The following is a 288,358-nucleotide window of genomic DNA, read 5'->3' as shown; positions in this document are numbered from 1 at the left end:
AACAAACCGCTTTTTGGCAGAACCTACTTACGGTTTGTGAAAAAGCACAACGCCGTTATGTCTTATTTTTAAAATAATTAAACCTCTTTCGTAAGAAACACCTCGTGTAGGATTAGTCAGTACTAAATGAGTCGTATGACTTATATAACATTTCTTTTCCTTTTTAGGTCAATGCTTTTCTGCTTTTTGGAACTCAGGATCTATATAAAACTAAAATGGAGACATTTACATATTCTGTGACTTATTTAATCTGAAACCAGGCTCGTGCTGTAGCTTTAAATGTGTTCTGCAGGCTGGCGGTTTAGTCATACTTCTTATCTGTTTTGTAAAGAAATCTAAGAGGTTTAGAAATGCACAGCGGCGCACAGTGCGTATATTTCTGTGCTCGGTCACTGTCCTGCCGGGAAAAAAAAATAAATGTTTAGGTGTGTTTGCTCAAAGTGCCAACGTGATTAATGCTGTTGTGGACCAAGTTCTACGTGAAATGTATAGCTAAAATGATTACTTTAAAAAACAGTGTATGAAGGTCTCACTGATGTCCAGCTGGTGGATTGCGAGAACTATGAACAAACTGGTGCAAAATTTAGGGTTAGCAAATTTCGCCTTGCCTCTTTTTCCGAGAAGTATTCAGTTCAAATCATCTACTGCGATGCTGAAATCAACTTAAGTACAGAGTTAAGCGATCATTTAACGATGTACACACAGATTTATCTACAATATAGCCTGCGTTAGTTAGTTCAACTAATTTTAATTGAAAGAATTTTTACAACTATTTTTTTTGAGCTTACAACACCTTTAATATGCCAGCCACAGTAACGGTATTGTACTCCAGCTGTACAGACAGCTGGCCATTACAGAAATGTTACATTTGCAGTGCTTTGTTTCAGAGCTGTAACAGTTTAACAAAAATAAATACCATATCAAATAAAGAAGCAGAACTGTTGATGTTTTCATCAACTTTACCAATCCTCTTTCATGCGTCAAGCAGATTCAATTTTACAAAAATAACAACAATAATAATAATAATAATAATAATATTGCTTTCACAACACCCACTTCACTTACATTCCTTAACACATCTTCTATTCAATTATCAGTAACCACTTTACCCCATATTTATAAATATTGATCATGTACGAATCAAAATCAATACGACGGAAAATAAATCAATATCCTACGTAACATTTTTATTCTTTTCCTTTTTCTAACTGTACTGTACACATAAATTCTGGTTTATGTAAATCATATTTTATGTCGGGAACAGTCAAAGGATACTCAAGGATACATACTCGTACTGAGTATGGTCGTGCGTGAGAAAAAAAAAGTGAATTTGTGAAAATGTAATAATAATAATAATAATAATAATAATAATAATAATAATAATAATGATGCAATGGTTTTCTTCTCACAGATAAGTATTGTTTGAACTAAATTATACGATGTTATCAGGTCATGAGATTTTATTTTGTGTGGTGTTTAAAATAAGAACTTTATTTGTTCCCCCATTTTTAATGTTAAAAAAGAAAAAGAAAAAAAAAGAAAGAAAGCCATACCAGTTTAGCCTGAGCTTCAGCGATCTTTTTGTTGTTCTCTTCCAAAATTTTTTCCAGTTCCTCCCGTTTGGATTTTTCTTCCTCCTACAGGGGTGACACGGTGACACGTTAGGCCGAGCAAAACAATTCCCTGAAAGCAACCTCCATCCATCCAGTCTCACGTGCAAACACTCCTACACACGCTCCACTCGATCCATACACAGTACCAGCCAGATACGCTCACAGCACAGCACAAAAGCTCTTTCATCCTCTCTCTCTCTCTCTCACACATTCATCATCATCATTTGCAAACGGTAAGGAAAAATTGCATAGAATTAACCCCCCACGTATCTCTCCCTTTGCGCCATAGATTTAAAAAAAAAAAAAAAAAAAAAAAGCCCTCCCGTGACTGACTTCAATCACACGTTTAAGATCCCACAATGTCTTACCCAAACATTCACGAACATACATACAGAACAAACATCGACTAATGAAGAGTCTTGTTCGAAGATGAGAAAAATCAAATCTGGACTGTTTTTTTTTTCTTTTATTTTTTTTTCCTCTAAACTATCAGCATCCATAAGCAAGACACATTTTGAATGAAAACAAAAAAAAGACTGAGTAATTAAGACAAAGGAGAGATTGAATAGTAGTAGCTCACCAATGCTTGTATACCTACGCTTTTTTCCTTTGACTGTGCACTGTACCTACACAACTGCTGATTAAAGGGGGGGTGAGTATTTACTGCCTGGTCCCGCGTGTGTCCCGTCCTGGACAGCGCTGCGCTTCCCCTTTAAAATCTCTGTTCTGAGCCGCTAGCACGAGCTAGTGCTCTTACACAGCAACACCACATGCAGTATATCACATTGCAGTAGAGTCAAAGTGATGGCGTGTTGGACAGGAGAGTGAAGAATGTAAGTAAAACACTTTACCATGTGTGGACATGAACAATCGCGGGACGTCAGGCTTTTACTGTTAAAAGGGTGTTAACAACTGCAGGAACACAAAAATGGGATCATTCGTTACATGAAATATCTGTGTGGAAGTGTATAAACTAAGTGGTGCTTCAGTGAACAGGCTATATAATGAGTGAGTGTACTACTACATGACTTGTAGGTATACGTGGTTGTTCGTGTGTGTGTGTGTGTGTGTGTGTACACGAAAACCAGCGTTCCTGAGGAAAAGCAAGTCGTGAGGACACAGAAGTACATTTACAATACTGCACTTATAACAATGAAGAAAGTAAGTGATAAAGAATAAATGCGGTTAGAAGACAGTAAAATATTAAATAAATGTAAAATAAAATAAATAGAATATATAAAGAAAGACAGGAAAACATGAGAACGTATACACTCTCCGATGGTGCAAAGTTGAAAGCTAAGAACAAATCGGATTTGCTGCTGGATTTACTCTTACGCTGAAAAAAAAAAAAAATTGCAATGCTTTCAACAAAAAAAATCAAGATCATGTGGTAAGTAGAGCATGTTGGTGTGTACGAGACCTGTGTCTAACTGGTTTAAATGGGACTGGGCAGCTGAAGGGCGCGTATCTAACCCCGTTAGTGCTGACCCACGGGACCTCGAGGTGTTTCAGTAGCTTGTCGAAAAAATCCTCTTTTGTTATGTAGGTCTAGACGCCAAAATGCATTAATTCACTGAAATCTATAGTTATACGAGTTATGAATTTAATTTTAATAATAATAATAATAATAATAATAATAATAATAATAATAATAATAATGTGTCAGCAAAAAATACGAAAGCATATTCAAGAACAAAGACAAAGCCTAACCAATATAATCAGTGTTCTATTTTTGTTTTTTTCTTTTATTGAAGACAAAGAGTAGTACATTGACAAAAGAAAGAGAGCTAAGTCATCGAGAGAAGAGGCTAGGAAGGTGGGAAAGAGGGACAAAGAAAAAGAAATGATTAATATCTCGCAGCCGTGACACAACCTTTGCATCGCACATCCTCAAGCACACCCAGGATGACCTACCGCAGTAATTCTACAGCCATTTGTCTCATTACATTCAACCGACCGTCTAAAGACACGAAACTAGGCACCCTAAACGTCCACAAGTTACTGATGATAATCAGGCAACAGCATGTACGCCCAACTGTTTTACACGCGTGCAAATTCCGTACCCCTTGCTGTACAGCTTATCGAGTGCGAAATTCGAGTCCTATTAATCTACACGTACGAATCTATTCTCATGTTCTCCCTTTGCCCTCTCTTGAGTTGGTGCATGCCGGGTTGTGCCACGGCGGCGGGTGACATGGCCGTTCCAAACGACCGAGCGTTACCTCGCGGGCTTTCTGCGCGCTCAACTCGGCCTGCCTCTGTCTCTCGAGCTCCTGAAGAAGCTGTGCCTCCATGATGCGTTTGGCCTCCTCTACACGCCGCAGCACCTCGCGCTCAATCTCGTCGCGCCGCTTCTCCAGTTCCTCTTCCACGCGCCGCGCCACCAGCTCCTCGACTCTCCGCGCCGTTTCCTCCTCAATCAGACGCTCCTCAATCTCCTGCTGTCGGCTGGAAGAAAGACAGAGACGCAGAGCGTCAATAAAAGTTTTTATTTATTTATTTTTTTAAAGACGCTTAAATACATATTCTTCTGAATAAATTCAATTCAGTTCCAGTTACATTTTCCTTGTATAGCACGTTTAACAATGGACATTGTCACAAAACAGCTTTACAGAAATATATAAAATTCATGATATGCATTTTAAATGGATAAAAATTTATCCATAAAGAGCAAACCATAGGCAACAGTTCCAATGAAAACCTCCCTGAGACAATATGAGGAAGAAACCCTGCGAGGAACCAGACTCATAAGGGAACCCACAGACAGCCGAGTGACAAATAAATCTTATATCCGTTTCTCAAAATTGTTAAAAACGGAATATAACAAACCAACACATTAGACTGCATTACACTAGGGTGTGGTTTTATTTTATTATTTATTTATATATTTAACCAGCAGCTATGCAATCCTAAGGGAAGTGACCAAGTGCTGCTGCCAGCTGTCTTATGCTCATAAAATTTCCTACAGCATAAGAAGTGCCTTGACACATGCAAAGATTAAAAAAAAAAAATAATAAATAAAAAAAAAAAAGGCCAAAATTCAATTTCTGAACATGACCCTGGGGAAAACACGACTGCAGACCGTTCTCCAGTGTCCCTTTTCGTAGTTTTATTGACACGTACTGAACACAGGTCACTCGAGCCATGCCCCAGGGTCAGTGTCACTCCAGACCAAAAAAACGGACAGAGTGCTTTTAAGGTTCAGATGATCCAGCCTGAGGCCGATCCTAGAGCCTTAATGCGCCAGGCATTACACTTTAACTCCATCTCTCACATCCTGTGCTTTATTGGATTCTCCATCTTTGTTTCTTGGCCGCCGGCATCAACGGCCCTCTTCAGGACACGCTAGCTGTGCTCAAACACAAAGAAGGGACCTAAACGTATTCAGATAAGGGTTCAAAATGGATGTTAACCAGGAGCTAATTAGACGTTTATACTGATTGCCTTCTCTTGTATTATATTACGAAGTTACATTTTTAAGGGGAAACAAGACTTAGCTTTTCTGTTATGTTTGAGATAACTCAATTTTCAAAACATTACTTTCCATTAAGCTTTATAGTTGTTAATAGTAGCCACGGTGGTTCTCAAAGAAGTGGCGTCCTGACCGGTGAAACGTAACCAGGGGGTCTGTGACTTTCTTTTGTTACAGTGATAGAAATCATAACCCATATTTATCAAAGTTATTAGAATTATTACCGACTTCCTAATAGTTATTCTAATTTTTGAACTTACAGCATTTTAAAAGATGCGCTTATCCAGAGAGATTTACAGAAGTGCTCTGGAGTTATTGGATGTCAGCCAAACCACAAATAAGCATTTTGGTGGAAGGTTCAAGAATAATAATAATAAAAACACCCACTGCTCTAATGAATAGCCAAACTAGTTGGATTCTGTACATAAATGCATGTTAAGAGGTTGTGTGGAATTTATTTTAGAGTTAAAAAGGTCCATGGTTGCAGAAACCCAGCACTAAAGAAATGGCACGATAAAACCCGTCCCCTGTATTAGTGACACATCTCCGGTCCAATCAGCGGGCTGCTTCTTAGTACAATCAGCCCAATCACACGGGAAGAGGAAGATGTACCTAATACGGGTGGGGAAATGGAAATAACGCAGCCTTATATCACAGTTAGCATTAGCATGTCAGTATGCTACAAAAGCACTACTATTGTTGTCCAGGCGACTGAAATAATATAAGCTAACACTCATGCTAACAACACGTCTCTCTTTCTCACAGTGACTTACATCTTCCTCTGTCTCTCCATCTCAGCTTTCTTTTCCTCCTCCTCCTTCCTCTGCTTCTCCTCGGCAGCGGTGCGTTTGCTCAGCGTGCGGCCGAACATATCCACTCTATCCACCGGCGACGTTGGCCTGGCCCGCTCCCTGTTCGACCGGGACCTAGAGCGCGACTCTCGCCGTCGGTTCCGCTTGGCCTCCCGGGACCGGGAGCGTTTCTTGCTCCTTTCGCGGTCTCTAGAACGGGACTTGGAGCGGCTACCGCGCTTTTTGCTATGCTTACTGCCGCTTTTCGTGTGCTTTGGCCGGGACGAGCTACGGCTCCTCGAGCGCCCCATTTCTGCGTTTGGCTGAACTAACGCTGCCAACTAAACCGCCGATAAACTGCAGATGCAAAGCAAAAAAAAAAAAGCTACAACCACTCCTTTCCGCAACGGTTATTTTTCACAAACAGCGCAAAAACAAGCGGGATATTCACTAATAAAACAGCGCAATAGTTGTTATTTTTCCTCCAGTGGAAGTTGGAAAATTCAAGCAAATATGGCGACCGTGCGATGTATGCTAGTTTCCCAGAACACCTTGCGGTTCGGGTTCTGTCGACTGTTTTCGTATTGCTATGGCGACAGGGAGTGATTTAAGGCGGTATTGAGCATTTGCACTCTTTAGCCAGCTAGCTAATTGCAAATTTAGCCAAATTTATTTCGGTAAATGAATGCACAAAGACTATACAGAGATACAGAAAGCCCGATTTTATAATCTACATGAATGGATAATTAAATGCGAAACAATAAAATAAATAAATAAAATAGCATGATATTGTAGACCTGCAATTTGTGACTTCCCGTTAGCCTGTTAGAGGTGTTTTTTGTTGTTGTTGTTGTTGTTGTTTTTTAATACATTGGTTAATCCCTAAATTATTGCAAATAATTAAATTATTAACTTATTGCAATTGGGAATATCAACTAATTCACAAGTTCTACTCCTCTAAATAAAATCAAGATTAAAGTCTTAATCAGTGTTGATATCCCATATACTACAGTGCTGTTGAGAACAGTTTTCCGTACACATTTTCCTCCTTTAATAGATTTTATGGAAATACCCGATTTCATACAAACTGTAAAGATTGTTTAGGCTATGTAAAACAAAATGTTTTAATCAGTAGAATTTGGACCAGCAGGGCATCTCTTTGTGCAACTGGTACAGCGTTACATGAAAAATTGGATTATATTATTTCCTTGATATCTAATATAATATAATCTAAAACACTTCAGGATATACTTTTATAGGATAATATTCAAGTTCGTGGTGGAAATGGTATCACACCACCCTGTCACTGATTATTTTTTTTCCATAATTCTTGTGTTTTATTTCTTATAGGGGCTGTGTGACTATTGTAGTCAACTAGTCATTTTTTCCATGGCTAAAGCAAATCCTGATGCAGGATGTTCTTTAGGCTAATTTATTCGTGCAGTTAAATGCTGATGAACAGCAAAGAATGCATCAATCTGCACTTCAATTAACAGTGCTAAACATTTCCAGTTTGGGTGCTTTTATTTTAGATAATAAAGCTGTGTGTCATATTACACCAATGTTATTACAAGTGTGCATCCGGATTGGGATTTCATGGGATACAGCAAAAATGACGGCAGGTATTTACTCCTATGACATGTGGGCAAGACTCTGCAGTCAGATATGAAGCTTCTGAAACAAAGAGGCATATTTATCAACATGGAGCATACTGGATGCATACTTATGCATTTACCACATAAATTATGCTGGATGATATTCAATGGTGGTGGGATTGGTAAGAATTCCTTCAGGAGCAGGTGGGATTGGTAATTCTTTAAGAAGCAGGTGGGATTGGTAATTCCTTGAGGAGCAGGTGGGATTGGTCAGAATTCCTTCAGGAGCAGGTAGGATTGGTAAGAATTCCTTCGGGAGAGGTTGGGATTGGTAAGAATTCCTTCAGGAGAGGTTGGGATTGGTAAGAATTCCTTCAGGAGCAGGTAGGATTGGTAAGCATTCCTTCTGGAGAGGTTGGGATTGGTCAGAATTCCTTCTGGAGAGGGTGGGATTGGTCAGAATTCCTTCAGGAGAAGGTGCGATTCAAGGGTGTATCCATCAATTAGTTTATTTAGTCAAGTTAGGAATTTAGAGTGGGAGTTTATGTGGTTAACATGAAGTGTGGTTAGGCCTATTCAACCTCTGTGGAAACAAAAGGAATATTAAAACAATAGTTTAAGAGATTTTACCTTAGCAGAGTCCTCTTACCTTTATGGTCCTCCACTTGTACCATCACAAATCATATAAGAAAAGTGAAAAAATGTACATTATTAGCTGATGTAAGTGTTTCTATCACTATGCAAGCCTATCATCAATATCAGTTAAGATGCTAGATCTGTTAGAAAAATATTAGCATTTCCATAATACAATGAATTAAGTAAGTATAATCAAAATTGGCTCAATACTTGTTTAGGGAAACATTTCTATCAGATATGTACACAGTGTCAGACAAAAATAGCCAAAAAAAGAAAGATCTGGTGCACCACCCTGTACCATTTTGAACACATAAATGGCATTCTTAAAGCTGAATTGCTTTTGGTTGTGGTTCAAAAATAGTTTTTTTTTTGTTTTTTTTTTGCATATTCAGTCAGCACAGCAACTCAAAAAAGCCTGCTTTCAATGCTTTGAACGTTGTGTAAGACAGTAATCGCTACATTAAAGTCATTGTGTCATTCCAGAGTCATTTTCCCCACCGCCTAGCCTCTAAATGGCCTGGTCAAAAATAAACAGAGATATGCAATATTTCAGAAATAGAAATGTGATAAGCTTATCTTTCAGGGAAGCAATTCTTTCGAAACGCAGGAAAACCAAATGTTCGCATTTCACTATGAATCCTATGGTGTCGTAACTTCTGAACGCCTACCCAAAGTTTTCTCTCATAAAGATCCACTTGTTTCCCCAGTGAGCGTAAACACAACTTTTCAGTAAATATAAGTAAAAAAAACATTCTGTTTATTCATATCTCAGACACTTTTACAGTAAGTAAGAATGCAATCCAAGCACAGAGCTCAACACTTTGAGCTGAGCATCTAAATATATTTATGAAACCTGTCTGAGGGAATAATGATTTAAACATTCTGTGCAACTCGGTGTGGGACTTGTTCAAATGCACTGAAGTGATTACTGCTCAGATTACTGCTTTCTACCTGACATTTTTAATTAATCTGACTGAATAGATGTTTATTTTTGAAGCTTTCTTCAGACTGCAAAACATTTTCACACATCTACAGATGTAGATCCAGTGAATTTCCACGGGAAAAAAATAACAGGATCTTGAGAAGCGGTCCCTCGGATATAATTCCAACCTGCAAAAGACATCTATAGAATCAGTCCATACACTACAGCTATGGTTAGCCTAAACATTGTGCTAGCAAGTCTGAGTGCATTTGCAGGTACAGCATACTCTAGCAGTCTGATCAGTGTGTTTACATGCACTTAAATAATCTAAGCCAAAAAATTGTAATTTACATCTATCTGTCAAAAAACTGCATATATTTAAATGTGCTGCAACAAGTAGTGAAGAAAACTAAACGTTTCAATTGTAAGGTAGTGACACCATGTATTATGTATTCATTTATTTATTTGTTCGAAGCACTCGAAGTATACTATTGAGGCCACTCTCGAGTCGCTTTACTGGAAGTTATTTCTGCATAGAATCTGATAACAAATTTAATCCCACAATCCGAACTAATTATGTTAGATAAGGACTGTATTATTACTAGGCATGAAAACACACTCTGTGAAACCAACCATTGCTAGCTAATAGCTAGCTAATGTGAGCAGCATCATGTTTGTGGTTTGCAAGTTAATACACTCTAGCCTGTACCTTATCCTAATGCGTAAAGCCTCCAAAAATTTTAATGGAAGATTAAAAAAAAAACAATATTGTTGTATTTATAAGTTATCACTTAAGGTTACATTTTAAGTGTAAACAATCGCAGTCCCTTTAACTCTATCTAATGTTTAAGAGCAAAAATTTCACCTACTTAAACATTTATCATGTAAACAAAAGCAATTAGGATGTACACGTCCCTCTCCCAGCTGTAGGCAGTTGTCTATGCAGTCTAACAGTGTGCACTATTGTATTAATGCAGTCTAAATCTAACTCCCATGTAGAGAAAACTTTCCCCAGCCTCTGTTTTGACATCTTAATTATTCATGAGGTTTGCACCTAGAAAGAGAGATGTCTTGTTTTTCTTTGTTATCGTGTGACAGCGCAGGAGAAGCCCGTTGTGAAACGTCTATGATAAATAATGCAAAACCCTCACAGACACTTGCAGAGCATCGACAGATCCTGGTGAATTTTTTTTTAATCACTCAAGCAAAAAAGCTTCAATATATAACACCTAAGGCAGTATGTTTCTGGTTTTTTTTTTATTATTATTATTATTATTATTATTATTTAATTTGAGACCATTAGCTGTTTATTAGTGTTCTGGCCAATCCAGAATTCCATTTTAGGGATTAATAGAGTACTCTGTTTCTATTTAAGACTTTTCTCAGGACATTTTATATGACCAATCTAGATGCAGTATCATCTGAGAGTGAGTCAGAAGTCAAGAAAACAAAGCCTTGCCAGCCAAATGTCCCCATAAAATCAAAGATTAATTATGATATATATATATATATATATATATATATATATATATATATATATATATATATATATATATATATATATATATATATATATATATATATATAATTTTCTTAATAACAATGTTCTTTACAAAAAACAAACAACAACCAAAAAACACCACATAACCATGTAAAATATGACAAAAGTTCAGATTTCAAGGATTGTGTAAAACAATATAAAAATACATATAAAATAAATCCTAAATCTGACCAAAATTTCAGCTACAGTAGCCTCTTTGCAAAAGAGATTGTGTTAAATACAGTTGTGGGTGAACACCCACCCAAGTACACAGGACGACATAGAACACATTTGTTATATGTCACATCAACCAGATAGTTATTTCTATTTTACAAGTGAATTTATAAATGAATTGTAATTGTACACCATATCATTAAAAAATGTCACTGCACTGATCTGCCTGGTCCAGGTTTTATGGGACGCATGCGACCCTGAGTATTACATATGCCTGTCACGCTGGCAGAAAGTATATATTGATACAAATACCATGCTCATTTACTCATACACAGAAAAAAGCCCCGAAACCGACATCCAACACAACACAAAATGACAGTAATATGGATGTATATCATGGTTATTGATCAAATCAAAGCAGACTGCAAACTGTGCTCTGTGAAAATAGCAAGAGGAGGTACTAAAGCATCTTCCTACAGTACAAATCCCCCGGAAAAAAAACAAAAAAACACCATATGGTGTTTTAACAGTATGTTTAATTACTTTAATTAATTCCGTGAGACCTAAGCAGGCATTCAGTTCGGAGACCTAAGCAGGCACTTCAGTTCTGCGAGCATTGAGCACTTGAGTTTTGGGTGTACACATTATGCTTATGAGTCAAGGTGCAATTCACGGCACCTTGCGTTCATTATAATGACCACACATAGAGATTATTGCTAACAGCAAACAGAAATAAAATTAAAAAACACAATTGATAACATAATACTAATTAGATTACTCATTTTGATATTTTGATTGGGGGTGGGCAATGGTGGCTTAGTGGTTAGCACATTTGCCCTGCGCCTCCAGGGTTAGGTGCTCAAATCCTGCCCCTGCTCTTTGTGCGTGGCGCCTGCATGCTCTCCCCATGCCTTGGGGGCCTCCCCCGGTCACCCTGGTGTCCTCCCCCAGGCTCCCTTGGATATGCCTCGAGCTCCCCATGACCCCATGTAGGATGGATGGATTTTAATATCAGAATGAGTATTGACTGGTATAAAAAAAAACAAAAACAAAAAAAAAACAGTCTTATTCATACTTGACGCATCCCTAGTTGGCTGTCAAGTGCTTTACTCACTGGCCCACCAGGGGTGCCAGTATAACCCTTGTCCCCCCTCCCATAGGTAGTTTGAAGGTTGTATCATATATCTGTATACTCTAAGCACTACTCATCTTTACAGCGCCACTGCTTTCTGGCTATTAGCAAAGAAAATGAAAAATAATTTAAAAAAAAAAAACAGAACCAATGCACTACCAATACTAACTACTTTATGATCACCATAGCTTGTGACAAAGTAAAGCCTGCAACACCATTTATGTCCGCCCATGCACTGTCCTGGGGTATCATCTGAGGTATCACGTCTCTGTGGTACATCAATAACCCTAGACAAGTCGCCCCAGGACCCGTGTGCACACACAATCATAATAAGAACCTGTTGGGTTCACTCCAATCTTTCACACTTGTCCATACATGCACAACCACAATTGGTCTGATCTCTATTGTTAGACCAGCAAAAGCCCACACAGCACAATTGTGTGTGTTTGACAGCAATGCGATTTATATGAGTTCAAACGAACGATCTCGAGACACCAGTGTTTCCTCAGCAGAGAGACCGCTGTCGAAACGAGTCAGCCTCACAGTGAGTCAGCTGCACAAAAAGGCCCTGTTTCCTGCCACAATACACCTGAGTGAGTGAGTGTGTTTCCCTCCTCTGCAGAACACAAAAGGCTCACATTCCCTTCAGTGATATTCATATTTACTTATTAACCTCCGCTTCTAAATGATTACTTGGCCACGTTTTCCGAAGATGAATGCTGCCCATGCTTGTTGAGTTAATGAAAAGTCGGCCGTCTTTTGCTCGTTTGATCAAAGGGGGCTTCTCTTTTCTCCCTCTTCACCTCCCCTGTCTGGGTGCCTTGGCCCTGGTTTTCAGATAGTAAAGGCTACTTAACACACACACACACACTTACACACACAGGACCCTTTGGCCCGCTGGTATTGTTATGCTGATGGCCCAGAGGCTCCAACACAAAGAGCCATTGAGGAGAGGAAGAGAGAGAAAGAGAACAGGGGCTCTTGAGAGAAGTTTCTTTAACCCCCTCAGGCAGGGTGTGTGTGTGTATGTGTGTGTGTTGAGAGGAGGAGGAGGGTCAGAGGACTGGTCCTGCATCTCCTCAGGTTGGAGGTTGAAGGGGTTTTGTCGTGTGAGTGTAGAAATAAGACACACTGCAATGCTTATTTATAATATGCCATATAGTATAATATTTCAATAAGTTCTTCTTCTTGTGTAGCTCACTCTTTAAGTGTGTTGAGGGAAGGAGAATCAGATAACTGTGTAGTGTTACAGAGCTGTCTACTGGCCTGGCTTGATCACTGAGCTTGCTGTTTGTGTTTCTGAGTGTATATGTGTTTGTGAATATAGAAACACGACTACACCCAGATATTCTTAATAAAACCAAATGGAAATTTGTTAATCGGATCGCTACTCTAATTTGTGTGTGTGTGTGTGTGTGTGTTTGTGTGTGTGTGTGTGTGTGTGTGTGTGTGTGTGCGTGCATGTGTTTGATGAGTGATCAGGCTCACCTTTCATCGCTTAGCGACTGTAGGGATGACTGACCAAGACAGGCAGAAGGTCAAAGGTCATTTTTGAAGCATTGAATTTATCAGAAAGGTGATCCAGCACTGCTTAGGCTTTCAGGAGCAGTTGAGACTCTCTCTCTCTCTCTCTCTCTCTCCCTCTCTCTCTCTCACAGTGTCTATCTGCGTATCCATCTCTCCTTTTCTCTGGTTTCTTTCTTTTCTTTCAGCAGTGCGAGAAGCTCTCCTAGTGAGACCATACACACACACACACACCAAGGCACAGAGAGTCCACGTAGGCAACTTGAGGACAACAGTGGCTTCTACATATGTATCAGCAACCACACACACACACACACACACACACATACACACGCGTAATTCTATATTTCTATCACTGACCACTGACTAGTATAGTAGCCAAATAATCTAACTTGAAACTCAGTAAGCAAATGATATTGCAGTCTCTATATATAAACACACACACACACACACACGAAAGCTTGAGAGTCACTTTGAATATTCTAGCTGGTTTGTTCTGTCACCACACAGACTTTTTTTGTGATACAGAGAGCTGGGCATTTTTTAAACTTATTCCCATGTGCCAGTACAGTCAGTTGGCTGGAGACAAAAAGATGTACTCCCTCCATTCTTTCATCTCCCCCTCGTTTCATCTTTCTGTGGCGTTCCTAGACAAAGACAGGAGAGGGCTTTTACTGTCATTTTAAAACAGCATGCTGTGTATGTGAGAGATTTCGTGCCCAGGAAAAGCAACCCTGAGAAACTGGCTGCAGGAAAAGGGACACATCTATCACGCCTCCATACCTCTTCTCCTTCTCTCTTTCTCTCTCGCTCTCTCTCACTACGCCACAGCTTAACAATGGCTGTTTCCTGACGTGGAGTCTTGCGACATGCAGGCGCTCTCAGTATGTGTGTGTGTGTGTGTGAGAAAGTGTGAGAGAGCACTTTCAGAGCCAGGGAATTTTTGAACATAGACTTAAAAGCCTACATCACCTGTATATATGCGTATGCATGTCCTGCATGTATGTGTGTGTGTGTGTGTGTGTGTGTGTGTGTGTGTGTGTGTCTTTGTGCGAGATGCAAAGGACACTCGGGACACAATGGTGTAGAATAATGCTCTCCCAAATAGTGAAGTGGTGTGGCTGATGAGAAGGAAGGGACAAGTGAAATCTCGCTTTGATAAAATAAGCCTGAACATGTTCGTTTTAAACCATTACAATTACACCAAGGGGAAATATGCATTTGGACTTTGTTGTTTTTTATTGAATATATATCCAGTGCATATATCCACTTCAAATCCACACACATAATGTCCTTTGTACTTATAAATATGAACAAAATAACATGTATGTTTAAAAACCTACAATGGTGGGCAAAAAAGTATTTGAACACCACAATTTACCAACATTAATACTTTGTTACCAAGATATTGCTTGCAATTACGGCTTTCAGATGTCTATTGTAATAAATAGTATGCTTTTTTTCAGCACTAAGGTTCAATTTTGGCCCATTAGCAAATCTTCTTCAAGTTACAAGGGTCCCTCGGACTCTGGACTCTCAAGAGTTAATATGGCTGTACGTTTGGGGATGTTGTCTTTGTCGAAAAAGATCCATCTTCTTCTGGGATTCAGTTTCTTGTCCTCTAATATATTCTGGTACGTCGCTCCAGATCGTGATGCTATCATACTTATTTCCCCTCACTGTAATTATTTGGAATAATATATATATATATATATATATATATATATATATATATATATATATATATATATATATATATATACGCTTAATTTGTATTTACATATTCTTATCCATCTGCATATTATTTAAGGTCTTTCTTTGTAGAATTTTTCATTCACGCATTGTTTAACAGTGTTGTCCTTGAGAATCTTCCCAGCCAATGGAAACGTCTTTTATAATGACAGCAGGTGCAATTTTCAGGAGAACATATGCATATGTGTGTGTGTGTGTGTGTGTGTGTGTGTGTGTGTGTGTGTGTGTATATATATATATATATATATAACATTTTCCAAATTTTTTTTTCCAAGATTTTAACCATATCTTTATTTATGCTTACGAACACCCACACTTTTCTTTATATTTATAAGTACAAAGTCATTACAAGGACATTACGCATGTAAACTTGATATATCTGCTCTGGAAGTATATTAAATAACAAAAAACAAGTGTCTGTATACTTATTTCCCCTTGCTGTAATTATTGGGAATATTATGTAGGATAATTCATTGATGAAATATTAATGCTTGTGATATATTATAATACTTTATCACACGTTACCTTAACTCTTGATTTGTACTTACATATTTTGATCCAAATCTATCAAAATACACCCTAACAATCAGAACTATTTTTATTCATTACTACCATTAGCCGGTAGATGTAGCTTCGGGGGTCAAAATCTTCCTTATGCAATGTACTTCTCTAAAAACTGGAAATGATACATAAGACGTGAAAAGCCCAAACCGGCATAGCCTACGTATTACGTAACCCAGCCCAAATCAGATTTGTATGCTGAGAAAGTTACTGAGAATTTATAAATTCAGCCCAAACACCATTTCAAATAATGTTTTTGAGTTCAGAGACACTTTAAGGATCTTTCACATTCCTCTCCAACTTTTATGAAAGAGCCCTGAGGCCTCCTTTATACACACACACACACACACACACACACACACACACACACACACACACACACACACACATACACACACTCCCGCTCATACAGATGTCTTTAAAATCCCTGAGTGATGCCCTGACACACTGTAAGGTGTGATTGATAAGTTATATCCATCACCCAATCTGTCTGCTGCACAGTGTGAGACTAAACTCTCAGTGTCCACTCTCCTTTTCAGATGCCAGTGTCATTAAAATAGCCTTTTGTTTCTCTCCTCGTCCATCTAAGCCACACTCATACTAAGGCCTAAAATGGTTCAATCTGTTCGTGTGTGTGTGTGTGCACATCACACATAATCACCCTATCCATGCGTGCTTCCCTCAAACATATCACACATAAATGATGGCTGCTGTGCCGGCAGGATGTGTTTTGTGCTCCTGGAATGCATATTTATTTGCCGTGAGTGTGTGTGTGTGTATGTGTGGGTGTGTGTGAATGTGAATGTGTATGTGTGGGAGTGAGTGTGTGTAGGGGTGGGTGGGGGGGTGTATATTTGTTTGTCTTGTACTGATAGAGGACTGATAGTCTGGAGGTTAGAAGAGGCACCGCGCGACGGTGCCTGATATCATCCTTGATTAAGCGATATCCTCCGTGGGCTTTGAGCTGGAGGTGAAAAAGGACGGAGAAATCTTCCTTTATGTTTAAAGCAACAGGCCACCATGAAACACTAAGAGTGCTAATGATGACTGGAGACATAAAAGCACATGGTGTTAAGGAAAATGTATTTTGACAGACACTGGTGCATCTGAATAAATCATAAATTTACAGAAGTCTTTAGGTCGATGCCTGCTTGTTAATAGGGAAATTATTTGTTGGATGAATTAACACTGTAGATACAGTATCCCGTACTCCCGACCCCCCACGCCCCGCAATTTAGTCTTGACCAATCCAGGAGGAACATGTATCTTTTCTGCTCATGCTGCTTCACAGGGTGGCATAACACACTTGGAGGTAAGATTTATCCACCCCCTTCTGCATGCAGGACCTCACAAATACCAGTGATTGGCTATTGTCCCTGTGATTGATAGGGGAGAGAGAGTATGTCACGCCTCCCACACTGAGGACACAGCCAATTTTGCTCTCTCGGACTCCCGGCGTCGGATGCCTGTGGATCATCATCGTGAATCGAACTCGTGATTTCTGGCCAATAGAGCGAACGATTTGCTGTTGCACCGCATAAATTTGAACTCAGCTACAGTTGCAATCAAAGTTTATTCAACCCCCATTGCAAATCAGGTTTATTGTCAAAATGTACAGACTTTCAGCTGTTTGCCATGAACAAATCAAACAAAAGCAATGGAAATAGTACAACACAACGAATACTTCAAGTGGTTTCTCCAAATTCAACTGAAAATGCAACTTAATGATTTCTCCAGTTTCAAAATGATTCAACCCCTGAATAGAATCCCTCACAACAGCACAAATATACAAAACCGATGCTGTCTCAAGCACACCTGATGCTAAACTAATCAAGGGATTCATTAGTTGCACCAGGTGTGCTTGATCTGGAACACATGAAACACATGAAATACCTGAACTGGCCAGGTGCAGAAAATTCATGAAATACCTGAACTGGCTAGGGGTAGAAAATGAATGAAATACCTGGACGGGGCAGAAAAAGGAAGCTCTCAATGGCTGCAGCCAGATTTCTGAGAAGGCAGGTTTTGGAAAACTCTCGATTGACTGCAAAAGACTTGCAGCAAGACTTGATGGCAACAGGCACTGAGGTTTCAGTGAGCACAGTAAGGCGTGTACTAAATGCAGAAGGTTTTCATGCCAGAACTCCCAAGACATACACCATTACTGACCCAAAATCACAAGAACAGTCTGCGCAAAATCTTACAAAGAAGCCACAGAAGTTTTGGGATCCTATTCTGTGGTGCGATGAATCAAAAGTGGAACTTTTCCAGCGGTATGTCTGGAGGAAGAAGAATGAAGAAAGAACACTCTGTCCACAGGCAAGCATGGTGGTGGCTCGGTGATGCTCCGGGGCTGCTTTGCATCCTCTGGCACTGGAAACCTGCAGCGTGTGGAAGGCAAGATGGCTATCAGGAAATCCTAGGAGAAAACTTCAGGCCGTCTGTGAGGAAGCTGAAGCATGGGTGTCGTTGGACCTGTTGGAAGCACAGTGATCCCAATCATACCTCAAATTCCACCAAGGCTTGATTGCAGAAGTCGTCCTGGAAGATTCTACAGGGCCATCACAGTCACCTGACTTGAATCCCATAGAAAATCTCTGGTGGAATTTGAAGAAGGCGGTTGCAGCACGCAAACCCAAGAATATTACTGAACCGGAGGCCATCGTTCTTGAGGAATGGGCTAAGATTCCTCAGGAACGCCTCCAGAAGCTATGCATCTCGTTTGCAGCAGGTCATAACAGCAAAAGGGTGCTCCACTAAGTACTAAAGATGCTTGCCATGATGTACATTTTAGTTACTATAATATGCTATACTTACTATAAAGCAAAATAAATGTTAGCTTAACATTAACATTAGCATTTAAATGTTTACTGGGGTTACTAGTGAACTGGAAGACAGTAATGTACAGACCCACAATATTGACAACAAACAGACAATAAATGAATCAGTGAAAAATTTTCGCACTTCATACACAATGGATAGTTCAGCATCTCATTAACAAGGCATTGTTGAATTTTCGAACTCTGAATCATTACAAGGTGTTGATTAATTGACAATACTTCTGGCTTCAACACGAATAATAGAATTAGCATTTTGATATAAACCTAATGCTTTATTTGTTTTTCTATAGTAACAACTTAAAAGTTTTCGGACTTTTCAATTACTCACTAACACGTCAAGCTACATTTCTGTTTTAGTAACTTCTAGAGAGAGAAATAAATAGAGAAGCTGGTGAGGGAACAACTTTTTGTAGCTTCTATAACATATTTTATAAAAGGAACTAACTTATTTTGACTTACCCACAACATTAAACTTAACAATACATGGATAAAGTGAAGGAGATCCATCCATCCATCCATTTTCTATACCGCTTATCCCACTGGGTCACGGGGAACCTGGAGCGTATCCCAGGGAGCATTGGGCACAAGGCAGGGTACACCCTGGACAGGGTGCCAATCCATTGCAGGGCACAATCACATTCACACACCCATTCATATACTATAGACACTTTGGACATGCATGCCTTTGGACTGGGGGAGGAAACCCCTGCAGCACAAGAAGATCATGCAACCCACAACCCTGGAGGTGTGAGACGAATGTGTTAACCACTACGCCACGGTGCACCCTGTTTAACTGTAGATTCGGTTAAATGTAAATAAAACCTTAAAAAAAAATACTAGTCTGATACAGGAGATTCGTTGTCTAGAAATAGGCTTAATGGTCTCTTATATTTGCTATATACTACCTGTTACTCAAAGTGTCTTCACTCACTAAGATTGACTGATGTTAGTGCATCATTAAATGTAAGAGCTTATCACGCTCCAGTATGTAAATATGGTCAGTGTATCAGAGCTGACATTTCATAGGAAGGAGGTGGAGAGATGTTTATGGTTGGTCGGTGTGTCTAATTTGAATATTCATAGTATTGCGACTGGGATGGCAGTAAAAGTGTAGTGCCTTTTTGCTAATGTCTATTGAATTTTTATGCGCAGCTGCCAAGTCAAGCAATTTATTATTCAAAAAGTTTTTTTTTTTTTTTCATAATTAGAAGAATTCACAAAGATTCGAACCACCAAAACCAGCAAAATGATCACGTGGCCGCGTCGCTTTCGAGGTTACTAATGAGCCGTGGCCTTGTTAGTGAATGATGGTGTCATATTTGAGTGACGGCTCCATAAAAGTGAATAGCGCGTGTGACACTGGCATTGTAAATGGAGTACTGAGAGGGTGTCACTTTTTGACACTCTATACTGACACTGAGCTGCTTAGCACTCACACAAACTGTCGCCCTCTAACCCCTCGTCTATACACTCTATTTAAATGCATACACACACGTTAGTCCACTAATAAAGAGATGGACTTGAGTGTTTGCACGTGTGTATGTATGTGTGTGTATACATGCCAAAAGCCATGGTGATCATTACTACGGCAGCAGATCCGTGTCCGAGTGAGCCTACGTCATTAATCTTCATTCACCTTGAAGTGCAGCCAGACAACACGGGCATTGCTCCAGACCTGTTTATAGATCAGACGGAAGACGTAATACAGACAGAGAAACAAACACAGCACACTCTAGTAGTGTAATAGTGATACATGACTTTTCACAGGACAAGGACAGCACCATTCAGGCCGTTTCTCTGACAGCAAACACCTTTTGCTCTGTCTGACCTTAAGAACTCCTGGTGAGGAGGTGCTAAATTGGAGGAGTGACAACAGCTGGTGTGTGTATGTCTTCTAATCCTGATCCAAGCTCGACCCTAGTTTGACCCTCTCTCACTCTCGCTTCCCTTCTCCGCTGTGATTCTTGGGGAATTTTCACACCCTGGGATTCCCACAACCTCACCAAGATAATACTCCTACAGTATCTCCACACACACACATACGAACACTCACTCAACCTGACGGCATTTACTAAATTGAGAGACGATCCTCCCTCACACGGCACAATCCAGCCAATTAGAAAGAAACAGGCACTTAGGCTTGCAAAGCGCAAAGCGCGAGCAAGAGAGAGATGATTATGTAAACATATGATGGCTGTAAAAAGGCGCTCAAGTGTTGACTCTGTCGCACTTCAGCGAAGAGTCATTAGCATACGCTGCATATGCAAACATTTTCACAATGATTATCATTAATGGATGATACACCGGTGCTCAGTAGGTTCCTCACAAAGCCCATCTGGCCAACACCCACATCTCCCACACACACACACACACACTGCATAAGTGATCGCAGGTGAGAGCTTCCATCTGCTCCTGTCAATCAAGGTGGATAAGATAAGCAAAGAAGTGAGATGACTACACACACCACACACACACTCTGATAATGTGCTTTATTCTGGTAGCTAAAGATAATACAGGAGTGTAAACGTTCACGAGAAACATTTATTAGAGAAGAGGCAAAGAATCGAAATGAATCAATCTGAATGAATTCATTCGCTTGTGGATTTGAATCGAAGCATTCATCATAAACTCAGTTCACGTGCATTTTACATATAATCCGAACCATACTGCTGCTCGTATTAGGAGCGCCATTTTGTGTCGTTATCATAAAAAACGACGACAGCGCGAGTGTTGCTAATTTCACATCAGCATTTAGTTGAGTTTTCAATCGCATCACTTTAATAAGGTAATAATGCTGCCCATGCCAGCAAAATAGACATAACTGATTTAAAAAAATGTATAATAATAACAAAAAGACACTTTTGGGGTTGAGATGCAAGCAAAAGAGAAATGTATTTCAGTTCAGGAAAAACTAAACCAAGTAGTAAAGGTCAAAGTATGACCATGGGAAAGGTTTCCTAGCCTGCCACACATACAGTCATGCAAAAAGTTTGCATACCCCTTGTAGAATCTTCTAAATCTAATACTGTTAACAAAATAAAAGGGATCATAAAATTCCCATGTTTTTTTTATTTTTATTTAATACTGTCCTGAATAAGCTATTTCACATATCAAGACAAGATAATAGCTGAACTTATAAAAATAACCCCATTCAAAAGTTTACATACACTTGATTCTTAATACTGCGTGTCATTACCTGGCTGATCAACGACTGTTTTTTTGTGTTGTGATAGTTGTTCATGAGTCCCTTGTTTGTCCTGAGCAGTTAAACTGCCCACTGTTCTTCAGAAAAATCCTCCAGGTCCTCCACATTCTTTGCTTTTCCAGCATATTCTGCATATTTGAGCCCTTTCCAACAGCGACTGTATGATGTTGAGATCCATCTTTTCACACTGAGGATGACTGAGGGAATCGTACAAGACTATTACATAAGGTGCAAACATTCACTGATGCTCAAGAAGGCAACACGATACGTTAAGAGCCAGGGGGTTGTAACGTTTTGAACAGGATGATCGGTGTTAATTCTTATTATTTTGTCTTCTGGAAGACATGTAACTATCTTATTTAGCATCTGAAGGGCAGAAACAAATGGGGGGGGGGGGGGGGGGGGGTATTTAAACAAAATACTAAACAAAAAAACATTTCGTTAACAGTATTTAGATTTAGCAGATTATTCAAGGGGTATACAAACTTTTGGGCACAACTGTATATACAGTGCTGTGTAAAAGTCTTATATACTTTATAGAATATATAAAAAGACATGCTGTATAGTAAGCATGTGTTCAAAAATAACAGAATGAAGTGTTTTTACATAAAAAATATGAATGTTATAAAGAGAGTAAACAAAACCCTTTGCTTTTTTAAAAAAAATGCATGAAGTAATCTCAGGCACAATTGTACACTGTAAAAAAAAGTCACGTTAGCAAGTGAAAATATCTTGAATACAGTCAAACGTATCTAGTATTTTTTATGTTAAGATTACAGTAAACCAAATATAAGATCATTAAACCTCTTTGTAGACATTATTACTCATTTAAAAGCAAATTGGTAGTATTTCAAACAGCATGGAAGGAGAGCCTCCTGAACTATAGAAAATCTGTTAGTGATGCTACAAAAGTCTATCTCTCCACCTTAATAGAAGAAAACAAAAACAATTATAGATTTCTATTGAACACGGTAGCAGAATTAACTAGGAATAAAACCATCACAGAAACAGACACACAATCACAATTATTATATAGCAGCGAAGATTTCATAAATTTTTTCATTGGTAAAGTTGAAAATATTAGATGTGAAATTCAGGATATTAAATTAAAACCAGACAGTTTTATAACTAACTCTGTAGATGATAATATAGCAATATCAGATCAGGGTTTAGAGTGTTTTACTCCCCTTAGAGAGACCGAACTAGCTTCATTAATCTCTTCAGCGAAATCATCAACTTGCATACTAGATCCTGTACCTACATGTTTCTTTAAACAGATTTGTCCTGGAGTAATTGAACCGCTTTTAAATATAATCAATTCTTCCCTTAGCACTGGCTATGTACCTAAGTCACTTAAATCAAACCCCTGATTAAAAAACCTGACCTTGACCCCTCTCAACTGTCCAGCTATAGACCTATATCAAATCTCCCCTTCATCTCCAATATCTTAGAAAAGTTTGTAGCATAGCAGCTATGCTCGTACTTACATAGGAATGCATTTAGTCAGGGCTTAGACCTCATCATAGCACAGAGACAGTGCTAGTAAAAGTAGTAAACGACCTACTACTTGCCTCTGATCAGGTTTGTGTCTCCTTGCTTGTGTTACATGACCTTAGTGCAGCTTTTGATACTATAGATCATACTATTCTCCATGATAGACTAGAAAACGTTGTTGGCGTTAAGGGAATGTTCCTCTCCTGGCTCAGGTCTTATTTGTCCGATCGCTATCAGTGGGTAGATGTAAACGGTGACTTCTCCATGCATACCGAGGTTAAATTTAGTGTTCCACAAGATTCTGTTTTAGGCCCACTGCTTTTTACTTTGTATATATTACCTCTGGGTCAAATTATTCGTAAATGTGGTATTAGCTGCCACTGTTATGCTGATGATGCACAGTTGTATGTTTCAGCGAAGCCAGATGACAGACAGCAGCTTAATAAAGTTGAGGAATGTGTAAAGGACATTAGACATTGAAGTTTATTAACTTCCTCTTACTTAATTCTGATAAGACAGAAGTACTTGTACTATGACCACATGCAGCTAGATGTAAGCTTTCTGATTACACAGTAACTCTGGATGGACTTTCCATTTTGCCATGTGCAGCAGTAAAAGACATTGGTGCGATTATTGACCCCAGTCTTTCATTTGATACTCATGTAGATAATATTACTAGGATAGCCTTCTTTCATCTCATAAATATTGCTAAGATAAAAAATTTAATGTCACTACATGATGCAGAAATATTAGTTCATGCATTCATCACCTCTAGACTAGATTATTGTAATGCCTTACTGTCTGGATTTTCCAGTAGGCGCATAAACATGGTCCAGTTAGTCCAGAATGCAGCTGAAAGAGTTCTTACTAGAACCAGAAAGTATGACCACATCAACCCTATTTTATCCACACTGCACTGGCTTACAGGAAAATTTTGCATTGAATACAAAATACTACTATTGACCTACAAAGTACTAAACGGTCTCGCGCCACAGTACCTGAGGAAACTTTTGGTTTTCTATGATCTGCCATGCCTACCTAGATGAAAAGGTGCAGGCTATTTGTTGGTACCTGGAATAGTGAAGGCTACAGCAGGGGAAGAGCTTTCTCTTATAAAGCCCCACAGTTATGGAACAGTCTTCCAATTAGTGTTCGGGACTCAGACACAGTCTCAGTGTTTAAGTCTAGGGTGAAAACATATTTCTTTACTCAAGCTTACCATGAATAGACTTTCTTTTACACAAAATACACAGTCTTATCCATTACGGGATAGTAAGCATACTAATAATAATCCATAATAAAATTATTATTATTAATAATAATAATAATAATAATAATCTAAGCATATTAATACTAGTAATAATCTCTTCCTCTTTCCTTCTGTCGAGTCACACACGATTTTATGGAGATGCCAGTGATCCTGACCCTTTCTGCACTCCAGACATGCCTGATCCATCCTGATGCCCTCTTGATGGAGCTCTCACCAACTGGAGGCTACATCCTGGAGATTGCGTAGGATGGTACTGCTTGAAGTAATATGGAAATGGTTTTGGACCTCAATTCCACATGGACATTCTCGCTGTGGCTGCTGGGAATACGGTTGCTGCTATGGCCTTGAGACTGCAATTATCACATACAGTTTTGCACTCAGGTCTCCTTTAGTGAACAGTGGACTAGTTCAACAGACTTCATATAAAAACCATAATAAACTTTCCTTTACTTTCACACTATCCGTTGTTACCCAGATGAAGATGGGTTCCCTTCTGAGTCTGCTTCCTCTCAAGGTTTCTTTCTCATATCATCTTAGTGAGTTTTTCCTCGCCACCGTCGCCACCAGCTTGCTCAATAGGGATAAATTCACACACTTAAAATCTGTATCCTGTATTTATATGTTTCTGTAAAGCTGCTTTGAGACAATGTCCATTGTTAAAAGTGCTATACAAATTATATTGAATTGAATTGCATTTGAAGCTTGTAGCTTTCTTATTCTATTGGCAGATCATTTTGTCTCAAAATGCTTTGCCAATAGGACAACACTATTTCAAGCTTGAACTGAGTACAAATGGTCTAAAATAGGTTTAACAATCTTATATTTGGTTTATTGTGATATTATAATGAGAAATACTAGATAGATTTGACTGTATTCTAGGTATTTCCACTTGCTAACATATCATTGTTTCTGCAGTATAGGAATTTTGTGAGTAGGTATTTTTTTAAGCATGTCGGTTATAGATCCTCTGGAGATGTTGACGGTTATACTTGCTTCTGTTTTTGCACGTAAAACCTGACCTTCATTATGTTTTTTTTTTTTTGTGTGTGTGTCTGTAACATTACATTTTTAATTGGAAAAGTAATATGGGAAATCGTTTAAATAACTGAATAATGCACAAGACCAAACTGTATTAACAAAAAGTTAGGTTGCATAAGATTTTTTGCACAGTACTGGTAAATATAGGGGTATAGTAACAATACGTGTACCAGTAAATATAGCTACTGGTGCTTCATAAATTGTTATCTATGATAAAAGAGGAACCAAAATGTAGAAATTCAGAGCTGTTCAAGTAGTTTTAGTCCAAAGCCACTTCGGTTAGAAGGTCAGAGGTGTGTTTTGTTTTGGTTTGCGTATAATAATGCTGAACCAAGATGACAAAGATGAGTTGTGAGGTAGGGCTGCTTTTGCATGGTTCAGACTGCCTGTACACACACTCACACACACATGTTTTTTAATTCTACCACAGCTGATTTTTTTATTTAATTTTTTTTTTTGTAAGTTGTCCCAGTTTCCTTGTGGACACCAGGATAATGTCAACACAAGGTCAAAACTGTCACACGTTCCTATCATCATCATTCACCGTAAAGAGATAAAGAAAACACTGTGTGCACACACAAACACAAAGACACACACTATACAGTACGGTTGACGACATATCCGGCCTTTCTGCTCAGTGCGTGTCAATGATATTAATAGAGAAATAGGAGTGCTGTCATACATTCTCCCTGTCATTACCCCCCATCCCCCACCCCCGAAACACACACACAGATGTCCATACACACAGCCATTAAACAGTGAGTGTGTTAAACACATTAGGCTAAATATAGATAGGCAATTGTGTCAGACTTTACAGGATGATGTGATGGTGCTACTGAGTGCCCACTAACCAACATAATGAAATGGAAATGTAATGTACTGAAGGCTTTTTAATGCACTGGAATGCAACTGCATGCATTTTGTAATTAAAGACATAAGTGACATACACGGCTTCATAAGGACTCGTCTTCATCAAGCATGCATGAAGAGTCTTCTATCCCTACACGAGAAAAAGTACACACACACACACACACATATCGTTTCCCACGCCCTGGCATTGTTGGACGTGATGGTCTTTGTTTATGGCTGATTTGTGACCCTCAGTGGGAATCTCTCTGCAAACGCAAGGGGGGGTAAACGACAGGAAGTGAGAGAGCACCGTGTCATCTCGACTGAGCATCCTCAGGTCGACGTGCTATTTTCATTACTGGAAACAGGCCAGAGAGATAGAGACAGGGAGATAGATAGAGAGAGAGAGAGAGAGAGAGAGAGAGAGAGAGAGAGAGAGAGAGATAGCAGATGAAGATGATGATCTAGGATGACACTGATGATCCATGAAGTCTGTGAACATAAGACACAGCCAAAAACACGCAAACAAGAACCCAAACACATGCACATGCAACATGTGAGCTGTGGACAAGAGGGAAAGAGACAGTGACTGTGATAAACACACACACACACACACACACTCACACACTGAAAAGAACAATAGTGATGCATTTAGAAGGCTGTGGGAAAAAACATACAAACACACTGTTCATCCAGTATATCTCTCTGTCTCTCTCTCACACACACACACACAATGTGTTCACTTCCTCCCCACCCAGCTGACCCAACAGAGGCAATCTTCTCCTTTGTAGTGAAGGAGTTTTTTGTAGTGAAAAAAAAGGTCATGCAAATTACACTTAAGTCCATTTAAAAGAAGACAGCAAACATTCAACGATGTGGACGAATCTCTGATCTTCAAATGCACACGGCGGACATTTTGGTAGCTTGTGATGTCACGGTGAATTCGGAGCCTAACGTTGATTTTCTTTCAAAATAATCATGACTCGATCCTATCATTTGATTGGTACTCTAGTTCAGAACTAATAGCGGTCATTGAATTTAGTGCAACATTGTGTGAGTGTGTGTGTGTGTGTGTGTGTGTGTGTGTGTGTGTGTGTGTGTGTGTGTGTGTGTGTGTGTGTGTGCTTTAGCTGGCTTCTATACTCTCCTTTATTTCCTTTTGGTTTGATGAGTAGACCTCAATCTTTTATTTCTCGAGTGTGAGAACCAAGCATAGATCACTTTAATACTAACTGATGAAAAACATTCACGTCGCTGTTATTGGGAGTGTGTGTGTGTCTCTCAGGAAGGTCTTCGCGAGCTAAAATAGCTCAGCCTTTGTGTCTTGGAGGAAGTCGTACAAAAGGACAGTCCTGAGAACTCAGTACAGATTGAGTGCACACACACACACATATGAACACACTTGCACTAGACAGCACTACAGGACTTTTATGCAACCCAGATCTCTCTGTAACATACATGTTTAGAAAGTTTTGCAAGCCTAATATACTAATTTCTTTCTCTCTCGCCCACTATTTCTCTTCTCAAATTCTGTGAATTCACATCCATGCTGTGATGTCACCATCTGGAGCCCAGGACCTGTCTGCCACTGTGTGTGCGTGTGTGTGATTGTGTGTGTGTGTGTGTGTATGGGGGTGCCATCTGTCCTCTCAGTGGTGAGTCGCTTGATGCTGTTAGACGGACTCCCAGTGAGTCCATTTCACAACACTGCTGTACCACACACACACACACACACACACACACACACACACACAAACCATTATCTGTCCATTCATGTAGTCTGTCCACTACAGCCCTCTGGATAATATTACATTTCCCGTCTCAGTTGTCATGTACAAGAGCCATTAGCCCGATGGTCATGTTCCAATTGATTAGTCTGAACATATGCTTGCACCGCGTTCTCTCGTGGACATCGTGTGCCGCTGAGCATTTTCGTTCCTCCTCTTAAGACATGCTTGGTGTTGGTAGCACGCTGACGAAGGTCGAGGGTGTGAACTGCAATTCTCCGAGGATTTTCATACTCTCGAAAGTTTACACTTTGGTGCGAATAAAACAAACAAAAAAAAACATCCACCAAGTCCAACAAGGAAATGCCTTGTGTATATGAGAGAGGTCAGAAGAGAATTTCCAGACTGCTTCAATCTGAAAGGAAGGCTACGGTCTCGGTCTCAAATAACAACTTTTTACAACCGTGATGAGCAGAAAAGCATTTGAAACGCACAACACGCCAAACCTTAAGGTGGATGAGCTCCAACAACAGCAGAAGACCACATCAAGTTCAACTCCTATCAGCCAAGAACAAGAATCTGAGGCTACCATGGGGACAGAGTCACAGCTGAAGATTGGAAAAAGTTCAGACGAGGATTTACGTACAGCTGTCCGTTTTAGGTGAACCTGTGCCCCAGTGTAGCCTCCGAGCATCTGTATCATTTTAATCTTTAAAATAGTCACATGTTAATAACAACTAAGACAGGCTAAAAGAAACCTCCTTATTACGCACTGTTCGTGATGCATATCCTCGGCTGTACAATAACACACTCTCATGAAACCCTTTATTTAATGAGGTGATATGAGAGCTAGCGGTAAAGTCTATGACAAAATCCCTAGTGTTGAGTGACGTGACCCAATGGAGGCTTATCTTTCGACGGGTCGCTACCAACAAGCGGAACTTTAAAAGCCGAACGAAATGCGGCATGGGTGACCCTCGGTTCGCGGGAGTTAGCAGAAAACCCTTCGCTTTGATGTGACGAGACTTGCGACTGAGCCACAAAACCGCATTGACACAGCTGCCATTCCATTCAACTGCAGTCACACCGGGTCTGCTCAGGCTTCGGGGTGGGAACGTACTGTAGCTGCTTGATTACTCACAAAACAACTGAGTAATTAGCTGTTCTTGGAAGTTACTTATCAGTGTTTTCTCTTCGACTGAACTGAAGTAGTGCATTACAGTTAAATCTGTGATATCCCCTTCCTCTTCCAGAGACTTGATGACTAAATGCACTTTGGCCTTGTACCAGTTCCCACCCTTGCACTCTTGTTGCCTTAATGTGCACATTCTCACCAGCGAGAGTTATACGAGTGTTCTGTTTCGGTTCTTGTGTTACACAAGGGTGCTGTCGAGGACCCCCGATGAGCCCTTGATGTGCCCTTCTTGTCTAAATTAGACCACATTTGGCAAAGGGGAATTACCCAAAAGCCTCTGCAAAGGTTTCTAAGGAATGGCTGAGGACTGAAGTCATTGCCATAGTTTTGTAGAGACAGTATACTGTATTACACTTCAGAAATGACTCAATTAGAGTAATTTATTAACTAACAGTACAGAAACCTTGACTATATTTTGAAGGAGATGGTAGCTTTGGCTAGTGAAAAGGCATCTAGCAAACTTTTTCTATATAAACCAAAAACTGTACCAGATTGGTAGGCTAGATTTGCCCAACATTCAATGACACAAATTAGGATTATTGATTCTATAACCCCATTGTATCCAGCAATTATATCTTTACAGTCACATATATCAGGAAGACTCCTCCAGAGAAGAAGACAAGAGAAACTCATCCAGCCCTGTAGACATTAAAGTACACCTATTATGCTTTTTCAAATATTACCTTTCGTGTAGTGTGTTATAGAGCTATTTGTGAATGTAAAACCATCTGCAAAGTTTCAAAAATCAAAGCGCAGGACAAACTGAGTTATTGACTCCTGAAAGAAGGAAGCGATTCTGAACAGGTGAAACGAGTCGTTAATGATTCCAGACTTTACTTCCTGTACTAACCTACATAGGTTTGTAACAAAAAGCCCCGCCTCTGGTCTTCATCGGCTGCTCGCTGACAGATCACAACAGACTGGGACATCTTCCCAATCAGAGTATGCTCTCTGAAAGGAGGAGTTTAGAGCGAATCCTTTAGAACGGATCATTTAACGAGTCGTTTGTGACACTGGGAAAAAAAGTTTAAATTATGAGCACATTAAAGTGTTTTTGACCTTGGATGCATGTAAATCTATTGTAGGAGACCTTTAAAACCAAATCAGGCACGTTTCAAAACCATAATAGGTTCGCTTTAAGCATTCTAGCCATTTCTAGGTATGTTATTTTAGCAAAGCTTTATGGTTAATACATGCAGAAATGTACATCCAAACTAACCGTAGCTAACCGTAACAATACTGACAGAAAACGAGTTCCTGTGTCGGCCTTGTACCGATCCAGGGGTGGCTGCAGCCAGAACAGTAAAACACCTCGACGGATGTAACCGTACACATGAGTGATGTCATGGAGTGTGTCCCTGAATTGCCCTTAAAAACTTTCACCACAGTGCATTCTTGAAAATAAACCTTCAATGTGGAGCAAGGCCTCTAATCCTGCTACACTACGTGGCAACTATAGCCCATGGGAACAACTGAAATATGTATAGCGAGTGCGTGTCAGTAAATGGCATGAGTGCATTAAGCCCTCCGTTCTCGAGCAGTGTATGGGAAGCGAGCTGCAAGCTTTTCCACGCTGTTTTCTCAGCGCAAGTCATTACTACTGCGGAAATGCTAATGGCTGTTTGGATAAGGCACGGAACGAGGGGGCACCGGGGGCTCGGCGCTGTGTTTGACTTGCTGATCCCATCTGCCCAGCGGGTCCTGCGCACTGTTTTTTTAAATTATGTGGGGGTATTGGCTCTGAGGCTAAGGTACACAAATGGGAAGCCTATGCTTTTAAATGGAGAGACAGAAACGCTGAATGTTGCAAATTATCGCTCAGTGCTTTGTCCCTTGCGGCATATTGCAGTTCATGATACAACCTGCTTCACACTCACTTAGCTTAAAGCGAGATGAATATAGAGGTTGTGGTTAGCAAAACACAGCAAAATCCCCAGTGTTGAATTAACGCCTGCGGTGTTGAATTTTGCTGCGTATTAGTTAGATCAGGCAGGTTTGCTTTCTCATGGATTGTTATGACCCTGAACGTTAATACGTTTTGAAAGGGCACTTTTTCTTCCAGGCAGGGAGTTTAATTAGGGAGGAACCCCTCAGGCAGTCATTCAACTTAACCACCATGATGAAGAACTAGTCAGGGACAGACTGACATAACCAACCTTGACCACATACATCATTCATTCTTTTTTAACATGTATTTTAAACAACTGGCAGGAAAGACAGACGGGATATGAATAATAATAATAATAATAAAAAGATGCATTATGAATGCACAGACAAATTAAAATCATAGTTAAGACAAATCAATAAATAAACATTCCCAGGCATCATAAACTTAATGATTTATGAGTCATGGTCTTAACCCTCTACTGCACAAATTAGTCAATTTACATTTTTATGACTTGAATTAGCTCAAGTAATAAAAAATATTTTTAATAAAAAGGGGGGGGGGGGGGGGGGGGGTAGTTGGTAAATTGCCGCCATATGACAACAATGTGCAATGGTGGAAAGTATCATATAGTCAAAAATAATGCAAAATGAATGAGATTCCAATTCCAATTATTGCATTCCTGATTTATTTTATTTTATTTTTTGCCATCTAGTAAGCATGTCAAAAATATATCTTCTAGAAAGGAATTACAGTTGTAAAAAGTATGTGGATGGATGGTAAATTATTATTATTATTTTTATTATGTCAAAGTTAAAGCCCTTTTTTTCCATTTACATAGGCAAATAGTAGTTTTGTATTATTGCCTATGAAAAAATTGGAGTCAAATTAATTGTTGCCACATTGCAACAACATGCAGGATGAAGTATAGGATGAAGTATAATCAGTGGTGATATTGTTGAGATAAACATAAAAAATGGTAATATATATATATATATATATATATATATATATATATATATATATATATATATATATATATATATATATATATATATATATGTATATATTTATATGTATATATATATATATATATATATATATATATATATATATATATATATATATATATATATATATTGACATATTTACATTAAAACATGAGATTCCAATTAATATATTTGAATATTATATTTGTTTGGTTTATCTAATTTTTTTCATTTAGAAGAGGAAAAGACTCGATTAGTGTTATAAGAAGCAGGCTTATTGTATGTATAAATAGAATTAAAAGTATTTCAAACTATTTTGTTCATAAACTGGATAAATAATCATGGTACAATATTGCATCATCGCATGCTATAACAGATCGTCACCATACTCTAGGTTAGGTACAAATGTAAAGGTTGAGCCGAGAACGTTAAAGTTTAAAGTGACGTTTTTACATTTCTTCTCGTGACCTGCTTTCAAAAGGGTCTTAGAGTCATCAGAATCATAATAAAAGCAGGATTAAGCAGTTTGTGAGGACAGATGTGTTCTCGCTTGCACTTCAGACTTGAGCTCGAGTTGGCCCAGCGGTGGACTCGAACAGATGTTTGCACTTAAACGCCGAACATTGGGTTAGTAATGCTGCGGTAATGCGAAGAGAGGATCAAACGCTTCCTCGAGCAAATTAAAGCCTCCCACGTCACATTTCCTTACAGATAATGATAATTACTTAATAGAATTAGCAGATTTTCCACAGCATTATCTTGAGGATCCTGTTCAGTATGTGATAGTGTGGCTTTCTTCGCAACTGCCTTGAAGGATGACTTGGGTTTCACTATGGAACACAACAGAGTCGAGTTATGTAGTCTGCGGCGGAAAAATACGTCTCTGCTGTCGATTTTAGAATAAGACGTTTATACGGCAAGTATTATCATGGCATTATCTACGATGATTCCTTCTCACTCCTTGGCTCCTAGGCTATTTAGCATCTGTTTTGAATAGATAAGTGAAAAGAGAGCTATTTCTGTTAGGAAGCTAGAGAGTGTCCCTCTCACATACATGCTAATGCTTTAAAGTAAATTCTAGGTATTTATCTTTGTGTGTTTGTGTGTGTGTGTGTGTGTGTGTGTGAGGCTCCATAAACAGAGGCCCTGGTCGTGTTGCTATTCAGGTGCAAATGGACAATTTTACTGCACTCCTTTACAGACTCTCTCCCCCTCTCTCTGTCTCACTGGGTGGTTCAGGAAAACATCTGGAGGCTACAATGGCCTCAGTTGATGTCTTCTGTCCTTTTCATGGTGGACACATGCCACTGATCACCTTCCCCCGTCCACCACTCTCCCTGACATACACAGCCACAGATGCGCCCACACAAAACCTACAGTGAAGCATGGCCTCTCGAGGTGCTGCCGGTGATGACATCATCAGTCACTGTCAAAGGTGTCGCTGTTAACGCAGCAGTGCTTGCTGTCCGTCAACATGGGATGAGCATGACACCAGCAGATGCCCCACACAACAGGGATATGCCACTGCCGTGCCATTATCTGTGACTTACTCACACGCACATGTACACACATTCAGTTCAGAGAGGTTAATATGTCTAACAGGTTGTCATGAGTTGCCATGACAATTTACGTGTTGTAACAGTGTTATGTAAAATTTTTTTATAATATCCGACTGATTATGCCACTTTTTTACCACAGTTTTACGTTACTCAAACTAGCATATGCTTCCTGTCAGATCTTATACTTCATGAGATGTCATTACTCAGGTTATGAGAAATGTCAGGGCAATGCTGATCTCCTGGGATTTTCACACACAACGTCGTCTGAAATGGTGTGAGAAACGTACGAAACCAAAAACATTCAGTGAGCGTTAGGCCCTGTTTACACTAGTGCGTTTTCATTTTAAAACGCATCACTGTTGCTACGGTTACGCCTGGTGTCTACACTACTCTGCGTTTTCGACCCTCGAAAACGGAGACTTTTGGAAACGCTAAAGACCCCGTTTTAGTTTGAAAACTCTGGACTCGGGTTTCAGTGTAAACGGACCAAAATGAAGACTTTTTTAAAATGAAGGCATGGCTTCCCACATTCGCCCCCTGATTGGGTCTTCTGGATCATTGCATATCCTTCCCTGATTTGTCAAGCCCCTACCACATGACCATTACGCTACCTTGATCGTATACACAACAACACGGAGACTGAACCGCAAGCCCCACTTGCTTTGTCATTCTTAACAACCATTGTGCAGTTAAGTTCTGTATTTTATAAAACTGCAGCTGCCTACATGCGCAAGAGGCGAGCTCTGATTAGAGCAATCAGTAACAAATCTCATTTCAAGCGGCGTAAGCCTTACATGGAATGCCGGTTTAGACTAGCAACCAACTTTCTGTTTACACTTGTATGCGCATGCCCAGTGTGCATGAATGGTCATGTGACATACATTTTCAGTCGCGTAGTATGGACGTCGATGGTTTCTGAAACACGGCGGAAACGCCAGTGTGGACGAGGATCGTTTTCATTTTAAAACGCTGTTTTAAAACAAACACACACTATTGTAAACAGGGCCTGAGATCTGAGGGTAGAAACACGTTGTTGATGAGAGAGGTCAGATGTCAGAGGTCAGTAAAATGGTCAGACTGGTTCGAGCTGATATTAAAAAGCTATGGAAATTCAAATAACCACTCTTTACAGCCGTGGTGAGCAGAAAAACATCAACACATTGAACCTTGACGAGGACGGATGAGCTACAACAGCAGACGACCACATCGGGTTACGCTGTTTGCTTGATTTTGCACTAATTTACACGTTCGCAAAATCCTGAATGGACTGTTATATGTGTGTGCTTGTGTTATGTCTCAGCTCTGCTTTTAGGAGTTTTGAGAAGACTTGATATTGATTTATTTCTCCCTCTTTTTTTTTTAACATATAGTTAACTTCTTTACCAGCCTGGAAGTGAGACGGATGATTACGACCGCTCGGACAGGAAGAACCGGAGTCCTCTGTCGCTATGGCGACAGTCAGTGGTCTGAGGGTAACCATGGTATAGTTTTATGTTGGAATAGGGAACAGAGAGGGACAGAGAAATAAAGAAAGGGGGGGGAAAACTGGATTGATTTATTTAGTCACTGAGTGGTAACAGTCACATCCACAGGGGAAATTCTGAGGACAGACACATGTTGTATATATAAACACACACACACACACACACACACACACACACACACGCGTACACAGTGTTTCAGCATCTGCTTTGGAAAACATGACAGGGTTGTAGATAGTATCAGACTTCGGGGTGTGCAGAACAGAAGAGAGGCCCGATCCAGCCCTGAGTGTTTCCTACGTATTAAAGTCTGTGTCATTCGATTAGAGAGGAAGAGCTTTGTTGAAAGTCAGACTCTCAGCAGAAAATTCTATTTCGTGCTGGCGTGAAGCAGAGCTCTACTAAAGCTATCCCCGCTCTCATCTCTCCATCTCTTGTCTCTGTCTCACACACTCAATCTTCCTTCTCTTCTTTATCTCAGTTCAGTCCCGGAGCAAGTCTCTTCTATCCACTGTCCTGGCGGCCATATTGACTGTGACTCAGACGGTGGAATAGTCTGTCTTTGTCTTTCTCTCTCTCTCTCTTTCTTTCTGTTCTTCAATTCATTCGCCAACTTTAACTTCGCTCCTATATACTGTTCTGGCGCAGGAGATACCCATGCCGCAATGTCGGCATTTCCGTTTAAGGCGTTTCTGTTCTATAAAAATACAGGTTCTATTTTTATAATGCAAAAATATAGTGCATATAGAGTTTTAGAGCAGCCTTATTTGTATACACACGACTCCAAAACGCAAACACTACTGTCCGCTTGAGCGATTAAGCGACGTGTGTTAAATCTGGAGTTTAATATGAAATAATGAAAAAAAACTAGTCATGGAAGAATGCGAACGGGACGTTTGGGAAACAAAACAAAACCGTAATTCCAACTAAACTACAATATGCATCAAGCTTCCAAAACCGTCCATATTTTTGACCTGTAGCGTAAAGTTTATTCCTTTTGGCAGCAGATCAGTAACCTCAAATACACAACATGATGTTTTAATGGAAATGACCCTTAAGGGCTTCCATAGTTTGCACTGAATTTAGGTGAAACCATGTGAGTTTGTGACCAATATTCATGTGATATTAAAGACGTTTAGATACCCAAAGGCTCATAGAATTTTGCGAATACAATTTGTGCGGTATTGCACTCACAGACACACACACACACACACTCCTGCTTGTCTGAATCTAGATTTATTGTTTGGTCTACACACAGATGTTTATATGTTCTCTCTATCTCCCATTTAATCGAGTTTATATTCCCAGCATGAAATTAAAAGCACATCTGGATCCTTGCTTCTCCTCAAATCAGACCTTTTCAGTGTCAGTCTGGGAATAAACTATCATGCCCCTTTCATACTGGACATATACAGACTAACATAGCGCTAGAACAATCATTTCCTCTTTAAAACTGAGACTGTGAACTGCTTTCTGTCATGCAGGCTTACGACTGATAAACCCTGACCTGCTGACAGACAAAAAAATTAAAGCTGTCTTAAGCTGATTTAAGTTTAGAACATGTAAAGATTGTTAAAAAAAAAAAAAAAAACTGAAATAGAACATGGTTGGCAGTTTTTTCTCAATATAAGTGCCTTATTTAATGTACCAAATTGACCATGTTTCTTTATCTTTTTCTTCTCTCCTCAGTCTGATATTCCAATTGATTGTAAGTGTGCATGTGTATGAAAAGAGAGGAAAGAATTAAGCTGTTTACACTAGTGTGTGTTTGTTTTAAAACAGCGTTTTAAAATGAAAACGATCCTCGTCCACACTGGCACGTTTCCGCCGTGTTTCAGAAACCATCTCCGTCCACACGACACGACCGAAAACGCATGTCACATGACCATTCATGCACACTGGGCCTGCGCATACAAGTGTAAAGAGAAAGTTGGTTGCTAGTCCAAACTGGTGTTCCATGTAGGGCTTGCGCCGCTTGAAATGAGATTTGTTACTGATTTCTCTAATCATAGCTCACCTCTTGTGCATGTAGGCAGCTGCAGTTTTATAAAACACAGAATTTAACTGCACAATGGCTGCTAAGAATGACGACAAAGACAGCAAAGCTTGCGGTTCAGACTCCATGTTGTTGTGTATACGATCAAGGTAGCGTAATGGTCATGTGGTAGGGGCTTGACGAATCAGGGAAGGATACACAATAATCCAGAAGACCCAATAAGGGGGCGAATGTGAGCGAAGCCACGCCTTCGTTTTCAAAAGTCTTCGCTTTGGTCTGTTTACACTGAAACGCCAGCCCAGAGATTTCAAACTAAAATGTTTCCAAAATTCTCAGAGTAGTGTAGACGACAGTCGTAACCGTAGCAACAGTGATGCGTTTTAAAACGAAAACACACTAGTGTAAACAGGGCCTGAAAGAAGCCAACATTTAGCAGGTGACACCCTAATCGTAATTATGCGTAAGAGCACTAGATTAGAGATAGAGAGGGAAGGTAAACAGATCCCTCGTTGATTTATTGATTAGTATTAAGGAGACCTCTGAGGGTTTGATCATACACATCTTTACGAACCAATACCACTTCTCACTCAGTCTCTCTTTTTGGCCACTGAGAGAGTATGTATCACTTTATGCATCCTTGCATCTTTACCATAGTCCCAATACAAACTGTAACATCATAAGCATTATTGAACCCTGAGGCACTTGTTAAAACTCCAGCATCCTTTCATTTCTGCCAGCTCTTTTCTCCTTTCGTCACCCTCTCCTTTTCCATTCTTCCGTCCCCCTGACCCAGAGCGGAGCATACAGATTAAAAAGAGAGCGAAGAAAGAGAGCAATAAGGAGAAAGAAAAACACGGGCGGGCGTATCCCGTGCTCGGGGTCAATTAAATGTCCTTGTAGCGCAGGATGGGGGTGAAAGGAAGGGGGAAGGGGCGGATGACTTGATTGACAGCTCTGAGTTAATCCCCTATCAATGAGACCTGGAGAGGAGCGATCATTAGCCTGTTTTCACACGAGGGACAGCGAACGCCATTGTGTTAACGATCTGGAATCCTTAGTAGGTCCATTATGTGACATATTTCACATATCATTGTGCTTGGCTAGCAAAGAGGTCACGGTGTTTGGTAACACGCCGCATACGGATGCACCATTACTCCTGCTGAGCTGAGCATTATTCATGCACTTTTGAAAACAGTTTTGCGGTTAGCATTCATGTTAAGAATAATGTAATATAATCTAAATGCTTATTTGACTAGAAAACAAATACTGTTATGAAAAATTTATATTACAGTATTCTGGATGCTTGCCATAAAGGTTCACAGGGCATCTGGTTGAGATTACAACAAGGGACTAGAGACGCAACTACAAAGTCATCTGTCAGACATGAAGCTCCTGGCCATGAGCGACTGGGCTAGATATGAAACTTGCAGGAAAAAGAAAGACCACGATTAATGTTAACGCAAACGTGAATCGCTGTGCAAGGTTCCTTCATTCATCTTTAGCAATGTGGAGGAACCAAATAAATGACGTAGATATGATGTGGGAAAGTATGAACAAAAATAATAACTGTGGGATTTAAAAAAAAAAAAAAAAAACACAAACCAAACCAAAAAATATATATAAATAAATAAATAATAATAATGATAATAATAATAATACTAATAATACTAATAATAATACTACTACAACTACTACTACTTCTACTAATAATAATGGTTAGCACATTTGCCTCGCACCTTTGGGGTTGGGTGTTCGAATCTGTGTGTGGAGTTGCATATTCTCCCCGTGCTTCAGGAGTTTCCTCTGGGTACTCGGGTTTCTTCCCCCAGTCCAAAGACATGCGCTGTAGGCTGATTGACATTTCCAAATTGTCTGAAGTGTGTGAATGTGTGCGCGATTGTGCCCTGTGATGGATTGGCACCCCATCCAGGGTCACGGGGAGCCTGGAGCCTATCCCAGGGGACTCAGGGTACTCCCGTGGGATAGGCTCCAGGCTACCCGTGACCCTGTGCAGGATAAGCAGTAGAAAAATATGGATTGATGGATGGATGGATGAATGGATTGATGGATAATAATAATAACAATACTCTTTTGTTACATCCCTACACAGTATACAATGCATAACATGGTCAGGAAGTTCATATGTTCAGTGAGGATCATGTGAAATGACATAATTAACACCGGATCATCAGTGAGAGAATTAAACACAATTGGGAAACTCAAAATCATAAAACATTTTCCATCTTTAATGTGGAAATCAGGATGTTCTAATGTACGGACTTTGTTTTTATCCACTGAGATTCGACTGGATTGTGAAAATGGGAAAGCTCTGCGTTTTTGACTCAGCTCTGGATGTGACATGATGATACATTATTTGCACAATCTAAAAACTGTGCCCGACGTAATGAACACGTTAACACTTTTACCCTCTCTTATCCTCGGTTAGTTGCGACATTATACCAGATTTCCTTTTTACCATCATTCCACCTGCTGTTCTCACACTTCTCCCTATTGCTGCTGCCATTAACCCAGCGAACGAGCTCTGTACTAGAGCTTTATATTGCCCTCCCCTTGCTTTTAGCACACATCTCACACTCCCCCATCATACACTGTAGTTTAGACTGTCTTCTATATTACATTCTCTCTTAATGCTTCGACACGAGGTGAAGTGGAACTCACAACAGTACTCACAATTCATCCATGGATATGTCTTTATGCTTTTAAGAGTGGGGGGGGGGGGGGGGGTGTTAAAGGATGCTAAAGCCCAAAGTATACTTCCCTTTCTTTTATGCGTACGCTAGGAACAGTGTACAGTACACGTGATGCAAATTTCATCATCAGCAGAGTACGTGCACCGCCAGATTTTTATGTATGTGCATTTAATTCTTTTGCACTATTAAGCTAGTAAGAGTGACCAAGGGCTGTTGATTCTCAAGGTAGTCGAAGAAAAAAACGGAAGACACAGAAACGAGTGCAAACGAGTGTTAGATCAACAGTGGATGGCTACGTGGATGAGAGATCGTGCAAGGAGGTTAGAAAGCACCTGCATTTGTACAATTCTAGCCTTAAAGAGTATAAGGATTTGTTCTCTGTACTGACTCTTGTAGGCCAGGAAGAGTAGTGCAAGCTGTCGTAATGTGCACGCTGTGTACATGTACATGTCAAATGGAGTATACCTTGAACGGCTATTCGTACGACTGTGCTCACACGCTAGAGTGCGCGTAAAAAAGGAGAAGTATATTTTGGGCTTAAGGATGCTGGGTAAAGGATGCAGGAGCAGCAGGGGGATCACACATCTCATTGTCTCAGTAGTACTGTGGAGAGCAGAAGGGCCTTTATTGCTGCTACAGACGGCACTAAGAGCTAATGAGGCACCGCCAGTTAATATTTTAACACTCAGTGTTCCCCAGCGGACATATGGCAGCATGGGGCCCATAGAAAGAAAGAGGAAAAAAGATGGAGGAAAGAAGGCAGGGAAGAGAAGTGATGGAGAAAGGGAGGCAGGATGGATGAGGATGGCTGTCTAAAGGCTATGATTTGTGGTTTGTCTCTATTCCCTAAATCACTTTGAGAGGCTTGACAGGTTTAGCAAAGGATTATCGACCACACATGACATTTGGAAGAATTGGATTTTCGGTTCAAATCAGACCTCGACTTTTAGTTTTACTTCTCCAAATACGGGCAGGTCGAAATAAGGGGTAGAAGAATATTCAAGTTTCAAGTAGCAGCTACCATATATATATATATATATATATATATATATATATATATATATATATATATATATATATATATATATATATGAGAGAATAAAACAGTGAAGGGTTACATGATCTACTTTTACATTTATTGGACGAAATAGTGCAATGTTTATCACGTTTGATATGTTAATAGTATATTTGAATACTAGGAGAAATATAATCAGGATCTTCTGACTATCACGATAACACTTTTTTCAGATTTGTACATTTTACAGAAAAAGAAACAGGCAAAATCAATACAAATGTGTTACTCAAATGACATATGTAAAATGATTTAACAGTAATTAGACACAGCTTGAAGAACAGACTCCAGTCAAACATTACTGTTATTTTATTTTATTTTTTTAAAGAAAAGAAAAAAAAATCCTACTTCAACAACGAAAACCCTGTAATTTCCTGATTTTTAATTACTGAATCCCAAAGTACAGAGATACAGATACTCAGAGCTTAAAAAAAATACTGAAATGAGTAAAATGAAGGCACTTTAGGAATACAATAAGAGAAAAGCCAATGTAATGGCATTGTTACGCAGTTCTCTCGTGCTATTTTAGCCCAACCTTCCTTAAAAAAGGACAGAAAGCAGCCTTAAGAGAAACACAAAAGAATGAAAGACAGAATCTCTCGTTTCCATCTGGAGAGGGATTAGAGTGGGAACTGGCCTATCAGACGCAGAGCAGGCTCCGCTACCCATAAGGCCATGTGGCGAAGAATGGACGTCCGCTGGTGTGGAACGGCGCTCGTGACGACACAAACAGCAGAGGAAAGCGGAGCGGAGGACACCTGGGGCCGAAAAACACAAACCTATTCAGGTGCACTGACCTGCAGGAAGGAGGAACGAACGAAGAAATATAAAGCGACGTGTTTTCTTGAGTCACAAAACCACACAATCTGTATGAAACAGCTTATTTTTTTATGCACGCTTTAGGAGGTGAATTAACTGCATTGTTGGGTTTGAATGCAATTGAACTGTTTAGGAAAATTCAGTATATATTATATTTTCACCATTGTCGAGAGAGTTAATTTTATCGAATCGACATTTTCACACCGATTTGACGCAGTCTTTAGGCGACGTGTATCTGTGCCACAAACCCTTCTTCCCTGTCCAACTCATCCCCTCTATCCATTCATCATTCCGAACAGCCGTGTCCGTCTCGTTTATCTCAAGATTGATTCATTTACTACATCTTATCTTCTAGATTAGCCCGGTCCAGCCGGTGTAATTTCTTTCAACTGTTTGTGTTTAGATTAGGCGACGTGAAAATGCTTTCCACCTAGTTTAGCTAACGTTAAGTCTTTAGCAATCGATAACCTGGCTCGCTTACTTACCGAAGATTATTCAGCATCGGTACACACAAGATGCAGTTTCACTGCCAGAGACACGACGCAGCAACAAAGCAGCGAAAAGTCATTCCTTTTCAGAGAAAGATGCCAACAGCAACACGATGAACAATGGGAGAGGATGTGAGCAGATGTGGGAATGGCAATAGAAGTGAGCTTTTTACTGTGAAATATTATACTTTTAGATCTTTTTTCTGTCAACAGAAAACCTACAACAACAATAAGTATCCTGACAGCAAGTAAATAAAAGCCTGGATTGTGTGTGTGTGTGTGTGTGTGTGTCACATCCATCAAGTTGAACCCAAACAGCTAGTAAAGGAGGAGAACAGAGCAGGCTACTTGGATGAGTGGTTAACGTTACATGTTGCGCTGTAAGTGTAATGTTAGTGGTGTGTTTGTGTTCTGAAAGGTTTACAGGACATACGCTAATCATGTTGCTTTTTCTCTTGAATAATGGCTGTTCGCAAGGACCCAGTTCTCTTAAGCTACCAATAATGACATCAACAAACATCATCAGGTGTTTTAACGTGACATTACACCGGAGAACTGGTCGTATAGTGTGTTACCATTCAGCTAATAACCAAAGCAGTTGGTTTCTTCGTCGTGACAGTTTCTCCAATCGTACAAAATGCTGAACGTCCAGTTTCAGTACCAATTCCGGTTTAAATAAACCTTCACTTTAAAAAGGTATTTTAAAAGGTAATTCTATGTTATTTTCCGAGGAAAAGATTTTGTGCTGTTGACAGTCAATTTTGTTTGCTAATTTTTTAAAAAACTTTCCTCGCTTCTGCTGAGGATGGCCCAGCATGAATAGCCTAAAGATCACCATGAGATCACACACAGATACCCTAAAGATGGCTGTGGATGTTCTTTCTCAGGCCCTGTTTACACTAGTGCGTTTTAAAATGAAAACGATCCTCGTCCACACTGGCGTTTCCGCCGTGTTTCAGAAACGATCTCCGTCCACACCACACGACCGGAAACGCATGTCACATGACCATTCATGCACACTGGGCATGCGCCTACAAGTGTAAACAGGAAATTGGTTGCTAGTCCAAACCGACGTTCCATGTAGGGCTTACGGCTCTTGAAATGAGATTTGTTGCCAATCGCTCTAATCATGTAGGCAGCTGCAGTGTTATAAAATACAGAATTTAACTGCACAATGGCTGCTAAGAATGACGACAAAGACAGCAAAGCTTGCGGTTCAGTCTCTGTGTTGTGTATACGATCAAGGTAGCATAACGGTCATGTGGTAGGGGCTTGACGAATCAGGGAAGGAAACGCAATGATCCAGTGGTCTGTTTACACTAAAACACGAGCACAGAGTTTTCAAACTGAAACGGGGTCTTTTGGCATTTCCAAAAGTCTTGGAGTAGTGTAGCAACAGTTATGCATTTTAAAACGAAAACAAACTAGTGTAAAGCCAACAATTACTATGAAAAGTTTACACTCATATCAGCATCACTGAACAGCTAATAACTTCAGTTTGATACAAGAAACTTAACCTTAAAACTCTAATGATGCTCATACTCAAGTTCCTGTTAACACACTTTGCTTCAAGCTTGACTTGTTAATATATTATATAGTTATATATATAGTCGCCTTTGGTTTGCTCACTAGGGATAAATTTAAATGTAAATTTTATATCCGAATTTATGTAAAGCAGCTTTGTGACCATGTACATTGTTGAAAGTGCTATACAAGCACAACTTACAGAGGATGTAGAGTTTGAACCAGGTCTGTGCCATATTTACAGATATTTTAAATGTTTTTTAAAATATTTGTACCTCCACCACATCAGTGCTCAATGTAACGATACTCTTCATTAATAAGGTTTTAAATTAGATTTAGTGCAAAATCAGATCCGGATGAGTTCTGATTTTCTTTCTTTATTTTTTTTAGTTAAAAAAAAAACTGTGCTTGCAATTGTTTGATATCTATGAGAGCAGAGTATTTTTGCGAATTTTTTTGACCAAAAGATCAAAAGGTTAAACAAAAAAAAGTATTTTGCCCAACCGCCTTTGCACATATTTACCAAGGGTACCAATATTAGTGGAGCGTAAATGAGATAAAGCATGTAAAATAAATCATAGATTGTGCATTGAAGATAAAAATTCCTCTGTGCACTCGGCTTTTAGTGGGGGGAAAAAAAGAAAACAAAGTCTGTAGTCTATCGAGATACTTAGTGGACAGTACGGTCTCTTTAGTACAGAAATATTTCTCCCTCCTGTAATCCATCCCCCCGTTTGGCTTCGTCCTCCTGCTAGCTGAAGGAGAGATGGCTCTTTTGTCTGCTGCTGTCACAACACCGTTAACCAGCGGCTCGGAGCAGCGCGGCCCCACGGGAAGGCGGTCCTGTTACCTGCATTACGAGCTTTCCCCTTCAGGTGTGTGTGTGTGTGTGTGTGAGGGAGAGAGAGTATGTGCCTGTGGATGTGTGTGTTGACCTTTGACATCGACTGGGTTTAGACGCATTAACACTTGCCAGCTTACGGCGAGTGTTTGAAAACAGAGAGAAAGAAAGAAAGGGAAAAGGGAGAGAAAGAAGGGCCCTTGGGCAGAGTCTGTTTCTATTCCCCTTTGTGCACAGATTCACGAGTAGCAATCTGAAACCTGAGCGTGATTGTGGTTTATAGGTAGGACATGCATTACCTGTGTGTGTGTGTGTGTGTGTGTGTGTGTGTGTGTGTGTGTGTGTGTGTGTAGTTAGAAGGGAAAGTCAAGCTGGATTTTTTCCGTTCCCTTGGGAAAACAAAGCTCTTAAAGTGCTCGTATCATACTCAAGCCCTAATTCTCAATGTCCTGAACTCATAACATTCTCATTTACACTCGATCTCATTTTCGATATGACTAGAATCTGACCATACTTCCTCAAAGTAGCTGGAGCAATTCTCCGAACAAGACTTCCTCATATATTATTGTATCTCCATGGACCAAAGAACCATCTTAAGAATTGAAAGAAAGCTCTAATGAACATGGAGGGATCACAAGTCAAACATCTCTCTCTCTCTCTCTCTCTCTCTCTCTCTTTCTCCCACTCTCTCTCTCTAATGATCGTGTTTCTCAGCTCTGTCGGATTAGCGCGCGTGAGAGAGAGATAGAGAGAGAGAAAAAGCGAGAAAAGGTCCGATTGAGAGGCCCGAAGAAAATGAGAGCGTGACGGAGAGAGAGAATAGCACTAGCCGTAGGGGGGAGCCCCTCTCTTTGGTTCCTACACCGCGGGACTTTCCTCTCTTTCACTCCTCCCTTTCTGGTGAACAGGCTTTGGGATTCAAATGTGCTCATTAGTTTTTATCAGACTGAAACCTTTGCCAGGGGTTCGTGCCGAATCTGCCCCATGTTTTTTTTCTTCTTAACGCCCGGATCTGGGGGTCGTGCCGTACTAAAAAATAGAGAGCAAAACAACTTGTATCATTCTTTTTGGCTTTCTCAAACGTTCTTTCCCACACGGCCCTCTTTTAACCCTCAAATTGTTGTATTGATTTTGCACTTACAAAAGGGAACAGGTTTCCTCTCTCTCTCTCTCTCTCTCTCTCTCTCTCTCTCTCTCTCTCTCTCTCTCTCTCTCTCTCTCTCTCTCTCTCCCTGTCTCTCTGTTTTTCCTCACATAGTTGGAGATTTTGGCTTTGCTCCAGAGGATTTGAGCTGGAAAAGAAAGCAACAGTAATAACATGGCAGTGAGTTTGGATCAGCTGTACAAACCAGTAAGAAATGTACTTACACCCCTCCTCTGTCTGTCTGTCATTGTGCTGCTTCCTTCTCTGGCTCCTCTTATCAGTGAGGGATCGGTCTCTGTAACTCTCTACAGACGGACACAAAAGCATGCCAAATGCACACACACACACACAGGTTCCCAGGCCTCATGGATCCTTATGCACGTCAAACTTACCGTATAAAAAATTCTGTCTTCAGGCTTAAATGGAATTCTACACCATGAGACTTTTCTAATTTTAGAAGCACTCCTATGTGTGTGTGTGTGTTTTAATGATATATGGGACACGTCTAAATACAGATTGTGTCATTCTGAAGTGTCTCCAGTCGAAAAAAAGTGGGTATTTTTGTCTAAAGATAAACAATGTTCCTCCCCCCACACTCAAAGATAACACACCTCCTTCCCATGTTGCCCCCCCGACCTCGCTTCTAACCCCCAAATCTGCCCCATTGTGCCTAATTCCACCCGGTGATGCTATCTGGTTCTGTGTGTGTGTGTGTGTATTATCTGCTTTACTCGTTATCTTGGAATAGGTCAGAACCTCAGTGTTGCTACTGTCAGCTTTCACTTGGGCACACACATCACCTACTCAAACGCACACACACACACAAACACAGACCCGTCCGAGCGCACTGATGAGGATTACGTAATGCTGAGACCTTGTTTCTTTTACAACAAAAACTCCACAACATCCTAATAATCATCCTAATCCTCTGTGTCTCTCCATCTTGTTCCCTAACTCCTAGATTAACCCCTGAGTGCCTGGCCACTCTTTTCTTCTCTCCTCCACTTCTCGTTCTCTTCATGGCTTTCTCTTTCTAATGGGAACAACATGGCCTAATCTCAGATCAGCTCCCCCAATACGGTCTGCAGCTCCAACCTTCTTTTCTCCTCGAGCCTTCCTCTTTTCTCTCCCCACTTGTCACTCTCAGAGGTTTTCCACCATCCACTTCGCGTCTCACTCCCAGACCCTAAAACCCGACGATGAAAATGTTCTATTACTGTGGAATGCATGGTGTGGAGTGCGTCCACTCCCTCCCATCCTGTGCTCGTTCATCCTTTTATCATTCCTTTCTTTCTCTAGACCCTCCCCCTCATCTGCTCCTAATCCCACGCGGCCTGCAGGTGAACTAAAACAAGCAAAAGGAAATTGAAGAATAATAACAAAATTAATTAATAATGAAATTAATAATAAAAAAAAAAATGAAGAGCCAATACTTTCTTCTTTCCCTGTTCTGTTTCATGTTCTAAATTTTTGTAATATGGTGATCCCGAGAAAAAGGTACGCCATTAGGATCATAATTACACTCCCAGTGAAAAGCTTTAAAGACCCTCAGTCTGGTAGGTTTGATTAGAGTTCATACCACAGCGTGGTTGAATTCTTGAATCTGATTGGTCAGAAGGGGTGCATTCTTTCTGTATAACCACACGGCTATAACATAAACGACAAGATTAATGTTAATGCGCTCGTTCTAATATGTTATTACTTCTATAGTAACAGCTCAATCACAGGGACTTTTATGGTGGACGGCCTACATAATCTTAGAGTTATTTTATTTTAAATCTTGTTAAACAAAGAAAAATGTATCATCGTTGATGTGGTAAAGTTTTTTGTTAGGCAGAATTTATTTAATGTTTATGGAAAGAGTCTCTGTGCTTTGCAAAGTTCCCTAACACTAGAAAGTGTTTCGGACAAGCTTTGGCTTTTTTAAACAGGGCGAGAGGGAGAGAGAGAGAAAGATAAACCATTATATAATACACGACTTGTGCATTAATAAATTAAACATTGGAATTGTTGGCAAATCGCTGTGGTATAAGCGGTATAACACACTCCAAACCAGCTGTGGATTTTTTCCACCCATATCGTGTTATTCCTTACAAAATGACTATTACTGCCATGGACCAAATAAAATTATGCATAGATTAGCAATGAAATAAGGAAAGCTAATTCTTTGTGGAACTCTCACACTTTAACGGGACTCTAAAAGATCGTTTTATTAAAGGTAGGCACACGTGGATTGAATAATCCCATTACATCTGTAGAAAAAAGACTGAAAGTGTGCTAGTGCTAGAGTGAAAAAGTGGATGAATGGCCTGCTTAGATTAGATTTATATTTAATTTAATTAGATTGTTCCAATAAAATAAGCCATTTCCCAATTCAGTAAACATTTACTACTACATTTCTAACTAAATGTGTTCATGCCATATATATATATCATGGACACACACACATATATACATATACGCACACACACACACACACACACACACACACACACACACACACACACACACACATATATATATATATATATATATATATATATATATATATATATATATATATATATAGAGAGAGAGAGAGAGAGAGAGAGAGAGAGAGAGAGAGAGAGAGAGAGAGAGAAAGAGAGATGGCGTGCAGGGTATTTAGCTCATTAGCTCCATGTTTAGTTTGTCCCACATGATGAAGTGGGTTCGGTGGAAAAGGCCTCCTGCCTCCTGTTATTACACTCTTAGTCTGTTATTGTTCTCATGTTTAGAGTCTGAGAGAAAACATCACTCTCTCTTTTCCTCTTTCTCTCAGACAGGACCTGTATAAACCTCCCTCAGATAATAGAGAGAAAAACAACATCAGGCAAATCCAATCCTGAACAAATGTGAGGGGGGAAAACAGCCAAATGATTCTAACTGATCAATCAGAATGATCTGAATCACTCCTGATTCAAATGATCATCATGTACTGATTGATGAATCAGTAGTGAGTCACTGATTCAATGGAATCAATCAGTATAATATTGCATCATTTTTTTATTATTATTATTATTTGTTTGTTTTTTCCCAATTTGAATGAAATCCATCAAAATCAATCCTAACAAACACTATTCGTCTCAGTATATTATCCATACCTGATGAAATCAGGAGGAGTCATTTTGCGTATGTTTTAATTGAATGTTTTGAAAATGATCATCATGTACTGACTGGTGAATCAGTAGTGATTCACTGATTCAATGCAATCAATCAAAATGACTTGTCTAAAACTGTGTTATTTGGGGGGTTTTTTCCCCCCACAAATCAGTCCTACTGAGCAATATTCGTCTCAGTATATAATCCATACCTGATGAAATCCCTTTCTAAAGATTGGATTTGATCGAGGAGTCAGTTTGTGTTTGTTTTAACTGAAGGCTTTCAAGAGTCTGGTCTCAGTGCTGACAAAACGTTCCAGATTTATCTGAATTTTATTGTCAGAATCTGCTTCCAAAAACACCCCGTACTTATTAATCACCGACTTTGAGTAATCGGGTCTAAACTGAACCATAAAATTAAAATTTAAATAAAATAAATTGATGGAGCGCAAAATTGAAATGGTCTCTTTATCTACAGTTGGCATGTTTAGAGTGAAACAATATTGTTTAGTGCTGTCATCCAAACCGAAGGACAGATAAGCACTTATTTATTCATAGTGCCATTCTAAAGATTTAACGGCAGCACTGAATGCCCGATTTAATTAGAATCACTGCGCTCGAGTGTTTTGGATTTAGGAGATATGATGAAGGAGGTTCAGGTGCCTACTGTTTGTCTGGCTGCAGTACAGAGACGCTGAAATGTTCCTGTGTGTGAGCACATAGATAGTGTATTAATAATAGCATTTTAGGCACAATTCTTAGATTAATTATAAACAGCGTTATCATTTTTTTCCCCTCTGCTGCATTAAAATACAACCTCTCCTATTAAGCTTTTAACTGTTTAACAATATGAGAATACAGTATATAAGCAATAAAAGAATGACATTGTGCGCTGTTAAAGGAAAATAATTAATGCTGGGTGCTGTGATGTTTTATACTGTTTTATACTTTAGCAATAATCAACAACTTCTGACCAATCAGATTTGAGAACTCGGTTACACTGTGGTATAACAGATTGTATAAAGCAGGTTAGGTCTGGTCCACTAATCTGATCGGTCGAGCGGCATTCCAAGAGTGTTTCTATTTCCTATAAGCACACTGGGACATCTCTGGGTTTGTGTGCGTGTGTGTCACTCCGCTCGTCTGTGTAAAATCCCACTTCTTCGGGATCTATTTCCGCTAGCCAAGGAAAAACAAACAAAACATTCGGTCATATTGTGTCTGTAATGTCACTTACTCAGTAGTACTTTCTTGGTTATAGAGCTGTTGTATAAAAGCATTGTCACACTCGCAACAGTACAGTTATACTGATTCCCTACAGCCAATATCACAGCCGTGCCGATATTCAGTGTAACCGCACTCGTGCTCGCATGATATTGCGTTTATATTAAAAGAGACATCACAACATTTTAATATATTAAAATACGATATGTAACACAATATACTGTATAGATTTCAAAAGCTATATAAACAAAACAGCAATGTTACATTCAAAAATAAGCCTTGAGTTTAAAAACTTTGCTTGATCATACTTTTATTTCAATTTAAAAAATATCAAAAATCAAAAAAACCCAACCTCATCTCATGACACACACACAGAGATACATATACATATATATACACACATACGCAGCTATATATATTACACCTTATATAATATTGTTATATAGAGAGTATGCATTGATGTCACTTTCCCGCCGGAACACGCCCCCTCGGCCGGTCTGAGGGCAAAACATCCAGCAAAATGGTTGGTTTAAAATTGGGAATATCAGCTTAAATTAAAGGCAGTTGGACTCGACAGAGGCCCTTACAACTTGCCCAAGAACCTGTGGTCCATGTACATTGGCATGTGGCCAGGAATCGGTTTTCCTGACATTTATATGTACAGTATCTCACAAAAGTGAGTACACCCCTCACATTTTTGCAAATATTTGATTATATCTTTTCATGTGACAACACTGAAGAAATGACACTTTGCTGCAATGTAAAGTAGTGAGTGTACAGCTTGTGTAACAGTGTAAATTTGCAGTCCCCTCAAAATAACTCAACACACAGCCATTAATGTCTAAACCGCTGGCAACAAAAGTGAGTACACCCCTTTAAATTGGAAATGCTGGATAATTCTTAAGAAAGAATCCTGAAATTTCTGAATTCTAAGCAGCATCTGTTTTTTTTCCCTTCATATCATTAGTGTGTGAAAGCTTCCCATGATGATTCTTTGTTTTTTTAGAATGACGACTTTTAATCACAAGAGAGAAGCGAGAGTGTGTTTGTCAGCTGCTAACTGGAGACTCTGAGACGCTCCCCCATTGTTTAAATATCTGCTCAGTGTTGCGGTAAAGGTTGTGTTCTTTTTTCCTCTCCGAAGTCATTCCTCTCATTCCTGTGATTAGCGATGCTAGCCGGGGGCCGGTGCGTTTCTCACGCTGGGACAAGCTGCCCGTGGTGTCCTCTCTTTCTCCCTCGCTTGCTCTCACCTTCATTGAAGCGGTTGGTTGGTGGGAGGGAAAGAAAGGCAGAAAGACAGGAGTCCACACTTTCGGGGCTTCTTTTCTTTTCTTCCTCTCATTCCTCCTGCGCGCACACATTCCTGAACGCTCCTGCTGACGAGGTGGCATTCCAGCATTCTTTGATCGGGATGAGGCCCGTGTGAAAGAGGTGTAATGACGAAGGGGGACATGTCTGATGGCAACCGTTTCTTTTCTTTAGAATGAGAGAGGGAGGGGACGGTCTGATGAGGATGACAGGGTGTGATTATCACCAAAGGACACTGTGCTGGAAGGGATCGTGCACACACACACACACACACACACACACACACACACACACACACACACACACACACACTCACCTGATGGGATGACATTAGAGGGGATACTGTAGTCAGCAACACACTCACACACACTTGCCAGAGGGAGGCAGGTGTGAAAGCCAATACTGCTATTTGAGATAAGGAGCTCTAAAAGGGGGCACACACACACACACACACACACACACACACACACACACACACACACACACACACACACTTTTCTCACTGCCTGCTCTCCACCTAAATCACAATAAACAAGGACATTCTTTCACTCTCTCTCTCTCACACACACACACACACACACACACACACACACACACGGCTGTTCCTGTTACGTATTGGCGTCTTGAGTGTTTGTGATTAAGTCCTCAAGGCTGGTTCTCATGGCTGACCTTCATCTCGCTCGTTCACACTCTCACACACACTTTACTTCATCTGACCTTACCGCCAAGCAAAATTTCCTTTACGCTTTTCTCACAACACACACACACACACACACACACACACACACACACACACACACACACACACACACACACAAAATACAGATATAAACAATTATAGTATGCCAGTATGCCAGTCCCATTTTTTGTAGTACGCACATGCATTATCGTATATCACACATTTGTGTTTGGTGATAAGGGACTGGAATGTTGGGAACACAGGGTCTGTTGAGTGTGTGTTTCTGTGTGCACTGTAATTCACATACACACATCATTTTACATAGTATCCGGTTTCCTGGTGAGGGGCTCTTAGTTTCTGGGCACATCGAAGGAGACCACAATACCAATAGCTCTACAAAACACACAGTCGCACGCCATACGTGTGTGTCTTCCTGAATTAACCAGGTGTGATTCGTGTGACGAACATGACCTGACGTTAAAGCATTACATAAAGTACATGCGCTCACTGAACACTTTACTAATACTGGGTAGGGCCTCCCTTTGCTCCTCAATTCTTCATGGCATGGAATTCCACAAGATGTTGGAACCATTCCTTTGAGATTCTAGTTCATGTTGTCATGATGATATGCATCATGCAATTCCTGCAGATTTTTCAGGTGCACTTTCATGCTGTGAATCTCACGTTCTCCCACATCCCAAAGGTGTTATTGGATTCACATCCGGTGACTGGGAAGACCACTGAAGAACACTGAACTCATTGTCATGTTCATGAAACCAGTTTGAGATGACTTTTGCTTTGTGACATGGTGCGTTATCATGCTGGATGTAGACATTAGAAGATGTTAAATTGTGGTCATGAAGGGATGCGCATGATCAGCAATAATACTCAAATAGGCTGTGACGTTCAAGCGATGACTGATTATTAACAGTCCCAAAGTGTGGCAAGAAAATATTCCCCACACCATTACACCACCCACACCACCCTGGAGTGTTCACACAAGGCAGGGTTCATAGATTCATGCTGTTGGTGCCAAATTCTGACCCTACCATCTGTGTGCCTCAGCAGAAATTGAGCTTCATTAGACCAGTCTACGTTTTTCCGGTCAACTGTTCAGTTTTGGTGAACCAGTGCCCACTGCAGCTTCAGCTATAGACGTGGTCTTCTGCTGTCTCTCAAAAATCGGCCAAAAAATGACATTTGAGAAAAGTGACAATATGGCGGATTAGCCTACTAACAGGTGTTTAACAATACACTCCAGTCATGATTCCATGCGATTCAAATATTCCAGCTTTACAATTCAATTCGATTCTCAGAATATTTTAAACTAAACTGTAATGAAGAAACATGATGACCGAAAAGACTTAAATTGGCTAAAAAACAGAGGTTTAATATTACAAAACAAAAGGTATTAGAGGTTCACCTTATTTTAAAAATAAATAAATAAATGTATAAATTCTCCCCAAATTTTGGTTGAATAAACCAAGTGTCTGACCTGGGGAAAATTATAAATTGAAATTTAATGAGTTCTGTAGTAATGCCTGTTACATCATTTTAACCATAACTCGAGCTCCAAAGTGGACTAAAATGCCCGACTTCCGCCGCCTCTTTTCAGGGACTATAGTGTGGTTGGTGTTGTTTTAAAGCTACTGAAGAGCTCTTTTTTAACAGTTGGATTGGAAACTCTGGTGTTCAAACAGTGCAACTGCATTAGATGTATAATTATGTACATTTCCAAGATGCATATGGTCAAATTTTTGCTGCATGTATGCGTGATGCATCATTACACCCCTACCTAATGAAGATTCTCAAGTTGGTGGAGAAGCATTTTGAGCCAGAAACATTCATCAGGATGCAAACGCAACTGTGATCAATCGATGGACGGCACTATTTTAGCTCCGCCCTTATGTTCTACTTCAGCTCACGTGGTGCCTGGGTAAGAAGGGTAAATACAGGCATTACGGAGTCAAAATAGGAACAGCACATGTGCCATTATGAATAGAATTTCATAGTGTGAAGAGCATACTAAAAAGATAAGCATGGTGACGGTAGCATGATGGTGTGGAAGCATTTTGCTGTCTCAGGACCTGCGTATCTTCTAGAAAATTTGTACCGTTCGTGTCTGGTAATCTGTCTGTGAGCTGAAGCTGAAGCGCGTACACGGCGAGACAATGATTCAAAGTTCTGAATCCCGGAATGGAAACATTCCAAAATGGAAAAAGTTTTGAACTGTCTTAGTTAGATTCCTTGAATTGAACCAAATGGAGGTGTTATTTTCAGGCAGAACCGGAAAAGAAGGCAGAACCTGAATGAAAGCAATTCTGCGAGGAAAAGCATGCACAATAAATGTTCACACAGTGAAAAGTAATATACTGAGGTAATACCGATGTAACGACATCAGACTAATATACTGATATTATTAGTACCGAAGGTGGTGCAAGGGGCAGGTGTAGGAATTCTCACAAGTCATAATAGGGTTGTATTTCTTCAAATATATATGAGATAATACATTTAAAACTGTGTTGTGTGTGTAGTCTTTTTTAATATTAGAGAAAATCTACAGTTGTGATAAATGTGAAGGGGGGGGGGGGGGGTACTTTCTCACACCAATCTGTGGAAGCTTAAAACATAAAGGTTGGATGAAGTACTCAGAAGGTGAGTAGTGACAAAACAAATAACAGTGTGGGAAAAGCTTTATAGAAACATACACACAGATTTGTTATAGGCTACCTGCCTACAGAGATAATTACGCTCCAGCTGTGATGAATGTCTCACCTTCAGTGCAGCTTTTATGCACTCAATGCTCTTCATTACATCTTTATTTGCTCTGTTAACGCCACATTAACTGTCCATGTCATTGCTGCGTGATTCACACTACACACTTGGCTTCGGTTTTTAACTCAGCTTTTCGGCACACATTCCATCGTTATCTAGTCTGGTACTTTGATATTGTCTGCTGTGTGTGTGTGTGTGTGTGTGTGTGTGTGTGTGTGTGTGTGTGTGTGTGTGTGTGTGTGTGTAAGACTACAGGAGAATAGTACATTTCAAATCTGGAGGAAGAAGAACGATCAATAGGCAGTAAGTGGATGCTGCGGTTCAGTGGATAATATTTAACTTGAGCAGAATCAGTGATCGGGAAGACAATGTTATCTGTCTGTGTTTGTTAAAGAGCTGAGAAAGGCGTACAACACACACACACACACACACACACACACACACACACACACACACACACACACACACACACACACACACACACACACAGACAGCTTGCTTTGGCAGGTTTAATGAACTGATTTTGTTGACGTAACCCAGCCTTGTGTTATACATTTACCACATTATATATCTGATGTTAGAATATATAATGTACTACTCACCACACACACACACACACACACACACACACACACACACACACACTCAAAGAGACAGAGAGAGAGAGAGAGAGAGAGCATCCAGTGATGACTATCAAATCACGTTCATAAATCTAAGAGCTGTCATGTCTCTTATGCTGACAGTATGGTATTACTGAACTTACACATCTCTATCTCTCTCTCTCTCTCTCTCTCTCTCACACACACACACACACACACACACACACACACACACACACACACACACACACACAAACACCACCTAAAGGCATTTATACAAAAACAACCCCAATACAGCTCAGATTGAACCTCTCTCATCGGTTGCACCTAACAGAACAAAAGGAATCTTGGTTAAGTGACTGAACACATTATCAATAATTATGATAAACCTCGACCACATTTCATTCATTTCGTTCTACTGGTCTCTGAAAAACTTCATTGTGGAGCCGTAGTTTTTGTTTCATTCTGGTGCCTTGGATAGCACTATGATTGCAGCTCAGAAAGCAGCGCAGAAAAAAGTACAGCACTGTGCAAAAGTCTTAGGCACCCTAGTTGTTGATGTTTTGTTTTTTTGTTTTTTTAAGTACAAACTTTGTTATAAATTTTTATTTCATGATTTCTACGTTATCAACTCAGAACGAAACCATTTTAGATTTCCAAACATTAGTTTTCTAGCACAAAATGAAATGCTACAGAAAAATGTTTGTAAGTCAGAAAGAAAGCAGCATATTATGTAAGAGACTACTTTACACATTAAAAAATAAATAAATTAATTAAAAAAACCCACAATGAAGGCTGCAAAAGTCAAATAAGAATAACTGTGGCTGGTTCTGCACAATGCTCAATAAACCTTATCAGCTAATTTCCATATAAAACTGCACTAATTCTACCCGAGACTACTTTTTTGTTGTTGTTTTTTTTAAAGCAAAGGGCTTTCACACAATATATCGACTTTGTTTCATTTATTACTGTTTACTGCACTTTATAGTATTTTTTTGAGTGTAGAAACATTTAATTTCATTATATTTGAAGGCATCTTTGCTCTACAGCATTTCTTTGCATGTGCCTAAAGTACACTATGTTTTAGCATTTAAGCCATTTTGTAGTTGTGTAGAAATTAAAGGTAAATAAATATGCACATCTTGTAAACGAGTGATTACTCAATATGTAAAATGTACAGTTTGATGCATGCTTGAAATCATTTAGGCTTAGCTTGCAAATGTAAAAAAAAAAAAAAATTGTATAAATAAATAAATAAATAAATAATAAAACAATATTCTTTTAGAATATTATCCTTTTTAGAAAGTTTAGTAGTCGTCAGCTTTTTATGACTTTTTATTAGAATGCAAGTTCTCTTTCAACATGTATATCTAACCATCATTTATATCATTTGTTAAATTTCCTAGAAATTTAGTGTGACAAATGTAGTGGTTTGTAATATTTTTTCTTTGCGCTGTTAGTAAAAAGGTACGGCAGGTTGTCAGGGAATTTAGCTCTCGGGTACAGGTCGAGAATTGTGTAAGTGATACCACTGTTACTTCAGCCTGCATTTGAATTTGTTTGACCTGTTGAACATTAAAGGAAGAGGGACAACTGTCCACTGCCTCAGGTGGTCTAGAGGACACAGGTGGGGTTCGTAATGTTCTCCATCCCCCATGCACACAAAAAACACACCTGGTCAGACCAAAGCTCTATACTCTCTCTACCAAACCTCAATTTCAGTGTTGCGCGCACACACACACACACACACACACACACACACACACACACACACACACACACACACACACACACACACACCTGGCCTGTTTCTGTCTCTGAACCTGACAAAAATGTTGCCACGTCCATGAGGAATTCAGTCATTTATCATCTTAGACAGCTGAAACCATTTAGCTTTTAAACTTTGAGCTCGTAAAGCCATTCGAGCAAACCTTCCCTCACTGCACCATCATGAAAATACCATCAGGATCTCAAAATTCGTCCTTTTACAAAAACAGCCCATTAAGTCATTAGAAAAGTTGTGATTGCTGAGGCCCGCCCCTTAACTCCTTGTCCCTATTCTTAACCATTTTCATATAGATTCTCAAGTCTGTACTCATAAGACTGTGTATCAATGTCCAACTACAATCCCAACACTGATGAAATAATTATGTAACATAATAATATAAGATTAATCTTATCTATTACATCTTGAAATAATTGACAAGTGTAAGTTATTGTATGTCAATCATAAACATAAATACTATAAAATACTGTTCATTTTTGATTATTTGCTATGCTTATATTACATCTGTTCATTTCTCAAAACGCATGAATAAAGTAGGCTTTTCCCCAGATTTCTACTAGACCTAGCTCTGTAACCAGTGGGACCACAAACTGAAAATTTGTACAGCAGAATGTTACTAAAGAGGACTTATTTCTGTGCAAATTTCAGATTTGTATTTGGTCCCCCACCAGAGATATTCAACCCGAAATTGAGGGGAATTGCTCGCAAAAAGAGAATAATAAGAGAAGTCTCAAACCTCAAAAGTTCTGCATGCACTCTAGACTTCATAATATAATTGCTTCATGTTAATACTATGTGAATTGATCATGCTCACTTAATAGTAATACAGAATTCAACATAATCTAAATAATTAGAAAGTTGTTTAAATTAAGTTTAGCATAAGCAAAGAAATCACGTTTTGATATTTTTTTCTTAAATCTAACCGATCACACATTCCATTTTTTTAGTGTAATTAATGTAGGGTATTAGACAACAAGGCTTCCACTTTTAATGCTCCCCATGCAGAGGAATCCACCTTTTCCTATCGTTTTTATTTTATTGCAAGGACAAAATAATACAAGATACAATGATTATAAATAATAATGCACATATTTCTAAAATACGGGGTAGTAGTACTACATTATACAGTACATGTAAAAGTATGCACCGAACACATTTACTTGACATTTACTATTCGGCTTGAAGTCATTCTAAACAACAAATGCTTACATGGGCTTTTGAGCAGTAAATTTGGTTCTGTTCATTTGATTTATTTTTAACTTACAGATAGTGTTTTTCTTGTATTCTCCACTGACCGCAATTGTAAAATCTAGCACATTGGCAAGACGCGGTTGACTGCTACTTGTGAAAATGAGCTGTGACACGTCCGCCCCAAACAATCTGTGGTTATAGCGCCACTTAGCAGCAGAAAATGCATGTTTCTGACACAACTGTGGCGGTACCTGCGGGGGCAAACAACTTCTAAGTACCCCATAAAAATTAAAACAGAGACCTGAACCCTTTCCGTTATAAATTTAACCTAAAAGTGGAACTCTGAGCAATCTTGAGCATTACATTTGGACTTAAGTTCTAAGTCTTAGGAACAAGAATGTGCAAAAGGTTTATATATGTATATGTACCTTGTAATGTGCTGTAGAGATCAGTTTTTGTTCAAAGGAGCTATGACCATTCAGATGTATAACCAAACAGCTGTATAACCAAAATTCGTTGTGTGCCATGACACAAAGATGGTCGTCATATTGAAACCAAGTAAAAAAATGTTTGTAAAAAAAGGTGGCTTTGCAATGCCAATACATAGAGGTGATGACTCCAAAAAAAAAAAAAAAAAAAAAAAAAAAAAAAAAGGATAATTAAAAATGGTGAAGCACCTGCATTGGACCACTTGAGATGGAATAACCCCATATAAGACCCCATATAAGACTAAGCTATTATACACATGTATGTTGCTCTTGGAATCCAGTAAGGAAATTCAATAAGCAAAACATAACATCAGACTCCAATACACCACTGCCTAGCACTAGGAATGGACCATTCTTGATATACAGCATTATCTATAGTGCATACATAGCTCAGTTATTATTATTAATAATATCCTAAGTTTGTTGATGTATCATTAGCATAAAGAAAATAACGGCAAATAGATCATGCTCACAGCAACAATTATAACCGTGCTGCCAATTATAAAACTGAAAATTTGCAGTACATTTGCTATCATTTTCTTTCTGATAATCAGATGTATCTAAGATAGAATTTATGATCCAAAATAAAATAGTAACTTTGCATAAATGCAATAAACTTGTCAAGCTGCATCACAAGTGTTCATCTGTTAATTATGGTGATACATTTATCTATTTTTTGTACCGCTTATTGTACACAAAGTCACGAGGAGCCTGGAGCCTATCCTAGGGAACTTGGGGCACAAGATAGAGGACACCCTGGACCGGGGTGCCAAACCCTCGCAGGGCACAATCACACCGATTCACACACTTATCCTACAACTAATGTCTTTGGACTGGTGGAGGAAACCAAATTACGCAGAAGAAACCCTCGAAGCACGAGGTGAACATGCAAACTCCACACACATGGGGCACCATGGCCCTCAACTATGGCAATGATAAATGGAAACAAACTTGTGTAGAAATGACAGAAATGAACTGAACAAGCATGGAGAACACATATCAAGTGCTGAATAATAATAATCAGTATTTTGAGAACTGTATCAAGCTTTTCTCTTTTCCCCATTCATCAACCCAGTTATAAGGTATACACTCTACTTCTGCAGCACTTCAGCTTTGTCCCCTGGCACTCAGTGTATGCCAGTTTAACAGCTCGTGTTACATCCCAAAACATCCAGCAGGTCTGGTTAATTTGCCGCATTCTGCGATTGCGTGGTTTTGCGTGGACGTACAAAGTAGATCTCATCTCTAACATGCCAGTCATTGTGTTTATAACTTCCCAAACCAATCTTAAAGACCGTCTAAACACACTGGGGTTCGATTCTAGCAGCCGTTTACAGCATATACAGAGGCAATAACAACACGCGACACTGCAATATATGAAATATTAATACTTCTATTACAATATTAATATCACTACAGTAATAAAACACACCACTTTAAATAAACTGAATACAAAAGATCATACATTTGCTAATAAAGCCATTCTAAAATCATTATCTGCTATGAACGACCCCACCGAATAAATAAAGCCATTCCATTTTTCCCTCTCGGATCATGAGGATACGGCAGGCGTATAGTTCGCTCTGTTTGCTCGGTCTCTCAGCTAAAAGAAGAGAGAGTGAGAGTGTGTGGCTCTTCTAAAGTAGGGGTCAAAGGTGAAGCCCGAAGGGGGTGGAAGTAGGACGCTTGACCCGGCGACCCACAGACCCCCCCCAATCAACCCCGCCGTCACACTCCGTGTCTTATGGAGTTACTTTAATAGAGTTTCGAACAGCAAGAGAAAGCAAGAGGAACAGAGAAGGAGAGACAAAGAGATAAAGGTGTGAAACTTGAGCTGACAGAGCAGCAGGAAGGATATTAACACTACACTCACATCAATACACACCCAAATTAAAAAGGTTTCAGCCTTCTATTGTGACTTTTACGATCTTCATGGGGGCTGAATATTAGACTCTGAGACAGAAAGAGAGAGAGAGAGAGAGAGAGAGAGAGAGAGAGAGAGACAGAGAGTTATCAGGTTGTTCTGTCCTCTAGTGGAGAGATTTATACATTTCACATATTCACATATTCATAATTTTTACAGTCTTTGTCCGTAATATAGTGTATCACAATTAACACAAGCACTCCTTTAGTCACGCAATAACATATTAATATTTCACACTGACAGATAAATTAAGCTACAATAAACTCGAAGGTTTATTTATATTGACGTGACTCTATTTACACAGACCCTCGTCTCTGTCTGTAGTTTCTAACTTCACGTTCATCAGTAACACATCTATAACATACTGACAACATAACAACAACTGAGTGATGAGGGATCGGTGATTATAAAGCGACTCTGAACGCTCAGGAGCGACTATTTGATTTCGAAGTGTCAGACCATTAACTGCTGATTCACAACTGCTCCGTGCTCACAACGTAAGAACACGCAGCACTAGCACACATGTGGGCAAGGGTACAGCTTATAGTAGTGTGCTGTGTGGGAGGCTGTGTGTGTGTGTTGTATTGTGTTGCCTGTTTCTCACGCCACACTCCACGGCCATGTCTCTGTTCACCGTGAGCTCAGTTTCCTGCCATTGAAATAACAATCTCTGTCCCCCTCCCCATTACCTTATCTACCCATCTCACACTCACACACACACACACACACACACACACACACACACACACACACACACACACACAATCTGTTTTTCTATCCTTGTGAGGACCTTCCACTCACATCGTTATTAATGTAGATAATTACAGCTTTGCCTACAGTACCCCTAATTCTAACCTGAACCTTAACCTCAGAATCCTAAAGAAAACATTTTTACTATATTACCTGTTTTTTTCTTTCTTTGATATTTGAAATAAAAAGCTGTAGTTTTTCCTCATGAGGACCAACCAAATGTCTCCACAAGGTCAGAACTGTCAGATACTCCTAACTTTGGGGGGAAATTTTGTCTCCGCCAAGATATTAACACGAACAGACACATACATACACACTTGCCCATTCGTACTGTACGTACTAGACTATCATTTGTTTTTACCCAAAGCGACTTATAATAATGATTTTAATAATAATAATAATAATAAACAAAAAATAATAATTTGGTAAATAAATAACACTAACCGTTTCCACTTAGACATCATCCACCACATCTACCCAATAGAAGAAAAACAAATGTTTATATCACAATTATATATCACATCTTATAATAATGTAGAATCAAGTCTCAGGGCAGTTGAGGCAACAATAAACATTTCGGCTGGGGTCAAAAACTCTCAAGTTCTTTGGTACATTTATTGTAAATTAAGCATTAAATCTGTAGTTCGAGCTTTCACAGATGGCTCTACATTTTCAGAGGGAATTTATTTTATTTATGTATTTTTTTTTTTTTTGCTGTATGTTACAGATGTAAACATGGCTGTTAATACCACAAAACCCGAGTGCCTGTCTTTATTTATTTATTTATTTATTTATTTATTACTAAATTACTTCTAAGTTTCATAAGAAGAGTTCTGACTTAGACTTAAATGATATACCGTCATGTTTTTACAAACTTCTACTGACCCACGTCACTGCATACTTGTCAAGAACACAGCAGAGCTTAAGGTTATATTATAGTTGTTGGTGTTTTTTTGTTTGTTTGTTTTTTAATCTCTATAAATCATAGCACCAAAATATCTCCATCCTCCTTTCTGCTCATTCTCCATCTACAGCATTAAGATCTTTACACAAACTGGAATTAAGTTTAAGGATAATCAGCTGTTTTTTTTGTTTTGTTTTTTTTTCCTGTTGCAGCTCCGAGATCATGAAAAAGGCTTCTATTGTATATAAAGGCATCCAGCACAGGAGACATTTATAGTCCTATTTAAAAATCTATTTCTTCTCCGAGGTGCAAGCTCTGTCTGGTTTTGTTCCCTGTGAGTCTGTGGTCTGCCTTTTCATTTGTGGTTTTGTCTTTTAATGCTTTTTATTTATTTATTTATTTATTGTGTTAAGTCATTCTATTTGAATGCTTTTTTCCATTGCTCTTTAAAAAGTACAGCAGTTTATCGTACAGCACTTTGCCCAACACTTCAGTATATACGGAAAGTCTATGTAAATAAAGGTGACTTAAGTGAGTTTTGAGTAAAATGGATGAAATGTCTCAGGACAGGGACCTGTGTCGTAATAACTGTCTATGCAAATCACATGTTTAAAAATTTGTTTGAGAAATGCTTGAGTATTCCTTTAATAAGTGAAATATAAAAAATAAAAAAAAAAAAAAAACACAATACAAATACAGTACAAATTTGGTAAGACCATCATAGTTGAAAAGAAAAAAAAAACAACAACACACAAAACAAACAAATCCAAAACATTCACATTTTAATATATACATATACATGTATATATGGATGTGTGTATGGATGTGTGTATAGATGGATGGATGGCATTTTATTGATAGAGATGCTAATTGCAGCATTACAGTAATGGAAAACAAAACAAAGATTTACAGATAACATATCCATCCAGTTTCTGTACCATTTTCTGTCGCAGGGAGCCTGGAGCCTATCCCAGGGGACTCGGGACACAAGGCGGGGGACACCCTGGACGGGGTCAACCCATCGCAGGGCACAATCACACACTATAGACAATTTGGAAATGCCAGTCAGTCTACAACACATGTCTTTGGGCTGTGGGAGGAAACCGGAGTACCCAGAGGAAACCCCTGAAGCACAGGGAGAACATGCAAACTCCGCACACGCAGGGTGGAGGCGGGATTCGAACCCCGACCCTGGGGGTGTGAGACAAACGTAACACAGTGAAAGAAAGAAAAAAAAAAAAAAAAGCACAATAATATAGTCAATAGTCTAGTCAAATCTAGGCAGGGGAGAGTTTATCTCTGGAAAAAAAAAATATATATACATATATATATATATATATATATATATATATATATATATATATATATATATATATGTATATATATATATATATATATATATATATATATACATATATATATATATATATATATATATATATATATATATATATATATATATATATATATATATATATGAGATACACACCTTTACCACTTCTCTATAAACACACACTCACACACCAACCGTGCTCCAGTGTTTTTAACTGAAGGTGACAGGTTACCCTGAACTACGCTGACACTCTTTCTCTCTCTCTCTCTGTCTCTCTCTCTCTCTCTCTCATCAAAGAGAGTCTCTGGTCTGTTAACACAGAGGTGCCGTTTGAGATTAACACACCTAAGGTTCAGAGTTTAACCTCCTCTGAGACATGGGAACCAAGAGCGAAGGCCTGAGGACAAAAGTGAGTTGGACCTGCATAAAGGCTAAAGGCTAAAAGGTGTGTGTTTGTGTATGTGTGTGTACGCGCTTCTCTGTGTGTTTCTCCGGAAGCTCCTTCTCTCTCTGTTTGCCAAAGTCTTTCTCTCGGTAGTAGATTGTTTGTCTTGCGGCTCAGAGCCCCAGTTCACCTCTCTCCATCAGAGAGGATGAGAAATCCCCCCCCCCCACTTCACCCCCACAACTACACCTCCTCTCTCTCTCTCATCTTTTCCTGCCACTCGACCCCTCTAAGGCGGAGTGACAGGGCAAACATACATCACATTGCACGTAACGGCATTGGCAGGGCTAGCTATTCACAGTGTGTGTTTCATAAACAGAGGATTAACCACAGACACACACACACACACATACACACACACCACCCTGGGTGACACACTTCGAGGGTAATAGAAGCTGACACTGTTTGCAAAATGGTAGCATTCCTTTCTCTCTCTCTCTCTCTCTCTCTCTCTCACACACACACACACACACACACACACACACGGCATTGAGTTTAATTCCCTGTGGCCTGTTTTTGGGTAACATATTAACATGGCGCACTGCAATATGTCCTCGATATATTCCTAAATCCAACTATACCTGTCTTTTAATCTTTAGTTCATGGTTATCTTCTGAAACGATGACAGCATTTCTATGAGTATGCAGGAAAATCCTGTCACTGGATGACATTTATGTTGTACACTGCAGTACAGTGAGATTGAGACTCATTACACGGAGGTAGTCATCTTTATCTGTGAGAAACTTCGTCTATATAAAAGCTCTCGGCTACGACTGAATATCTTCAGTGAAATATCTGGGAATTACTCAAACTGTATTATGTTCTCTAATAGTCTTTTTTTTTCTGAAGAGTTAATGAATTAGGGGGTGCTTTGGGATTCAGGTGAAACAGATTTCAGTTTCACAAATAGCAAGAAAAATTCAATGCAATTCTTGCAAAGGGCACACAGTTTATAAATGTGAACGTCTGTGCCCATTTGAACAGTAACTAGAGCTGTAATAGCTTGAAATGGTAGAAAGAGATTGATATACAGGCTAATGACCACAACGCTTTCCCAGAAGTTCAGGATCCACTTTTAGCAGGCAGCAGGCATACAGATTATTGGATTTTCTATTTAACAAGCTCATTTTCTTTCATGACTCATCGATAACAGCAGCGGATATACAGTATTAACACTTCACCCTTGCTGGTTAATTCAGTCAAAGCAGATTTTTTTGCTTTTTATTTATTCACCATTACGCTAGGTCATACTGTATTAGTATTACGAGGCGTTTAAAGCCTGTATTAAAGTCCAACATTGTGACTACCAATTTACAAAATGTGTCATTTTTTTCCCCTAAGCATCAAGGCCCTAAATAATCTTGCATCTACATGCCACCTGTAGATTTATAAACTAAATTTGTAAATTATATTTGGCTTGCAACCTACAGTAGCCTCGTTTCCTAGAAACCTAGCAACACTGGTTGCTAGCGAACTGGTCATGAGATGCGACTTCCTCTGAATGATCCGATATATTATCCGGGACGTTGTGGGATTTATGGAGATGTTTGAAATCTATATACAATGTTATACAGCTCAACAAAATGTAGTGTGAAACACAGTGAAAGTGACTAACGTAAGCACACAGTCCAAATGTAAGCAGACCCTACACTGTGCTGTGATTTGAACAATGTGCAGCCTTCCAAACGCTTAACTGCTATTGAGCCCCAAGCTTGTTATAAATAACGTCCCAACCAGCCGCCCTAGTACTGTCCACTAGATTTTTTTTCTGTTGTTAATCCGTGCCTATGTCCCCTGCTTTATCCAGGTCTCTGTCTCCACCATGTGCATGTGTGTGGTACTGCATCTCACAACAAGGGCGCCAGAATGGATGCTTAGTCTTCATCTCCATCTGGTGGTCTGATCCTGCATTGCATATTGGGTACATTATGGAGGCGTTAGTACACACAAGTTCTGTGCAGCAGCTGTTAGAGCTCTCGCCTCATTAACAATCAATTAACAATACCAAGGATCATAAATTGCCTCTGCTGTAAAGTGGTAAACGGACAGATTCGGTTAAACGGCCATGCCATGTAGGCAACATGCACAAATTGCTCGCAGGAGGCTGAGCAGGAACACGACACACGCTTGCTATGCACTAAAGATCTCACTTTATTTTAGTTACTATGAACTCGCTGTCATTTACAGCAGTGCTCACATTTCTATCATCTTTTTTAAGCATTTCATTAGCAGCACACTGGGTCACATGATGATGTTAAATAAAGCAGAGAAGGAAACCCTGACCACAGTGCATTATCCTGCTGAAAGAGGCTGCTGCCATTAGGGAATACCGTTGCCATGAAGGGGTGTACTTGTTCTTCACGAATGTTTAGGTAGGTGGTACGTGCCAAACATCCACATGAATGCCAGAACATTACGCAGAGCATCACACTGCCTCCACCACCCTGCCTTCTTCCCATAGGGCACCTTGGTGCCATCTCCTCCCCAGATAAGTGATGCACACACACACACGGCCATCCAGGTAATGATGTAAAAGAAAAAGTGATTCATCAGACCAGGCCACCTTCTTCCATTACTCCACAGTCCAGCTCTGATCCTCACAAGCTCACTGTAGGTGCTTTCAGGCATGGACAAGGGTCAGCATGGGCACTCTGACCGGTCTGCAGCTACGCAGCCTCATACACAGCAAGCTGCAATGTTCTGATCCCTTTTCTATCATACACAGCATTAACTTTTTCAGCAATTTGTGCTATAGTAGCTCTTCTGGGAGATCGGAGCAGACAGGTTAGCCTTCGCTCCCCATGTGCATCAATAAGCCTTGGACACCCATGACTCTGTTGGCGGTTCACTGGTTGTCCTTCCTTGGACCACTTTTGGTAGGTACTAATCACTGCATACCGGGAACACCCCACGAGACCTGCCGTATTTAATATGCTCTAACCTAGTCGTCTAGGCATCATTACTTGACCCTTGTCAAAGTCGCTTAGGTCCTTACACTTGTAGCAAGATAATCAATGTTATTCACTGACAGGGTATTTGTGATGCTTTTAGTGATTCTAATGCGTATTGTTGGTTGATACTGTATTTTCAGTATTCTTGTAAGATGTGAGCGGCTCAGCAATCCCAAACATAAAGAATAAAAGTCAGCAAGAGCAACTTTTCTCACTCACCATCTTTCAGCCACAGTCAACGTCAATCCAGGGTAGACGTCATGGAGACAACCAACTCCAGACTCAAAGTTCCAAAATGTAATACAGCAACATGACACAGTTACAATGAGTTGCAGTAGAGACCAGCTAGATAGATAATAAATGGGATGGCAGTGACTGTGGTATTAGAGTGAAAGTTGAATCTGTTTGAGCAGTGTGTGTAGATGAGGGGGTGAGACAGCTGGACAGACTAAAAGACTAAAGCGCGGCTGCATCACTCCATCTGCCATTTATCCCAAATGTAATTGTGGGTAATTTAAGAATGTGATAACCGCAATGAAAATAGACCAACTTACAATAACCTGATTTCAAAAAAGTTACAATAACATGGTTGCATAAGTGTGCACACCCCTTAGCTAATACTTTGTGAAAGCACAGAGTCTACCAGTGTAGCACATCTTGATTTGGCCATTTTATTCCACTCTAGATCGATCAAATCGCGAGATCTTGTGCACAACCATCTTCAAGCCACTTCACAGTTTTTGGATAGGATTTAGACCTGGGCTCTGACTGGGCCAGTCTAAAATGTTGATCTTCTTCTTATGAAGCCGTTCCTTTGTTCCATTCCATTGTTGACTTGGATTTGTGCTTTGGGTCATTATTGTGTGGTAAGTTTTTCCTTCATCTTCAGCTGTCCAACAGCTGAAGATGAGCCCCAGTCCCAGCCGAAGAGAAGCAGCCTCATAACATGATGCAACCACAACCATGCTTCATTGTGGGTATGATATTCTTTGGGTGATGAGCTGTTTTGCTTTTGCACCAAATGTTTATGCAACGCTTATGCCCCAAAACTTCTACCTTGATCTCATCAGACCAGAACACATTTTGCCACATGGTTTGTGGTGATTTAGGTAGGCTTAGATTTTTATTTATTTTTCTGCAAGAAAGGGTTTGTTGTCACATGCAGGGAGTGACCAATACATGTGGCAGATATTAATGTCCTGTAATTTTGCTCTTGGCAGCCTCCCTGAAAATGTTCATCTTTCTTACATCTATTTTGGACGGACATCCTGTTTTTGGTAATGTTAGTGTGGTGCCCCATTTTCTCCACTTGTTGATGATGGCCTTCACGGTGTTCCGTGGTACATCTAATGTTTTAGAAATGTTTTTGTACTCCCTCTCCTAATCAGTACCTTTCAACAGTGAAATCCTTTATAAGGTCTTTGTGGACCATGGCTTCAGAAGATGCCAAGACAGGCCGACAGAAATAGCTGATCTATACTTGGAGTTAATCAGAATCACTTCATTGGTGACAGGTGTATGATAACTACTTTTGAACATGAGTTTGAATGTGATTGGTCAATTCTGAACACAGTCACCTGCCCCATTATTTGCTATATCAAATTAATGGTGGAAAAAGATCCAGCATATCTACATAAATAAAAATGGAGAGGTTGTTTAGGGGTAAATATTACAAAAAAAAGAGGATCCAAAAGCTTTTCAGAAGGAACATCTGTGAAATTTTCTATCTATTTTAAGCGAGGGTAAGCAAACAATAAATGCTGAATTTAACTTTATGCAAAACACTTCCACTAATCTTCAGCTAAGCTGATGAAAGTAAGATAACATGCTCTCCCCCCTGCAAAGTGGAAATGAAGTCATTTCTAATCATGGCAACTCCACCACTGTTTCCTGTATCGACCGAAGGTGAGACGGCGGAACACGCATGTTTCAAACACCACAACAGATGTCAATATATAACAATGAATACATGATTGATTGTCTTCACTTCCTATACAACACAAGATGGCGAGTTTGAAAAGTAAAATCGGGGTAATACATAGCTGTCCTTTGTGTTATGTTATCTTGATTTTTAATAACAATCCTCATTATTAATGTACATAAAATCTGAAGACTGCATGAAAATTAAGCATAACTCAGCAATGTTAATGACAATCAAACTTAATAAACAAATTACATTCAGTAGTGAGGAATATAGTTAGCCGCTCACATTGACACTGTAACAACCAGAATGAATATCAGTGGAACAGGGGAATAGTTAGCAAGACTTTACATGAACCTTGAATCATGTCATAAATGTGTCATTGAAGATGTCATATACAGTTGCGCCCAAAAGTTTGCATACCCCTTTGCAGAATCTGCTAAATCTTAATACTGTTAACTAAATAAGAGGGATTATAAAAATCCCATGTTCCTGTTTTTTTTATTTAGTCCTGTCCTGAATAAGCTATTCCACATAAAAGATGTTTACATATAGTCCAAAAGACAAGATAATAGCTGAATTTATAAAAATGACCGTCGGTCATTCGGTCAAAGCCCTCTTCGATTCACGTGCATTGAATATGAGTACCGCTAGAAGGTCTCATATACCAACAAACATCACTGTGAAAGACAAAACGATTTCGTGCCATTGCAATTTCTTTAATTCAAGTATTTTTCCAGAAAAAAATAAATAATAAAGCACAAAAAACCCCGCAAGTTGCATTGCAAATTTAAAAAAAAAAAAAAAACTGGCAGCAAAATCAAGCATTTTTGGCCGCAACAATAAAAAAAACTTCAGCGAACTCCTGTACAGGCTGTTTAACATCGTACCGTCCATGTACATCTCATGCCTTTTGTTATAATCAGAATACAATGGAAACGTGATACTCATGTCATGGCAGCTCATGGTTATGTTACTGTTATGATGCAGGGTTCAAGTGTTACTTATTTATATCCTGGTTTTTGCGGTATATACAGATTAAACAGGAAGTCCTTAGCATAGTGAAAGTGAAAAGATAAATGCACTATATTTAGTATAATATGCGTGTGTAGTGCTGTATTGTGGTAACAACAGTATAATTTTAGATGAATGTAGTCTAGAACTGACTCATAGCTAAATTAATACTCTTCTTTAAATACTTTACATTCATTAGCCGTTCATCCGTTGAAACAATGTCGCCAAAACAAGGCGTACACGTTAAAACAGGGTGTTGAATAATAAAGTGCAGCCATCTTGAGCGAAGCAAACGTTGGTGCAGGCCTCAGGAAGTGGTGAAGCATCATGTCAACGCTGAGACTTAACAAGCAATGAAAAGTCTGCATCTACCACGTGAGTCAATCGCACTTCCTCTAAATGATACTCACTCTCTCACACACGCATTCTTCTCTTTTACTGTCCCACCATCTCTGACCGTGGGATTATCTAAAGACAGCACCGCGGCCATATCATCAGATGAGCAGGTAAGGATGGATTTTATTTCGCCAGGCGTCATTGGAGTGACTTTATCAGCTGGACAATGGTGAAAATTGGAAGATGGGAAAATCTCATGAGATGTAGATGGTTAGATTTCAGATGAATTAGTTTTTTTTTTTTCCTGCAGGCCTTCCTGAGCGGTTAGGGCTGGTTAAGTGGCCAGAAAATATAGACCTAGACATATTATTTAGTTTTACATCATGATAGAGGTATTTCATCTTAAATATTACAATGGAGCAGTTGCAATAACAGAATTAATAAAAAAATAAAAACAAAATGATAAACCTGATAACATGTTGCTAGGGTTTGTTCTACATTTCACTGTATTGTGTTGTAATAATAAAAAGTGATGTAAACATATAAAAAGTGTTCAACAGTGGAAAAACACTGCAATAATTCATGTGCCATCTCACATCTTGAATTAAAATATAACAAGACTCTATGTTCGGCTGGCACTTGACTTCCGTTACCCCTTTTCTCAAGTGATTTATTTATTTCCTGTTGTTTCAAACTGTTACTATGCAGCGACAGGACAAGATTCTTGTGTGTGCTTTGTGGGTGTAAGAGTAAGGATTTCCTCACATTTTACACTGCAAACTTTCCATAACTGGAGTTGTAAACATCTCTTATGTTGCATTTAGACCGACACGACTGTCAGTTTTGGGCTATTCGTACGTTAGTGTTTCCATTTATTGACCAATTGCTCCTAACTAACCATTGTTAACTGGCCTCATGTTATTGGTGATTGGCTCTTACAAATAAACGATTACCGTCAGCATTAATACAGTCTGCAATAATAATAAATAATACTTTAACCCATTAAAGTCTTGACTTGATTTTCATCTCACACCATTTTAGTCATCAGCTAATATGAATTACTCAGTAACTACTGTAGATCTAACAGGAAAAGTCATATGCTCACTGGGTGTAAATGTTAGCAACTAATCATGGAGACTTATTTATGAAATCTGCAAATAACTACTAGGAACATGTTAAAGGATTAGTTCAGAACATATTAAATCATCTATTTAAGTAAACGTTAGTATATTGAATGTAGAACTAAAGCTAGACCTAATAGAAAGTAATCGTATATGCTGAATAACTGAATAATACCCCAGGAAATATGAGTTATAATAAAATTATAACTAACTGCATAGCCTAATGCACAAATAAGTTAAAGGTGAACTATTAATCTAAGCATATGTATTGCTTTGTGTTTCTGTAACTGTAACCAATCATTTATTTTTCAATTTTTGTTTAGGTAACGTTAAAAACATAAAAGCATAACCTACTTATTGCTGTGGGTTTTACTATAACCTATAAATTATAACCTTAAAGCTGCTTCATAAGTTTACATTCTAACATTAATGTTCCCTGCAAAAGTACTGCATTAGCTACGATTCGCAAACTATGAACTTCAGCTTTAATACACCAAAAGACATGTAACAGTAATGAACACTTTTATGAACTGATGTCTGTTAGGACAAATAGAGCAGCTGCATTAAACAATATATCATTTATCCATGACAAAGTATACAATGATCCTAACTAATGGCTTAACATGTTCTTGGTAGTGATTTGCAGAATTGGTAAGTGATTCTCAAGGTTCGCCAACATTTACACCCAGTGAACATATCATTCATGCAATTATCAACATTTAAAGAAGCATTAGGTAAGGTTTGTCAAAATTGGTCATGATTAAGCCTGTAACAGTAAAGTAGTTGTGTTCATGTATGGAACGGATATTCCATTTTTATACCTACTTGAATTTTAAGCAAGTTTCTAATTATCTGTTTCAATTATGTAGCACGAATGTCATCAGTTCACGTATTATTAACATGTAGGTTATGAAATCTTGCAAGGATGTTTAATAATATATATATATTATTATGGGGCAGTGGTGGCTCAGTGGTTAAAGGCTCTGGATTACTGATCAGAAGGTCAGGGCTTCAAGCCCCAGCACAGACAAGCTACCACTGTTGGGCCTTTGGGCAAGGCCCTTAAACCTCAATTGCTCAGTTGTATAAATGAGATAAATGTAAGTCGCTCTGGATAAGGACGTCTTCCAAAAGCCGTAAATGTAATATATATAATGAATTATATTTACCTGAAATGGGAAATGTTGCTGTCTCGCAACCCCGGCGACCCGGGTTTTATCCTCAGCTCGGGTGAAAGCGCAGTGTTTGATTTTATTCAGGGCTTTCAAAACAAAATCAAATCATGTTGAATGTACAAAAACAAATTAATGTAACTCAGTTAAATCACTTGGAACTGGTGTACGCATCGGAATTAAGCAAATTCAATGAGTTTTTTCTTTTTCAGTGTAGAGTTATCATGCTAACTAGAGAGAGTATCAGCAAGGGCGTCCTTGACATCACTTTCAAGCTGCTTGAAAGCCGAGTTATAATACCATAAACAGGCTAAATTTGGCTCATAGAGATTTATGGGCAGGGTTAAAAGTCCTTCAGTTTCATCCCCTTCACCAGTAATAAATCCATCCATCTTACAAAACCACTGCCAGCATTTATTCTGGGGGTTTTTCAAAGCAAAGAATAGATTTTTGGTCACAGGAAAATTACCTGGCTGTGCTGGGCACTTGCCGATTTTAGACATATTTATTTTTCTTTCTGAACAGATTGAGATGAAGGTGCAGTGAAAGGGTTTTGGGGATTTTCTATAGAAGGACTGACAAGAGGCCCATCCAATCACAAACAAGCACTCCAGACTGCAATGCAGTTTTCCGATTTTTTCCCCAATTTTCTCAGCCACGTAATACACTTATGCCAATTATTATTATTATTATTATTATTATTATTATTATTATTATTATTATTATTATTATTATTATTTTAAAATTGTGTTTATATTTTCTAGGTTATTTATAAAAGTAAGGAAAAAAATCGACTATTGCACCTTTAAAACATTCAAACAAACTCACAGGATGTGTATGAGTTCTACCATAGTTACTGAATAATTTGTAGTAGTTACCGAATATTAAAAATAAAACAAATTTATCAAACATGGTCAATGTTTATAAGCGCGAAAAAGACATGGCAACGGATACGTGTTTGTTTGCAACCTATTCAAAAACGGAAATGAAAAATCAGACGCCTAAATTTTAAGCACCAATTTAAAAACGCATATAGGTGGCAAGCTTGTAGTCTTTTTTCCCCATTGTTGTTGATTTCCTAGTGGGTTAAGTTATTATTCATTATTGCAGCAAAGTTATTTCTAGAGCTGAATGAAATAATCATAGAATAGTGTAGTGTGTCCTCACATTTTTTAAAATCCTTTCTGTTTTACAGTTACTTACGACTTAGGATGTAAAGTTATGTAATGCTAACTGTTTGTCAGTTGGTTTTCCATAGTTTGGCTCAGGAATTAGCATCACTGTAGTTAGCATACGTTTGCTTAGGAACTTGTATTGTAGCTAGCTACTTTATGAAAAGTTATGGCTCTAGCTTGGGTATATTTAAATCACAAGTATCTTGTAGCATGACATGTTACAACTACAAAGACGAACTATAAGCCAGGACTTCAATAGTTTAAAGTATTGACCACTTTGTCAGATTTTGTTTTATAATGTATTAATGCCAAAGTTCCTTATTTATTTGCATTAAGCAAACGCTTCCTTTAAATAACTTCCTGATGTTGCAATGATGCAAGCTGTCGTTTCCGGAAGCTGACTTGACATCGTAAACACATGACGCTGAGAAGTGAGTCAAGACCTACTAATCTACATTTTCCCCCTTGTCTAAAAAGTACACAAAGAAACCGTAGCACACTGCCGACACAACCTAAAACATTCTATTTCCCTGAACATGTACTATATATATATATATATATATATATATATATATATATATATATATATATATATATACACACACACACACACATATACAGTCAACTCCAGTATTACTGACCCCCTTTATGAAAATAAGCAGGAACCATAAAGAAGAACACTTTTAATGAGCGATCTTTTGAGCTTAAACATATGGGGATGCTGTATATTTATATTATCTGCGACTCCACAGTTCATATTGAGCCACTGAGCCACTTCCTGTAATGTCTATCAGGGTAGGAGTCACTTGTAAAGCAGCTTGGACGTTCCTCCATGTAGCACATTACAAGATGTCGGTATGTGTACGTCCTTCTTCAGTTAATTAGATTTCTAATTTAGGTTATGCTTGGAGTCGATTCGACCAGCCATTAGCAGACAGGTTTTTGGCTAAAAAACTCCAGTATATTACCCACTAAATCAACCAGTGTCGACGATCCATCTCCATATTTTACAGTGACTCTCAAGTGCTATTCTTTATATGCATCTTGATTTCTCACAAAAAAATGCTGTTCATTCGGGGGTAGGGGTCTAATAAGGCGAACGGCAAAAGGCTTTTCACCATGTGCCAGTTTCATTTACAGTACACACAAACATAGTGTCATAAATAGCACACACTTTCAGTAAAGGAAATGTACTCACAGCGAGAAACTAAGTGACACAGCAAGGACACAGATGACTGACTTGTTAGGAGCAATGTTATAGACTGTACTTTTAAGCAAAGCATTTGTTGGTGGACGGTGACTTAATGTACTGCGCTATAGTTTTACAATGATCTGAGATGATACTACCCTACTCAAATCCAGACACTGGCTTGACAGACCTGATTTTATACTAGCTATTGCTAAACTCATATTACATAAAGCTCATTCGTATGTCAAGCTCATATGACCAGATATTAACCTGATTATTTAGCTATTTCCAAGCTAACTACAGTGACTTTTTGTTCTTGTTGCAATGTTCAGTAGTATTTGCGTTTTACAGTCTAAGTCTTTTTAGGTTACACTCCAATAAAGGATTAAGAGTGTGTCCACACTTTGAGGCTTTAGAGTTGAGTTTAATATTGGAAGTGTGCATGGGAAAGGTTAAGGAGCACTTTTTGATGTATTTACTTTACCATACTTAGCCCCACCTAGCAGTGCATCTTACAAAAAAAAAAAAACAACAACATAAATGTCTGACCTTATTCATGCTTGTGCACTCTTCCAGCACTAGTGCCATGCAGAACTTGTCAAAGCCACCTCCTCATCTGGTGCTGCCTCAAGGAGCCGTAGCCATGAGGATCAAAAGCTCTGCAGGCAGCGGCGAGCGCCTGAGTCAAACCAAATCCATGGTTATACCGGATCACGACCCTGCACAGAAACCAGTGAGACATCCGTCGTTTTCTACACACACAAACACACAATACCACATCACATCATTATCCTGTCTCATTATCCCTTCCCTCTAACTGTAACTTCGCATAAACACTCACTATTTATGTTTACATTAATGTCTTTGTTTTTCATTCATTGGGACTTACATGGCAAGACACATCACATAAACAAATATTTTTTAAAAAATAATTGTATAATTGTTGATATTTCTGTAAAGGGACTTTTATTTATCATTTTTGGAAGGAGTCTCCAGTGTCAGCTCTTTGTGACTAAATTGTTCGACATGGGAAAGTCTTTTTAGTTTACAGCTGTTATAAGTTATAATGCAGAACTACTTTAATATAATTTTATTTAGCTTTAAAGAACAACAAAAATTGCTGCAGGAGGAATTATTTCAGATGCGGGGGGAAGTGGGATTTAAAAAAAAAAAAAAAAAACTCTACACTTTATACTGAGGAACTTAAAGCAAGACACTACAATTAGAAATGACAATTTCGGTCATGTCGGCTGTTTAAAAAAAAAATTGCATACATTTTATCCACACCATTTCTTCTCAAACTCTAGTGCTAAAATATTAACCATGAGCAGTAAAGCAGTAAAAAATCCTTTTATATCACATTATCTGAAAAATCGTACATTTCAAGACGACTAAAGCTCTGCCCAATTGGGCATGTCATATCATATCATATATCTCTGAAAAGCTTTACAGAGAAATAAATCTTTTAATTCTAAACCTCATGCAAATCGGTGCATACGTAATTACACAGAGAATCATTCGCATAAATAAATATACGTTTTTGTAAAATTACTTGTAGTTTTTGTCCCCCCACACTAATAGAGTACATTCAGCCTTATCTACTATTCTTTTCTCTTTTATTTCCTTTGAAAGCCCCAACATTTTAGTATAATGTTGTGCAAGATCCTTGTGTGGTAACTGTACACCAGCACACCTTAAGCTATCTCATGGTACCTGATTACTACACATTTTAAAACAGGAGGCTAAGTTGATAATCAACGCAACGGTAGCTGTGCACGTCTACTTTTCAAACAATCTTGGATAATAATAATGTTCTGTGCCAGCATATCAATTAGATAGTTCATGTTTCCCCGTCACTGTTCCACTTACAAAACTGCACTCGAAATTCAGGTATATGTGCTGGACTGATTAAACAAGACTTATCAATGCGATAAAGACACATGATAGAAGAGAATAGACAGTAGAGGGCAGACGAGCACTGTGTTCCAAAGCCTGTATCGTCTGATGCTTTCACAAGACGTTAATATCACTTACTGTCTCCAAAGTTACGGCTCTCCTAGTGTGAAAACATAAACCACGACACGCAACGATACAGACCTTAAAACATCATTCTTACAAATTACATTATCGGTATTATATTATATTAGACATTTTTGATTTGTAGGTTAAAACTATTTAATGAGCACTGGTGGAATTGGTTAGCTTTTGGGAACTGACAGTATGACAGTAATCGACGGCAAACCGTATTTCCCTTATTTTCAAACAAAGACTGTGTGTGATGGATCTCTTTGATTCGGTGGTGTCTTTATGGCGGTATAAAACCAGTATGTCATTGAAATTCTTTCATTTTTCCTGCAGCTTAACCGACATCGCAGGAATCAGTCCCAGCACAACACCAGTCAAGGCGCACAGCAGGTCTGTGTACTTATTTCATCACAAATACGAACCATTTGCACTGACTTTGCACATGAGCACTTTTATCTACAATGCTACTAGGCATCTGTTGCTAAGCACTGAACGCAACCGAACTACAGCAGCATCCAAAGAATTCAAAATTGTCATTTAAAAAAAAAAAAAAGTCAAATAATAACAGTGAACAGGTATTATTGTCATTTTTTTTTTTTTTTTGTGATATCTACTGACTTCTTGTTAACTGTATCACAGCTCCAGCCTGGTTTGCATGGGGTTTATCTGAATAAAACCAAGATTTCTGAAGGAGGAAAGAAACTCAAGTATGTAAACCGACCATTTTGTCCGTGAACATATTTCATATTTATGTTTATTCGCTTTGAGGTGATGTACAGGTTGTAATTATATACGCTCTTGGTGCCGACTTACTGCAAGTCAGTATTTACAAGGGGAAATTATTTTGAGCAGACCGTTCAGGTTATTAAAATGATCTGCATTTAGGTCACACTTCTGTGCTTGCTAGTTTGTTTGTTTTTTCTTGGAGTGGAAACATCCTTTAAAGAGACCTTTTAAACGCAAGAACTTACAGTACCCTTTAAGTCCAAACACAATCAGGGACAGAACATGCAGACTGAAGATAATATATAATAGAACATGATTGATACCAGAGCGCTGTGGAATTATCGATTCTGATTATTTCACAGTAAAGTAGTGCCAGTCAGTTCTTGACCGCATTACAGTTCCATATCACTGTGCCAGGTGAACTGAAATAATGGAAAAGTTAGCTTACTGTCTACGCATTTAACAACAAACGAAATGACAGAAAATTTCAATTTTCCAGAAATAAATCAGTAATAACCGATGACGGGCCGTTGAATTATTAGAAAAATTATGTGCATCTGCGGTGGTGATACAGCCACAAGGATGAAGCAGAGGCTTGAGCTATTGATATGCAATTATTGGAGAGAGAGAGAAAGAAAAAGAGAGAGAAAGAGAGAGAGAGAGAGAAAGAGAGCGAGAGATCAAGAAAAAAGAACAAATATCAATATTTATTTATGTATTCATTGTATTTTCTGAAATATTGAAAAACGAAAAACCGTGTGATCAATGTAGGCTTATCAATAGTTATTTATTTGTTCTGTTTTTATATTATTAGCATTAAACGAAAAAAAACAACAACCTGTAAACACACTCTCTCTCTCTCCAGTAACTCCATATCAATGGCTCAAGCCTCCGTTATTAGCTCTGAAATGATGTTTTGGAATTAGCAACAGAGGCCTGAGATGGGATGCGTAATAAATTTGTTCCACACACAAGTGTTTTAAGGAAAACAACATGACAAATGTCCTGAAATAAAACATCTGAAGAAGGTCTTGAGGTGTGGTAGCTCTGGTCTAAGTGGAATAATTGACTCTGGGTCCATTGAATTATTAGAAAATAATTCACACGCGAGGTGCAATGTAGCATTACCACCTCAGGGTGCGCATTATTTTCTAATAATTCAACAACCCGTCGCCAGTAATTCCTTACATAATACGAAGATGGCAAGAAGTGAAATAAACATATAATATAGTATAGCAATATTGCCAATATCATTCTGTATGAATAGTCCTAGTTGTAAATATCACTGCAAATTTGGTTTAACATTATAGCTTCCATTATTCTAAAGCTTATAAAATAGCACTTGATCCAGCAGATTCTATTCTTTTGCATTGTAGTTTTTAATACCTCAAGAGTCATATTTATGTATTTAAATTTACTATAGGTGTCGTATTTATGTGATTAAAGGGACAATACTATAAGCGTCGTACTTACGTAATTAAAGGGACAATACTATAAGCGTCGTATTTACGTAATTAAAGGGACGATACTATAAGCGTCGTATTTACGTAATTAAAGGGACAATACTATAAGCGTCGTATTTACGTAATTAAAGGGACGATACTATAAGCGTCGTATTTACGTAATTAAAGGGACAATACTATAAGCGTCGTGTTTACGTAATTAAAGGGACAATACTATAAGCGTCGTGTTTATGTAATTAAAGGGACAATACTATAAGCGTCGTATTTACGTAATTAAAGGGACAGTACTATAAGCGTCGTATTTACGTAATTAAAGGGACAGTACTATAAGCGTCGTGTTTATGTAATTAAAGGGACAATACTATAAGCGTCGTGTTTACGTAATTAAAGGGACAGTACTATAAGCGTCGTGTTTATGTAATTAAAGGGACAATACTATAAGCGTCGTATTTACGTAATTAAAGGGACGATACTATAAGCGTCGTATTTACGTAATTAAAGGGACAATACTATAAGCGTCGTGTTTACGTAATTAAAGGGACAATACTATAAGCGTCGTGTTTATGTAATTAAAGGGACAATACTATAAGCGTCGTATTTACGTAATTAAAGGGACAGTACTATAAGCGTCGTGTTTATGTAATTAAAGGGACAATACTATAAGCGTCGTGTTTATGTAATTAAAGGGACAATACTATAAGCGTCGTATTTATGTTATTAAAGGGACAATACTTTAAGCGTCGTATTTATTTATTAAATAGTGTCATTACATAGTTGTTTTGAGTGTATGTACAGGCAAAAAAACATACAGTACATTTCAACGTGTCATACTGTGACTAAATCAAACTGTTAGATAGTGGATTTAATACCACTCCTCACTTGATTCGATATCACGCATGAAAAATGCTCAAGTTCTGAAGCACATGTAACTAAGACATGCCTCATGTGTGCAATTTTATTAATAAATCCTAAATGCGTGCTAACTGCTAAGCAGAACGAATTATTCCTTTTATATATACTGTGTAGTACTTTCTTTTGTTTTATAGTGAGCACTGATTATAAATAAATTCTTCTGCAGGAAAAACTGGACATTAGCCTGGATTGTCCTTTCATCGAATGAGCTGCATTTTTACAAGGAGAGCAAGCAAGAAGCAATGGCCAGTTTGGTAAGGTATCCGCATCATGCATCATGACGTACGCACACATTTGATCGTCACATGTCTACACACCTACACATAAAGCACCATTGTTGCCCTCAGTAGATACAGTAGAAACTGAACTTTTAACAACCTTGATGAAGAAAAGCTGAATAATTTAGTTTTTATGCACAGTGTTGGCGTGTGTGTTTTGTGTTTCAGTCCTCAGACTGGAGCTGTAAGTGTTGCCAGAAAGCTTGTCTTTTCATATAGATCTAAACGTTGCAGTGGATGTTGGATAAAATGGGTGATTTAAAACAGAACCCACTCTGTTCACCCACATGGAATCTCTCACCCACACTCACTGTTCTGTTCATATTACCTTTCTGGCTCTGGTACTGATAAATTACGTCTTTTTACCTTATTCTCTGTGAGCTGTTGGGAAAAACTAGTCTAAAACTTCTTCATCGCCATGTTATACTTCCATGTACTGATGCTGTAGGGTTATAGAAATAGAAAAACAAAAACAAGAACAACAAAAAAGAGCAAGCACGTAAGTAAAGTTGTTAATAAAACCAAAAGGTTACAGGTGGTCAGTTACACATTCCTTAATTCCATCTCAACTTACACGATCACAGCACAAGCACCAGTTCAGTACCAGGATTTTTCTTCTTTTATCACTAGCCTCTATTTGAGATTTGATCTGATGTGGCCCAAAAGTCGATATGAAGCATTTATTATAAGCTGTTCAGGTATTTCACAATTGTGGACTCTGTTATCTACAGAAACCAGGAAATAAACCAGAAGGAATTGACCTCTGCGGCGCCGTCGTAGACTGGACAACAGAGAAGTCGAGTCGGAAGAACGTGCTTCAGGTTGGAAACTTTCTGCTTTAAAAACGACTTTAAAAAATAAAATAAAATAAGAAGTGCTACTTTTGAGGCCAATTACTACACATCACATCCACATCCTGGTCCAGCTACCTTTTACTTTTACCTTCCATACAGATTATGAAAAGACGGCGACTATAAATTGATGGCTGTGGAAAGTCTATAATAACGCAGTCATCTAACTATGCTGCGAAGACACGCACACCAAAAAGATATAGTATGAAAAATGTGAAAAAATGTGCCACTTCCTAGATTAAGTGTCACTGTAATATCTTTTCAACTCAACTCAAATAGGGCGTAGTATCAGCCAGGGGTGTAACGCAATGCCATTATCTTTATCTGTAATCGTTTTAGTGCTCAAAACCTTCATATCTGTTATTATATTGAGATTTAAACCCTTGAAAGTGTTTTTTTTTTTTTTGTTAACACTACCACTATATCCTGGACACATTGAAAAAAGACTTCAATAACAGGCCTGCTGAAGATAAAAATAAAAATAAAAATAAAAACATTTTACGGATTCATTTTTTATTCTTATATTATAACAACATATAGCAGTTTTACAGAACATCTCCTGAACCTTCTGGAAGCATTCTATCTAGGCTAACTATGTTTCAAAGCAACGACGTCCTTCCCGAATCAAAGAATCTGTTATTTAGGCTACAGCTGAAAACAGGAGCCATCTAATAATATTTAATTAGATTTAATTCAGTTTTGGGGATGGTTACATTCCAGAAAGATCAGAAAGTTTCACTGTACAAAGTACAAACCTTGCACTTGTTTCGTTTTGCAGGATCCCAGTCCCTGAAAAATGGTTAAAAAAAATAAATAAATAAAAAGGAACCAGAACACTTACAGCCTACCTTTCGTATATTCATAGTGTTTTAAGTTATTCCTATTACACCAACTGTCTGCAATTTGCTAACAATTGTTTACAATTGGCTTTGTTTATTGGCTTTGTTTATCAATCCGTCAATAAAATTGTAACGTTTTGGAAGTAGCTTAATGGTTAGCACGTTTGCCTCACAGCTCCAGGGTCGGGGGTTCGATTCCCACCGTGTGCGGAGTTTACATGTTCTCCCCGTGTTGCGGGGGGTTCCAGTTTCCAGGGTATTCTAGTTTCTTCCCCCAGTCCAAAGACATGCATGGTAGGCTGATTGGCATGTCCAAAGTGTCCGTAGTGTATGAATGGGTGTGTGAGTGTGTATGTGATTGTGCCCTGCGATGGACTGGCACCCTGTCCAGGGTGTACCCCGCCTTGTGCCTGATGCTCCCTGGGATAGGCTCCAGGTTCCCCGTGACCCGGAAGGATAAGCAGTATAGAAGATGGATGGATGGTTGATTGATTTTTGTATGTTGATGAGTGCCAATCACCTTTAAATAATGACAGTGAGTCTTTATTGGTCACATGTACATTACAGCACAGTGAAATTCTTTTTTCTTCACATATCCCAGCATGTTAGAAAGCACAGGGTCAGCCATAATACGGTACCCCTGGAGCAGAGAGGGTTAAGGGCCTTTCTCAAGGGCCCAACAGTGGCAGCTTGGAAGTGCAGGGGCTTGAACCCCTGACCTTCCGATCAGTAACCCAGAGCCTTAATCGTCAAGCCACCACTGCCCCAACAGTGGCAGCTTGGCAGTGCTGGGGCCTGAACCTTAACCGTCAAGCCAAATAACCAAAACGATCAATAAGGGCAAAGCCTAAAAAACAGAAATGGAAGTTATTTTGACTCACTACTATGCCAATAACAATATTTAATAATATATCATTTTAATAATATAACTGAGTGCTACATCTTACGTCAACTGAGCCATTTGTTTATAGCCTACAGCTATGCGCAGACAGACAGGGCCATTTCTTTTGTCTTCATTAAAAGATTCGTTTTATTTGTCTTAATTTAGGAGTTTGCGTTGGCTCACTTTCCTTCATTTTTATATTATTTAATTAATGGCAATCGTTTACACTGACTGGTTTTCATAAAATGTTCCTGACCTTAGTGAACTAGCATGACGATGTGTTTTTGATGGAGACTCCAAAGCTTTTCTATAAGTCGCTCTGGATAAGGGCATCGGCTAAATGCTGTAATCGTAATAAAAAATAGTCACTTTAAACCCGACAGTATAATCCATGTATAAAAGTGCCGTAATCCACGCAATTACACGATTTAAAGTCGATCAAGTCGATGTTTACATTAGTCAGTCTTCTTACATGTAAATTTACAAACTCAGGAGCACGAGTAAGATACGAACGTTCTTCTGAGTTGACAAGATTTTCATGAAGACCAAATTGCTTCTGTAAACGCACGTACTGTAACTATTCGAACGATTTACAAATAAACCCGTTTGGATCCAGCTTGATGAATAAGGCCGAATGTTTTTATTTATAAACCACACATCATGCTTTTTACATGTTTATCGCTACATTTACTGCTGCGTAATGTCCAGGAAGCAAGTTCATTCTTGTTCTCACAACAAACTACAATTAGTTTCCACACCAGCCTCTCTTTTTTTCTCTCTCAAAGTTAATAAATCAAGAAAAAGCACTGGCAGAAAACATCTCAGTTTTACCGCTGACTGTTACAAAGCACTGACACTGGAGACACTTTGTATTTACACAGGAAACTTACGCATAATTACACACTGTGCGATTCTCGTGGGTTGTGAGGAAAACGAGGAATCGACTTAAACAGCTCTTTATTTTCCATGCATTTGTCAGCACTTTCAAACTCTCGCTCTCACACAGAGCCACCACACACACGAACACTGACACGGTTCAGCTCAGCTTTCGCACACTGGCTTCCATGCCACTTCCTGCTTTTATCTACTCGACGCTGCTCACTGAAACACAGAACGCTTATCAGTAAACCAACCACAGGTGCATACTCTTCTGTACCACTCATTCAACAGACTCCGCCCTTTTCGCAGTTCGCAAACTGGCATTCGACCACGCCCCCACTGTCTCACACACACACACACACATATACATATATATACATATATATATATATATATATATATATATATATATATATATATATATATATATATATATATATATATATATATATATATAGAGAGAGAGAGAGAGAGAGAGAGAGAGAGAGAGAGAGAGAGAGAGAGAGAGAGAACACCTTCTGACCAATCAGGATCGAGAATTCAACCTGCTGTGGTATCATTTAAGATGAATAACAGGTGGTATTTTCCTAATTACACTTGGTGAACCACTTAATCAACGGGCAAACAGCTCTGAGCACAAACATTAGACTTCTGCGTACACGACGAGCCAACTTCATTATCTACTCTAAGCTTGCTCCCTAGATTATACCCAGGGTGTTAAGTGTGCACTGACACTGCTTTCACGCACCATTTAAAGAGAGCTAATCTTTGAACGTTTGCTTGAGAAAAAGTCGAATGTTTATCAATACATGGACAGATGCACTAGAGCACATGATGAAGCGAAAGGAAAACGAAACACGGATTCACGATCTCATCTCATCTTATCATAGCCAAGCGCTTCGCCACTGGCCAAAAATCCTTTTCTCCATGGGAGATTAAAAAGGCATTAAACTGTAAGCTTAAGTAATCCTAAACTTGATATATAGAAACAACCGCTTGTAACGATATTAGCAAGCCATTTTGTGGCCTGATAACGCCGTCGATCAACTTGTATGGATTAGAAAGGAGTGTGGAAACTTCTGCTCAGCTTAGAGGACAATTAAGATCCCTGCCAGATGAAATACAGTTCAGATTTAGGATAAATTCTTTTTTCACGATCACTTTTGAAGCATTCAGGGCTGAGTTTTAGTTCCTTTCACTGATTTAGATATTTTCGTTTCATGGGTTGGACTAAACATTTTCATTCCCCTACTTTTTCAGGGATTACGCTAATAGCATTCCTCGTTAAGCCTTAATATTAGGCTTGATGATTGTGTCACTTTGCGAATGGCACATCAAAAACACCCTGAAATTGGAACGTATCAGCGAACTTGCAATAAATTATACGTATGATATGAACCAGTCGAGATACTGAATCCGCACGGCATGCAAACCTACAACGTGCTCGAAACTGGGAAGTGAAATATGAACCCAAGTGTTAAAGTCAGCAGCCCCCTGTGTTCAGCTAGGAAGACTTTCACCACAATTGCTCTTAGCGATCCAACCCATACACACTTAATGGATAAATCCGAGTTCGTGGAGCAGGGAACCACATTCAGGTATCGCTTTCAAAGCCTTGTCAAAAACCAACCTGTTTTCCCACATGGACATCAGTAACACTAGAAGTTGAGGCAACAGCACACTTTTCCGACAGGAAGGCTTCTCCTACCACTGAAACAACAAGGCAGCTGGTATTAAGGTTAACGCCTGAATTTACACGGATCATTTGACTCATCACTTCAAAACACAACGTTCTATCTGGATGACAATGCTGAAAAATTCTTCAATCACACCATAAATCAGTAGGAAAGGGTGACTCATATACTCTAAACATGGAGTGACTCAAAGTTGTTAGATACAAAGTTTAACTCTTCAGCACTTGTTTGCATTCAAAAAATTTTTTTTTCATGAAATCCATCATAAAATCAACACCCACCTATCACTGAGAAATGTGCATCCTGAAAGCAAGATCAGTTCACATGGAAACAACACGGTTTAGAAATTCGAGCCCGATGGAATTCAGGAAGAAAGAGATTGTTGATGTTTTTGTCTCTCAGCATCAGATACTAACTCATCCTCTGTTTAAAAAAAAAAAAGAAAGAAAGAAAGAAAATACCATTTAAGATCCGATTACATATAGTAGAACACAACAGGTTCTCCTGAACTGCACATATACATACATACTATACAGATATACACTCATATTTTATATATATATATATATATATATATATATATATATATATATATATGGCCAAAATCTACCTCTATATTTATAACTTAATCTCCTTATAGAAACACATCATGCATGTGTTTCTATAACACATTTGAAAGAATTAAACAATGGGTAATGTCTTCTCACTATAATCTCACTATGATCATCATCCTCCTCATCCTCATCTGTCTCATCACCTGATATAAAAGCGATCATCAAAAATCATGCGTGTAAGCAAGCTTCTGTTTTTTGGTAATGTGAAGGCACAGGAGCATTATGGACAATTTAAGATTCAGAATCTACTTACACACTGAACTGATTAGACTTGTGTCTGTGTTGCTATGACAACAACTTGGTTGAAGCATTATCCTCCATTGCAGAAACATACTACAATGTTTTAGACATCTTCAGGTGAATTGATAGCATTTACTGCTGCATTTGTTAATCTGGGTCCTTACAGAACAACAAGAAAAGGTTAGAAAGTGTCCGAAATAAAAATATCTCCATGGGATTTGGTCAAAGATACTGATGTTGTCTTGATTACAGTTGTCAAATAAATTATTGGCTGAAAAACCTCGGTTTTCTATTTTGGTCAAAACCAATTTTCAGTCCATTTTGAGTGTCAAAACCGCCACACATGAAAATTCATTAACAATGGCCCTCATTTTTCAACCTTTTAGTAAAGTTGGATGTAAATGTTTGCAAAAGGTTGTAAACGTTGATAAATGGCAATCATTTGTAAATAACCCAGCATGTTCCTGACACAGCTCATCTGCATGTTTGTGAGCATGAAACGATCGATCAAGATAAAAACTGAAAAACATTTGAGGCATTTGTCTACGGTTTACAGCTACATGCAGACAGACTGGCCAGTCGTTCATTTAAACGGCACCACTTCTATTGTCATTTCTGAATTAGTTTTATTTATCCTAAAGTGCACCTATTATGGTCATTCAAATATTACCTTTCAAGTAGTGTGTTATGGAGATGTTTGTGAATGTAAAAAGTCTGCAAAGTTAAAAAAATCAAAGCGCACGACAAACTGAGTTATTGACTCCCAAAAGAAGGAACCGATTCTGAACAGCTGAAACGAGTCGTTAGTGATTCCAGACTTTACTTCCTGTACTAACCTACGTAGGTTTGTAACAAAAACCCCACCTCTGGTCTTCATCAGCTGCTCACGAACAGACGGAGCTGAAACTCGTTATGGTAGTGGGCGTTTCTTTTTCGACACGTGCTGACAGCGGTAGACCAATAACAACAGACCGGGACGTCTGACCAATCAGAGCAGAGTATGCTATCCGAATGGAGGAATTTAGAGTGAATCTTTTAGAACGGATCATTGAATGAGTCGTTTGTGACACAGAGGGAAGAAAAGTAATGCTGCAGTTTAAATTATGAGCATGTTTATGGAAGTATAATAGTGCCAATTGTCCTCAAGTAAAATGACATGTTGAATTATATAAATTGAATAAAAATATATCACAATGACAATTTTGTCAATGACAATGACAAACTTGAATTTGTCTGCCCAGCAATTTGACACAAACTGAAAAAAAAAGAACAAAACAGCAATATCAATGCTTGAATTAGTTTCCTCTGCAATTCATTGGGTTTGTATATTTTGATTGAAAACAAAATTCCAGCATTCAAAAATCAATGCACACATATTCACCTTCCTAAAATACGGTTCCAAAATATTCAGGTGTTAAAAATCAAGTCTTCACATCCGGGTCTCACAGGAAGAGCAATGGATTGCCAATGTTACTCTGGGTCGACCCCTAGTGGTGGGATTGTGCAAACAAGCAAACAAGAAGATGAACCTAGCGGACTGGCATAAAGTTAGCTTGACGTTGGATGTTCAGTATTCGCAGATATGTCCAAATTAAGGGACCGTCTCTAAAGATACATATTGGTATACATGTTTCTAACCTCAGTAGCATTTGAAGGGATTGACTTGGTCATCAAACCAACTGTAAAGTGTTCATCTAGGTGTCAGCAATCCATTGCTCTTCCTGTGAGACCCGGATGTGAAGACTTGCATTTTAAGACCCGAATTTTAAGACCTGAATTTTTGCAACCTGAATTTGTGAGGTTGAAAAATAATGTGTTGAAATACTACCTGATGAATAATGAAGATGGTATTTTAACACCTGAATATTTTGGAACCGTATTTTAGGAAGGTGAATATGTGTGCATTGAATTTTGAATGCTGGAATTTTGTTTTCAATCAAAATATACAAACCCAATGAATTGCTGAGGAAACTATTTCAAGCATTGATATTGCTGTTTTTTTTTTTTTTCTTTTTTCTTTCTTTTTTTTTTTTCTTTTCCATTTGTGTCAAATTGCTGGACAGAAAAAATAAAGTATTGTTATTGCAATATGTTTTTATTCAATTTATGTAATTCAACATGCCATTTTGTCTTGAGGACATTTGGCACTATTATACTTCCATACACATTAAAGTGTTTTTTATCTTGGATGCATGTAAATCTTTTGTATGTGACCTTTAAAACAAAATTAGGCACATTTCAAAACCATAATAGGTTCGCTTTAACTTATGGGTTTGTGTTGGCTCGCTTTCTTGTATCTTTTATATTCTTTAATTAATGCCAATAAAATAAAATGACTTGTTTTCTGGTATTCTCAATGGTATTCTTAATCCCTGACCTAGCATTCTCCTAGTGAACTAGCATGAGGATGTGTTTGAGATAGAGACTCCAAAGCTCTTCTATAAATCGCTCTGGATAAGGGCGTCTGCTAAATGCTGTAACTGTAATAAAAATAAAGCAATTTAACCTCTACAGTATATTCCATATATAAAAGTGCACAGTCATCCATGCTGATTATATGATTTCAATTCTATCAAGACGAGGATTAGATTAGTTAGTGTTCTTACATGTAAATGTACACACTCAGGAGCAGGTGTAGGACACGAATGTTTTTCCGAATTTACAGGATCTTCATGAACACCAAATTTCGTGTGTAAAATCTTGTACGCATAAATCGGTTAGTATCCAGCTTGAAAAAGGAGGCCCAATGTTTTCAACAAAGCGCGAGTGTTAGATTAGTTTTGAAAAGTCTCCTCGCTGATATGAAATGAATAAAAACACAAGCATCGTGTAAAACGTAAAGGACGCATTTCATGCAAGAGCTCGACACTGCAAGTAGAAAGCGTGCACTGTGAGAGTATAGGAGAGTAATTTCTCATTAGAAGGACTGAGGACATCCAAAAGGACTCCAGGGTTTTGACACGATACCTAAATTGTGTAATTGTATATGACAAGAGAAGAGGGATAAGACTTGATATCATCACTGATCACCAACACAGATAACTATCAGTGATATAAAACATGCTGTAATTCCTCATATGGCACCTTGGAGGCTGTTTAAAAATTTAAGGATTGACTTAAACCATATCACTCTCACACTTTCAGACAAGTACAGAGAGAGAGAGAGAGAGAGAGAGAGAGAGAGAGAGAGAGAGAGAGAGCGAGAGAGAGGGAGACTGGATGGAAGCCCAAGATCCTTTGCCTGATGGGGTAGCTACAGTTCAATGTAGAGGGGATTATTTATTAATATGTGCTAATGCAGTGATGTGTTGTCTTGAGTAATTATGAAATGCTTTTCAGGTTGTCATTTATTATATAAATCATATTGATGACTGTCAAGACAATAAGATCACAAACGGAGCTTAGGAAAATAATATCAGGATGATTATCTAAAGAGAAAAACAAAATATTTTGTACTTCAGTCCATTATACATGTGGATAGCCATTAAAAAAAAAAAAGCCACAGAAAATTCACTGACATATAAAATAATTGAAATGCTTTACCTAACGAGGCATAAATGATAATTATTTATCATTATAATTTATTTTGGTTAGGTCAAGAATGTAGAAATGGGAAACGTGACACAGAAAATGTTTAGAAATGTTTTTGGGAACCTTCAGACATTTGGGGACCGAAACAGAAATACATATACTGAAAAAAATAACAATGTAGGTCATAAATATAAAAATATGAATAAAGAACTGCTTTTTTGAAATTAAATCATATTGTTACTTCCCTAGAGATTTCCTTCCTATAAATTTTTTATTATTATTATTTCTTGTGGTTGATGTGGTCTAAAAGTGTTTCTGAACCAAAAGGTCTGCACACATGTATTTCAGCCTCAATTGAGAGATTTCAATCCAAATCAAACATCATTGTTGCATTAAAACTCTCAAACTCTCAAAAACAGATAAATGAAATGAAGGTCCCTGATATCGATACGGACCGCGGGCGACCAAAAACAAATCATACTGTATGTAGTGATTTTTTCCCCCAAAGAGTAAACCAACATTCAGCAGGTGGAAAAAAGTAGGAAGTACACCCTTCCTACGTCCACAATCATTAAGAGAGTAATTAGCAGCTACAGTAGGTGTTACTAATGAAAAGCATAAGATTAGTTGATCAACAAAAACAGGGACTAACTCTATTAAAGCAGACATTTTGGCAGTTTGGTTTTCTGGAGCACTCACGTCTGTGTCTACATCATTCCAAGAAGAATGGACATCAGCCCTGACCTCAGAGAAGCAATTGTTGCTGCTCATCAATCTGGGAAAGGTTATAAGGCCATCTCCATTTACAAATGGAGAGTCTTCAAGACAGACTTCCCAGAAGTGGGCGTCCCAGCAATTTAATCCAAGGTTCGACTGTTTAATGCTCAGAGATCTAAAGAAAAACCTAGGAGCTACATCATGTGACCTACAGGTCCATGTAAGCACAATAAATGTTTATGTTCATGACAGCACAATCAGAAAAAAAGACTGAACAAGTATGGCTTTCAAATAATGGCCAGGAAAAAGACCCCTTTCTCCAAAAAAGAATATGGAGCATGACTAAGATTTGCAAAATTGCATCCGAACAAACCCAACAAAAGTTCTGGAACAATATCCTTTGGACTGATGAGACCAAGCTGGGGATGTTTAGTTACCATGCACAGTGCCATGTTTGGCAAAAACCAAACACAGTGCATCACCACAAACACCTCATACCAACTGTCAAGTATGGTGTTGCAGAGCTGATGAATAAAAACATAGAATTGAAGGAGGGTGTACTTTCTTTTTCTCATAATTGTACACTGCTGTAAAAGGGAGACTGTGGTTGAGATGGACTCACTGTTTGTCTTTTTTTTTTCTCAAAGTTTGTGAACCCTTTAGAATTTTCTATATTTCTGCATAAATATGACCTAAAATATCAGATTTTCACTAGTCCTAAAAATAGACAAAGAGAACCCAATTAAATAAAGGAGACTAAAATATTATACTTGGTCATTTATTTATTGAGGAAAATGATCCAATATTGCATATCTGTAAGTGGCAAAAGTATGTGAACCTTTGCTTTCAGTATCTGGTCTCACCCCCTTATGCAGAAATAACTGAAACTAAGTGTTTCCGGTAACTGTTGCACATCCTGCACATCGTCTTGGAGGGATTTCAGCCTGTTCCACAATACAGAACAGTTTCAACTCTGGGATGTTGGTGGGTTTCCTCACATGAACTGCTTGCTTCAGGTTCTTTCACAACAATGCTATTGGATTAATTTCAGGACTTTGACTTGGCCGTTCCAAAACATTAACTTTATTCTTCCTTAACTATTCTTTGGTAGAACAGCCTGTGTGCTTAGGGTCGTTGTCTTGCTGCATGACCCACTTTCTCTTGAGATTCAGTTCACGGACAGATGACCTGATATTTTCCTTTAGAATTCGCTGGTATAATTCAAAATTCATTGTTCCATCAATGATGGCTAGCTGTCCTGGCCCAGATGCAGCACAAAAGGCCCAAACAATGATACTACCACCATCATGTTTCACAGTACTTTCCTTCCTCCAAACATAATGCTTCTCATGTAAACCATCAAGTTGGATTTTGGTCTCATCAATCCACAAAATATTTTTCCAAAAAATATATTTTTTTTCCTGTCTATTCCACGTGCTCTTCAGAAAACTACAGATGAGCAGCAATGTTCTTTTTGGAGAGTAGTGACTTTCTCCTTAAAATCCTGCCATGCACAGCATCGTTGTTCAGTGTTCTCCTGATGGTGGACTCATGAACATTAACATTAGTCAATGTGAGAGAGGCCTTTGGTTGCTTAGAAGTTACCCTGGGTTCCTTCGTGACCTCACCAGACTATCACACATCTTGTTCTTGGAGTGATCTTTGTGGGTCTCCACTCCTGGGGAAGGTAACAATGGTCTTAAATTTCCTCCATTTGTACACAATCTGTCTGACTGTGGATTGGTGGAGTCCAAACTCTTTAGAGATGGTTTTGTCAACTTTTCCAGCCTGATGAGCTTCAACAATTCTTTTTCTGAGGTCCTCATAAATCTTTGTTCGTGAAATGATACACGTCCACAAACATGTGTTGTGAAGATCAGACTCAGATAGATCCCTGTTCTTGAAATACAACAGGGTGCTCACTCACACCTGATTATCATCCCATTGATTGAAAACACCTGACTTTAATTTCACCTTCAAATGAACTGCTAATCCTAGAAGTTCACATACTTTTACCACTCACAGATTATGTAACACTGGATCATTTTCCTCAATAAATAAATGACCAAGTAGAATATTTCATCTCATATGGTTAACTGGGTTCTCTTTGCCTACTTTTAGGACTTGTGTGAAAATCTGATGGGTGTTTTAGGTCATTTTTATGCAGATATATAGAAAACTCTAAAGGGTTCAAAAATTTTCAAAAAGCATTGTATGTCTCCTGTGTCTCAAAATAGCTATCAAACATGGGGAGGGTGTTAAACAACACGAGCTTCCTCTGACATGTGAAGCTGTTGCATCTTTTCAAACTGTCAGTCATGCGAAATCATTGTGCAGCTTGAGCTTTGGAGGCAAGGAAAATCCAAACAAAGCAAACAAACAAAAAACACTTCACCCCTACTTATCCTTTGTATTCTGGCTTATTAAAGTTGATGGCCTTCTAAATCAGACTCATTCAAAGTTCAGTGCAAAACTGGAGATAATTAATCCCACAATCTAAAGTGCTTCAAAGTTGTGTCTATACGAAGCACTCAAACGAATGGTTAATTTAATAGAAAAACGCAAATGTGAAGTTACAAATGGTATTCTGTTCTTTGTACTGCTTTTCCTTATTAAACATTAATGAACAGTCCAAGTGTGAGCTTGGATATTAAAATGATCCCTCATTAAGCATAGGCATAAAAAGGCATTGCATTCATGTTATGCCTCTTTTTATTGCCTCACAAAAACACAGAACTTTGCAAGAGTTTTGCAGCGATTCACACAAAGCCACTTTAAGAAACATATTTTCTTCTCTTACACTCACCCTTAATCCTTTTATTTGTACTTCCCTCAACTCTTGTTTACATAAAGCACATGGTTGATTTTACCGATTGAAAATCAGTACAGAAAGTGTGGTTTGAGGAGGTAAGAATGTCAATGATGTCTGTTTCAGTTTCAGGTTGTAAAACTACAAAATGTGTAAAAGTTCAAGGGCGTAAATACATACGTAAGGTACCTAAAACTGTTACATAGCTGGACCTTAAAGACATGCGATCAAACTGATCAGTTAATGGTCAAGCTTTTCATGAATTGTGTTAGGCATATCAGAGCAGGACTTGTAATATTGGTTTCAAAAACCAATGCTTTGAATTTAAAATGTAAACTAATCATTTTCCCCAAGTGAAATATACATGCCAAAAAAAAAAAAACATACCAGTGACAATTAACGGTAAGCACTATGTCAAAGTTTTGATGTCCTAGCTAGCAAAATCTATCCATCCATCCATCCATCCAGCCATCTTCTATACCGCTTATCCTCTTCAGGGTCACGGGGAACCTGGAGCCTATCCCAGGGAGCATCGGGCACAAGGCGGGGTACACCCTGGACAGGGTGCCAATCCATCACAGGGCACAAAGCTAGCAAAATCTGAACTTATAAATCAACTTCAAAATTGATGATATCCTCCTAAAAAGTTGATCCTAAAAAGACCTTGAATTTTTGCTGTACAACATTTAACAGCATTAAAATTCAATAGAATATACATGTTTCTGTGCAACCATACAAACACACCTTTAAAAATCTGCTTCATAATAAACTTCAGTCTCCTGTTACACTAGAAGGCGTATTCCACACATTGCATGTGGTCAGCTAATGTCCTTTAAGTCAGCTAAGTAATGTTTAACGCTAATGTTATCTGATGTTAGCCACAGTATTAAGTTTGTTCTGCTGAGCCGATGACTGGTATACATTGTAAAACCAGCAAGTACAGTGCATATAGTTTTTTATTACTCTTATGAGACAGATGTAGAACACCGACAGCTATAAGTCAGTCTTTCTCTGGCTCATTATACAGAGGCTTCAAGTCTGTTCTTTTCTGCTAGAGCTTAAATAAAATGTGGGCATTGACTGGCCAAGGCCGCATACACTAGTATATAGCCAAAAGTTTGCAGATACCTGAACTTCACATCCATACGCGGTTCCTTCCCCAAGATGTTGTCGCAAAGTTAAAGCACACAATTGTATAGAATGTTTGTTTGCTGTAGCATTACAATTTCACTGGAACGACGGGTCCCAAACCTGTTCCAACATGACAACGCCCCTGTGCACAAAGCGAGCTCCATGAAGGTTGGAGTAAAAGAACTTGAGTGTCCTGCACAGACCCCTGACTTCAACCCCATTGAATACATTTGGGATGAACTGGAACTCTGACTGCACCCCAGAATCCTCCTCAATCAACATCAGTACTAACTCACTAATGCTCTTGTGGCTGAATGAACAAAAATCCTAGCTACGCTCCAAAATCTAATGGAAAGCCTTCCCAGAAGACTGGAGCTTTTTTATGACAGTGAAAGGGGAAAAGCTGGAATGGGTTGTTCACCAAACACATAAAAGTGTGATGGTCCGGTGTCCACAAACTTTTGGACATATCATATAGTGTATGTTGTATTCATCCTGGAGACTGAATGGCTGGTCGATAGACCCTTATTAAACAGAGTTTTAAAAAGGTGTATTACGCACAATGCATGTGGTCAGCTAATGTCTGCAACGTTTAACGCTAATGTTATCTGATGTTAGCCACAGTATTAAGTTTGTTCTGCTGAGCCGATGACTGGTATACATTGTAAAACCAGCAAGTACAGTGCATATAGTTTTTTATTACTCTTATGAGACAGATGTAGAACATCGACAGCTAAAAGTCAGTCTTCCTCTGGCTCATTATACAGAGGCTTCAAGTCTGTTCTTTTTGTTAGAGCTTAAATAAAATGTGGGCATTGACCGGCCAAGGCCACCTACACTTCAGTTTTTGTTTTTTTGTTTTTTGTTTAGTTTTTTAATATTACACCATATAATTTGCATACAAAACAACAACAACAACAACAACAAAGTCATCCAGTTTATGTGGTTAGCACATTTTTAACTGTTGTTTTTTTTTTTGGTTAATAAAAAACAAACTCACAAGCTGAATCCTGGTTAACGGTTTTGATTCGTCTCAAAAAGCTTCAAACTGTGATAATCCATTCTATTCACTGAACGTCCAGCTACAGCTCAAACAACCTCGTCTACGGTTATCGTCTCGGTTTTCTCTTTTGCTTCATGTTGACATGGGCCGAACCAGAGACGAATAGCAAACAGACATTTCTAAAAGCATTCGGGGCTGGGATTACGAGTGGTAGCCGAGGGATAAGATATGAATATGCGTATGAACATTTAGAAGATTAAAATCAGATTGAAAAATGTGCACTCCTTTTGTGAGAAATGACTGCTTCAAATTTCTATTTCTCCGATAATCTGCCTGGGGCCAATCAACTAAAATGAAATGCTTTGATGTTTAAAGAAATTTTCCTTTAAACCTCAGAAGAAGGTTTACTGCCAGGAAGCTGACTGGCCGTTAAAGGGAAGTTAGAAGTAGTTTAACTTTTAATTTGTTAAAAGCATCATTTACACAAAAATGCTAACAATAAACGAAAGCTCATGTCAGAAAGCGTTAGTTTGTGTAATGAGAATTATATACAATGCTAATTTTTCCAGATTTCTGTTTTTGTTCCCCCCTACGTGTTCTGGATTCATGATTACTGAAAGGGTGATTGGTCTCAGATGTGTATTAATACAGCTGCAAATTTCATTTCACAAGAAAAGACAAAAGTATACATAAACGTTTCAGTTTCTTTTGCGCAAGGTTTACTCGTGCACGTATTCGATCCCGCCGAATCGTACTCCGCATTTGCACAAACTATAATGTTCGCGTCCATCGGCAGACTGAGATTTAGAACAAACACTCTCACTCACATGGTCTACATCTAAAAATGGATTTCTAGCAAACCCATTCTGACAAGCTGCCCCAAATCATTCCCTGTATATGCCCACTATCCCCAAAGAGACCGCTCCAATCCCATCTGCCATTCTCTCTCAAAGTCAGAAAAGCCTCTTTCCAAAAGGCACAAACTTTGGATGTCTATGTAGAGTGACTAGGAGAGAACAAGATGCCCTGTGATACCATCTGGTATTTTTAGATACTAGTGATGTTAAAACAATTCTCGCTTTTGTATGAATGCAGTGTCAAACAGCAAGCACCAGGAAATTCCAAGGGTATGTGACAATGCTGACCTTAGCAGGGGTGTTGGGTAGGATTTTCTGTGAAAGGACATTATGCTGTGTGACGGTGCCATGTGCAGTTACGGCACTCGGAGAAAACAAGGGCAGCATTTAGTAAGGTATCATGCAAACTGAGATGAGCCCGGGGGAGAATATTTGTTTCTCACATCCTATTCAGCTTTTAACACGATGGCACAAAGCAGATGATACGTTTGAAATCAACAACCATGTGGTCTCTATTTATTAATAGTCTACTTTACATAGAGCTCATATTTCGAAGTTAATTAGATCTACATTAGGGGGCACGGTGGCTTAGTGGTTCGCATGTTTGTCTCGCACCTCTGCGGTTGGAGGTTCGAATCCTGCCTCCGCACTGTGTGCATGGAGTTTGCATGTTTTCCCCATGCTTTGGGGGTTTCCTCCGGGCACTCCGGTTTTCTCCTCCAGTCCAAAGACATGTGTTTCAGGCTGATTGTCTTTCCCAAATAGTCCGTAGAGTGTGATTGTGCACTGCAATGATTTGGCACCGCGTCCACTGCGTCCCCAGGCTCCTCGCAACCCTGTGCAGGATAAGCGGTATGGAAAATGGACAGATGGATGTGTTTGTGACTATCACCTGACAATCACACCCAAATGCGTTCCTTCCCCAGATTGTTGCCTCGATATTGGAAGCACACAATTGATTTCCTTTCACTAGAGCTAAGGAGTCATGGCTGAATGAGCACAAATCCCCACAGCCACTCTCTGAAAACTAGTGGAAAGCCTTCCCAGAAGAGTGGAGGTTATTATAACAGCAAAAGGGAACCGAAATCTGGAATGGAACGTTAAACGTGTACAGATGGGTGCACATTGTCAGGTGTCTCAAACTTTCGGCCATATAATCCATAGTTACAACATGTCAAAGTCTTTCATAGCAAGTGTAAAAGTACAGGTGGCTGCAATTGTGAATGATTGAAAGCCTGAACACCATCAGTGGAAGGTGCGCCAATAATGTCCTGGTTCTCTTTGTCAAAAAAGCTCCACAGAGCATTGGAAGGTATAGTGTAACATATCCTGTATAACAGCTTGGATATTGTAGCTCTGCTTCCTCAGGATGAGCCTGAGGAATTTTGCCATTACCTAAAGAATAAGCAACAACTAACCCGGACTGAAGCCCGATCGAGGTCGTTTCTGTACAGCTCGAAGCCTGTGACCCCACTTATCAGCTACTTACAATGCTGTCATAACATCTTTACCCTGGCAATTTGACGCCAATTTACACCTCCACACAATAACAGCAGTCATGTGAACTTAATACAGGGTTATTTGTCTTGACGTTCTAGTGATAGATATGGAGACATCTATTTTATTCATTTTAAAAGTATTCAATCTTTATTGTTCACAGATAACAACAAGGTCCGGTGAGGAGCTGCTTCTGCAATCAGATGACTACCCTACAATCAGTAAATGGCATGATGCCATCAAAAAAACAGCGGACAGATCGGTGAGCCATTTTATTCAAGGCAATTTCCGTAGTACCTGAAACTGCATCTTCATTACAAGACTCGTCGCTATTCACAATTCATTTCTACATTCATTCAGTTACATGTGAGATATTTCATAACTGCTGATCTGAGATTTTTGGAAATGATTTGTTGATGAGAGAGGTCAGACGAGAATGGCCAGTCTGGTTCGAGCTTACAGGACGACTACGGTAACTCAAATAACCACTTTTTACAATCAGGGTAAGAAGAAAAGCATCTGAGTCATAAAACATGTTGAACCTTGAGGCATATATATTCTGTCCAGTTTTGGTGAACCTGTGCCTTTAGTAGTCACACGAGATTCCTGTTCTTGGCTTACAGAAGACAAAGCCGATGTGGTCTTCTGCTATTGTAGCCCATCCGCCTCGAGCTTCACCCTGTTGTGCATTCCAAGATGTCTTTCCATTCTCCATGATTGTAAAGAGTGTTTACTTGCGTTATTATAGCCTTCCTGTCAGCTCTGGCTATTCTACTATCTCGTTAACAATTTGCTTCTGCCCACAGAACTGCCGCACGCTGGATGTTTTTTGCACCATTCTGTGTAAACTCAATAAGACTGCTGTTTGTGAAAACCAGCAGCTTCTGAAAGACTTAAACTAGCCCGTCTGGCACCAACAACCATGACTCAGTAAAAGTAACTGAAATCCCCCCCCCTATTCTTTAATGTGAACATTCACTGGAGCTTAGGCTTAGGGTAAGTAACCCTACTGCCATAGCAGCGGCACAGGTGTTCCTATTAAAGTGGCCAGTGAGTATATATCCAGCTTAAAATAATCAAAATGGGTTCAACAGAGCAATAATGTTTCATGAGCTATCTCACAGCACCTGCTATGAAGTAACATACTTTAAATCATGTTAAGTAATGTTGACTTAATGAAACCTCATTGCAAATGCTGACAAGTAGATGAAGAATTCATCAAATGCTAACCACCCCCCACCCCCCACCTCCCCACACCACGGTGGTGTGACGTTTTGAGAGAGGGTGAATTCTTTTTCTACTTCCAACTTTATTCTGCTTACCTTCTTTTAACAGTCCAGTGCAGACGCAGGGTCCGGCGGGGTAAAAGCCACATTACATCGGTCCAGCAGCACAGAGTGTCTGCCCAGACGAGGCCATGACTCAACAAAATCCAAAGCCAAAGAGCCGAAATCAGAGAACAGACGCTCTCTCAGTGAGTAATGCGTGTCAGTGACAGACAAATTCAAAGACCTCTTTAAAAACCTCTTGGTAGTCCGAATAATTATTGTTTTCAAGCCCCATTCAACTGTCTACATAACACATTAACCCAGAACTGTACTAGTAGATGAAAAGCTTAAAATGTCTTCCTGCTAAGAAAAGAAAGACAAGAGGAAGTTGTTACCTCTGATGCATCCACTGAAATTATCAGTTATATCTCGCTTTCTTAAGAAGTTCCTTTAAGATGTCTAAAACATCAATGTTTGAATTTTCTGAGATGTTTTTATGATGAGAAGCTGAAAGACAACACAGAAACCAAGTTCATAATATGAGTTTCTTTCCTTATATAACGTGGGCAGTGTTCAAGCTGAACTACAGTGCCTCTGACAGCGCAGATAAGAACGGCGTGAAGAATCGCCTCAAGAAGTTCATCTCCAGACGGCCCTCCATGAAAACACTACAGGAGAAAGGCCTCATTAAAGGTGAAGCACAAAAAACATGTTATACCACAGCGCTGATCGGTCAGGCGGTGTTGATTCATTTTCTGACAGCAGCTCTGTCGATAGTGTGGGCTCAAATTCAAGTCACAGGTTCATATTAATTAATGTGCTTATTCTAATCGTGTTATCATTTATATTGTAGCAATTCGTTCACAGGGACTTGGACGGAACACAATCTATATAATCTAAGGCTCTTACACTATATAGCCAAAAGTATGTGGACACCTGACATCACATTCATGTGTGTTCCTTCTTGAACTGTTGCCAAAATGCTAGAAGCACACAATTCCATAGAATGTCTTCATATGAACTGTAGGAACTAAGAGGCCCAAACATGTTCCAGCATGACAATGCCCTCGTGCACAAAGCAAGCTCCATGAAGACATGGTTTGCCAAGTTTGGATCTTGAGTGTCCTGTAGAAAGCCCTGACTTCAACCCCACTGTACACCTTTGGGATGAAGTGAAACGCCGACTGCACCCCAGATCATCAGTGCCTGACCTCACTAACGCTCAAATCCCCACAGACACGTTCCAAAATCTAGTGGAAAGACTTCCCAAAAGAGCAAAGGAGACCGACTCCAGATTAATGCCCATGGTTATGGAATGGAATGTTCAGCACGTAGGCTATATATAAGTGTGCTGGTCAGGTGTCCACATACTTTTGGCCATATATTGTAATAAGCTGATTTTTTTTTTTGTGTTAAGTCTAACTGTTGAAACTGTTAAACCTATGGTTAAATCTGTAAGGTTCTTTAACATTTATGATAGGTGTCAGTGGTTTGTAACAGTCTGTAAGTTTTCCACCATAATATCCTGGTAGAAGCTGCTAGCATTAATATCTACGTGAAACTCTGGGGTATTAGTTAAATGATTTTTTGCACCCCTCCAAGAACAAACATTATAAGCATAGTTAGAATTCTTAACTGAAGGTAATGATATTTGTAATTTCCTCTATGGCCTTTTTAACGATCAAACAGGAACAATGGTGAAGGAATAAATAAAAGTAGTCTGGGATTAATAAATAGCGCAGGTGGCCCTTGAACTGACAGCACTGGCAGAGCTCCAAGGCAAGCTAGTTAGGAGAAGATCTCTTACCATATTACTCTTCTGTCCCCTTCATATCACAAGCGCACCATTAAAGGGTAATTTATTTAATAAAAGGGTCCTACCGCCATATATTTCTCCAGTAAGTGGTGCGGATAGAAATTTATATGCAAAGGTGGCTTGCTTGCAGTCATTTATGCATTTAGTGCAGCCTCTCCCTCCCCTCCCTCCCTTCCCCCTCATCCTTTGCTGAGTGCTCAAATGAGAGCAGGCCATCTTTGATGTTCCATAAGCCTCGGGGAGCGCTTGGCTGGCCGCGTATTAGTTCAAACGCCGAATGATGAGGAAGTTAATAGACTGTGAGTAACTCCATATTGACAGTCGCAGTTTGGTAGAACTGTGTCACAAGACTGAGGGTGGTGTCCGTCTGATGGCGGCTTCAGAAAAGGGCTCAAACGAAGTGACATCCGATCAATTAAAATGTTTTTTACGTTTTTGAAAGCCTGCATGCCAAGTTCATGAAAATGATTAAAAGAAAAGTCGTCTTGCAGATTGCGTCTTTGGATGTCACATGTTGACCTTGTGTAATCGGGAAGGGACCACGGTTCCCAAATTTGTCCAGCTGTGTGTCAAGGAAGTGGAAAAACGAGGTACGTGGCTTTTGGAAAAAAAAGTCAGTCGTTATAGTATCGTAATTATTAATATCTCACCATAATAAACATTGCGTTTTTTAAAATCCTGTTCTCACAGGTCTAGAAGCTGACGGCATATACAGGGTGAGTGGCAACCTGGCCACGATTCAGAAACTACGCTTCCTAGTTGACCAAGGTACTCTTTACTTAAATAGCTTTTTCTGTTTTTAAATTTAAATGCCTGTGTGCATAATTTGCAGGGCATACGCAGTCTTTTCTACTTACACCAGTGTCTTTCTGCCAAAGGCTCTTTTTTCATTGTATTTTGCACTCAATGATATTCAAAGGTATTTTCAGTTCATATGAAAGGCAGAGAACAATGTCTCTGATTTCTCAAGGGGCAAATTAACAGGTTCGTGTCCTACTGCAGGAACAAAAGAACACTGACATCACGATTAGCATTCTCTAATTTGCTCATCAAAAGACTGATGTTGTAATTGTTCCCTTCCTCCTCCTTCTGTTTGGTCCCCCCCCCCCACCCCCCCACCCCCCCACCCCCAGAGGAGGAGCTGAATCTGGGCGACAGCCAATGGGAGGACATTCATGTCATCACTGGTGCGCTAAAGTTGTTTTTCCGCGAACTGCCAGAGCCTCTGTTTCCCTTTCGCTTTTTCGAAATGTTCGTGGAGGCCATAAGTAAGTGACACTGCATTCTATCACATTTCTATCAAACCAACGCTGTTCTGTTAAATAACAATTCTTGAGAAATCTGGTCACCATTCTGGAAGTTTTTGAAAGAGCATAATTACTTCCCTGGAACCTTTCCCTTTAAAACATATATTTCAACTCTCTTGTTGAAATTACAAACACATATTGAAACATTTAGGAGGAATTCCTTGTGGCGCCTTATTCCATGCATGTAGCCATTAAAAATAAACTTTCAACAGTAAACCTAAAGACACTGACCAGTGGTTGTGAGTTCCTGTAACTTGAGAACCGTTTTGTCATTTCTAATAGCATCTGATTCTGGAAATGTTTCAGTTAAATGTAAAAAAAAAAAAAAAAGAATATTTCAGACTGACCATACTTCATGGCCATTCTGAAACACCTGCCGGCCAAAAGGGGGCACTCTTTGACAGGGAGGTTGGTTTTCCCAAACTGTGCTGGTCCCTTGTTTGGGGAGCAGGGGAATTCCTTAGGCCAGAGGGCATAGCCAAAGTCTGCACTGCAGACTGAAACTGTCACCAGATCAGCTTTAATATCACATAGAACCCCCCAACACCACTGCAGGCCAAATTCTGGGCCCAATATTAGCAGGACAACTGACGCCATGCTGGTTCTCTTGGGCACTCTACCTCATAAGATGGCATGTTCTTATTTCAGTGTGCCTCATTGAGTGCTAAGCGTTTATAATGGAATTTTTTTCCACTTTAAAGGAACAGTCCTGTCAAAAGTGCCAACGCTGTTAACAGTAAATGAAACCATATAGCCACCACTTATGACATAACTGGCAGCTGCTAGTTTCCATTCATGTTTGCTAGAGCTATTCCTTCAGCGGATATATTCTTAACAGTTTATAAAGGTGTCCATCTATAAGGATAGTAGTCTGTAGATACACAGCTATTTAATTTAATACTGAAATTGCACAGACCTCAGACGTAACTACAGATTTATTTACAAGCTATGCACGCTGGATAGAATTTAAATTATGCACTTCATCTCAAGTGCATTTTTTTATTTTTTTTTTGCTGTGATATCAGCCTGAGCAAAGAACAGTATTAAGCAGTTAACCGTACTGTCCAAATACTACAGGGTGTCCCAAAAGTCTTCATACGTAGGGGACTATGTACACCAGCACCATATCGGTTGCGCCTTCGTCAGTGGATGTTCGTGGACGTCCGCTTCTCGGTTTGTCCGCAACACTTCCAGTCTTTTTGAATTTGTTAATGAGTTTGGCAGCAGTGTTGTGTGTGATGTGCTCGTCATGTTTCCTGTTAAAGTCCATCGCAACCTTGTAACAGCTTCCCGATCCAGCCATGAGAATGATTTCAATACGTTCTTCTTTTGTCAAAGGTGTTCTTAAAGACTAACTTTAAAAAATCATATATATATATATATATATATATATATATATATATATATATATATATATATATATATATATATGAGAGAGAGAGTGTTAATTTCCCCCAAGTATGGACATTTCTGACACCCTGTAAATAATTATAGATATTGCTTATCCCGAAGGCGGAATGTATTAAATGAATAAAATGGTAAACTCCACTTACATAAAGTCAGCTGTAAGCGTTGAAGAGTCCTTGGTCAGCTTATCCTTCAAACTGTGGTCACTTTACAAGCGAGTGCTTTGATGGCAGCATTTTATTAATTGAATCAAAAAATAGAGAAAAGCATGATAAAGTAATCCATTTAGTATTTCTTGGCTTCACCGAGTTGTGCTCACTATTAACAGTCAACATGCGATATAAAAAAAAAAGCAACATGCAAAATAATATGACGTGCTATTTTATAACCTGTTGAAGCCATACTGTTAAATTAAACCAAATTGAAATGAAACGAATGAGATGATTAAAATGAGGGTTATTCATGCAGTAATAGATTGGTAATATAATAGATTCCTATTAGATGTATTTCATTTTTAAATTGTCTCCTGCTTTTATATTACTTTGTATTACATTTGACAACAAATAAAGAAAAAAGAAAAAAACGGCATCACCCCCATCCTATTTTCATCCTGGCCAATTCACACCCACCTATCACACGCAGGTTACCAAGAACGGTGGGTAAAGGCATGTGCTTCTACCGAGACATATGAAGCCAACCAGCCAAATCTTTTCGAACTGCTGCGCATGCTGTGTCACAGGGCAGCATAACACACTCAGAGGGAAGCATTAACTACCCTCTTCCGCATACATAACCTCACAGAGGCTCACAGCCAGCGTAACTGTGATTGACAGGGGAGACAGCACGCTGTCCCTCTCACCAAGAGCCGATTTTGCTCTCTTCTGTGGACTCCCTGCTGTGGATGGCTGTAGCATTGTCAGGATTTGAACGCTTCCTGTTAAAGCTCGTCAAACTTCAGCTTTAAAAAGACTAATTCTATCCTGTTACAGAATTGCCATCTTGGTACTCCCCTTTGGCTGGAGAACCAGCCTGAGGTGACGTGGTTATTTGGTAATAAATATTTACTTGCACTGCATGTAGCCCTACGTACTGCAAACCGCTCCCATTCGCTTAATGAGCGGAGGCGCCTGATCACTTACAGATAATGTTTAGTCAACTAATTAACATGGTATAAGGCTCATCACAGCAGGAGGTATAATTAGCTCAACCTGCAACACACTTCATGATAAATGGAGCTTTACTACCAAAAGCTTTTTTTTGGAGGGGGCGGGGAGGAATGGGAAAGACGGTAGTTGTAAAGGGAAAGGCACCAAAGTCAAATAAACAGTCAGGAGAAAGTACTATCAAATCATACCATTTCCACATGATTCGTTATTCCAGCTCAAACTCTGATGAGAGACTGTGACTATGTTTGCTTTCATATGACTATCATCACATACGAGTCATTCAAACTAATTTCTCTCCGCTTCCAGATCCACTTATATCTTCTTACAGATACAATATTTTTTTCAATATTCAATAGAACAAGGATATGTTTCTCATAATGACATTGGCCAGAGTGCATCATTAAAACAAGCTCACTCCTACTCATGACTGCCCTTTAAATGGGTGGCATTAGCTAAAGGTCTTTGGAAGAGCGCGTTGGATCCTAGTCGGTTCAATTAGGAGCGATGCCCAAAAGCGCATTGTGATTGGAACAGGCTGTGGTTGCGCTCTTGCACTACTATAACTTTGCTTATAATAGACCTACTCATTACATCCCAAAGCTTTCTGAATACAGTTATGGAACGCCCCGGTACAATGACCTCAATACCATTTTGCTCGATTGTTTACCACTGTATCATCCCACTCATGTTGGAAATACACCCCCGTCACACGTGTTTATGTAATTATTAATTCGCCATGCCTGGTCCGCGATTTAGACTTTCCTCTCCTCAGGTAGACAGTTGGCCTAATTTTCCATTCCCTCATTCTGTGCATGAAGTGCAAAGGTTGGCAAGCGAGCAGTTCTTGGCTCATGATGGGCTCAAATCTATTATTCATCTTGCCTGGTGTCTTAGCGACATTGTCCCACCACCTGTCTCGCACACAAGCGTGCCTTGTTGTTCCCAGTGAATGCGTGCTCACTGACAAATTGAGGTTTTGTTCTTCGAGTTGACACGCAGAGAATCTGACCAAAGTGTGTGTGTTTGTACTCCCAAGTTCCCTTTGTTCCATGTTCGAACAGAGATACTACAAAAATACTGCAGCGTGATGAATTAATACCGATGGCCTACGAGACACCATTCATTCAACTGCTGAATATGTTTCTGTGTGATCTATACCTCTCTATATGAGCTGTAGAATTATTCAGATTTCCACTCATTACGGCCGGTCTTAAAAAACGATGCCTTCTATGAAGGTTGTCTAATTTCTCTGGTGTGAACTCATTGGCATGCAAAGCTGGCGTGCAGAAAGACTTTCAAACGCATAAAATGCTTCCCAGTCTCTATATTTCATCAAGGAGTTTTTCATGTTTAATAAATTACAGCGGCTGATCCACTAAGACTTTGTTATTCATAAAGCAAAGCATTCAATTGGGATACGTTTAAAATCTTAATCATAACCTGCAGGACTATTTGCAGTGTGCTAATATTTGCTTTGACAGGGCTTATAGAAGTCAGTAGACAAAAGCCCCTAGATGAGCGTAGACTCCGAAGCGAGCTTTATTTGAACAAAGTAGGTCTCGGCGTTCGTGACTGGATTACTTTCACAGTTGTTTCCGTCGCTAATGCAAACAAACCACGGATGCTATTGTATTATATATATCTTTTATAGATCGTATTGTCATACGCCTTTCCTCATAAGAGCATTTAGTCCATGCAAACTGATTTTTATGTCGCATGATGAGGCAATGCTGCAAAAACAATAAAAAATAATAATTATGCGTAAGCGCAAAAAAGGTAACTGTAGCTCAAATAGTACATCTGTGATGTCAGCCAGGGAGGACTGTGGGTAAGGACTAACTATTAGCATGGTGTATACGTGCACGCTGATTTAGATACAGGCATTTTTACTCTGTTATATATTAATGACACTGTCCGCACCATCTGTCCACAACGCAGAACGAGGGACCATCTCCAATATGCTCACCACCAAAGGCAAAGTAATTAATGACAGCAATAATGCCAGCAATAATGACTAGATTAAATATTTCACAGGCCGACTGCCATGCAGTTGTCAAAGCCAAATAAGTGTTGAGGCTTTCACAGATTGGGTAAAGGCAGAAAATTTGTCTAAATGCTTTTTTTTTTTTTTTTTTTTTAAAGAATCAGAACATGTCTTATGGGGATTATGATGATAAACAGCCACTCCCATCTCTCTCAACACTTTACTAATCAAAGTTGTTGTTTTTTTTCTCCTTCTAATCAAAGCCTGCTTGTGTGCCGCATCATTATGTTGGTACCTAAACACTGCACTATTGGCACTTATAGCAGTGGGTCATAGCCACTCTCTCAGTTCTAGAACTTGTTCCCTGTCTGTGCTTAATTGGAAAACCTGGCATCTGACAAGGGCATCTGCTAGCCAGGGCCGTGCCAGCACGGTGAATACATGCAGACATCTGCTCCATTAGTGCCCAGGGGGCATCCCGGGCAGTACAGTAGACCAGGGGCATGATTACTGCCAACTCTTTTCCATTACACAAGCAGGAAGAATAAAATTATATATGTACATACTGTCCATCTAAAGAAACTCTAAATAGATCATGCCTTATAATGGGATGAATCACTATTATTAGTAATTACAACATAACACAATGAGGTGTGCTGAAAAATATCAATGACATGAAGGCACGCTTACGTTGATTATTTTCCAATAACAGCACGTCTCAAAGTGTTTTATATGTCTAATATCACAATAACTGGACATGACATTTATTCAGATGTATTAAAGAAGGCTGCATTATACAGTACACTTTACCTGTTTATTTAACATTGTGGAACATTGACAAAACAAGTTAGTTCTTGTTATTACTTACGATACAGCAGCTTTAAACAGGCGTTCCCTCACTAGTCCCTCTTTTTTCGTTCTACTGATGTAGAAAAAAAAATGCAGCTGGTTATTTTACAAAGATAAAATATTTGCCGTGGTTGAAAACGTAATTCAATCGAATTCGTTATTATTTATATAGTGCTTTTAACAAAGCGCATTGTCACAACGCAGCTTTACAGAAATCCGCATATAAATAGAAAATAAAACGATCAATTCAACCCTAACGAGCAAGCCAGACGCGACGGAACTTACCGACAAAGCGTTGACACTGGAGACTCCTTCCTTAAACGTTATAGAAACAGCTTCTTTTTTAAACAACAGATTTTCTTTTTTTAAACGTTCACGATTAGTCTTAGTCTATGCGGACCGGCCGCTATGCAAGTCGCTGGGAATGAGCCGCTACTATAGAAACGATAGCGTATCAGAACGAGTGCATTAACATAAACCTGTGATTTATTACAGCCGCACTACGGTGACAAATTGATATTTAAAAAAAAAAAATGCAGGTCAATATACATGTAGTCACATCACTTTCTAACTGTGGAGCTCTTTAATTCGTGTCAGTCTGTGTGTATAAACCCTTGCTGCAGAAAAGGTCTTAAGCTGGAAAACAGCTAATGTGGCGCAGGCATCTGACCTGCCCATAAGTGGCTCAGCATGTCTGTGTACACACACACACACACACACACACACATGCACACACACACACACGCACACAGGTGGTGCTCCTCAGCAAGCAAAAGCTGTTCCCAAACATCTGCTTAGCGATCAGATGGCCTGCTCTCTAAACGGATGCTGGAGTGATAGGAGATATTATTACACACACGTACAGTTATTGATCCTAGAGTTCAACATATCTCCTGTGCGACTGCTGATTAATTTACATCCAGCTTTTTAAATCATTTCCAATGATTCAATAAACACTGTACAGAAAAGTAGCCAGACATATGATTGTCTGGAAATTAAAAAAAAAAAAAAAAAAACCTCTACAGGTCAACAGGGCTGTCATTCGTTCAAGACAGCATGCAGGTTGGCTTCTCGGTAGAGTTTAATGAGGCTACCAGCCATCTGACATGCCAGGGTCAGGGTAGGAGGGTCAAAAGGTGAACATTTAAGGCTAGGGTTACATTGCGAGGGCTTTTAAAGGACCACAGGTCCTAAGAGCCATTAACTAGCCACCACATCATCAATGAACAGCTCTATGAGTGAGCACCAGGCTGAACGACTATAATAATCAGTATTTCATGTTGATTAATAACTGATATGAAAGATTTCTTACAAGTTGATCCAAAGTTAATGATGGCATAGCAAGATTAAAAAATAAAAAAGTTATACATTATTCACAAATTAATTTTGGAGTGCGCTGGGAAAATTTACCAAGTGAGCAGGTTTAAATAAATTTGAGTACGTTGAGAAACTTAATGTTCTGATGGGATGCTGCGATTGTAATTGGGGTTAATACTAGTGGTGGGTGATCATATCATGATATTTTACCCAGATGAGGATGGGTTCTCTTCTGAGTCTGGTTCCTCTCAAGGTTTCTTCCTCATATCATCTTAGGGAGTTTTTCCTCGCCACCGGCTTGCTCAATAGGGATAAATTCACACACTTAAAATCTGTATCCTGTGTTTATACGTTTCTGTAAAGCCGCGTCGAGACAATGTCCATTGTTAAACGCGCTATATAAATAAAACTGAATTGAATTGGAAGGCATTTCTACAATACATAATATGTATCGAGATTTGTATGTTTGTTATTCAACTACCAGCGAAATAATAGTGTTGCAATTCATTCTAATTCTAATAATTAGAATAAACTTTTAATAATAAATAAAAATACATTGTGCAATCGAATAAGATTGAATCGAATAAGCTATCAAAATACTTAAATCTCATAAAGGTGTATTGTAACAATTTATTACAATATCAATACTATATCATCATATTACCCAGCCCTAGTGAATACTGTATCATCTTATTTATTTATTCTTTTTCTCTCAACAGAAACTAAGGAGCAAAAGCAGAAGGTGGCGGGGCTGAAGAAGCTTGTCCATCAACTCCCTAAACCCAACCATAACACCATGAAAGTGCTATTCCATCACCTGCAGAGGTTGGTCAAACAGCAAAGCCATTGTTAAACCTTTAAATTCAATCCGGTCCTTTCCAATGTGAGATCTCGTACCAGATTCGAATATAATCTCAGTCCATTTAAATTACAGAACACCAACCGATGTTAGATATGAGCGTGATTAGACAAGCTCTCCAGTTTGGTGTGTGGTTATATACCCCAGGAAGGAAGAAGCCCAGAAAAATGCAAACTGGAGCGCTCGAGTCTCTGTCCATGCTAACATAGCTGGCACAATGACTAGGCCATATGGCTAGTCTCCATCTCCCAGAAGGGGTGTTCCATCCCACTTTACCCTTCTGCACATTTACCACCCTGCACAGGAGGGCTAGAGGACTCGTATCAGATTGATGATCCTCCCCCCGCCTCCAACCTCTCCCAATGGAACATGCCCCTTTGGCTCTAGTGATAAAGTTTGTTGGGTTGCATATGTCAGGTTGAGCAGGTGAGGTGAGGGGTGATGATTTATTTTGAATTTTTTTTTTACTTTAGCGCCCCTGTCACAACTGGCTACATCATTATGAACAAGAATTCCACAACTACGGAATTGTACTTGCCTATTATTATTGCTGTCTTCACCCAAAAATGCATATTAATGAGCATACTGAGCCTCAGAATAACACGACAGACGGATGAGGCAGTCTAATATGAAAATAGATTTGTCCCGTGATCTGCACGATCGTAGCACAAGGCATGTCCAGTTAGTCACCGTATTTGCAGCCAAATTTCACGTGTTAATGAACAGTCCAAAAAGACTATTAGCATAATGCAATTTACATTCCAAATTACTGCAGTCATACACGAGGCACATACATAAAGCCATTAATTCTTTAAAAAAGAGACCTTAAGCCGTTGAACTTTTATTTTGCTGACTGACTTGCTGTTAAAGTGGGACTTGTGGTGGTTCTGAAAATCCCTGCAGTGCCCCCAAGTCTGTCCTTTCCCTTTCCCCTTAGCGCTATACTACCAGGCAAATCTAGTAGTATTAGTGTACATGGGGAATGTTGGGCCTTTATGCAATGTGGGGCCACACCCAGAGCAACTGATGTGGTTCATACATAGCACTCACGTTGGGAGTTCTATTCTTTTACTGTTCCTCCCCCTCACCTCTCGCTCTTTTGAGAGTTGTGTAAGAGCAAGGAACGTGTACCTAAACAGTATTAAGTAGAACAATCACTTGGCCTTCTTTTTTTTTTTTCTGTACTCTCAGGACAGATAATCCAATGGCCATTAAGCGCACAATAATATTAAATCTAAACAGCGCGTGGTTATTCAGAAGAAGCTCTAGGGAAATACTAGTGCTAAATGAATGATTCATTTGGGTGAATAAGTAACATTTGAATCTTGTTTGGAAACTTTTAGTTGCAAATGAAGTCTGAATGGATGTTTTCATTGTAGTTATTCGGTTGGCATGTCACCGTTCCAAGTCTAACTGTCAATAAAGATGCAAAAATTTCCCTTCATTTGTAAAGCCTTAAATGCTAAATGGTTTGGCTGCGATTGCAAACACGCAAACGAAAACAACCTTCTCAATCTATAAATCTGGAAACTCCAATCGAAGTAATAGTCATTTGAGCTTCAAGTCTGCTGTAACCAAAAACTTCTAATACTCATTTAAAGCCAACAGGAACAAGTTAGAACCGAGCCAAACGGCTTCCCATCATGTCTCTTTCCTTCATTGTTTAACACACAGGACTTTTGAGAAAGTATTTCTTTAGCAAAACAGGTATGCAGCAGCTAAGTGTGACCCAGAATCCCTTGCAGCTATGCCTGTGTTGTGGGCTACATTCTCTCCTTGGCTCGGCTCGTTCGAGGAGTGGTGGAGAGCCTTATGAAGTTGAGGGCCCTTTGTTGTGGGCGTGTGGTATGCCCGTGTGGAACCAATGTTCCCGTTTTCCTCTGGCCCGTTGGGGCCTGTGTTCAATAAAGCAGTTGTGTATTCGCATTGTGATGATGTGGTCAAGGCAACCGGCTCTCTCAAGCTTGCATTCGCTCAGCCATGCTATTTACGTCTCTTCTTGTGGGTGTTTTTGTCACCGCCACTCATATTTCCCATTTGCTGCAAGTGATTTAAAAGATGGTAGGTTTGGGCATTTTTGTTGGTAATTCAAGGTTCCTTTTTGTGCCGGAGAAACCTGGATCGACCTTTGTGGGCAGAGCGAGCTGATCAGGAAAACTAAAAAAAAAAAAAAAAGAAAAGAAAGTTGGTCTCTCATCTGGGTTTGATGTCTCAAACGGAGAAGGAATGTTGTTAGCAAATGAATAGCCCAGAAAAATAACAACATTTGTTAAGAGGATACATGTGATGATACATCCTTGTTTGCAACAAACAGACATCACAGCTTCTCCAGAAGAGAGAAAGATACACATTTTGATGCTGGATGCTAAACATATTACATAGCACTTTTAACTTTTAACACTATGCAGAATGAAACAATATTAAAGAAAGTCAGAAAGAATATTACCAAAAAAATAAATAAATAAATAATCACTAGGCCGTATGGCTAGTCTCCATCTCCCATAGGGTGTTTGTTCCATCCCACTTTACCCTTCTGCACATTTACCACCCTGAACAGGAAGGTTGGAGGATTCATCTCAGATTGATGAGCCTCCCCGCTGCTAACCTCTCCCAATGGAACATGCCCTTTTGCCTCTAGTGATATATCAGGTCCCCCAATCCAAGAGCTCAAATCCTACAACAGGTTAGTGGATGCATTTTTCCTGGTCGAAAGTCAATTTCTCATAGGACACTTTCTGATTCGTATGTACCTGTGTTTTGTTTCAGAAGCCTATGATCATGCTCAAAATCTTGAGATTTATGCTTGCATTCGTTCCGAAACAAAGAATAAAAAGCTTTTTAAGGATCGCCTGTGCTTACAAAGACATAGACGTATAGATGAGATTCAGTCCATCATGTGTGTAGAAGGAAAAGAAATGGGATACACACTCACCGGACACTTTATTAGGAGCACCTGTACAACATGCAGACACAGGGCAAGAGCTTCAGATATTGTTCACATCAAACATTAGAAAGAGGGGGAAAAATGTGATCTCAGTGACTTTGATCATGGCGTGATTGTTGCTGCCAGATGGGCTAGTTGAAGTTTCAGAAACTGCTTAAAAGCCTTCTTGATGAGAGAGGTCAGAGGACAATGGCCAGACTAGTTCGAGCTGACAGGAAGGCTTTGGTAACTCCAAAATCCACTCTTTGCAGCTGTGTTGTGCTGAAAAGCATCTCAGAATGCACAACACCTTGATCCACACCAGACACGAAATTGGACAGCTGAAGATTGGAAAAACGTCACCTGGTCTGATGAATCTCTATTTCCGCTGAGCCACATGGTCAGATGGTAGGGTCAGGATGAATGAATCCATTGACACAACCTGCCTTGTGTCAAAAAATTCAAGCTGCTGGTGGTGGTGTAATGGTGTGGGGAATGTTTTCTTGGCACACATTGGGCCCCTTAATACCAATCGAGCATAGTTTGAATGCCTCGGCCTATCCGAGTATTGCTGTTGACCACGTGCATTCCTTTATGACCACAGGTTACCTAGCTACTCCGAGCATAATAATGTGCTATGTCACAAAGCAAAAGCTGTCTCTAAACACGAATATAACAATGAGTTCAATGGCCTCCCCAGTCACCAGATCTGAATCCAGAAGAGTATGAACGTGCAGCTGAGAAATCTGCAGAAATTATTCGATGCAATGATATCGACATGGAACAGAATCTCAAAGGAAACATTCCAACACCTTGTGGAAACAACACCGCAGAGAATTGAGGTTGTTCTGTGAGCAAAGGAGGGCCCTACCCAACATTACTATGGTGGCCCTTATAACATGACCAGTAAGCATAGATTGTCTAAAACCTAGTTTTAGAGACCAAAACAAGCAAATTTATCATGAACCCAAGCCAGAAGTAATATTTACAATAAGCTAGACAAGTCTACTCAGTGATACTGTCTGGTCTGTTCTCAGTTAAGGCCATATTCTACTAATGGCATAATTTAAAGCTTGGAGTGATGCCTCCTCCTCTCATGCGCCCCATCCCACCCCTAATTTATTATTCGTCTCGTCCTTAAGGACTGAACGAGGCTGACCCAATTAGCAAGAGCTTCCTACGCGGAGGAAGGACAGGGGCAATTGTGTGCTGTCCTCCATTTCATGTCAAGTACTGTTCACAAACAAGATGCTAATTAATAACCATTGGCATCTTGAGTAGCGCTTGTTGCCTTTCATGCGGGGTATCTATGATTTGTCTGATTCGATCGCGCGCAGCACAGTCACCCCCGGTCAAGCTGGTCCTCACTCTTGAAGCTTCAGTCGACTGAAATAGTCTAATGAGGGCAATCTGCTATAAGCTAACATATATAAATGGCTAATGTTACTAGAAAATGAGCAAAAGCACATATTTCAGTAGCACATATTGTTGTGGCCTACATCTGGGTGCCTTTTTGATTTCAAATTTATGATGAACAAACAACTTATACCTGCTGGTGTGGTTATTTTGTTACAATACATTATTATATTGCTCGCCCAACAGTAACGAACGAATTAAAGCTTGGTCACCATATTAATTTCATTCAGCTACAATGAATGAAAATTATGTAGGGCACAATGATGGTACAGGGATAACATAATGAAATAATTACAGAACAAAAAATACTACAGGATTAGGAAGATGGAGGAAAAAAAAAAGCTTCATATTAAAGCTTTTAAAAAATCACTTCGGAAATGAAGTCTTTCCCTCTTTAAGATCATTAGCGAGCCATTAGCAATGGCAGCCAAGATCCTTACATCACACTGTCCTAATTAGGTTAAAATGCTGGTGGCAGGACGAGTGTCTGGCTATGATGTACAAGGGAAACGAAATGGCCGAGGTTAATTATACGCATTAAAGGGGGAATTATTGGAAGTGCTTGGGCTGCCCTTTTAGGTTATGTTGCTCAGATTAAATGGGTCTCTGTAGTGCAGGAACACACACCAAAACAGGTCACGAACAGCCATATCATTACTCGTCTCTCTCATTATTTGCAGAACATCAATTGACAATTGATGAGTGAATCTGTGGAAATATGTATCACTTTTATGGACAGTTTGTTTCTTACAGTATCATCCGAGCTACATGCAACCGTAGAGAGCGCAAAACATTTTTGCCACTGAAAAGCCACAGGACACTTTTTTTTTTCTTCTTCGGAATGTTAAAGCCTCCAGTCCACCTCAGAGCTCTTAGTCATAATCCCATTGACAACTTGGAGTATAGCCTTCAGCCACAGTCCCACCCTCTTTTTCCAGGACTCATCCCGTTACAGAGCTCCAAGGCTCTGTCCTGATTCGTCCTAAGAGCCCTCTGGTACCCCAGTAGCAATTGTTTGTGTGTTCCAGCCAAACCTCAGCTCTCAGAGCTCATACATAAAGTCTGTGTATATACCTGTGTCCTCAGGTAAACTTTGTCCATTTTACAATAGTCTATACAGCACATTAGCAAATGTATGGTGAGACCAATTACAGCTTGGTACAACCTCGGTACTAATATATTCATGAAATATTCTGTCGCATTCTTTAACGTAACACTTACCCGTTTCTCTTTGCAGAGTTTTGACCAAGTCACGGCAAAACCTCATGTCGAGCCAAGGCATCAGCATTGTTTTTGGACCGACTCTGATGTGGCCTGAGCTGGATGCGGGGAACATGGCTCTCAACATGCTGTACCAGAACCAGATAGTAGAATTCATGCTCATTGAATGTGTGGAGATTTTTGGACCAGAGTCCAAGTAACAATTGCTTAAATATAAAAGGAGGCATGATTTTATGATAGGACCAACATGCACATTTGTAATCCGTAAAAAGGAGACAACAAAGTAAACATAAAAGGAACGTACAGGACTTTGCTGTCTGAGAAAATGCATCTCCTTTTGTTGCACTTTTTTTTTTGTTTTTTTGTTGTTTTGTCATATTCTGGTCTTAGCGAAGGCTTAAGCCGTGTTTACTTTGTGCGATTTTTGAATTGATTTTATGGTCTCGTACGAAAATCGTACAATGTAAAAGAATTCTGTGGATGTGAGTTGAGAACAGTGTTCTTAAAAAGATATAATGTGACGCGCTCACGTCCAGACAATTTAGTACCATTGTGAACAAAAAAGAGCCAAAAGTTCTGGCAGGGTCAGAAACGTTTTTTTTTTTTTTTTTAATTTAAATCTCTGTGCTACGACGCTTGTCTAAAAGTCGCCATTAGATGTATGGTGTAGGTGTATGTAAAAATTCACAGGATAGCTACAAATGCAAATATAAATGAATCACATATCTTTACCATTCTAAATGCCTGGTCCTATGAACGGTGACTTGTATAGCTACCATACATGCTAACAGACAGGGAAAAAAATATTAGTATTATTATTTTTGTGTGCGTGTGTTTTCTCTAACATTTCTACTATTATACAAACGGCTTATTTCTGTTCACGGTTATTTTTCTTTCGGAACAAGTCCGGAGCACGTTGATTGATGATGTAAGCAGAACATTGTCATTTTCTTTAATCGCAGGTCAACCGCTAGAGGTGCTGCGTTGGCGATGCCACAACCTTCCATGGCCGTGTCAAGAGAGCGAAATTAGCTGCGCTCTCTGGGTGGGAGGGATGGCACATTGTCTCTCCCTTGTCAGTCATAAAGACACAAGCAAATCGTAGGCATCTGAGAATTCTTGTATGCAGAAGAGGACAGATACCTCATTCTGAAGAGTGGGTTACGCTGCCCTGTGATGCAGACGTTGGCTTCACATGTCCTGGAGGAACCAAGTATTTGCCCCATTCTCCCTGCTTGGTAGTTGTCATGTGATAGGGGAGAGTTGACCAAATGGGAGAGAAAATTGTGTGTGTGTGTTAAGGGTGTGGGGGGGATGGGGGTATGCTAATAATACTTAGCATCCTGAATGGATAAATGTACAAAACTCAGAACTCTTTTGTTCGGTCACTTAAAGGTCAATCTGATTTGAGATCTATGTCTATGTCTTGACTTCCTGATCAGTTTTGACTTTTTTTAGTGAAGGCTTAAGCCTTTTTGTTTACTTTGTGCGATTTTTGAATTGATTTTATGGTCTCGTACGAAAATCGTACAATGTAAAAGAATTTGATTTCAGTTTTGATTTTTTGACGTGCAGGGAAGAAAATGGATTCTTTATGTTTTTTTTTTTTGTTTTTTTTTTAATCATCACTGTGTCATAAAGACGTGTGTACTCTTGTAAATAAAAAGTGATCTTTTTCCCCTTGTCTTTTTAATTATGTTTACATGCAGTGCCAGCTGTATATTTCTTTAGGTTCAAACTAAACAATGAAAGCTAGAAACATTTTATATACCGATTACATGCATCATTTCTTTTTTTTTTTTTCCCCCTTAACATTTTGGATTACATGGTTTTTTGCTGGAGTTTGGAAATCATATATTGGTCAACCAAGTTAAAACCTCACCAGCTATTCAGCCAGTTATATGCATCCTTCGAGTCGGCACACTGTTGTGAAAATAGTTCTAGGGATCTTCAGAACTGCCACAGCGAATATGCAATGGCCACAATCACATCAGTTTCTATTCAAACTGCCAAAAGTTCTCTCCAATTTCCCCAACAGCGGTGTCTTTTTATTCACTCTCCGCAAGCCAACGCTGAGAAGCGCTGCATGAATGTGTTTTTTATTCCGTCCCAGAGATAAGACGGAGTCTGTAATTACGTGGAGAGCCAGCGCTCTAAATCAGACACTTCATTTTTTTGGCATCGAGTCAAGCAGCGATGAAGGGGAGTGGAGAGCAAGGGGGATGGGCGACACAAACCAGACACGCGAGCTTGCAAGTTTCACAAAAGAGGGAGAAATGCATCTGGATGCTTGGAGTGTGACCATCCTGGCAGTGCCAGTTATCTCCAGATCTGGAATGAGCAGGGTCAGGCCACTGGGACATCCACTGCTACATGTCGCTCACCACAAATAAAACAAAAACAAGGCTGGATGTGCTGCTATGTGTAGAGGAGCTGAGATTTGGTGACGCCTTGTGGGTTTCAGTCAAAGAACATGAATCGATTCTATCTAAACATAATGGAGCATAGTGCTCCTGCTGATCCCATATGCATTCTGCAGGATATTCTGGTTTCTCTCACGCGTGCATACGGAATATTAGTACATACTGCTCAGTTACACTATACTGGCTGACTAAAAGTTTATTTTTCTTCTCTCTTCTGAAAATGTTTCTTTGGGCAAATGTAATACACCTCAACAGGAGCTTTAATAAACATGCAAATCTGTCTTTCAGAATATACGTTTTCCATATGATGTTGAAAGAAAGCTGTAAAAAGAAAATACATACATACATAGGCCTACTGTTACATACACCTTTTATACGTCGTCTTGGCTGGACATGGCTCATTTCTGGCCAAAAGTAATACTGACCTGCAAATGCAAATCATGAACCTATAAGCATCACCATGTGGCACAAAAAAAAACAAAAAAAAAAAACAAATGAATACATCATTAATTTTTGCACACCCAAAAGCAATAAGAAAACGGATCACATCATGGTGTCCTGTAAACTTCAGGGCCGTGTGAAAGACCAGTCGACGCCATGCAGACTTCAGGACGAGATGGAGACTGTGGGCTTCGTGTTTTCCCTAGGCGAGCCAAGACGCTTCGCGTCTAACGATTTCATGTTCTAACCGGAGACCACTGCGCACTCGAGAACCCCCGCCCCTCCACCTCACACTCAACACACACTTTTGTTTTCCCATCCCTCTTGGCAGAGCTTCATGGAAATGGGTGTCTTTGTAAGGCTGAAAAAAAAGACTCAAAAAAGTAAATGAAAGCATAACAATGCTGTGTCCTTGTGAACTGCCTGCCATGTTCTAACCACCAGGCCCCATTAAAAGGGGGAGCATGTTCCAAGAGAACATGGCAGCATATTGATAGCATATGACTGTGTCACACAAGGACAGCGCTTTGCCTCAGCCTTGTTTTTACATTAGGAACACTGGCATGGTTAGCATTAGTTCTTAACTACTTGTAAGTCTTTAATATAAGTACACAGAATATGCATTAAAGGATTTGTAGAATGATCAAAAATGGTCAGTGGGTTACATATTACATACACACACTCACTGGCCACTTTATTAGGAACATGCTCATTCATGCATTTATCCAAATCAGCCAAACATGTGGCAGCATCATAATGCAGAAACTCATGCAGAACTTTAGGTCATGTTCACGTCAAGCATGACGAAAATGTGATCTCGGTGACTCTGACTGTGCAGTGGTTGTTGGCACCAGATGGGCTGGTTGGAGTATTTTAGAAACTGCTGATCTCCTGGGATTTTCACCTACACCAGTCTGCACAGACAGAAGTGGGAGTAGTTGTAGTGGGTGGACAGACAGTTGTCATTGAACTTCACAAGTCTTTGTTACTGCCACCTGTGTGACATTTTCATCTCTATTTTTCCATATAAGAATTTTTAGGGTTACTACATAATTACACTTAACCACCAAATCTGACATTCTTTTTATCAAATCCTAATTGAGTTTTAATGTTTCCCTTGAATTTAAAGTTCCACTAATTAATTTCAAATGCTTTCAAAAATGATGGCCATAAAAATAAGGAAATCTTATGCAATAAAAGAAGAAGAAGAAAATCCACTACGCATTAGTTTCGAGGGCAGAAACGCCTTGGTGAAGAGAGAGAGAGGTCAGAGTAGAACGGTCAGACATGTCTGAGCTGACAGGAAGTCTACGGGAACCCAAATAACCATTCTTTACAAATGCGATGAGCAGAAAAGCAACTCAGAAGATACAACACGCAGAACCTTGAGGTAAATAAGCCCAGCAGGTTCCACTCCTGTCAGCCAAGAACAGGAATCTGAGGCTACAGTGGGCACAAGCTCATCGAAACTGGACAGCTAAAGATCACCGTCACCTGGTCTGGTGAAACTCAATTTCTGTTTCAACATGGTAAGGCTCTGAATTTGGTGTCAACGTTCAGGCTGGTATTGTCTCAAACTGGTCCCATGAATATATCGATGACCAAGTCACCAAATCTGAGCCCAATAGACCACCTTTGGGACGTGTTGGGATATGAGGTTCACAGCATGAACGTGCAGCTGACAAATCTGCATCAATTATGCGATGCAAGAATATCAACATGGACCAGAATCTCAACACCTGGTGGAATCCATGTCACCAAGAAAGATGAGCTTGTTCTGAAAGCAAAGGACCAGTATTAGCATGGCATTCCTAATAAAGTCGATTTTACATGTAGTAACACTTAAACTAACATTCTGGCCGTTTGATTTGCCCGAGAACTAAAGGCCGACAAAATACGAAAGCTGTGTTTAGGAAACCAAAATTGCTGCTAATCAAAATTCCCATTTCATGCACAATCTAGCCTCGATACTCTTTTATTTCAGAGGAACATTTCTTTTTTTTTTTCCCCACCACACACACACACACACACACACACACACACACACACTAAAGGTATTCATTGCTTAAAGTATTTAATTCTTTAATTTTCCCTTTCAGGTTTTAGAACAACAGCCAAACAGAAGCAGGATCACTGCTGGGGCGTGAAATTAATGCCACTGTTTCGCGTTGATAATCCATTTTTTTTTTTAAAAAACACCCCCAAACCTCCTCCCAACAACAATCAACACCTTTCCGTGTAACTTGGGGCAGCTGTTGCAATTTTTATGTTGTAGTCAACTTTATTAGAGACCACAGAAAGCACAGCTATAGAAATGTCAGAATTAAAACCCTTTATCCAGTGTCCTGCGAAAAAGTAAAAGGGTATGTCCGAGATAAACACATTTTTAACCAGCAGCCGCAAATCTTCTGTTAAGACTGAGAATCTGTGAGGTGGGTGAGGGATTAAACTGCCAGACGCTCAGTGTACAGTAGTGGGTGGAAAGGCAGTTATCGCTGGACTTGACAAGTCTTCGTTTCTGCCACCTGTATTAATTTGTCCTGTGTTTTTGGCATATCAGAATTTGTAGTGTTACTACACAATTACACTTAACTGCCAAATCTGATGGACTACTGGATTGACAGCCAATCAGGAAACTGCAATACTAGAGGGTTTTTTTTTTAATGTTAGTAAAGTCCTACTATACCGGGCCTTTCTTCTATCAAATCCTAATCGAGTTTTAATGTTTGCCTAACATTTATAAGTCCATTCATTTCAAAAGCCTTCAAAAATGACTTGAAAATATAAGGCCATTTCACGCAACCAGGCTTTGAGTTTTGGTCTGTTTGTGTCACTTCGGTTCCTCCGATACAGTCAGTGAGGAGCAGGAACATGGATTAAAACAGCCAGTGAAAAAAGGGCTTAATGCCTACTGCATTTTACAGAGGTTGCTATTAAGTTTTTATATGTGGGGTGACATTTTGTAAGTGCCGAAACAGCAGTGGTATAAGCTTTACGGCGTCATTAGGTCCTGACCTCAGGTTGGCCAGACTCGTCTGGCGCTGCAGGAGAGGATCCTCAAACGACAATGGATCTGTCCTGGCACTCAGGGGTCAAAGCAATCCGTTTTTGGAGCCTAACATACCACGGCAAGACATGGTGTTGGCTTTCGCCAAACCGAAATGTGAGAAATCACATTATCTCCCTTAAAGATTCTTTTGTACTAGTATCTTTGCACATGCTTGATTATGAGACTGAGACCACTGTACACGAATCCATGAGTGGGAATGTCCCTGAAATAACACATCCATCAAGTGGCTAACCTCTCTGCATCTTCTGGAGGCAAGAAAATCATAGTTGCACATGAGGAATGCTGATCAAAGATATTAGGAACCATTTTTCAACCGGAGGTGCGTCAGGTCCTATGCCAAAAGCAAGAACGATGGGCCTCATTTTGCTCTCAGAAAATAAGGGAGCTATATAACAACCTGATTTCATTTCTTCCTTTAATTCCGATCTCACATCTGCTGCACCTGAATTAGCAATACATTTGTATTAGTTGCATGTCACAAAGGCAGAGGTAACAGTTTAAAAAGGGATTTATTGTTGTAATTTTTCCCCCAATGACCAACTTAAACGATTTCAGCATCGCAGATTAAAAGGGGGAAGCGACCAAAGGGTCCAAGCACTCACATGCGGTTGACATGCAAACACACTTATAGGGAAATATGTTATTTCATCTTCCTCTTTACATTTCTTGACTACTTATAAATACCTAGTTCTTGGGCCCCCTTAATTATACGGCGGTTCATTTCCAAACGCAAACACTATGAATATATTTAGACACAACCACAGCGCTGCGAAGGCCTCCTATTAACCTTTTCTGAGCCTTGGGGGACTCTGTCACAACCTGGCAACCCCAGGTGCAGCCCACAAGAGCTTCAAACCACAACTTTGGCCGCCACTCAGCCTGAGTGGGAAGCGAAGATTCCAGCCGTGCAGCTCTGCTCGGGCACGAAAAGGATAAAAATGGATCTGAACCGAAATGTGAGGTGGCACCGCCTAAGCGGAAAACATGGACGGCGGTCGCAGGTTTCTAGGTTGTTTATTTTTTACTTCTTGTTTTTTTTCTCCTCTCCCTTAAAACTATGCATGTAAAAGAACTCAGCGTTGAGGTCCTTGTGCTGTGGATGTTGTTTTACTGGAGAGGTGGTGAGGCAGAGGCAGGTTTGTGGCTGTGTCTGTTATGAGAGTCATGAGTAATGCTTTATTTTAGTTGCCTGTAGGACATGTTTGGGACATTTTGACTGCTTATTCTTGTACTCCTTTTGTACTTAATGTATTTTCCATTTATAATATACTACTTACCTGTTAAGCGTCGCATTAATCAATCACTCATGATGACCGCATTATGGATGAGTTTCAAGTTATGAATTTTACGCGATTTAAAAAAGACGTGCTTTAAAAGAACTCCGTGATACGGGATGCTACTGATAAAGTGCTGCTAAAATGGTCCTTTCACATCACATGTCAATCCGATTGAGGTTCGTATGTGCACATCTGTCATGACGTGTTGCTGGAACCTGTCATCAACAGAGATCTGTACTCCTGTCCCAAAGCGTCCCAGGAAAACCTTTTCGTGTTCACCTAAAACAGAGGTATGACATATGATCAGGATATGAAACGATCAAATCACTGCTTAAAATTCTAACTGAAGAATGTGGAATTTGTGATCAAGGACCCCCCCCCCCCCCCCCAAAAAAAAAAAAAAAATAAATAAATAAACAAATCAATCTCCGTATAACTGACATCCATAATGTGATCAAAAGTCATTATGATATAAATATTACCAAACCCGAAGATGTAAATAAAGACCTACCTGAAGAACATGTTGTCTCGCTAAATGAGGATGCTTACAGAAACCCTTAAGTCTCTTAAAGAGTTGCTCAGGTGTTGAGTACAGATATGAACCTACATTTTTTTTTTTTTTTTAAAGAAAAAGAAATACATTTTTCATTACACACACACACAAAAAAAAACCTCAAAGCACTGAGCAACCACTTCCAGCATTAAAAATGCACCCGACTCCATGCTGTGTTATGTTTTACATTATTCAACTGGGCTTGGGTTTTCTTTATTTAAATAAAGAACACCAAAATGTGTTATGCCCAATACTTTAGGCCTTAAAATTAATTACTTTGGTATAATTTATAGCTTTTGTCTGTGACAATTACTATTTTGCGGTGTATGAAAGGCTATGTAATTTTGTCATCGTGTCATCTTCAATGACAAATTCTTCAATAGGAAGAAAAGCAAAAAAAAAAACAAAAAAGGTGAAATCCTACCAGGGAATATTTCTGGGTAGACAAGAGCCTTTGGACACAGTGGGTAGCAACCACAATGCACTGCTTCCAACCTGTAACACCAGGTCAGTTTAACAGAAAACTCTAATTAGATATAAAGCTATTAATAAAAATAATAATAATAATAATAAGAAGAAGAAAATATACTGCTACAATCCACTTACATTGTGACAAAGAATATGTTTTTTTTTTTTTTTTTTAAAACATCTTAGATGTGTATTTTCTCTCAAGCAGTAAAACAGTCGAGTCTGTTTTATCCGTCGATACTTTTTTCACAGTGGCCACTGTAACGAAGCGCCTTTACAGAGTCCCATATTCCGCCCCCTAATGAGCAAGACGCGGGTGACTGCGGCAAGGAAGAACTTGGTTAGCCGGCTTAACGAAGAAATCATAAAAGGAGCCAAACCCCCAAAGGAGAACTCCTCTTCTTTGTGGATCTGTTTGCTCAAAGTTTTGGCCCAACACAGCCAGGGATGGACTTCACGCTTCGCAGTGTCCATGTCAAAACTACAAAATCCTCAGTGAATACTTAAATCTGGGGTAAACTTGGCTCCCGAATGACTCGCCTCATACGAACCCGCCCTGTTAGCTGCCAGCGGAAAATGACCGGCTGTTTAAATATTTTGTAGAATGAGCGTTAATATTTCACGAGCCCATGCATCACTCGCCTCGCCATCAGATCACCATCTCATTCCCCATGCTAAAGCCATGCATATTTTAATATCCGATTAGCTCGCTGACAATCAGCTCTGAATTTCCGTAGATTTGACTGAGCGACAGGACAGGACTTCTCAAAAATAAACTTCTGGTGGTTTTAATGTCGATCATGGTAGGGGGGATCTGGTGTGACACTTTTCTCTCAGTCACTTGACACAACAAGACAAGAACTTCTGTGTCATCTCACAGCGAGAAATAGAAAATACCGATCCGCTTTCTACAACGAACAGCACCGTGTTCTCAGGAGACGTGTTTCGAACACTCTATGTCTAATGCAAGCCTCCGCCTCCACCCTGATCTCTTTTCCCTCAAACGCTAGACACTAATCAGAACTATAAACTAAATATAACCACCAAGTGCAACCAACAAATGTTTCCCTTGCTGATCTACCGCCGGGTGAGCGTGGAAACTCGTAGGCGCTCGGCTCCGGTCTCATGAAACTGATTAAGATCAGGTCCATGTCAATGCAGTTAATGTGCGAGAGCACAAATGCTTATCAGGCTTTTCATCTCAAATATAATTAGCCGATCATTCTGCTTGGCGGCCGCGCTGTTTTTCTGCCGGGCATGGATGGGTGTCTGCTGACAATTAATTAGATTAGGCTAATTTCCACAATAACGAGGACAGAGTGCGGTAGAGAAAGTCCCTCCACGTGGGCGTGGTGCTGCTCATCATGTGACGAAAGTTACATGGGACCAAATCAAGGCTGCCAGTAAATTTAGGTAAACGTATGTCTAGCTAATAATATACTGGATCTACTATATAAAACATTTCACTCAGGGTTTTATAAAAGTTCATGGCCATAATGTACAGATCTACATAGTAAAAGCATGAGCTTGGGGTCTAAAGCCTATAAACTCTGCAGGTGCTTAATTGCAGGAACTCGGTGTATGCAGCCACACACATCCAAACACACACACAACCACATGCTCAAGGGCCTCCTTGTTTATTCCCTTTGCTATATTTTGACCATGTGAAATCACAAGCAAGCGCGCTCTCTTTTTTTTTCCTTCTTTCTTTCTTTTGAGTCCCTTTGAAAACGATCAATGCGTTTAATTACCATTCCTGAAATCGTACACACTAGACTGTGATTATGTTGCAGCAGTGACGTAGAGCTGCTTTTTATGTAATACAGCGCTCTCTACCAACCGCTTAAGAGTGAGAACGACAAGAGAGACGCAATCAAAGCTCGACCGTTCTCATTCACGCATGGAATGAACTCTGTACTGTCTGAAATTAAAAAAAAAAAAAGAAAAAAAAAGAAAGAAAGAAGGTGCTTTATTCTTTCATCTTCAGTGTTTTTTCCTGGTCAGGGTCTGGAAACCATGGAGACTATCTAGGACGGGAGGTGAGGATACACCCTGGATGGGATGCCAGTCCATTACAGAGCACCATGCACACACATTCACACATAGGGGCAATTCGGAATAGCCAATCCACCTACGGCATGATCCGGAAGGCGGAAGGAAACCGGAGAACCCAGAGGTAACCCACACGGACACAGGAAGGACTCGAGGTCAGGATCGAAACCAGTGACCCTGGAGCTTGGAAGCACCAAAAAACAAAAAAAAACCCCTATGCTCTACTCAAAAAATACCACTGAGTATATTTCCAGCGATTTAGTCTCTACCAGGCCCAAACGCTGACATTTTTGGGTTCAAACTACACTTCACCCTAACCAGACATGTCCCATTCCAGCTACTCCTAGTCTGATGTAACCACACACCACTCAATCTTATTAGAGGTCTTCAATTTGTGCATGTCTAAGCGAGTATACCCGATTTTGATTTGACTCTGGCACATCTTATACACAGTACACTGTCGACTGGTCCCGCTATAAATTCACAGTAGGGAAACCCCATTTGTAAATGTTAATAAACAATTAAATGTTCAGTAAACGCCCTTCATTAGCTCTCTCTCTCTCACACACACACAAAAGCGTATCCAACAACGTTATTTCATTTTGGTAAATCGTGCGTTATGGATGTTTCCTGATCCTACCACATACTCACAGTGGGGCCACTCCATTCATAAGAGAAAATGAAGAAAACGCCCTTCATTAGCAGACTTACATGGCCACGCCGAAGAACTCGTGCTTGGCCGTGGAAACGACAACATCTGCTTGGCATAGCGTTCTGAGGTAGTCCTCCTTACTGGGCATGAAACCCCAGTGGCGGATGTGGCGAGCCAACCGTTCCTTAGCCTCGGCGAAGATGTCTGCAAAGTCCGAGACCTCGGCGTCAAACACACGGGTAATTAACAGAGAGAGGCAAGTTTCTCCTTCGGCCGCTAGTTAGTTTCGCGAAATGAAAAGAAAGAAAAAAAACGTACGAGGTGGTCGTAACGTTCGGACGTATATAAAAACGGGAAAAGGGCAAAAATAATCAATGGCGATCCTATTAGTGAAATCGAAATGGATTGAAAGAGTTTTTAGCATGATTGCCTTCCGAGCAACCGTAAACATCGTTTCGAAATATGAGTAACATTTATGGCGGCCCATAAGCTGTTTATGCTTCTATAAAAGTTTTGATCTCAACAGAAGAGATGGTGATTCCTGTAAGCTGCTAGGTGTGTGAATTAATTTAAGGAAAACACTATAAATATCCAAGTCTGTCCAAAAGACATTAAAGCATAATCATCTGCTAATGGAAGCATTTTTTTGCCAATGAATACAAGTCATACAGGACTAATGGATGATCTCTGAACTATTTAACAAATCAGTCACTGTTTAGCTGCGGTGCCGATGAAGCCTGAAGGGCGAGGCGCAGAGGCACATAAACAACACGTATAAAATTGACGTCCACTGAGAAAGACACCGAGTCTAATACGGAATCGCTTTCTGAACGTAACGGGGGAAAAAAAACAAACAAACAAAAAAAAACACCTTTGCTTCATGATGTGACCTGGTTCAACTTCCTTTTATTTTGAAAGCAATGTTTCTCAATTTAACTTTCAAAATAAATATAGGTCCCTTTCTGCACTCTAACTCTTCCTTATAGAGATCTTTATGGGTCTCAGCGTACCTGGTACGTCGGTAAACGTCTCCCCGAGGACGGACACTTCAAAGCTCGGCTCTCGCTCGCTCAGCTTTAGCAAGGTCTGGAAAAACAGCTCAGGGTCTTTGTCATGTTCCCTTCAAAGAAAGAAAAAGAATAGGGATATGTCTCATCGGCGCTACGATATTAAAGTGCAGAATTGAAACAAGACGGAGTAATTTCGATGCCAAAAAGAGCCTAAATAAAAATCTGCTTTTGGTGTAGATTTCAGAAACACATGAATATTAATAGCAACAAACACACAGGGTTCTGTAAACGGATCTATCTCTCTCTCTCTCTCTCTCTCTGTCCTTTAAAGTAATAACTCAAACCATCTCCTGCTAAGGCCACACGCCCAAAAATTTCAATCGAAACGCATGAGCTGGAAATAAATATCAAATGGTCCTTCCATCTCTGCCTGTAACACAGTCCAGAAGTGAGGCAAAGGCCCGGGCGCACGGGGTATGCTCCACACTCGAATTGTGCTGCCAAAGCCTTTTCATTTTGCAGCTCATTTCCTTCTTTGAGCGCCTTTAAACAAAAACGGGCCTTCCTTTCCAAAAGTGACGTTTGTTGAAGGTCGAAGGCAGATTACTGAAGCGCTTGACAAAAGATGCCACCCCGCCTGGGCCGAAGCTCTTTAGATGAGGTATTAGCACAAAGCTTATTTATCCTCATTTCCGCTTCTTTTATGCTGCCACGTCCCCCCGTGGCTCGGCGCTGATTCCCTCATTAATTTCACATCTTCTTTGAATTGAACATGTGAATGTAACCCTCCTCCGGTCTAAGCGCGGTTGACCCGTGGTGAGGTGACATGGCGCCTATTACCCGTCCTGTCAGCGAAGTAAATAAAAACGTAATCTGTACACGGCATGACGCCTTATTCCCTACTGACACCCAAGCCCAGGGTTAATTAATATGTCAGCTACGCTACTCCGGGATTGCAGGAGCCTCGATGTGTTGCTGGCACTTTGAGAGTACGAGACGAGAGAACGCAGCCGAATGTCCCTGCCAGTCCTGCAGATCAGGCTTTAGTATACCGAGTTTCATTTGCTATATTAAGTCTGAAAGCACACCCAAATATCCACTGCGGTGCACGTCGCATTCAATTACTTAGAAGCGTCACGGACATTATGTAAGGCAGAGATTTTTGCACACCGTTGTTTTGTTTTTTTCTCCCCCTCTCCCCGGCATTCCCCTTACGACCGCTTCTGTAAACAGTCTTCGCCTGAACGCGGGCTTGATTAGCCGGCCTTCGCTACAAGACGGAGCACAAATAAAACAAATCGAGAAAAGCTTGTTCAGCGGGGACCCTCATTAGCACAGTCCTTTAACACTTAAAAGAATATCATCCTCTAGTTCAGACAGCTATAATTAAATATTCCCCTTTAAGTCGCACCCAAGAGGTGCATTTTGAAGGGGAAAAAAATAATAAAATCTCCGACTATATTTCCAGCAAACGTTAAAAGGATTCGAGTCACGAGAAAGTGAAAAGCGGTAAATTAATGGGACGTTTGAAAGCCCAGGCACGAGATATCAGGGGATTGATAAACTAGACAAAAAAAAAAAAAAAAAAACAGGGGAGGAGAGGAATGTTCCTCAAAGTGAGAGTATTTCTGTATGCATTATAATTCCATATGGAACATACAGTGCATATTCAATTAGTAGGAGGAAAACGTACCCAACGTATTGTTTTGATGATGTTTATAAAAATGGGATTTTCAGATTTTATCTTGGCTACTTGATGCAGATAAAGCTGTTTCCAATTGAGCACTGAAAGGCAACTCTTTTCTAATAAGTTGCACAAAACCCCCAAACGCTGGACTGAAACTGTTGTCTAATATGTTGCATATTTCGGAACGCTGAATGGCAAACGTTTTGTCATTTGGGTTTGGGAATGTGCTGTTGAAGCTGCTAGTCTGGCGTGCGTCATGCTCTTCGATGCACAGTCACTCCGAAATGGCAGAGTTTTGGCTGTGAGCTCGTGGGGAGAGGGTGGTGCCAGAGGAGCGTTCAGGGGCAGTGCCAATGTGGTGCGGTGATGCGTCAGTGCCCGCGTCTCTTACACTTGCTGATTAGTGCCTAGAGAACAGACTGGGAGGGGAGAAAAGAAATTAAAGAAAGAAAAACAGAGTGATGCACAAACATGTCTGGATTTGCAGAAGAGAAGATACAGTGCAGGTCCAGGAGGTTTCCCTTTCCTACTTACAATTACAGAACATAATTCCTATCCACTATGTATATAGCCGTTTTGTCAGTGTTAATCTTTGCTTATAGTGAAAAGAGGTTTAAAAGCATCTTCACAAGCGGGAATCTCGCTCCACTAATATTGGCACCCTTAGTAAATATGAGCAAAGAATGCTGTGAAAAATTGTCTTTATTGTTAAAAATATTCACAAAAATACTCTGCTCTCATGGATATCGAACAATTGCAAACAAAACACAGGTTTATCGAAAAGAAAAGAGTTAAATATAGGTGTGCAACAATCATTGGTATCGCTATGAATTCATATGAGAAAAATATATTTGAAGTATATTCCCATCGATATTTTATACTTTTTAGTACACCTGGGTGACTAGGAACAGGGAATTGTTCAACCATGACTTCCTGTTTCACAGGGGTATAAATATGAGGTAAGACATAGGCTAAATTCCTTTAGCTATTCATAACAATGGGTAAGAGCAAGGAATACAGCTGTGATGTGCGGTAAAACTTTGCTGAGCTTCACACAATGGGAAGTGGCTATAAGAAAATAGCACAAGCATTGAAAATGCGCATTTCCACCATCAGGGAAATAATTAAGAAGTTCCAGTCAACTGGAAATGTTATGAATCAACCTGCAGTATTTTTGTGGATTTTTTTTTTTTTTAAACAAAAGATTAAACAATAAAGACAATTTTTCACAGCCTCCTTTGCTCATATTTACCAAGGGTGCCAGTACTAGTGGACGGCACTTTATATGTTGTAAACCAAAATAATAATTATAAAAAAAACATCATGCTCATTTTAAACTTGTTTTGATACTATATATATGATCTGGAAGGGATTTATATCTAATTTTTCAGTTTGCATGCAGGAAATTTTTATTAAACCAGCGGATAGTTTTGTTAAAGCAAGATAAGATCATATTAAAGCCACCGAATGCCGATAGTCAGGAGGCACGTAATAAATAAACACCCAGGCATGAGCTTGAACCTCGAGTGTGTTGGACAAAATGTACAGCTGCAATACACAGAACCTTATCAACACGTGGACTAGCTTCCTCTACAGATTCATAAATGAGTTTCAGTATACTGGTCATGTAAAAAAAAGTCCTTGTAATGGTAATATCAGTGTGAGTTTATTACTGAGAGTTTACAGCCTCGTGCCACATTTCTTAGATCTGTGTGTGAGGGACTTTTTTCTTTCTTTCTTTCATCTTCAAACGGACAGCTAAAAACTAAAATCTGAAACTCATGTTTAACTTCAGTTTCTACTTCCCTCGCTTTCGGTTAAGAGCTGCTATTCATTTGTGTTAAGCTTTAACACATGAAGTATGATTTGCTGAGTAAAACTCGGACACCGGCTGCAGGTTTTTTCGGCCAATCTGCATGCTCGGAGGTTTAAGTAATGCTGACCGATGGCTAAATATACACGTTGTTCGAGTTTCGGTATTGGTTAGCAATTTTGGGGACTGGAAGTAACACCAGGCTGGTTTTGGCAGATTTGGAAACCCCGCTACTGACGAGATGTGCCGTTCAAGACCGAGAGAACATATTTAATCATTTATATGCTTCAAAAACCATAACCAATTGAAATATAAAAATAAAAGAACTCAAAAGTGTCATTTATAGTAACTCCTGAAAGTCAAAATCATTTATATATATTATATACACACACACACACACACACACACACACACACATACATATATACACACACAGCTTTTGCACAATCAAGTATTAAGCTAACAAAACAACATATTAAGAATATCTATTTACCAAAAATACAATTTGAAGGTTAAGCCTGACATCATGAACACACATCCCTCATAAACGCTTGATTTGTTTCAGCAGTTGTGGCATCAACACCTGCACACACAGATCTTTGACCTGACTGGTCCCGGGCAGCGCCTGCAATTAGACAGCGCTGTAATCCGGCCCAGGATGAACGCCTAACCAGGCCACAAACAGATTAACGATCTGTAAGCAAGTGATGAGAGGGGGGGAAAAACGGGGGGGGGGGGGGGGGGGGGGGGCGAAAAAAAAAACGAAGCTTAGTGGAAAAGAGAAGGGTGAAACAGTACACACTGTGTCACGGCTTAAATCATACAGATAATCCAAGCCTCCCCTTTTTTTTCGAACCAGTTGCTCTGGCCATGTGTAAACCCTAATTTAACTCGGCCTGGCTCCAGCGTTTATGAAACGCGCATGTTGCAAGTCCTTAATCCATCTGTGTTTTGCTCAGTTTTTCAGGAGATTACAAAACGGCCCGCTTTCATTACTGGTACAAGAGTAGGTGAGACGCAGCGACCCAATGCAAACAAACACGGATAAATCCCAGTGCCAGCGAAGAAACTTCTGCACCGGTGGTCTTTTTTTTTTTTTCGCCGGTTAACCTGATTTACGAGCGTTTTTTCAGTCAGGAAACACACTGTCCCCGCCAAGAGATGAGAGCAGAGTCATGGGAGAAAAATGTAGCCCGAAAACCTTTTTCTCTCCCCACTCTGTAGGCTGAGCAGATGAGGCAGAGATACAACGCTGCTTGGTTTCCATTAATGCCAAGCGAAGCTCTAAAATATGGGGAGTGGAAGACATTTAAGCTTCAGCAAAAGCCACAGAGCGGTCCTGCGGGCAGTGGAATATTTTCTCATCCCTCCCCTGCTCTTTCCTGCGAACAAAGCTCAGTGGCAGCGCAGTTCCACATTGTCGTGGGGAGGACGTGGCATCGTAGTGGGCTTCAGCCCCTATTACTGCCGTAGAACTATTGTAAAACAACTGATATATCTGCTCAATGGAGTTGTTATTTTTTTTTGTGCGTGTGTGTGTGTGTGTGTGTCTTCTCCATTTCTGGAGTGAAATGAGAACTAAAACCGCTGTGTACTTAAAAGATCCGAGCAGAACAGATTTAAGATTATACGTCTAGAATGGCCTCGATGGTCCTTCTTTGTTGCACCGAAATGATTGCTTCATGTTGTACCGAAAAACATGTGGGTTGTCCGTGTTCCATGCCCCCGCCTCGCTGTCAAACATAACACACTGATCCAACAGGCTGAACGATTTCTGTTTGGAAACATGAGGAACATTTCGAGATGCCAAACAGTTGGATTCGGCCTTTTGTTCAAATCTACCATGAGAAACATTTGCCATTCGCACTTTGTACCACATTTCCCTTGGAGGTTAAGCAGAGTCCAGTGTGAAATAATGATTCACATAATATACAAAACTTTGTTACAGTTGGAAAGACAGTTGACATACAGGCTTTAGTTTTGCAGGTCCAGCCAACTGTGAACCGAAGTGAACCGCAAAACGTTGAGTTGGACAAGAATATCAAAACACCTACCAACGATGGGGCCAAACGATGTGCAGGGGCCGTGGCATTCCTCTTTCTGGATCCGAACGCTGCTTGGACGCTAGTCGATGCTCCAGGTCTTCTGCAGCACACTCGTGTCTTAGTGAGATTCATTATAATGAATACCGAGCAGGAATAAAAATAGTATGTCAAATTGCATAAATAGAGCGCATATACAGTGAATTTATATTATATTATATTATATTATATTATATTATATTATATTATATATATATATATATATATATATATATATATATATATTATATTATATTATATTATATATATATATATATATATATATATATATATATATTATATTATATTATATTATATTATATTATATATATATATATATATATATATATATATATATATATATATATATATATATATACAGAGAGAGAGACGCGGTTTATGCTATAAACGTGTCAGTTTTATGTCATTTACCTGGCTGCTGCTGTTTCAGGATGCTTTCGGGTATCTCGTGAGTCGATATTATGCCGAGACTGGGTTGGTCTCAGCAGGAGCTTGTGTTCCGGCAGAAATCTAGAAAAGAAAGAGACCGTGGCGTAAATAGTTGCCGAACCCCAAGCATGACAAAGTCGATATTTAACTTTTCCTAACGTGCATTACATCTCTCAATCCCAAGGTCCTTAAAAGTCCTCATGTGCATCCTTTTGTTCCGACCGAGGAACGAGCAATTAACGCGCAACCCCAGTCAGAGAACCCAAAAATGTTGATTACTTTACAAACGAGCACACGTCATCTTTTTTCCTTTGCCTACACTAGGAAATCTGCCACGGTGCCATTTAGTCGTAGACTTCAAAAAAATAAATAAATAAACCCAGGTAGGAGTTTGAGTGACATGCGCTGTACGTGATTATTACAAGTTCGTTAAAAACAAGTCGGGTTTTTATTTTGTGTTACTGTGTGCCAACAGACAGCTATAAAACACGGGAGAGACATTCCCGACTTCCCTCAGACTGCCTATATGCTGCTTCGCTGCACTGGGAGGCCTAATTGTAGGTTGTGCAATGGACTTCAGCCAATTAGCTATCCGAGAGCAAAGATTCCCTCCCGTCGCGTACTGACGCGTTATTATTTTTTGCAGCAGAGCAGAACTGAGGGAGCAGCCATAAGCCTGAGACTCAGCGCTGAAGAATGAGCCATCGATGGCTTGAAGTGAGCATGATGAAAGACAGCGATAGTAGCATCCTATTCGCACTAAACAAATCATAATAAACAATGGCATTACACATAGTCGTTTGATTTCATTGGCTTGCACGCTCCAAATCATGCAGACTTTTTACTTTCAATGCCTTTAAGTCCTCTCTTGCCCACTAGCTACAAATGAATACCACAGAAACCTTGGACCATGGCAAGCAAAACACAGTCCTAGTTTCTCAGATAATCTCTAGTAGACAGTGCCATGCCTTCAGCAGTCATTTCCCAAAGGAAGAAAGTTCATTATTTTGGCCTGACTGAAATGGATCCTCTAAGTAGTGCCTTCGCGGCGCCAAAAACTTTGTGGTGGAGGGCGACGGCGCGGGATGACTAACTACTAACCGATTTAGCACAGTGGCCCACAATATGTTTGCAATACACGGAGGAGCGTTCCAATTGCTGGAGATCTCATCTACTTCAAAACGAAGTGAGCTATAAAGTCAGGAGTGTAAAAAAAATATAAATAAATAAATAAATAAACTTCTCTTTGAGGTACACACATACGACTGACTTTTGTGGTGCGGAAGCCCTTTTTCGCTTTACGCGCTCCTGGTTAGCTCATGGCCCGGCTGAGTCTCAACCCGCGGTCAAAAACTGTTCACTGTCTACGTGATGATTTGGGGTCCTGGAGTGTTTGGGCATCACCTCCACGAAGCAACATTCAGTCGGAGAAATTCATGTCAACCGACAGCAGTCTGGCTGGCGGGAATTTGGTGCTCCAACCTCACCATGTTCTATTTGCTTGACACATTAGTTCACAGACAAATTCTAGAAATAATAATAACCCCCTACTGGATTGTTTACACTTGGTGCAGTAATACTAATACAGATGTAATGGATGCACGGATGACACTAGGCTTGGGTGATATAGATTTTTCTAAAATCGAGATAAACCGTCCAAAACGGGTGGCCTAAAAAAAAAAAGACAAGAAATCAAACATTTCTGCCATTTCAGGTTTAAGAAGAGTGCGGGACGGCGTGATAATATTATCAGCTGTGTCGTCAGGAACTGCTGGTTGGCAGCGGCAACCATGAAATCTCAGCTTGATGGTTGTTTTTTAGATAATTCTGCATTAGTTGCACACTAAACAGTAAAAAAAATAATACATTTTTGACATACCTAATCCTGTGAAATTAGTCGATGTGTAATGTCCACTCAAAGAGCACTAATCGAAGCAGGAGTATTTTATCACTTTCTAATTATCGTCACCATCAACACTATTTGTAAAGCTTTAGATCGGACCCTTCAATTCATTCTTTTGATTAAAAATGTCCATCGTTTCTTCTAAAGTCCTGTTTTTGACCATTTTCTCGCTAGAGAAAAAAAATAGAGGGGAAGCGGGCGGGATTTCCAGGAAGTGTCTGTTAATATGAGAGAGAGAGCTCAGAACATCTGCACTAATCATTCCCGACACATATTTTAAATGTTCTATTGGGGAGAAGTAGATAATCTGCTCTTTTGGCATATTTTCGAGTGAGTACCAGTGTTCTCCGACTTTCAATTGCAGAGCTACTGAACAACATGTGTTTTGTTTGGCAGTTCTGGGTCACTGGCATTACTGGATATCGTGGCAGTTTAAAAACTGTGAAGAGATGATTAAATCTTGTACATTCCTAGACGACACCTTGTGAACGTTTTCTATGGAGCCGTTGTCTTTTAAAAGCGTTCCTGGTCATTTTTTTTTGTCCAGTTCACAAAAAAATTGGTCTGTGTGTTCGGGCTTTTAATCCATATCTTATAAAGCCAGTTTTCGCTCAACATCTGGTAAGCAAAAGTTTTCATACATGTGATTAAGCATCATGTTCTGAGAAACTATCCTCTCTAACCTGGACAACCAAAGGCTTTGCATCCAAATGCTTAAAAACTGGCAAGGGTGTCTTTTAAAAGTAAGTTAATTATAGACAGGACATTCTTAGACTGTTCCACTCTCCAAATTAGTATAGTACTCAAAAGTAAATGATAAACCTTATATCCTCTACCAAACCTCAGAAAACTAAACATCGACGGAGGCCACTCAACAGCCTTGCCTCGACCAACTTGGAGCCAAAGCTAAAGTTTTGGATGGATGATTCTGCAAACAAATAAGGAGAGACGGAGCTGGCCTATGAAACACTGCACCAAATAGATGGGGAAAAGAAAGTACTTGGACAGAGCTGTGAGCAATGGAGGTGCTTCACGAGCTCAGAGGAAAATTTCATTTCAAGAGCCATTTTGAAAATTACATGAAGCCGGGTTTGACTAGGCAATAAAAACAGGGCCATGTCCACCGGAGGGAGAGGTACTTAAAGAGAATGCCGCCAATTAGCTTATTTATAAATCAACGGCAATTTCAGTGATGACTTTACCTCACGTTTGATTAAATGTGAAAGGATGGCAGGGCAAAAGAGAGAGAGTGGGTAAAAAAAAAAAAAAAAAAAAATCAAAGTCAAAAATCATTTGATCTAATTTTCTTTATTGGCAATAATCACAAGCGGTTCCGCTTTCCCGGGCTAATGAAAAATGCCATTGATCTTGAGGTTGGCCGATGCAATAGCTCAGAAACTGAAAGAGCTGGAAGCGAGTCAGGCTCGGTCTCTACGTTTTGGGCAGCGCTGCAAAACCGGGCTGAAGTAAAAACTCTCAGGATGACTTAACGCTCCCTGTGCATTAAACAAAAGAGACTGATCGTGCAGAGGTTGAACGTGGGCAAGGGCAGAGCTGGGACTGTACCGCTGGCATCATTAATCTCATCATAACGGGCGTCCTGCACGGTGGCCTGACAGAGGTTGAACATTACGGGCACAGGAGACCTGAAGAGAGCTTCGGAAACGTGGTCCGAGAAGGTCATTATTGCACATTAATATCCACATTCATCACTTTGAACTGACCTCACAGGGGCGGCAGGACTCCCACCCCGGATCTGGCTCGTAGCCTTTACTGCGGCTTGTTAAAATGTGGCGCGAGTACAAAACTGTACCTCTTAAAGCCTGAAGAGAGAGTAAATGGAAGTAAAGCCTTGGAGTGTATCAGTAATACTGTCTGGACAGGTCTGCTTCAACTTAATAAATAGCATCATGTTTTAGAACTTTACTCGCACAATATGAATAAGACCCATAACTAGAGCTGAATGAATAATCATTAAAATCACAACGCCGCATCCCTTCTCAGGGCAATTCGATTGAAGAAGAGCATTTGTGCGCCACTATTCCCTACTATCTGCTTATTTGACATAAGTTACTAAACACACGTTTAACAAACGGGGCGACTGACTCATGCCGCTGCATATCCATCTCGCTCGAAACGTTTCCAGCGATGCGTTACGCATAAACCGTGTTTATCAACTTTGATTTTCACCACTAGGAACATTGCCACGGCTAATTATTTAACCAGCTGTTAACGTGGACTAAAAAAAGTGCAGCGGCCACACTGAACACTTGGCAGCCTGATATGATTAAAGTGCCGTTTTTGAGGAAGTACTAACATTATGGGAAATAAAAACGCCTTATGTGTTAATTCATTTTTGCTCCTAATCTAATAGTTGTACTTTTCAGTGACCCTGAAACTTCCATTGTGGAGCTTGCGGTACACTAAGGATGAGTCAAAAGTATGCCTCGCAAAATGCCAAAACAAAGAAAACCACATGAAATACAATTGTTAACGCAGCAATCCAGCAATGTAAGTGTTACCATGTACAAAGAGAGCAAGTGAGTAAAATTGGAAACATGTAGTGCAAGGTTCTCTACAAAAAGCCTGCAAAAAAACAAAATGTACTATATACAATGTACCTGACTTTTTTCTTTTGTGTGTGATTTTTGCACACAGTGAAGAAAGACGGTAAGTACCTGAAGAAGCTCCAGAGCTTTCTACAGTCGGAACAGACGCTATGGATGTATGTAATGGGAACAATGGGATGGCGCTTTGTGTGTGGCTGTCATGCAAAAGTGAGAGAAATGGGAGAGAAACACCCAACACAGTGGAAAAATGTGTTGTCCTTGAATGGAAATCTTATAAAGCAACAAAATGATCTTTCGCACTATTGACAAATTGTTTAAATGCTCCTCAGGGGGTTTCCAGTGTGCTGGGAATGCAGAACATAAACAAACTCAAGACCTTTTTAGCTCTTCAAAAATTCAGTGGAAACGAGGTCACAAGTGCTACAAGATGACTTTCTACTAGTAGTAGTTATATATTTGTCCATTTATTTATTTATTTATTGGCTCTAGAGGTGGGATGTAATCCACATTACATCTCATATCAACAGTTTCTGTTCCAGCATATGGGGAAACCCAGAGGAAAGTCTTTCCATGTCATTCAGTATTCCACATTACTGAATAAAACTACTCATCAAAAATCAAAGTCTGCTAACTTTTTTTGAATATAAATATCTGAATGATCATGATTACTTATTTCCAATCCCATGGCGAGTCGCCAGTTACTTAGGACAAATATCTCAAGTTGTATTTTTTCATCCTCGTCCTTGCTTCAATCCTATTTATCACGGTTTGCTCGGAGCACTTCAAAGCACCATATGGACTCGATTGTGGCTCGGTCCTGGCACATGCGATCTGTAGATCAGAAGCATGCTGTACCTTTGGGTTTCACCGTTGGATTATTTTCACAGGGGACATGCTGAGGACTCATTGTGACTCTGAGCCTAGAGATCCTTTCTTTGCTTTTTTTCCCCAGAACAATCCAACAAGAACAGCGAGGTACAATCTAACTTGAATGAAACAAATGAGAAAAGGTGCCTGCCAGATGTTCCACCGACAAGATTAAACGCTTGGCGGTTTGATTAAGAAAGCCCCGGACTCTTCATCTCCTCACTCCAACCGCATTACGGCTTCAGAGCAATTGGAAAAGAAAGAAGAAGAAGAAAAAAAAAAAGAAACCGTTGCAAGGATGAGTGATGTGGTGTATGAGGATTTGGAGTTCCAGTGCCAAGTTGATAAGTATTCCTGACCTCTATCGGGCCACGCTCTGGACAGCTCTGAGTTTAAGGAAGGACAGCGCTGAACAGAGTGCTACATCTTCATCTGTGGTGAACCATGTATGAAATTAGACAGGAGGCCTGTGGTGTCATTTGATATGGTAGTGTTTAGAGTACAGATTCACGGCAAATCAAATGGATATCCACAAAGTTACAAGGTATCTGCATTCGACATGGTGTCAAAACCCAATGCATCTTTGTGTCAGTGTAAAAATGTAAGTACATCAGAAACAACGTGAACAACTTTTAGTGAGACAGGAAACACACTTGCCCAGAATTTATGTCTGAGGCTGAATTGTTCACGTAATATTTGTGAAAAGCTGCAGATCACCACAACCAATGCAAACCTCTCAAATGTGCCACGACTTTCCATCCAGAGATTACCACTTGCGTAGTCTTAAACCAGGAAGGCTTTTTCATTAGTGAAATAACATGGCCCAGAACAAGACTTACTCCACGTCCGAGTGGCTTTGATCTAACTTTCCAACTTTGCCATTGTGAAACTTTGATATGGAGCGGTTTCCTTTTGAACCTCATTGAAGGAATCTCTGCAGCAGGATATCCTGCCATCTGCTTCTGCAACACAATCATTGCACGAGTCAGTCATTGGAGGCAGGCCACTCCTCGGAGAGTCACATCAATGGCTTTGAAGCGCTTTTTAAAACCAGCCAAAGAGCCCCCCCAACTTTTAAAAAAGTAACTTCAGTTATCTGCATCGAGTTAAATGGGCCTAATGAAAACCTGTCTTTCCAGACAATGGAATCCCAGTAAGAAATCATTGAGATACTGTTTCTTCTTGATGAGGCTAATTCGACTGGGGTTTCGGTCACATGAGAGGGTGTGTCATTGTTAAAATCGTGGTCTCTAGGATCAATACGGTACTAACGGTCCATTTTACGCCTCAAAGACAAATGGTGCGCTCATCCCAGTAAACATTTAATACCACTTAAGTGATAATAGAATTAGAAGCTTATGTAGTAAATTTAATGAAGAAATGCATAACAAAACAATTGGAAAATGTACCATGACAATGTCCAGTGGTATAGATTAGTCGGCTTATATGTGGAATCCCGAATTTCTTGTGATTCAGTACAAAAACAACCACCGGGCTTGGACTGTTTTATTGCCGGAGCATAACTTTGATCTAGAAGCTTGCATGCTTACTAAACTGTGTTCAGCATCCCTAAAGTTTCGATTATAAATATTTATGAAGCTTCACCACTCCTTAAAAGCATTTCTTTCTACTTCCAACATCTCTTCACCACCCAAAAAAAGAAAAACTTCACCGTGGAAATGGAAAGGTTATCCTACGACATTACACGAATGGATACTTGACTATTACCTCATTAGAAAAGGTGCTGCGAATAAAAAAAGGATTTAAATTCAAAGTGTGTTCATCCCTTCTCCGTTGGGGTATTTTACTTTATTTTACTTTACATATTTTCAAAATTCGTAAACAATGTTGGTTAGAATCCTCGGGCATGTTGACGGATGACCGGCCATGCGTATAATCACTTCCTTACACTCTGTGATTTTCCTGAGGATGGGGCAAATTAGCATCTGAAAATGAGCTGAGAAACACTGTAGGCGAGAACCTTGCGTCATCGCTGTCAGTTCACTTACAGTGCCTCTTAGCTGTGATACACACACACACAGAGCTACATTTAAGCATTTCAAGCGACATAAGAAAAGTTTTGGAGTGCATCTACGCATAAGCACACATACTGTACAGTACAAACGAAACTCCTGGATTCTGTAATGAATTTTGTGCGACAGCCGAATTTTTACTTAGACACAATTAGATAAGCCATGTTGATTAGGAACATGTGACTGATTTATGAAACTTATGAGACATGGCAACATTAAAAGTGATACTGTAGACACTGTCCAAAACTAATCTGAGCTGCCAGTTTATTTGATGGCTCATTCCTTTTAAGTAATGCCTTTTGGATCAGAAGTCATAATGTTACGGTTTAAGCATCTATCCTGTATCTCCATCATAAAAAAATGTACTGATATGAGAACAACATTTGCATGATAGATCTTTATTTAACTCAACAGGGTGGAAATGCCACACTAATCTGTTCTATCAGTAAATTTAAGTATAAGATTGAGAAAATGGATGTATTTTTTCATATTACGCAATGTTACAGATATTCATTTAATGAATCGTTTAATATTAAACATAAACTCACAGACCACTTTATTAGGAACACCTGTGAACCTACTCATTCATGCAATTATCTAATCAGACAATCATGTGGCAGCAGTACAATGCATAAAATCATGCTGATATGGGCCAGCAGCTTTGGGCAATGTTCACAGTGACCATCAGAATCGGGGGAAAATGTGATGTCAGTGATTTTGACTGTGGCGTGACTGTTGGTGCCAGACGGGCTGATTTGAGTATTTCTATAACTGCTGATCTCCTGGGGTTTTCACACACACACACACACACACACACAGCAGTCTCTAGAGTTTACTCAGAATGGTATACATACACACATACACACACACGCACATATATATCAGAATTTGGCACTAACAGCATGAATCCATGGACCCAACCTGCCTTGTGTCAACACTCCAGGGTGGTGGAGGTAGTGTAATGGTGTGGGGAATATTTTCTTGGCACACTTTGGGTGCGTTAATACCAATCAAGCATTGCTTGAACATCACAGTCTATTTGAGTATTATTGCTGATCATGTGCTTCCCTTCATGGCCACAATTTACCATCTTCTAATGGCTACATCCAGCATGATAATGCACCATGTCACAAAGCAAAAGTTGTCTCAAACTGGTTTCATGAACATGACAATGATTGAGTGATTCCTTATATTTAAATAGCAAGGGGTGGGGGGTAATCTTCTCAACCACCACTGGTGTGTAACATCCACCTGGATGATGCAACGGCAGCCATAGTGCGCCAGAATGCCCACCACACACCAGCTATTAGTGGAGTGATGTAGCTAATTCAGAAATGGGGATTATTAGCGGGCCATGATAGAGAAAGGCAAATGGGGGAATTTCGCCAGGATACCGGAGTTACACCCCTACAATGAGTTCAGTGTTTTTCAGTGGCCTTCCCGATCACCTAATCAAAATCCAATAGAACACCGTTGGAATGTGGTAGAACGGGCGATTCGTAGCCAGAAAGTGCACCTGAAAAATCTGCAGGGATTGAGTGATCCAACATCTTGTGGAATTCCATGCAACAAAGAACTGAGGCTGTCCTGAGAGCAAAGGCAGGCCCTACCCAGTATTCGTATAGTGTTCCTATTAAAGTGCTCAGTGACTGTATACTTTTATAATATATTTATTATAATATTATATATGTGTGTAATATATTTAATATTACAGAGTAATGTTTTAAAAACTACACCGGTTTCCTCCAATGACAGAAAAGGTATCACACACAAGTAGAGATGCATCGAGACCAATAGTACTGCAAAAGAAAAAGCTGACTACCTGGTTCCAAGGAACACGAGTAACCAGAAATGGCAAATCTGGCAACAGAGAAGAGCAATAAAGTGACAGGGCAACTACGAAAATAGATGGTGATTTGTTTTACAATTATATACAAACAGGTTAACAAATCCACGTGTATGGTTTAAGGAAATTTCCTGGCACATTTCTAATGTCTACCTTTAACTAATACATACAAAAAAAATGACATGAATTTTTGTTTTCTATTTCAAATAAGGTAAAACAACTGCGAATAGTCTAGTAGATTTAACTGTTGCTAAATAATAGCTGTGAAAATACCTCATATTATATTAGTTCTTTTGGTTTGAACCGAAATTAAAATGTACTTAAAACAACATGAACACAGTGAGATGAATAAATTAATCAGCAGCTATAAATGATTTTTGACTAGAATCTTAAACGATAGTGTTTCATTAATTTCATCACAAACTTAAAAATAAGAGTTTGAAATAACAATGCTAACATTCATTAAAGCTCTAATATGATGCACTATACAAGTATGTAGACACCTGACCATCACACCCATTTATATCTGTTGAACATCCCAGTCCAGATTTATTCCCCCTTCTGCTGTTACAATAAGCTCCACTCTTCTGGGAAGGCTTTCCACTAGATTTAGGAGCATGGCTGTGGGGACTTGTGCTCATTCAGCCACAAGGGCATTAGTGAGGTCAGGCACTGATGCTGGGGTGCAGTCCATCCCAAAGGTGTTCGGTGGAGTTGAGGTCAGGGCTCTGTGCAGGACACTCAAGTTCTTCCATATCAGCCTGGGCAAACCATGTCTTCATGGAGTTTGCTTTGTGCACAGGGGTATTATCATGCTGGAACAGGTTTGGGCCTCTTAGTTCCAGTGAAGGGAAAATGTAATAATTCAGCATACAGAGACATCATATACTGGTGTTTCAACTACTGCTTTCAACTTTGTGGCAACAGTTTGGGGAAGGAACACACATGGGTGAGATGGTCAAGTGTCCACACATCTTATGGCCGTATAGTACATGTGATAGCAATACGATTCAGACATAATCACAGTATCCGAGCTGACTTGCCAAATGATATGAAACATCAGAGGTAGGTTGGGAACATGTTTTACGATCATTACATGCAAGAAGCATGCTGTCAGATTCACAGAACGTGTCCGAGCCAGTGCCAAAACCGATAGGTGCAGGCTATTTGTTGGTACCTCGAATAGTGAAGGCTACAGCAGGGGAAGAGCTTTCTCTTATAAAGCCTCACACTTATGGAACAGCATTCCAATTAGTGTTCGGGACTCAGACACAGTCTCAGTGTTTAAGTCTAGGCTGAAAACATATTTGTTTACTCAAGCTTACCATGAATAGACTTTCTTTTACACAAAATACACAGTCTTATCCATTACGGGATAGTAAGCATACCTAACAATCTCTCCCGCTCTTTACCTCCCTCTCTCATCTGTCGAGTCACACATGATTTTATGGACCCTTTCTGCTCTCCGGACCGACCTGATCCATCCTGATGCCCTACCTCTGGATGGAGCTCTCATCAACTGGAGGCTACATTCTGGATATTGCTTAGGATGGTACCGCTTAAAGTAATATGGAAATAGTTTTGGACCTCAATTCCATGTGGACATTCCCGCTGTGGTTGATGGGACTACGGTTGCTGCTATGGCCTTAGCCTATGGACTGCAATTATCACATACAGTTTCTTCCTCATATCATCTTAGGGAGTTTGTCCTCACCACCATCGCCACCAGCTTGCCCAATAGGGATAAATTCACACACTTAAAATCTGTATACCTTGTTTATACGTTTCTGTAAAGCTGCTTTGAGACAATGTCCACTGTTTAACGCGCTATATAAATAATATTTAATTGAATTAATGATACTGAGTATCAGATCATTGCAGCCTTAATGAAAATGGCTCTGAATATGTAACATTGTATATATAAAAAGGGGAAAAAAGGGTGTTAAAGAACCTTCCATCGAACACACTGCAAATGATGTGTAGCAAAAGACTAAATGCTGATCTTCACAGACCTATAAAGAGAATGACCTCTCGAAGCAGAGTGAGCATTTCACCCTGAAGCTTGGCGTTTTCTTTTGCGAAATGGACAATGGAGGAACTGTCATGAGTGGAAAATCTTGCTGCTTTTTATCATGCTGATAAAACTGCAAATAGATTTAAAACACAGATAAGGCATGCCGCTGAAGCAGAAGTATTTATTCTGCTTCACTTATAGCTGAATGACCTGTTTTAGCACAGCTGTAACGTGCTAAATTCCCACAGAACACTGACGAACGAGGGTGTGAACAACAACGCTGTCCGTGTGTGTGTGTTTCAGTAGGAGCGTGTCGAGCGCAGGATGTTAAAGCTGTCTAATCACGTTCTTACACAACCTTGTCCACTTGCCATTAAGGACACTAGTGTACTTCATCAGCTTCTGGGGATGGATTTAAAATAGATAAAAAAAAAAGAAAGAAAGAAAAGGAAAACTATCATTTTTAATCAGCGAAGCAGTGATCCCTAGATGGCAAATTGCAGACTGCAGAGGGATGGAGGGAAAGACAGGGATGAAGGAGCAAACCTGGTGACATCGGGGAAGCGGATGGGGAAGTAAAGGACGCGGCATTTGTGCCGGATGAGGTCCTCCAGGCCTTTGGGTCGGTGATCGGGCATCGTCTTAATGAAGCTGGAGATGGAGGACAGGAACGAGTCCATGTTGAACGCTGAGTTAAACACGACCACGTCCGCCACCAAGCTGGGGGTAGACGAAAGCATTACATAAGATGAAATCGATAGCAGGACTCAAAATAATGAAAACACAATCATGGAACGCACAGAAGCGTGGATTCGATATTCACGAGGACTAGTAATATTGATTTAATTACATCCAATAAAACATAAAGCCAAACAGCGACGAGCTGTTTTTAATTGTTGTACAAATTAACGCTGATTAAAGAATGACTCGTGCCACGGCACTCAATTAGCATTCAAATTAGCAGGGCGTAAGCTGCAAGCCTTTTAAATATCACCGCATTGTCATAATCATAAACAAACAGAGACGTTAACTGAGCAAAGCAAAGTGGCCAGACTAGAAGCGTGTAAAGCAATGACGATTACACAGTAGCCGTAAAATTAATACATAAAAACGACAGTTCTAATTGCTGCATCGAGATTAATGAAGCTATTCAATGATTCAAGATTCGTCGAAAGAGCTGCATTACGAGATGCTATAATTAAGCAACAGCAGCGAGGTAGCAAATGCTTTTAATGGCAAAGTACTCCTGTAGAATCGCAGTCTATCTGACTGCTATGCTATTAAATCCTTCACTGGAACTTCTCCTTCACTATTACGCGTACATCCGAGGTTGCGGTTTACAGGAAATGCGCCGGATAAAAAAATTTTCAAAAAAAAAAAAAAAAAGGCCATACAACAATATTGAACCCGAATTCAGCTGAAGCACATTTTTACTCTAGATGAGTTACCATGAAAGGATCTGGTTGTAGCCATACTGGAAGTCTCTCTCTTGGCTTTTGCGGACCGGATAAATCAACTGGTTTTCGTGAAAGTAGAGGATCTTCTTCAGAGCGGCGAGGTCTGGACGCAGGGCCACCAGTTCGGCGAGGTTGAGCACAGAGCTTGTAAATAAAATCCTGAAGAAAAAGAACGCTGTTATTAACTTAATTTTAATAACTAGACTATTAATATAACTATGCATTAAGGGAACTATTGGTTTTAAAAACGGCAAACTCTTCGAAACTTATCCGTCATGGCCATAAATAAATAAATAAATAAAGGGCTCGTCTCAAATAGCTGTGTTAGGTGCATTACTGAGGGGCGATAATCAGTGCACTGGGACACACAGTGAAGTGAAGTGAAATGAAGTGAAGTGAAGGGTGCTACTCGAGGCTGTGTCCCTGTCTGCGTTAAGAGCTTTGGGACAGACAGAGCGAGCTTTGAAGCTGCGTCATTCATCTCCCTAAATGAACCCAACCCCCTATTCGCTGTGCTCCGAGCTCAGCTTCTTTGATGTGGCGAGCCTGCGGCCTCGAGACCACGACGCGCTCTGGGTTTAACTCGCTTTCTTACGCTGATCGAGAAACAGTTTCTCTTACGCAAATCCTAACCTCGATTATTATATCACGAGTCATGAGGCTGCTCTCAAACTGCCGGCGGGGAATTATTATTATTATTTTTTTTAATCATCATGCGTTCATCAGTACACGACGAGGTCTCTGCACAGCAAAACCAAGGTGCAGAACCGAAGCAGATGAGGGATCGCTATTTTGGGTCCATATTCCTGCTGGAAAGTGTCCAAGCAACACATTTGGTTACAGTACTGATAAAAAAAAAATAATAAAAAAAAATTAAACGGGTACGTGCTCTTGCTGCCTTTGAACTCGAGGTGATGAGTGAAATTTGATGCATCTTTTCAGTTCAGTTCAAATCACACATGTGCGCCCAAATCAGCAAAGTATTAAAGATATTACTAATGCACATAAGTCAAATTTATATTTATATATATATATATATATATATATATATATATATATATATATATATATATATATATATATATATATATAATAGACATGGATCCTTCTGAAGTTTTCATTCCTCTACATGCAAAAAAAGTCCACAGAGAAGAATAAAACTACATCTCGCTATCAATGGGAAGTCGTTTTAATTTACATTTGTACTGTAAAATTTCTATAACAGTTCATAGTAGTGGCGTAATAACATACAAATATGGCAGGACACTGATAAATAGTGTGTACTGACATACATTTAAAAAAAAAATATTCTATCAATTTCCAAAACCAAAGCATTTATCACTTGCACTGATGCAGTAGTGTTATGTACCAGTTAATGTTCTTTTTTCTTTTTTTTTTTTTTTAAAAAAAAGGATGATGTAAGCAGACACCGTGACATACTGAAATTAGTTTGGGCGTTTATCATTCCGTAAATTTTTCATACCACTCCACCCATAAGCCCAGAGAGTGGACTGCTCCTGAGGAATTCGGACTCCAGAAGAAGCCAAAATCCCACGAGAGAGAGAGAGAAAATGATCGGCGTGAACATGCTTCGCCTTCCTCGAATTCCACTTTTGAGTCAGCTCCCCGGAATCTGAGGCCTCCAGTACAATGACTATGCCTGCTTCCTTAGTCTGCTGGACTATGGTCATGCGAGATCCTTTGGGTGTATACAGTCTGAGTCAAATTATATTCCCTGAATACGGTCATATTCCATAAATGCGTGATTTCGAGTATTATCAGTGCTTGGCCCCCTTGAAAACGTTGCTTACTCTGTATTCATATACTATATTTGTTATTTGACGGAATGAATCCTTTCACCGGCGGGGAAAAAAAAAAAAACATTTTAAAACCCTGAAACCAATCATCCTGTGACATTCCATAAATTAATCATCGCTTCGCTTCAGAATTAAAGCGTTCTCGTGGTTTAGAATTTAACTAGCGCATACTATTGGTCCGTCAATCAAATATGAAAAGAAAAAAAAACCTGTTTTTTTCTAAAAATCATAACAAACTCGTCAGAGCTGTCACGTGATATGTGTGAGCTTTAAACATGAACACCACTTTTTACTCATAACTGTGTATTTCCTTTCACTCCCACTCAAAATGCATGCTCTTATACAGTACGTCAACCCAAGTTTGGTTTTTCAGTACACAATTTACTGAGAGGCCTTTCACCAGTGATGAGTGGAAGCGCTTCAAATGCCATCCTTAAAAGGTAATTTGTTATTGGCAGACGCAGGATTTTCGTTCTCGTTACAAGCCCATAATTGTCGCCCACCGTTTGTTTCCAGTGCCGACTGCTAACTGAAACCGAAGCAGATGTTTTAAGTCCAAAAGGGACCTGTAGGACAGCAGACATGGTGGGTGGCTCGGTTACCGTGTTTGCTTAGTCATACTCCTAATTGCATAAGAGTGTTTTGAGTGAAAGGTGCCGTTTTGGAAAGACCGGCTTTGCTCCTGGCATTATACGGCTGCAGAAATTTCCCCTCCTATAATTAACACAGGGAGCAAGACTGCGCTTATGAATTATTCATTTTGGCCTGTCGCTATTCATTAAGCTGGGCTACGCGCAAATATTTTGTTCACTCTACCTTTTAAACAGACAAAATATTGATATGAGGTTTAATGTCTGTAGCTTACTTACTATGTCTCACAACAGTCAGGGCCAAATTAATCTTTGTTTCAGCAGTGATTTTTCTTCTCCGAAAACTATTACACATGAAGTGACATATTTTAAGGTTTGCTCTGGGTTTTCCCAGCTACTGAAAGCGCCTCACGAAACCAAAGTGTGTGTCTAGGGTCTAAGCGACAGAGGAGAACCGACTGCAGCACCAAGTTGCATCAAATTTACTTCATGGAAGCTCTATACAAACGAACGAGAAAGAGTGTGCCACTCACTGTCTACATACGTTTTGCTTATTTCCGCAACGTCTTCTGCAACCTTTTCAAAAAAAATCACGGTTAGGAGAGGAACGATGTGCAATCTTGTCATGAACTGTTCACTTAAATTATGGCCTAAGACCTGCTCATGCTCCATGACCACGACTGGCCCAAAGGCATCGATCCTTTTCTAATCACCCAACTGTTGAGGGAAAATTTTTCAACAATAAATATATAAATGTCAAACCACAGTAAAGAGCTTTCACTAGCTGGCATGACTATACTGAAGAGTAAACAGATGAGACAAGCATTTATAGTGTGTGTGTGTGTTGCACTGTACTGTATTGTGTAGAATGCAGTCCCTCGTCGATGGAAAATGTGGTCAATATGTCATTTGTTCTGCTTCACAATTACACAAACGCACAAGGATAATGCAGTTGTCAATAGCGGGGGCTAGGAGACCTATGATGATGCTCTGAAACAACCGCAGGTCATGTGGTTTGTTTCATATTTGGCTTAACCAAAATAGACATTGGATTTCCCCTTGACAGAACATGATCCTCACAGTCATCCCCAAAATCTTCAGCATCTTTCAAAACTCCCATCGAGATCCAGCAAGGCTGTAAATATTTCATACTATTTTTAATACGGTGGAGGAGACTGCGTTCAAAACTATAGTCCATGGGTTTATATCGAACATATGCTGAACAGCCTTTCCCTGCTTCGAAGGGTTTGTATTTCCTCTCATTTGAATAGTTAAAAGAGAGAAATCAAAACAAGTCTTGCTCATTTCAGAGCCCTACAATTTATTATTTATTTAAAAGTGCAATAGTCTTTTCATTATTATTATTATTATTACTACTAGTACAAATAGCTTAGAAAATGTGTAGAACATGATACAATTATAATTCTTAAAGCCATGGCCTTAGCGCAAGCGTATTACGTCCCTGAGAAAAGCGGTTTTTCTGTGTTTACACGATCCACCTGTCAATCATTTTATAGACACGCCTCTTCATTCCACCTCTGAACGAAAGGAAAAGGTTCGCTAAGTGCCAGACACAATCAGATATGTGTAGAGTAGAGAGCAGGAGCAGTTATTCGGATTGAACAAATAATGCGTCCTAAACAAATACTAATACAGATACGAGCAGAAGGCGGACTATTTTGTGTGTGTGTGTGTGTGTGTGTGGGGGGGGGGGGGGGGGGGGTGTTTGTTTGTTTGTTTAGAAAGCTTGCCAAAAAAGCTGCACAATAGGGATGGGTTCCCGCAGGACAAAAAAAAAAAAAAAAAAACATAAATAGTGACACGGGGGAAGGTTTTTTTTTCAATGTAGCACTTTAAGAGACCTCGCAAAAGAAGTTAACAATGATGCAGATTACTGATTTGCAGTATACTATATCTGTCATGTTTCTATCCAAACAAAGGGAACATGCATATTAAATATTGAAAAAAAAAGTAAAGTGAAGAAATGTCCACACGGTGCTTCAAAAAATGTATTCATAGGAAACAAAAATAAGCATTGGTAGTATTTTCCACAATAGAGAACTTTACTGATGAAGGAGTCGAAGACGAAATTAGCACAAAATAACGACCTATAAACTCAGATTATTAAATTCAGGCAGTACTGATTCGCAACTGTTACCGCATAAAAGTATGTTTTTAAGCTAGCCAGTTTTCTGATTAGTAATGCTAAAGCAATTAATTAAATAAATAAATAAACATGATGAAATAACAATTGATAGAGCATGCAGTAATTTGCGAAGCAACGGACAAATGAGTATTTCTTCTGTTCTGTATGAGGATCTGCCGTGAGGTTGTGTCCATCTTCAAAGAACATGAGGTCCAACGTCAATACGAATCCAAACATAAATACAAATACAAATATGATTTCATGCAAGCACATGAGCGAGCAGACAAAACACTGAAACTAAAAAAAGAAAAAAAACAGAACTGGAAACACAGCAGAATTCATTTTTAGGCCAAACTCAGCTGAACCAGTCATGCATCCAGGCCAGGTTTCAGGTTGCCAAAGTAATAGCATAGAGCAGAAAACCTCTCTCAGATGGGGAGACGAAATGGAAAGGAACCTCCACGTCTAACCTTTTTTTTTTTTTTTTTTTCTCAGTGATACACTGCCCAGCTTCTCATATGTATACGTCAAGTTGAGGGGCAAATTTTGAGATCTAAGAAGAGCTTGGATCTCTACAAACCTTGAGGGTACGACAAATGCGAGAGGATATTTTAGAGAAGGCTTGAATAAACGATGGAATATTTGAGACTTGCCTGATCAAAGCTCACAACGTGGCAACTCATGGTGCACCGAGCATACAACACAAGGGCTACTTGGCCTCATCAATAAAAAAAAAAAAAATACAAAAAATGATGGATGAACGAGGTCACCGGCAGCTGTAAGAGATTCTAAGATGATGTACTGTACCACAAGGAAGTCAGGCGAATGAGTTGAGGCAGAGTTTTGAGACGCTTTTTATGAGCTGCTTCCCAAAATCGACATATCTTCAGACAAAAGGCAAAAGTGTCATCCAGATACAGAATGGAAATGACACCAGAGTTTTTTGACTGACGTGACAGAATTACTGAATGGCCTTTATCGGCAGCTTCGAGGCAAAGGAGAACTTGTCTATGACATGTATTCTCGTTCTCGAAAGTATTCGAAGTCAAATTTGCACTGATTCTCAGACAAATACAAGAGGAACATTCTAGTAATCTTTCTGTGTCACTTAACGCTGAGGAACAGCTGGAATTGCCAAAGAGGGAGATCTGCTGCTGACATAAACGATATCTTGCTTTGTTCAGAACTGTGATGCTTTGAAAGCAACTCCACTCCACTTTCCTGAACATCAAAAAGCATGAGATTGCTACAATCTTCAGCAGCACTTACCTCTCACTTCTCAAGCATGAAATGACTGAAAATGCTGATAAGATCAATAATTGGTGATGAACATTTGCATCAGTCATTGAGAGCCTGGCACCAACCTTCTCATCACCCTGATGTAAGCCCACACTTCCCACTGATGTATCAAGTGCTCTACACTCCCACGGTTGTTCACGCTCATGTGTTTTTGTTTTTATCAAATGGAAAATATAATTATGGTAGTTGTGTAGCTGTGGTCTACGTACAGGGCCCTTTTCTTTTAGATTCTGTCCATTGAAATCCACACACACACACATATGGCTTTAAACAATATAGAATGAAATACTCTATGAGGGCATGATAATAACAATAACCTCAATTAATCTAATTACGAAATAAATATGGCCAAAGGTTCGTGGACACCTGAACATCAGACCCATATGTGTTCCTTCCCCAAACTGTTGCCACAAAGTTGGAGGCTCACAACTGTATAGAATGTCTTTGTATGTTGTAGCAGTACAATTTCCCTTCACTAAAAGAGGCCCAAACCTTTTGGGGCCCCTGTGCATTGCCAAGGTTGGCACAAGCACATGAGTGTAATTGATCAGGTGTCCATATACCTTTGACCATATACAGTGCATCCGGAAAGTATTCACAGCGCTTCACTTTTCCCACATTTTGTTATGTTACAGTCTTATTCCAAAATGGGGATTAAATTCATTATTTCCCTCAAAATTCTGCAAACAATACCCCATAATGACAATGTGAAAGAAGTTTGTTTGAAATCTTTGCAAATTTATTAAAAATAAAAAACAAAAAACACACATGTTCATAAGTATTCACAGCCTTTGTCATGACACTCAAAATTGAGCTCAGGTGCATCCTGTTTCCACTGATCATCCTTGAGATGTTTCTACAAATTGATTGGAGTCCACCTGTGGTAAATTCAGTTGATTGGACATGATTTGGAAAGGCACACACCTGTCTATATAAGGTCCCACAGTTAGCAATGCATGTCAGAGCACAAACCAAGCCATGGAGTCCAAGGAATTGTCTGTAGACCTCCGAGACAGGATTGTATCGAGGAACAGATCTGGGGAAGGGTATAGAAACATTTCTGCAGCATTGAAGCTCCCAATGAGCACAGTGGCCTCCATCATCCGTAAATGGAAGAAGTCTTCCTAGAGCTGGCCGCCCGGAAAACTGAGCGATCGGGGAAGAAGGGCCTTAGTCAGGGAGGTGACCAAAAACCCAATGGTCACTCTGACAGAGCTCCAGCGTGTCTCTGTGGAGAGAGGAGAACCTTCCAGAAGAGCAACCATCTCTGAAGCACTCCACCAATCAGACCTGTATGGTAGAGTGGCCAGACGGAAACCACTCCTCAGTAAAAGGAACATGACAGCCCACCTGGAGTTTGCCAAAAGGCACCTGAAGGACTCTCAGACCATGTTGAAACAAAGATTTCAAACAAACTCTTTGGCCTGAATGGCAAGCGTCATGTCTGGAGGAAACCAGGCACCACTCATCACCTGGCCAAAACCATCCCTACGGTGAAGCATGATGGTGGTAGCATCATGCTGTGGGGATGTTTTTCAGCGGCAGGAACTGGGAGACTAGTCAGGACCGAGGGAAAGATGAATTCAGCAATCTACAGAGACATCCTTGATGAAAACCTGCTCCAGAGCACCCTGGACCTCAGACTGATGTGAAGGTTCATCTTCCTACAGGACAACGACCCTAAGCACACAGCCAAGATAACAAAGGAGTGGCTACAGGACAAGTCTGTGAATGTCCTTGAGTGTCCCAGCCAGAGCCCAGACTTGAACCCGATTGAACATCTCTGGAGAGATCTGAAAATGGCTGTGCACCGACGCTCCCCATCCAACCTGATGGAGCTTGAGAGGTCCTGCAAAGAAGAATGGGAGAAACTGCCCAAAAATAGGTGTGCCAAGCTTGTAGCATCATACTCAAAAAGACTTGAGGCTGTAATTGGTGCCAAAGGTGCTTCAACAAAGTATTGAGCAAAGGCTGTGAGTACATGTACTTATATATATATATATATATATATATAAAGATTTAAAACAACTTCTTTCACATTGTCATTATGGGGTATTGTTTGTAGAATTTTGAAGAAAATAATGCATTTGGAATAAGGCTGCAACATAACAAAATGTGAATACTTTCCGGATGCACTGTAGTTTATAGTCATCGAGATATGGAAACTGATTTTAATACTGATCTTCAAAATAACAACAGAATAAGAAAAACAGTGCCATGGCGGCGAAAGGTTTTCCCCTGCTTTGGATGAACCACTTTCATAATAATCCATGTAGCACTAGTTAACTGCACCAAACTCCAGCACAGCTAACGATGGTAACTAGCTAACAGCTAACGGTACTGAGAACTCTACTAATGACATGTAGGCTATTTCCAGTATATGAGTCTCATATCATATCATCCACTGGTGAGGCAATGTTATTTCTCCTATTGTGGTACATAGAGATTGCACGTTACCATTTTTTTTCTTTTCTTATACCTGTGACAATACCGAAACCTTGAGTATCAGTCAATGCCAATACCCATTTTTTTACTCACTTACTTCACAGTTAAATATACACAGTAAACATGATAAATATAATAAATCAATTCTAAAAAATGAAAAACTAGTCGAGTCTCTTTATATGTAAACATGTCCTGTTCCAATGTATTTTTTCCAAATCCAATTCCAATCTTTGCCATTTGTCATAGGAGCTGATACATGATATGTTGTCACCAGACCAATACAGATACTGGGTATCAAATCAGTGCCATCTTTATCAGTACGCCAAAGCTTAGGTATTTTTGTTCTCTATATCTTAATAACAAAAACCTCTCTCAGTGGTTGAAAGTGATGTCATGACAATCACGTTATCTCTAACTAACCTCATCAGCCATAGTTAATGTTCACAGAAAAGATCAGAATGGGAGAAAATGTGGTCTCAGTGACTAAGTGTGGGATGGTTCTTGGTGCCAGATTGGCTGATCTGAGTATTTCAGAAACTGCTGATCACCTGGGATTTTCACCTACATAAATCTCTGGGGTTTACTCACAATGGAGAGAAAAACAAGAAACATCCGATGAGCGGCAGTTCTGTGTGTGGAAATGCCTTGTTGATGAGAGAGGTCAGAGGAAAATGGCCAGACTGGTTGACTGACAGGAAGCCTATAGTAATTCAAAAAACTAGTCTGTACAACGGTGTTGAGCAGAAAAGCATCTCAGAAAGCATGTCAAACGTTGAAGTGGATGGGCTACAACAGTAGTATATCAGGGTCCACTCCTGTCAGCCAAGAACAGGAGTCCAGTCTCAATCAAACCGGACAGGTGAAGATCAGAAACATGTCAAATGGTCTTTATCCAATCGAAGCATTAATTGCACCTCTTGACTTCTGCACTGTATCTGCATCATTTTATGCAGTGCGCTGCTACAACGTGGCTGACCGGATAACTGAATGAATGAACAGGTGTTCCTATTAAAGTGTTTACTTGCATTGCTACAGGAGCTCATGTGTCACACTGTCACCCCTCTTTCACCTATAAAGGGTTTCGACACCATTTCAAGCATCACTGTGCCTGCATCACAAGAATTGTTTTTTTTTTTTGTTTTTTTTTTTTTTAAATTATGTGTTATATGAGAGTAGCAGAAAATATTTGTCATGGGTGGGTGGCAAAGTTCAAACCGTGTGACAGTTACCCGTTCTACTGAACTGTTTTCTTTCTATAATCTCACCCAGGTAGAAACGAGGTTTTGAATATTACTGACTTTCTGTCGGTTGCTTTCTCAGCATGCTTGCTAGTTTCCGGACACGTTTCCACACAGGTTCTCGAATGATAAGATGTGAATCACAGCTGCAACACTAAATAACCATCAACCTAGAAGCATGACCAATACTGAGAACATGACCATGATACCACAGGTGGGGTGCACCCACACACACACCATTAGTCCTGATGAAAGTTTCCCTGCACCTCAGCTAATCTGCTGTTGGTCTGGGTGGCAATGATAACCCTTTCATGTACAGGGTCTGCAATAGAGGATGATCAGTTTAAGGCTGGTTTGAGGAAAACATGGGATGTAAATGATCTCTAGATCACTTGAGACCCTTACTGTAATTTAGTGTCAATAAATATCAGGATTTATTTTGCTGTCTAGATTAGTCTCTGGTGCGTTTTTTATGGAAAAAAGGTTTCAAAATCCCAAATTAAGGGGAACAATGTGAAATATTTTATTATTATTATTATTAGTAGTAGTAGTAGTAGTAGTAGTACTGATGGTTTTTATACATGTCAAGAAATGTGCTATATTTTGTCCAAAACTTCACAATTTTCATCATTTTAACATCAACATTAAATATTTTAGATATTTCAGAACGTTAGCAATTTTAATTGATAAACAAATGGAAGCTTTTGCTGCTGTTGTATAATATTTCATCGTTATTTCCATATACTATTCCTAGACATGGACAACCCCTTTACTTGTTTTTTTTTTTTAAATAAGTACTATTCAGAGAATATTCAGTTTTTACTAGCAGAAAGCATTTAAAGATTATGGATATGTCTTTAAATAATCTAACAATGCACAAAAGTGCAACTTATAATGATTTCTCCAGTTTCAAAATCTTTCAACCCCTTCATGGCAAGCATCTTTAGTACTTAGTGGAGCACCCTTTTGCTGTTATGACCCTCTGCAAAAGAGATGCATAGCTTCTGGAGGCGTTCCTGAGGAATCTTAGCCCATTCTTCATGAGCGATGGCCTCCAGTTCAGTAATATTCTTGGGTTTGCGTGCTGCAACCGCCTTCTTCAAATCCCACCAGAGATTTTCTATGAGATTCAAGTCAGGTGACTGTGATGGCCCTGTAGAATCTTCCAGGACGACTTCTGCAACCAAGCCTTGGTGGAATTTGAGGTATGCTTGGGATCATTGTCCTGTTGGCAGGTCCAATTACACCCAAGCTTCAGCTTCCTCACAGATGGCATGACGTTTTCTCCTAGGATTTCCTGATACTTCAATGAATCCATCTTGCCTTCCACACGCTGCAGGTTTCCAGTGCCGGAGGATGCAAAGCAGCCCCAGAGCATCACCGAGCCACCACCATGCTTGCCTGTGGACAGAGTGTTCTTTCTTCATTCTTCTTCCTCCAGACATACCGCTGATCCATCGTGCTGAAAAGTTCCAGTTTTGTTTCATCGCTCCACAGAACAGAATCTCAAAACTTCTGTGGCTTATTTATATCATTCTGAACCGATATTTTCTTGTGCTTTTGGGTCAGTAGTGGTGTATGTCTTGGGAGTTCTAACATGGAAACCTTCTGTGTTTAGTACACGCCTTACTGTGCTCACTGAAACCTCAGTGCCTGTTGCCACCAAATCTTGCTGCAGGTCTTTTGCAGTCACTTGAGGGTTTTTCACAACCTGCCTTCTCAGAAATCTGGTTTCAGCCGTTGACAGCTTCCTTTTTCTGCCCCGTCGAGGTATTTCATTCATTTTCTACCCCTAGCCAGTTCAGGAATTTCATGCATTTTCTGCACCTGGCCAGTTCAGTTATTTGATGAGTTCCAGCTCAAACACACCTGGTGCAACTAATGAAGCCCTTGATTAGTTGCATCAAGTAAGCTTGAGACACCACCGGTTTTGCATGTTTGTGCTGTTGTGAGGGATTCTATTCAAAGGGTTGAATAATTTTGAAACTGGATAAATCATTATGTTGAATTTTCAGTTGAACTTGAGGAAACCACTTGAAGCATTCATTGTGCTGAACTATTGCAATTGCTTTTGTTTGATTTGTTCATTGGAAACAGCTGAAAGTCTGCAAATTTTGACAATAAACCTTCATTTGCAATTTGAAATGGGGGTTGAATCAATTTTGATATCAACTGTATATATAGGGCACGATCATTCTGACCGTTAATTAACGTCAACAGTTTTGTGCATTGTTAGATTATTTATAGACATATCCATAATATTTAAATGCTTTCTGTTACTAAGAACTGGATATTTTCTGAGCAGGACTTATTAAAAAAAAAACAACAACAAATGGATTGTCCATGTCTAGGAATAGCATGTTGAATCAAATAAAATATTATAAATTATAATAAAATAATCTAAAATAAAAAAGGATCAAATGTTATACCTGAAATGAAGAACAAAAATAAATTCTTCCATTTGTTTATAAATGAAAATGGTTAACATTCTAAAATATTTAATATTGATGTCCAAAAAAAAAAAAATGTTTTAATAAAGCGCTCTCCACTAATATTGGCACCCTTGGTAAACATGAACAAAGAAGGCTGTGAAAAATTGTCTTTTAATCTTTTGTTAAAAAATTTCACAAAAGTACTCTGCTCTCACGGATATCACACAATTGCAAACACAACACAGATTTATCCAAAAAAAAAAAAATCTTTGTTAAATATAGGTGTGCAACAATTAATGGCACCCCGTGAATTCATATAAGGAAAAATATATTTCAAGTATATTCCCACTGATATTTCACATTTTATTTTGTACAGCTGGGTGACTAGAAACAGGAAATTTTTCAACCATGACTTCCTGTTTCACAGGGGTATAAATATGAAGTAACACACAATTGTTTGCTATCCATGAGCGCAGAGAATTTTTGTAAAAAAAAAAATGTAAAAAAATTAATAGAAGATCAAAATGTTTAAAAATAAAGACAATTTTTCACAGCCTTCTTTGCTCATATTTTCCAAGGGTGTCAATATTAGAGAAGGGCACTTTATTTTTAACATTGTACATTCATTAAATATTTTAGAATGTTAACCGTTTTCATTTATAAACAAATGGAAGATATTTGTTGCTGTTCATTTCAGGTATAATATTTTATCCTTTATTCCGCATGCTATTCCTAGACATGGACAATCCATTTATTGTTGTTTTTAAATATGTCCTTCTCAGAAAAGATCCAGTTTCTAGTAACAGAAAGCATTTAAAGATTATGGATATGTGTAATGATGCATAAAAGTGTTGATGTTAATTACAGGTCAGTCTGATCGTGCCCTGTTTCTCCTGATGGTCTTGTACACACCGACCTGTATGCTTGGCTGCTTGGGACAGCCTGCATGAAATGCAGCGCTGCCGTTCTGGCCCTCCAGTGCCATTTCTTAGCAGGAAGCGTGTAAACCACGCAGTCTTCTACACCTTCCTGCAGAAGGTCCATCAGCTGCTTGTGAGAGCCGCCGTAGAAAGCCTCCACCAGCAGCACACTCATGGCTGAAATCTACAGCAGGATGGGGCATCCAAATCAATTCAACCTGGAACGGCAGAGATTGGGTTAATGCACCATAAATCAACCTTAAATATGTGGATGCAGCATCAATACAGCGTCTAATAAACGAACTGCACAAAATTAAAAGAAGAAAAAAAAAAACACTCAGAAGTGAACAATTCTTATTATTTGGTATTAATGGAAATACCGTAATGAGTAATGAGACATGACAAATGTAGCGGCGTGACGAGGGAATAATAAGTGGGATGTCATTAAGTGCTGTATTCGAGAAAAAAAAATTAAACAATCGCCTACATGCAGTACTTTCCCGGTCGTTTTTGAAGCTTACAGCTGCCATTAGAAACGAAGGGTTAAGTCATAACTGGAACGCAGAATGAGGTGTATAGTCAAAAACATGATATCAAGAGCTGAAAAATGAAATGCTGACACAGTGATATTTATCAGACAAACAGGCCTGGAGGCTACGCGTCATGGAAAAGCAACATTTCTGGCCCTTTAGATGATAATACAGTGGCACGATATTTCTAAAGGACACAGTGCTCAGGAGTCATCTGTGTAACCTCAATATCACATTATTGTTAGATTATTAAATATTTACTGAAATATTTTTTCACTGCAAGCTCCAAAGTCGTTTTTTAAGCTTCAAGAATATACATTTTATATTCGTGACAAAATAACCATTTTCTAAAGACGTATAGTAAAAAAAAATAAATAAAAAAAAAATAAGTATGATCATAACTCATCATTTATTATTTAATTACACTGTGATGGCTTTTCCTTGCTCTGTCTAAGCTAGAAAAGGTTTTCATAAAGAAAATAAACATATAGATAATCCACCACTGGCAAAACAAGACAAACACGATTTATATTAGACCAAAAAAAAAAAAAACCACCACCAAAAACCTACAATTACAAACAAACAGGACTTACACTGAGCGGTCTGCTACAGTAATAACTCTAAGAAAAGAGACTAAAATTCGTCGGGGTTTTCCGAATTCGACATGCAGATAGAGCCAGTGGGCTTTTCCCCACTTACACCACGCATTTACCTTTAACTCAAGCCCTCCATCTTACACAGGTAGGCCAGAGAGAACGTTAAGACCTCAAAATGGAGAGAGGAAAGTGAGGGGTTAACGTCAGAGCTCTTACCCACACACGGTGATGCGAGAGGGAAACCCCGCGGTACCAGAACTCAAGGCATCTAAAGCAGCAGCATCATGCCTCACCATGGGTTGCTGAATCATTTCTGAACTTCTCTTTAACGATTGCCTCAGCACAACCACTCCCATCACTTTAACGTAAGAATAAAAACTCAAGGGTGAGAGCAAGACTAAAACTCGAGAGTCTGTGATATTCAAACACAGTTATAACACTCATCTCTATAGCCTTTACATTCAGCGTAATAAATCCGCTACTGTATCGGTGTGTGGAATATTGTATGCGAGGGTGAGTCAGATGAAAAGCTTAATTATTTATTTTTGCACTGTTTAGTGCAAATAGGTGTCACAAACATGAATCAGTTTGCTATATAATCATTTCATTCAGTGATCAAGTGAAGTCTATACTTCCTCTACACGTTCCTCTAGAGAAAAAAAAATTCAATTCTCAATTCGATAATTTAGTCATTTAAACATTTTCATTTGACTCATTAATTTAAATGTTTTCATTTGTCTCACACTCAGATAACATGAATGCTGGTTGGCCAATGAAGGTGAGATATCGATATCATGATTAATGACTTTTCCGAGATGAGATGGAGAGATAGAAACATCTATATAATATACATACATACATATATACACACATATATATATATATATATATATATATATATATATATATATATATATATATATATATATATATATACACATACATATATATATATATATATATACATACATACATACATATACACACACACACATATATATTTATATATACACATACATATATATATATATATATATATATATATATATATATATATATATATATATATATATATATATATATATATATATACACATATATACACACATCTATATATATATAAAAATAAAACAATTCCAAACCCAGGAAGCCCATTTGATAATGTTCTATTGTTTTCATGCATTAAATGTGTAAAATGTTACAGTTTAAAACAGATTTCTACATATTTTTCATTCATTTTTGTGCACAAATTAATGTGTCCTCAAACTCAAAATTTCTAAAGGTTTGTATTTTTTTTTTCAGTACGACTATTCTGCATTTGGTATATGGTGAGGTCCAAAAGGCTGACAGCACGAATGAAAATGCTTCTATTTTGCCTTCTTTCCTAATTGAATCCAACAACTTTCATTAGAAATTCTATTACTGACAACAACTTTAGCGAAAAGTAGAATCTTCGAAATATTTACAAGAGCGTCAGAGTTTCTTAGTATTTGCTACGTGGCCGTTTTGCTTTAATGACGGTGTGCGCTCGAGCTGGCATGGACGCCACACGGTTTGTGCAAAAACCTCGGATCCGTTTCGGTTCAAATCCATCGGCGCGTCGTCTGAACACGTAGAAGAGATTAGACATGAGGAAAATCCCAGCTTTTGTTCGAAGCAGTTAACCCGCTCGATATCATACGTTTGTATACATTTCAATAAAGACCTAGAAATATTGCAAAATTGTGAATATTAAACGCATATTCGAGATACTGAAAATTTACTTTCTCCGTTTTTTAATATTTCAAAATCCTGTTTATTTTAAACGAAGAACAAAAATCCCAGATTTGGATCACACTGTACATCGTAAATCCGGAAATATCCTGATGTGATATAATGATAATGATAATGAGTCTTTATTAATCACATATACATATGCACAGTGAAATTATTTTCTTCACATACCCCAGCATGTCAGGAAGCTGGGGTCAGAGCGCAGGGTCAGCCATGATACAGCGCCCCTGGAGCAGAGAGGGTTAAGGGCCTTGCTCAAGGGCCTAACAGTGGCAGCTTGGCAGTGCTGGGGCTTGAACTCCCGACCTTCCGATCAGTAACCCAGAGCCTTAACCGCCAAGCCGTTACCTTATGAATTGAAACCGTTTTGTTTTGCGTGGACGCCCGTACAATTTTTTATTTTAAATCTTCACTAATATGGTGACGTTTTCTGTTATGAGGCATTGAACAGTTTTGTAAGGAGTCTCCAGTGTCAGAACTAAGCACTTTGCGCTTTATCGGTATCGTGCCAAGCCACATCTTTTTTCATTTCATTAAATTATGGCCAGTTAGCACGTGTTACACTCTCACGAGAGAGAATGATGATGCTCTTAAAAAAAAAAAAGCTAGTCCTCGCTTAGGGCAAAATCGCCCTGTCTCTCATTCGGTCTAATTTAAGCGCTGATCTACGACATCTACGGTCTGAATGTAAAGATGTGTCATGACGTTATTTATCCAGATATCAGCGTCGCACCATCGTATCACACAGCCTCAACAAACAAAAATGCCTGTAAAAAGGAGTCATGTGTCTGTATGGACTAGACAGTTGGACTAAACTGGAGTGTGAGAAAGGCACTGTACACAAACACTCCCATATAAAAAGCTGTGATTATATTGCTATACGACCTGATTCATCTGATATATTAGGAACATCAATTGCTCTGACGTGACATCTGACCTATGTAAATAGTCCGGAGACGAGGTGCTCTGGAAGATTTGATCTCTTTCTGGGAATACAAGGGGAAGATGGTACGCTTTTGACAGTCGGAGCCTCATGGGTGGAAAATCTCTAAGAATGTGGCTGACGCACATACAGGGCGGGCATCGCATGATCTGCGCCGATCGTTCCTGATTAAACCTATCAGCGGGAGCGAGTGTGTCGGTGCTCTATAAGCAGTACGGCGAGCGTGGCACTGCCCAACGACAAGCGTTCAAAAAAATAATAAATAAATAAACATGGCGCACTGAAGCATGCCAGCTAGCGCTTGACACCTCATTTTCGCAGCCTCCAGCCATCCATAGATGTCTTTCGTCTCTGTGTGTGTGTGTGTGTGTGTCTCATCATCCACAATAGAGTGTGATAAGGTTTGAGGAGGCCTAAAGTGATATGGTCTTTCTGGAGGGTTAATCCAGCTTGAACGATAGATCTGATTAAACACTCCCCCGCCAGGGAGAGAGAGCGGCCGAGTGAAGCAGAGGCTCATAACGCAAAATTACACTTGAAGAATAAGGAGAAGTAAAACACACACACACACACACACATACACACACACACTTGAGCGCGCTTAAAGCACCCTGTGTGCTGGATAATCCGTTTCCCAACATAATGTGTTCAATCACAATTAATACTAGCAATACTAAACCGAGAAACAGTACGTTTCATAACAAAATATTTCAAGACACGAATCACACCTAACAGCACTCAGAGTGCATCAGTGTGGCACGTTCATGTGATGAGCTCATTTTTAATAGCTTCATTCCACAGCGCTGGTGAATTCTCGACTCCGATTGGTCGGGGGCTGATTCGTTTTCCATCGCGGCAGGTGACTGGAGGTTTATATTTAATGCGCTCATTCCAATATACTATTTCACAGGGCCTTGTGAAAGGGCGGACGCTCCACGTCATCGAAACCTAACGAACAAGCCGATTTAAAAAAAAAAAAAAAAAAAAAAACTTTAAAAAAAAAACATTGTTTAGAATTAGTTGTTATTAACCTCAAGAGAAAGAGAAGGAACGACTGCTTCAGGTTACTATACTACCAGGCCGTACAGGATTTTGTTATTTTAATTTTTTGTGATTGTTGCGGCTCAAAATGCTTTATTTTGCTGCTGCTTTTTTCATAATCTGTTATGCAATTTTCAGAGTTTTTTTTTTTTTTTTTTAAACTACTTGAATTGGCGAAATTTCAATTGCACTTTCGCAGTGATGTTTGTTGGTAAATGAGACCTTTTAGCTGTACTCACATACAAAACACGTGAAACGAAGACGGCTTCGACTGAGTGCGTTTTGTGATGACGTCACATGGCGTGTCTCGGCCCAAATCTTCTGAGAATCTGGGGTAATTTAGAAAATTTGCGAGCTCCTCCGAGTTTGCTTGATTTGGTGTTAATTTCTGCGATCGCAAAATCCTGGAGGGACTGTGTTAAGCACGAAGGTGATAACTTGATCCGTGGATGTTTTATAACATTATATTTACCTATGCACAGAATATAAAAAAAAAATAATAAATAAAAAAGTATTACATTTATTTTTCAATAAATTACATTAAAACTGAAATCTTTGTCATGTTGCTGTGGTATAAGAGGAATAACCCACTTCGGGGTGTTCTGATAAAGGAAAAGAATCAATTTGGGGACGTAACATTCAGTACGTTTACATGGACAGTAATAATCCGATATTAACCCGATTAAGACGATACTCCGATTAAGAAACTAGCATGTAAACAGCGATTATTGATGACCTTAATCTGACTAAAATCATACGCGAAGTAAACACAAATCGAATTAAGACATGTGGAGTACTCCTGTTTCAGTTTATCGATGTGCTTTACACACCTTAATCACACTGTTAACATCGTGCGATTTTGCGACAGGACACGTATACACACGGCAGTGCTCAACCGTCTGACGGCAAACGAGAGAGCACGGCTGCATCCCAAACCGTGTACTTACTTGCTATATAGTAGGTGAAATACATGTATCTCAGCTACTATACAGTAGGTAAGTACGCGGTTTGGGACGCAGCCCACGGCTTCAAGCAGACTTCTATTAGCACGTATAGCATGACAAATATTTAACTGCACTTGAAGCTTTCGTAAAATTAAAACTGAAACACCCGATACGTATAAGGTACCATAACGAAGACCAACTGCATGTCGATATGTGAAATTCTGGAGGGAACGTCAGACGGCGTGGCGTGGGGACGTAATGACGTGTGCCGTTAATCGATCTATGTTCTATAACGTGTAAAACGGGAACATGAAAGGAGTATTCTAAAAGCGACTCATGTAAACATCTTAATCAGAATATTGCCTTATTCAGAATAAGGTCAATAATTAGATCATTGCCGTCCATGTAAACGTAGTCAGTGACTTTAGTACACTGTCGTTGGTTATTTTCCTTTGACAGCACACATCGTCAGGTTTTATTAATTACATAAAGTAAAAGTTTTACTGTGCGGGTTATCGGCTGTCGTGCTAACATGATATTAAAAAAAAAAAACTTTTACAGAAATTTGTATACATTTTTTTATTATTATTATTATTTTTTTTAAAAAGGCTCTCCTAAAAACTTCTTAAAATTACAAGTGTTCATTTTATATTTCGAAATAGCGATGGTTATCATGCTGGTTATCAAGCTTGACTATAGCTATAACTATTAATGAAGAAGGTGAATAATGTCTGATTAGGAATGCGTGTACGTTTAAACAAAGGAGTTTTGTGTGTGTGTGATGGCGTGAAAGTGAAATACGTGACATTGCAATTTCTGCTTTTACTTTGGTTTGTGTAATAACCTGCACAGATGCATCAGAGGACACACACTTTTAACCCTGAAATAAAATGAAAAGCATGGAAGGGGAAACACGGGTGCAGGCACGGATTTACTCAAAACTGTAGCAGAACTGAGAATTCATAAGGTTTTGTGTGACGGTACCTAGATGAAGTACCGATCTTTCCTCTTAATTTAGATTCCAATTCACCAAAACTCATTTCTCTCTACAGTTGTGGCGAGGCAGAATGCTTTCAATGAGGTTGATAGAAATAGGTCAAGAAAACTTTTCTACAACGGTGACGTCAGGGCTGCACACACACTGGTTTCATCAATGCTGCTAAAACGTCATGTCTTCGACCACAAGCCATGTTGAGTGGCATCTCAATCAGCTAAAACAGTACTGTAAGCCCCGTTTTTTTTTTTTTTTAAATATATTTTAAAAAAGCGTTGAGTAATTTGTTCCTGAAACCCTCTCATTCAGACTGACGCTGACATTTCTGCCGGGTTCAATGCGCCGAACGAAGGGCACACGGCGTGTTTCCAAACTCTTTTGATCTCGCATTATAAGAGCACGGAAAAGCTCACATTTTCCACGGATTAAGCGCTCAAGCGGAGCGAAGTGCCGAGAAAAGAGTCGTCGCGTCGCCGTTCACTACATCAGAGGCTTTGTGTGAACGCTAATCATCAAAGAGGAGCTATTGAAGGAGAGCAGAGCTGTAATTACATACTAACACGTACATGCTAATCACCACACACTCGCAGAAGAGCAGACGTGCACGGCAGCAATCAGGAAATCCAATCTGATTTGGACAAACCATGCTGGGTGGGGTATGGATTGGGGAAGGTGCTATAACGCAAGGTATTAAATATCAGTTTAACGTTAACGCTTCCCAAACACTAAAACGTCAAATCTGTTTATATTTGTGTTAAACACGTGACTTCTCATTTCTTTAAAGTGTAGGATATGTCATAGCTAAAGTGGACCAAACCCTCTTTTTTTTATTATTATTTAATATTTGGTGTTTTTGGTTTTGCTGTTGCGTCGTCTCATAAAGGATTGGGTGGTATATCGTATCATATCGCGATACTAGCGGACATTTCTTTGATAAAGGTTATGTTCATAATATCGCCCGATCTTCAGTATAAACCAGCGACTGCGAGTGCGATGTTGCTTTTATACAACAATTCTACAAACAAGAAATTAATATCCAGTGAAGTGACATTCTGGACACGATGAACAAGCCACACTCACTTTATATGTATATACGCTAACTCTACTGTAGTAACCGTTTTCAACCATGGGACTGTACGAAATGCACAAAAATTTCATATTTAACACTGGAAAGAAAGAAAAAACATGACAAATCTATACGTTTTTTATAAACATTTAGAATTTTAAGCATTCAGTATGACATTTTTAAGTTAAATCAGATGCAGTTTAAATTGACAATTACATTTACAGTTAAACAACAATCACAATATCTCAGAAAATTGCACTGTGACAAAATTTATCATGATATATTGATATTATAGTGTGATATCGTCCACCCCTAACCTGCGATATCTCGGTAAAGTATATTGTGACATAACTGATCACAATATAACGATATTACAGCATCATATCGTCCGGCCCTAAACTTCGATATCTCCGAAAATCATACTGTGACATAATTTATCACGATAACAATATTATACCATCATGTTGTCCAGCCCTAACCTTCAAGATCTCCGAAAAGCATAATTGTGACATAATTTATCACACTATTGATATTATATCATCATTTTACCCAGGCCGAATCTCATACAGATAAAACGTGAAGCTTCCAGGACCATGATAATTTAAACAGCACATGTATGACTGACGTTAACAAACCAGACGCGGTTACTGTGCAGACTGCATGAGCTCAAAAAGGCATTAATGCTGGACTGAGTGAGCACTTGATGTCGGCGCATGACCGCCACTGTTAGAGGAATTATGTGGGACAAATATCATGCAAGAGTTTGCATTGCAGCTTTGTTGTGATGTTTGCTGTTTAGTGAAAATGTCACAGGAAACAAAGTGAGCTAGTCTGTGACCTTCATAACAGCCTGCTTCAAAAATATGACACATATCACTACAACACCGGTGTCGGTAGTTATTCAACATTATACTGCTCCTCTAAACATAACGTAAATATCTTACACAATCAGTGAGGTCATGGATATGGATCTCACACACACACACATCTCAGAAAATCGGATAAGCCACACAATTCATTAAGCTATTAATGGTAGTGTCTACATAAAGTGTGCAATAGTGAAGCATATAATAAACAGATGTAGTTATTCTCTAAACAATATATAATATCTTTCAAATTTGGAAGATTAAATGTAGACTATTTGAGCCTATAAAAGACTGTGCAAAATGACCACATAATATCAATATTTTGTAGCAATACACCTTTCCGAGCAGTAAATAACTAAATAAATATTAACAGCATTTATAAACTCTGGAAGTAGCTTCTGATGTTACTTTTTCAAAGAATCGTAAACTAAGATAAATGGATTTTTTTATTATTTATTATTCATTTCAATGAGTTTATTAAAAAAAAAAAGTTTATTACTTGATTTTTTTTTTATTTATTTTTTTTAAATCCTTTGCAGTTTAAAGAATTTTATTCGAGTATAGTTTTCAAAAATGCAACACTACTGTTTACCGGTTTCAACAAATTCATACAGTATATCATGTATCATGCAATAGCAAATGCTATCAAGTATCATGGTATATTTTTGTCATAAAACCCACCCAATATAATATAATATAATATAATATGCAATGTACAGTCATGTGAAAAAATAAGTACACCCCAAGGAAATTGTTGGCGTTTTTGACATATTTGGACAAGCAAAAGATTTGGTCATCTTTGAAACAGTGCCTATTAATGAAAATGAGCTTTTTCAATCATTTATTAAACAGGAATATCAATAGATGTGATTCTTCTGTGGAAAAAGTAAGTACACCCTTGGCCTCAGAAGCTAGTATTGCCTCCTTTAGCAGAAATCATTTCTTGTAGGTGTTTTACGTAACTGTCCACCAGTCTCTGATATCGGTTTGCTGGAATTTTTGACCACTCTTCCATGCAGTATTCTTTCAGTTGCAGGGTTTTCTTGCACGTACTGCCCGTTTCAAATCCCCCCCCCAACAACATTTCGATGGGATTCAGATCCGGGCTTTGACTAGACCCTTCCATAACCCTTCCTTGGTGGATTTGTGATCAAAATAATTATCCTGTTGAAAGGTCCACTTTCGGTTCAACTTAAACTTTCAGACTGGTGGCTTCACATTATCATGAAGCACTCTTTGATAGGATGCAGAATTCATGGTTGAATCAATGAATGCACGCTGTCCAGTCCCTGAGGCAGTGAAGCAACCCCAAACCATAACTTTTCCACCACCGTGCTTCACAGTTGGTATGAGGTGCTTCTTCGGAAAAGCTGTCTTTGGTCTGCACTAAACATGTCTGCTGTTACTGTGGTCAAACAACTGTATCTTTGATTCGTCTGTCCAGAGCACATTATTCCAAAAGGTCTGGTTTTTGCCTATATGCTCATCGGCAAACTGTTGTCTTGCAAAGGCTTTTTCCTGGCACGTCTCCCAAGCAGGTCAAATTTTACAATCTCTTTCTGATTGTAGAAGCATGCACTCTTACACCAACAGCTGCAAGACTTACATTGCTGTGAAAAAGTATTTGTTGTGAAAAAGTATATAAATTGAATTGGCCCCTTAAACATAAAATCTGTTTATGCCACCTTTAGCAGCAATAACTGCAATCAAACGCTTCTGATAACTGGAGATCTGTCTTTCACTTACTTCTAGGACTAGGACTTACTCCTGTGCTTTGGCTCATTGTCTTAATACAGTTGCGCTCGAGTTTCAGCTTACGGACTGAAGCCCGGACATTCTCCTTTAGGATTTTCTGGTAGAGAGCAGAATTCATGTTTCCCTCAATTATTACAAGTTGCCCAGGCCCTGAAGCAGCAAAGCATCCCCACACCATCACACTGCCTCCACCATGATTGACTGTAGCTATGTTCTTTTTGTGGACTTCTGTGTTTGGTTTATGCCAGATGTAATCGGACCCCTGTCTTCCAATCAGTTCCACTCTCGACTCATCAATCCACAGAACATTCTCCCAAAAGGTCTGAGGATCATCAAAGTGTGTTTTGGCAACATTCAGACGAGCCTTAATGTTCTTCTGGGTTAGCAGTGGATTTCACCTCACTACTCTTCCAGGGATGCCATTTTTGTCATGAACATCATGACCTTTATTGATGCATGAGAGGCCTATAGGTCCTTTGATGTTGTCCTTGGCTCTTTTGTGACTTCCTGGATGAGCAGTTGCTGTGCTCTTGGAGGAATCTTGGAAGGTTCTCTACTGTGCCGATTTTTTTCCATTTGGAAATAATGGCTTTCACTGAGGTTCTATGGAGTCCCAGAGCCTTTTGTAAACCTTTGCAGACTGATGTATTTCAATCAGCTTCTTTCTCATCAGTTCTGGAATTTCTTTCAACTTTGGCATAGTGTGTTACTGGGTAAGACCTTTTAAATAAGGTCATGCCGTTTGGAAAAAGTTCTATTTGAGTGTTGATTTGATTGAACAGTGTTTGCAGTAATCAGGCCTGGTTGCGTCTAGTCCAGCTGAACCCCATTATGAATGCAGTTTCATAGATTTTCTCACATTTTCACACAGGCCCAGTTAGTATCAACTTTTTTGCTTCAATAAATAACATTATCATTTACAAACTGTATTGTGTGTTTACTCAGGCAGCCTTTGTTTTGTCTTAGATTTTGTTTTCATTCCTGAAACAAGTTAGCATGAGATATACACAAAAACAGAAGAAAAAATACTTTTTCACAGGACTGTACTAGCAGGGCCTGTGATGAAATTTTGTGGTTCTTGGGAGATTTCTTTTTGCATCAGACAGTCTGCTCTTGGGCTCAATTTGCTGGGACAGACAGTCCTGGACAAATTGACAGTTGTTTGAAATCTTGTAGATGATTTTCCTAACAGTGGAATGATGTATTTCAAATAATTTGGGATCTTTTTCAATCCCTTGACAGATTCATAGGCATCCATAATGCTTTTTCTTAAGGCCTTAAAGAACACTTTAGATCTTGGCATGATGACGCCACACACCACAATAGCAAAGGGAACACTATGTTTTCTCAATGTGACTGATCTGTTTTTTGTTCATTTAAATTGTGAAAATTACTACAAAATGTCAACTTTGTGTGTCAACTGACAGAGTGCATCACCTTTATTAATACGCACTGTTTCAAAGAGGATCAAATGTTTGCTTGTCCAAATATATATTTTTTAAAATTTGAAACTTTGTACTTATTTTCACATGACTGCATGGATCATGCGGTATAAGAGAGTTATTCAGATTGCGTCTGTTTTAAGACTAAAATGTAACTTGAAATTCTTTTTCATTCGTTCAGGAGATGCTTTATCCTGGTCTGGGTCGTGGTGGATCCAGAGCCCATCCCTGGAAGGCAGAAATACACCCTGGATGGGACACCAATACATCACATACACAATCACACTTTGGGGCAACAAAGTGCAGCCAATCCACCTATTGTCGTGTTTTTGGGAGGTCAGAAGAATCTACGTATGAACGTGGAGAGAATATTCATAACGCCAAACATACAGTAACCCGAGATCTCAGGATCTCACCATAAAGCTAAGTGGAAGAACCACTTCCCACCGCACCGCCATGCCATGCTTGAAATTATCAACGTGAAACTAAAGCAATGGTAACAGTTGTAATCATAACAACATTAGTCAATTCTACCTACAAAGCAAAACATACACTATGGCCAAAAGTCTGTACACACCTGACCATGTGCTTATTGAACATCCCATTCCAGATTTAGTCCCCCTTTTGCCTACACTCTTCTGGGAAGGCTTTCCACTAGATTTTGCTGCAAGGCTGTGGGGATTTGTGTTCATTCATTCACAAGAGTGTTAGTGAGCTCAGGCACTGATGTCGGGGTGCATTCAGTGTTCCAGTTCATCCCAAAGGTGTTCAGTGGGGTTGAGGTCAGGGCTCAGTGTAGGACACTTGAGTTCTTCCACTCCAACCTTCCCAAATGTCTTGGGAGTTTGCTTTGTTCACAGGGACACTGTCATGCTGGAACAGGTTTGGACTTGACCCCTTAGTTCCAGTGAAGGGAAATTGTAAAGCTACAGCTTACACACACATTCTATACAATTGTGTGCTTCCAACTTTGCGGGAACAGTTTGGGGAAGGAACACATTCGAGTGTGATGGTCAGGTGTCCACAAGGATTTTCCCTGGGATGATTCCACTTCAGTTACTCACTCACTCACTCTAGTTAACTATAAGTACAGGGTATCCATAAATGTGAGCTGAAACAAATCTGAAACTACACAGACTTAATATTGGTTCCTGACCTTTCGGACACCTTCTACAGTGAAGCATGAAAAAATACGATTTTACTCACACCATGTCAAGAAGGTAGACTGGAATGAGATAAATTGATAGAGGTTGGAAAAGTATTTTTTTTTTCCTACTGAAAATGTGAGAATAAACTCATTGCAGCTTTCCCACAGTAATGTTGTTTGTTGCTGATATTTATCTGTCATTTCTTCCAGTACACATATTAATACACCAACTCGTCTTCGCAACCTACATAGTTCGCTAACCACGTCTATCACTAACTACAATGCAACCGACATTAATGGCGTTTATCAGATAATCTGTCACTGCATGAGAATATCATCATCAGGTGCGCATGTCGAACAAACCAGACGCTCAAACTGACACAAGCTGACGGCATTCCGTACACTTTCTATTGGTTCTGCGCCGATCTAATTTCAAGCCCTAATTGTTCAATCTGACCAGACAAATAAATCTCAAAATAAACATCCACTGCTTGTCTCAGTAACTCAAACACTCGGACGCGAAATGAATTTAACTCGGCGTGTGCTTGCGCAAAGCGAGTCATTTTCTGTGCTTTAAATCGACTCCAGAGCTTTAGATGTGATTCTCACGTTCCTGGAACCTCTGAACCGACTCTTTTTGGAATCTTCAAAGGATAACTTGAGACATAACATTTATTAAAATATAGCATACTGTGTGTGCTACAAAACGCTACGCTACAGCGCAACACGTCATAATGCGCATGGTCCGTGGCATGAGCTTATGTTTAGTCATATTAAAAAAATAAAAAATTTTAAACCCACTGTCATACAAAGTCCTGCCATTTTGGCCTGATTCATAATAAGCATGATTCAACCTGGGACACTGTACTTCTAGTTTCTCACATTGAACACAACAGAACGATTACAAAACAAAATATTACACACATGAATATCATGAGGCCATCGGCGTAGTGTACCGTAAAGAGTTCTCGTACTTTTGAGGGTTTCCCTGCTTTAACGTTCCATTAAATGTGTATTTAGTCTAAAGTGACGTCGCGTACAACAGCGTCCATCTAACTCACAACTAACTGATGACTTTAATCCATGTCTCACGTCCACACATCATGGCATTCGCACTTAACTACCATCCGAACACATCATCTCCTTTTCCGCTACACACTTAATGCTGTTTTACATTTCTGGCTTTCCATTTCAACTCTGCTCAATGACAAGAACGCTGAATCTAACTGAATCGCATCTACTGAAACTATTTTTATGATCAAATATTACTGATTTTTTTAATGCAGTAATCTAATGTCACTTTTAGGACATATAATTTCTTCTTTTTAAAAAAAAATATATATATATATATATATATATATATATATATATATATATATATATATATATATATATATTAGGTGACATTAATTTATTTTCCCAACAAATTATAAATATATAAAATGTGCTTCCATAGACTAAAAGTAGCTAGATTATAAACATTTGAAAAGTTTTTTTTATTATTATTATTCTGTAAAAATTCAAACGGTGAATATGTACACGGTGTACACACCATTTATTTACTAAGATAAATATAACAGAGGAAGTGACTACAACTTTGATCCTTAACATTGCAAATATTTAAACAAATCTGGAGCTTCAAAATCATTTATTGATGTTTTGTCTAACCTCTGGAGAAACCGTTGACTCGTGTCTGACACGGCAATTTTCAATCCTCTCTCGAACTGTTAGGCCTTTAAGCAAGGCCCTTGACTATCTCTGCTCCAGGGGCACTGTATCATGGCTGACCCTGCGCTCTGACCCCAGCTTCCTGAATTGCACTGTGCACATGTATATGTGACCAATAAAGACTCATTATCATTATCCAAGCACCTAACTTGGTGGCACAAGCACTTACATGACTTCTTAGTCTGCATCAAACATCATGACGATTCTTTTTAAGAACGTGTGCCAGTCTTAATGACTGTTGATTTTTTTGATGCACCCTGCCTTCAGGACACTCAGAAGTCATATTGATCCTCTCAGTATGAGTCATAGTGAGAAACGCACACAGGTTTAAGCCCACTTTCAATTTGCATAATGCAAAATACCAGACTGATTTCCATAAAGTATACAACATGATCACATCTGAGACTACCTTTGAATCGTGGCTTGGAGCTTTTGGGGCCAGACCTTACGATTTATTGTGCGAGGAATCTCACGATTCTAGTCACATCTATCTCGACTGTATTACAGGATAATCTGAAGTTGGTGGCGGTTATCGGTAATGGTGGGCTTCTTCGAGAACTAACCGAGCGCTGAAATATACAGAGTTTGTCGTTTCATCTCATCATCTTATCAGTTGATCCTACCCTGTAAACGCCTTTGTATCCTGTCCATCAGCAGAAAGGGACCGGTACAAGACCGCCAACATCTGTCCAGATGTTATTTAGGAGGTGGATCGTTCTCGGCACTGACGCTGACACCGACACCGTAGTGTGGATCATATATCGTACAACACGAATACCGCGTGAACACACACGGACACTATTACACACGTACGCCTTCTGGGTGTTTCAACACACTGATAAACGATGACCAAAGCGCTGTTCGAACTATCGAAGGTGCTGGTTAATTTTCCATCATAGCAGCTCTAACGTACGCCAGTACCGGCTATAATTCAAGTCGCAGTGACTTATATCATGATTTCGCGATCGCAGAAATGAACGCAAAAACAAACAAACAAACTCCTCAATAATCAGAGGAGCTAGCGGTAATTTCAAAATTACCGCAGAATTCGGACGAGACGCGGCGTGTGACGTCATCACAACGCGCGTTCAGCCAATGCCCTTTTCAATTCACGTGCATCGAATATGAGTACGGCTAAACGGTCTCATTTACCGACAAATTTCACTGCGAAAAGAGCATGCGAAGCAATTTCCTGCAATTTGAGCACAAAAACAACGATAATTCTGAAGAAGAAAAAAAAGCCACAGCATAATTGAGCGTTTTTGGATACAACAATCACAAAAAAAATCTCCTCGAAATCCTGTTTCTATAGTAACGTACAGTATTATAGCTGACAATCTGAAGAAATGGGTACTTTTTTTGAGAGCCATCACAAACACGTGTATGTTTGTGTGTGTGTGTGTGTGTTAGAGAAAGAGAGACTGTTGCAGTGATTAAGGAATTTAATATCATGAGACGTTATTGAATATTGAATCAAATCACAGGCAGTGAAGAAAAAATATTCAGAAATCTTAACTAAACTGGATTGGAAAACGAGTTTTAAAAATGACAATTTCATTTATGATTTCGTTAGTTTATTCCTTTTACGACGACTTTGCAAACAAAAGGGCAGACCATAGAGCTGGGCGATACGACAAACATATCATATCACAATACTTGGCATTTCTGTGATACACAAGCAGCATCACGATATATAATTTAGCGAACAAACTGTCTGCATAAATCGTCCAAAAATAACAGTGCTGTAATTCCTACAATGTTCACCAGATTTGGGTGTAAATACTTTTCAGCTTTTTGAGGTCCAATTCAACTCCAATATACTGCATTAGACATATTTACAGACCAGTCTATGCTTGTCTCATTGTTTTCATGCTGTAAACATGTCTTTTTTTTTTTTTTTTTTTTTTTACATAATTACGTGAATAATAGTGTGGACTGGCCCTCTGGTATTTTTTTTTATTTGGTCTAATGTGCCCTCTTGGGGGGGTGATACCCATGACCTATAAAATATGTTTAGCTGATAAAACCAGGTAAAGTCAAAGTACAGTCTGCAACACAGCAGCGTTTTGTTGTTGTTTGTTCGTTTGTTTTTGGCTGTTTACCAAGTGTGAGCCGAATATAACTCCGAACATGACTCAAAAGAAACGTTTAACCTTACTGTATGTAGTGCATCTGTCTATCCAACACACACGTTTGACGTCAAAACGTTACTCCGTTAACTAGCTACTAAGGTAATACCGTTACATGCGCATTACCGTATACATACATATATGCACCGAAGAATACATATTTTTGTTTACAGACAGGGTCGAGGATTCTACAAAACAGTGTCTAATATCAAGGTGAACAAAATAACAATCAAACAAACCATGCTAACGGCACAGCGCGCGATACATATTTACCTCGTCCTCAAACTCCCGTCGTCCTTTAGGAGGACGTGCGTGCCTGCGTGCGTACGTGTCTGCCTGCGCGCTGACGTCACCCGAGCTACGTCGGCAGAGAGAGTAATCACGTTCCCTTCTCTTTCTCAGATTTTATTCTCCCATTAAAACTCTGCTTTATATCATATATGGATTATATATATATATATATATATATATATATATATATATATATATATATATATATATATATATATATATATATGTGTGTGTGTGTGTGTGTGTGTGTGTGTGTGTGTGTATACTGTAAATATAACCACACACACACATATATACATATATATATATATATATATATATATACATATATATATATATATATATATATATATATATATATATATATATATATATATATATATATATATATATATATATATATATTCGCCTCACACTTCCAGGGTCCAGGGTTCGAGTCCCGCCAGGGCCCTGTGTGTGCGGAGTTTGCATGTTCTCCCCGTGCTGCGGGGGTTTCCTCCGGGTATTCCGGTTTCCTCCCCCAGTCCAAAGACATGCATGGTTGGCTGATTGGCATGTCTAAAGTGTCTGTAGTGTATGAATGGGTGTGTGAGTGTGTGTGATTGTGCCCTGTGATGGACTCGCACCCTGTCCAAGGTGTACCCCGCCTTGTGCGGGGTACATATATATGTCATATATATATGTATATCATATGTCATATATATATATATATATATATATATATATATATATATATATATATATATATATATATATATATATATATATATATATATATATATATATATATCATATATATGATCCCATGATTTGTGTATATTGCTATAATAATAATAATAGTAATAATAATGATGATGATGTTTCAGCTTACTGAATCTAAGCATATGTGCATTTAACTATTCAAAACATGTTAACCTAGCTACAGGCAGCAATATATTTGTTTCTTGTTGTTTCTTTGCCAACACTGGTGGGGTTTTTTTTGCTTTTAAATGAGTAACAGTGTTGAGTTTGAGGGTTGTTTCATAGAATTAGCAAACATATAAAATGTGTTTAGCTAGCATTCATGCTACTGACATGAAGACAGTACCGACTTTCTAATGATTTGCTTGAAATGAATGAGGTTGTAGCTAGGTGGGTACAGTGGCTTAGTGGTTAGCACGTTTGCCTCCCACCTCCAGGGTTCGAGGCTCGATTTCCGCCTCCACACTGTGTTTGTGGAGTTTGTGTGTTCTTCCTGTGCTTCGGGGGTTTCCTCCAGGTAGTTTCCTTCCCCAGTCCAAAGACACGTGCTGTAGGCTGATCGGCATTTCCAAAATTGTCTGTAGTGTTTGAATGGGTGTGTGATCGTGTGTGCAGTTGTGACCTGTGATGAGTTGGCACCCTTTCCAGGAGAGGCTCCAGGCTTCCCGCCATCCTGTGTTGGGGTCGCGGGTTCGATTCCCGCCGCTGCCCTGTGTGCATGGAGTTTGGATGGATAGATGGAGGTTGTAGCTACATTTCATGTAGTTGAAATGACAATAAAACCACTTGAGCCTGAACTTGAACTTCAAACGGGCCTTGTCGGTCAGTATCTCAATATCACTGGAAAAAAAAAAAAGAATCATAGACTTTCTTCTTTCTTTTTCTTCATTAAATTCGAACTTCTAGTTAAACATCTGACTTACTGAATATTCTAAGTATTTCAAGTAACAGGATTGAGCGAATGTACATAATACATAACTCATGGAAAAGCATGTTTCAAGCATGAATTGTTACATGGATTCATATATAAATGCAAATAAAAGAATTGTGAAGTATTTTAACGATTATATTACAACAAAATGTAGTAATAGATGGCTGGGACAGGCAAAAAAAAAAGCTCACAAATGGCATTCCAGAAGTGGACTAACCCATACTCACTCATTACAAAGTTGTTGTTTGTTTTTTTTACCTGTATTATGTATTGTTTTTTTGTGTTCCTTATTAAATAAAAAAATTAATCATTTAATTTTAAAGTAATACGCACCAAAAATATCACCTGAGAAATTCTTTCTGAAATTACATGCTACTTTTTCCCCCTTTAATAAATGACTATGAATATTGTTATTAGAGATTGAGTCATTTTAAGATCATGTAATTTATTGACATTTACAACACTTAGATAATGTGATTATTAATATTTGTATTATTATTATTATTATTATTATTATTATTATTATTATTATTATTATTATTGCTACTACTACTACTACAAGCTACTTAGTTAACACTACTTTTAAAATTGACTGAGAGAAACCTCACTGTGTAGAAGACAAGAAATTCTTTAATTCAATCGAATAGCGAATCTTAATTTTACCGAAATACGTCAAGGAAAGTATGAATTCCTAAAATGTTATGATTCTACTTATAATGTTACTTTCATTTTCAGGTGTTAATCAAAATAAAAGTAGCATATGGTTTATTGCTGGGGATACTGTACTGTATGTATGTAAGATTTAGATAATGATCATGTGTACTGTATGGAACAATGCATACTTGACTTACAGAAACCTCTGTATGTAGCTGAACTTCATGACTTCAGTGCGCTGGACGAGAAACAATGCCTTGACAATTATATTTTGGGTGAGATTTAGTTTTTGGTCTAGTCGACCTGACATAATTCACAGAGAAAACCTCTGATATTGTAGACTATCCAAAATCGATATATTTCATATTAAAAGTAAGAGTGCCTTCAAATTTATTAATTTGAGGAAAAAAAAAAAATTAAATTAGAAAAATAGCTGTATGTGTATATATATATATGTGTATATATATATATATATATATATATATATATATATATATATATATATATATATATATATATATACATATATATACACACACACACACACACACACACACACACACACACATATGTGAAGCATGACACAGGCGTTGAAAATTAAATTGGGCTACGTTTATTCGAGCAAGGTCATTTCCAAGAGAAAATACAAATCAAAAAAATTAAATTATAATTCAACAGACATTTCAAGAATTGACCACAGACAACCTTCATCTCTTTAGCTAAAAAAGAAAAACAGATGAATAAAGTGGAATTTTGTTTTCTTTTCTTCTCAGTCAAAAATACAGTGTTTTCACAATATTGTATCAAAAGTTCCCAAATTGTAGAATCTCCTTCATCAGGTACATTAAGTAAGTAGAACAATCAACAGTAATTGTTCCAGATACAATAAATGCTCTCTTAATGTAAAATTTGTTCCGATATTCACTTGTCAGGATCCATTTTACTAAAATATATCTATAACGAGGAACTATAATACTGTACACTACAGTATGAAATAAATATAATTAGGAATTATAAAATGAGTCACATAAATAAAATGGTAGTTTAAAATAAAAAATAATTGGATTTTGTATTGAACAAAACAAACCATGATAATACTGACAGATGGTCTTGGAAAAAAAAAAAAAAAAGAAAGTACAGAAAATTGCACAAACAATATGTAAACTAGGAAGTCTAGCTATACTAATACTGACGAAGGTAATTCAAATAAAAAGGGTGGCTGTTTTAATTATTTTTATGTAATACTTAAGCAGGTGCATGGAGGACACACATTGACTCCACGGTACACTTTACAAGGATGGCACTTGCAGAAAACACAGGTGAAACAGGGCTTGCATATAAGGCTTTTCTCTAACGAAAAAACAAAACAGGGGTGCTCGACAAAGCCTCGCACAATGGAGCCTTCATCATATATCTGCCGTCTTTAGTCCCTCTTTTTAAGACTTTGTAATTTTCTTTAGAACCATACAGGTAATATTATTATTATTTTGATAAAGACGCTTCATAAAAAAAAGCCATAATGTAATCCAAAATAAACATGTGGCAGGTCAGGAAAGAAAAGGTAAAAACAAGGATATCACAGTAAGTGATAGACAAAAACGTAACACAGACACGCTACTGCAACTTCAAACGCAGTATATGTACATATACGCAATGCTTACTCTTTTCTAAACATTTTTTTTTTTTTACAATTATTATTTAATGTAGTAATTCACCAGAGTGCAATTCGAGGCTTGTGCTGTGACCACAATAAAAACACAGGGGTTATGGAAATAAGCACCACACAGCCTTCACGTTCCACTCTGTACACTTGTGAAACCTTTCCGTTGGTTCTCTTATTATAACATAGATCATCATCATCATCACTTTTGTTTTTGCATAATGTGAACTCTCGAACTGTCCCACCCAGTTTGTTGCCTGCTTTTTTGGACCATGGACAACGCCAGCCTGAGTTCCACTCTTTATGTCTCAGAGTACAATACTGAATAACCAAGACATGGCAGTGTGGTCACAAAAGTGAATCTGGCTCAAAGTCCCTCAATGCGAGGGAAGGAGCAAACAATACAAGCAAAAATATAAACAAAAAAACAACACTGGAAGCTTAATCCAAATTGCAGTAGTTAATCAGCATCATCATTCTCGCCTTCGCCATCTGTCTTGCTCTCCGCCTTCCTCTCCTCTGAGCTCTCATCTTCCGTTCCTCCTGACGCATCGTTCTCTTTCTCATCTTTTGCCATACCGTCCAGGCTTTGGCGCTCTAACCTATCCTCCTCCGTTTCCATTTCCTCCTCCTCCCTGAACATCGCCTCTCGTCTGTCCGTCACTTCCGGGTACGCCTTCTCTGCCTCCCTAGCCCTATCCTCGGTGCCGTCTCTCAAGATAGTGCTTCCTCGCATCATGTCCTCGCCCTGCTCTTCCGGATCAGAAAATCTCAGTGGCGCAAGTCCCTTTAGGTAAGCGTGGTGCATCAGCAGCTCTGTGGGCTCCAGAAGGCCACCGTTCTCGTGGCTCTCTTGCTTGGCAGCCTCACGTTCCTCAGCCTCCCTCTTGCAGTAGGAGTAGCGGTGGTTCATGTGCTGCGAGTATGAGCCCGAGTGCGAGAAGCGCTTGCCACACTTGTCACACTGATAGGGCTTCTCGCCCGAGTGCAGGCGTGAGTGCTCGATTAGATGGTGTTTGTGCTTGAAGGCCTTCTTGCAGATCTGGCACTGGTGAGGCCGCTTTCCTGCAGACACACAAGGAAAGAGAAAAGCCAACAGGTTAGTGTGGTATCACAGCAAAGCAAAAATGCGTATGTGTTTCTCAGGTATTGATCTCTTGGGTGATGGTAAAATTGTGTCAGTGTGCTATAGTTCAATCCAAAAGAATTCATGTGATACAATAGAATGCAACACCACAATGAAATATTTCAAATGATAGAAAATCCTAAACAAATTTTGACCTACTGTTTTATTATTATTATTATTATTATTATTATTATTATTATTATTATTAACAAACCCTCCTTTGTGAGACTGACTAGTAAGTGCATGCCAAAAAAAGTAACATAAATTGGTTTCACTGTGAATACACAACAGGGTTTATTTTTGATTTTATGCCATAAACAGGATAAGGAGTCAAGAGGGAAGCCATGATCCTGATGAGCTATTCTGAGGTTGTGCGTGACCTCGCTGAATGCAGCCAAGGAGATCAGGTGATTATCACAGCATACCGCACAAGGTGAAATCGAGGCAGTCAGCATCCTTGATGGAGCATGCTTTTTATGACATCATGTCTCCAGATTATAAAATGCTTAGGTCAGACAGCTCCTTCATGATACTGTAATGGGGGCGAACGAGGAAGAAACTTCCCCTCCACTGTATTCATTCACCAAGTCCTTTGGCAGGAGCTGCTGTGACTCTTGAGCACATGGAAATACAGTAAAATCTAATCAACGGGGCGAAGCATTTGGCATTTTCAGCTGTAACCCCGTTTTTTACTTACGCACACACATCCCACGCACACATTGGCTATCATCTTTGAACACATGTAGTGTATTCTTGGCCATGGAGAGCACCGGAATGCCTGCAGCACCTTCCATAGCTGCCATGCTTGAGATGACCCCCCCCACACACACACACACCACCACCCACCCACCTTCCCTCATCAAGTTCAAAAATAAACGATAGAGCAGATTCCCCGCCCTGCATTCCTGGTGAGGAATGTGAATGAGGTATGATGCAAGCCTGTGAAAGAGTGGAGTCCCCCAGGAGGGGAGGTCACGCCGTGCCATCGAAATGCCACACACACTTGTATGCACCTGGCTTACCGTGAAATGCTAGCATGATTTGTAAACTCTGTACATGACAGGCTTCCATTTCTATCACCAATCAATATATTGCATTTAAGCAATACAGAAGTAATAGGCTGGAATGAAATCCCTTCAAAGTCTGCTGCTTTACCACAGAGCATTCAGTTGCCCCGAAAAGGATTTACTACACCTAAGCTAAATCAAACCTTAAATAACGGTGCTATTAAAAGCCTGTCAAAAGGAATCAGACATTTTTTTTTGGTGTTCATGGTTTTAAATGGACAAATAAATAAACAGAAAACAAGATAAAATTGGGGGGGTATAACAGAAGGTAAATGATGTAAGAAAGAAGTGGGGGAAAAAACAAAAGAGATAACTTGGGGTGAGGGTAAAAAAAAGAATTGTCTAAATGTGATATACCTGTGTGCTCATATTTGTGTCTTAGGAGGGAACTGGTCTTCTGGAATGTTTTGTCGCACAAGTCACACGCGTACATACCACTTTCGGTCTTCTTAATCTTCTTCCGGGCAAGCAGCAACTCACTGTCTGTCAGGTCCTCCAGCCCTGACAAATAGTCCCCTGTGCTGTCCAGCAGCTCCCCCTGAAAGAGAGACAGATTTAAGACATTTAGCACAGAAATCCACACCTGCCACCTTAAGGGAGACAAGGTCTGTTTGATCCCAAGTCTGGGCAGAGCTTATCTCTTGAATGTGTGTAAGACTTCCAAAAAGGCAACATATGGGCTTTTCAATAACCATGAAATTGCTTTAAATAGGTTATGTTTGACCAGTGGATTAGCAGCAGAACACAGGTTACAAAGTAAACAAAGATATTAAGAGCTATTCACAATATCTCATTGAAAACATGGATATTTAATAGCTATGTAAATGTATTTATTTCTTTATTTGAAGCTGATTCACATATTACAAATGATTATTAAAATTTTCAGCATTAATTAAAAAACAAAAACGCTGCAATTAACCTCTGATCGACAGCAATATTAGAATGAAGTCTAATTTACCTGGAAGCCTGGTTTCCGCTGGTATTTCCGTCGCTGCTGCATCTCAGCAAAGGTGGCCGCCCCTGCCGCATATGTGTAAGCCATGTGTGGAAGAAAGCCCATAGGGTCAAGTCCTGGGTAAGGCCTTAGTCCTGGGATGCTGGCCTGTGCTGGGGACATGAAAGTAGATGGAGGGAATGCTCCATGAGGTGGTAGCGGGGTATAAATTGGACCGCCACTGAAGGGGTTGATGCCAAAGATCGGGCTAGAACTTTTGTCTAGCTGGTTTTCGTTGCCCACATTGTTTGAGCCATTGAACTCCTTCTTGATGTGAGCTAAGTCCAGCGGTTCTGTTCCTTGCTCTCGTACAACAGGGTCACCATTACCATCCATGTTGAAACCATTTGGCTTAGGCTTCCTGTCAGATTTGGAGAGATGTTTTGGCAACGACAAATCTAGAGGTTCACCATGGGCATCCTCAGAGGTAAGACTTGTAGGGGTATAGGAGCTGCTGTGAGAGTGTTTTGAAGATGTTGAAGAAAGATTCAGGGGTGAGGGTGTCTCGCCTCTCAAGTGGTCCACTGAGTCAACTAGTTTTTCATTTATGTGTCTTACGCTTGGTAAATGGTGATGTTTGGATAGCCGGTGCCCAGTTTCACCATTGGTAGTACCTTGGAGTTCTGCTGTTGAGTCACTATACTGGCCAATGGAAGCAGGTGATCTTGCATGTGCTGATTCTCTAGCCAAACCATGGTTGCTGTCCCCATTTCCCCATTCAGGAGGTGGAGATCTTTTCCTGGACATGCCATGGAGAGACTGAACTTTCCATTGAATAAACCACTCCTTTACAAACTCTTGAGGAAGACCAACTGCAATGGAGAGCTTTCTCAGATCCTCAGAGCTAGGTTCGGAATTCATGCCAATGTAAGCTTTCAGTACTGACAAGTGATCTTTAAACAGGTTGATTGGGCTAGTTGTATTTCTATCTGGCATAGAAGAGGATACCATAACACCCTGTTGCTCTATGCCAGACACTCCTCTACGGCTGACAGGTAAGCTTTCATTAGGTTTCAGGACTGCCTTTATCTCTTCGTTCATCTTGCAAAGGTAGCGCTCATGCTGGTGCAAGGGAATAGGGCCATTGAATGACTCCTTGCAGAATTGGCATGAGAATGATGTGTACTGTCCATCCCTCTCCTGGGCCTTCTCATCTGAAATGGCCCGCTCTTTCTTAATGACAAGAGCCCTTTTATCTGCATCTTCAGTTAGGCTCTGTGGGGAAGTTTTGGCCTCATTGACCTTCTCCAACGTGTAGTCAATAATGCTCTTGTTAGGACTGTTGTGTCCAACCCCATGAAATCCAGCCAGCTTGTGCTCTTCCATCGGGGATCCCAGATCCTTCATGTAGGCCCTCAACTTGGATGTCTCCTCAGAGTTGCTGTCCAACTTCTGCCGGCACACAGTGTTGTCGACAATCTGGAGGACCCGCTGAACCTTAGTTAGGTTATTGCTCAAGCCTGGGTAGCCTAATGCGTGTGAATCCAGTCTCATAGCCAAGTGCTGCAAGGGGTTCTGTGACGAATTGTGCATCCCTAGGGGGCTCCCCCCATGGCCAGTACCATTAAGAAAACCCACAGGTCCTCCATATTCTGGTGGTGAAGCCATCATGAGACGGCATTCATTGAAGTCCATGGGCTCAGCCTTTATATCAGGGTGGGCTAATGGGTCCTGAAGACCAGTGCACCTGCTGTTTTCCAGTTTGCTCCTTAGCTGAGTCAAGGCAGGGCTGCCTGGTGATGAAGCGGCAGAGTTTGGGGATGAGCCAGACTTGGGGCCACCTCCGTGTCGTACCCGTCCATTTATAGAGATGAGGCCAATGCACTTCTTGCTACTAATGTGTGAACTGTAAGAGCCGGAGTGAGAGAAGCGCTTCTTACAATTGGAGCATTCGTATGGCTTCTCACCTGAGCAGGAAAAACATAGGAAGGTATTAAAACAAGCTCTGGCTAAAACAAGCTCAGTTTCAAGTTCTTCATTTAAGGAGTAAAAACTGGTTTTAATATGACACACAAATTAAGCCTAATGCAAGTCAAACATCCTTTTTTAAAAGACCAAATGGGTTACTGAATAACTAATATAATGCCAATGAAAATAGTCATGTTGACACACAATACAATGGAAAAAAATAAGAAAAGTTACTTGCTTTGCTGACGTAAAATCATTGGTCATCAAATATCTATTTCAAAACCTTATAAAATGGTGACCACTGACACTTGGCTACCTACCACTGTGTATGCGGAGGTGCTCCTTCAGATGGTGCTTGTATTTGAAGGCTTTCCCACACTCGGTGCATTTGAACTTGCGGTTTCCAGCCCCTTCGTTCAGCACCGGCGGCTGCAGGGAAAACAACGATTGAGAGATAAGTACATGAGGAAAACCATTATTTTAGAGAGAACAAGATGAATTGCTTTAATCATAAATCATTTTGCTCCTAGATTTAAGCAGCAGAGTGTGAGCTAAATCTCTATCTACTCACTTGAAGCGAGTAAATGTAGGCGCTTTCTTCCGAATTTGAAATTAAAATGTGGGCGGGCCCTAGATGCACAAGCAAAACAACAGCACTCACTATTGCACCCCACACACAGATACAAAGGTCTGTGAAAAACATGTGGGAGTCCAGGAGTGTGTATTCGATGGGCAAAATATACACAATGCACAGAACACACTTCTCCAAAAGTTCAATATTAGTGGGAGAGCATAGCTCAAACCACTGTACTCTGGGAATTATATACAATGTAAAACATGCACCAAAAAAGAAAAAAAAAACGTATACACTACACACAGTGTAAAGAAACAACTATAATTCTAGGTAAACCTGGGAATTAACAGTTGAAAAATGTTCAGGAAAATATCCCTAGAGAGTGAATAAACAAACATTTCATGTAATTTAGGGATTAGGGTAGGCTAGATCTCTGGAAGAAAAGCCATCTGGACATGTTTAAATTAGTCTGGAAAGGTGTGTGTGCATGTGTATGAGAGAGATTGAACGAGATTAAGGCAGATAAGAAGGCAAGGTGGGTAGCTCACATAGTTCTTGTGCTGTGTGACTGAATTCAAAGTTTCCAAGTTTGCCGCTTGAATGTAAAATATCCTGTTTCAATCCAATTAAATGCTTAACAGCTTATTTACTACAGACATTTTATCTAAAAGAATAAAAGGTGCAACATGGATTCTTTGTATTTTCAGTCACACGGGCCCTCTTGAACCCGACGAGAAACACCGAAACAAATGTCAGAGTTGGGTGCATGTTTGGAGTTTGATTCCACTCCAACAGCAGCTGAGGAATAAAGTCTATAGAACTCAATGTGCTAGAACATCCCACACATGCCTTACCGTGGGCAGACGACCGTGCACAGCTGTGGCTCCGGTGTGAGAGAGCCGCATTTTAAGGAGGCTCCAGAGAAACATGTTTAGTATGTGAAGCCAACAGAGCTAGAATTATAGCAAACGGGGGCCGTACAGTATATAGTGAGATGGTTACGTGAAATGGAACTGGTTTTAAATATAGAGACGCCATTCCTTAAAATGTTGCTTGGTGTGACCAATTTTGGATTAGATCGGTCATTCCAGACATGATCGAACCAGAATGATGGGCTTTCTTTAGACATACTCGAGTCTACTTTCTACAACTTTTTTAATGTTTGAGCACCCTCTCTCTCTCTTTTTTTTTTTTTTAAAACACACATTCTGATTGAAAAGCATTCATTGACGCCAATCACTGATCCTCATTAAAGTGTTAAACAGGGCTGAGATATAAAAAGAGGCAGGAGTGGAGATATAATAATAATAATGAAATTCGTGAATTTTCAAAGTGATGCCGATTACCCCGAAGATAATCTCTGGACTCACCTGGTCCCTAGAAGGCCTGTGGGTGGCCATATGGCGATCCAGCTGCGTGCGGTAGGCGAAAGTGTCGCTGCAGAGCTGGCAGGGAAAGCTCTCCTCGTTCTTCTCATGCCTGTACTTGATGTGCTCCTTGAGGGCGGTCAGTCGCTTGTAGCCCCGGTCGCAGTATGGGCAGGTCAACAGTTGGGCAAAGTCATCTGGCGTCCTGAGTGCCAGATCTGTACAAAAAGGAGAAGAACGCAAGATCAGCAAAGTGTTAGCATATTTTGGGTTATAAGAACTTTAATTTGCTTTTCTGCAAGATATCGTCTTCTATAACATCGAAATGAAAATACTTTTAAGTGAATCTTACTCAAATGATTTCTGCTTCGGAAAAGAAATTAAAAAAAAATTCTCAGCACATTCGTTTAAACGAACTTACCGTTCTCATTGTCGTCCTGCCCGTTGGCCTCTGGAGTGCTCAGCCTCGTGCTCTCCTCCGGGTCTTCTGGGTAAATTATGGCCGTGTCTCCTCGTTGCAGGTACTCAGCGATGCTGGCAGGACATCCCTCGTTGTCCTCCAGCTTCCTCTTGGCGAAGAAGCTCTCCAGCTCTGCAGTGGCATCAATACCCTTAACTGCACACAGGAAGTGTGTGTCGGGGGGGGGAAAAATAAATTACAAATGGACCCATTGGTTTACGTTGCTTGTCACTGGAAAAGCCCCAGCTGGACATTAGGAAAGCAGCTGCTCTAAATGTGATGTAGCGGGGGACAAACCATTAGGAAGCCTTTAAAGGTGGAAGTATTTATTTAAGTTACAGTGTAATGGCCACTTCAAAGACGAATAGGAGCCAGCGTGATCATCGAGCACTCTTTAAGCGTCCTCTTGCATGTTGGAAAAGGCTTTAAACATTTGCAACATTGTGGGTAATTGGTTTATGTGGCAATTAGGCTCACTTGGGTAACTGATCTCACTTTGCACGGCCCATTGTATACTTAAAATCAGACTCCAAATCTAATAACGAGCCATGCGTTATGTATAATTGCACAGACCAGGGAGTTTACGATAAACAATAAGAAGTAGCAATGATACCCATTGAAAGATAAGGCATTAAAAAGACCAGAAGTGTGAGATTTAAAAGACACACACACACACACGTGTTCTATGTCCTAAAGGTCGGCGAGATCTACGGTTATAGGAAAACAGTGAGAAACAAATAAAATGCACAACAAAAATAAAATTGTGGAAAGTGTGTCCTAAACCCATTATTTTCACTTTGGCAGGTCTGCTGTAACACTGAGCTACGACACAGGGACCTAAAAGAAGGCAAATGAAAATTTTATTGTCTCATTGTGAACTAATTGGAAAGTACACGGACAGAACAAATCTGATTTCTTCCCAAACTCGATTTGGTGGCGAAATGTGATTTGCGGTGCACTCTCGCTCAACTTACAAATGTTTACTTTCCATCTCCTCCTGACACACGTGAAGCAACATTATCTCAAATGCCTGTCAGAGTACGTTTGCGAGACACAGTCTAGCGATCGCCACTAGTCTACAATCTTCCGCTAACGTTCAATCTTCTGACTCGGTAATCGATAAGGAGATAAAACGATGACTTTCCGGATCGGATCTTCCAAAGTGGCGCGTTGAAAACGTTTCGATTCCATGACATACTCAAAGAAAGAAAAAGAAAGAAAAAAAAAAAAGGCTGGCAGATGAAAATCTATTCTGCCAAACGCACAGAAAGTAGCAAGGATGGAAAAGATCTTTGTTCCAGGAATAAGCTAAAACCCCCTCTGGAATTAGAAATAGCTCATAGCCACCGAGGCAATGGCACAAACTGACAAACATGGTGCGATGCGTTTCGCTAAAATCAGAAACGTGGGCTCACCTGTACCGTTTCCAGCTCCATGGAGGGACAAGTCAGGGCTCAGAGGATTGTATTCATCTTTTCTCTCCTCTGCTGCGAGAGAAAGAAAACGAGAGGAGAGAGAGAAAAGGAATATTAGCAATTGTTGGGCTTAAGACAAACCACAAAGTCAAGCAGCCAAAAGAAAGACCACAGTGAATGAATCAACAGCATTAAATGTGCTAGCACCAGTCTGCTGGGCTCCTTCATAAACCCCTGAGATGTTCTGTCGTCTTTTCTTTCTTTTTTTTTTCTCCCCCCTCATACTGCGATGACAATTTAACAATAAAACAAGGACAAAGCAACACGTGTTTGGTGAAATGAACACAAGAAGGAAAGGCGTGCGGTTGACTGCTTTTCTTTTCCTTTTCGTTGGTGATAAACGACATGAACGGACAAGCGCACAGACGTTCTCAAGTCACTGAAACCAAATCAAGGTATTTTTGAGCGAAGAGTGCTGTGGCTTCTGAAGAAATCTTGCTCATATACTACAGTTATTGTATTTGTTCCTCCTGCTCGGGATCATGTGACTTCTTACCGGCAGTCACAAGTATCATGAGCTTCCCCTTCAGAAGGAGGATATAGAGCACCTCCACCACAATAAGGAAAACAAGAAGATTCCATATTCCACACACACACACACACACAACACAGCATTAGTGCTGTTTAATTTCTGAACTGCTTGCAAGTTTCCTTCCTATTATCCGAGAATGAAAACCGAAACTCCTCTTTTTTTTTTTTCTTTTTTTTTTTTTTTAAATTAAACCCACTTTTCAAAAGTGAGATTAATAATAATCATAAAAAAGCAGCACCTCTATAGACCGAACAACAGCTCGGTTCACTTTCTGAAATTCAGGACAAACAAATCATTCACTAATTGGGGGCTTGATTTCGAGAAACCCCGTCTATAGTGAAACGTTCCCCTTCCGGTCGCCGTACAGATAGATAAATGTCCGTCATCCTGGAGTCGGCGTGGATATTCCTCAGCGCTCATGCAAACGAAAAGTAGTTAGCTATTTCCATGACGTCCTCTTGTTAAGCTCCTTCAGCATTAGCTAGCATGAAGATATTTCAGAATAATTATAGGAGCGTCATTATCATTGTCGTCGTCGTCATCAGTGGGAGCTTTATGTACACTTTCATAAAGTGCTACGACTTAATACTAAAAGCGATCGTTTCCTCGAGAGACAAAAATCACCACAGTATTGGGTGGATCAGTTCTGCTTGTTGTGGTTGCAGTTCGTTTTTTTACAGTGAAGTCTCGCTGTGATGCTAAGTTTTGTTTGAGCGTGTTCTCGAGAAATGTGCCACCTGCTTTTTTTTTTTATTTTTTTTTTTTGCCAGCAAGAAAAGTTATTTAAGGGAAGCTAAAGAAACATAGATTAGCATGCTATGTATTGTAATTGTAATGTCCACAGCAAACTGGTGAGATAGCAAACAACGCTCATCCTGTTTATTAGCACGCAGTCATGCAGCTGGGCGCATTATTATTTCTAAATACTGATTCGACTGCGATTGGATGAGGAAAACCCAGTACATAAACGCTGAGCTGATGTTTTACTGGCAAACATATGGTGAAAAAGAGGAAGTTAAAAAAAAAAAAAAAAAGCCTGGGTATAACTGTGTATGATGATTCATTCACCACTCAAAGCTGTCATGCTTACCAGCATGTACACAGCTAACCTACAGAGTACAGGATGCTTTTTCATCATTCTGAAATGCTTTTATATTCATCTTTCACTTGACTTAGCATTTCAAAGCTAATCTTAATAAGATGTCAGGGCTGTATTTTTGTCCTTGCGCTTGCTTCTATATAGAGCTGATAATTAGGATGCCAGAGTGTACATGACATTCGGTAATCCAGCATCCATTTGCGTTAGTCAGCTTAGCAAAATGCCACTCGACCAGAGGCCAGTTCTATAGACAGAGTTTTCTATAGTGGCAATGCCATGCTTTGTCTGTGTTCAAGCAGAAGAAGAAGAAGAAGAAGAAGAAGAAGAAGAAGCATATGGCCAAGTCATTAGGTTGCTGAGGGTCAAGTGAATTGAAAGAAATACAAAAAGGAGGAAAAAAAATCCCGTTCCATTCCGTAACTGTCAGCAGAAGCCGTGGAATTGTGGCGCCATTATGCATGTAAATGGATATCATAAATATCATAACACTAAAAATTTCATCTAATGCTCTTAATGAGGCCTTGGTCATGGCAGGCTTGTGCGTAATAATGTCTCTCGGATCCTAATTAAAAGAATTTGTCTTTTCAGCCTTGCTAGCACGAGCCTTGTCATTTAAAGTTGATCGCTTTTGAAACAGAGAGAAAGGGGGATGGAAAGAAGATTTGAAGAAAGAGACAAAAGAAGAGCTGTGTGGGAGTGACGATGATGCATAAGGTCAGGTGTAAGTAACTTCTAAATGAGATGACTAAGAGACGAGTTTTAACTGCGAAACAAGCCATAGCCAGTTCCGACTTTCAACTCGTGGTTATCTGAGGCATGGCACGGTAGTCAAGTCCATTTGCCTATATTATTAACATCAATACAAAATGGGTCAGTTTAATCCTTAAGTGGCTTTCAGCTTATTCAAACCTTATTCATTTCTTTTCAATAAATCATCTTGATATTATATTACAGGTATTTCTGTTATAAATAATTATAATAAAGAATAACAAGAATGTAAAGGGTTAAAATGGTAAAATCAAGAGAGAGTATGGGTCAGCGTTAGTCAAGCTCTCACCTGCACCATTGAGGTCGGTGTGTTGCCAGATGTCACGGCTCTCGTCCTCATCGTCTTCCCTGCACGAAAGCAGGGCATGAGCCACTCGGGGCGACGGCTCCAGGCTGGGAACGCCAACCGGGCTCCCCTCTCCCTCCGAACCCTGCAGCCTGTCCTCTTCATCGGAGCTCAGCACTGCGAAAAGACAGACAGGAAACCGGTGACGTTTATCACCAATCATTCATCATTTCCACAAAGAGCTTGTACAGTTTGGATCTCTGCACTAGGTTTACATGCATGGCTCCCGTTCAGGAGTGACAACAAAGCCAGACACGGGACGGATGGAAATTCCCATAGACACCAAAACAGTCCATGTTTGGATGATGGATATGACAATATGGCTGGTTAGGGAGTCTAACTAAGCAAGTCAAAGTGGTCTGTGGAGTAATGTTCTTTTTATTGCAATGTTTTACACATGTGAGTGAGTCGCTTAGATGCCATCGCGTTGGATGACGTCCCAACACTCACACTGTGTCTTAAAAAAAACGAACGTACAATACACATCATACTTAGTTTGTAATCTGTGAACTGTAAAACTCAGGCCAGAATCCAAAATGATATATATTAGAGAATACAGAAGAGAAAAAATGTAGTCGAGAACGAAATGGGTGCAGTGAGGTGTTGCAGTACAAATGGACATGACTTCATGGGAAGAGCAGCGTTCATGTTTTCTCCACTGCGAGCTTTCTCTGTCCTCGGCAGCACCTTATCAGCCCTGGCACTCTGCCAGCCCCGGCCAGAGTTAGTGGGAAATGGCTCTAATGGCCAAATCTGAGACCTAATTGCTGATGTTTGTCTCGGTCTTGGCTTCAAAAACAACATGCTCTCCTCCTCGGCCGTGTTCATTTTCCCAGCTCCGTTCGTCCCATACCCAACCCCCTAATCTGTCTGCAGGACCCCATTCATTTAGCTAAACAGCAATGACCTGGGTTTCTTTCTTCTCCCTCTTGCAGGTTCCCAGGCGGAAAAAAGACGCCCTGTACCTCTAAGGACTCGCCGGGGAAAGGGGGAAGATTAGCCAGCACGTAGCCGATCATAATATGATCTTTGTGTGATTGGCGGCGGCCACATTTGCCAGGGCCAGGACAACTGCGCAACAGGTGCACATTAAAAAGGGGAGCGAGGGATGGGCGCAAAAATGCGCCGGCCGCTGGCTGAATACCAAAAGAGAGGGGAGAGGTGGAATAGAGAGAGAGAGAGAGAGAGAGAGAGAGAGAGAGAGAGAGAGAGAGAGGAAGAAGGAGGGGGTTGAGGAGGGGCGTGGGACAAAAAGATTTTTTAGTAAGAGGTGTGACCGGTGGGATTATTTAGGAGAGTGGGGGTAAAGACACACAAGTCCTCTCCCTGCTCAAAGGAAAATGAGAAAGGAAGGTTTTAAGGGAGTAATGGAAAGTAAGACATAAGTAGCTTTGTGTGTGGTCTGGATATACCTTGTACATATTGCAACTTTATATTGCTCTCTCTCTCTCTCTCTCTCTCTCTCTCTCGCGCGCGCGCTATCACACACACATCTTCCGAGACATCAGAGCCACACAGACTCCTCATCTTCCTTAACAGCTCTAAAACTCCCATTTATCCAGGTACGATATTACACACGGCCCTAAGTTTCGGAAAATACAGTAAGTTAGTTACATCTCAGTGACTGGATGGTGGGAGTTGAAGTCCACTGGGAAAGAAAGAGAGGGGGAGGGATGGGAAGGGAAGGGAAGGGAAGGCCGAAAGAATGAATCCAGAGGTCAGGGAGCTGAATATCAATAATAGGCGACTGCTGAGCTGTTTGAGTTTAAGAGGAACCGTGACACATGCCCACACAAAATACTGAACCAACCATCAGCCTCTCCCTTTTACCGCTCTCATCCCCCAGACAGGGTTTTTTTTTAAAGGGATGAGCTAGTTAGAGAGATGGCACATTCCGAATTACGTAGCATGAATGCATGAGTACGAGGAGTGTGTATGTCTTTTCTCCTTAGAGAGAAAGTCTCCGTGGCTCCAATTTCCTTCTGATTATATCGCCCGGCTCATCCTGCCTCGAATAGGATGAGGAAAATGTTTAGGTTTGAAGAATGGCTTCAGGAAGAGAAATATTTTGACTTAGGCAAAATGCATTTCGCTGGCTGTGCACAAGTGTGTGTGTATGTGCGTGTGTGTGTGTGTGTAGCCATTACCATGTGTGCAAGACACAAAAAGCTTGCAACACAAAAGCAATCCATCACACTGTTTACCTCAGAGGTCAAATGAGTCTGGTGATGTGGCAGATGGGAATATGAGTGTGTGTCAATTTGTGTGTGTGTGTGTGTCTTTACAGACACATTTTAATGAAGCAGTGAGTGAGAAAATTAACAGCCAGACAAACAGCCAGAATGTCCAAAGACTTCTCTCTTCCAATATGACTAGAAGAATATATGAATATAATACGAGTGGCTAAGAGCTGCCAATCAGATGCCCCCACGTACTGTGTGCCCCACCCATTTAGCAATCCTATTGGCTGCCCTAGCTATCCTGCCAGCTGTCCTGCCTTGTAATGTCTGCAGTGAACGGCCCATTATGCTCACCCCAGAGACAAAGAGGCCACCTCTCTCTCTCTCTCTCTCTCTCTCTCTCTCTCTCTCTCTCTCTCTCTCTATATATATATATATATATATATATATATATATATATATATATAATTTAATTTTTTTTCTGTCAGGTTTAACCCACCTATCATCTTATCTGTCATCACACTCACCCGGTCCTCACCCTTCTCATTCTTTGAAATGTTCCGAGGTCCCTGAAATACGCAAAAATGGCTTCCATGTATTTAAATGAGCATGAACAGATAAACTCCAAAGAGCAGATTTGAAGACTTCATATCTAAACAAAAATACCTTGTCTCTTTCCAGTGGCCTATGGTGTCACTCCACGGACTAAGGTTCGCACACTCCACAGCCTCACGCTGTCCGTGTGGGTTTGCGTGTCTGGATGTGCGTGTGCTCGCTGCATACTTCCCAGCTGTTTACCCTTCTGACAGGTGTGTGTCTGTGTGTGTGTCCTATTACATTCGTTCAGCATTCCTTCATGCCCATGCATGTTTTCCAAGCTCCAGAAGAAAAAGATCCGTCCTCACCTGAGATCCTTCTTTTTGAAAGCTAAGACACCATCGCCTCATGCGTGGGTTCAATCGTATCCAAATTTGTACATATTCTAGAAAAGCACGTAGGGTCTCAGCGGGTCATTCACGATCCAACAAGCTAAGATCACGTTACACCTCCTCGTGTTCCGCATTCGAAGGTCATTCGGCCATTATCCGTCTCCTCGTCGTTTTCCTCTCCGTCCCTTTCCGTCTCGCTCTCCATCAAAAGCCAATCTCCCTGCTCTAAACACATACTAGAAACAATCAGACGCAGCCCGAGACGAGGCGCTTATCCATATCAAACAGCAGCCAGGTATGTCTCCTCTTCTCCCCTCGTCCGCTACGGTAATGAAAGCAGCCTGCACAGGCGATGGAAAATAACCGCTCTCTCAGTTCTCTCTCTCTCTCCTGTGCATCACCTGAGCGAGGGAGAGAAAGGAGGGGGGATGGGAACCAACTAGGTGAGGCAGCGGTGCGTTTGAAAAAAAAAGAAGAAGGAGGGGAAGAAAAAAAAAAGGTCGCTGCCTAGCGGCTACAGCTTGGAAATGATCCACATAAATCAAATCAGGCAGCAGAAAGAAAAGAAAATGATGGAGTGGAAAGACTGATGACACACATTTAACCTGGGTAAGCAAGCATCCTGTGTATTAGGAAGCATTAATACACATATAGTGAGAATGGAAAATCTGTGTTCACACATTTTATCCAATCTGCTATTTATCGCTTCAGGTGACCTGTACTTTTACTAAGTATTGTACCACAGGTACTCGATTTGGTTCAGCATCTTGCCAAGAGTGCAAGCGTATGTAACAAAGAACGCAACACTACAAAAACACCAGGGCCTAGTTTCATATTAAACTGTACTATTGTACACAATAGGTGATGTTCTACCAGACAGTACAGTACAGTCCATTTGGTTGAGATGTCTCTTCACATGAACCTAAATGCAAAGTGAAAAATAACTGAGACCCTGGAGCGCCTCTCTAGACCTCTGTTACTTCTGCTTTTAGTGTTTACTGTTAAAACTAGTGGGAAAGGATGTCATTACACCATCCATAGCGGTGGATAGTTCTGGCTAATCTTTTGGTTTTGGAGTTTTGGTCATCATGATCCAATACCATAGACTCTCCAATACAGCTCACACTATATATCATGGAATGATTTCAAAACAACACCTGTTCATATCCTAATACAGAAACTACCTCACAAAACACACATTCCTGCTGCACAACAAAAGTGAGAGAGAAATAATCCTGACTAGTTCTCCGTTCCATGCTCGATAAGACCGGCCTCGAGTGATTCAGACGTTCTTTTCTTCCTGAGCGGATCCGTGCGGATGAGGTGAGTGAGAGAGCCGCTGTTTGTTTTAAGGCCTGGCTGACTGAGAGGTCAGTGGCCTAAGCAGGGGCACAAAGAGAGAGAGAAAGAGGGAGAGAGAGAGAGAGAGAGAGAATGAGAAGAAGAGAGAAGGCTTTTGTGCAGTCTACAATCTTCAGTGCAAACTCAACTAGGCGTGAACCATTACGGAGAACCTGGACAAGGGGGGATGGATGAATCAAGGACATAGAAAGAGTGAGCATTTGTTTGAGCATGGCTGTGTCCTGTGTGCACAGTGGCAGAATGTTTTATATATTTTATATATATATATATATATATATATATATATATATATATATATATATATATATATATATATATATATGTACACACACACACACACACAGATATATGTGTATATGTGTGTATGTATGTGTGTGTGTGTATATCTATATATATATATATATATATATATATATATATATATATATATATATATATATATAGATAGATAGATAGATAGATAGATACCTCTAGATATCTCTGTGTGTGTGTGTGTGTGTGTGTGTGTGTGTGTGTAGGGGGTTGCCATGCACCTCAGGCCCTGCAGTGAGGAGGCAACAGTAGCCTGCCCCCTAATTGAATTAAACTCCCATTTGTCTACTGTAGGACCCCTATGCAACAGGCTGGGGAAGAAAAAAATGGGAGGACAGACAGACCAAGGGGGAGGGAGAGTGAGAGAGCGAGAGAGATTGAGAGAGAGAGAGAGAGAGAGAGAGAGAGATAGGGGCTCCTAAATTCGCTCATGCCGCCAGACGGCCCACCTTACCCCCCTCCCCTCCCGCACGCAGACCCACCATCTGTGCCCACCGCATGCACATGTTACCCCTCGCTCTCTCGACAACTGTTCTGGGCCTCCACCAGCCTCAGTGTGTGTGTTTGTGTATTTGTGTGTCTGTGTGTGTGTGTTCTCTATGGCCTAGGGAGAAACACACAATGGCTTGCTACAGCGAGAATCAGAAAAGGCAGGAAGATTGGGAGAAAACACACGCTGCAGTGAGGGAAATTAAGAAACTGGTTTCTCTACGTTACTTGCAAATGGACAAAACAATAAACTTCCTGGTTACATAGCTGCATTTGTCTCGCTGATCTAATCTACATATTCACATTATGATTACATATATTGTGAAATATAGTCTGAATACACTGCCAATATTTCTTGATTTTTACTATCAAATAGCATGTATTGGCAGTTAAATAACTAATGCACAAATCTGGGTTACTGAGCCTAGATTTGTCATATAGGAGATATTAGACTAATATATCTTGTGTGTTTAGAATGGTTTAAAGTTCGATAGAGATTTATTTTCCAATGAAATAATATTTTTTTTTTAAAAGTCTCTTCTTAAAGTTTACTTAAACTAATTTCTTATTTCGATTTTCTGATTCAAATGGAAATCAGGTGGGAGCAAAACTACGAAGCAGAGTCTAGGCAGATGAATTAGCGGAGTCTACCATCTTTCTTTTTTTTCCAAGGGGGAGTTAATATGGGTCAATTAATATGCAAATCTCCCGGCAGATGCTCGGTGGCTCTCAGCGTGCGATCAGCCCCGTCGGTCACTGGCTGTTCAAACAGTTTCACCACTAAAGCAACACCAGGTTCCCTTCACAGAGGCGAAGCTTCCTCTTTTTCCTCTTACTTAACCAAAACTGCTTCATCGTCTTGATGTAAAATTGCTTCTTCTTCTTCTTCTTCTTTCTTTTTTAGCTTCAAAAAACAGCTTCTGTTCAAAACCTCTTTGTTGTCTTTTTTTCTTTCCCCCATCCTTTCTCTCGCCACTTGTCTTTCACTTACCATGAGAAATGTGTGAAATGAAACTTGAATAAATAAAATCAAATAAATGAAATCAAGCTTAAAAGAAGAGGGAAAGACAGAAATGTAAACTAAAAGGAAGCAGCTTGAGCTGTGTAGAGATTAGGTTTCTCCCTCTGTGCCACTGCCAGAGGTGCTTGTTGAGTATTTTCTATCAGCTAACAGCTACATGTGGGCCAAGTCAGGCACCTCGGAGTGGGATCTAAATGGAGGCTTGCGAGCGGAAGACAGGTTGCTCATGAAATATTCATGCTAGGAATAGTACTTTCCATCCATGCATCTATCCATCCATCCATCCATCCATCCATCCATCCGTCCAAGCCCTCGACAACCCACCCACACCCACACCTCTTCCTCTCCTCTAATCTTCCCCACCTCTCCTACTGCCCCGAGAGTAAACGCATGGCCGCGTGAACCTGAGCTCTGCGGTCGTGTGGGAACATGCCAAAAAATGGAAATAAATGTAGAAGTTCAATCGGCGCCTTCGGGCGTCGTATAGCGTACACAAACACTGTGGTGTTGTTGTGTTTTTTTGTTTGTTTTTTTTTTTTTTGTTTATTTGTAACGTTTCGCATTTCAGCACTTCGAATTTGTAAGGCTCTCCTGAGGTATGTCGGAAATAGTCGTGTTTTTTAATAATCGCCGCAAATGATGGATGAGCGAGAGGAGCGAGACAGAGAGAGAGAGAGAGAGAGAGAGAGAGAGAGAGCTCTCAGCCATGTGATGAGAGGAAAATGGTGTTCACTGGTTTTGGGTTGGGCAGCAAGTGCCTCAATTATAGATATCCAGCTCCATAGATGACGCACAGGAGAGAGGAAAAAAGTGAGACGAGAGCTTCGCCCAAGCCATATAGCTGTCTGGACTGTTTTTTTTCTTTCTCCCCCTGGTTTTAAACACCACCTCTTATTCATCTGCTCTTTATAAGTCATTAGGACTTGATCTGCCTCTGTCTTTAATAGCCGAAGCATCGTGAATCCCTAGAAATGAAATAATACAAGCACCAGGTTGAACTGTCAGCTACACACCTCTTTAGCTTCCCATCATCTCTACAACATCCTCAATAACATCAATAACACTCTGCTTCAAATGGCTCCCAATAGGATACAAATATATGTGTGTGTGTGTGTGTGTGTGTGTGTGTGTGTGTGTGTGTATGCAAACATATATCAGTATTAACGCATCTCCATGTGTATAAACACAGTATCAATATTAATGCAAATGTGTCCGTCTGTGTATGATCCATATTATGTTATATTATCTCCTTTTAACTGGTGTGTGTGTGTGTGTGTGTGTGTGTAGTATCATAGTGTAGAAAAAAAAGAAGGAAAAAAAAACGCCCAGCGTTAAGCACATGCAAATTCGAAGGCGTGTAATCAGGGCAAAATTAATTTTGCTGCCGATGATTAGAAGCATTAATTAATCCGTTCGAGGTGCAGACCTAATCTGAGGTCGCATTACACCTCCTGTAAGATTAATTAGGACGTTACAATAACACACGGCGCTGCCGGTGCAGATTAGAGTAAGCCCTGTTTCTCTGACGCGATGAGGAGCTGAATTACTTTAACAATTAGGGAAGTCATTCGGTGGTTGCTTGGAAGACAGTTCAAATTATTTTACACCTGATCTGCTTTTTTAAAAATGTGGGGGGTTTTTTATTCTCTCTCACGGTAATTTTACTCGAGCAGATTTCTTGAGTCTATTTGTAGGCATACGTTCGTGACGCTTTGGTGAAATAAGGTGATGTGGACTACACTGCAACTACTAACTCCTCCAGTTACCAGCTGGCAGTGTAGGTGGAAGCCATCTAAAGAGGTCAGTTTTGTGTGATGGTGTATGTGTGTGTGTGTGTGTGCGCGTGTGAATGGGGACATCCCACCAAAGAGTAATAGAGCCCCCTTCAATCAGAGCAGCTCTTTGTGATGTTAATAAGGAAGTAAAACACATCTGTTCAGCACTCCCTCCCACACACATCCTCACACACATGCACACACGCATACACTCGCATCCGAAGCAACGTCACCTGAATAGCATCCCTGCCAGGTATCGCACAACGGAAGGCCTCTATTCTGGCCTTTAGGTCCCCTTCCTGCCACCCCTATGACCTCAAGCCCTGCCCTTTACCCATAAAGCCACAGGGGGGGAAATGAACCCAGGTTCTCTACTGCATCCTTTTGCACTGCGAATGCGGCGATCAGACCGCTGTAGTCGTTCGATAAGAGACAATTATTAATATATAAAACGCCTAATTAGTTATTACACTTTTTTTTTTAAGGTGGCCGACACACTCTAAACAGATGCTACACATCTGGAATCGTGCATTTTATTTATTAATAGCTTTGTTATTAGCGAGAGACGGGAACATCTGGAGGAGATCTCTGCCTCACTGCAGGAGGGAGAGGATTAAAAGGACGCCAAAAAGAGTGAGAAAGTGAGTGTGTGTGTGTGTGTGTGTTTTACTGTTTACAGGAACACACCTGGGGTAAGGCAAGGTGGTAATTAGCTAAAGTGGATAATTAGAATGTAGATTACCGTAATCAAAAGGTACTTTAGCGCTTACAGCTATCTCCCCCTCCTCCTTAACCGATCTTCAGAACAGGAGCGTATTCACACTTCACACACACTCTCTCTTTCTCTTTTACACACACGCAGTACTTTTAAAACATGTCTACATGCTACATTTTTTCTGCACAACCAACACTTAGTAGTCATTTTCATCATTTCATTATTTGCATGTGCCTATCGTGATTGAAACACCCCCCCACCACACACACACACACACACACACACACACACACACACACACACACACATACGCATACACACAAACCGAGCGATGAGCTGCTTCTTGGCTTGGAATAGTACAAGCCAGAGTTTAAGAGGAGATGCAGTAAATATTGAGGAGGCCATTGTTCGTCCACTTCCTCCGCTCGCTAAGGACGACTCATCCCTCACCGCCTCCTGGGAGCACGCGCCGATCACGTTAGCGGCTCAGACGGAAGTCGTATTCATTCATTCTGCGCTAAAGGCTTTCCCAGGAGAGAGAAAACCTAGGTTCAAACTAAAGCTCGTGAATCATCTGTGAACAACACGGGGAGCGGAAGAGAGACACGCTAGTCAATACTGTAGTGTTACAATGCAGTCGTGCTATGAGAATGTGCATCTCTGTAGCACAAAACTCAACAGGAAGTGCTAAAAGAATCTTATATTTTATAAGACGTCACCTGATCAGGCTAAAAGAGGTATGCTTTAAACAAGGGATTAATGAGACAGAATTATTATTATTATTATTATTATTATTATTATTATTATTATTATTATTATTATTATTTATTTTCTTTATTTACAGTATATACTTAGATTTCTTTCACTACATACTCGTTTTTGCGATCACTTCTGTTGTTCGTGTAAACATTCGCCGAGGCTATATTTTTTGGAGGCAAAGGACAAAAAATAACACGAGGCCTGAGCAGAGGTCATCTCAAGCTAGTGGAGCTCTGACCGTCTCTGTGAATGCCGTGGAAAGAGAAACCCAGACTGATGCCAAAAAAATATGTTTTCTGAAAACACAAAAGCCTGTGAAACTGTCTGTTTTAGGGAGCGCTGCCATCGATGCAGGTGCCAAGAAAAACCTACTGTCTCGAAACGTACTATTTAAACAATAGTGAAGGGCCTGTGGTTCATATCCTCCCTGAGGTTGCCTCTCCATTTTTAAGTCCTCGGTTACAAGACTGTTAACTCTATACTTTATTTTAAAAAAGTTCATCTACGTGCAAATTTATTTATTTATTTATTTATTTTCCCCAAAAGACATTTTTTAAGACATGCGAAATCAAATGAGAAACTGACCCGACACATTTGAAGAAGAGGGGGAAAAAAAAGAAAAGCTATGGCAGTTTCTGCATGTTCACAGGCAGTTTTTTCCCCCCACTGTTATCAAGTTGTCTCTTATCAGCCCAGGAGGGGAGTAAGGTGTGACGGGCCACGAACGACAAGTTCCCCTTTCAGAAGTGTGAGCACTGTGACCATGCCATGGTGCTTTTACAGCATGTACACAGGAGGAACTTAATCAGGCTTTAACACCTTGACATTAGCGCTTTGCAGGCGTTAACCGTAACGTCAAACAGGCGCACCTCTCACATGGGTTCTGGTCTGTCTTATTCACACAGCGAAAAAAAAAAAAAAAGAAGAAGAAGAAGAAGAAGAAAAAAAAGACACTGACCTGTCACTTTTCCACCCAGAGACTCTGTTCTCTATATTTTAATTGAGTCATATTACATGATATTATTTGAGAGAATAGCTAACATACAAATTTCCGTCGAGTTTATTTTCCTTTTCGCTCTGAAATGCCTCATAAACCAAGAATACGTACACCCGCACACATTGCTCTGCAGATTTTTTTCTTTTTCTTTCGTAGTTAATCAGATATTTTCCATTACCATTGAACACATTGAGAAAGAATGTACCATCTGACCAAGACGCTGTGTCACCTGATTTGCACTTCCTCCGTACTAAAGGAGATGCAGAAGGGAAGTGGGCAGTTAATAGGGTTATTATTGTCTATTAACATAGAGCTGCTTTGATTCAAAATTACTCCCTTTATGCTCCAAAACCACATCGTTAAAACTTGCATCACTCTAAGGAGTCCGTTTGCCATATTGCAAGTTAAAAAAAAAAAATCACATGCATTGGGATTTAAGATATGTACCAAGGTTACAGATATAAAGCTTGAGGGAAAACAAGGCTAGGAAATAGAATAAAGTGAGTGCACTGACAAGGTTTAGACTATTATTCTCACAACAACTAACAAGATTTCCATTCCCCTTTACTTATTAACAATAATAATGCAATTACTTGCATTAATAGGACTGTTGTTAATAGTAATAGGACAGTGGTTAACCCTTATACTGTGTGTGAGTCAGTGTTCTATCTTTGGTGTTCGAGGGCCGGCCCCTTAAAATGGTTTATAAAGCATATTTATTATTATCTATCATTGCATTTCACCAACCTCCTTCCCAGTCATTATCTCAAGATTAATACTCCTTTTTGGAAATTGGAAACTACTCCTTCTTATGGAAAGTAAGCACAATGAAAGTTTCATTTGACAATTTAAGCTCTGTACAAGCATTTCAAGAAGGTTAAAAGCTCAACTGAACTTTTCCACACTGACCCAGACCACACTTATTGCGTTTGAAATGCTGGTGCAAAATATAACCAGGAGCACGATGCAAGAGAAAATGCAGAGAGAGAGAATGATGGGAGAGAGAACAAGGTGAGAGAAAACATGATGAGAGGGAGAACAAGACATAGGAGAACACGTTAAGATAGAACACGTTAAGGGACAACACGATATAAGAGAACACGGTAAGCGAGAACATAGCACGAGAGAACAGGTTGACGGAGAACAAGATATAGGCAAACACAGTAAGACAGAACATAGCACGAAAGAACACATTGAGGGATAATGAGGTGAGAAAGAACACAAGTGAGAGAATGCTGTGAGAGAGAACATGATATAGAAGAACACTGTGAAAGAGAACTCAATCAGAGTAAATGCCGAGAGGGAGAACCTGATATAGGGGAACACAGTAAGAGAAAACACAATATAGGAGAACTCCATAAGAGAAAACACAATAAGGGAGAATAGTGTGAGGGAGAACACAATATTGGAGAAAACCTTGAGAGAGAACTCAATAAGAGTGAATTCTGTGAGGGAGAATGCAGTGAGTGAGAACATGTTATAGGAGAACAATATAAGAGAGGACACGTTAAGGGACAACACGATATAGGAGAACACAGTAAGAGAGAACATAGCATGAGAGAACAGGTTGAGGGAGAACACGATATAGGTGAACACAGTAAGACAGAATATAGCACGAAAGAACATGTTAAGGGAGAATGAGGTGAGGGAGAAAGCCGTGAGAAAGAACGCATGTGAGAGAATGTGGTGAGGGAGAACATGCTATAGGGGAACACAGTAAGAGAGAACATGGTAAGGGAGAACACAATATAGGAGAACCCCATAAGAGAAAACACAATAAGGGAGAATAGTGTGAGGGAGAACACGATATAGGAGTACACCATGAGATAGAACTTAGCACGAAAGAATGCCGTGAGAGAGAACCCAGTGAGTGGGGAATGTGGTGAGAAAGTGTTGTATATGTGTTTGAGTGTGTGTGAGAGAGCGACAGTGAGTAAACAGAGAAGGATATACAGAGAATTTACATGATGCATCATCATATAGTCTCGCCTATTCATTTCCCATGTCTGGCCAGATTTGCCCTGAATACCACAGAAAATTTGAAAGCTATCTAAAAGTCAATGAAAGCAGTGAAATCTTCTGTGTTCAGATGCACAGTCTGGACAAATCCATTAAACCTTATGCCAGTCAGAAGAAAGAAAACAGCAAATTGGTCAAACCACAGCAGGAGGGTTCAAAAGGAAAGCTAGCACCAGCATTTAGGTGTGTTCATTACAGTTATGTAAAGCGGGCGAACCTGCTCACTTCATCAGAGAAGGAAATGCAAAACCCTCGAGCTGTTTGTGTCTGATAAGGGTCTTGCATGCACCGATATCACGTACTGCGTGTGCGTGTTTCAGTGTGTGGGAGTTATGTGTTGTTGAGGTATTTCTTTTCTTTATCCTTTTCCCGAACTGAAACGTATCCACTCATTAGCTTCGCTCTTACGCACAGAGTCGGTGTTATTTGTGTACTGCGTTCCTTTCATTTTCATTGTGGATGGCGTCCCAGTCGTCTGTTGTGGCTATTGCATTAATTCACAGCCACCTCATAGCGAGGGCGACACAGTCTAGTAAAATGTAGGCTCTCTCTCTCTCTCTCCATAACAGCAAGCTGCTACACTGAAGACGAGCTGATCTCCGGTTTAATTGCATATGCATATACAGCACACTCGTGTAAATGTTGGCAATGATAAAGCTATTTCAGCCCTAGCAGCCTGCTGGCTTCTCATGGGGACGCAAGGCCTACTTCCAAAAAGCATGAATTATTTATCGACCTAGGTGGGAGTGCGACCCCCTTTTCTCAACAAAAGAACGTAACATGTTTAATCTGTAATATTTCCTTTTACACTGAAAATCCACCAGCTTCACACCACCTCGGTGCATGATTTAATAATGACTCTGCTCACACCGACACACACACAAAATCTTCTCCAGCTTGATCTTTGCCAGGTAGGTGAATGTAGCTGTAGGCCCTATGGCCCACACAACCCACTGTGCTGTATGGCAGATGCTGCCAGTTGACCTTTGACCCGTAAGAGGCTGACTGGAGGGCACTTTTTTTTTTTTTTTTTTTTGGCTTTCCATCCCACTACAGTACAAGTCAAACCTTACTGTAAAAGTCTAATCTCCCTCATTAGCTCAAGTCAGACTTATGAATAAGACTTTTATCCGTAGCAAATATTTAATGGTTTGTTCACAATGGTATTTATTCTTGTCGGCACAAAATACGCCCATATTCACCGTTTGGGTGTCTCAGTTTTGTAATTTAGAGCCCTTAGGAAATTCTGAAAGCAAAGAACATACCAAAACATATTTTGAAATCCCAAATCCTGAAAACCAGCGTCTAATTGTAATGTCTTGACCAAGTATCTTGAGAAATTTGTCGTAGAAACAAAAAGCGCAGACTTGATCAGTATTTACAGAGACGCTAGACCAATTAATAAGACAAAGAGAGATGTTCTGCTGATACAAGACATCTCCTAAGAGCAGTTTGTGCAGATCCTCTGCCAGAGCCCCATTAGCAGGATGCACTAACAAGTAAAGCTGGATATTTGTCTGCTTTAGGGGTTTGACAGGAGAGATGCTTTTTTTCCAAAATGCGTACAGAAGTTCAATATTATTAAACAGCTAACAAAGGACTTATTACAGTGGTACTGATAGTAATAAAATTCCATCAAGGACCAACTCTACAAAGGTAAAGAACACACGTACAGTACATGCATCACACCATCGAGTGAGAACTCTGGCACTGCTTCGCACTCAGACAGGTTCCTCTCTCCTTGATACGTTTAGCATTTCTTGCATGTGACGAAACAGTGGTATTCTAGTCCACCTATTTGTACATTTCCTGAGCCAGACATTTGCAGTAGTGAAACTTTCAAAGTCAGCAGCCCAAAAGCGAGGTCAGAATTTATCATAACAACTTCATCAAGGCATACAGCGCGTCCCGTTACTAGCGATCAACTGCCACTGAACCGCGTGTTAGACTTTCACACAGTGTAAATGGGACAAACACCATATCAGGCCATATCAGTGAAAATAAAAATGAGCTGTTTGACATTATCAACAACCAGACCTAAACGGTCCAAATGTGCATCAAGGACCATGTTCACTTTAAGTCTGGAAAAGGTTAGTCTGACTAAATATTCATTTTTCCATCAGGAACCTAGTTTATCTCTTTTTTTTTTAAATGTATTTATTGCTGCTGCATATTTGTTGTGATCACTTTCACATGCAAAAGTCTAAGCAGTGGTCATTAAAAGACCATGACCATGTTTTCTCAAGATAAGGTGAACTTGCAGTGTAGGTAACTATCCTGATAAGAGGTTTGTTTTGACCAGCGAACCATAAACAGTGATATGGGTCTCTCGTCACCTATCCTTGAGCCTAACGAGTTAGATAAGTGTGCATCATGCATCATGAAGCAAAACCTAAACCCTACACGTTGTTTTCCCTAGTAATGGACAAGGGAAGTTATGTTATACTTTGATAAGCCTTGATACTGTATACCCAGACTTACCTAAATTTTGTGTTGGACAAACAGTCAGATGTTGACGGATTACCATTTTCCACTGTTCCACTGGCTTGCCTAATACTACGACTAAAGCGTTATGGGATACACATCGCACGCAGCGGACGAGCGATTGGTGTAAGCCAATTCAAAGCAGTGAGGTATCGCCGCCTCATGGTGTGAATCGATTTACAGATCAGGAGATGATCAGTTACATTTTTCCAGCGCTACCTTCAGAGTGACAGATGTATGTCTCCTACAAGTGACCTGAGAAAACGACCCCTGAAAACCACCTGCCCCCAGGGCACAGCGTGGGTTATTTGCCCCCCCCCCCCCCCCATTTCGCCACCGTGGATGGCAACGGTTGTCTGACGTAAGAGGAACTGACAGGCATTCACTCCCCAGGGCAAAACTTTCCAGTTAAGTGAAGCTGTATGCTGGAGGTAGTGGAGGGAGAGAAAAAAATCAAGTAAATGACTCCTGTGTAGTCATTTGGTCTTCATTACACCCTCCCTTATGGAAGCTAAAAAACAAGGTCTTGCGCGTTCTCTTTTGCTCTGCCACCCACATACAGTACATTTAATGGGCCTCTTAAAGTCTGTTACTTTATTGGCAAGTCATATTATGAAAGAGGCACGACAATTGTAAATCTCCTGCCTTCTCCTTGAGAGAGCTTCAAGGGAAACCTTATTGGTCTGTAGACCATCACAGGGGATGGAGCTTTTTTTAAAAAAAAAGAAATCCAGGTAACAACAACAACAACAAAACCCACATAGATTTGTCCAGTGGAAAGTGAAAATATGATGGGAAAAACACATTGAAAATCTCAATCAAGAAATATTATATTGCTTTATATTAGTTAATCAAGTCCATGCCTTAATCCTTGTCTTGGATGAAGAGAAACAAGGTAATGACAGAGAGGTTAGAAAGGATAGAAAGATTGTTGGCTGTGGCTGGATAACAGCTCATTATAAATGGATATCTCCTTCTGACAAGTATTAATTTCCAGAGTAATCACATTAATTTTTCATCGTATTAAGATCAGTGAGTACTTAGTGGCTGTAAATTGTCTCAGAATATTAAAAAAAAAGCCTATAAATAATACATCTAATTATTAGAGTGCATAAAGAAAACCCACGATGAAATTGTATTTCTGCGTCCACTGTAACCAACAATAGACAAGAGACTGAATCTGGTCAACCTGGCTGTCAAAAACTTTACGACTAGTTACAGCCCAGATTCGAAAGCAGCAGCTGGATGCAGCTATAGCAAAAAAAAAAAAAAAAAAAAAAGTGTGCACGATTCCATCATAGGTGCGGAATGTGACGGTTCATGCTCGTAGCATTTTCCGCAAGTTCCACCGTTTGACTCAACAAATCGCCATAAACTTTTCCTGTCAGCGAGGTGCGTTTTAGAGTGCAGAAAGTCCCACTGGGGAGGGGAAGAGCCATTCTTGCAAACTTTTCACACTCGTATTTTATTTCCTTATAGTGTTTGGACTCAGGCCTACAACATCCAGGTGGAGATGATTTCATGGGTACGTGCCAGAAATCTGTTATTGCAGCCAGAGATAGACAAGAGTAACTAAGCAAGTTCAACTCTTGGAGCTATAATGCCATTTTGCATCCAAATTGAAAACTTTTTTTTTTTCCTGTTGTTGGATCACGAGGTTATGTTCTTCTCTCCATTCAGACAATAGCAGGAGACAGAGTGACATGACGTTCTCAAAGAACTAACAACAAACATAAAAGTAATGCACTGGTCCACATAACAGACTACAGCTGATATACTGAAGTAATCAACCACGACTGGCATTGACAAGGTCATAAACATTCATACAGTATTGTTGAACAACTTTGCTGCAGCTGAAACTCAATTCGTCACTTCCTGTTTGGTCGTATGATTGGTAAAACGAGAAGTAATAGAATAGGCTTTTAATGAAGACGTAAGTAGTTTACTTTCAAATGTCCTCAGATATACTTAAGCATTTGCTCAATCTTTTTGAAGAAGCCCAAATATATTATGGAAAATTCGACATTTGCATGATGTCAAGATTCATTTTGAATTCTTCCCCTAATTCGTGTTAAAAAGAGAAGTATCGACCTGTAGAGTTCTGTCCTGGGAAGAAACCAGCTAGGTCTACCAGAAGACAAGCATTTAAACGTTAGCAAAGCCACTTCTTTAAAAGAGGAAGAACAATGTAAAATGGAGAACCTGCCAAATAAAATGCTGACACCGCTGATGGTTAGGCTATTCATGTTTTTTAACACTGCAGCACTTTCCTGCTGAGAACAAAGCAGCAATGAAATATCCTTCTCCAGTGGTGACTATCTACCTGGCTAATAGCAGGGCCTTCAAATTGCTTGGTAGTAGAGAGTCCAGTCAGGATAAGGCCATCATCAGGAAAGGAGGGCTGGTCAGGGCTTCCTTTAACACAGCAGGGTCTGTTAATAAACGCTCGGCCTTTTGTTCCCAGCACAGTTGGCAGGAGGCAGGCCAACAATACAGCAGCATATAATGCCCTCTCTCAAGGGATGCTAGAGGCTAGTACAGACGATGTTGCATTCACTCTCGGTTTAAACAAGAGGGTCATGAACTACTTTTACCAGCATCTTTAAAGCCATTGTTTTTTTTGTTTTTTTTTCCAGTCCTTTAGACAAAGTACCTTTTGACTCTCAAGTGGGTCAGATAGACAGACAGACAGAGACAGGACAATTTTTCAGGGATCTTGGAAATGTTTGCTACAGGCAAAGGGTATCATTGGTGGGTACTGCATTCTTAACATGAGTCTTATTTTTAGGCATGTCTGAGTGACAGCTATCTTGGGACTGCAACAGAGAGAGGCTTGAAGATCAAAAGGACCACAGCTGCTTGTCCCACAACTCTGGCGATCACCCGCTGCCAAGGCCTTAATTTGCTGATACAATCTGACCATTGACTCCAGTTCCCTGCTGTAGCCAGAGGCTTAAGCCAAGGCAGACACGGAAATGCGATTAAACTTATGCTACAACTTAAGTCTAGACTTCATCCCCGCCCCTCAACCAACGATGACTGACACCGGCGTTATATGGCCCCTGGTTGCCAAGGCACTCGAGCTGGCACTTGGTGCTCTCTCTCTCTCCCTCTCTCTCTCTCTCTCTCTCTCTCTCTCTTTCTATTGCCATACCAAGGCAAAGTCCATGCCCCTTACCAGGGGGAAGGGGAGATAAGTGACTAGTCTCAGGTGTTGTTACAGCTGTCAGACACCTTCCCCCGCCAGCACCAACAATAAAAGAACTCAGTGGGCAGGCTGTGGTGAGGAGCACTAGGAAGTGACCTCTTGATCAAACCCAGATGACAGCGAAAGAAGCTCAGAGAACTCAAGACTACGACACCTACCGAAGGTGGGACTGAAATGTCAACCCACTACAGAAGAGTCGTGCTGCTCTGTTTCCTCCTTTAGCAAATTTTAACCCTGTTTCTACAGTCCCATTTTCCCATCTATCTTCACTTCCTGCCTGTAGTCAAGGAGGAAGAATGTTGCCAAAAAGCTATAGATGTCAGAATCCTACAGGCGATGAGGAGAAGCCACTTATCTGACTGGTAAAGTCAACGGGCTATTAAACATTTTGAAAATTTAAACGATCTCCCGATCCCAGCCGTAACCATAGAAAGAAGCAGACTGGGACTTGCGCCATCGCTGTGTCTTTTGAATCCTGGTGTGACCACTCAAGGTGCCATCTAAAGCAAGTGCGTGTGAGGACCCTTCTCCCTCTCCCTCTTCCCTTCGCTCTTTTTCACCCTCGGTCCTTCCTCGCTCTATTAGACTGTGAGCTCCAATTAGCAATTAGATGGCGCCATTGTTGGAGAAACAATTTGTCACTTAAAACGTGACTCCTTAAGACGCTTGTGGCCTTTTTGGTCTAAAAAAGCGCCATTCGTCTGTGAGAGGCTTATTAGAGGAACCAAAACAGGGATCTTTGTGAGAAGGGCATTTTGCGTGTTACAATTAAGAGGTGGCGTTGAGAGGCAGAGAAGAATTGTTACTTCCATCTCCAAATGCACCTCACGTTCACACGAGCCCTCTCAACACCACCGCCCTGTGTATGCGGGAACAGGCAATGTATACGCACACGCAAACGCACACTCACAGTTTTACCGTCAGCCACATCTTCACAGGACACCAAGCTGAGACCAGTTCGTTTCTCTTGTCTACCGTATCAGCTCCTCACACGCTTTTTTTTTTTTTTTAAATAATAATAACTCCCTGTGTCAGCCTCTGTGGCAAAGGTGTGTAACTGTCAAGCTCAAAATGGACAGAGCAGTAACACTGTACATGGACAAGTAGCTTCAAATTACAAAACCGCACTCGCACTTAAAATAAAATAAAAAATAAAAATAATTTTAAAAAAGTCCTTTCTGAAGGCATCAAAGAAAATTCAAATGTACATTAGGAGGAAATTTAAATGGTACATGAAAGGCAAGGTGTAATGAATCACAACTAGTTGGTACACACACACACACACACACTACAACCAGAGAAATGATATGCCCAGACACATATTTGCAGAGATGCCTTTCTTAACAAGGCAAAAAAAAAAAAAAAGGGAAAAGAGGTATCCTTGATTTTAGTAAGAAGAATACAAGCCCACCCACGCAACAAGGCTTGGAGCTGTGTGCTACATTAAAAAAAAAAAAAAAAAAACAGATTTTGCACAGTAGGGAAAAGGGATTTATCCATTTCCCCATGTGCGAGGAGATATTGTTGCCTCTCTTCACACGGGCCCGTGAAGAGCATGCAGCTTTTATTAGAACGGTTAAATATTTGCTGGTTGGGTGAGACAAGCAAAATTTATATCCGTACTGCTTTTATTTATGCGGCCATATGCTTCCACCTGTTCGAACGCTGAAACTCGCTCTCACAATTCAAAACAGCAGCAGAGCATTCTTTGTCCTGCTGCTTTGAGAGACTACTGAAGACATGCAAAATTACAGCATGCGTAATACACTATGTGCCCTTCTGTGGTACGACCCTGTCTTTATTATAAAAAAGAAAGGTATTGCAAAGCGGTTTATTAGAGACGTGTCACGACAAACTACGAAGCAACCCGTAAGACTACACAAAATAAAAGGGCTTGCACCAATTACCACGCGGACGAGTTTAAATGAGAAAGCGCACCAGGTAAAGTACACACCGCCTAGGGCTTCATTATGCTTTCATTAGAAAGTCTCAGGCACTGTTGTATCCAGGGAGTAATTCTTTACAAATATAATTACACATAATTAAATACTTGGTCTTACCTGTAATGTTGGAAGGTTGAGAGAGACATCGGTAATTAGTGCCGAGAGAGAGAGAGAGAGAGAGAGAGAGAGAGAGAGAGAGAGAGAGAGAGAGAGAGAGAGAGAGAAAGGACAGAGTAAAAGAGAATTTGTCAGTGTTTATTTCAATTTATTGTAAAATACAACTGCAGGATCTAATGTGGAATTTTTTTTTTTTTTTTAAATCCCAGACTAAATATTTTAAATATACACTGAAATGAATATTTCATACTAATGAATATAATATACTAATAAGATATTAATGTTTCCAAAACATTTTTAATCAGGTCAAAATGAACTGGAGTTCTAGTGTACGCCTCTGAAGGAAGTTGCACCTTTAAATGTGATGGTACTGAAAATAAAGTGAGAGAGAGAGAGATTGTGTGTGTGTGTCGATGGAAGATAGAGAGATCGAAAAGAAGTACTTTTCCTTCGATTCATTCATTCGAATGGTATTTGTAGCCATGGCCAGTTCCTAATGAATTACCTGCTGGACCAGTGCACATATTTACATATTTGTCTGATATTGCTTCAACCAATTTGCATTTAACCTACATATCCTCTCCAGAAGGAGCAATACAGTGTTTATACCCAACAAGACTTATTTCCAAATCTACAGCATAACACCTGATTTCAGTGCTAAACATTTTTCAATAATGATATTCAAAATAAATAAACATTTCCCCATGATAATAGATTTCCCAAAATTCCCCAAAAGAAAAACACAACACGAGGTTCTCCGTAGATAATGCCATGGATTTGAGTCGGTATATTGAAATGTCAGTCACATCCTTTCCCTGGTTCATTATATATATTAAACGAGCCATATCCCTCCACTCCAAGCGTTCATTCATTCTCCTGTCTGAGACGTGCAAACAAAAGGCCCTCTTAGACAAGAGGTACGACCCCCAGGCGGCCTACTGGGTCACCTATTTCTGCCACGCCGTCATCTTTCCCACGCTAACCTTGTGCACTCATTAAACGTTCACTGCCTGCTAGGGCATTCGTTTCAGGTGAACTGTTTGATATGGTGCCATCAAAGATTTAGGGTAACTTTACTTTGACTCCTGCTTCAGTATGTTCGGTTTGCTTTATTGCTCATACACCCGGTTTAAGCAGCCTCCCATGCGAGTCGACTGTGACTGGTGTAAACAACTCCACACCCATTTAGACACAAACCTCACAAGTACCTCATCTACCTTGTGAGCAATCTTGTTCGACAAATGACGAACCAGAAAAATTCGTCACGCGACCGGCCACCCTTAATTTCCGTTTTTCTGTTCACTTCTGATTCTTGTAATATTTTGAGGCACTTGAGGTCAAATCAATGCAGCAGGAAGCTTCCCTGCGTGCAGTAAAGTCTCATGTTAGCGAATGGCTATTTTAGACCTTGAGCTCTCTGTACAGGGCCTGGTGCAGCTGACGCTCCTCCCCTCTCGGAGTGTTTCGGGCAGGACGTCAGCGGATCTTTTCATCCTTCGCAGTGAGGTGCAGTTATCACATAACCTCTGGAAAAGGGTGGGCACCAAGCCCAGCCTCTAATTAAAAGGGACAGCCTGTATGCAAACTTATTCTCTTAAGTGTTTACAGATGGCTCTGTGATCAGAGGTGACCGGTTGTTGTGTCTCAAACCTGGCTGGGTGGCACCGTTTTGGTTTTTTTTGTACACAAACTTTTTCATATACAGAGAATCGACAGCTAATGAAAGATTTACTAATAATGCTGCCAAGTAGCATTAGAACATCGGGCAACAAACTTACAAACAACCTGCCCCTCCGTCCAAGCGTTCTTCTCTTGAGCCATGGGAAATAATTTTGAGACTTGCTCATTTGGGACTGTTTATGCCATGCCAACATGCTTAGGTACAAACCAAAATAAATTGGGGTGGAAGACAAAACAACAAAAGGCAGAAACAAATTGTAACCTTTGTGAGTATTATATGGTTCTTGCTCCTATTCATTCTTAAGCCAGATTGAGGTCATGAAATAAAAGGGATAAATATTTTTATAAAGACAAATTTATAGATAAAAGTCATGCTCGGTGAGTAAGTTGATTAAACCACTCTGACCAACAGCTTTTGTTGGTCATGTAAACTATTCCTTGATTCAGCTAAAAAGGGTGATCGTTGGCCTCTCGCTCATTAAGCTGCCCTTACGTGACACGGGATAGAACGCGCAAATCGAGCCAGCGGGCTGGAGATCTGTGCGGCCGCTGCAAAAACGTCGGGATGCACTGCGGAATATTTTTAGGCTGTGCATGGAAAAAAAAGAAAAGAAAATGGAAGTGCTTCTCTGTGGTTTCCCAGCACTGTTTTGGCCATGGGGACGGCGAGCACCCGTTCTGCGGTGACAACAACACAGACGACAGGAGCGTTTGAAGTCGGAATCCTGTTTGGCCTTCGATCAAAAGATGAAATGTATTAACAAGCATTATTTGCATTCTCATTTTAAGTCCTGCTAATGTGAGAGACAAGACTGACCTGAAGAATTTATGAGGCTGTTGCACTGACAAGCTCTTACATCTGTAGAGTTTCACAGGAACTCTAGGTAATCTCTGTCATCAATCTGGGATGGTTGAATACCACAACTAATGTACCATTGCAATTATTTCCAAACATAATGGACAAACGATTCAGCCGCCCCTCCTGCTTCGGCTCCTCGTACGCTGCCTGTGACCTTTTCCTGCATCTGCTCCCTTTTGCAAGAAACACCAAAGGTACGCTGACAGAAGGCAAGGGTAAAATTCCGTCGTTGATTGTATCTGGCTCGGGGTAATAAAGTTTGAATGAATTTTAGACCTGGCTCCCTTTGTAGTCACTTCAGCTGCTCTCTTTGGAAAACAAGTCAATCACTGGCCCGGAGTAATCTTGTTACCTGTGAAATGCATGCATGCCAGCTCCATTTGAAGGGCTCTTGTGAATCAGAGACTTAACTCAGACAAAAACAGTCCAAGTGACAAACACAGTCACAAATACATCAACAGATCATACTGCTTATGCAGAGCTAATGCTCTCAAATAAGTACAAAACTAAAGGGAAATCGTGTTTCAGAAGTTTCGGTGACTGTCAGGATGCTACTTGAGAAGACGCAGCGCACCTTATTAGCACCCTCTACATTTGCGCGGAACAATCTGTCTCACGGCAGCCCACGACATTCTGAAGCACCTTGTCAGATGCCGCCTGACCTGCTTGCTCTGCGCGGCGCCCCCCGGGGGAGAGAAGAAAGAAGAACGAAACAATGACGGAAAAGGGTTGTGTGCAGCCAAGAGGAGAAATGAGGGGAGGGGGGTGTGACAGCGACAGAGAAAGAGAATGGGAACGCTTCAACACTAAGCCTACCGTTCCACCGTTTCCTCCCCCTCCACACACACACACACACACACACACATACACACTCATACACACACACAGACTATTGTACACCCGGGGGCTTTGCAGATAAATGGCCGCATGTTAACCACATTTGACGTGCTGCACAAAAGGGGACACTGCGGGTCCCATGACGCAACCTGCAACAACTAAATCCCCCCTCCAACTTCCCCCACTCTTACCTCCTCCTGCTCTCCCCGTCCTGAACGAGAGAGAGAAAAAAAGACATTAGGTACACTGATCGGGTGAAGCTAGGACGTCAAGTGCAAAGAGAGGGACAACAATTTGTCGCCAGGCTGTATGGGCCCTTTAGCTTTATGCCTGGCTGGACTTTTTGACCTAATGTCGAGTTGACAGGTCCCAAAACAGATATAGTAATGAATCACGGGACCTGTATGAGTTTTTCTTTTTTCTTTCCTCCTTGTTTACACAGCTGGTTTCTTAGGACAACCCAACAATTAATAAACAAACACACACATACAAAAAAAATCCTATTCCAGTTGTAAAAACTAACAACAGATGATCCCTGACAAGCCTCATTGTAACTTTTATACAAATAGAAAATGTTCAGTCCCTCTTGATCATGTTTACAGACGAATGGGGGTGGAAAAAATATCACTGACACTCTTTTATTATTATGACTATTCAAATCATTACGTACCTATATACCTGTATATGTCGTACCTGTATATGCCGTTGTAAGAACGGCACCCGAAACATTCTCCAACTTTGTAATGAGGAAAAGTAAGTGTGTTTGGGATCTCAGGCACCATGACGGTGCCAAAGATGTTACTCTCAGTATTAACCATGTAGCCTTCTTCCTTTGGAGCCCATTCAGGTACAAAACGTGACCTCTATAACACCAGAGCATGGGAGCCAGGCACCACCCTCTCCCCTGCACCCACTTGCTCAGCCACCGAGCCAAAAAAATAACAGAGGGACTTGCTTCACAGCGCCAGCACTAACCTTTTCAGCCCCATCACGTCTTTGATGCCTGACGGCCTGTACAAAAGCACCTGCTCCATCCCTGGAGAGCTCCTCTGGTCCCCCCCTGCTCCAACCCCTGCTGACCTCACTGGCATTCCATGCCTTTGGGGGGCCCTTCCCATGGCTACCTCTCTCCCTCAGCTGCCTCCGAAGCCTCCCACGGCTCAGTTCTCCACGTACCCCCACCCCCTCCGCCCCATAATCCCATAGTAAACACCTCGGCGGATCTGGGCGGCGTGAGGATGCACGAGACTTCTCAGAGAGCTCTGGAGAAAGGTGCTGAGCTGATAGGACCGTGATGCGTGGGAACAAGGGAGGAGGGCTACGGGCAGAACACCTCATTGAGATGCAAGGGGGTCACTGGCAGAGTGAAAACCTCATAAAGTGACAAAGGCTTCCACAGGTTGATGTGGAGATTGAGCTTGATGGAGTCTCGAGTTAGATAAAATGCTTTCTATTAAATCTTCTTGTATAAGAACCTGCATGCTAATAAATGAAAATCAGCTACATTAATAATTAAATGGACGAATGCATTTTTAACATAATAACCTACTAAAGAAATATATACGCACCCTGTTAGTGTTTCTCGGCTTCTTAAACAAAACTGCACTGTCATTCTACTAAACATGTCTCTTACTCGGTGTGGTTTTTATGTGCATGTGTGTAAGTGAGAAACAGGGAGGGGGGGAGAGAGAGTAAGAGAGAGAGTGTGAGAGAGAGAGATATGTATGCAAGTGGGTGGACAGCTGTGTTCTTTTCAGATAAACTTACAATTAGAGACGGGTTTCCCCTCTCTCCTTTAAGCCACTACTGGCATAATATGACAAGAGGCATCTCCATTACAACACATATTCCATTCACACCGAAGGCCACAATGTGATTAGTGCCTAATGCCCATGTGGAATGCGCAGATTAAAACCGAATGATACCCCTTGAACGCACATGCACCTGCACAAAATACAGAAGTTGCCCCTCTCAAATCCCAACACTCCCCTGCAAATATAAGCATTAATACTTATTACCAAGTCAATACGATGTAGCTTTACACTTATTTTACATAACAAGAGTTCAGGGAAACAGAAGTGGGTGGAATCCATAAGCAATACCTATTATTAATCGCACTGGCCTGATTCTACCCCTTCTTGCCATTTTGGTGTAAGACACCTTCAGCCCTTCCTTATCCCTAATATCCTTTCAACCCTCCTTCTGTCTCCTCCTCCTCACCGCTCAGTCTGCCCAGTCGCCACTGGAAGATAGCGCGCTAATTGCAGACATGCCAGGCTCGCACCATAATAAGGCTGGAGTGGGGTGGGTTGGTTGGTAGGATGGGTGGGGGAGACATTAAGCGTGGCTTGCTCATTTGTGGGGACGGCTGAGGAAGGTGCCACACATGAATATTTCATTAGCTTTAATTGCTGAGGAACACTTTCTTTATGGCAGTCTCGCCAAAGAGGCCGCCAGCGGTAATAACGAGGCTTGGCCCATTGTAAATCTTGAAAAGCTGATGGCATCAAGACCTGTGATTTTGCCTGCCTGAAAAGGTAGATTCACATGTGCCATCTGGATCCGTGGCACACATGGCAATTCTGTCTCACTGCTGCCTAACAGTTAGAGGAGAATAAAGACCTCATGACATTTCTCATAGCTGCAGGTTGCTCTGGGCTGTTCTTTCACCTTCAAATCGGATTACACTTTTAGTTTGTTACAAAAAAAATAAAATAAATAATAATCACAGAAACTTGAATGACATCCACATCCCGGACAATCCATCCACCTTCCTGTGCCTTCTAGACATTCGGTAACACTGCCGAATGCCGTATTAAAGCTCAGGTTTCAATTCAACTCAGGTTAAGTACAGCGTCAAATATGAAGCTTTGCACAAGTTTAACGAAGCTCAGCCTGCACTCTTGTCTTCCACCGAGCTACTGTGTTATAGCTTTGACATGGCCGTCAGATCCAATCCTCCTGAGCTGTAGTGCTTACATTAAGGAAGGGGATCATTTAGCTCAGGAATGTAAAGCACAGGACATCCTCCCTGATAAGGGGCAGGCATGCTTTGCCTGAGGTTGTGGGCCAGGAGTTATCGACTCGGAAGGCAGCGAGTCAGCACTATGCTCAGGCCCTGGCTTCCGTGAGCAGAGAACCTCCTCATTACTTTAATTGCTAGACCTATAACCCAAAAAAAAAAAAAAAACAGTGCCCTGTAATCTCTAGATCCAAGCACCCTGTTGGTGGGCAATTTGCTGAAACTGCAAGGAGCAACAGGGACATGGAAAAAAAGACGAGACCAGAGCTCGCCATTGAATCAAGGATGTCTGCTGACCAGACGACTGGTTAACGGAAAGCTCAATTCATTTGCAGTAGCAATGAGTGACGGTAAGTTTGTCCATCAGACAGCAGCAAAGAAGGAATGCTGTAACTATGACTAATGTGACTCTCTTGTGTGTAATGACTGCCATTTGCCAGGTTTATACCAGAAGAGCCAAGCCCATATTCCTTTCACACTCCTCACATCCTACAAGGAAAAGCAATCATAATGCATCCAACGTAACTGAAAAGGCGGGCAAATCTAATCCAAGCTCTGCACAATGTCTGTGATTCTGGGGCTGAAGATGAAAGAGCCTGTTACACTCTGTAATCTCTGCAAGCAATATATTCCAATTACTTATCCACACTATCACAGAGCTGTAGCTGCACATTAAATGCAGCTGTGTGAAGGGAAACTTGCAAACGCAGGTGACTGGCCAGCATGGGGATGCATGGACAGGCTGTCAGGCCGCGATATAGATCTGACAATAGGTGGGGAGTGCTGTTATCAGGGCTGGCTTTAAGAGGCACTCACCCATGCAGGAGAGGTCTGGACCCGCAGATGTCATGACACCTTAATCCACCGATCCGTTATTGATTGTTCCATGTGGCGGCAACCTTGCCGGAGGTGTTCCACTAATCAAACGGAAGTGTGCACTGGGAAAGAACATCTGAGCGAGTAGGCTAGTATAAATCCATACCTTTGATAGTCATGAATTTTAACCATTAAGTATGACATAAAGAAATAAAAGGCAGGAAAATAAGTCTTTGATTATTCCCTGGAAGTAGATCGAAAAAGCAATGTTCCACATTAAGAGCTTTATTTTGACATCCAGGTTTTGCTAACTAAAATCCCCCACCCCCTTATACACACACACACACACACACACACACACACCCATTACTGATGGAACTTTATTCCTATTCATTATCACCAGGGCTGTTGTTTCTGCAGCCTGCAGTGACATACCTCATTATTGACCTTGGTAAATCCTCACTGTTTAGGCTAACGGCGGTGCGGCGCCACAAAATGTCACGCCGCTACACTGTACTCGCTCATGAAGAAAATGTGCACATGGTTACATGCAGGGAGGGAGAGAGGGGAGAGAAAACTCACAACAAACCCCCGTCAGTCACCTTGAATCACGCGCTCAAACCATCAACATCAGAACACCTCAAACCAAACAGCTGATAATGGCAGAGCAGGCACCTAGAACTATTGAAACCTTACATTCAGCGTTGACTAGATGGGGAGAGAGTGCGGGGGTTCAGGCCCTCGCTCATCACACCAAACACAGGAGCAGCCTTTGTCCACACAGAAACAAATGCTTATGCATTTGCAGCTGTATCATCTTGAAGGGAATGGGAGGGCAAGAGAGCGGTAGAAGGGGTCAGACCCACGACAGTAAACTGCTCATTCTGGTTAGTCACAAGTGACACAGGACTAACAGGGCCGTGGGTGGCATTCTCCTGTCCCTCTTAGCAGTGACAGATGTTATGAGGACAGGGGAGGATAAAGCTCTCTCTCTCTCTCTCTCTCTCTCTCTCTCTCTCTCTCTCTGTCTTTACACCAACTCTAAGGGGGATGGGCTTGATGAAGCTTAACTTGGAACTATATGTCCTATGGAAAGTGCACAGGTTTGCAACCTCCATCTCTAAGAACACTAATCTCTGAGGCCAGGAATCAACTCTTGGGGTATAAAAAGGAAGCACATCTCTTTTGCTAATGTAGGACCCCTTGTTGTTGGTAGATAGCCAGTTACTTTAGCTTTAACCAGGCTCCCTAGGCCACCACGCTGCTTAATGCGATAATGCGGCCACCCGGTTCAGCTTTAGGCCTCCTGCACCCCGGCAAACAAAGGACTCCCTCTTTCCAAACGGAGCCCCGTCCCCTCCCCAGTTGTCCATAGGTGTTTGCTGAAGTAAATCGGCCTAAATCCTGCACAGCTTGGCCCAGCTGAACAGGGAGGGGGGATCTGAATGAAGGTGTACAGATAATCTCCTTTTCTTTACAACAACAGAAAAAAAAAAAAAGTTGAAGGGAGCGGGGGCGAAACAGATAAAATTAGGAATTCATATCACATGGTTCATTTGAGTGCTCTTGCATCCTCCCCTTTTTCGCTCTCTCTGTCTCTCTCGCTCTCTCGTTTAGTAGGCCTGTAGATTTGCATTTGTGATCCCTGACCTATTGAGGTGCAAGGGGGAAAGGCGAGTGAAAAGCTGGCACAATAACTCGTCAGTCAGTGAAAAGGCGCAGGCTTTTAGCCCCTGACAGGACATTCTGTCTCTCTCACTAAAAGAGATGTGGCTTGAAAAAAAGAAAGTGACTTGAGAGTGACATCTGTCTGGCAACAGATACAGACCCTCGTGCATGCAGCAATTTCCAAGGAGGCAGCTGATCCAGCCTCTGGCTCAGTACTTTGTTCAGTATGAATTCAGTACCCCTGATAAATACACCTTAAGCCTAACAGAAGCCGTGTAGGCTGAGCAGGAACTGGAAGTAGGAAAATGGAATCTGGACAGTCTCGGATACTTGTGAAATTTCTTTTAAGGTCCATAAAACAATCTGTTGCTTTCTCTAAGCCTTGTATCCTTCTTACGTTGTTGTTCTGTCTCTGTTAATAGCTCAGGAATGACATACAGTAACACTATCTGTGCCATTAGTAAAACAGCCCAGACTCTGGGTTCAGACGATGGTCTATTGTGGACTGTGTAACCAGGGGAAGTTTAACAATCGTGTAGAGACACTGAAGTTATGTCACTCTCTACCTCTCCACCTCCTGCTCTTCTCTTTGCCAGGCATAATTTCTACTTTTCTGCCTCTTTCCTCTCGCTTTCTCTTTTCTCTCTCTCGTGCGCAGTCTTTTCATCTCAGGCTTTGGGATGCTGAAAGCGAGAGAGTGGCCTAGCAGCAGTGAAAGGGCTGAATTGTGATTAAGAAGGAGGAGAGGAGCTCCTTTTCTTTGTTCTACCCTCGGGGGTGTTTACTGAGGGGGAGTGTGGCGGAGGAGGGAGAGAGGGAGCGAGGGAAAGGGAGAAAAAGGGATAGAGACTTGGTGGGGGGGGGTGGCTGAAACATGGCAGAGCAGATATGAAAGGCATTCAGGTCAGGGCGGATGGGAGCAGAAGGGGTGACAGTTATGGTGACGGCATGTTTGCGTGTGTGTTTATGAATGTAAATAAATGAATGAATGAAAGTTGTTGTGATATCATCTAAAAATTTTTTTTTTTCCAATTACAAGCTTTTGTCCCCATTCTATCATTACGAGAAAGCATTTATTTCACGGAAATGAGGAAAGGACAGAGTGTAAGGTGTCTCATGCAGCTGCCAGGACAATGGCCTAGTTGTGCGAGGGACGGTACACAGGGCTCCCTGGCACTGCTGATTATAAGAGCATGCCAATGAGATGCCCAGATGACAAGCCATTGTCTTAGCGCTTTGTCTGGGCGAACCTGCTAACCTCGTTGAAACGGTCTCAAATCAAACACCGGACAGTGTTTCTTTTCAGAAGAACAAGTGATTTAATCTGAACAGTGTGACTAAATTTGGGAGGAGAGGGATAAAATGGGTAAATTAACTCGATTAAAGAAATTTAGTGTGTGCGCCATAATTTCTGAAACAAAGTAAATATTGAGAGGAATAATACATTTCCTAGAGATGACGGGGAAAAAATGTCCACAGCAACAGTTCTCCTTAACGTAAAATACAAAAGTACCACACCACATCAGTCGTGATTCAAGCTGAAGTTTATAAGTATGCTACTAATAAACGTGTAAAAGTTAAGACAGGGATAACCATGTATCGCTGACAGTTTAGCCAGTAACAGCTGAACGCTATGCCTTTACATGCGCACGGATTAAGTTACACACTCGGGCCCTAAATTGCCCTCCCATTGGGCACTACAAAACAAGGAGGTGTGGCCAGACAAACAGACACAGGACCGAGAGCAGGGTCCTAAACCGTACTAATTATCCTGCTATCCTAAATAGTACACCAAAAAATATACAATAATTGCAGCTTTTAAACAAACAGTAGACAAGGCTTTTAAATATTTTTAAATATGTATATATATACATATATATTTTTAAAAGTGCCTATTTAATTCTAGGCGGTTTTTGTTCGCAGATCATGCACGACAAGGACACAGATGTACAGGGAGAGCTGTTTGAACTCAGACAAGATCAAAACAAATTCTCCTGTGCTTGTATAATCGCCACTAAAAAAAGGATTGCTTGCTTTTCAATTTTTATCATAGGAATAGAAAGTAACATCGAAATTAGAAATGATCATCTTGTACGTTCGGTTCTCTTCTCATTGTCAGCTTATTTTCCAAACACCACACAGAACAGGGTAAAGCACTTAAACAGGCTCTTACAGCACTCGCGAATGAGGCTATTATTATTATTATTATAATTATTATTATTTTAAAAATAATAAAGCTTGAGGACTCCTCATGATAATGCATCACAATTCAACACGATTTTTGTCATGCATGATCACATCAGTAGGACACATCACCGAGCCAAAACAAGCACATGGCTGATTACTCCTGTCGTCTCCAACCCCTTCATCACCCCCATGTTGAGCAGAGTTACACTATTTCACACCGCTGACTTTGTCCTGGGTCACAAAACAAGCCTGGAGCTGTATTAAAGGTTCACATGGATTTTTTTCCCCCACAGTTGATCAATACACAGCATTTAATAGTTGGATTAGAATTTTATTCAGAAATAAAGTATAAGGGCCAGTGACTGTCTTCAATAAAACTCTCTCTCTCTCTCTCTCTCTCTCTCTCTACCTTTTTTTAAAAATGTTTTTTAAAATTATTATTATTATTTAAATTACTGGATTAAAATTGTGTTTTAGGCTCCACCAATCAACACCCTGCTCGTGCTGCACATGCATATGACCATGAACTGTTTTGAAAGAAAAGCATTAGTACTAGTACTGAAGATATATTTAAATCACGTGATTTTAGCTTCAGTGTGACTCTTACAAGTTTTATACGTTGAGACCCTCCTCACACACCGACACTCATTATATATATATATATATATATATATATATATATATATATATACATACACACATACATATATATCATTCATAATCATAATCGATTAGAGAAGAGTGAACTAAGGTTACTCTTTACGTGTTTGTAAACTTGTCGTGTGCAATTAATTCAGGTCTATTTTTTTTTTTTTTTTTTTTTTTTTTTTAAAGTTTTGAGCACATCCGAGTCGCCTAAATAACCGTTTAGAGACATTTACTAAATAATAAAATCATGGTGCAATATTAATGCGTTACACAAACTCACACAGTGCGCGCGAGCCCCTCTCTATCTATCTATCTATCTGTCTGTCTGTCTGTCTCACGCACACGCTCACGGGTACGCGCACTCACATAACGGTTTTGTGCTCATGGGATAAGCAGGACCGCTACTCAGCTTCCCTGTCTCACTGACTAAACTTCTCAACTTCCACACACACACACACACACACACACACACACACACACACTAACTCATCATATCCACCGCTGCCATACCATAATATAACCACTCCACAAGTCCATCATCACTTATTGAACCACTTTCTGTTTTGTGTGTGTGTGTGTGTGTGTGTGACAACATTAATCCAATTCAGGCTCAGACAAACACACACACACACACACACACACACGCTGCAAGTTGTCCACTCACAAGCACCGGTCCCCAAAGTTCCCACTACGCTATAAGATAACTCCTTACCGTTCTTCCTCCTTGGGTTGGCTTGTTTTCGCCTCTTGCAGCGCGGCCCCTCCGCCATGATCTCCGGCTTCATTGATAAGAGGCGCTCAGCAACTCCATCCAGTATCTACACCAGACCAAAACACAACGACGCCAACAGTTTGGTCTCACTTGTTTGTTTTTTTGTTTTGTTGTTGTTTGTTATTATTTCTCTCTCTCTCTCTCTCTCTCTCTCTCTCTCTCTCTCTCTCTCTCTCTCTCTCTCTCTTTTTTTTTTTTTTTGTCTGGGTTACAGGGGCTATGTCTCGTTCGCGACACGCAAGGAAAGAATAATTCTGTGTGAGGAGAAAGGACGAGAAAAAGATTTGGAAAGTCCCAAAATGAAGTTTTGTTGCGCGCTGAGAGGGAGCGCCGTGCGTCGCCTGATCTTTTGAAGTGTCTGATCGGACAGCAGAAGGAGAGAGAGAGAGAGAGAGAGAGAGAGAGAGAGAGAGAGAGGAGGCGGAGAGGTGGGGGGACAGGCACAGAAAAAAAAGGACACACACACGCGCGCGCGCACACACACACACACACACCTTCTTTACAAGTTCTCACACAACACATCCAGCTCTCGTGCTTGATTGAAAAGAAAATCATGTAGGTTAGATCAGATGGAGTGGTGAATATAGATGATATAGATGACTGCAGATAAAGAGGAAGAACGCGCGCGCGCGCGTGTGTGTGTGTGAGAGAGAGAGAGAGAGAGAGAGAGAGAGAGAGAGATCATTGCGCATCAGGTTTTATTCGAGCTTTTCCTTTTTTGTTGTTGTTGTGAAAACTATATGAACGCATTTTATAGCTCTTATATTCGGATTAATTAAAGTCTTTGGTGCTTTTAATACTAAACATTATTTTTCTTCATTTTACATTTCTTTTGAGAGAGAGAGAGAGAGAGAGAGAGAGAGAGAGAGGAAATGGGAAAAGGGTTGTTGTTTTTTTGATTGCTTGGTCATTTAACGCGAAAAAAAAGAAAATTGTTTTAGAAATGATGGGAGAGATTTGAAGTAAACAGATTATTTACTTTTGAGCGATTAGACCTGTTGTCTGTTTCACAGCTGGAAGTGTAGAAGCGTAACAGATCGAACAGACAGACTAAAACATTTATTAACATGTTATTAACATTTACATTAACAGCACTGCGTCTTTTAAGAGGAACGCTAACCAGAGACCACCCACTTAAAAGTTAATAATAATAATAATAATAATAATAATAATAATAATAATAATAATAATAATAATAACAACATACACATTGGTCAGTTTGTAAATATAGAAATCTGAATATTTATAGTCGGAATAAATATGAAAACATTAAAACATTTTCGTTTCGTTTAAAATAATCAACTGACATTTCTGCATGACACATCGCACATCACATGTACCTGCACACACACACACACACACACACACACACACAGAGAGAGAGAGAGAGAGAGAGAGAGAGAGAGAGAGAGAGAGAGAGAGAGAGAAATGTCAGTTTGTTAAAATGCAGAAAACATTTGAATTTTTTTTTTTTTAGAGTAATCCTAACAATAATAACAATCTTATAAATCCAGTCAGAACTTGTTTAAAGATGTAAACTGTATACGGACCGCTTAACGGGAAAGCGCGCGCGCTCCCGGGGAGCGCCGGTGTCCTGAGCTCGAAGCCGCACAGACTCTCATTACCGCGCGCGCGCTCCTTTCTCTCTCTCTCTCTCTCTCTCTCTCTCTCGCTCGCTCTCTCTCTCTCTCTCTCTCTCTCACCTGCGCAGGTGAGTGGACGATGCCAAGATCTCTGATTCGCGGGGGAGGGTGAAAACCCCTACAAAACGCAAGCGGGGTGCACAAGCGCCATCTACGAGGGCCTGATAAGGCACAAAAACAAACAAACCTACCGGAGTGTGTAGGAAACCTTCCGAACCGGGCTGGAAGAGAGGAAGGAAAATACTGAGGAAAGGCTTGGAAGGCGAAGGAGACTGTCGGACCGAGTCACGGGCGCGAGCGTGTGTACCATTCACTCCACTTCACGTGAGGGACCGTTATTCCTGATGGACAGGTTAGGAGTTAAGATCTGGACGAGCTGACGTGATATTACGCCTCTTCTTGATAGTTCTCTCTCTCTCTCTCTCTCTCTCTCTCTCTCTCTCTCTCTCTTTACTTTATTTGCGCTACACCGAGACGCGACACGCGCCACCTATCTTTACGCGGAGGCATGTAAAGGAAAGCGGACGCGATGGAGGTCGTTTTGGCGGGTGGGGGGATAGAAAGAGTCGGCAAACTCAAAGCTTCCACCTTGGATGTGACAGGTAGCGTACCTGTAGTGGCGCATGCGCAACTGAAATCTCAGCGCAACACATAGATTCGTGTTTGTTTGGGTTTTTTTTTTTTTTTTTCTTCAATCTATTATTTATCCAAGTGAGGGCTGTTGAGAGGGAGATCTGCAAAAGGGTGTGTGCGGTGACGATCAGCAACTCCTATACTATAGGTATATATGTTGTTTTGGGTAGAACCTGGCATTTCTGTCGGTGGGTCGATCATTTAACGGGCCACAATAAACGAGCTGTTTCAGGAAGTCCTCAGCACGTTTATTTAATCCATTATGCACCGGTGTCATCCCTCTATTTTTATCTTTTCTCTCAATACACACACACACACACACACACACACACACACACACACACACACACAAACAGCTCCCTCCTCCGTTATTAAACGCGTTTCTGGTTGGTAGAAGGGCTGATCCTTCCCTGAAGCTCTTTTATTCTCTGTGGAGTTCAGATACTAATTGACCAATAAAATGCCAGAGTGGTTTTATGTTCTTATTTCAGACAAATAGAGTTTCACAGCCGTACTGCAGGCAGATGCTGATGAAAAGAATTCATGATTCCATCATTCATCAAAATGTATAGAATGAGTCAGAGAACCACTTATTTAGTAAATAGATAAACAACAACCAACTTTAGTAAATTGTATTATTATTATTATTATTACTATTATTATTATTATTATATAGCCTACTACTACTTCTCATAATAATAATAATAATAATAATAATAATAATAATAATAATAATAATAAATAGACTTTCCTCATGAGCTCACTGTTCATTTGAATCTGTGTGTGTGTGTGTGTGTGTGTGTGTGTGTGTGTGTGCGCGCGCGTATGCGCGCGCGAGCTTCTCGAGTATTGAGTGTGGCATGAAATTGGATTACACCGGAGAGTGAATAAAACCCTCACCTAGGAATTTATTTGTACTGATTTTTCCTCCCCTTGTTGCCAGACTATGACCCATTTATTTGTGCATTTATTTATTTTAAAATAATTTTTATTATTTAAGTAACGGTGCTCCATAGTTATTGTGTTCAACGCTTATTGGAGTTCAGCTTGAGAAAGGGATCAAAACCCTCGACACATATTCAATTTCTCTCTCTAACAAAAGTGAGGCTTCACCATATTATGGGAAAATAAATAAATAAATTAAAAAAAAAAAAAAACCCTGCAGCGCCGTCGCGCATGCGCAAAACACGTTACACCACCGAGTTTGTTGACTCGGATATTATAAGAAATTTACTAACGCGCTTTCTGTTCTGAAACTTTTTTTTCCCTTCCTTTTATGACTTAATCGTTTAGGTCTTACGAATTAAGATTGAAACCTCCTTCTGTACTACACCCTGGAAGACAAATTGGAAAGAAATGACAATACTTATTTATATGGGCAAATATATAAAAAAAAAAAACCTCATGTCTTGTTTTAGATAATATTGTACAATGTAATTGTCTTTAAACTGATCAAAAAATAGTAAACTCAGAAGCAAAATTTTAAACGTAAGTAGTGTAGGCTATTTAAAATGGGTAAAATGCCGTAGTTTCTGAAGTAGGCCTACACGAATTATGGCATGCCGATGTATCACAAGACGGCATTCTCAAAATGGCTAAGGAAAAATATTAAAATTATTTATACTTAGATACTTTTACACTCTTCCAAAATGAATCCTATCCTGGATAATATTTTAGTGCATGAAAAACGTGTAAGCTATTTACCAATCAAAATGATCTTTTGATAACCTTTTGTTTAGGAAAAGGGAGTTAAGTGTAATGACCTAAGTCAATGGAAGTCAGTGAGTTATTGGAAAGGAGAAGTGAGAGAGTTAGTCATCAAGAACCTGGGGAAAGGTTGACCACAATGCAACCATGTGAGATCTTACACTCACAGACACCCGTACACATACACAGAAACACACACTCCTTGCATGATCGTGCTTCTTGCGACATTGCTAGAAACACAGTTCTGTATTTAAACCACTGGAGAAGGTGAGAGAGGGAAAAACAAGAGAGGTAGTTGAGCACAGAAAACAGCCCGGTTCCTCTCTTTACCTGTCCATCAGACACACACACACACACACACACACAAAAAAAAAAATCCACACAATAATGCTATGACTGCATTTTGTACGACATATTAAAGGCAGGTAATATTATATTACGTTATCATTAATATAAATTTCCTTTATTCACGTCTTATCCCTTCATGATTGTTATTTTTGAATCGATTCAGGATTTAAGGCCTCATTTAATCAATATTCTAGTAACGTTGTATGCCCTAATAAACAGAAATATAAAGCTCACAAAGAGCTGAAAGTGCAAAATGAAGACAAATGATGAAAGTAAAGGAATGTCTCCGAAGCAGAAGTGGGAGTCATTTTGACTCATAGTTATGTTCATTACCAACTATTATTTATCAGCAAAACGGCACCTGAAAAGCTGCTCAAAAAATCTGGAGACAAATGACAGAAAAGGTCAATTAGATGTGAAAAGAAAACGGTGTGATATGAAAATGTAAGGGGGGGAGGGAGCTTCTAAACATGATACAGTTTATAGTCCTGGAATAATCAATGAAAGGTAAGGATACTCGTGGTGCTTATAACTGGTTGGACCATAACTAGCCAAAAAGAATATTCATCCATTGAATGGGATGTTGTCTTGAAGTAAACATACAGACTAGAGATGCACCGATGTTTCGGCCGATAATGGCTATCTTTCACGCTATGGGCTATCGGCTGATAGTTTAAAAACATCCGATGATCTGGACCGATTATATCCTGTCAATCAAAAGAGGGCGGGAAAACACATCGATTCCGTGCTGTGTGTAAAGATGTCTCTTGTGTGGAATGACGACAAAGCTGCAGTTTGTAATCTCTGTCATCTCTGCAATGCTAAAATTTTACACCGGACGATGCAGCAGTGAAGCGGGAGTTTCAGCGTCGAGTCTAATTGTTCTTTTTTTGCCACGCTGCTCGAGCTGCGAGCGCTGAATTAAAGCGCCAGTACACCGTTGAAAGATTTCAATGAAGATGAATTAAACAAAAAAGTATACATTGCACAGAAAAATATATTTGTAGACTAGTATATTTCATATCCAGTTAATGTTAATATATAAAAAGTTGATATTATATATTATGAGTTTGATGTCAGTGATGAAGTAGAAATGTGTGTGTTTGTGGTGAGTGAATGTGAGACTAACAGGAGGTTTTTTACAATTCAGTCAAGGTTAATATGAATTAATAACAATCAAGAAGTTCAGAAATCTTACTTTACTCTTCAGAATTTAGTTCCTGTGTTAATGTTCATTAGAATAATGTGTTTTCTGTTTATGAAACCAGTTACTGTGAAACAACTTGTTGAGATGGAGAGAATAAAGTTTTTATTTGAATTCCCTTCAGAATTGTGGAATTAATTATTATTCATTTAAAAGAAGGTATAAAAGGCAGAACGATCTGTACCGGTTATCGGTATCGGCTGAGAAATTTAGTATTGGGGCATCTCTAATACAGACACATACTTACACTTACTTTGCTTTGATTTTCTGGGCTGTTTTGACTGCTAGGAGTATTAATATATGGAAACAAAGCACAGCCTGCACTTAACCTTAACATTTTCATCAGCATGCTAAAATAAATAAGTATTGTAATAAGTCCTTCCCAGATAAAAACGACTGACTAATACAAAGGACCAGACAAATGTCCCAACAAGGTCAAAACTGTCATGTATTCCTATCTTAATAGGGGCATCTGACACTGACACACACACACACACACACACACACACACATAAAACTGTACCTCATGCAGGATCTAATCCAGCATCAGCACAGCAGCTGTCAACACAAACACATCACTAATCTACTGAAATAATACTGTCGTTAGTGGAATAGAGACAGAGCAAGAGACAGTGGGAGAGCAGGGACGGAATGGACATGGGTCACACTTTCCACTAATCCTTAGGGAAAAAGCACAGCTTAATACTAAGGTCTTGGAAATATGACACCATTTTGGGGAGGGGAAGCCAAGACCAAGTTCCACCCCAAAACCGAATGAGTGATATTTTGCGGCATATGGTTACTGTATCAGCTTACAACATACAGGAGGATTTGTGCTTCTGGATGAGGATCCACGGGGCTGATTACATTGGTGTCTGGGGAAAGGCTCCGTTTCAGGGCGACCTGATGGTGAACCAGCTGATGTAGTGTTTTATCCATGTGCTTCACTGGGGAAACTTTGCTGCTTATAAGGTTTGTGTCGAAGAAGCATTAGTTCATTTATCATGAAAGATGTATTCTATATCAGCGCTCTCAAAATCAATATCATTTTATATTCGGATATTTTTCCGCTATTCGACCTTGTTAAAAGAATATGGATTAATCTAAGTGGGGGATGACCTGCTGACTTGAACTCTGCCCTGAAATCCCAGTGTGGATCTTTGTGAGGCTCTACGAGTGTAGACACGCTGTAGAGTTCCAGCACAAAGTCAAAGGCAAATGTCTGACTTCCGCTAGAGGATCAAGCCATTTGGTCTGTTTTAGGGTACAGTGGTGTTGCCATTCCTTCTTCTATAACCTTTTAGTACATCGTTCCATCATACGTGTTCCATGGCACTCTCATAGGCGAGGTATTGGAGCGTATATTGTAAAAAGCTCCACCCAAAAATTTCATTATATGGTGGAATGAGTGCCACTATGTCTCTCTGCTTCGCTGCGTTCATTCATTCATTTAAACCTCTTCAGTAACTGCTTTATCCCGGTCAGGATTGTGGTGGATACAGAACCTGTCCCTGAAATACTGTGCATGAGTTAGGAATACACAGAGAATGGAAGGACTGTCCATTTTAGGGCACACATATTAACACCTACTGGCATTGTTTGGGAGGTGGAAGGATAATAAAGAACCCAGAAACCCACATGGACATAAGGAGAACATCTAAAACTCAGCACAGACCTTACGATCCAAGTTGGGACCCTGCAGTTGGATTCCCCCCCAAGCACTTTATTTTGGGCAGGTTTACAGTGGATCCAGTGCCTATCTCAGGAACAATGGGTATGAGGTGTGAATACTCACTGGATGGGATGCCTGGGACCTTATGACCTAGGGCCCTAGTTTTGGACTTGACTGACAACCAGAAAATACATCCTTGCACACACTGGCCTATGCTTAGTAGGAAGTAGCCCACTCTTAATAAAGTCATTCTGCATGTCCCTAATCATCCACTTTAATACCTTTTCAGATCAAATGTCACCATTGCAGATTGCCTTACCTTGCAGGTACATAAATATTTCAAGTGTGGGGATTAGTTTATAGCTTTTAGAGATCATGGACTGCCGAGAGGCTCAGTGATTCATTCCAATGTCATGTGCTTCCAAGGTCTAACTGGGCCAGAAACTCAAACTTCAGCACCTGTTAGAGAGTCTAGGGTGTTTGCCGTACTCCCACACACCAATTGTGATCCCATCACAGAGTGATTCACACCAGGTGGTGACACTCTGCAACTTGTGCACACACACACACCCACACACACCCACACACACACACACACACACTCCACATTCTCACAGTGCCTTGAAAAGACGAGAATCTGGCTTGTTTTCGAGAGGATGGAGACACACACAGAAGGTATCAAGCCAGGGCTAGACAAAATTTTGTACTCGATCCAATAGGATCATTTAAATTATCCAAAAAACCAAAGAGAAGTGGCTTGATTCGTGCTTATTTAACTATGGTGGCTGCTATTATGGGACATCGTTGTGGTCAATACTGGCATGACATTCTCATGCACTATTGTAAAAATAGCTTATGGAAGTTTTTTGATGGTTTTCTGCAGCACTGGCTAGAAGCCTTTAGATAGGGTGGAGTTTTGTTCACCCTCAATGAGTCCTAAAGCGTCACTCAAGGTTCTTTGTAGTCTGAAGAGCCGTGCTTGTAATGATAGCAATGAAATACTGAAGTGGCTTATATCCATAACCACTAGGCAACAGCTTGAGATCTCCAGATGGTGCCTCACAAAGCCTTGAAGAAGCCCAAAGTTCTCGTTTTACCTGAGCTTTTTATCATTTTATTTCATTTTAACGGCAGAAAAAAAAAAAAAAATCAAAATACCACTCACTATTGAAGTTGTTTTATGTAAGGGATCCTTGAACATCTCAACTACTGAGGTTGTTTTATTTCTGTGAATCCCTCATTAAAATGTTTATGAAGCCCACCAATATATATTCCTTGGAAGTTGTTGACAAAACCTCGAAAATGCAGTGGGTTGTAATCAACAGTGCCTGTTTTGGCTAGTGACTAATCTTTCCCCAACTCTCCAAACGAACTATAAAACAACAAAGGACACTCCGTCAACCGCAGAAATGAACCGAGCACTCAACAAGGGTGGAAAAACAAGCAAATAACGCAGCCCACAAGTGCAATGGTACGTTCCGCCACCTCTGTGCTTCTGAAGAAGGCTCGTACTTACTCATTCCAACACAAGCACTTCAGGTGAAGTGTAGTAGCGAGTCGCCACTTGACTCAGTAGCAAGACAGCTTTTGTACGGCTAGCGTTCACTTCTAGCAGGGCCTTTTATGTGAATAAATCACATTAAACAGACATAAGTGCAAGTGACAAACCTGTTAGTCAATTTAAGCAAGAAGTGGGCTTCAAAGGTCATGCTTAAGCAGGGATGCAAGTGAAAGCTCTTTGTGCATATTCAGCAACTTACTGAGTCATGTAAAGACAGAATGAGAAAATCAAGCCTTCCTACCATACATGCAATCATAGCCTTATTCAACAGTTGTTGTTTTTTTTTTTGTTTTTTTTTTTAAAGATGCAGAATTGTACTGTATCAACACATTAGTAGTAAATTTATTTAGTTTTAATAGCAGCAAGTTATTACAAATAGCAAATACGAAAACAAAAGTTATCGTCATGTTGAAACATCGTGATTCAATATAAAATGCATCAGAGTTTCACTTCTAATGCACATGGTATCTACTGTAAAGCAGACTACTGCAGAAGTACACTTTCAGCTTTCGTGGGAAACTTCCTAAAAGTCATAATTGGAAACAGTAACCTGTTCCCAACCACAAGAGAGGAAAAAAAACTCGTAAGGTTTATGTGCTCTAATTCTTGTATTTGCAATTGTTTTGAAGGGTGGTAAATTTGCAGATTGAAGGTGTTAAGGAAATAACAGACAGCGCACACAGCGAGGCCTGGACCTTTAATCAATCGGGTCCAGAGCGATGAGTCAAGCTGCCATCAGACCGACGGAGAGACAGGCTGTCAGCTGAAGAGGGAAATTTACTGACATGGCGGTCTCGGGGGCTTCCTCAGGCTTGTCAAAGCTGCCCTAAGGTTTACCGATAAAGCAGACCGGATGTACGAGTGTCATGACAAGCATGACAAAGGCAAGGAACTCGGTGTTAGAGTGTGTGTGTGTGTGCGTGTGTGTGTGTGTGTGTGTGTGCACGGTGTCCCTGAGCACAAGCACAAAGTGCCACAGGAAATCTGTTCCCACCAGATGTACACCGAAATGCATCAGGTTAGCTGTCCTGCAGCTAAAGGTAATTATTGGGGGGAGGGGGGAGACAACAGGAATTAAATTTAGTACAGAATACCTGAAGGTTACATATAATAGTTAGTGAGACTATACTAGAGTATTTCTGTTCAGGTACCTGAGAAGTTTGTGATTCCTACCTACGTCACATCTATCAGACAATAACATTAGTTAAAAGTTAGCAATGGATACAAAAGAGTTCCTTAAAGAAAAGAGTATATTGACAGAAACTTCATGCAGATGTTAAAATATTGGTATGTTAAGAGCAAATCGATGCATTAAACATAAGTTGCAATCAAGCCCCGCTGCCTCATTGCGCCCTCTTAATCGCTCCTCAGGAAACAGGACAGCTAATCTAGAGAAGGAAACCGAGAGGTGAGGCCTGATGGGCCTGAGAGGGAAGTCAGCAGGATGTGACTGGCCTCTGATTACTGTACACACTCCTGTCAGAGCCGTCAGCACCTCCCACGCTCCCCTGTTTGTGTGTGTGGAGACGCTGTATATGGCGAGGTATGAAGGTCATTATCAGAGAAACTTGCTCAAGACGGATGCGCATTTAAGGCATGATAGCCAAACAAAGTGGGTTGTATCAGCAGAGACCGAGTGCAAAGGAATGTGACACAGTCAGTTTGACCACAGAAGCTAATGCATTGTGTTAGGCTGTGTTCAAGAATACGGTAAATATAGGGTGTATTTGCTTTTAGGAAAACAAAGCGACCAGGCCATTTCATTTGCTGTAGAGTTGAAGATGATAACCTTATAGGCATAAGATGTTATGCATGTTAGGCCTATATTATAAATATTAGTACTCATTATTATTATTCATCGATCTTCAGAAACCACTTTATCCTGCTCAAGGATGCGGTGGATCCGCAGTCTATCCCGGGAGCACTGGACATGACGTGGAAATACCAATGGGATGCGATGTCGAACTAGTACAGGACTCACTCATTCACACCTACTGGCAATTTAGTGAACCCAGAAGAATTTAGTGAACCCAGAAGAAACCCACACGGACACAGGGAGAACATGTGAAATGTCTGCTCGGTTTTATGATCCTGAAATAAGGAAGTACATTAATGTCACAGGCACTTGCAGTCATGCATGCATCAGCACTGGTCTGTTTTACTCCTACACACACTAGGCTGCTCAGGCCTGCTGGGTGAACAAAACAGCCTGCTGCACCAAGTAAAAGATGTGCAGATGATCCTACAGTACGACATAGTGCAGACAGACAGAGTGAGAGAGAGAGAGAGGGAGATGGCCAGAGGGGAGGATTAGATGTACCTGTGAGAGGCCTGTCAGGTAGATTAAGCAGCAGAGATGATAAGTGAGGGAGTGAGTAGGAGGAGGAGAACAGCAATGAATGGGCTTTTCACAGTGCTTTCGGGCAGCTAGAGGAATAAGGTGCTATTTCTAACAACATCAGGTTAGTCAGTCACAGAAGTGCAGCGTGTCGTGTTATCAGGGATGAGAGAGAGAGAGAGATCGAGTGTGTCTTTATGTGAGGGTTGGGGGTGGGTGGGGTATGGGGGGTAACACAGCTGGGTCAAAAAGTTATTTTGAATTACAAATTTCTAGCTACATTTTTAGATATACGATAAAGGACAAATGTGTTACTTACTACTCAATAATAATAATAATAATAATAATAATAATAATAATAATAATGAACACGCAAGGATATACGGTGTAAGCAAAACAATAAACATATTACAAAAAGATTCTATGAAGATTTTGGAATGTACTTTTTGGGCATTTGCAGACGCCCTTCCCATATCCAGAGTGATTTACATTTATCGTATTTATACAACTGAGTAGTTGAGTGTTAAGGGCCTTGCTCAAAGGTCCAGTAGTGACAGCTTGGCTGTGCTGGAATTTGAACTCATGATGAGTCCAATGTCTTAACCACTGAGCTACCACCGCCCAACAAATGCTTGGTTTGAGATAAACAAAACAGCAACGCAGCAATTTAGTGCATCCTTCATTCACCTTCTCCTTCACCGGATGGGACACCACGCGGTCGAGTGCCGGCTGTGGACGGAGAGGAGGTAACGTGTAATGATTCTCACCTGCGGGTAATTAGTGAGAGTTGATTTGTTTGTGTCTTTTTGTGCCTTCAGTTGCCTCCCAGGGAAGCCAGAGAGAACGAGAACGCGAGAGAGAGAGAGCAAACAGCACGGAGCCGTGTGTGCGTTCGTGCATGGGTGTGTGACTTAAAGAGCTGAAAAGCAAAAGTAAAAATAAAGCAAGCGCTTTTTGAGTTGTTCCAGGCCTGCCTCATTCCCACCCCGAACTTGGGAACTGTTACAAACATGTTACCACATGGCCAATTCAGAGTCTCCAACAGCTTAATCTTTCACAACCGAGGGACTTGTAGTTTGCCGAGGAAATTATGCGGAGAAATTTATGTCAAATAAATCTGGGGATAGCACACACATTTGATTACTGACCACATACCTAAAGGATGACCAGTTTCATGCTGAGTCACCTTAGCTCAAATATGACATTCATAAGTTAGAGGAAAACTGAAATTAAAATGAACTTGTTTGAGGATCTTCAAAAGATTTTTTTTTTTATTGTTTCAGAGACCAAACTAGGAAGAGGTCATTTTGAAAGGGATTTTGGAAGGGAATTTATGCATTTCAGGTGACTTTCAATGTGTGTATCCGATGTAATCCCCTAATTTTTTTCTTCCCTAATTTAGTCAATTCACACCAACCAGCCAACTCTTCCCTATCATATGACAATTACCTTCGATCGAAGGGGGAGAACTTGACTTCTTCTGAGACATATGAAGCTACCCAACTTTTTGAACTGCTGTTCATGTTGCATCACAGGGCAGCGTTACATCCTCAAAGGAAAGCACTATCTGCCCTCTACTACATACATGAGCTCACAGACACCTGATATGAGAGAAAGAGAGTATGCCATGCCTTCTCCAGAGAGCATAGAAATTTTGCTCCCTTAGCTCTTGGACATCGATGACTGTGGCAACATCAGCATTAGAACTTGTGATTTCTGGTCGATCCACTCAGGAGCCCCAATGTAGTGTATTAAATAAATAAATAAATAACACACACACACACACACACACACACACACACACACACACACACACACACACACACACACACACACAAATAAAAGCCTCTCAGCTTGCACATTTTTGTTTTTACTCTAACACACATTGTGTCAGAAAAGACAGTAAAAAAAACACCTAGAGTCTAAAAAAAGTGCACTAAAACCAAGCAACTTATGCACAGCCATTGAACCATGAAATCAGTATCCGTGGCCTGCTGGTGGGTTGTCCCAGTGAGAGTTACATTACAGACTATCCCAGGTCAGGTGTCCCATTTTAACTTCAGATCCCCACTGACAGAGCCAAAATAAACCAGAGTTGAAAGGGGCAAGAACCGGGATAGCTACGGCAGGAGGCAAGGAAAGGCCAACGGAGACCTTTATGCTGTTTTTCCAGATATGTACTTCTTACTTTTTGTTATTTACCCTTAAAAAGAACTTACCTTTCCACAGGAGACCTATTCGCCCCCTAGCCCAAGTGTAAGCTTATTGTGTTAATCATTTTTCAACTTAAACATTTCTACATATCACATGCATATTTTCTGCACATAATAAGAATCGCTGTCATGTAAAACTTCAGCTTAAACTATGATCAGAGAGTCCTTACTGCCTCGAAATTCCTCCGTTCTCACTGACTCGAGTGCGGTTACAAAAATATACCATCCGCTGAAATCGAAACTATTCATTGTTTAGAATGAATTCAAAAGTAGCATAGAACCCAAATCACCTCGATTTTAATCTTTAGTTTAAACTTTATTTGTTGAAAACACACATACAGTCTGTGTCAAACAAGAAGACTAGTTCCTAGAACATCCATTATGATCTCATACCATGATTGAACCAAAATCCATTTAAACGCCTTTCTTCACACATATTGTTTACCCAGAAATGGGAGTTGGGATAAACCATGCTATCAGGGTCATATTCTCAGTGCTCTGTTGTTCTTGGATGGATTCCTATAGAGGCCTCTCGTTATAGCTCCCTGCCTTGTGTCCTTTCCCTGTAAGAGTGCCACATGCTTGAAAGCAAAGGCTTTGCCAAGTAATGCCAGGTGTAAATTCACACCCCCAACGGACTGCTAATAACCAGTGTAGATTGACATGGAGTGGTAGAAGTGCTTCAAACTCTGTCCACTTTGTTGTTTTTATGTTTCCCGTCAAACTCACCTTTCACTATTGGTCATGGAAACAGCAATGTCGGTGTTCTCCAGGATTTGCTCAGTAGTGAAAAAGAAGGAAGTAGCTCTGCCGCTGAAAGCATTCAGTTCATCAGTTCAGAGTGTGAATTTAACCATAAGTCATAAGCAATAATGAAGGTGGGGGGAGGGGGAGGGGGGGGTATTCTGCATTTATTAGGAGCGCTGATCTCGATTTGTTCTTTCGTTGGAGGTGTGGGAGTAACTGTGCCTATTTTTTCATCAGAGTCACAGTGTTTTTGTTTCTTGGAATTTCTATGGAGACACTATTCTTGGTACATTTATTTGTCCAAAAAGAGAAGTAAAAAAGGAAGCTATGCTTGCAGAGAGATGGCGTATGAGCTGAAGGCTGGGTGAAAAGAGGGTGGTGGAGTGCACCAGTTTGTCAAAGGATCATGTTTTCAGTTGGCTCTGGGGAATAAAAAAAAGAGAAAGTCCAGCAGGATTGGTGAGGGGGTGCCAGGTTGCTGGAACAACAAATTGAAGCCGGCTAGATCTGCCTCATTCCTCAACACTCCAGGCTTTCTTAACAACCCAAGCTTGGTTGTTGACTGAGCGGCCACTTTGAAATCCAGATTTCACTCCATTTTTTTATCTGTGGAAAAAAGGTAGAGGCTTCTGAGTTATGACCAAATGTGTTTAGCTTGGGCGTGAGCCTCTTTGGTACGGTGGATTTAGTGTCCGATGTGTGATAGTGGGAAACGGTCCTTTTGTTATTCTTCTCTCTTGTAAGAGACGCCATCGCCCCTGGTGGTTAATGGAGTCAGACTTTGCGAGTGGGGTAATAATTTTGGATCATATTTGTTATTGGGTCTTAAAGATACAAAGGATCGGGATGGGAAAGAAATGTGAGAGGTTCCGAGAGGTAGCTGTTATCTTGGCAACATTCACTATGGTCAAGAAAGAGACATTCTTAGACCTCCTACTGATGGTGAAAACCATAATCCCATGAACTGCTGTCACCGATCTCACAATCTGTATCACTCTGCGGTTTGCTGCAGCACAGATCAAAATTTTGTCTATGCCACCCCTCTTGCTATTAGCTATAAGGTAAACCCGAATTTATACAATCACCATTTCAAGCACAGCAAGCAGCTTGGCATTACGAGGAAGATTTCCCACAAATGTCATTCACCCTTTACAAGGCAACTCCTCTCGTCTATTTGATTTCCTTTTGAAACAAGCAGGAATGGAATGTCTAACTGGTCCCAGATCTACAGCAACCAATCACATCAAACAGAACCCCTGACAGTAATGGTCTAGCTATTTCCCTTCACTCGAAGAGGGCACATTTTAGGCAACAATTATGGCTGTGAAAACTTGCCACTCAGAGAGGCGCCTTGACTTCGTGCCAGGGCAATCCTTTCTATATGGAAAGTCTTCAGTGGGCCAGGAGCCCATGTGAGTGGTAGCCAAGAGGTTGAAGAAGGGAAATGATTAATGTTTTCTTTTGCTGACATGAAAGCGATAAAGGCGGAAGTAGACATCATAAATTCTATTGTTTCATAGGTGTTTCTCGGGTGCCCAGGCCCAATGAAATCCTTTAATCTCTCTTTTTTTAAAAAAAAAAAAAGACATCCATAGGAAGAAAAAGAATCAACAATGCATCTGCTTGATTTAACATAGCAGGAAATAAAACAGACGGTGTGTTGTGCAAATCTCTTACCCTATGACTAACACTGTTCTAACTCTTTTTTTTTTAATTAGCAATGAGATCGGGGTCATAGGAAATAAACACACAACAAAGTGGGCGTCCTGGATTTCCTGCCACTGCACTATTAAATTGACTCGTTATCATGCATCAGGTTTTTAATAGTGTAGCTGGTTTATAGAAGTATTATAGAAATATTTCTTTTTTTTAAAATATATTTTTGATTTTCCACACACACCCCAAATAAGTCATTCATTGACAAAGACAGTATCATATCATGAACACAAACCGCCATACAATTGTTTATTTAAGTTAAATTTTTCTCTCAGTGCTATGAGTCAGATGTAATCTGCTAGACAGGAAATCGCTGCCTAAACGTATTTGCCCTTTGATGCAAAATAACCCAAGATGATGCATAGGGACACAATGGGTAATAGATTGTGGTTGAACAGACTCGACCTGTCTCTCAAATACACATTTTCACGTATTATATAGATGAAATTATTGGGAATCTTCTGTTGAAAAAAACAAAACAAAACAAAAAACATATTCAGCGATTTTGATATCAATAGTATTTAAAAATGGAATGTTCTTTAATCAGGAAACACTCTGCTGTAGGTTTCTACATAAAACCTTTAAGGATTTCCTAAGAGAGACAAACCTAAGGCTGTTAAAGGTTCTAGTTTAACCTTTTTTTCCCTACAAGAGTGGAGGAGCTTTATGAATTGACAGGAACATAGAAATGAAAGGAGGAAAGACCAGAGTTTTTATTTTATTGAAGCGTTTGAAATGGAAGTAGAAATTCACCCGACATTACAAAGGCAGTTCTTGAAAATCCCTGTCCTGAAGTGTTTCAAAGCTCTGGTCATAGGTAATATATGTCCTTCAGTCATTCCTTTTCAGTAAGTGTGTGGTGATGGGTGATGGATATGGAGGCACACGGTGTGTGAGGTGGGAATACACCTCAGATAGAAAGCAGTACATCACACACACACACACATTCACACACTCTTAGGTGCAATTAATCATAGCTAAGCAAAATACCTGCATGTTTTTGGTAGGTGGAAGCACATCTTGTGGAACCAGGTGGAGACTCACATGGACACAGAGAGAACAGTGAAACTCTGGATGTAAACATGCCATGGAAAATGATGATAATCATTTTTTTAAAAAATCATTCGCAATAAAATGTTTTGAAACGTTCATAATTAGCCTACAAAACACATTTTTAGAAATCAGCCATCATCCATATGATGCATAAGTCATATTAACACACCTTCTCTGAGTGTAATGTTGCATGCATGTCCGTGTGTATAGAAGACAGTTGTTCTGTATCTTAAGTCATGATACCTGCCTAGAAATATCACAATTTTTCTCACATTGTCAAGACTGGGAAAAAATACACTTATGGCGCTAACATTAATAGATGTTATTGTCAATGAGCTCATACGAATAATAGGACTTCTCAATCTTGATGAAAAGATGCTAAAAGAGTTTCTCAGGTTGAATGTAACGTATATATTTTGGGTAGGATTGCAGAAATATTCCAACTGTTGTATTCCAAGTAAAGTAGGAGATTATTTTAGTGTGCCTCGTTTATACGTTTGGATTCGCAGTGAAGACTTGTATTAACGAGAGGATGCTGAGCAAATCTAAAGTAGCCTTTGTGAAAGAAACCTAAGTGCTTACAGATTGATCAACTCTTTTGCGCTTCTTTAATTTCTCAACTTGGAGAACAGTTCGAGTGAGCAGGCACAGCTAAATACATATTGGCCAAGATGTGTGCTTGTGTTACCTACAGTGTCACATGAATGCTTGTTGTTTTAAAACGAGACGACGCTCTGCAGGAGCTCTTAACTCAACAGGACGTTGCCCCATAGGTGACCACATGTAAAAGTGAGCGACAGCAGGTTGTGTGTTCCCAGGTGTGGTTTGCTCAAAACAGGAACTTCTATGAGTAAATAATTGCATTGCAGTACACAAGTTCTTGAGAAGCAAGCTGAACATTGATCCAAACATTGTTCACACAGCATTCACAGTAAAAAAAAAAAAAAAAAAAAAAAAACCTGTACCAGTATGCTCAATACTACAAATACACATTCAAAATCCTAAAAATATCAATAACATTATGATGCCATCAGTGGCTCCTACATTAAAAATCCTTTTTTGGAGTCATCTTTATGTTACACAGGTAACTTTTTCTATTATTATTATTTTTTTAAATCAGGCCGGACTTATACGTCTTCATATCTGTGAGCATGTGTGAGCATTGTGAGCAGAGGTTGGGGTCAATATATTTGTATACAAGATGACCAGTTAGTGCGCACTAACTGTCAGTGGCCCCATGTAAGAACCCAGAAACATTCAAACAAAAATGTAGTAGAGAGATTGTAAAAAATAGTTGAAGATAATTCGTGGAAACATCTCACAGAAGTTTGTCTTGCATTGCTTTATTTCCTTAAATTGGAAATAAAATGCTGCATGTTTTCACTTGCATACTTGAGTGGGTGGTCCAAAATTTGAACCACCACTTAATCATCAACATTCTTCTATTGTGTGTGCTTTTTATTTTTCCTTGAATGAAGAAAGCACAGACAGCCCTAATATTTTCTACTGGCTCACATTTCTGTGGCTTAAGGATTTGTATTAATGTTCACTTAAATAAACTTGACACTAACTGAAATTATGCCTGAATTGAGTTTCTTTAAAAAAATAAAAATAATAAATAAATAAATAATAATAAAAAAAAATTTAAAATCGCAATCTTGCTTCTTCCTCAAGTTAATTGGCTTTTTCACCAAGCAAATATTATTCACATTTGGTCTGAGTGCAACTTGTGTTTATTAAGAGGAAAGAAATAAAGAAAAAAAGAACTTTTTGAACATTTCTTTAAATGTATTTTGTGGAATTTGGAGTTCATTAGAAAATATTGTGGGCAGATAGAATCAGAAATAAACACTGGAATAGCTCAGCATTAGTTAGAAAAACGTGGAAGATTCAGATCCTATCCCTAATTGGATACACCCCAGGTTAACCCAATGTCTATTTTGGGTGGCTATTTTGGCCCTCGCTATATAACATCAAGCCAAAACCGGGTCAACGTTGGGCCAACGGTGACAAAGGAGCAAATTTCTTTACAACCCTGCCAAGGTTGGCCCAAAAGACAAAATCACATTGGCATTCAGCTTTGGCTTAACAGTATAGCTGACACTGAGTGATGTTGGCCAAACATCAGTTCGCTACCTGAAATAATCTGCTCAAATAATCAGCATCAGCTTTATTTACACCGCTTGCTTAACATGTTGCTGAGTCACTGGACTTCCCTCCACAAACTACTCACCACCCATCTGATTCTTCTCAAACCCTCTCAGTTGCCTCACCATGTTCTCACGTTGCCTCACCATGCTCTCTGAATCCACTAAAAACACAACAAGCCTTAATGTCACTAAATAACTTCTCAAAGACCCTGAAATGAGTCATGGAGATGACTTAGCAAAACCTGCTCCTGCTCTTCTTGTAAAAGTCGTCCAATGTCCTTGCTGATTTCAGCTGCAGAGGTGAGCAGTCAGATTATAAGTTGTTTTATTAAGTCATGTGAGGACACAAATGAGGTTCAGAGATTAAACTAGAAGTGCAGATGTGTTCTTTCTGAACGGCTGCGAGAAAAGTCAGTGATACTTTAGTAGGAAGGATCTGTGATTATTTGGAGCACAAAGCATTTATGGTGCATAATTAATAAGTAGAACTGAAACAATCATAATCAAGTGCATGTGTACAGTGGCTTTCAGTGAAATTAAAATATGACATATGGCTTTATATTTGCTAAAAGAAGAAAGAAGGCACCTTCGTGGTTATTGAAGATATTAAAAAAGAAATTTACGCACAAAAAGGCCTTATTTCAAATTCCAATGAAATGTGTTGTTCAGTAGTGACCCTGTTTATACATTGAGCTCGTAAAAAGTCTAAGGAATTGATTTGCCATTTAGGTTAATACAGATTATTCAACTGTATGTCAAATATTACATACTACGGATTTTACTTGAAGTCTAAATAAAATGATGCATTCTTCAAGAATATTTCACCCACACGTACTATTAGTACGTCTCAACTTCATTTCGAAAATATACAAATCAGACACAGATTTAAGATGTACTTTCTGCTTATTCTGGAAGTCATTAAAGTGTGTAAAAAAAAAAAGAGAAAAAGACAAAGGACATATTTATTATGGAAGCAGGCAAACCTTCGTTTTGTATTTCACATTACGCCAACCCATCCACAAACTCTTAACTCTCAGGGAGTTATTTAGCACTAATAAAAACTCTATGCACACTTATCCGAAGCTAATTAATCGCCTGCAACAATGCAGATTTGCTGAAAAATCCCTTTCCTCGAACTAAAACAAGCATGTCAGAAATGTGAGGACGAAACTATTCCCTTTAGTGCTTACAGATGCAGATAAAATTAATTATTAAAATAAATAAATAAATAATTTGAGAAATTACTTAAAAAAAAAAAACTAAACTAAACTAAAAAAAAAAAAAAAAAAAAAAAAAAAAAAAACGTGTCATGCTTATTATCAGTCTAAAAAAGTAACTAATTTGCTTCTACCAAACAGGGGTGCAAATGTTTTGCAGATAAACACAGTGTTACTACAAAAACCCTCAATTAAAAGTGGTGTAACTCTTTAGAATGATCGTTTTCTTAGTTATTGAATTTAAACCACAGCATTCAATAACTATTAGAAATCATTAATAGTAAACGTTTCGTAAAGATTGAGGAATGAGGAAAAGTATAAAAGCCCTGCATTGGGTCATAGTAATTCAAGGACTTAAACATGTTCTTTAATGTGTTAAGATACCACACATGATAGCCATTTACAAACAATTGTCTTTTATTGACAGGTATGATAATAAATTACTCCATGTGTAGTACATTAGACTTCATGCTCCTGCCAAACGTTAAAGTGTTTGTGTATTTGGGGCCTGGTGAGTAAGCGGCTGAGTGAGACAGAGGAAATTTTCTGACTTAAACTGTGGCAAAGGTGACCTGGACTACATGAGCACTGACAGCTTTATGGGCTGCAGGCCCTGGCTGAACTCCCAGGCTCTCACAGGTACTCATAGAAAAGAAGTGGCCATGGATCAGCCCTCTTCAACCCTACTGAGGTGCTTTTTCAGAACTCCACACTGCCAATTACTACATGCCTATTCAATATGATATTGAGTGAGAGCAAATATGAATGACTTCACAGCCGAACTCATCAAGAAAGTACAATGTATCGTAGCCAGAGGCAGTCAACTGCAAGTGCGGAGATGTTTTTTATTAGGGTCTTTCCAAACATTCCAATAAACATGGTCTTCTTTGTTCATAAAAAAAAAAAAAAAAAAAAGGCAAGACACCGAAGGATCCAGAAGCCAAATGTCTAAGCCAGAGAATACTAGAGATTAATGTGGAGGACAAGGGAAAGAGGTAAATGAGAAATAATGTTGATGAGAATGGCCAGAGCTCATAGGAAGGTCATGGTAGCTCAAATAACCACTCTTTACAACCGTGGTGAGCCGAAAAACATCTCAGAACACCCAACACCTCAATTTGCTACATTAGAAGGCCACGTTGGGTTCCACTCCTGTCAGCCAAGAACAACACTCTGAGGCTATAGTGGGAGCAGGGTCACCAAAACTGGAAAAACATTACTTGGTCTCTTTCCAGTCTTCAGCCGCCCAGTTTCTATTAGCATCCATGTGATGTAGTAGTGTGTGATAGCATCTTACCAGTTTGAAAGGTACCATGATCGGCTTTATCCATTACAATTCAGTGTCATCGTTTTAAACAGGCATAATTAAAAAGACCCCAGTAAGGTCAAAATTCTTTTGGATGCTCAAAATATGCTTTATGCTCCACAGACTATTCAAGCAGGTTATATTTGCCAAATGTGGATTTTTAAGCAGCTTCACCATTCTGAATGATGGACTTACCACTGCCTTCCCCTTGATTCTTGCAGTAGTTTGTTTTCTCTGTCAGGCCCCGTGCACTGGCGTGTTCCCAACTTGTGGGTTTTGTCCCCTGGCAGTGAGACGAGCTGGCCTGTAGCGAAACCTCACCCTCATAGACTTTCATCATTGGTGTCTTTCTCTTGGGACGCGCTATGGCATGAGGTAAGAGGGCTGGCCACAGCTGTGAGCAGTTCCACCTTTAGCTAATGGAAACCGGGAAAGCGAACTTGGCCTTAAAAGTTATGAGTGGGGTCATCTTATTCTTATTTTTCAGGGAAAAAAAGAGAAATATTTCCCATTGCCATGGAGTAGTGGTTTGACAGAATTATATCATGAGACATGTAGGGAAACTAGAAAACCACAGTGATATATACTCAGAGACTCAATAAGCAGAGTTTTCCATCAAAACTTGAACAGAAAAAGGAATATTACCTAATGAGAAAGAGTCAGGGCACAACAAGAAATGGTATTTTCTTCACAAATCAGAGGTATGTGGATGCAAGTCAAATGATCAGGCAGACAGAGCAAGCTAAGTACATTGAAGCTGTGGAAAAATCTTCAAGGTGGCTGTGGATCAAGAGTGTAGCATGTACGACCCATGGTGTAGCGCACCATTGGACACAAGCCGGGTACTGATCACCCCTGGCTGGGTCACCTGGGTGAGGGTGTTGATGATCTAAAACTGGAAACACTCAAGGGTTCATCGCTGATGATGTGTCCAAGTCGCACCTTCTGGTGTTTCAAGAACCTAAGTGAGTGCGAGTTGTAATATCCGGGCTAGGCAAAGTGGCTTAGTGGCCAACACATTTGCGTCGCACCCCCGAGGTCGGGGCTCGAATCCCATGTACACACTGTGTGAGCAGAGTTTGCATGTTCTCCCTGGGCTTCAGGGATTTCCCTCTGGTACACCAGTTTCCTCCCTCAGTCCAAAGACATGTGCTGTATTTCCAAATTGTCCACGGTGTGTGAATGTGTATATGATTGTGCCCTGTGATGGACTGGCACCCTGTCCAGGGTGTCCCTTGCCTTATGCCCCACGTTCAATGGGATATGCTCCAGGCTCCCTGCGACTCTTTGTAAGATAAGTGGTACAAAAAATGGACGGATGGATAGATGGATGAATGATGTACTGGGACCCCAATTAATATAATAGTATGTCAAATGGGACATGGCACAAACTAGAAGACATTAGCATATCTTCGATCATTCTTGTTTTGGAAATATTACAGAAGTGCAGTAAGAATAAAAACAGAAACTTAAAATCAAAACGTAAAAGAATAAAAATAATAATAATACTAAAACCTCTGTTGTTTAACAAGAGCTTGTGTTTTAGCAAGTGTGTTTTAGTTAGTGTATTAACATGGAATGTTTTGTGATTTACTGTGGTCCTGCAGCACTGGATTTGTGAATCACATACCTGATTGCTGACGCTAAATCTGCTAAATCAGAAATCTGAACTCATGTTAGCGATCTAATTGGTAAATGCTAGTTAACTAGCTAAAACACAAGGCCTTGTTTAAGGTGAAACGCTTCTCTAGGTTGTGATCCATCAGCCGGCTGGTCAGGAATGTCCGACTGAGTTCATGAGTTGTCCGAAGGGCTCTGTGTGTCTTTGAGGCTGATTATTATAAGAAATCTGGCTGAAAGACAGTTGAAGGGGAAACGCTTCCCTGTTATGGTCCCTGAGGCTCAGTGGTTGGGGGCGTGTCTTTGGCCATATGTGTATGATGTATGACGTGCACACGAAATGCCTTGGCAATTTGAACCTGACTGCTCTGAGTGTGAATTATGATTGAGCTCGTATCACAGGACTTCCACATTCCCAGAGGATATTTTTCTCCCTTGACTCAAAAATCCTTTGCTTTAATCATTTAGAAATGCATTATAACGTCTCATAAAGGTGCCTTTTATGTTCATTTGCCGGAGATTGATAAGTGACCCGTTGTCAGAAGTAGCCAAGCCAACAGCAGTTGAAGTCACCCAAAACGCCAATGTGACGTGGGAATTTAACGAATTTCAATGAAAAGAGAAGTGTGTTTAGTGTACAGGACATGCCCTCAAGCCATGAAGCTAATTAGAAATAAGTATTAATGATAACCCTGGCTTACATCATTCCGGTTCTCAGTATTCCACGAACAAGGGCATCTTTGTTCATGCAGCTCGCCAGACTGAAGTCCAGACAATGTCTGTGTAAGACAAAGCATCAAGAGCACTTTTCATAGCTCTCCTCTTATAGGCAGCAGGTATGTGGTGTTATTGTTTAATGCTGATTAAGAGTCAGTCTCAGTGATTATACATAAATGTACAAGGAATCGTTTTAATATTTGGGAAAAAATAGGGTCTATATATTTTATGGTGTTTAGACTCAACAGAAGAGATTTTAAAATAAGTCCAACTTCCAAGGAACAAAACGAATCACATAGAAATTATTCTTAATTAGAAGGTACTTCTTCTGAGTTAGGTGCTTTGTCTAAACAGACAGAGAGGTCTCATTATTTAAAGGCATGTGTGACCAATATTTTACTATTTATGGATGGCAAAGAGAAACGAAATCAGAGCTTAAGGGTCTGCATAATATATTTTCCTTTCCTTCCCTTTGCACCATGTTTATGGTTTATTCACAGGAGAGATAGACGCTTCAAATCCTATTACAGCATAGTTTTCTCAACACAATGCACTGTTGTGTAAGACTGTCTTCATCTCCAGAACGAACTGTGCATTACAAATGCGTCTAATGAGAGTTCTATTGCTCATTTTTAAGAATAAAATCAATGTCTTGATAAGTTCTTATGAATTCTAGGTGATTCAGTTATATCAACTAGGCTTCTGTTTATCGTGATGTAACCCAATAAGTGTTGTTTTATGTAGCGCACATGCTTTAAATTTGTGCTCTGTAGGGTGCGCATGTTGCTTAAAAGTTTATAAGCAACTAAAATAGTATTAAAAGTAAAATTAAAAATGAATTCTCATGTTTCGGTACAACTGTGCAGCTCTTGTGCCTAATTTGCTGGATAAATTTTTCATGGCCTTTTCAAACAGCCCAAAGTTTTGTTAAGCACTCTCAGTGTACTATATATATATTTTGGATTATGATTATAAATTAAGTTTTAAACTAAGTTAGACCTACTGGGAATATGATTTGTTTTTGAAAGTCATGGCAGCACTTTAAAGTTGCTTCGAGCTTGGCTAACGGCAAAGATTAAGAGCTCGTATGAACTCCCTTGTGCTGAGAGAGGCTTTTTTTTTTTTTTTTTGTATAGTTTGCAAGGCCACATTGAGTGATTGAGTATAAATATGTCAATATTAGCATTTATTCATCTATTTATTAATTTATCTAAAAGGCATTAAAAAAATAACATTTTTAGTGTTTCAAATTGTAATCGAATATAATTAGATGTATAAGCATAATATTTGGCTTACTACAAGTACAGAGAACTGAGCCATGTCGTTCTTCTCAATATGTGTAATTACAATTATGATTTCATTCGGAATTTTCACGTTTCTCTGAATCTTGTTTACCATGTCTCAATAGTCTCTAATAGTAGTTTCACACTCAAAACCCGGGACATTATTTATTATAGCTTTGTTCTTCGTGTTCAGAATTTCAATCAAACAGCGTTCAAATGAATATTTTACTATTATAAAGTATGCATTCAAATAATCACCAAAAAGTACTGTTAGACAGGATGAGAGTTTGAGAATTTGGTGGAAAATATGTTTCAGGGTTTATTTATCATTAGCATCTTCTTTCTACTGACACCATATACTGTAGTTTAGTCATAGATGACCTCATCCTGGACTGTACAATTCATCTGATATACAATTTTGTCCCAAGAGTGCCAAGATTTAAAAATTTCCGGAAATTTCTCCTGTAGTTCTTTATCACTTACTTTTGTCCCCTGGCCTAAAGGTGTGATACAAGTGTTTAATGGTGACAATAGTACAAATTCTAATCATAGTCCGAGGCAGACCTTACAACACAGGTTTACATTGTCAATGCAGGCAATCTCATCATCATTCAAACTGGCAGGCAGAGATAGCTGAACACACCTTAAGGGCTGGAAACCGAATAATTCATTCATTCATTTTCAATAACTCATGATTTCTGATCTGGCTCATAGTGGAATCTTCACACCTAGGGGCAAGTTAGATTAGCCAATCCACCTACTCTCATAGTTTTTTTTTTGTAAGGAAACCAAAGAACTGAGAGGAAACCCATGCAGATATGGGAAGAACATGCACAGAAACTCCACACAGAAAGTAGCCCATGCTCAGGATTGAACCAATCCCATGCCAAACCAGAATACGAAACTAGAAAAGACACTCTATAGACATGCTAATCATAAGAAACAGGCATAAACAGTGGTCATGAAGTTTGGTCAGGGGAGGTCTGAAATGGGAACAAGGAAAATGTTAGATCCACTGTCCAACCAGAAACAGGACTGAGGTCTCTAATGGTGTACTATGCACAATATTCGTATACTATACACTTGGTTCTTGTTTATCTTCTTGAATGTCTGTTTTTACTTTCTCAGTTTGTACTGAGAACCATTTCCAATAGCAACACACACTACCGTTCTAGAAGTCTCCATAGAACGATAAAGGGTTCCCCGAGAAAGCCAAACCAAAGAGCTCTTAAGAGTGTAGTACATGTTTGTTTGTTAGTTTTGCACTAAATGTCTTATTTGATGTAGTTGAACCAGGCCAGTACAACTGATTTTAAAACCAAACTTTGTGGTCCAATTTATTAGGGCTCCTTTCAGTTTGACCATATGGGCAAAACCATAAAGATTCTATGTAGAACCATACAAAAAAAAAAAAATGCCAGGAACATTTAACTAGAACAAAAACACATTTTAGATGTGTCAGAGTGTTTTCCAGAGTGCTCAATCTACTCACATTAAAAGTATGCATAGTATGAGAAAGATAGGAAATATTCTCAACGCCCTACTTCACATGTAATGACTCCTTAACATGGTCAAATGGGATTTTTATTTAGTTATTATTTTTGTAACAGTTCTTCAGGGTGAATATCTGTCTAGCATGAGCTGGGACATCACACGGAGGCACTGCTTTCCACTCAGGTCATTCATTTGACTGGATTTATGTACAACATGTACGCACCTCACTGGTAAGAACGTCACACAGATTAAAGGTCTATACTTGTTCATTCAGTCACTCAAAACACACGCATGCACATAGGGCAGGAATTCTTGGGGAATTTCTACTCTACCTCGCAGGCAAATAAAATTAGCGGATGGCGACGATGGTGACAGAGTGTCCATTGTGGCAATCACACAATGTGGCACTTCATGTGTTTCTCACTGCGTCTGGTGGAAAGTCTTTGTGCTGGAGCCTGGCTTCAATTGCCTGAAGGGATGTGTTCGTCCTTCTTCCCCTCTCCCCAAGACACGATAAAATGGCGACAAAGAGTGAGGATTAACTGATTACAGTGTACGGCGTGGTTATTCCCTCTCTATAAATATGAGATTTCCACTCCTAGTCACTTAGCGCTCATGACTATGATGTTTCTATCCATCTCAACGGTTGGCTTTGGCGTAAGAAAAATCTTTCTATGTTGATGAGCAGAAAGATTTTTGACGAGAGACTAGTTAATTCTGTTTAAACGTTTCTCCATTAATTCTCACACATAAATGTAAAAAAAAACAAAAAAAAGCTTATCATTGTATTTGTCACTAATTGTGATGACAACGCAGATGAAGAGAAGCGTTTTACCTCTTTTACATAAGAATAAGTCAATGATTGGTGAAATGCACTATATTTTTCTGAATACAGATAGATGAGATGTATTTTGCTGTTTAATCAACCGCAATGAACACGTTCCCCAACGTTTCATCATAAATCCAAGTTCCTGGTCTCAGGACTGAGGAGCTTTAATTATATCTCTATTGATGAAAAGAACAAAAGCAAGTCGTAGTGTCATTTTCCAAGTTGCATTCACCACACACTGTATTAGACCTGCCATTTTAAGCTGTCTAGATCCTGCACACATTTCCAAAGATGCGTCGGTTTGTCGATGTTCCCCAGTTCGGAACAAAGCCAAGCTCACATTTTGCGTTGTAGCAACCCGTGGGCAGATGAATTCTCATTGTGAGGACAGTATTCTATAAATATGTGATGCACTGTCACCCGTTAGATGAGCTCTTTGTGGATAGCAGTCTGTCATACATTCCTCAGCACAATTACACGTCGCCTCATGGTCCATGAACAGAGGGGCTTTATAAGCACTGAAAACTTACAAATGTAGCTTAAACTGTAAACCAAGATATCACAGAAATGATGGATGATGCAGTTCTAAAATAAGTTCAGAATATGTTGAGATAAGTCCACGTGCTTAAAGCAGAATACGTAATTAATATTTATTATCAGTTAGAGAATTCCCCATGGCACATAGCGGCAAGATGTTTTTGGTGCAAAGAAACGCGGTCTTTGTCTCACCATAGTTCAGCATTCTGTTGCCCGAAGGGTCAATTTGCCTCCTGTTTCTGGTCTTTATTGAGGTCTGTACATACATCCATGGACATCTGAACGGATCTCCTTGTACCAGTTTTCCTCTTTACACCAGGATCGTCCAGACAGTAACTGCTTTAAAAACATGTCCTGATGAAGCTCTCATTACTGGGCAGTGCAAGACTATACGAAGCACACAGTGTACATTCTTAGAGCAAATGAAGGAATCATTGTTCCGTTTATTATTACACTTGATTTGTATTTGATTATTACAGTAATGTTCTGAATAGTTTAATACATACCCAGGGTTTGTAAACGAAACATGTCTTTCAAATGTTAATATTACAAGCATGCTCACACAGTTTTGAACTGTGAATGTGGCTACATTCGTACATTTGACTTGTTTGTGTATAAGGAATTATACTGTTACCTTCCACATTCTTAAAAATCGAACACTACAGGCGTTCATTCATCTTCAGTAAGCACTTTATCCTAGTCAGGGTTGTGATGGATCCGGTGCCAATCCCAGGAACACTGAAATTGAGGTGGGAATAAAGCATGGAAGCGATGGCACTCAATCAAATATACCACACACACACATGCTCATTTACACCTAGGGGCGATTTAGCACAACCAATCCACTTACTGGTATGTTTACAAGGTGGGAGGAAACTGGAGAACCCGGAGGAACTTCATACAGATTTGGAGAAAACATCTATGCAGACACTAACCAGAGCCCAGGATCAAACCTCAGAGCTATGGCTCTCAACATAAGTTACAGAGATACTAATGTCTGGAACGAACACCTCTTCATTTCTAAAACGACACTCACGTGTGACCGCTTTCAATATTTTACCATGACTAAAATATATTGCGCTAAATAATGTTTCAGCTCTGAAGAAAAAGAAAGCCTCTAGATCCCATTTTCTTCCACACTCTCATATGTCATAAATGTAGTATTGAGTTTCTGATCAATTTATATATTACTCGAGATTTTTACATTCCCGGGCGTCATCAGATTGCAAACTCGCATGGAACATGCTGCTTGTCAAAATTGGCAGGGAAAAAGGTGGAGGAGCTCATAAATAATAATAAACACTACCAGATAAATCAACCAATCATCTTCTTCATTTGCTATGTATAACGTAATTCCATTGATTAGACTACTGTAAATAAACTGCGCTCTAGATTCTTTTATTTATTTATTTTCCCATGTTTCATTCTTACACCCGACATCTTTTAAGGGACTTGGGACTCCAAATAAGTGTTAGGATGTTATACAGTAAGGGCCCTGACATGTTAAGCACTGTAAAAGTTTCTAATCGTATTTTATTGCACTGCGGCTTGCTTACCACTAGGCTTCACTTTGCTAATTGCTGCCAAGCCGTCACAGGTTAAATCAAGAACACAAATGTCTGAAGCGGACACTTCGTTTCCTACAGCGAGAATAACCAACAGTTCATTTTATCACTTGCTTGTGCTTGCTTTTCACCAAGTGGTAAGCTGACTCTCTACTTTTTTTTTCCCTCCACAAAAATTCGTACTTAATCAAGAAATCCTTTGACTGGCTCCTTTGCGTATTATATTTCCTCAACCTTTACTGTTTAAGTCTGAATAAGAGATGTTTAACGTGGGCTGAAGATCAGATGCTGGTGCTGGAGCCAGGAACCAGCAAACCTCTTTAAGGATCGGCCCACGTAGTTGGTTTGAGAGCCAAATCATTACCTAATCAGATGTGGGCGTGTCCTAATGCCGACCTTAAAAGTAATAACAAGCATGGTGGATTTTTACAAGTAGAGTAGAAAGCTTTTTTTTTTTTTCAGTGCATAGTACACTGAAGAAAAAAATAACATTCTCTTAGGTCTTGGTGCAAAATGTTGTAGGAAGTGACAAAAGTGAAAAACTTTTTTTGTAAGAGTTTCAGTGCAAATGGACAACAAAATACAAGACAATAAATAGACACTAAGCAAGTTGACTGAGGGCATTAAGGACACAATAAATAGTGTAACAGTGGGGGACATACAGTACATCTAATCTGACTGGAGTGGTGTGCGATGATTAAACTCTTAATTAAATTCACAACTAGCGAAATAGAAGTCACTGAGTGTTAGGAGTAAAGTCTATAAGACACACCTGCATTTGAGAACATGCAATACCGCATAAATACAGTATGTTGTCCTTCTTCTTTGTCATTATAGCTGTTTATTTGAAGTGTGTAGCTGGCCAAAGGAACTTTTGCTAAATCATTAGCAGGGTTTCTGCAGTTTACTGGCAGTAGAATGTCTCCTCAGATCACTGATTCACAGCAACATTTTATTTCACATCATATTAATTAATTTCAGTACTTCAATGTTCATGTTGAACAGTGGTCATGAAGATAACTTCAGTTGCTAAAATCATCATCATAGCAATACCAGCTCCACGCACATGACGTGACCAGCTCTTGTTTCAGACTAGCAACATGTTCAAGCTGAAGCCGAACCAATTTTGCTAGCCTACTGTCTGCATCTGAACCCTGCTTCATCTCCTCATTGCTCTTCATGTCTTTCACCTCTTGATGAAGCCTCCACATCCTCACATGGATGCCTGTTACTTTCCCATATTGTTCATCTGTATTATTTTTCTTTTGTTGCCCACCCACAGAACTGCAGAGCTGATTGTAGATTAAATGAACACATTCCTGAGTTCAGGCCAGATGAAAGGCACTGCTCCGATTCCACTGATGAGCAGATTTTTAACTAGAGGCAGCCTCCCATCTGGGTTCAATATGGCTCTTGTCACATCTTTACCCAAAGTTCTTTTTGATTTGATGTATCAAAGGCCTTCTAAGCTATCTCTCAGTTCCACCTAAATTAGTTGTGTTAGAGGTATTTGAGATCTTTAAGCTCTTTCATTTTGCCAACCGCACAACTATGTTAAGTGTTTTTAAATGGATAGCCTTGGAAGGAGATGTTGCCTTCAACTCAGATGCTGGAAAACAGTACCTCAGTACTGACTCCCTGTGTTTAGAATAACACTATATCTGGTTAGCTATTAAGTCAGTAGTAATTAGTGCTTAACTGTGGCTGTGTCGTCCTTTTTAATATCACCTTTAGAAGTATACAAAATGCCAGTGTTTATACTATATTTTAATGGCGTGTATAATTGAGTGTAAAAGTATTTAATATTTATTAACTGTATTACTATTATATATATATTCACTGTACTAATAATATATCTTTAATAACTGAGAAGATCCACATGTTTTTCAGAAGATACAAAAAGAACAGAGCTATTAAATAATGCTTATATTAAATTCTGAAAAAGATGCAAACTTTTTGGAACTTGTATAATGCTTTTGTCCCATTTATTAATAACTGAAAAAAAAAAAAAACTATGTTATTTTTTTTTGATAAATAAGGAACATCTGTGTGATTGGAAAAAAAAAAGCAAATGTCTTGTTATATAAATTGTCTTGAGGGTACCTAAACTTTTGCACTCACCTGCATACTTCTAGAAGAATATTTCTATAAACTATTATAATATATTTCTCGAAACTATACTACAGATGTAGTCACGTTTCCTCATCTCACAATGATTATAATACTCATACTTAAATAAACATACATACATACATACTTGTTTCATACTCTATTACTTAGTCTGTATGTGTATTAAGATTTGTCAGATATGTTAGTGCCCCCAGTGGTGAAATCACTGTCCTGCCATTTTTCTAATTCAGTTTGTGAATGAACAGCATTAAAGTGTCATCCATATATTCAGGTCTTTATTAGCTTGTATCTTTGCATTTACACTACACCACAGGAGAACATATGGATAAATGTAACATGAGCAGAGAGTCCCAGAGTCAAGGATCCACACAAGCTGTGCACCTACAGTCACTGGGTTAATGGAAAAGGTTTCAGATGCCCGTCTACATTTCAGATTGGATTTGGTGCAGTAAAAAAAAAAAGAGGGGGGGTTGCGAGTGGGCATCAGCAGCTGTTCATTCCCCCCAGGTGAACGACACCCCCTATGGCTTAATGCTGTCTGAGATGGCCTTTGTCGGCTATAAAGACACAGCCTGGCCTACTTCTCCTCCCATTGTCTCCATGTCCTACCAGGAAGGGGTCAATGATTAATCTCAAAACCTGGGCTCTGGACAATGCGGGGCTTTTATTCACGTTTTTCTTGCGGTTGTAAATTTTGGACGCTTTAATACTTTGCGGGCCAACGTTTCAAACCCTTAGGCTTCAATGCCACAATAGACCTCCAGACCATAAAATGAGAAAGAAGCACATGGTCACTATCTGTGTCCAGATAAAAGAAGAATATTACTTCAGCTCACCTGCAGAGATATGGATTACAGTGTTATTGACGCCAGTTAAAACGTTAAGTCAGTAGAGGTTTAATCGATGATGTGAAAAGTTGACAAACTACTGTATTCTAATCAGTATTGAGTACATAACAATAATAATAATAATAATGATTTCCTTAAAGTGCATACACAGAAAATAAACCCTTGAAGTATATATAAAATGGAGAATCAATCAACTTACGAAACAATTCATTAGAGCTTAAAAATGCAACCTAAACAGACAACATACAAAATACATAAAAAGGACAAACCCATAACTACGCTAGCTGTGTCTCAAACTGCAAACTTTATAAAAAAAAAAAAAAATCATAGATACAAGTATGCATAAGTAATGTGCGTTCATACTAGCACATATGAACAGATGTAGTAAAGTATGATGTTTTACACGTGTTGAACAAGTGAAGCGTGGACTGATGGACACTTCTTGCATGAGAATGTTATTTAACTGTATAATGAAATGGAAATACATGTAGCACAGAAAACACTGTTGGTTACCTCATTTCCCTCAAGTACAAAATAGATGACTATTGATTTCCGCGACTATATAATATATAATATGTATGAAGCCACTTTTAAAATGGAGTTTTAGAGAGTCAACGGTTCATAGCGTCCTAAAATGCCTCTACTGATAGGGAAACATCAACAAATAAAACTCAACACAGTTTCTACCAGTGATCAGTGGCGTCTACATGGCAGAGCTAGAGTAGGACCTGGAGAAAGCAGGAACCAAACAGGACCTTTAGAAAAGAAATCAACAATAAGAAGTGTTTGAATCAAACAAGATAATCAAGGATCAAATGATTACAAATAAAAAATGAGAAAATGAAAGTGTATCAAATAAAATAAATAATAAAGGGAAAGCACGTGTTTTTACTATTTTTAAATAAAAAGGTAATCATATCCAGCGTCTTTCTTCCTGAAGTACACAAGGACATGTTTTTAAAGAACATATGCACTTGGGACAACAAATAAGTCAATAAAATAAAGAAAAAATGTGTTGGGTTTTTTTTTTTTTTTTGGTAAATAAAATATGTATGTCTTTACGTCCTTACGTCTTTCGTTCTTTCTTAGTTATTTAGCTAGTGAATTAGTTATTATGTTAATTAAAATGTTATGTTAAATGTTAATTAATGTAACATTTCTGAGTCCTACAAAATATTCCACATGATGTGATAAAGTTCTACTGTCAGTATATTTCTCAGGTATAAATATGAAATAAACAGGAGAGCCTGAGCTAAAACTGCTCCATCTGTAAGAGATGATTTGTTTGGTTTATATATTCACACATCTCAGAGAGTTTGAAATATTCATAAGCTGTAACAATGTTACAATGGTTTTAAATTTTCGAACACAAGTGTTTAATTATTACCAGGTGTACGCAAGCTAACAGGCTTTAAAAGGGCTATATGGGAATAAAGGGGCCCCGTTGAAGGAGACGCCCATGGATACCTTTGTATTTGGAAATGATCTCTATCTTATTGACAAAGATGAGCACAGGAACAGGTGACAGAGGCTCCTCAGCGATGGTCGCCCCTTTGGCTGAGCAGATGGCAAAAGGCCCGTTGCTAGGCGTGAGGCCTGAGGAATCCATTTTTTAATTCCTGATTATTTGCTTCAGAACCACAAGTAATATCCCAAGTGCTCCCAAGGCCAAGAAAAGGAGGAGGGACACGCTGAAAGAAGACACAGAAAGACATGGTACCGTGTTAGTAGTTGATTCAATGGGGTGGGGGGTGATGAAGAAGTGTTGGTTTAAGGCCACAGTTTTGAAAGGCCAAGCCAAGAAGATTATGTTCCTCTAATGTTCGGATGGCTTACTGGAGTCAAAGGAGACACGTTTTATTCTTTCCTGCAATCCAGCTGAAGTTGATATCTGAAATAACTGTATGAAAGATACAGCTTAAAAATGTGCCGGTATTTAAAAAAAAAAGAAAAGGAAAAAAAGACGGAGTATTCTCTATTAGCCTCTTTAATTCAGGTAAACATGTTCTACTTTCTTTCTCTGGGGTTCTTAGTTTGAAAAAATAACCAGATCTCTGGATACACACACAAAAGCTGGACATGCAGGGAAGGCAGCCAAGAAGCACATGTTGGTGGTCTCCCAACTCGTTTGATTGACGAGCTCTATGGCTGCTGCTGATATTTGTTTTAATCCCAATAGTCCTTTTAATGGATTTCTATATAACCAGGAACAAAACTGTTTTTGTTTTCTCTATTATTCCTGAAGCGTAAACATTTCATAGTGCAAACGTACCAGGAGCTATGTCCGACTTCTCTTTTGATAGTGAAATCCAAAATAGGCATAGAGCCAAGAGGAAATAAAATCATTCCAATGTTTTGTTTTTTTAAAATATGATTTCTAAAATATTTTTAAAATACCTGCTACTTTCTGGAATAATCATCGTAATATAAATATTTAAAACAATGGGCCTTTTAAGCTTTTCTCATTCTCTAATGGCTGTTTCCACTTTGTCGGAATATATAGTTTAATAATTGCCTCTGTAAGACAGAAACCTATTCAACGATCAGGTTTTGTCCACTCGGAAAATATTTCCTTTGGATATTATGCACCGAGATGATGCCAATTCTGGGATTTTCACAAATGAATCCCGAAACGTGAAACGCGCAGACCGATTTGATATCTGATACGTGCAAATATCGACACACCGGTCATTATTTTTCTTCATAAAGTGGGTGTTGCAAAGAATATCACAGAATATATCACAGAATGATTGGTGGATACATGCAAATGATTATGGACGTGCATGTGAACAATAGAATTAGAGCTCGATTGAGTAGGAGAGACGAGAATGACTGAGAAATGACCTGTAATCTTAAACTTCCCTGGTGAATCTAAATGTAGACTCTACTCCACCTGTTTTTGGTGACATCATTTATATCCCATGTAGCCGTAGCAGTGGCAATGCAAGGCGAGTAAGTGCCAGGCAAACAGAGCTCAGCCAGAATATTTGTCCGAGGAGGCTCTGAGGCGTCGCGCAGTCTGCTGGAAGACCCTTTCGTCATGTTACATTTCCTCCCTCTCTCTGACTCTTCCTCTATCTGCGTTCTCCGTCCCCCCTCTTCTACCTCGGCAGCTCGTTCCTGGTCTCTTTCACATCCTGATTACAACGCGATTATCTCATTAAAAGCTTTATTGATGGGAGAAAAAACGGGATCCGAGGTTTCCCTTACACGCCCAGTTTCACTGCATTTTTATTAGATCGCTTTCGGCGGCACCCTGAACTGCAGCAAAACGTCCACGCCAGGCTAATGCAGTAAAAGTGGCCGTCTGGGATTTGTCTCTTGGACCGATTCTGTATAATATCTTCCTGTTGTGAAAGTCTTTACGTTGTCTTATGAGGGTTTTACATCCTCTCGCACCGAGGACAGATCAAAACTAGCATGGCACGTGACTACGATTTATTGTACAGTGGCGTTTCTACTGTAAATGCGTCCTCAGGAAAACAAGGAACGGTGCTTCAAGTTAGAGAAGTTAAATTGGTGACAAATACAATTTTTCTCAGTCACCAGACCCTGCGTGTAACCGTTATTTTAGGAAGCAACCCATTTAACAATTTATTAGTGATTAAAATGCTCTCAGTAGTTTCACTAAAACTATATTAAACTACATTATTTATCTTTAATAAATTACAGTAAACTATATTCACCAAACTGTATTAAAGACGGAAAATTCCCAAATACCAGTAAAATGTTTATACCAGATCTGAAATATGCTTTCAATTAGGTGCAGAACACCGAGAACTACTTGGAAACGTTATTGTAATACATAAAGTAACAGCATTGAGACTTTATGGTATTTGGCTGATTCCACAATTGTGGTGCCATTAGTGTTCAGATATACAGTAGAGGTGAAGGAAGTACATTTTTAAATATAGGTAGTGTATGTTTCACATAACTTAAAACATAAATCAAACGTCTACTACACTTACAATGTCTTGAAGATCATGAGAAGAAGAAAAGTTCTCTCATTCTTTTTTTTTTTTGTTCATTGAATGTGGTTTGACTGACCTGATTGATCCATCCTGATACCTTACCTCTGGATGGAGCTCTCATCAACTGGAGGCTACATTCTGCCACTGAGGACAACCCCAGCCTGGAGATTGCTTAGGACGGTACCACCTGAAGTACCATGGAAATGGTTTTGAACCTCAATTCTACATGGACGTTCTCGCTGTGGTTGCTGGGTCTACGGTTACTGCTATGGCCTTAGGACTGCAATTACCACATGCAGTTTTGCACTCAGGTCTCCTTTATGAACAGTGGACTAGTTCAACAAACAGACTTCATCTGTTACCCAGATGAAGATGGGTTCCCTTCTGAGTCTGGTTCCTCTCAAGGTTTCTTCCTCATATCAACTTAGGGAGTTTGTCCTCGCCACCGTCGCCACCGGCTCTCTCAATAGGGATAAATTATCACAAGTAAAATCTGTATCCTGTGTTTATACGTTTCTGTAAAGCTACTTTGAGACAATGTCCATTGTTAAACGCGCTATACAAATTAAATTGAATTGAATTGAATTGAACTGGCCCTGTTACCTTGATTATATCCGTAGCATGGATGCTTGGAAGACACATATCGTGTAATTATAAGAGGTAAAATATTCAAACCTGTTACTTGGCAAAATGTAGGCAAAATGCAGCAGATCTTGTCGCCCGAGATTCAGTGCTTAAAAAAATGACCAGAAAATGAAACGTTAAGAGCCTATCGAGTTACAAGGTCTAAATGGCACCCCAATCATGAACTCGCCCATTTATTTATTTTTTTTTATTGGCCATCTTGATTCTGACTTAATTGTAGGTGTGTTTGCAATCCTTCTATTCCAATGTTTCGGTCAGCCCACAGCGTGAGTTCATAAACCGTAATGACCAAGAAACTCTGAGGAACTTTTGCCGCTACAATCGTATTTGTGCATTTGTATTTTATCCCTAAAAAAAATAAAAGCGTGGCTATTACAAGCTACATGTGGGCTTTTTTAAAACACGTTTAACCATACACAACTTTTAAACATACGAGCATGTTACAATGACAATAAAAGCATTTGAGTGTGTGCAAGTGTGTATATGTTTGGATTTAACCAAGCCTGTTGCATATTATGAAATATAATGCAACAATACTAACATACAAATGAGTGACAAATCTGAAACAAATTGCTGGCTCTGACATGGTTTGGGTTCCGACAATTCTAATGGGCGTGGTCTTTCACAGTATGACCCCGCCCCATCCATAGTATATGACGGCTCAGTAAACAATTTAACATGGATGAAAGTGATATAAATCTTATGCTATGGCCTTCGCAGTCACCAGATCTCAATTCCATTGAAAGTCTATGGAAGATTTTCGAGCGACGTGTAGTTACTGTCCCTCCAGTACACTTCCAGAAATGTATAATCTAGAAAGCTGTTCTCGCAGCTCGTAATGACCCAAAACCTTACTAATACACTTTTCTATGTGACTATAAAACTGTAAGCATTCAGAGAAGTTCTTTATATATACACAGTATTTGATAACAAATGACACTACTAGGGAGCAATTAACTGTGTGATGTAGCACATGTGTGTGTGTGTGTGTGTGGGCCTTGCAGAATACTCAACCAAACAGCACAATATAAATTAAACACAAAGCCATAGTGACTTTACGAGCAGGCTTTATACAAATTAGTTCCGATTCTGGGTCTGAATCAGGCTTATCTGACATTACGCCAGGAGGAAATCTCAATTTAGCACATCTCTGTGGTTCCGTGACTCACCAGGAGAAATGCCTAGATGGACAGACCTTTCAAACATGTGCCCCTATTTCCCCTGAAATGGATCTAAATCTGGTTTGCCGACGCAACCTGCTGTGGAGAAACTCCTGGATTTCAAACCACCCAGCATCCTGAACTGTACACTGCCAAACATTCCGTTCTCCAACTTCCCGGAGTCCAGAATGAAACGCTTTCCTCACATTGACAGCTGAACGAACAACTGGACAACAAGATAACCTTCGCAGGCATATTAAGAAGTCGGCAGCGAGTGTGAGAAACTATTTCTGGTATTAGTACTGTAGGTGTATTTGCTGTCATTGCTTTGCTGTATGGCTATCAAAGCACTGTAATGTATTTGGGTAAACAAGTCAGAAAATATGCAAATCTGGGTCAGCTGAGGTTGAGAAACTAAATGGTTTTATTCAGGATGGGCAAAAGACAATACATAAAGACAGTACTCAAAAATGGTTCATATGAGAGTGAAGTTTAATTGTGGTTTTGTGTGTATTTGTAATATGAATCAAATATTTGAAAAGATATAGGCACTATGTAGATGTTTAACTATCCCCATCACCACAAGGCTGGCCTCAAGCGCGTTGGGTTCGTCTTCACTCCAAAGCCTTAGCAAGGCACGATCTCACTCAGGAAACACTCTGGAGAGCGAATGGAGTGTGTGGAGCTTCTTCCGTCAGGGGTTGGAGGAGATCCATGCCGCGTGATTGTGGCCTCCTAATTGGCCAGGCTTTACACAAATCAATGCCATGTGCTGCGAAAGAACGCCCGAGTGAGCGGAACGTTCTTTGAGGTGGCGCCGCGACGCCTCTGGCTCAAACCGAACTGGGCCAATGTGCGGCCAAAAGCAGCATAGCAAGGCTCCAACGTCTGTAAAGACACCTCCTCTCTCTCCTTTCTTCTTTCCCTTGTTTTGCTCCGCTCGTCTTTCTCTCACACTCTCTCCTTTCCTGGTTTGCTTTCCCCTCTGCCCTCATGTTTGAATAACATTCATGGGACGTTACCATCTGTTGGCAGAGCATCTTTTTTTCTCTCTGCCCTATCTGTCTCTTCTCCTAAGTTCCTCTGTCTTCCTTCTCTCCTCTTTTCCTCTTGTCTCGTGGTTTGTTCTCTCCTCTATACCCATGTTTGTATAACAGTCATGGGACATTACCATTCATTACCATGCTTTCTTTGAAGTGATTGCCCACTCACACCAGCTCATCTGGATGGGTGACACTTTCTGGTTTTCTTTCCCCAAACCAGGCACCGTCAGCTGATATTACTCAGCTGTTTAGAAGTGGCCAAGTTCAGAATGCCAAAGCTCACCACAAAAACGTTTTTTTTCCGCATCCTCACCTTAAGCATTTATTACCAACAAAATACCAAACTTAACTTTTGAGCTCTTTTCTCGGCTTCATGTCCAGAATAATCAGAAATGTGCATATTTTGTCCTCTGGGCCGTGTTATCATTTATATAAACATGTCCATTTCAATTTGTGCAAATATGAAAATTCATGATGCATTCATGATAAACATATGAAATGTGTGAAAATTGACAACATCTGTCGGGGCAATTTCCATTCGATTGCCTTCTCGTCTTCACTGGGATTCTGTATCGTCACTAATACATTCATTTACAACGTGTTCAAAAGCCTAGAAACAATAAAAACAGAATGACGTTTATAAGAAGTGTTCATTAACTACGTGGCACGAAAGAATGCGATTCAGATACGGATGCAAGATGTTGCCGTGTGGGTCTCGGTGACTTTGTCTTAGGGAATTTCAGGCAGGCCGAATCAGAATTGTTCCCCCTTTCCCAAAAACCTTTACGAGTCGAGGTGCATTTTTTCCCATGCTACAACAGCATGTCCTCTGGGACATTTCTTTCTCTCTCTGCCTCTTTTACCACACAAACACACACATAGTGAGAAGAGACAGGAAATGGCTAAAAATAGCCCAGATTAAAAGGTATGTTATGGCACAGGAACATGAGAAGGATGGACTTCAGTAAGACTGAACCTCCTTCTGAGCATTCGGGAGGTTTTTCTCAGGCGAGGGCTTGGGAACGGGACCGAGCAGCTGAGAAGTGGCCTGTTTATTTTCCTTTCAGGTTCAACATTCTCCGTGTCATGGTTCAGAAGTGGAGTAGTTTAGTGTGTGTGTGTGCATCCTGCTGAGAGGAATTAGTGTGAAAGTTTTAGAAAATCTATGATTTATCTTTCTTTGAATTCTCATTATTATCCAATAATCAAAATGAGTTTTTTCATTCGGTCGTTAACTTTTAGCAACAGTTGTATCCTGGTCAGGTTTGCGGTGAATCCAGGAGGCACTGGGCTCAACGTTGGAATACACCCAGGGCACCATGGATACACACATTCACACACTCATTCACACGTAAGGAGAGTTTAGCTTAGACAATGCACTTAGAGCATGTTTTCGGACAGGGGGAGCAAACCGAAGAACGTAGAGGAAACCCGTGTGGAAATGGTGAGACCATGAGAAACAAACAATCCACACAAACAATCATTACTGCTCAGGATCGATCCTAAGGCTATGAGGTGGCAAACTGTGCTGCCCTTTTTCTTTCGTTAACATGTTTTAAACCATGGACATTCACAATAAGGACATTTGAAAGTCTACATATGTGTGATTACTGTGAGGTTGATACATGCACATCTGTGTGTGTGTGTGTGTGTGTTAGTGTTTATGCACACATGCTCCTGCCTGTGCTGCACCTGAATAGCGTTTAATGAACGGAAACCTTGTAAAATTAACTTTGTTACAGGCCCTCAAATAAAAGCACTGCTGAAACGTGTCCCAGCGTAGCAATTTCAACGTCCGCCACAGGCAACGCAGGCCTCCCTCACTTTTCATCATTGTTCAATTAGACCCCGAGATACGCCTCCCTGCAAACACAAATACGACTGAAACGTTCGATGAAATCTTTTTTGGGACGATCCGCTGCTCTTCGTGCAGGGTTTTTCACAGCGACGCACATTTTGCTCAACACCCAAGAGGAGGTGGAAAATGTTGAGCAGGCGTTTTCAAAACGTAATCGTTTAGAGCAATTACAAAAACACACGAGGGGGAGAAAGATATTGTAAGTAGATGAATGTGTAGATTTGATGAAAAGAAAAAAAAAGAGAGAAAAAAGGAAGGATGTATGCGTGGAAAATGTTCAAATCGATGAAGATCTGAAGAGTCGTCTGTGTACTGGTGTTTGTACGTTTCACAGTCACTGGACTACTTAATACAGCTTTTGCCTCAAGTTTGTTTTCACCAGCACTGCACTGTGTATTTACACCAATCACAATCGCACCAAAATATACAAAACCAAACGGTTCCCTGAAAGGTTCCAAAAGTCGACGTTTCTCATTCACACTCGAGCTCCACGTTCGGAAAAGTGACGCCACATCTGGTTCGCTCTGCTCGTGAAACTGGTTCAAAGGCTTTTGTGGCTCCTTGATTATTTAAACATCTTCGGAGCCAATCGGGGAGCCTGTTTTCTTTTTTCTTCTTCTTTTTTTCAGGAAGGGACGAGGCCGAATGAAAGAATACCGCACACACTTCAACACCCCTGTAATGGCAGTAGGGGTGTGGAGGGGGGACAGAAGAGTGAGAGAATCAAAAGAAAGCAGACTGCATACGGAGGACTTCTGTGGGCATAATGTGTTTGCTTTGAATCCTCCCAAGACCTCATGTCGTTTAAGGAAGCCTTTCAACGTGATCTTTCTTCGCACGGCACTGACACAGCTATGGATGACGTGGTTCTATGAATCAGATTTGGGAGTGTTAGGATTGGGGCTGTGAATTTTAACATCTGGGATGTTCTTGGTGGAACACTGCAGCGTGTTTTATAATGAGTTTGAATACAGTTGTAAGTAATGCAAGATGCGTGCGACACCGAGGTCATTTGTGTCAGTGGGAGAGTTGCAGGGATGCTTGGACAGCGGCGTCTCTTGCTGTTAAATATGGAGGAGGGACAACGTTGACCTGAATGTGGCTATTTTTAGGGTCGAGCGGCCTGTCGTGGCTTCGATGTGGGAAAAGTCTGTCCTCTTCGCTATCCCTGTCGCTTGATGCATTCCAGCCTGAGAAGAGAGAGACAGAAAGAGACAGAGAGAGACAGAGAGAGAGAGAGAGAGAAAGAGAGAGAGGCTGGGGCTACAGTGTGTGTTATGCATGTGCAGAGTGTGGAAGCCAAAAAAAAAAGAGAGAGAGAGAGAGAAACAATTACTGACCCCAGGGATTTGGAAATACAACAGTCGGGCAATCACTATTCAAACATTTATATGTCACCATCACTATCTCTTGTGTGCTTTCCCTGTCTCTCATACACACCCACACCCACACACACAGTATGAGGACTTCCTCCTAGACCCTTTTGCCGTGCTCTCGTATCAGAGGAATGGCATTCCTGGACTGTTTCGTTGCCGAACAGGAAGTGGCTGAGCAGCCAAAAATGATTACAACCTGGGGAAAGGATAACATCTCCAGTGCTGAGCGCTTCACTGGGAGTTTTCTGCTCTGACAAACAGTGTCAAACACATGGAAGATAGTATTCATTTACACTTAAAGGGTCATGGGCCACAGAGAAACCAGAACCCAGCCATTCTTCTGCTTGAGCTGACCTTGCTTCTACAGTGGAGTCTGAACGTCTGAGTGCACACAGTTCTTTGCTGATAATAAAACAACTGTTACTTAAACACACACACACACACACACACACACACACACACATATATATGTAAGTTGCGAGGTGGTGTCATGTAATATGTTTCCCATCAGCCACTGCGCCATGTCTCATTCACCTGTTTCAAATTTAGCTCATTAGCAGTGGTGAGTCTATATAGTCACGTTCAGCACTGCACTGTTATCTCGCGTTGCTTGTTCTGTCCTCATGTATCACAGTGCGCTTATCCTTGTTTCATGTAAGTCTTGTGGGGTTTTGTTTGCTACTTTATTAAATGTTTCACTGAGATTCCGCAGTTGCATCCGTCTCTAATTCCGAATCGGGACAGATGGGGCCTCTATGAATCGGACTGGTTTGTCCGGCACATCCCACAGATACGCGATCAGATTGAGACCTGGGGAATTTGGAGGCCAAGTCAACACCTTGCACTCTTCGTCATGTTCCTCAAACCATTCCTGAACAATTTATTTTTGCAGTTGTGCATTATCCTGCCGAAAGAGGTCATTGTTATTAGGGAATATCATTGCCATGAAGGGGAGTCAAATTAACATCCACATGAATGCCAGAACCCAAGATTTCCCAGCAGTTTCCCACTGCTTTCTTCCCATAGTGCATCCTGGGGCTATCTCTTCCACAGGCTCAGCACATGCAACCGGCCGTCCACGTGATGTAATCACATCAGGACACCTTCTTCCATTGCTCCAGGGTCCAGTTCTCATGCTCACTTGCCCATTGCCAGCAGTAGCTCTTCTGTGGGATCGGAGAAGATGGGCTAGCCTTCACACCCCATGCACATCAATGAGCCTTGAGGATGACCCTGACCGTGACCCTGTCGCCGGTTCACCAGTTGTCCTTCCTTGGTCTGCTTTTGGTAGGTACTAATCTCTACGTACCAGGAACACCCCACAAGGCCTGCTGTTTTGGAGATGCTCTGACCCAGTCATCTAGCCATCACAATTTGGCCCTTGTCAAAGTTGCTCAGATCCTTACACTTGCCCATTTTTACTGCTTCCAACACATCAACTTTGAGAACCGACTGTTCACTTGATGCCTAATCCTAACCCACCCCTTGACAGCTGCCGCTGTAACAAGACTGATCAGTGTGTGTGTGCACGTGCATGTATGTATGTGTGTGTACACACACACTAATATATATATATATATATATATATATATATATATATATATATATATATATATATATATATATATATATATATATATAGATGCCTAAGACAGTGCTACAGGGAGACAGGAAGGACAGCTGATCTTTCTTTAGGTGGAAAATGACATGAAACCGTGTGTCCCCGCAGACATGATCAAGAATTTGTAAATGCCTTGGTGGAAGAGTGGAGTAACATCTCACAGCAAGAACTGACAAATCTGGTCCAGTCCATGAGGATGAGATGCGCTGTAGTACTTAAAGCAGCTGGTGGCCACCACATACTGACTGTTACTTTTGATATTGACCCTCCCTTTGTTCAGGGACTCGTTATTCCATTTCTGTTCTTCAAATGCATGTGAAATATGTTCAGTTTATGTCTCAGTTGATGAAAGTTTTTATGTTAATACAAATATTTACACATGTTAAGAAATTTGCTGGAACTAAAAGCAGTTGAATGTGAGAAGACGTTTCTTTTCTTTTTTTTTGCTGAGTATATATACACATACACAAACTGTATTTTGCAGTACATGGTTCACTGTAACTGTACTTTTTTTTTAAAGCAGAATTAAGTACAAGTTCTCTCACGTCATTCAACATTGTTACATTTATGATTGATCACCATTAATAATAAATTTAACCCCAGAAGACTGTAAGTCAATTAAAAGACAGTATGTGCACATTTAAAATAATTCACTTTCTACACCCTATCAAAGCAGATTCCTGCCAAATATCACTTCAGGTGTAAAATGCTTACTCAGAGAAAGTGTCTGAGAAAGTGGAGACTTTTAAGTAGTGGTTATTCTCAAAGGATACTATAAACCAAGTAAAATATGACTTTCATAACCGATCCAATGAGAACAGTTCTTGCGAATGGATTCATTTTTGGAGCCATACTTCAGAAATCAAAAGACTGACTTTCAGCTATAACGTCATGATCTTGCAACCATTTGATCAAAAGTTTGTGGACATCTGCACATCACACCAATATGTACCTGTTGAACCAGATTTAGTCCGCCATTGCTGTTAGAATAGCCTCCACTAGCTATCTGGGAATAGATTTTAAAGCATGGCTGTGGGGATGTGTGTTCATTCAGGCGCATGAGCGTTAGTGAGGTCATGTTGGGGTGTACATCACAAAGTTCATCACAAAGGTGTTCAGCGGAGTTGAGGTCAGGGCTCTGTGCAGGACACTCGGGTTCTTCTACTCCAACATTGGCAAACCATAGCAAATCATGGAGCTTGCTCTGTGCACAGACATATTGGCATGCTGGAACAGGTTTGAGCCTCTTAGTTCCAGTAAAGGGAAATTGTAATGCTACAGCATACAAGGAACATCCTAGACAACCGTGTGCTTTAACGTTTGTGGCAACAGTTTTGGGAAGGAACACATACGGGTGTGATGGCCAGAGGTCCACATACCTTCAGCCATATAGTGTACTATAATCATTCAAATGTTAAAAGAGCAATTTAAGTGGCTGTTAAGTAGATATAAGCAGATATCAATGGATTTTCAGGATTTATTTGAAAATAGTCATACCTGCAGCCATCTACAGTTTTCAAGTAGAACTTGCATGTACTATGTCACTTCACTGCATCAGCTGATTCTTGTGTACGAGGTGCACAAATATATTCTCTTCACTAGCAGCTGCCGATAAAGGTATTAGCCTAATAAATGCTGTTAAATGGGCTTAATGGAAAAAGCATGTGGTCCATTAGGCTCTATTGGGCACTGGATTTCTGTCTGTGGGGTTTGGGGACTTTTGCCCCTTTCAGATGCTGCTTGGCAGGACCTGCTATTCAGTGATTAATATTCCACCAGACCTCAGAGAAATAAACTCACCATCAGAACATGTTGCCATGGCATCTGCGGCCCAACACGGCACGTCAAAACTTTGCTTGGCAGCGCCAAAATGGCTCCGCATGCTACATTGTTCCTCTTCCCCTCCATTTTGCAGTGAGGCCTCCTCTTTCATAGGGATGTCAAATTTCTGTTTATTTGCTCTCTACATTAATCACCACTTTTATGAGCAGCACAGAAGAATGTTTTCTCTTCCTTTTGCTACAGGCAGGAAGGGCCAGCAACGATGAAGTTTCTTGCTGAGCCCCAGACAAAGAATCAAGCTATTAACATTCTCTTTCGGCTAACCTCACTTCATATCGCGTCGACAATTTATTTTGTGCTTACAATTGGCCATTACTGGTCTGTTAGTTTTCCCATTGACTCCTAGTTGTTGTTGTAGATTTTTCCCAGCCAGATTCTTCCTGTAACCTTGATTAACTCTTAATCGTGCTGCAGACTCATTATCAACGAATTATCAAGGGAGTCTGCTGAAGTAGACCTAAAGGCACTGAAATGTCTAAAAGTGATTGCACGTCATTACCGTTTCATTAAGTCAACTGGCCTGTAATTCTCAGGTCATGGCGCACTTTTGTAATTTCTGGTCATCATGTCGTTATATATGATGAAGAGCTTACCTTCTTACCATTACCTTTACACCATAGGCCTAATCAGTCATTGGCTTGTTAACACAGAGGGAGGGGGGGGGAAAAAAAAAAAACAGAAGAAAGTCAAGGGTCACGTTATTGTTCACAGAAACACTGCTGTAATGTGGCGTACCACCAGTCCTGCATCATCTGGAAGGTGATTAGATCTCCATTTGTTCCCCACACTCCCAATTACTCTTGTATATAAATTGATTTCAATTCCTTTGAGTCGTGATGCGAGTTTTCACAATTACAGCGAACATATAGTTTTGACATAGCTCTCATTAAAAGGCTATCTGGATCTTACACAAAACTGAGAAGAATTCAAATAAACAACAGTGGCTTTGTTGTATTTCCTAGACAATAAGACATTAAGAGAAGCTACAACTGCTAACTCTACCCAACTAGTTTGAAATGTTTGTATTTTTCATATGAATTAGATTATTAGATTTTAGAACTGTAAAAGTATGTTTAAAAAAAAATGTAAAAGATATTAAGACACATTGATGAGATGGTACTTTCCAGAAGAAATGTTATATGTAAAATGAGGAAAGTAGTGTGTGTGTGTGTGTGTGTGTGTGTGTGTGTGTGTGTGCCTCCAGTATTTCCAACTGTCCCAAGCAGACCTGACGTATTGTTCTTGCCCGGAGGAAGCGAGAGCCAAGCAATACACTTTATAGACACAAATACTCGTAAATTGCAAAATGTCACCTTAAAGGCGAGCACTTTTATTTTTGTTAGCGGAGCTACTGAGAGGGCTCCAGCCGTTTATACTCTGGGAATCTGGCACTTTTCAAGTCAACCTGCTCAAGCTGCCATGCCTCAAAAGCAATGACTCGGAGCCAGAAACTCTTCATGTAACCGTCCAGGAGAAGCGATGGTTCTCCTTTCTGTTTGACAGAAACGGTGTCGTTTCAGATAGGAAAAAGAAAATTATGGTCAAAATAGTTGTTTTTACTTGGGTCTTACTTCCCTCCTGAATGAGGGATGTAGAGAGGTGAATAATAAAGTGAGGTTTTATTAGTGATTAAGGGGGGAAAAAAAGGACAAGTATACTGCTAGATCTCTCAAATACATCCAAGTTTATTTTTAATATGCGGGAAAATAAACAGCATGAGGGAAGGGAGCTTTCCTGTACTTTGGGGTTTGGGTAATTTGGTTGATCATCAGATCCAGAGTTCAGGAATCAGTTGCGATATGATGTAAAGTGGTGATAACATACAGAGTTTATACAATTGATAGCAAGCATTGTACATGACTGCACATTCGTATTCCAATATTTGCTCTGTTGTTTGTATAATCTCTCAGCTACAATTAATTTGGAAGCCAACGCAGCAGAAAACACCAACATATGCACCACACATACACACACACACACACACACACACACACACAGCTTTTCATCAGGTTTTACCCTTCAAACTGTAACCAGGGAAATTCAGTATCAAGCTGATTCCTGCTCATTGCCAAGTGGGCTAGGAGCAACACACAAAGGGAACATTCATATATTCCAATTAGATTTGCCACACTTGACTGACTCTAATGTGCACAGGAGTCAGAGGGCCCACTGAATGTCTGTTTTCCATTTTTGTTGGTGTGCGCAAATTAAGTCAGAGTAAGCAAGTTGCTCTTTTTTGCATGCATGTGTGTGTTTTATTTCTTTTAATTACCGGATGTGTCTGAGAGACCTTCTCTGGCATACGTTTCACATGCACTAGAGTGAGGCAGTGGAGCTCTAAAGAGTGTCTGGTTGCAGAGCAGATCATCAGACCAGAGTGTAACTACTGATTCTATACAGCATAGGAAAGTGTAAATGTATTATACTATACAGTACTAATGCAGTGGAGCCAATTACTCAAACTGCTCAATTTGGATTTTGATGTTCTGGGATCATGCTCTATCAAAACCTTATAAACAAAGTGCTTAAAAGTACAGTCCAGATTCGTATTGCTCTTAAGTGTACGAGACACAAACCTATGGATACCACATTGCTAAATTTAAGAAACTCCTCTTGATGCTGCATGTCAAGTCTCAGTAGCCACATTTCCACCTACACCAAGCACCACATGGGAAAAGTAAATTGAAGTAAGTAGCGTCCTATCTCTTTCCCTCCAGGAGTCTCGGTGTTCACGTGGCAATGTTTCTCCCAACACAAAGCCAAACCCATCTTCTTTTTTATGCACAGCGTGAGCAGGCTGGCTTCAAATAAGGTAGACCACAGACCAGTGGCGTCAACTCCACACAGGTTTGTCAAATGTCAGCCAAGCCGCCAAACGGCTTTCAAAAGGACCACAACCGAAATTATATGTCAGCTGAGAAGATTTTAACCCGCTGGGGGGGAAAAAAAAAAGATTGAAGAGACTTATTTGGTCATGGCTGAAAATCCATACAATTTAAAATGCTCCCCCCCAGTTCCCGCATTGGGACATTCCCCTCAAAATACCTGTGGAGACAAGTGGACTGATTTTTTTAGACAAATCAACCATATTTCATGTCAAGTGATAAAGATTTCAAAACCACAACTGTGTGTAAACGTGCTATTAAGTGGTAAAGGCCACTCAACTTCTTTCCATTATTCTTCATTTTTCCTTCCTCAAACCTTGGAAGACATGAAAATAATGGCATTTTTAATAGACCTAATCTAATAATGTACTGAGTCCATTAATGTAGTTGGCAGTTACTCTGAAATGTCCATTAATATAAAATAGAATTATTCTTTTGGCCATTTCTTTCATTCATTCATCTATCGATCACACTATCCACATATATATATATACAGACTATATGTGGATAGTGTGAGATATATATATATATATATATATATATATATATATATATATATATATATATATATATATATATATACACGCACACAGTTTATATTCAATAATATATTGCATACACCATAGAATGCATACACCATAGAATGCAACTTTATAGCAGGATTAGAACAGCTGAGACTTAGCAACATGATAGCTTAGCGTTTGCCAGCCCACAGGAGAAAGATTATACATTAGTGACCATTTTGTATTCCTGGACGCAAACCATGCTCAAATATGCAGCACGCTGTGTAAACCCATAGGTGTCCATCGCAGCCAACCAAAAGTGTGGTGAGATGTGACGGCGCTACCACAGGCTCAATTCAAACCCCAACACTTTCTGTGCTCGTCCATCATCCCCACCTCCCTGCTGCGTAAACATGCGATACGAGTGTAGACTCTGGCCTCACGAAGCCACGAAATTATAAAAATAAGTATCAACTACTGGAGGCCCATTCTGTGCAGGTCCTGTAAAAATAAAAGGGCTGAAGATCTTTTTCTTGGAACGACTCTTTTCTTTGTCTCCCAACGGTCAGGACGTGGATTTTACAGTGATGAGGGCAGAGCAGGAGTTCCACATAAAGACAGGTCACAGGGGCCGTGTGTGCAATGGGTGGGACTGGTAGGAGGCACTGGAGGCTATCATGTTCCCCAGGAGAGTTTCTTGCGTTCCAGTGCAGAAGCTGAGGTCTGGCACATCAGCGTTCAGTTAATTTTACTCGCCTGGATTATTTGGTTTGGCAGGGTCTCTGAAGAGCTTGGTGAAGACTGCCCAACCACGACGGTTAGCGTCCCCCAACCACTGTCTTCGAGTTGGTTTAGAAACTTTCGATCGCCAGTCGGGGGTAATGTGGAAGAGATTTCTAGCTAGTAATAGCCTAATAAATTAATTCCTTTTTTTCCCCTGTACTTTTGACAATAGGATAAATGAACTTTAAAAAGTTTTTAAAAATTTACAGTAACAAGAGATATGCGGTGGGATTTCATACGATTGCTTACAAATAAAATCATGAATACCAACACCACACCTTATCATAACCTACAGTGCCCTACACTTATATTGGCATCCTTGGTTAATATGAGCAAAGAAGGCTGTGAGAAAATACTCTGCTCTAATGGATATCAAACAATTGCCAACAAAACACGGCTTTATAAAAAATATCTTTGTTAAATATAGGTGTGCAACAATTATCATCATCCTTTTAGTCAATACTTTGTGCTACCTCCCTTTGCTGAGATAACAGCTCTGAGTCTTCTCCTATAATGCCTAATGAGATTGGAGAATACATGGCAAGGGATCTGAGACCATTCCTCCATACAGAATCTCTCCAGATCCTTCAAATGTTAAGGTCCATACTGATGGACTCTCCTCTTCAGTTCACCCCACAGGTTTTCTATGGGTTTCAAGTCAGGGGACTGGGATGGTCATGATAGGACCTTGATTTTGTGGTCAGTAAACCATTTTTGTGTTGATTTTGGTGTATGTTTTGGATCATTGTCCTGCTGGAAGATATTTGATGCTGGAAGATGCTGATATTTGATTGAGTCCATGATGCCATGTATCCTAACAAAATGTCCAGGTCTTCTGGCAGAAAAACAGCCCCAAAACATTAAAGAGCCACTGCCATATTTAACTGTGTACATGAGGTACTTTTCCATATGGCTACCTCTCTGTGTGCCAAAACCACCTCTGGTGTTTATTGCCAAAAACCTCTATTTTGGTTTCATCTGACCATAGAACCCGATCCCATTTGAAGGTCCAGTAGTGTCTGCACACTGAAGATGCTTGAGTTTGTTTGTGGATGAGAGTAGAGGCTTTTTTCTTGAAACCCTTCCGAACAACTTGTGGTGATGTAGGTGACTTCAGATTGTAGTTTTGGAGACTTTCTGACCCCAAGACGTAACTAACTTCTGCAGTGCTCCAGCTGTGATCCTTGGAGATTTTTTGGCCTCTCAAACCATCCTCTTCACAGTGCGTTGAGACAATATAGACACACGTCCAATTCCAGGTTGATTCATAACATTTCCAGTTGACTGGAACTTCTTAATTATTGCCCTGATGGTGGAAATGGGCATTTCAATGTTTGTGTTATTTTCTTATAGCCACTTCCCATTTTGTGAAGCTCAACAACCTTTTGCCGCACATAACAGCTATATTCCTTGCTCTTACCCTATGCTACGAATGACTACGGGAATTTGGCCTATGTCTTACCTCATATTTATACCCCTGTGAAACAGGAAGTCCTAGGAAGGTGTACAAAAAAAATACTTTTTCACACCCTTTTTTCTTTGCTCATTTTTACCAAGGGTGCCAATAATAGTGGAGGACACTGTATGTAACCTTTCCTATGAATCATGCAAATAGCTATGAGAGCATATATACAAAATATACAGGATATAATCTTCCTCTAGGATACTGACCTAAAGAAAATATTCACACAAATAAGGACCAAATAGGTTTAAAGTAAAATCTTACAACTCTCGGGTACATAACATAGAACATTAAAACCACTAACAGGTGAAGTGAACATGTTACTCATGTCACCTCTCAGTGGTTTTAATGATATGGCGGATTGGTGTATATAACACCGGTCAAAACAGCAGAATGTATAAAACATGGATTACTACAATGGACATGACCGACGTTAAATTTCCTTTTGCAAATAACAAGCAATGAGCCATAATCCCATGGATTAGTAAGGAATAAAATACTAGCGGGAGCGCTGTTATGGGAAAATTATACATGATGGGGTGATTTCATCCGTCCATTCGTCTGAAGTTGATTATTTTCCAATAACAGTATGGTCTGTATGGACAGTAATTATTATTATTTTTTAATTAAAGAAACGTGTCATACTTTTTTCCGTTTTTAAGTTACATTTAATGAAACAAATTACTTCCTGTGATCACTTACATTATAGCAACTATAAACAGTCGTTCCCTCTCTTTTTTTTCTCCCTCGAAAAAAAAAAAGTCGATTCCTCTTCCCTGAAGACTTTCCTTTGGCAGAAAACTTGCTTAACACTGTAAGCTCCTTCTGTAAATCTTAAATAAACATTTCCTTTCAAAAAGCTTCACGATACTTAATTCCTTTATTATTACATACAGTAGAGTTTCTACCATACAAGTCGCTGTGAATTAGTTATTACTATAGAAATGATAACATATTAGAATGAGCGCTGTAAGACACATTACAGCTGGCATTACTGTCAGAGCTGCTGTTATAGAAAATTAAATCAACACCTTCTGACCAGTCAGATTCAAGAATTCAACAGCATTAGGGTATAAAAAAAAAACGTTTAAGAGTCACTTTTATGTTATTATCACCTGAAATTATGTTTAAGAAGCTGCATTAAACTGCATCAAATCTTGTTACCTTCAGGCTGTTTTTTTTGCGAACTGCCATCTTATTATGCAAAGCAGGTAGGGTCACTAATCAAACCATGCTGTCTGCAATTCCAGCAGTGAACTCTTTGTTAAATCCCGACCTCTGTACAGCTGTTGTCGGGAATTTGGACCCACCACTGTGGAGCAGGACCAGGCCGTTGAGCATCTCTGAACAGATGCCTTTCCCCTGCTTGATGCTTGTGAGGGCAAATATTTGTTGTCGCAATATTTCTGAGGTGCAAAAAGGTTAATAAGTCCATGTCATGCTGCCAGATGCCACACGTCTGGGAGCGCACATTGATATGGCAGATGCCCTAAAAAGAAAACATGATACTTTGTTCATCGTTTACCTTTTTTGTGTGAATGATGCACCATCACATAACGTTTTTGTAGACACTACGTTAGTGGGAATAACAGCCAATCGTTTTAAATCAATGAGCTTAGACTTGCTTTTAAAAATACTTTTAAAAAGATACTAATCACCTCATACCAATGGCGAACACAGATCCATCAGCTGAAGGAAAGTAGGCTAAATGAGTTTTTAGCTTTATGAAACAGACCCATCAAATTACAGCAGAAATACTTCCAGTGACAACATATAATTTGAAATTTGCCAAGATTAGAAATCCAGTGCCAAACGGTGTGGGTTTCCCTCGTTAGTCTTCCACATGACTGGCTACTATTCAGTTCAAGGAAAATGTCTACGATCAGTCAAAGTTTTGTTTTCTTTAATTTAGATTAGGGGGTTCTTTGGGTTCTTTAGTATTCACAACTCCTGGAGATGTTAATTAATTATAAAGTCGCAGAGGTATCCTGCTTCATCATAATATTATAATCTGTATGGTCTGCGGCTATTATGTCGTATAAAGTCTAAACATAGGAATCGTGCAAATCCATGCTGAGCTGCATAAAAGAATAATACTTAAACCAGATTTAGCATAATATCTAAAATGCTAATACTTTCACCAACAGGCTGTGGTACCACTTTAACCCGTTGTTCCTTTCATATAGATAAGCGACTCAAGAAATCATCAACTTTACAATGTGTGAATAGTAATACAGAAATGTAATTGACTACGTTTACATGGACAGCAGTAATCTAATTATTGACCTTACTCTGAGTAAGATAATAATGTCATTAAGGTGTTTACATGAGTCGCTTTTAGAATACTCCTGTCATGTTCCCATTTTACATGCTTTAGAACATTACGTCACCGCGCCACGCCGTCCGACGTCCCTCCAGAATTTCACGTATCAACACACAGTGTGTCTTCGTTATGGTAACGTATACAGTTTTGGGTGTTTTTATTTATTTTTTTACGAACGCTTTAAGTGCATTTAATTATTTGTCATGCTGTACGTGCTAATAGACAACTGCTTGAAGCGGTGGGTGTGTCCCAAATCGCGTAGTAACCGTCTATATGGTAGCAGAGATACATGTATTTTTCCCCACTACAGGCCTATAGTAGGCAAGTATGCGGTTTGGGACATAGCCGAACTCTCTTATTCGCCGTAAAAGGTAAAACTGCCGTGTGTGATCATGTCCTGTCGCAAAATGCGGTGAAAACTCCCACACGATGTTCATTACATTCATGTTTACATTTCACCACTACACGTCCATAATGCGACTAAAACAGGAGAACTCCACCTGTCTTAATTAGATTATTGCTTACGTCGATTATGACCTTAATTAGATTAAGGTAAGTAAAAATTGCTGTTTACATGGTAGTTTCTTAATTAGAGTATGGTCTTAATCGGATTTACTTATTGACATACTTATTAATGAATTAATTAATACTTATTTATGTGTGTGTCTGTTTACCAGTAAAAGTGCAGAACTCTTAAAACCTGAGATGGGTAACGTACAACGCTATACCAGTAATCCCTTTAAACGGGGCCACATCTCACTAGCAGAAAAGAAAAAGAAAACAAAAATGAGGAAAAGAGGAATCAGAACTGTGGTAAGTGGTGGAGATAATCTAATAAAATAAGTAAGGATGACACCTGTACAGTGGTGCTTGAACGTTTGTGAACCATTTAGAATTTTCTATATATCTTCATAAATATGGCCTAAAACATCATCAGATTTTCACACAAGTCCTAAAAATAGATAAAGAGAACCAAATTAAACATATACAACATGAACTATTATACTTGGTCGTTTTTTTATTGAGGAAAACGATCCAGCGTTACATCTGTGAGTGGCAAAAGTATGTGAACTTCTAGGATTAGCAGTTCATTTGAAGGTGAAATTAAAGTCAGGTGTTTTCAATCAATGGGATGATAACCAGTTGAGAGTGAACGCACTGTTTTCTTTCAAGGACAGGGATCTATTGGAGTCTGATCTTCACAACACATGTTTGTGGAAGTGTATCATGGCACGAACAAAGGAGATTTCTGAGGACCTCCGAAAAATAGTTGTTGAAGCTCATCAGGCTGGAAAAGGTTACAAATACATCTGTAAAGAGTTTGGACTCCACCGATCCACAGTCAGACAGATTGTGTACAAATGGAGGAAATTCAAGATCATTGTTATCTTCCCCAGGAGTGGAGACCAACAAAGATCACTCCAAGAGCAAGACGTGTAACAGTCTATAATAGAGGCCACGAAGGAACCCAGGGTAACTTCTAAGCAACTAAAGGCCTCTCTCACATTGGCTAATGTGAGAGAGTCCACCATCAGGAGAACACTGAACAACAGTGGCATGCATGGCAGGATTTTGAGGAGAAAGTCACTGCTCTCCAAAAAGAACATTGCTGCCTTCTGCAGTTTGCTGAAAATCACATGGACAAGCCAGAAGGCTACTGGAAAAATATTTTGTGGATTGATGAGACCAAAATAGAACTTTTTGTTTTAAATGAGAAGCATTATGTTTGGAGAAAGGAAAACACTGCATTCCAGCATAAGAACCTTATTCCATCTGTGAAACATGGTGGTGGTAGTATCATTGTTTAGACCTGTTTTGCTGCATCTGGACCAGGACGGCTTGCCATCACTGATGGAACAATGAGTTTTGAATTATACCGGCAAATTCTAAAGGAAAATATCAGGTCATCTGTTCGTGAACACTTTCTCAAGAGAAAGTGGGTCATGCAGCAAGACAACGACACTAAGCACACAAGCTGTTCTACCAAAGAATGGTTAAAGAAGAATAAAGTTAATGTTTTGGAATGGCCAAGTCATAGTCCTGACCTTAATCCAGTAGAAGTGTTGTGGAAGAACCTGAAGCAAGCAGTTCATTGAGAAAACCCACCAATATCCTAAAGTTCAAGCTGTTCTCTACGGAGGAATGGGCTAAAATTCCTCCAAGCCGATGTGCAGGACTGATCAACAGTTACCGGAAATGTTTAGTTGCAGTTATTGCTGAACAAGGCGGTCACACCAGATATTGAAAGCAAAGGTTGACATACTTTTGCCACTCACAGATGTATAATATTGGATCGTTTTCTTCAATAAATAAATGACCAAGTATAATATTTTGTCTCACATGTTTAGTTGGTTTCGCTTTATCTACTTATAGGACTTATATGAAAATCTGATGTTTTAAATCATATTTATGAAGACATGTAGAAAATTCTAAATGGTTCACAAACTTGCAAGCACCACTGTAGGCTAAGCCAGTAAATGCTAGCATGTAGTTACGAGTTGGCACTGTATTTGGAGCACATAACTACAGTTATGTAGCTACAGTAGCTTTCTTGGTAGAATTCATCATTTTGCTCAAATTGTCTTGTTAGCTTGGTCCTAAGATATATTCAGAGTCTAAAAGCCAACACTTCACCAAAGGTGTCCTGTTATGGCTAAAGTGAAGGTTTATTGAAATTTAATCTAGCATCTTGCATGCAGAATATAATGCAAGCAGAGTTACACTATATGGCTAAAAGTAGGTGGACACCTGACCATCACACCCATACGTGTCCATTCTAAAACCATGAGCATTAACAGAGTGTTGGTCCCGCCTTTGCAGTAATAACGACCTTCACTCTTCTGGGAAGGCTTTCCGTTAGATTTTGGAGCGTGGGTGTGGGGATTTGTGTTCATTCAGCTATAATAGCATTAGCAAAGTCAGACAATGATATCAGCTGTGGAAGCCTGGGGTGCATTCAGTGTTCCATTTGATCTCAAAGGTGTTCAGTGGGGTTGAGGTCAGGGCTCTGTGTAGGACACTTCAGATCTTCCACTCCAACCTTGGCAAACCATGTCTTCATGGAGTTTGCTTTGTGCATATGGGTATTGTCATGCTGGAACAGTTTTGGGCTTCTTATTTCCAGTGAAGGGAAATTGTAAAGCTACAGCATACAAGCACATTCTGTACAATTGTGTACTTCCAACTTTGTGCCAACAGTTTTGGGAAGGAACACATATGGGTGTGATCAGATGTCCACAAACCTTTGGCCATATAGTGTATTTTTTTATATTCTGGTAGCACAAAGGGTTATCAAATGCATTGTTTTTTTTTTTTCCTATTACCATAAAACTATGGAAATAAAACTAAGGTTTACTCAGTGAATTTTCTGATTCTGTATAAAAAGGTACATGTTAGCAATAAGGAGGAAAAATGCCAGCAGGGCCCTTTGTATTTCCTGCCGGGGTCCCACTGTCCCTTGAAATGCCTCTGATCCTTACGCAACATGAACTTTGCTGGTAGATAGAGTCTAGGATTAAAAAGTAAATACAAACAATGGGCCTCATATATGCCAAGCTTCATCAACCTGGACATGAATGGATTTATTCAGAAATCGTTCTTACAAGTGCTTACACAAGAAATTTGGTATTCGTGAAAATCTTGTAAATAAGAAAAAAAAAACAAAAAAAACAACAACCCATTTGTGTTCTATTCATGCTCCTGTGTGTGTGCAAATGTATGTACATTTTGCATGATTGCTGCACTTTTATATAAGGAATATACAGTTGAGTTCATTTTTATAATGTTTACAGCATTACAGCAGAGGGCCTTAGCCAGAGTGACTTATTCATCTTCGTATTGTGAAACCCACTCATTTTACATTATTTCCATTAATTAAAGAACAATGTTTTTTTTAAGCGAAACAGGAACCCATAAATTAATACTAATAAAAGTAATCATTCAAGTGATACAATAATTGTAACGTTGCTTGACTGTTTTAAATTTGTACATATATATTTTTTTAAGTACTGATATACCAACTGAACACCTGTACCAACATGATGGATCAGGGTTCTTAAAACCTAGCCCTGGAGGTCCGCTGTCCTGCAGAGTTTAGCTACAACTCTAATCAAACACACATGAACAAGCTAACCTTCAGGATTACTAGAAAATTCCAGGCAGATAAGTTTGGAGTTGGAGCTAAATGCTGCAGATTTGAAGAATCATGTGATAGATCATGCTTCATTGTTGCCAATATCAAATGTAGGAACATTTTAGACCTCATTGACAAGTATAAGTCATTGAATGTCAATCATATACAAAAATACTGTTCATTTGTATTATTTGTTATGCTTATATTACATCTGTTCATTTCTCAAAATGCATGAATAAAGTAGGCTTTCCCCCAGATTTCTTCTAGCCCTAGCTCTGTAACCAGTGGGATCTCAAACTCACAATTTTTACAGAAGAATGGTACTATAGAGGAATTGTTTCTGTGAAAATTTCAGGTTCGTATCTGGTCCCCCACCAGAGATATTCAACCCGAATATTCTGCATGCACACTGTACTTGCTTAGGTACCCGCTAAAAAAAATAAGACTCAAACCCTCCCCTTTATAAATTGAGCATTACATTTAGGCTTCTAAGTCTAAGAAACAAGAATGTGTAAGATGTTTATATATTTAGCTTGTAATGTTGTGTAGAAATCAGATTTTGTTTCAAGGAGCTAGCCCCGTCCTGAGCCGAGATATTGAGGTTTCCGTAAATAGCTATATAAACAAAATCTCTTGTGGCCATGACACAAAGATGGCCGTGGTGGATAAAGCAAGTGATTTTGCAATGTGCAAACGATGGCTTAGTGGTTAGCACATCCGCCTCACACCTTCAGGGTCAGGGTCCCACTGCGGCCCTGTGTGTGCGGAGTTTGCATGTTCTCCCCGTGTTGCTGGGGATTCCTCCGGGTACTCCGGTTTCCTCCCCCAGTCCAAAGACCAAAGACCTGCATGGTAGGCTGATTGACGTGTCCGTAGTGTATGAGTGGGTGTGTGAGTGTGTATGTGATTGTGCCCTGCGATGGATTGGCACCCTGTCCAGGATGTACCCCGCCTTGTGCCCGATGCTCCCTGGGATAGGGTCCAGGTTTCCTCGTGACCCTGAAGAGGGTGAGCGGTATAGAGGATGGATGGATGGATTTTGCAATGCCAATACATAGAGGTAATCAATCAAAAAAAATTAGGAAAATTAAAAATGGTCAAGCAACCTGTATTGGACCATTTGCGATGGAATGGCCCAATTAATAACAAATGACACTGTAGAATCTGTCTGCGCAGCACTGTAAGCCGTAAATAAGAGGAAGATAAACAGCTAATGGAAGATTTTGAGCTTTTTTTTTTATTATTAATATATTATTAAATCATATAAATAAATAAATAAATATGTAAAATATATATTATTAAATATTGTTAAATTTCCACTTTTGCCTTTCAGCCTTTGCCCTGATCAATCATTTTGTGCTCACAACTGGCTGTGCTCTTGACCTTTTATGGAGTTTTGTGGGCGTCACTACATGCAAATGAGCCTGTGTCGGGAACATGCTTTACATGTTACAGGTGATCGACATCTTTCCGAAATGTTTGAAAATCCGGCGGGTAATGTTTGTTCGGTTTGTCTTACGCAAACATTTATACACAACTTTCACAAAAGATCGATAAATGAGGCCCATTTTTTTCTTTCAAGTCATGAAAATTCAGTTCGCCATGTATTATATCAAAAACACATTATTAACACATTAATTGATGTTTTACTTTGTGAATTTAATTTCTTTTTGAAATTATACACTCATTTCAAATCTGATGACTGTAACACACTCCAAAAAAGTTGGGAGAGTCGACTGTTTACCGCGATGTGACATCACCTTTTCCTTTTAATAATACTTATTAAGCATTTGGACGCTGAGTGAAGACACCAGTTGGTTAAGTTTACCAAGTGGAATTTCCCCCATTCATCCATTATGCATTTCTTCAGCTGCGCAACTGTACGGGGCCTTTGTAGCATTATTTTGCGCTTCACAATGCGCCACACATTCTCAAATGGAGACAGGTCAGGAATGCATGCAGGCCATGCTCGCACCCGCACTCTCTGCTTATGCAACCATGCGCTTGTAATCCGGGCAAAATGTGGTTTGGCGTTGTTCTGTTCTGGATGGCAGCATATGTTGCTCTAAAAAGTGTACATATCTTTCTGCATTAATGTTGTCCTCACAGATGTGCAAGTTACCCATGCCATGGGCACTCACACACCTCCATACCATGACAGATGCTGGCTTCTGGACCTGACGCTGAGCACAGCTTGGGTGGTCCATTTCCTCTTTGGCAACGACCACAACGACCGTTTTGTCCAAAAAAATATTTGAAATGTTGACTCATCGGACCACAAAACACGATTCCACTGTGCTACTGTCCATCTCAGATGTGACCGAGCCCAAAGAAGTCGGCGGCACATCTGGACAGTGTAAATGTATGGCTTCTGCTTTGCAATTGCCTTAACTTGCGTCTGTGGATGTAGCGGCGAATGGTGCTGAGTGACAAAGGTTTACCAAAGTAAACTGGGACTAGGCCTTTTTTGGAGGCTCCTTATATACTATGATTAGACGATTGCCTCACCTGTTTCACATCACCTTCTTATTTCAATTTGTCGCCTCGCTATTAGTCCTAAATTGCCCCTGTCCCAACTCTTTTGGAACGTGTTGCATGCATAAGTTCAAAACAAACGTTTATCTTCAAAAAAAACAACTATGCAGTTGATTAGGTAAACCATCAAATACCTTGTCTTTATACGTTTTTCTTGTTTGTTTGTTTAAATACAAGTCAAAGTACATTTACAATATCACTCCTCTTTGTCTTTATTAGCATTTGACGTGTTTTGTAAGACTACCACACTTATGAACCGGTTACAGTATTATGTATAATATACTGTATATGGATCCGAACTGGTAGACATCCGAAGCTCGGAAGTGCAGGACTGAGTTACTATGCCTAATTAAGTACATGATCTGCATTCATGGGCCAGGTCACTCTGAACTTGGATTAAGAAAAGAAAAATCCCTCCTGTTCAATCTCAACACTACAAGTCTTTCTACCGGTACACAGACAGCAATCTGGTCAGTAGATTTATTTGTAAGAGCACCCTGAACTCTTTTTGTATACAACCAGATTAGTTTCGATGTTCCCTGTCGACACAGGTGGCACCGTGCTCTCAATCCCATGCTGAAAGGGCTTTGCAGCTGCCAGAAAACAGAAGAGGAAAAAAGCATCTGTTAGGAGATTTTTTTCGAGAGTGATTTACATCAGGTTTTTTTTTTTTTTTTTTTTTTAATAAAGATAAAGCCTCTCCCAGTAAATCCCCTACCTCTCCTACTAAATATCCCAGGAGCTTTTCTCAAGTCAAGCATCCATGCAGAAAATAAATAAATAAATAAATGAGAAAAAAAGAATCCAAGTCTGTTAAGCAGGTTAAATCCTGAGTGGTTTGGTGTAATACGTCTGATATAGTAATGTGGATTAGAGGTCAAGTGCACACGTATGTATGTGTGTTTTGTGCTTTAAGCCTAGACGTAGATTCAGCGACAAGTCTCTTGCTTTTTTTTTTTTTTTTTTTTTTCGTGTTTTAGAAGATAATGAGGCCTTTGGTTTAATCTACTGCATCTTATAATGCACATTGAAATGTATTGCTTATATAAAACATCGCTTCATTCTTCTAAGCTGTACTAACTGTTCACTTGTGATCTTCTGTTTTAAAACGTTTGCCTTCAGCAAAAAGAAAAGAAAGAACTTGGAATTATGGGATTTGAGAATCAGGCAGACGACGAAAGACTTCCTGTCAGAAGGTGAGTCAAGGACCTTTGATGGCAGTGGGCCCAAAAAAAAAAAAAAAAAAGGCCATGTACAATTGTCAAGGGTGAGAGGTTCTCAGCCTTTACAAACCAGCTGTTTTCTCTCAGGTCCTGTCCATTAGGAAGCCAGCAGGTTGCTCTCCAAGCCTGTACTATTCATTATTGAGTCTCTGGAGAATTTCTTAATGTTTTGAGTTCCCCAGCGGAGAACATGTTGGACCTTCGCACTCCACAGGTGGGAAATGAATTAGAGGAAGCAGAGTCCATTCCTGAGTGTACATAGTTATAATTCCAGCTGAGTGCTCTTCCTATGGAGCCCCAACGGGCCGTTAAGTTGTACTGACTTCTTAGAGGTGTTGAAATAAAGGCCACTCCAGGACTGCGCATGGCTACAGCGCTCTCTCTTGCCCTCTCTCTCTCACACACACACACACACACACGTTGGGGAAATCTCTTTGCTAGATGAGTTTTACACCTCACGTATATCAACATTATGGTGTACAATATACTGTACATGTTATATCTGAGAACAGGTTTAGTAGTAAAGGATGGTTAGCATAATAATTTTTTGCTAATGAACCACTTTTACTGTAAAACCATTATTAATAAATCATGTGATCACAAACCGATTCATGCAGTAGGAATTTAATCCATTTCTCAGTGTTACATGGGTAAAGGTTTACATTAAGGTTCATGACTCAAAATAAGTTCATATACAGTAAATAAGTGAGAATTTAATGAATAAACGTTACAAAATCTTAAGTGACATCTGGTCATCAGGTGTACATATTGGAAGTTGCTTTTCAGGCTCAGTTTATTTTTTTGCCAGTTAACCGCAATCATTATAATTATGGTGGTGGTTCATATTGGACTTGAGTTTAATTATGTCAGTGTGGTCTTGATTGTATGAGCATCGGATAATGCAGGTATTAGTTACTTTTTTAATGTTATTTATGGCGTATTAATACTGAGGTTCATTTTATATAATGTCAGTTAAATGAAGCTTAATGTAAAGCATTACTGCATGTCCATTAGATAAGAAAATAATGCACCTAATGAAAGGAATTGAAATTCAGGAAATTTGCATTTATCAAGTACAACTAATCTCCATTATATACAGTGGTACGTAGCTATATTTCCAATCGGGTTATTCATATGATATTTTCACCAGATATCAGTATTAACTCAAGAAATCTGGAAATATAAAGAATTCACAACATTAAAGTCCATAAATGAAGTTATGTGTAATGAAGTGGAATGACACAGGAAAAAAGTATTGAACACACTAAGAAAAAGCAGTTCTCCAAGGAAAGTTCTTTTTCCAAGGAAAGAACTAGCTGAAATCCGTAAGTAATTATACCCCCTACTGTGCAAATTAATATCAGCTGGGTTAGTAAATTGATGGTCTATAAAAAGGCTTTTCCTTAGCAAGGTGTCACACAAGAAACATCTCAGGTG

The 288,358-nt window shown here is 39.9% G+C and overlaps 4 protein-coding genes across 12 annotated transcripts in view; 1 reads left to right on the top strand and 3 right to left on the bottom strand.

The window, feature by feature from the left end:
- Nucleotides 1-6,433, bottom strand: part of arglu1a (arginine and glutamate rich 1a) — an 8,520-nt gene extending 2,087 nt beyond the window's left edge. The window contains exons 1-3 of the mRNA XM_017469781.3: nt 5,859-6,433; nt 3,836-4,061; nt 1,554-1,637 (exon numbers count right to left, since the gene is read on the bottom strand). Coding sequence (XP_017325270.1) covers nt 1,554-1,637; nt 3,836-4,061; nt 5,859-6,187 — 639 coding nt within the window. The 5' untranslated portion in view covers nt 6,188-6,433. The remainder of the gene's footprint in view (nt 1-1,553; nt 1,638-3,835; nt 4,062-5,858) is intronic.
- A 64,206-nt stretch (nt 6,434-70,639) lies between these two features.
- Nucleotides 70,640-117,406, top strand: arhgap15 (Rho GTPase activating protein 15). Its single transcript, XM_017469956.3, has 14 exons — nt 70,640-70,759; nt 75,823-75,979; nt 77,605-77,661; nt 77,911-77,978; nt 80,539-80,626; nt 81,382-81,471; nt 98,359-98,457; nt 99,531-99,669; nt 100,034-100,156; nt 101,771-101,869; nt 101,970-102,047; nt 102,413-102,547; nt 110,029-110,134; nt 115,745-117,406. Exons 1-14 carry the CDS (start codon nt 70,752-70,754, stop codon nt 115,926-115,928), a joined length of 1,431 nt encoding a protein of 476 aa, XP_017325445.2. The 5' UTR covers nt 70,640-70,751; the 3' UTR covers nt 115,929-117,406.
- Nucleotides 116,722-176,561, bottom strand: gtdc1 (glycosyltransferase-like domain containing 1). Of its 5 annotated transcripts, XM_017469960.3 has the most exons (12): nt 176,510-176,531; nt 160,625-160,766; nt 159,279-159,500; nt 146,387-146,554; nt 145,485-145,658; nt 133,688-133,786; nt 133,229-133,336; nt 127,675-127,784; nt 126,724-126,868; nt 123,917-123,987; nt 123,451-123,542; nt 116,722-123,218 (listed from the first exon to the last, which is right to left on the bottom strand). In XM_017469960.3, exons 3-12 carry the CDS (start codon nt 159,455-159,457, stop codon nt 123,135-123,137), a joined length of 1,230 nt encoding a protein of 409 aa, XP_017325449.1. In that variant the 5' UTR covers nt 159,458-159,500; nt 160,625-160,766; nt 176,510-176,531; the 3' UTR covers nt 116,722-123,134. The 5 variants fall into 5 exon arrangements, with proteins under 5 accessions (XP_017325449.1, XP_017325446.1, XP_017325447.1 ...); XM_017469957.3 differs by lacking the exon at nt 160,625-160,766 and having other exon boundaries at nt 176,510-176,561; XM_017469958.3 differs by lacking the exon at nt 160,625-160,766 and having other exon boundaries at nt 176,476-176,560.
- Nucleotides 176,562-179,443: 2,882 nt separating this feature from the next.
- On the bottom strand, nt 179,444-227,089 carry zeb2a (zinc finger E-box binding homeobox 2a). Of its 5 annotated transcripts, none has more exons than XM_053680880.1 (11): nt 226,863-227,089; nt 226,336-226,368; nt 224,969-225,074; nt 192,173-192,346; nt 189,425-189,496; nt 187,971-188,165; nt 187,553-187,767; nt 185,929-186,037; nt 183,665-185,607; nt 183,064-183,244; nt 179,444-181,578 (listed from the first exon to the last, which is right to left on the bottom strand). In XM_053680880.1, the coding sequence occupies exons 2-11, from the start codon at nt 226,357-226,359 to the stop codon at nt 180,974-180,976; spliced, it is 3,624 nt and encodes a 1,207-aa protein (XP_053536855.1). In that variant the 5' UTR covers nt 226,360-226,368; nt 226,863-227,089; the 3' UTR covers nt 179,444-180,973. The 5 variants fall into 5 exon arrangements, with proteins under 5 accessions (XP_053536855.1, XP_053536859.1, XP_053536856.1 ...); XM_053680884.1 differs by having other exon boundaries at nt 183,142-183,244; XM_053680881.1 differs by having other exon boundaries at nt 189,425-189,493.
- Between the last annotated feature and the right edge of the window lie 61,269 nt (nt 227,090-288,358).

The sequence above is a fragment of the Ictalurus punctatus genome, chromosome 6 (assembly GCF_001660625.3).
Source record: "Ictalurus punctatus breed USDA103 chromosome 6, Coco_2.0, whole genome shotgun sequence".
Lineage (NCBI taxonomy): Eukaryota > Metazoa > Chordata > Actinopteri > Siluriformes > Ictaluridae > Ictalurus > Ictalurus punctatus.
This window is presented reverse-complemented; position numbering and strand designations above follow the sequence as displayed.

What these genes read in the sequence shown, in the direction of transcription:
- arhgap15 (XM_017469956.3), top strand. An exon ending in GAAGGAGGAAAGAAACTCAA is followed by an intron (nt 77,979 to 80,538) that starts GTATGTAAACCG and finishes ATTCTTCTGCAG; the next exon opens with GAAAAACTGGACATTAGCCT. An exon ending in AGAGAACAGACGCTCTCTCA is followed by an intron (nt 99,670 to 100,033) that starts GTGAGTAATGCG and finishes TAACGTGGGCAG; the next exon opens with TGTTCAAGCTGAACTACAGT.
- gtdc1 (XM_017469957.3), bottom strand. Translation starts at nt 159,457, where the DNA reads ATGAGTGTGCTGCTGGTGGAGGCTTTCTACGGCGGCTCTCACAAGCAG. An exon ending in CGCTTCCCCGATGTCACCAG is followed by an intron (nt 133,787 to 145,484) that starts GTTTGCTCCTTC and finishes TTTCTTTTCTAG; the next exon opens with ATTTCTGCCGGAACACAAGC. An exon ending in ATCGTTTGGCCCCATCGTTG is followed by an intron (nt 127,785 to 133,228) that starts GTAGGTGTTTTG and finishes CTTTCTTTGAAG; the next exon opens with GGAACATGACAAAGACCCTG.
- zeb2a (XM_053680880.1), bottom strand. Translation starts at nt 226,359, where the DNA reads ATGTGCGATGTGTCATGCAGAAAT. An exon ending in ACAGGCCTTCTAGGGACCAG is followed by an intron (nt 186,038 to 187,552) that starts GTGAGTCCAGAG and finishes TTTTCCCTGCAG; the next exon opens with CCGCCGGTGCTGAACGAAGG. An exon ending in AGCGGAAACCAGGCTTCCAG is followed by an intron (nt 183,245 to 183,664) that starts GTAAATTAGACT and finishes TCTCTCTTTCAG; the next exon opens with GGGGAGCTGCTGGACAGCAC.